Source organism: Python bivittatus, unplaced genomic scaffold, assembly GCF_059951505.1.
Source record: "Python bivittatus isolate LINGU-HERP-01145 unplaced genomic scaffold, Pbiv_v1 ctg000480_np1212, whole genome shotgun sequence".
NCBI lineage: Eukaryota > Metazoa > Chordata > Lepidosauria > Squamata > Pythonidae > Python > Python bivittatus.
The window spans coordinates 92,671,757-92,960,114 of NW_028277075.1; the positions used below are offsets into that span (position 1 = coordinate 92,671,757).

Genomic DNA, 288,358 nt, shown 5'->3' on the forward strand with positions numbered 1-288,358 from the left:
CTCTATATCACCCAGATTCCTCTCACCCAAGTTTTGTCCTTGCTTCTCCTATCAGATTGCATGCCTTTGTCAGTGTGGACTCTTGGTGACTGCCTGGACTACTCCCTGCAGTTTTCTTGGCAAGATTTTGGAACTAGTTTGCATTGCCTGCTTCCTAGGGCTGAGAGAGAGTGACTGGCCCAAAGTCACCCAGCTGGCTTCTTGCCTAAAGCTCACCATCTCCCAGTTTCTATCTTGATGCCTTAACCACTACACAGAACTGTCCCTCTTTGGTTAAACAAACCAGGTCTTTAACTGATACATGCTCACACAGACACAGTAATCTCAGAATGGCAGACACATTAAATGTCAATACTATTTATTGGCTACTCTATTTAGCAGATGGAGATACAAATAGAGTGGGAATTGCTGGCTTCCAAGAGGAAAATTTGCAGTGAAAAGAAATTAGGACAGAGAGAGAAACAGGGAGACAGAAAGCTATGTAGGTCCATAAGGAAAGTGCCAAAATGCCAGAATCCACACTTAGGCAATATTTTGTTTAGAAAAACATGCAGAGTTTGTGGCTTCAGCAGTAACCAACTTCCCTTTCCCCTTTGCTTCACCTCCATTTAATGAAGAGTTCTGAAGAAATAATTCCTGTGATTTTTTGATACTTTAGATAGTCCTAAAAAGGTATTGGCCACCTGTGGTTTCAAGATTGAGATAGATTGTCCAGAGGCCCAGAGGAGAAACTGCAATATCAGTATAACAGAGAAAGAAGCCCAGTGAGCAAAATATACTGGAAATGCTTTATCTAATGCAATCCAGACTGCAACTGAAGACACAGACAAGGCAGGTAAGAGAAGAAAGCAAAACAGACCGAGCTCCAGATATTTCAAAGCATTCCACCTACAGCGTGCTTCTGCTACCCATGAACTCAGCAGCTACAATGATATATAGACACGAAGCAGACAGAAGTTTTTTTTACTTATTTATTTTAGTTTGTGATTTTCTAAGTATGATACAAAGTCAAATTTCTTCTTAATAAGAGAAGATGTTGCACTGGTTTACTATCCAACTTTATGCCCCACTTGAGCTAAGAAAGCAGAGCTATCATATCCAGGCTGCAAAAATCCAGATATCAACTTTTTGCAACCCAGCCCATGGTAGCTGTAATATGAAAACTGTTTCATATTAGAAGAAATGTGAAATATGAAATTAGAAAACTATCTAGGGTTTGTTTGTTTGTTTTTGTTTTTCTCCGTCTCTCTCCTGAAATCTGCTGCTATTGTGTCAGGATGGAAGAAGAGTTAAACACTTTGATTTTACAGGGAGCCAAGCATACTTGTATTGTTGCTGTCATGCAGGTAAGTCTTCAAAGCACCTCCATACCTGATAGAGCTAAATTTAAATATCTTCCACTTATTTCCATATTCCAGTTTCAGATTATCTAAATGTATTGTTCATGGGGTGAACATCAAGCAGTTTTCTCAGCTCTACTTTTGTTTTTTGTTTTTGTTTTCCTTTCTTGCTTTATTCATTATCTTGCTGGATGACGAATTCCAGAGAACTTGAATAGACATTATGTGGTTACTTTCAATTGGCCTAATTTGGGAGAGATACAAAACTATGTTCATCTTATATTAAATCTTAGTTTTTATATATATATACAGTATATTCTTTCTCAAATGGCAGGCATTATGCTATCAGTTTTCAACAATAATGACCAGAAAGGGCTCAATGGAAATACAAAAGATGCTCAGAGACCATATGTGATTCCGAGATTACAGATTGTCCACCACTGGATTGGAGGAGCCATTATGGGAGATTAACTCATTTAGCTTACTGATTGTTTTGTTTGGCCTGAATCTCTCTACAGACCTGAGACACTTCATCCTCCTTGTAGACTAGTAGATGCTATGCTACCAGATTTTAAAAAATCCATACTAACTGTTTTCTCACCTTCTGATGCAGCTTAGCTCTCTTTTCATTCCATGACCAACCACCTTGACAGGCAGGGTTTGAGGTATGAGCTGGTGCTGTTTCAAATGCACTTTTGATAACAGAGAAGCAAGAAGTATAAACAATAAGTGTTCTTAATTAGAAGTATGAAGAATTGCAGTAGAATAATGTTTGTAAACCTGCATACAGAGGAGTTTCAGCATAGCACTGATTGCCCGGAGTGTTGCTGCACAGTAGTTAGTGTGATCTGGGAAAGATTTTTTGTTACCTCTGATGTGAGATTCTGTTTCCTTCTGAATGTTGCCATTTCTTGTTTGGCTGCACTTTCTGTGAATAGTTTTCTCTCTATATGAAAAGTTGAAATTATTTTGTTTGGCTTTGCTAATCCAGTCCTTTTGGGTTCTATCTTTCTTAGGTATTCAGATCTACAGATTTATTGCCCACCCTTTTCTGTGGCAAAATGCCCATGTATTGTGACTCTGAAGAAATGTGTATCTTCCCTTTGAGTAAACAGCTGAGGTTTGAGTTTGGTTTTAAGACTAGCGATAAACACTCAACTTTTCTTCATTCAAAATCTCCCTGAGAACAAAAGAGAATTATTACAACTATTTTAATTGGTGGAGAGATTTAGGAGGTAAATGAATGAGTGATTGAGGCAGAGAAATGCTAATCCTGCTAATGCTAAAATGAAGGCAGAATGCAACCACATTGTGACAGCTACATAAAGAAATCTCATTAAAAGCAATAGCAATAATAAGTAGGAACATTGTTTCACTTACCTAAGCCTATATTTTCTAAAGTAAAATCTCTCTCATATCCTTCCATCATTTGGAGAATAATATCAATATCATATGATTCAAGATTCCCCACTGACCTTGCAGAGCAGTTGTTAGTTGAAATCTGGAGTAAATTCTATTTGTGAAAGCTGGAGTATGGCCATTGCTGTGTATAATGGACTTGTGGAGCTGTGGAGTATGGCAAAAACCATACACTCCTGGTATCAAAGCATCTCCTTGTCCCTGGCACTAGGAGAGTACACATCTCACACTCTTTTACAATTTGGCATCTCCATGAGTCCACTGAATAAGGGAGGTGGGAGGGAACATACCAGTCATCACAGAATGGTAGTGGACGGAGCTACATTTGGGATTAAACGCGACTATGCTCTCCATAATACACAATAATTTCAAAAAATATTATTTCATTGGTTGTGCAGTCAGCTATGTGTTTAGTCTGGATTTGGCATTTTTATCCACCTATTGAGTCCTTCCCAAGGACTTGGGATGGGCAGAGGTTGTTTGATGGTTTTAAAGGTATCGTCACAGAATGTCAGCTCCTCCAAGTAAAGCTGCCTTTTGCAATTGACTGATGGTGATTTTGTCAATGCCGATGGTGTTCAAGTGGTGCTCCAGGTGTTTTGGGATTGCACCCAAAGTGCCTATTACTATTAGTACTATCTTTGCTTTCTTTTGCCATAGTCATTCTACTTCTATTTGCAGGTCTTTATATTTTGTGATTTTCTCCAGTTCTTTCTCTTCTATTCTGCTGTCTTCAGGTATTGCAATCTCCACTATCCAGACTTTTTTGTCTTTCGTATCAACAAGTGTTAAGTCTGGGGTATTGTGTGGCAGGTGCTTGTCTGTTTGAATTCTAAAGTCCCAGAGCACTTTAGCTTCTTCATTTTCTATAACTTTGTCTGTTTTGTGGCCCCACCAGTTTTTGCTTGCAGGCAAATGGTACTTCTTGCAGATATTCCAATGCACCATTGTTGCTACTTTGTCATGCCGTTGTTTGTAGTCAGTCTGTGTGATCTTCTTGCAGCAGCTAATTAGGTGGTTCACTGTTTCTTCAGCTTCTTTGCAGAGGCTCTTCAGCTTCTTTGCATTATTATTGTTGGTTGCACAGTCAGACAGATATTTAGACTGGATCTGGCATTTTTATTCACCTATTGAGTCTTTCCCAAAGACCTGGGATAGGCAGATGTTGTCTGATGATGTTAAAGGTATAATTACAGGATGCAAGTTGTTCTAAGTAAAGCTGCCTTTTGCAATTGACTGATGGTGATTTTGTCAATGCTGATGGTGTTCAAGTGGTGCTCCAGATATTTTGGAATTGAACCCAAGACGTCTATTACTACTGGGACTATATTGGCTTTCTTTTCTCATTCTCGTTTTATTTGCATTATTATTGTTGTGGTTGTTGCTGTTGTTGGTTGCATAGTCAGCCAGATGTTTAGACTGGATTTGACATTTTTATCTACCTATCGAGTCCTTCCCAAGGACCTAGATTGTTGTTGTTTTGTTGTTGTTGTTGTTGTTGTCATTCCTGAATGTAACAGGCAGGGAGAAACAATTGGAGATAGGGTGGTCCCTCAGATGCCATGAAGGAGGCAAAGGTGACAACCAGCATCTTGAACTGCACTTGGAAGCCAACTGGCAACCAATGCAGCTCACATAGCAGCAGTGGTGCATGGTATAATAAAAATTAATGGTTACTGCTTGCACCACTGAATTTTGAACCAGCTGTAGCTTCTGGATGGTCTTCAAGGGCAGCCCCATGTAGGGAGCACTGCAGTAGTCCAATCGTGAGATGACCAGGGCGTAAGTAACCATCTGAAGAGTCTCCCAGTTGAGGAAAGGGCACAATTGATATACAAGATGTATCTGTGCAAAGGCCCTCCTGGATACAGCTGGCACCTTCTCTTCAAGCCATAGCTGTAAGTCCAGGAGGGCTCCAAGTTGTGCAAATAGGAACATGCTACCCCATCCAAGATCAATGATAAAATTGTCCCTAATTCGGGGGGCCAAACAGCCACAGCTACTCAGTCAGAACTGAGCTGAAGTCTATTCTGTCCCATCCAGATTTGACCAGCCTCCAGACACTGAGTGAGTACATCAACAGCTCCATCTGAGCAGCCCAATTTTGAGATATAAAACTGGGTATCATCATCATACTGATGATACCAAACGTTGAACTGACCTCCCCAGCAGTTTCATGTAGATGTTAAGCAGGAGAGGGGAGACTGTTGAGCATTAAGGCACCGCATTGAGGAGCCATGAATACGATCTCTCCCTCCTCCTCCCCCCCCACATCAACACCAACTGGGATTGACTATTGAAGAAGGAAGAAAGCCAATGCCTCCCACTCCCAACACCCACAGCCAATCCAGAAGCATACCTTGGTCAATAGTATCAAAAGCTACTGAGAGATCAAGGAGCACCACCCCCATCCCAGCTCCATCAAAGGTCATAAACAAGCACAACCAATGCTGCTCTGTATCATACCCTAGTCTGAAACCCGACTGAATTACCAAATCCATTCCTTTAGCTGGAAAAGAATAATCTCTTCCCCAAGATGTTGCATTACAATTTCCAGAATCTGAAGTCAGCTTGCAAGTTGATGGGAATTCAGACTGCCCCAAAATATATTGGAAAAAACAGGGAGTGGTTCAGAAATGGTTCATTTCAGGAAGCCATAAACTCCAGAACCCATCAGCTGGATGAAAGGAAAAGAATCTTAACCCTCTGGTGGCACTAAAAGACTTCAAAGACTCAAGAGATAAGACAAGGTAAAGAAGCATAGACAGAAAGTGGGTAAGCTAATATTACTTTCCACTCTCTCAACTTCATTATTTTTCCTTTGCTTCTCTCCTATAAACATTTGAAGGAGACAAGGCAAACAGCTTATAGAGACACAGCACAAAACTCAAAATGATATACAAAAATTCAAGCATGGTCTTAACTAGAAAGAATTAAAGATCCAAGCAAGAATCTTACATTCATTAACATTTTGGCCTGATGTATACTGCTTACTGTGTAGCTGAGACAACCTACTGCCAATGAGCTCTTCTTTAAAAATAAGTTCAAAAGGAGCTGAGACCCAGTTTGATGTAGTACTAAAGACATCAGGCTAGAAACTGGGAGATTGTAAGTTTTAGTCCTGCCTTAGGCACAAAACCAACTGGGTGACTTTGGGCCAGTCACTCTCTCTCTTTCTCTCAGCCCTACGAAGAAACAGGCAAGGGTGAACCATGTCCAAAATCTTGCGAAGAAAACTATATGGACTGGTCCAGGCAGTCCCCAGGAGTCAACACTGACTCAAAGGCACACAGACACACAAAAAGGAGTTAACTATGAGAAGAAGGGAAAAAATCCTCTTTTAAAAATTTATATACAATACTGCAGTTCACAGAAACAGAATTGGAGTTATCCCTGCAAAGGTATGGCATTGTACTAACAGATATTTGAACATCTTCCTCATTTTTGTATAGTTTCCATAGGCCTACTTTCCCTTTTCTTTCTTCCTCTTCCATTATAAGCATTTGGTATGTGTGGCTTTGAATCAAATTTATCAAATCAAATCAAATCAAGGGAGCTTGATTTGGACTTATATGTGATCAGCTTTATCAGGACATTGTTGCATTGCTAGTCTTTTGACCAGTCATGCCCCATAGATAATGCCAATATGAAAATATCTATCAAAAAGAAGATATCTAATGTAGTAACTTGTCTCATATTTTGCAAAGATTATAAATATTATTTACAACTCTTCTCCTATCACGCTGCTTCCTGCATCTTTCAGGGAAGGACATATTTCACCCAAAAGGAAACTCTAGTCTTTATGAATTGAAGCCTGTAGCTCTATCTTGGTAAAATAGAGTCCTTTCCAAATAAATTGAGATCAATGGATGCATGACAAATGATCAGACTTTTTACTTACAACAAAGCATATAGCTCAGTTCCTTTAAATCAAAGCCTAAGTCCACCAAAATATCTCTTACACTATGAACAAAGTCTAATGCCTGTGGTGGGCAGATGATTATGTTAAGGTAGATGGCAAATGAGGGCAGAAAGACATATACGATCATTTGTGACCCCACACCACAAAGATATTCCTAAATGATAGGATGGAAACTGAGCAGAATCAGAGAAAATTTCTACTGCCTCCTTTCTGTAGCAGTAGCCTAAGGCTATCAGTCAAAATGTACTCAGCATATGAAACTGCAGGCTGAGGAAACAGCCCTGTTACCAAAAGCTGCACATTTTCATCTAGAATATGTTGCATAAATGATATGCACAGTAATCAGCTTCTAATATAAGGAAGAGATATCCATCACACCAGAACCATTTGTATTGTACAGAGCATATATATGGGGTGGGTGGGTATTTATATGAAAGATGGAGAGGATCTGGTGCATAACCCAGAAGAAAAAAAAAGGAAAAGGACCCATTTTCAGCCTCTGAATGACTGGTTTGAAGGTCGTATTTTGATTTCAAAAGAAGGATGACAATATTGCCAAACTTCCTGCTATTAAATGGCTTTATTGTAAAAACAAACATGCAAACAAGAGTCTGCTGCTGTGTGATCCTATTCATTTTTAAGGAATGCCTCTTGTCCCCCAGTGAATATCCAAGAGAGGTCATGAGAATGAGTCATCTCCCCACGCAGAATGCTTCTTCTCATGAACACCACTGGAGAAGGGTGTGGGAAAGGTGGAGATGATGCATGCTTTTAGTAGTGAATTCAATCCCAAGCTTCCTCTTTACTCATTCTTTAGTTATTTGATGGGTCTTAAGAATTACTCAGTAAACTTTATTCACAGATAAGTATGCAGAAGATTTCAGACTTCAGCAAGCATTCCTCTGAATGTAGAACAGGGATATGAAAAAGTGCAGCCTGCGGACCACATATGGTCCACTTACATCCCTTCCATGGCCCCACACCCTCCCCAGAAAGGATAAGGCAAAAATTAGAAACTTCCTTTGCACTGGGACTTTGCATTGAGACTTCAAAGAGTAACATGGGTACCTTAACCCTTGCAGTTTCTTAAGACACCCCTTTAAACCCCAACATTCTCAAGGCCCATCTATTTTTGGAATATGTCTCTCACCATGCCATCCAACCTTCCTATAGAGTAATGGTGGCAAACTGGCAATTATTGGGCTAGATTCTGCTCACCATTATTTCATCTCTTGAATAACCTTAGCAGGATATAGTAAAACAAATGCAAAATAGCTTCACTCACATAAGGAAAAGCAAGGGGCAGACAAGAGGGAGATCTTCATGTTTCTCCTTGCTTTGGAGATGTGTGTCACATCCCAGCTGATAGCAACTTGGAGAAGCAAGGAGGCCATGTGTGTGAAAACAAAAAGCTAGAGATACAATTTGCACACTGCTTACTTTGGAGAAGCTTCATGAGAAAGACAATGAAATCTATGAGGCTTTGTAAAAGTAACCTCATTTACAGTAAGTGCTTTGTGCATGGCTCCTCCAGGGCTTGTTTACACAATTGCCTTTGATTATTAGGGCTTACCCATATGGCTCTAATATCAAGAACTAGGCACACTATGTCATTACTTCTCCTCTCTGAAATTGTGATGTGCTCTTTAGCTTCCAGTGCCAAGATGACAGATAGCAACCGGTGGGGGCTGGACAGCCCAATAGTTGTTTTTGTGTGTCTTTGGGAATGTCCCAGGCTAATGGCATCTCTCTTTTCCTAGTCTTAGAACACTTCAAAGCACAGTGTGGGGCTTCATCATCTAAACATAGTGCAGTCTAGAATCACAATGAATGGATGATGATTTCTTTTTAGTGCTCTTGGTTTAAGTGGCTTTATATTGTTGTCATTGGCTTTCAGAATGATTGTTAGCTAGAAAAGGGGATTCCAAGCGGTGTGCTAGCAGGCTTTCTATTCACAGGCAAGCAGGGTTAGCACTAAGTGGCTTGATGAATAAATGTAGTAATAAATAAAGATATTGTTACTTTATTTTGTGCAAAAGTCGCTCACTATTTTTGTAGTCATCAATGGCCCCAATTTGTATAAACCACACAGAAATATTAATTGAGAAATAAAAGGGTATGTGTATTACTGAAACTGCAATAAACATAACTTTGTTGTTGTTAGGAAAACAAAATGGTTTTACAGAATTGCCAACAGAATCTAAGATCAGATGCTAAATGGGACACGCTTAAGATGGAAATCAACACACCAATTCCCTTCCCCCAAAAGCATGAATAATTCCATTCCTTTAGTAATCAAACCAGACACATATATTCCACACTGGAAGAGGACTTGATTCGGCAATTCTTCCACATGCTGAACTCCTATTGTCTGCAGTCAGGGTTGTACAGAAACAATGCCAGATATCCTGTCAGTCTGCCCACAGGCAAAACACATGGAGAATGAGATCTATTTAACAAAATTCTGGCAGCCCAATGAGCTAAATCAGATTCATGGGAAAAGGTTGGCCTTCTTCCCAAGGCTACAGAATGTCAGCATTGGCAACTTGTTCCATGCTTCCCTTTGAACAGGCTTATAGATATGTGTGTGTGTGTGTGTGTGTGTGTGTGTGTGTGTTTTCCACAAAAGGCTAAGTGCTTATCTTAATATGCATTCCTGCAGAGAAGATAGGTGATCCCCCTCCTAGCATACATTAGGTTTAGGGAAGCAACTGCTCTTTATTTATGGCATTTATTTAGGTGTCTTCCTAGAGACACAGCAGCAGCAAGTAAATGAATTCAAACCAACTGGAACAGGATCCCTGGAAGAAGATAGGACTTGCTTCACCAGAGGAAGAATTCCTTCTAGATCCTGGCATTCTGCCATAGCCCCCTTCCTTTAAGAACCTACAAAGGCTTAGCATGTCTATTCCTTGACTTAAGGTCATTGGGCATTTTTTTAAAAAAACCATCCCAAATCTTATACAGAGAAGCATTTAATGACAAAGCGTATTGTCTCCTTTGTGGTTTGTTGCCAATGGACAGGGTGCTTTCTGAAAAGTTGTGTGGGGAAAAAACGTACAAGGAAATGGGAGCCTGAAAGACTTCTATATCAGATATTACTTAAGAAGTGTAAAGGCAATTCCTCTACTAGAACATAATAGGTAAACTTCGCTGAACTTTTTTTTTTTTGAGAAAGCATGTTCAGACTACACTATTAGGTTGCAAACTCAAAACACGATTATTAGAGAGCAAGCCCAAGTGAACACATGGAATTTCCTTTACAGCAAACATGCCTAAGTTTTTTTCAGGAGGTGCTTCTTGAATGCAGCGAGAATGATAGAATCTCTCCTTTTAAATCAGCACTTATATGTCCCAAGGACTTCATTGTCTCTACATTTCAGTTGCTTCTTCTTCATCCAACTTCATCCTTTCTGCGACAGCTAATAATGTGCTGAGATTTATTTTCCGCACAAACTACTGAGGGAGGAGGACCACCACCCACTACAATACAAGGATACAATACTTTCCAAGGAATACCTTCTCAGTTATAGTTCTTAAGCAAAGGCAATCAGCAGGAAAGCCAATGTTCTACACATGAATTCCTAATAAGCCTCACCCTGCTGACTTTACTCTAGAGCAGTGTTTCTCAACCTTGGCAGCTTTCAGATGGGTGGACTTCAACTCCTTGCTGGCTGGGGAATTCTGGGAGTTGAAGTCTACCCATCTGAAAGCTGCCAAGGTTGAGAAACACTGCTCTAGTGGCATCTGCTTCCACATGTATATGTACATGTACAGCATGATTATAACATGTATAATTATATGTATCTTGGTTTCCATGTAAGCAAGAACTTGGCAGTACAGCATCTCAGTGCTGCACTCAAGTAATGCTGGGCTACATGTTTTTTTTCCCCCTGAAAAACACTTCCACTTTTTAAAAAATCTTATTCCCACCATATCTGATAATTTGTTTTGAATTTTTCTTGGTGGAGTGTTGGAGGGTTGGAGGTGGCAGCTGATGACACTGTTTTCCATTACATATCTTTCTAACACTCTGAAACTTTCTTGGCTGGTCTATATTTCCTGCTCTGAAAAAACCCAGGGAGAGGAGTTGACTCCTGATGTCTTTCCTTGGGATTTAATTGATTTATGAGAAGCCAGAGAAATTGCAGAGTCCTGGAGAGATGACTATACAATGAAATACAGAACACACACCTATGGGCATCTTGTAATTAAATTAATGTAAAAGCACATACTTCACCCATCAGAATTTCTCTAAACTTCTCTTTTCCTTTGAAATTAGTTTCAAAAACAAATTTGGGAACAACTGGTATGGGGGAAAAAGTAGAAGAATTTTCTTCATGGCATTAGTCTTTCTAAGGATATTAATAGATACTTGTTTCCCTGTGTTTGTTTATGGATTGCTCAGATATTGTCCCATTTACTGGAACCACTCAGATGTTATATTAAAACAAAACAGGTGTTCCAAATGCTCAGTTGCTGAGATGCTCAACAGCAAAGGTGTATTTGAGAACCTAAACAAGTTCCTTTTGGAATAAGAAACTGAAACTCCTACTACCTCCTCAGTAGCAACTTCTAGTGCTGTAGCAACTTCTTCATACTTAGGATAAAGAGATGGCTGATAGGATAGACAAAACACTGTAATGATTACAGAGACTAATCCTGAGGAACAGTGGACGTCCTTGATGCTGGCAGCGGGGGATAGGTTTGTGGTATGTACATTGAAAAAGGTCCATTCTAGAACAGGGTCTTATGAATTATCTTTGGATTCTTCTTAAAGCTGAAGCAGCAAATAAACTTCCACAAAGAATTCTATGTTATCTTATTGTTTCCTACATTGCCTCTGATCACAGAAATTAGCTAAAAGTGATCAGAACTGGGCTTTATAAGATCCTTCCTATACAGTTCATGGAGTTGTCATAAACCATCTGGTTTGCAAAACAATCTTTGTACTGGTAGAAAAAAAATAGTAATGTCTCATAGCAAACATACACCAAATCTGCCAGATCATCAACTGAATATAAATGCATTTGTTTTATATAGGTTTCTTTGATTTGGAATTAAGAAGCTTTTCTTAGGGTAATTCAGGATGCTCACTGTCAGACACACAGTAGAGGAGCTTTAGAAGTAATCGGCAATATATCATTTATTTATGGATTCCTGTTCACATCCAGCTTAACAAAAAACAAAAGTAAGGAACAATGATTGGTCTTTTTTTTAAAGCTGTTTCAACCTCTGCAATGAATATGGTATTTGTGAAACTTAATAAAATGGTTTGTATGATGATGAAATTATTTGCTTGACATGAGGATTTCAGAGTTGATAAAATCATTTCTACTTTCTGTTTGGCCCAACCTTGCTTTGGGCTTTGAAAATAAAATGTGGTGAAGCATTTTCTGGGGTATGCAAAAAATTTAAGTTCTGGAACTCCTACCTTACTTAGGGCAGAAGCGTAAATTATGTATCCTCAGGTTTGTGACAATCTAGAACATATCCACACTTACCAATTAGGCTACTCCTGTCCTGTGCTCATTGGCTTAAGAAAATCATGTTTTAAACAGACTGAGTGCAATCTGATTTAGTACTAGTCCAAGATCTCTTAGGGAATCAGAAGCAGCACACATTCAGGAAATCAGGCCTGAGGTTGGAAAGTTGCTTGCCAACAAAAATCTGATTCCCAAGCCCTATAATCCTGAGTCATGCACCTTTCTTTCAAGGAGTCTCATTGAACATCTCTGTTCAACTCCCTGGATCTTTTCCTGCACAGGCTCTAGGTCATATGACTTGGCCCGCTGCTGCGCTTCCATGGCAGGTACCTGATTACCTGACTGCTCCAGAATTGAAGGCTCATCCTCCAACAGATCCTGATCTTTCTGAGCCTAATCTGCAAATCTCCTGAATTGCAAGGTCAGAACATGTCAAGCCCTGCTCTTCAGTTCAGAGTTATCAAATAACAGTCTTCCTCTTTCAAGAAAGACATTGTCAGTTGCTTTCCTTCCAGTAGGTAGGTCTTCCTCTGCATGTCTGTCTGTCTGTCTGTCTGTCTATCATCATCATCATCATCGTCATCATATCTAGCAAAGGGGGGTGTAGAACCTGTAAGAGGGCAGGATAACAATTGGTCAGTTGAAAGGGCAGTTCTTCCTCTGCAAAGTAGCTAGTGAACTGGTGAGGTTAACCTGCCACTAACTGCCACCAACTGAGTGTTTCTGTCTAGCCCAACATATCACAAAAAAGGGTGCCACAGAAGTGGATTAGAAAACCATGCCACTTTAATAGAGGATGACATCTCTTTGTGCTCAACAGAAATAGTTACCTCCCTGTTTTGGTGACAGGGCCACTGGTAACCAGCCAAGACACTGTGGGATTTTTGTCCCAGCCTTTCTTTAACTTCAGCAATTCACTCATAGAAATGTGTACCATCCATTTGGTTGCACCAACTCAGCTAACTAAACCCATGTACTGTATTCTCCTTTTTGTTTGTTTCCTAGGCCACCCATATTATTTCTTGTGGTGAAGCTTCATGCTTTTCTGAATCATTTAACCTATAGAGAAGACCCATAAAGACAGGCTGTATCTCATTTCAGAAACAGCCCATGAAAATGAAACATTCATACTAATGAAGCTTTACTTGCTGTCCAACTCCAATTATTTATCCTGGGGGTAGGTGAGAGTATGGATGAGAGCACAGAGGAATTCGAAAAAACCATCATTGGCTAAGTAGTGTGGGAAGCCACAAAAAGCCTTTGGATGGTTGGAAAAAAAAATATTGCCTGTTGAGGATGAGGTAGGAAAAAACAGGCTAAGAAGAATTAATTTAATAGGATCAAATATACATTTACATTTTTTTTAGAATAAAAGACTTGAAGCCTCCTTATTTCTAATACTGAATTTGAACATGTTTGTTTGTTTATCACATTTACACGCCACCCATCTCACTATATAAGTGACTCTAGGAGGCTTTGAAATGTACACTATTTCAGCAATCTGATTCATTTCCCCTTTTCCTGTCACCACTGACATTTTGTTTCCATATCTCACAGTATTCCCATGTTCTCAGCTTCCTTGCCTTTCCAATTTTATTGATCTCATATAGCAATTTCCTATGTTATTCCCCCTCCCAGCACCTTCTTTTAGCTCTAATTTGCAATCCATCTTTCCTTAAGACTTTTTCCCTCATCTGCTACTATGCTGTGGTTCTTCTGTATTCTTTATAGCCCCCATAGTTTACAGTGCAAGTAATAATCTGGGGGTTGAATCATAATTCCACCTGGATGACTGAGAATCTTCATCAACATAGTGCAAGTAATAACATTTTAAATAATAATCCACCCACAGGACTTTTGTCATTGGGCAGATTTAAAGTAAATGCCATGGCTGCCAGTATGCCAGCAGGTGATACATGCATAAACCTCAAGGTTTCTTGGTGGTTGTTTTTTTTTAATTTTACATGCCGCATTGTGACAATTCACAACTGAAAGTTACTTCTGTGATTTGGGCAGTATAAAAGTAGTTCCTAAACTGTGCATCTCAGGTTTAAACATGTATAAAAGAAACACCTATGGGGTTTGTCTGCTGGCTACTCAGTTGTCTTTATCTAGAGAACTGCAATTGTTGCCCCCACAAGAGGTAAACTGGAGTTCTCCTTGTGCACCTGCTATTCCCAGACCAGAGACAAAAGGAGTTCTGTCTCCTTCGTCTAATTTTTGCTGTGAATTGCAGGTAATGTGTCTGGGAAAATGGAATATAGTGGGAAATCTGAGTTTGGGTTTTTTTGCAAGAGAACTGGTGAACAGAGAGAAGCAAAAGAAAAAACTTTTTTGTTTTGTTTGTGTGTTGTGTGTGTGTGTGTATGTGTATATAAATAAAATCCCCACTCACCCCTATGGATGGTACGTGTCTTCCTCAATCTCAGGTCCTCTACCAGCGGCCTAGGAGTTTGAGGGTTCTGTGCAGCATCTTAGCTGTTCCTAGCACTGCACTCTTCTGGACAGGGAGTTCTGATGTCGTTCCTGGGATCTGTTGGAGCCACTCTCCCAGCTTAGGAGTCACAGCCCCGAGTGCTCCTACCACCATTCAGACCACTTTGGCCTTGACTTTCCACATCCTTTCTAGTTCCTCCTTCAGGCCCTGGTACTTCTCCAGCTTCTCATACTCCTTCTTCCTGATGTTGCTGTCACTAGGCACTGCTACATCTATCACCAAGGCCATCTTCTGGTCCTTGTCTACTACCACGATGTCTGGTTGATTGGCCAGTACCTGCCTGCCTGTCTGGATCTGGAAGTTCCACAGGATCTTAGCCCTGTTATCCTCCACGACCTTCTGTAGAATCTCCCATCTGGACTTGGGGGGGGTCTAGCCCATACGCTATGCAGATGTTCCTGTACACAATGCCAGCTATTTGGTTTTGCCCTTCAGTGTATGCTGTTCTTGCCTGCATCTTACACCCTGCCACTATGTGTTGGACTGTCTCTGAGGCCTCTGCACAATCTGCACCTTGGGTCCTGTCTAGTGTGGAAGACCCCTGCTTCTGTGGATCTGGTGCTTAGTGCCTGTTCTTGTGCTGCTATGATCAGTGCCTCAGTACTGTCTTTTAGTCCAGCCCTTTCCAGCTACTGGTAGGATTTCCCAATGTCAGCCACCAAAGCTGTCTGTCCATGGTACATCCCATGCAGGGTCTTGTCTTGCCATGGCACTTCCTCCTCTTGAACTTCCTCCAGTGTCTGCTGCCACCTCAGGCATTCTCACAACAGTTCATCATTGGGTGCCGTCTTACTGATGTACTGCTGGATGCTCTGGGTTTCATCCAGGACACTGGCTTTCACACTCATCAGACCCCACCTGCCCTCTTTGTGGCTGGTGTACAATCTCTGGGTGTTGGGCTTGGGGTAGAAACCTCCGTACATTGAGAGGAGCTTCCATGTCTTCACATCAGCAGCCTCCATGTCCTCCTCTGGCCAGCTCACTATACCGACAGGGTGTCTTATGACTGGTGGGGTGTACGTGTTGATGGTGTGGATCTTGTTCTTCCCATTCAGCTCAGAGTCTCAAGGGGATGGTGATCTCCTGAGGTGGCCCCACTGTTCTTTATATCTAACGTTCTCGTTTAGCCTGTTTTAATAATAACAATGTTTTTAATGGCATTCTTTTTTAATATTGTTATTTTATGGTTTTATTGTACGCCACCCAGATTCACATTCTGTGAGATGGGCGGCCATATAAAAACAAACAAACAAACAAACCTTTCTTAGCATGTTTCCAGGCAGCATATCCTTCCAGGGCTTTCTGTCATTGAAAAGTCTGCATGGAAGGTTACTTGTCCAAACCAAATGGTCTTTGAATCCTAAAAGATAACTGAGTTATCATCTCTCAAGTCATAATCTTTCACAAAATCCAAGGAAACATTAGCTTCAGGTTTGTGATCTTTCTCCATGAGCATTTAGAAGTTGGGCCAGGGAAGAGCCTTCAATTGTATCAACATTCATTCCCTCACCAAAAATCTCTGGGAAAGAGGGAAAATTGTAAATCTGGATAGCGGGCAGAAGCTATAGGAAGAAATAGCATGGAATAAGAGAGTTGAGCCAAATAAGATAGAGATCCATCAAAGGTTGCTTGGTCAAGTGCTCTGATTATGTGCTGTGATAGCAATCAGTGGAAGTTTTGTTGACAGGGATTCAGGAACCACAAGAATTCAGCCAAATTCTGAGACATACAAAGACTTTTGCTTTACATCCAGAACTGGAAATTTTCTGAGAGATTCAAATACTATTTGAATCACAATAGATTTAAGCATCACAGGCTGGACAGCTTTGCATTCTGAACCAAATAATCACACAGTTTCTAGAATGAATGCAGTATATCCATCGTTGCCAGCAAACTAGTCACATATAGTCTACCCTCCTCTATATAACAATGAATTTATTTTCTCTCTTTCCAGCAAGCCTTTCTTGTTTCTGCAGCTCATTTCCCCCAACTTGTTAATTATAAGCTTGCTGTTCAACTCATACCTCATCCCCTATTATAGTCCATTTGTACTATATTGATAAGTAGCTATAAAAAAGAGGAAGTAATTTTATTGGCTGTGAATAAAGTTAATATTGGTGTTTCTCAATGTATTAGGTTCGGTGGTAAGGTGGTGTTTTCTTAGCCCACAAATCTTCCTTTCCTTCATACCATTATTATCTACCCTTTTTCCTTTTTGTTTATACTTTCTTTCCTATTGATTCCTTTTCATTTACAGTTAAACAGAATGGGAATGGGAAAAATGGGAAAGAACAGGTGTAAGAGGAGGAAGAAGACACGGCATTTGAAGGAGAACAGAACATTAAGGACAACTCGTATTGGACGTCAATCTGTAAGGCACGGAGGGACAGAAAAAAAAGTCATACATATAAATCTTCATAAGCAACCCAGGTATCTAAATAAATGTCCCTATTACTGATAAGTTTGATAGTCTAATAAGGAACAGAAAGACACATGTTCACTGGATAATTGGTGGTGGGAACTTGTCCTTCCAGTTCTCAAATCTAAGTCTCTGAACAATGATGATTGCTTTTATGTCCATTGGGTAGATCAAAAACATACACACATAGAGAGACATATTTATGCCCATATTTTGTTAGAGACTTGTTCTGTTCTATAGTTTCCACTTTTTATGCATATGCTATATTTAAGAAAAGGCTTAACAACAACAACAACAACAAAATATTGTTTAAGAAAAGCCTGAGGAAGGGGATGGTTGATCTCCGTAACTTTCCTTTAATCAACATATGTGCAAAAAATGATTTCACACAACATACTTAACCCGTTTAATAAATTATCCTGTTTTCTGAGTGTGTACAGTAAACTGAATCAAAAATTAATGATATGGATTTGGTCTGCACGGGATGTCAAGCTAAGTCAAGCCACACAACAAGCAAGCAAGAGAAAGAATGACTGACTTTAGAGCTAACCAAGTTTAGTATGTGGAACTCATATATATGCTAGGTCTTTAATAGACCTGATTAAAGGTGTGGCGTGAACACAGCCATAGAGTTTTTACCTTGGAAATGTATCTCATTCGGGGGTATAAAATCAGTGCTACCATATTGCCAACACCGTCCTGTTGCTGACAGATATTTTTTTAGGCATATTTCAACCAACTTTAATCTTAAATCAAAAGGGGTAGGGTTAACAGATCCAGGCTACATAAATCCAGATGATCACCAAACTAATAGCAAAGTTTTAGTGTTTTATGTATCTCTCTTCTTCTAGCTAGAGGTCATCCACATTTTTGAAGCGCAGATTAGGTAGCCCGAAAAGAAGCAGAACCATGGGCAGGAGAAGCAATTCTCTGCTTTTTACCTGTGCTCCTGTTAATAATTAAAATTATTATTTAATTTGCATATTATATTGTATACAATATGTTATACGCAAAACAGTGAAATGAAAAGGCCCACAAACATACATCTCTTCTGTGTAAACAAAATTAGTTTTACATATACCGTATTTTTCCGACTATAAGACAATACTTTTTTCTAAAATCCTTACTCTAAAAATTGAAGGGCGTCTTATTCAAGGAAGTCAGCCGAGAATCGCACGGTTGCAAAACTGCCCATACTTTGGTCCTGCAGAGAGGCTTCCTCCTATTGCTAGCCTCCAGTCACGAGTGAAATAGCTTGTCTCCCAAACAGACTTCCTCCAATCACGAGCCTGATGTAACTGATGTCAGCTGATGCTGAACAAACCAATTGGAGGAAGTCTGTTTGCAGAGACAAGCTATCGGCAGTTTCACTCGTGCTTGAATGTAATCAATTATGCAAAAGAGCCTGGAAATAGAGCTGCAGAGAGACAGTTTGGACCTCCTCCCACTGAGTGTATCAGGTAAATGTTAACTAATTACTAAATAAAAATGTGTTCTGCACTATCTTTAAAATATTGATTTTTAAATTTTGGGTTGGAAAAGTGGGGGTCGTCTTGTACATGGGGGCATCTTATTGTCGGAAAAATACGGTATTATGCATGCCATGTTATACAATTAAAGTATTGGCATTTAAATCAGTTTTATTAATAACAAATATGTATTTTAAGGTAATATATGTCGTCCAAGTTTCTAAATAATCCTGTAACAGGAGTCCTGGCAACAACATGCTTTTTCAAATATAGAAAGAGAGGGGAGCTCTTCAGATCGCTACATAATTGACAGAGACTCAGTGTTTATCCAGCCTTGTAGCATCAATCTCTTTGAAATCATAAAAGTGTGCACTATCCATTTCCATTATCCTTCTGTTCATATCTAAAATCTTGGCATATAATTTAGAAGAACATAAGCATTAACAAAAACCAATGGCCCTGTTCACACAACACTCTTCACTTGATCATGTTGGAGGTTTAGTGAGAAATGCAAATAGGAAAGTGGGATTAATCGATGCAGCCACTTAACCCTTACAAGCATTTGATTTATCCCCAAACAATCTCGTTTTGCTTGGGACTAAAGTAATTCCTTCCAGTCAGCTGTGCCATGTGAAATGCTGTCCTTCCAGGATCGAGATCACATCCTAGAGAGGCCCCAAAAAATTAAGCTACTTTTAGAATATTGTCACTATCACCATTCTAATCCTCACCTTCTGTGACCACTATGAAGGCAGTAGTAGAAAAACAGGGAAAAATGGGTAGGGATGTATAGGGCCTCCTCAGACCTATGTCTGGTGCCTCTAACCCTGATTGGGACACCACAGATTTTTTTTCCCCCATCTTATTGTCATTCTGGAGTGGAATGGCAGGAAAGGGAAGTTAGATAGGAAACAACCTCTAATCCTCTTTTGCACCAGCTGGGAGGACAGTAAAAATAGCCAAACATGAAAGATACAACCATCATGTGTCATGCCCCCAGGTGAATTAGCTATCAGAAAGAGTTTGGCAAAGTTAGTGAATCTTCTAGGAGAAAATTAATTTGTGAAATAGCTTCTGTCCAAAAGAGAGACGCTATAGGAGGTGAGGATAACATCATAAGAACCAGTGTTTCATTTTGAGTGCCTAACAATTACTTAAGCCCATACATTTCTTTCTAGAAAGATAAATAGTGATGTGAATTTATCATCACAACTTTAAAGAAATCTATAATGGCCAAAATGGTCTTCCATTGACATTTAGGGAATGACTTCTCCAATGCCTCTCATAGTCTATTAGTATGGAAATTCTCCACATAGACTATCCAGCAACCATTTAAACATATTATTATAGGCTTAATGTTCGTAAAGAACATATTAAATCCTTTAATGGTAAAGGTGGTCTTAAAACATTTAGAGCTACTGGCCTGTATATGAATGTCAAAAGAGTTTTATGTAAGTAAAGGAAATAATGTCTTCCTTAAGTTGAGTTTGAGTCCGGCTGACTCCATGGAAAATCCATGGAATTTTCCTGACAATAATACAGATTCTTCTGGGATATTTTTTCCTCTTCCCAGTCTAGCTTACAGCCATGGGATTTCCTGGTTGTCTCCCATCCTGATACCACTGGGAGTGACTCAGTGTAGCTTTTTGAGATCAGCCAAGGTTGGCTAGGTGTGGTACCCTAGCTGGGGTCCTAATGCATTTTAGTCAAAGAATTGCCACACTGCGGTTGTTGCATTTTAGTTGAAGAACTGCCCCACTGGGGTTGTTGAGTTTTTTTGATAAAAGAAATTTATATTGCAACTCTTCATGTAGCTACTCCTCTGATCCTATTGTATATATCTGATGCAAAGTAGATTCCATTCTCCAGCCAGGTTCTCCAAAAGGAAAAAAAAAATATATATTATCTTGCTATTTTCTGGCTGGGACTCCTTCATAACATTAATTTAGCTTGATTGTAAGAATCACACAGGAATTGGCATGGCATCGAATCCCATGCCTCCTGGGTAGCTAATATGATACAAGAGAAAACACCATACTTTTTTTTACATAAATTTGCTACATTAAAAGGTACCTGGAAATGAGCCATGTATCTTGTTGAACTCTTGCTTGATAACCCAGCAGTGGACTGGGCAGCTTCAGAAATTGAAAATTAATAATTGAGTTCACATTTCATGCCAATGCTTTTAAGAAGAAAAATCACAAAATGGCAGTAGTGAAAGGTTCATGAAAAGAATACGTTTTACCTATTTCTGTGCTTCCCACAATCATGTAACAACAGGTTTTGGACACCCTCCTAAAAGAGCTGTCAGAATTACAGAACTGTTAAAACACATCCCACCCCCCTTTGCTCTTTCATCTATGATTTAACTCATCAAAGCTTATTCTGAGTATTTGTTTCCAATTCAATGTAAGTATATCATGGAAGGGAAAGAGGAAGAATTATTTCTGTGGCCCGTCTTTAACCAGACGGGATCAAGTTTCTCAGATTAGAAATGGACAGACAGGGAAGCCTCAGCTGCAAAATTTGGTTCACCTTACATGAGGTGTAAGGTGAACCAAAGGCATGAAAACCCCACAAAAGAGAAAGATGAGCATAACACCACAATTTCATAACCTGAAGGGTTCCAATTCCCACTGTTGCCACTAATCTTCAACCATTTTGCTTCCGTCATGTGATCTTCAAATATAATTAGCAACAGCATGTCTGACTGAAATATCCTTTTTTTTCCTAGAATGAAGCAAAAATAATATTTAAAATTCTGAGCTTTTTTTAAAATAACAACTTATATAGCAATTAATTTGCAATAAAATATAAAATGCATTTATTGATTTACTTATTCATTTAATTTTCTCTCTATTCCTCTTGGCAAAGTAAAAGCAAAATGGACCTACTTTTTCTCAGGAAGAACTTTTTTTTTTCTAAACCACATCTTGAATCATAAATATTGGCCTCCATTCTTAGAATGGACAGCTTTTCCGTCTTACACTGTGTTTGTCATATTCTCCACTGTGAGATTTTGAGCACATGGTGTTAGTTTATTTTTGCAGCAAATATATGTCAATGCTTATGGGATGGTTTTAAAATATATGAGACATTCAAAGTTAGATGCCATTTACTTTATATTAATATCATTACTTTATCATAAAACCCACAAGTTCTCAAACTAAAACACTAGGTTTTTACTGATTCAAAATTTACCCTGGAGATTTTAATAGTATCATAAAGAAGAATAGCATTGATTTATGTATAGAGAATCCAGCAATAGCACACAGCTGTGATTTTATAAGCACTTTTATTCTTTTTTTCTTGACAGTGGTCCACATATTCTATGAGTCATTATATATTAATAACCATTTAAGAATTGTACATGTTTTCATTATATTTATTGCTGAACTGGAAAGCATGAGTTGTACTCTTTACATTAGATTCAGAACCACTCTTTCAGAACCTAAGCTAGATGTCAAGTTCAAATGCACAATTATATGCCTCAATCCTTACCTCAGGAATTAGGACACACTCGTGGCATGACTCTACCCAAAGATATGATTGGAACTGTTGTCTTATCTATTTTGTGAAGGAAATCAGCTGTTTAATTCACTGCTCTCAGTCACCAAGCAAGGAGACTATCTTTTATAAGCAGCAGACTAGTCCAGTGACACCAGGCTAACAAGCTGTTCTTTAGTAACATGTCCCATCTTCCTCCACAGCTGTGATGCCACTTCTTTTCCCCTTTTTGAATCTGCCAGTCTTTCTGTCTTTTTCTCTTTTGCCCACTCACTGCAGGGAATAGTCATCCACTCATCCAACCATATGATCATTGGATAATTTTATATAAGATGATGATGATGAAACATCAAAGAACCTAGACTTTCCACCATCAACTACTGTTGGGAATATTTGAGTGCCATAAGTAATTGGGGTTTCTAGGTACACCTTTTTATAACTATATGAAATTATATAGAGTGAAACTAAGGAAGAAAGAAAAAACATAAAAGAAAAAAGAAGAAGTAGAAAAGACAGTACAAGGAGGAGAGGAGAGGAGAGGAGAGGAGAGGAGAGGAGAGGAGAGGAGAGGAGAGGAAAGGAAAGGAAAGGAAAGGAAAGGAAAGGAAAAGAAAGGAAAGGAAAGGAAAGGAAAGGAAAGGAAAGGAAAGGAAAGGAAAGGAAAGGAAAGGAAAGGAAAGGAAAGGAAAGGAAAGGAAAGGAAAGGAAAGGAAAGGAAAGGAAAGACTGCACAGACTTCCAATTTCTTTACAACAGTTACAAATTTGTTATCTCTCCTCCCTCTTTAAAATTACAACATGGTTCTCGTCTCATATTCAACCCTTTTTAATCAGCAAATCCATAAATCACCAATTTGTTTGTGTTTTTTTTCTGTTTTCAGCAAAAAGTCCCTAAGAGGTTTTCAGTCTTTTCCCTGATCAAACAGGTCAATTTCACCATTTCTGCAAGGGGTTTCTAGGTACATCCTGAGTGCTCCAAATCCTAGACTCAGCTAAAAAGCAGCCATTCTAATTTTAAAAGGCTAGTGTTTGACCTATTCCAATGAACAGAATAATACTAATAATAATATAATAATAATTAGTTTGTTTTTAGCATACTTTAATTAATTAATATTTATCTATTTTATTTAATGTTTATTCTGTTTTTACTGTAAACTGCCCAGAGTCACTCTGTAGTGAGATGGTCGGTGACAAATTTGAAAAATAAATAAATAAATAAATAAATAAATAAATAAATAAATAAATAAATATATATATATATCCTTAAGGACTAGTGACTTTGTCTTCTTTTATGAATACATAATATATAAGAAGAATGTATAGTTCAGATTAAAGAAAAGACCTTCACACCATCTCCTCCAAATGCATACTACAGTCCATCTGCTAAGTAGCATTCTGGATTCAGTTTGCAGGGACAATGTATATTCAAAGTTTCCATGTACAAAATTCCCATTAGAAAAACAATCTGAAGCTAAAGAAAAAGAATGCTCTTAAAATATCTTGTATCAGCCTCAGGATATCCTAAGGAAATGAATTAAATCATCTACAATGATATAAGGTCAACAAAAAGGAGAAGATAATTAGACTTATTCTAGGTCAGGACAACAGTTGATATCAAAACTACACAGAGAGAGAGAGAGAATATTTATATATATATATATATATATATATATATATATATATATAATTTCTATATTGCTTGCATATTGCTTATGCTAATATAAAGACATGTTGTGTGAATGAACACACTTGTGAGTCACATTTATTTTGCTATTACTGTTATTTTTTTTTTCTTAATTTTTATTGCATTTCCTGCTATGGAAGATGAAGCCCAAGGAACTGAAATGAGGAAAGGTTATACATATTTTATTAGAAGGTGGAAAAAAGAAAAACTCCTACAGCTATCCATTAAAGAACATGGTGCATATTTCCCTCCTTAATTAATATTTTGTGTGGGAATTTGTCTATTATCCTTTTCTACTACTAATCCATGTGGGGACAAATGATCGTGCAAATAACAACTCTAACGACCTTACTACAGACTTTAAAGCCCTAGGAAAGAAACTCAAGAACCTAGAGGTTCAGGTAGTCTTCTCCTCCATCCTTTCCGGCTCTGGAAATGGACTAGAAAGGGGTGATGGCTGGCTTGATATGGATGATTGACTTCATATACTATATCACTGGGATGGAGAAAGTAGGTTTCAGGAACCATGGCTTGAGCTATGGTATGAACTGCTGGCATGAGATGTTGCACTTTCTAAAGACTGGTAAAATGTATTTAGCAAAAGCATGGGGAACTAGATCAGGAGGGCATTAAATTGAATTTTTTTGGTGTTGGAAATGAAACCTATGAAATAAGAATTTGGTTAAAGTTTGCTACACTACAGAAGAAAGTGGAGGCATTTCTGTTAAACCATTCAATGGCCTTTTAAACCACTCAATGGATATTGGGAAGAACATTGATTTATGAAATTAACTGCATGTATTGTATGTGCACTATTGTTGAGCCTATGAGAAATAAACAAGATGAGCTTGAACTGTTAGTACAGGAAAGCAAATAGGTATTAAAGGGACCCTCTAAACTGACATATATCATATCATATCATATCATATCAATGACTATAGTAACTGAAACTTACAATTTGATCAAAAGGAACGGAAATAGAAGGGAAGAGTAGTTGCTCCTCACACTACTCAGAACTCCAAATGACTGACTTTAGCAATATTGTAGACAAGAATAATGAATAAAAGCAATACTGTTTGTTTATTGCCAATCAAGGAGATATTATAGATCATGCTTTTCAAAAGCAAACTGCAGACCTTTCCAAGGACACCAAGTGGGAGAAATGGGGAATTTTAATTAGCTCAACATCTGTTGGGAATTCAACTTTGCCAAACATGGTACTTCCAAGAAAGTTCTGTGTTGTCTTACTCACAACTTTCTCTTTTAGAGTGTTACTACATTTGAGGGAACAATGAGCTAAGGAATTTTAAGCATAAGCTGGGCACACATCTATGCAAATAAGAGTGAAAAAGAAGGAAAAGAAACAAAAGGGGGCAGAGCTAATGTTTTAATTCCAATTTACAATTTATTGAGGAATGGGCAGATAATGGCAGAGAAAGGGAACCAACTTATTCAATTAATATCCAGTTGGCAGTCAAATATTTAGCAACATTTCAATAACATTTAAGCATGGAGTTAGGATTCAAAATAGAAGGCTTAAAGTATAGATTAAGAAAAGACAGATGTCAGGTTTACTAGCAAAGATGAGGTCACTGAACCAGTCAAGCAAGAGGTTTTCTATACTTTCAGATAACAGGGTACTTTTGGTTGTAGGATTATAGATGGTTTCTTGGTACCATCTGAAAGTGACACCATTTCTAGATTCAAAATTATGGAGAGTTTTTTTCTGGAAAAAAAATTGATCAAGCCTTTCTCAGTCTGCTACCCATTTTGATTACAAGATTTCTGCAATCTTCTTTTAATGCTCTATTGCAGAAAGGAAGGTTAATAGCTGCTGGTTTCTATGTTGCTTGAACAGTTTTACATGGACTATGAGGCTAGTAATTCTGTTTTTATGTTCCATATGAGTTGGAATATTTAAGTACTTAGTAGCACACTCTAGGAAGATAAACTATGTACTTTCTCCCCACTGAAAGAATAGGCTTTCCTTATAAATAGGAAAAATCTTCCTGTGGCAGTCTTGACTTTTCTAATACACGGGAACATTCAAATGAAACATTCACTATACAAAACCACTAAATCATGTTAGCTTTTCCTTATCAAAAAGTTAAAAGTAGTAGTAGTAATAATAGTAATGGCAATAATAATAATAATAATAATAATACCACCACCACCACCACCACCATCACCTTAAATATGGCAGTGACTGATTTTGGACAGGCTGCTTCCTATTTTCCTTTGGAATAGCAGATCGGTATGTTGTAATAGAATATGTCTTTGTTTCTTATCAAATGCATGTCGATTTCATTTTAAATTCCCTTGTGGAGAAACTGCACATGGACGTACATTGAACAAGAAAGAAAATGACAGTCTTCTGATGACCACAAAAGATTGTATGTTAACTTGGCCGATGGCTTGTGAGCATTCAGTGCCAATCCCTATTTCTTTCATTAGCTAAAAGCTTCTGTCCATTATCACTGTTTCACAACTGTTAAACTGAGGAAAAGGGACATTTTCCAGGAAACTATTTTTGCTGAGGTCTTCTATCCCTTGCAGTGAATGCCGGTGTTGAAGGTCTTGCTTTGTCACGAAGTTCATAGCTCAACAAAATTCATACATGGGACTTTGAGGAAGATTCTCTTCCCCATTAAATTAATGACTTGCAGTCCTAGAGTCAAAGCCTATTTCTGATCTGGACTCAACCTTGAGTAAAGTCTTCATTAACTAGACAAGCTTTCTTATCTGGGATGTGGAAATATTTGTCACCAATTTTACCAATTTTGTGAATTTTCATTAGAAAGGTTTCCAAAGGGGTAATCATATTTGCCTTCAGGAGCAAACCACCATGGAAAAGCCTTGCCCTCACTTTGGGTTTGCTTGGTTTTGGGACTGGCAAGATTCTTTGTCCACAGTAACTCTTTGTTTCTTTCAAAAGAAAGAATAGATTGTACTTACATCATTCCTTTCTCTGAACTCTAACGGAAATAAATCTCTTAATATATATTTTATTCTCTGTAACAGATGGTAATCTTTTTAACTCAGAGGAAGCCTTTGATCATCCAACTTTACTTTATATAACAAGTTTACTTAAGACTAATATTTTACACCAGTGTAGCGTATAGTTAGAGCACCAAATGCTTAGAAGTCTGAGAGCAATTTTGCAAAGAAACTTTGACCCTTCTTTTGAGGAAAGTAGAAAATGAAATGATGCGTCATTGGCATAGAAAAAAATTCATATTGTACAAAGAGAAACAGAAGCAGCCATGAGTATATAGAGATACCGTGCATGCAAGCAAAAACTGAAGGGGGGGCAGGATTTTGAAATCTCAGTTACTGTTTGATAAATTGATCTTTCTATGCATAGTTTATGTCTAACTAGCTATTTATAGTGGCATCTTACATTCCTTGCAAAGTACATGTATGTAGAATAAACCTGTTCAGTGGAAGCCCCCATCTTTTGGAGGTATGGTAGTATAGAAGGCATGGATAACCCTAATCTTGTTTGCTTTTTCTAAACAACTTAAATTTATTCTGTTTGAATGTGCTTTCAGCCCTTAGTTGCTTTTAGGTCCCCTGACTATGAATTTTTAGCTATTATTCCTTTCTCCCCTCTCCCCCCCGCCGCTTTTTTTATATATATTGTCTATTTCATTTTGTTGTTCCCAATCTGGAGTCCATAAGGATTGGAGCTGGATAGAAATGTTGTTAAATAAATAAAATAAATTTAAAGTTATGTATAGAAGAGACGAGCAGCAAAGTTAAGACTGTGTTCTAAATTTTGGAAACCTTGTATTTTACAATAGCAAAATAACTGATAATTTAAGGGGGAAGAATCAGAGTGCGGTACTATTTACCTTTGGAAACACACACACACACATACACACACACACACTCTAATGTCTGAATTGCAGCACAGAAAGAAAAATATATTGTTGATATTACTACATGGATGTTTCACAAACCATTTCTTAATGCCACAACATATTGCAGGCAGAACAGAACAATATGAAAATGACAGGCATGCAATAATGTTATCACATCAATGCCACCATTACATACTGGAACACAATGTCTGACACAAGTTCATAAGTTGTGGCATTTGTGAGATTGTATCATCACACACTCTTTGTTATTGCTGCTGTTACAGGCACTCCTAGGTTTGGTCTGTGGTCACTTACACACAAAGTCACAGCCTGTTGAGGCACATGGATCTTGTAAGCCCCCCTTGCTTTCTACCTGGGTTTTCCAGATAGATGCAACTAGAACAGACAAGACACACAGCCCTGGACAACATCCGGGAAGTAATTAGGGACATGCACAGATTACTTTCAACCAAACACTGAGGCACAACAGGTTCTTTGAAATACACGGAGACCCAGTGAATTTAAAGTAACAGCAAAACTTTACAGATTATAATGTACATTTGCTCTTTCTCACAAGTGCACACACTCACTCATGCACACTTACCCATGTCCTTCTCAACTAGGCTGCCAGGCACTAGCTAGAGGGACGGAAGCCACCAAGTCTGGATCCAAAGAGGACTTAAAGAGTGGGCAGGCTTCAAAATTGCTTTTATCCCTTGCTTTGTTGATTCACAAGACTAGCAGCTACTCTTGCCTTGTTAATTTACAAGTCTGGTAGCTGTTGATGGGATTGGGGGGAGGTTTCCATGTGCTGAGGCCCAACTTCCTTTGACTGGTTCAGATGATATTTTTCCTTTGTTTCCTTAACGACTTGTTTCCGTCTTATTTATCTCCTTAAAAGGATCTTTTAGACAAGATTCCTGACCTTTTGCCCTCTCAGCTTATGTGCCTGCTTCATCTTTAGTTATGGCAGTTTCAGCCTAGTCTCACACTACCCCTTACCTGGGAGGTATTGCTTTGGCTGATAACAAAACCTGGTAACTTTTCTCTTTGTACTTCTTGGCAAAAAATCTGGTTGATTTTTTTCTCCTTCCATGGGAGCCCTAGAATTGTCTGAAGGTGGAATAATTGGGGTAAATGGTCAGCTATTTCACAGGAAGGCTTTGAACATATGTTTTCTAGACTTTCTTGACAATTGTCCAGCTTGAGCCTGTGCATATTTATTCACATCGACCCCATGAAAATGTTACATCTAATAATGGTGTATGGCAATTTGCCAATGAGTAAATAGCCACACAGTCTCTTTCTGGTCTGTGAAGATCAGATTTGATTTGAAGGATACAGGCAGGGCTCTGTCCTCCCTTACCTAAATGGCAGATCTGCCCTGCCTAAATATATTCAGCAGGCTTCAGGAGAAGACAAAACTCACTTATTAAAAAGGGTGACATTTTACTTTCCTACTTTATAAATGGCCGGATATAGTCTAAGCTATACTTTGAGAGGATCCATTGAAATCAAAGGGATTAAACTTAATCATGACCAGCTTCAGTCCTGTTAATTTCATTGGGCCAACTTTATACATGATTAAGGCTGGATTTAACCAATCTGTTTTATAATGTTAAGCATTTCAGAAGGTACAACCTCCCTGAGTGCTTCTGATACACTTCTGCACTTTAAACAACTACCAGTGCAAGCATTTCTACTGCAAAACCAGTTTTACTTTTATTCCACTATTGTGTTATACTGTGGTTGCAATTCTATGCAAGCTTACCAAGAATAAAGTTCTATTTAATGAAATTTGCATTTGCATAAGAGCATGCTGTTCAACACTTCCTTTTGTTTGGCATTACAAAGATGTGTCTAGGATCAAGGCTATATTATGCTCCTGGCCTTCCATAGGGCTTTGAAGGCCTGGTTCTGCCACTTGGCCTGGGGTGAGAAGGGAATACTTCAAGCATGGGGATGGCTAGCCCCATAGAGGCCTGCTGTCTTCAGCCCCAGATTCTTCATCTTCTTGGAGTCTCTTTTTCCTTTTTTTAGTAATGTTTTTAAATTGATGTTTTATGTATTTATATATATTTATGGTTTTAATGTTTTGTGTGAGTCGCCCAGAGTTCCCCTATTGGGGGGAGATGGGTGGGGGAGAAATGTAATAAATAAATAAACAAACAAACAAACAAACATGTACCTGTTTGTGAATCACAATTAACCCACACATACTATAATAACCATGTAACTAGTTTAGCGTGATAGAGTGTGCTGTAGCTAACTATTTGAATGTTTGTGTTGAAAGAGACATGAAAAGTTTGAAATAGACAGAAACAAGGCCAAAATGAGGCTGATGAAAAGCTGAAAGCATGTAAAGTCAAGGAGGATGGATGCAAAGATGAGAAAGTAACCATTTGGAATAGTAAGAGCCATGTAAAGCCTCGTGAGACAAACACCACAGTGCCTGGAAAAGTACTATGGACCAGGTCATGGAGAAACAAAGGTAACCAAGCAGAAGCAAGACTTATATGGATACAGCCTATGGAATGGCCAGTATACTACAATCAAATAGGGGCATGTAAACAAAGAACTCTCTCAAAAATATAAGAAAGACAAATTTACCGGGAAAAAAAAAAAGCCTAACACTTCCTAAATACTTGCTCTGGACAGTCGAAACGATGAATCAGGATAGAATGTAGGTAATAGTCTTTCAGGGAACTGTGGAGTCCTTGGGGTTGTCTGAGCTTGGTTGTTTACTGTAACAACCACCATGTAGGACAGACAAGCAGAAGGCTAGCAGAGTCCATCCATGAACACCAACTAGCAGTCAGAAGACATGATGAAAACTCCTTAATCTCACAACACATGGACAGATTTAACCATAGTTTTAACTGGGAAACTGTCAGCATCTTAGACCAAGCTAAATCCAGAAATGCAAGAGAATTCTTCGAAGCTTGATATTCAGACAAGGCAGCCATAGCCATCAACCGGTACATAGAGATAAACAACATCTACACACTATTCAAAGGAGACAAAAGAAAGGAAGACAAAAGACCAGAACACCTCCTCACAAGCAATCATTGCCCAGATAAGCAGAGATTAACACCAAGATTATCACTAGATTTATAAGCAGTAAACAATACCTTAATCAAGGAACTACCAGAGGAAAAAAATAGAACAAAACAAAACCCACACTCCCACCAACACTGGCAGGGCATGCCACAATATATAAACAGAGAGCAAACCACATCCCATTCTAGCACTGAAGATGGTACCTAGCCAGGTAATGACACATTTGCAAGAAAACAACCAAACTCAGGGAACCCCAAGGACTCCGCAGTTCAACCCTGAGCTACACATATTCTTTCAGGGAAGCAACCAAGAAAGACAGAATGGAACTTCTTTCCAACCATGAAAAGGTTAGAATAAGAATAGATAAATGGCATACATCTGACAGCAGACCAATCTCAGAGAATATGTGACACCTGGATACAACAGAAGTTTCCACCTCCATCCTCCCTTAAGAATGGAACTGATCAACCCAAGAAAGAAGGCATCTCCATCAGCAACCTTCTTTCTTTATCTTGCCTCACCTTCACTTTGAGCTAGCTACCCTACAAATGATGATGTAAGAATGAAATAATAAATTAATAGGAACTGATCACCATTGAAGAGTAATTTTTGCTCCATATTATGCAACATCCAATTCATTTATGAAACTGTGTGATACAGACACACATGCACACACACACAATCCCCTCTCACCTCTATGTGTGGTATGTGTCTTCCTCAATCTCAGGTCCTCTACCACAGGCCTGGGAGTTTGAAGTTTCTGTGCAGCATCTTAGCTGTTCCTAGCACTGCACTTTTCTGGACAGAGAGCTCTGATGTTGTTCCTGAGATGTGTTGGAGCCACACTCCCAGATTAGGAGTCACAACTCTGAGTGCTCGTATCAGAACAGGGACCACTTTGGCCTTTACTTTCCACGTCTCTCTAGTTCCTCCTTCAGGCCCTGGTACTTCTTCAGCTTCTCATATTCCTTCTTCCTGATGATGCTGTTACTAGGCACTGCTACATCTATCACCATCACTGTTTTCTGGTCCTTGTCTACTACCACGATGTCTGGTTAATTAGCCAGTACCTCCTGTCCATCTGGATCTGGAAGTCCCACAGGATCTTAGCCCTGTTATTCTCCACAAATTATGCCAATGCTTGGTCATTGTGATGGAAGGCATGAGCGGGGAAGGTTCTGGAATGGAGCTTCAAGGTTGCCAGGAGAGGGGAGAGACATTCCAGGGGAAGCACCTCCTCAGCCCCCAGCCGGAGTGTGGGAAAGCCAAGAGAATGAGACTGGCCCCTCCCTAGGGCCTCATGGTTATAGTGACTTGTTGTGGTATAGATTTAGTCTGGCGAGATTCTGTCTATTAAGTGTAAGCTAATAAAGGAGCCAAACTGTTCTGGACTGTCTTGCTGTTGTTCTTGGGCTGAACCTGACAGTCATGCTGTTCAGTGCATGCTGTTCCTGCCTGCATCTCACACCATGCCACTATGTGTTGGACTGTCTCTGAGGCCTCTCTGTACAGTCTGCACCTTGGTTCCTGTCTAGTGTGGTAGACCCCTGCTTCTATGGATCTGGTGCTTAGTGCCTGTTCTTGCACTGCTATGGTCAATTAGTCAGGGCTGTCTTTTAATCCAGCCCTTTCCAGCCACTGGCAGGATTTCCCAATGTCAGCCACCAAAGCTATCTGTTGATGGTACATCCCATGCAGGGGCTTTTTTTGCCATGGGACTTCCTCTGCTTGAACTTCCTCCGATGTCTGCTGCTGCCTCAGATTTTCTCAACAGCTCACCTTTGGGTACCATCTTACTGATGTACTGCTGGATGCTCTGAGTTTCATCCAGGACACTGGCTTTTTGCGGTTGATGTACAATCTCTGGGTGTTGGACTTGGGGTGGAAACCTCCGTACATTGAGAGGAGCTTCCGGGTCTTCACATCAGCAGCCTCCATGTCCTCCTTTGACCAGCTCACTATACCGGCAGGGTATCTGATGACTGGCAGGGCATACATGTTGATGATGTGGATCTGTTCTTCCCATTGAGCTGACTCTTCAGGACTTGTCTTTCCTTTGGTGGTACTTGGATGTTGCTGTCTTCCTTGCTTCCTCCTCATGGTTCACATGTGATTATACCAAGGTACTTGTAGCTGGTCTGTATGTCTGCTCTGTGGCCTTCTGGTAGTTCCACCCCATCAGTCTTAACTACCTTCCCTCTCTTTACCACCATCTGGCCACACTTCTCCAGTCTGAATGACATCCCAGTATCCTCACTGTAGGTCCATGTCAGGTAGATCAGCAAGTCGATGTCTTGTTCACTTTTAGCATACAGCTTGATTTCATGCACCCCACACACACACACATCAGAATACTGGAGCACACTGGGCTATTGTTTTTATATTAGGATTGTTTCAATATTCCCCTTAAAACAGTTCAGTAAAATTGCATATTTCTTTCTCAATTCATAATGTACCGAAAATCACTTTTTTATTAATATAAAGTTACACAATCCTATTTGATGGAGTTTCAGGGATATTTTTAAAATGCAGTACTTGTCTTAAAAGAATTAAAAAAATGTTTAAATCTCAGCAGGGTGAAAAGGTAGCAAAACTACTGAATTCCAGTTTATTTCAGTCTTCTTTCACTGTATAAACGAAGCCAACTTTTGTTTGATAGCTGGCTCAAAATTAGCCTAGAAGCATCATATATCTTTTAGTGAGACTCATTTAAATAAAACAAATGAATTTATGATCAAAACTAGATCCTGGAACAGTACTGTGTGTTCTTACACCTGGGGAGATGACCCTGTTTCATACCTAACATTACATGACTGATTTGTGGGAATTGCTAATACAGAATTATCATTTTTACATGCTCTTTCAAGAAGACAAATCCTGTTGATTGCAAACAAAGGGAAACTGCCTCTAGTTTGACACTTTATGAGAAACCTGCAAAGTTAACACATTTGAGAAATCTGTGAGTGGGGGGAAGGGTACTTCCTCAAAATAGCTATTTGAAATTCAGGGACTAATTAAGCATTTGTGATTTTCAACAGATTCTAGGACTTTGTAAAGAAAATCTGCCTTGGGCCAAATCACAAAAGTGTAGCATTCATAAACATCACATTCTCATAGTGTTTAGGTAAATACTAATGATGTCAGAGCTTACTGATTTCATTTTCCTACTGGTCTTGTTGCTTCTCTACCTTTAAAAAAAATATCCAAAACTAGGAACGAAACAGGAGCTTATGCAGATCACCCAATACCCAATTTGAATCACTGATCTGATAAGTCAGTTTGATTCAAATTTTCAGTTTGATTTGAATCATCCGTTTGATCAGAATCAATGAGATGGTCAAGATGGTTGAACTTAGACATTTCAATTTGAACTGTTTATTCAGTTTCAGAGAAGGGCTGAGAGCATGCACAAAAATCCATGAAATTCAATTGATCTGAATTTGATTCCACATGCTGAACTGATTAAAGGAATGGGATCAGATCAAGTCACCTTTATACTGAAGCTTGGCCCAGCCCTAAAAAACCCCCAACAGGCTGGGTTTTATATTTGCCTGCCAGCATTCTTTGTCTTTAACTGATACATTCGTTCATTGCTTGAAGGCTTAGAAGTAGATTCTGGGACCATCTCCACAGTGCAAGCTACATGGCTATTTGCACTTTAAGGCTTTGCTGAAGAACAGAAGAGAGTTCTATTTGCACATGTCTGAATACAAGCAGAACTTTCCCTCATAACTACAAACCCCTGAGAAAGTTGCATCTCCAACTGTGAGAAGAGATGTACATATGTTTAAATGTGTGACTTTCTTCTGCTGCTCAAAATGGGAAAATCTGAAAATGAGTGAGAAGGGTGCATGCAAGAGGATTATCAATGATGAAGGCAACATGCACTGATATGTACTTAAACCAAATTTGAAGCTTCTTCACATGAAGCAAACATCTGAGCAGGGTGATTGGAGATCCCATTAGATTCTCCCCTCTTTCCCAATTTCCTAGAGGGTTAGATGCCATTAGATATCTACATAAATATCCATTAAGGCAAAAATTACTGGATTGGAACCTTCATCCAACTTAACTGGCAGAGGTTTTGATACCTGAATGTTATGGCTTTCCTATGGTTTGGTGTTAGTGATCTGTCCATTTTGTCTTCTGGTGTACTATCACAAGTGAGATAACATCCTAAGTATTTTTGAGGCAAAGAGGAGCCCAAGAAATTCATGATAAATGACCTTAATTTGGCATAGAAATGTATGGATTATATAACTACAAAACAAAACATTCAGCATTTAAAATGTTACATTGTAAGATCATAGCCCATTTATTTAGAAAACTGTGACAGAAGTATTTGCTGTTAAAAAGAAAAGGAAGGATAATATCATAAATACCATTTTAATAAATAAAATATCTCCTTTCCTCATTGCTGGAACACTTTGAATTAATTTTACATTAGATTTAAGTATTCTACAGAGTCACAAAGACTTAATGCACCTCCTATATTATGTATACTTTTCTGATTGAACTGATATGAAATTTTCTGCTTTGGTGATCATTAGGTGAACTTGAGAGCTTACTGGAGGTTGTATTAGAAAAATATTGAAATGTTACAATCAAGGGCAGATTGAAGAATTAGTTTGGAGCTCATGAGATATCTAACTATGTACTCTGATATATTTGAAGAAAGTGCTGATTTCCAGAACATGACATCTTTCCCCACAAAGCCATAATATGAGCATAGACCCGTGCATGAGCAAACATATTCATCCACCATTATATTCACTCTGGAGCAGAGGCAGATCAAGAAGGTTACCTGCAATATTTGTGAAGAGTGTTGCAAAAAAGCTATAGCGCTTTAGGACATCATCCATAAAAGATAGCCTGAAACAGAATATTCAGACACAGAAGAAAGTCTTCCAAAAGGAAAGTGAGTCTATGAAAAGAGCAAACCATGGCAGAACCAATGAGCTGTCTGAGGCAGAGCCTGGGAAAAATAAAATTGTTCCATCTTTTGTGACAAGTCAGCTGTAGCTGCTTCACTATAATCCAGGCCATCAGATTTCTGGTTCAACACCTTGATGCTTTATTATTACAGCGGCGTATTCCTATGCAAGTTGATATGTTGAAACTAGCTATTCTCAGCTAATCATTTCATTATTCGGGTTCAAAATATTCGGGTTGAGTAGCACTCTGCAAAAGAAAAGAAAATCCAGGATGTGATTTATGCACGTGAAAAAGAGGATCTTTGGCAATTGGTTTCAATTATGCCATAGGAGTGACATACTCTTAGGTTCTGATATAAAGGTTTGCTGCACGCTCACAAAGCTTTGGAAGTGTATCATTAAAGATCTCCACAAATACTGACTTGTGTTCAGATCATTAGCTTTTCTGTGAGCCAACATTAATACTATAATGCATTTTTAGAAAGTAGGTGTGAAACTCTACTCCAGCAAGGAGGAAAAAATTATACCAATTATGTTTTCATCACCACCCCTTTCGTAGGAAATGAGCCCTTTCTTTCTGATCCTCTCAGCCCTGGATATGTGAAGCACAATATATAAGTGTGTGTGTGTGTCTGTGTGTGTCTGTGCTATAAATGCTTATAGATAAGCCAAGAGCACATTTTGCTTTTGGGTACCATATCGGAGCTATCTTTCACATTCAGGGCTGTTTTATTCCCCTTTGTATGTGGGAAGCAATAAGGGCATTCTTTCCATAATCAGGCCCATATATAATTTTCACAAACATGTTAAACAAGTTACATTGGCACTCCATTAGCAAACCACACTTCTATTTTAACATTTGTCCAGTGACACCATCTGCATCCGCTGCCTTACCATTTTTCAATGTTCTCAGAGCATTTATGATTTCCTTTTCATCAATTCTTTCTTGGACACTAATATTTATAGCATTCAAGATTAATCTCTCTTTTTATACAGTTTTACTGTCATCGTGTGTGTGTGTGGGTGTAAAGTCACATTTTAACGAGATGGGCAGTGACAGATTTGATAAATAAATAAATAAATAAATAAATAAATAAATAAATAAATAAATAAAATATTACTAGTTCTGACAGTCTGGTATGGACTGTACTAGTTATTCTGTCACATTTTGGCCAGGATGCTATAAGTACAGTCAAAGCCCAGCCTGCTCATGTTATTCTATGCCAGCTAAGATCTCTACATTAGAGACCACCTTGTATGTCAACTTGTACTATCACCCATTTCTACCAACTAGGAGGTATACGCAGTATCCTGGTCCACACTCAGGCACAAATGAGTCAGAATAATGCTTTACTGGAAACATTCTGCTGAGCTCAACATGGCCAGCTAGATAGAAGCAAAGATGTACAAGTTCTATAATATGAGGCTTCCCCATTCCTTTTTCATATTCAATAAGACTGGGACAATTTTCTCTGCTATGCTAAGAGGTTTTTCTTACCTCTCTTTGGAGTCCACTGATACTTGCAGAAACCTTGTCTTCTGTCATGTGCTGCATGCTGAAGTAGGGAAAAATACAAGAGATTCTCATTGCTATTCCCCAGAATTATATGACCAGTACTTTCACCTCAAAATTTTGGGGCACAGGGTTGATCAAAAGTACTAAACCCAATAAAGCCCAATTGAGAGTCATGAAGAACTGTAGCAGAGCAGCTACTCAGAGGACGGGGCTGAGAAATACTCCCTCAGCCTGTAGCTTTACATATTAGTAAATATACCAAAAAAGATCCCATCCCAAAGTAAATCCAATCACATTGTACAGAGCACTGAAGAAAATAACTGGGGGATGAAGAGCAGAATAAACAAATTCAAAAGCGGTTTGAATTACACCTTCTCTTTAAAGAGGAACTTGTTTTTCTCCAGACTAACACCAGAAGTGGAGCATTTGCCAGAGGATCTATAGGAAACTGCCTTATACCAGGTCAGATTATTTGTCCATCTAGCTGGGCCAATATTGATTAATATAACTGGCAACAACTTCCCTCCATCTGTGGCAGTCATCTTTCCCATCTGCTAATAGTTTTTGTTTTGGTCTTTTTTTAAAATTAAAGAAGCTTAGATCTGAAACTGTGAGGTTTTGTGTGTGTGTGTGTGTGTGTGTGTGTGCAAAGCATATGCTTTACCACCAAATCGTGGTTCATCCCTTATCTCTGATTTGGTGGAAAGAATCCAGCAATCTATGTGATTAGCAATCTTCAAATGTTATCTCTGTGGTAGCCTTGATTCAGAGCTCTTTCTGGTACCTGTTTGGAACGTAGCCTCTAAATAGCCTTTAAATATGGGCGATACTTATAGTTCTTAAGCTTCTGCGCATTCCTGAAGTTTCTATCAAGGCAGACATCTCCAGGATTTTATGTATCTGAAATATATTTAATCAAAGACTAAAAAGCAGGATACGTCTAGCTATTCAACAGGTAAAATGTAAAAAGTTTAAAAATGCACGGGCAGTATATGTGCGTGCATGTGTGTGTTGCAGAGTTCTAATACAACAGAAATCGCAGCAGTCCTATTATGCCTAGGAATGAATACAAGGCTGCTTTTGTTAAAATATTAGTATTGTACTTGCCACCTATCTAAAAACCCTTTTGTTTTCATATTCGTTATCTTCACTGCTAGATAATTACACTTTTCTCTTGCTTCACAAAACAAGCCACTGATTAGCACATGAATTCAGTTCAATATATGCCAAACTGAATTCAGCTGACATTGTATAATCTTGATAATGACAATAGGTGCTAGTAAACAATATCTTCGGAAGACCATAACAGCTAGTCGGGGTATGTGTTCTGCACACAGAGAAAGTGCAGCCTAGATTTCTCTTATGCTTCTGTCATCAGCTTGGTATGCATTGCAAGTGTCTGTGTTTCACAGCTTTTCACACTACATGGATACATTATCACCTGGTAACGTCAGGCTAATGAAGAAAAGACAAAGGACAGAGTCCAGCATCAAAAAGTAGCAAGTGAACTTGGGAAGGAGAAAAGGTTATACTGCTTGGATTCATTTAGAATCAGGGCACAATTTTCTTTTGTTATCATACCAAGCATGATGCTTGGTCAACAGCTTCTATCTTAAGAATGCACATTGCTGTCAATCCCATGCACCAAATTGATTTTTAGGCCAATATCATTTTTTGCAACTAAAGTTCAAGAATGCCGTTGTTATACTTCAATGTTTTGCACAATTAATGTGGACTGGAAATTAATTTTGCACATCTGTGGCCCCAATACAGCATGTCAGAACCACAGGACCTGTCTTCAACAGGTAACTTGAAAGATTCTAGTAACTCAGTTGGTGGTGGCCAAGAGCTTATCCAGGAAGGCTGCTTATTTTTTCCTGAAATCATGTGCCCCTTCATATAGAGCTAACTATAGGCTATAGCTTACTGCTGCTGTAGTCCCAGTTAGGAACTGTGAGCCCCACAAGATAGACCAGACTAATAAACCAAAGCCATATAGATCAGAACTACTTTTATTGTAACAGCTATAGTAACTGAAACTTGCAAATCTGAATGTGCTTCCCCCTCCCTCACTTTATCTTCATGTGAATTAGGGAGGGGCTTATATGAGACATTTACTCAAGTTTGTTTCTTGGCCTAGGCTCAAGCCTCTCTTATCTGACCATTGCCTTGGTAACAGCTCTTCCTCCTGTCCTTCAAGGCCATTCCCTCTGCAGAAACATTAAATACATCTATGAAAGCAAGAATGACTCCTGCAAAGGGAGGATCCCTTTTCAGGCATTTGAAACATTTTGTTTATTAGATGTATATGCTGCCTTTCATTTAGTAGCTCAAAATGATGTATATAGTAGTTCATCCTCCAATTTTTCCTAACAACTATCACCCTGTGAGGCAGCATGAGGTGTGAGAGAGTGACTGGCCCAAAATCACCCAGTGAGTTTTTGTTGCTGAAGGTGGACTTGAAGATGTAGACTAACATATTAATCACTGCATCACATTAGCTCTTATATATGGAAATGTTTGAAGAAGAGAGATGTTCTTTGAATTATGTCAGTGGAAATCAGGGCTAAACTGTGATTGTTCTGATTCATGTATCAGGTATTATTTTCTGTTGGAGAACTTGCTTCAAATGCAGGTTCTGTTTCAAAGCAGACTCTGTCAGGACTTTATTTCCTTTAAGACACTCTGTTAATACTTGGCACATAATTCATTCCCTTTCTATCTCATTTTTAACAAGTAAGGATACTTACTGTTTCATTCATCTTGATTACTTTTGCTAAGTCTACCATTAATATGTCCCCTTTTTCAAAAAAAATAATTGTTATTGTTTATAATACACACAAGGAAAAATAAAATTAAAATTAAAACACAACAAAAACTAAGTAATCAAGGAAAAAGAAAAAAGAATTGAGAGAGCATGATAGATATAAATATATGACATTAACTCATTTTTTAAACAACAGAGCAAATCTTGACTACCTGAGCAAAGTATTTTTCAGACTTTCCTCTACATTGATACAAAACAAACTTATATGTGGAAAGCAAACACATTTCAAAACCCATGTTTTATAACAGATTCTTTCCACTGAAGGTGATAGATTTTTTTTTAAAACCAGAGTCCTTGTATAATAAATCCAAAATTCTTTGGATATCATTAAATTCCAAAATTTTGGTACATAGCTCAACATTATAAAATCTCTGAATCTTTTTTCTTTTCCCAATACCATACAGTATCTACATAACTACCACAATGGGACAACCTGGAACAAATATATATACCTTCCACCATTTTACACTGCCAGTGCGTTAGAGTTAACACATGAGATGTCCAATACATTTATAAAATGTATTTTGGCTGAATTAACTCATATAAAGATAGTTCCTTTTCTGCCTAGCAGGACTAACCATACTTAGAGGCTGCATATCCTCACTTTAAATTCAGATAGCAGCATTTGGAGGTCAAGCTTTCTAGTCAACTGTGACTTAAACTCAATCTACAAAAGCTACAAGCATGAAAGGAGACCATGTTCAGGTTTTATTCTTCGTGTGACTGTAAAGAGCATGGTACTGTGGTGCCCAAGTCCTTATTAAAGAACTTAAGACACTGCCCTGAAATGTCAGCCATTTCAGATGTGCAATTAGAAGTAAATGCTAAAGCAGGTAGGGTGTCTGCTTTACAAGCCACTGTGGTGGAGAAGCTTGATAGAGATTTAATTTCATGGGTGTGGTTTTCAATGGGCAGTGATCGTTTGAATGATGCTACAAGATCACACCATTCAAAGGGGTTATTTTGGTCACTTTGGGATGCTCTGTGAAAAATGCTGGCACCAGGATCAAATGAAGACTGAACTTCATTTGAACTTCACTTACTTTTAAGGATGCTTAAATAAAAGATCATATCTATTGGTGGACAGAATTTGTCAGAACCTGAATTGAATGAATCCTGAATCAGCAGAACTCCAGGCTAGAAAGGATTGCCTGGAGCCATGGCTTGAACTAAATATTGCTTTATATGGACCTGAAAGTCTTTCTTTGAGGATTTACACTACGAGTCAAACATTGTCTCAATGAATCCATAAAGAATCCATTTCTATTCAGCTCTAAGGATATAAACAGCAAAAATAAAAGCTGGCCTGCAACTTACATTCATGGAAAGATTTGATGGACATGAATCACAAAGATATTTTACATGGTTGAAAGCTACTTTGAAATCTGAAAGAATAAAGATAATGCACTTGCATTTTCTCATATTTAAAAGGAGTAATTAAAACTAATGAAACTTACCTTTGTTTATATCACTCCTATTTAATCATGGAGGAATTTAACTTCCTAGAACTTATTCAGACTTAGCTTCCTGTTAGAAAGGATTTTCACTGCTGATTATTGTGATATTCCTCCTTTTTTTTTTTTAACTGAGCTCTGTTGTAATGTAGTATTCTAATGCAGTGAAACAAGTTTCATTTAAATAAAATGCAAGTGGCACAAGTGTGATCTGATCTAGCTTCAGTAAATTTGCAAATTACCATTAGCTTTGATTAGCTTTGCAATGTATCAGTGGGAATCAATGCATATGAACTTTTAATTATATTTTGCTTTATTTTGTGTCTTATAGAATTATAATTAATTTTATTTCTAATTTTTATTTTTAAAGAGAGGGCTTCAGAGACTCTAGATCACAGATATATATGACCCAAGCAATCCAATTATGGGTGTTTGCTTCCAAGAACAGAATATTTGGAAAAGGCAAATTTATTATTTGGTTACTAATAAGAGAGTCCAGATGTGAGAGAGCCAATTAAGAAAAAAAACACAATCAAACTAATAAGTAATGTTTTGGTCTAATCCATCAATTTAGTATCCATTTTAATTGACAGGATATAACCAACAACCAATGAAAATCCAAAGCAATTATAATCAATGACATTTGAGGGAAGAAACATAATGACCAACCAAATTATATGGTGTGATGCCTGTACCACTAAGAGATATAAGAATCTATAAAAGTGCTGACATGGACAAAAGAGGAAAGACTTCCTTTTGGATTCAAAGAGAAATGCTGCTGAATTTCATGTAACTCTAGGCCTTTAGCTTCTCCAGTAGGGAGAAGCAGCTCATTCTACTTCTCAAATTTCCCTAGTTGATTAAAAAAAAAAAGAATCTTCTTCAGCCCTGGACGACATGATCTGCTGATTAAACCATCCATGTTACCGTGTATGTTGTTCAGTCTCAGAGTGTGTCCACCATCTATGACCCAGCTGGGTCAGTGACTGAGTCCCAGTGAAATCATCCTTGGCTGTGTGCAGGTAGAAGCCATAGCAGCAGGGTTGTAAAGGGTCATGCAAACATTTTTTTTTAATTGTCCCTTTTCATCTGCAAATATGCTGATTTGTTTTGAAATGTCTAGTTTTCTAGCACATTCATTCTCAAGTGCGAGCATGGACAATCCATTTTGCACTCTTATAACATGTTCCTCCATAGGTGGGTTTTTAAAAGGTTTGGGAAATAACCTCTCCACAGCTACTACTGTCATAGATACAGTTAAAAAAAAAAAAAAAGGAAATATGCAGTGCAGACTTCAGTGAAACCTGATGACAGGGCATAGGTTTCTATCACAAAAAGTTGCCCGTTTTTCATGATTTGAATGACAAGGGTTTTGATAAGTCTATTGTATTTCTTGATCAGAAGTTCCCCAACTGCGTATAACTTCTCATCTGTCGCTGATATTGGGGTGATGGCTGTAGGGCATAACATGTAGAGACAATTTTATTCAGGCCTGCAAATTTATGTCTTACCTGAGAGATTCCCATGTCATTCAGGCAGCCCAGAAGTCACAGAACAACAGCAACAAATCTTTATTTTGGTCAAAGACAAGCATAAAGTAGCATAAAACTACAGAGGTAGAAGGATTGTGGCCATTTCAGCAGGAAATAAAACTTTGCATTTACTAACATCAGGATGTAAGGATGACACAGAAATTAGTGGCATGATTCATGGTTTTTATGCTTGCTTTGGGGGCACATATACTAAAACTGGAATAACGCAAAGAAGATTAGCATGGTGCCAGGCAAGGATGGCACAGTGGACATACAGTATGTACCTCTTGGCTGTGCTATAACTATAGCTTGGAAACCAGCAGGCAACCCACTTGTAACTGCAGCTCCATCATAGCCTAGTCTTCATGTTGTTGGTATGGGCTTCAAAATACTTAAAATACTCTGTGCCAACCAGACACTGATTGATCTTCTACTTCCAAAAAGCTCCCGAAGAACTTCTCTAACTTAATTTGTTTGTTTGTTTGTTTGTTTAATCACATTTGTATAGCTGCACACCTCACATAGTGACTCTCGGCAGCATGCATAGTAATAATCAGGAATGTATAAAAACCATTAAAACAACCAATTTAAATTAAAATAAAAACAAGATGGAAACAAATTAAAAAAACAAAATGGTGGGAAAACATACTGTGTTTGTTTATTTATTTATCAAATTTGTCACCGCCCATCTTGTTGAAACAACTCTGGGTGGTTTACAGCAAAGATAAAATTCATTAAAATACAATATAAAACAGTCCTAATAATAAATAAATGGCTTCCAAGAAAGATGGAGAGTTGGCAGATAATTCAAGTGAGGATTGTCAAGGTGCTAACAACCCCCAAGGACGGTTAGAGCCCATATCACCCTATGCACACTGGCAGAGCCAGGTCTTTAAACCTTTTTGGAAAGCCAGGAGGGTAGGGGCCCACCACGCTTCTGCGGGGAGAATATTCCAAAGGGCAGGGGCAATGCCAGAGAAGGTCTCCTCCTGGGCCCCACCAGCTGACATTCTCTCACTAACGCAGTCTGCAACATGCCCTCTCTGCCTGACTGGGTGGGAGTCCATTAACCATTATACAGCCATCTAACAGGCTCTACTCTACCATGGGATCCTCAAGCGGATGACAAAGCCATGTTTTGAGGGCCTTTTGGAAGGCCAACAGGGTTGGGGCCAACCTCACCTCAGGGGGAATAATGTTCCACAGGATGGAGGCTATGGCAGAACAGGTTTTCTTGCTAGGTTCCACCTGACAACATTTCCTAGCTGATGGGACCCACAACATGCCTCTCCTGCTGGACTTGATAGGACAAGTAGATGTAACTGGGGAGAGGCAGTCCCTCAAATAACCCAGTTCCATTCCATGTAGGGCTTTAAAGGTTATTACCAACACCTTGAATTGGGCCCAGAAGCAAATTGGCAACCAATGCAGCTCGTGGAGCAGAGGTGTAATGTGTGCTGTTCTAGGAGCACACGTAATTGCCCACACTGCTGCATTTTACACCAGCTGAAGCTTCCAGATACTCTTCAAGAGTAACCCCATGTACAGTGCATTGCAGTAGTACATTTGGGAGGTGACTAGGACATGAGCCTCCTGATCCAGGAATGGACACAACTGGGCACAACAAGAAGCTGTGCAAAGGCTCTCCTGGGAACGACTGCCACCTGCTCTTTGAGCAGGAGTTGTGAGTCCGGAAGAACCCCCAAGTTGTGCACTGGGTCTGTTTGGGGCAGTGTAACCCCATCCAGCACCAAAGATGGTAAATCCCCAGTTACAGAAGGCCCTAAAACCCAAAGTCACTCAGTTTGTGATTGACTCAAACATTCATCCACATTGCAATTACTAGGTACATAATGAACCACCTGGCTTAGCTGATCTTTTTTTGTTAATATCATAGTTTATATTAATAATTGGAGAAAAATGGAGGCTTCGTTATATCCTTTATTATTCAATTGCTGACAAGATTCAAAAAATACTAATCAGCTTGTTCTGTATGCCAGGATTCAGGTACATTTGTTCCATCTTTCTTACTCACCAGCTTGTTCAGCACAGGACTGAATTTAATAAGGTTAATAACAGAAAGAAAAATTCCACAGCGTGGCCTGAAGATATGCTGTGCCATGCTCCTTATGACCTTGAACGCACATAAGAGAGAGCCAAGGCCAGGGTGACATTGATAAGTCTATTAAGGAATTACCTCCTAAAGTTTGCCTCTCTTTGGACAGCCTGTTCTAGATTCTGCATCCAGACATTTGGTAACCTCCACAGCTGAAAAAGCCCGTAGCCCAAAAGGTGAGCCATTGAGGTGTCATGAGTCACATTGTCACTCTTTAAGTGAGGCCACCCACAAGAACCAGTCACCCAATCACTTATTACAGTATGTCCCAGGCTGAGAAAAGATCCCACAGTCCATCTAAACTAATGAAACACATGATCAGCCCTCGGGTTTCACTCAAGTGAGCTTTGTCTGTGGGGAATGCCTGAGAGGCCAAGGTGGCATGAGAACTACTAAGCTGATCTCCTGGCTTGATCACTGATTGAGGCAAGGATGATGCACTCTGTTTGGCCAGTAACAGCCTGTGGCTTCAGTAGGTCTCTCTCGAAAGGTCTGCTTGGCCTGTAGGAAAATCTGTAGAGGTCAAAGTAACAACCTATCAATACTGTGCTTCACTTTGTTCCTAATAAACTTTTCTTTTCTTTTCTTTTCTTTTCTTTTCTTTTCTTTTCTTTTCTTTTCTTTTCTTTTCTTTTCTTTTCTTTTCTTTTCTTTTCTTGGACTTTTTACATTTTCCTTACCATGTTTTTGGAAAGAAAAAAATAAATTAATAAACCAATCCGATCTTTGGATGCTTTGCCACCACCTCTTTCTGCTGTTTTCTCAGCCATCACTTCTGTGCCCACTGTAGACTTTTGTCTTCTTCTCACTATTCCTACTTGGAACTGTCAGTTATGACTTATTTTAAAATGAACTCCTCAGAACAGGGGATTTATTCAAATCTCAAAACTCTGAACAAGCTTTAAGAGTATGCTACTCTTCACCAGTATTCAATAAACCATGTGTTGTGAATAATGCATTGTGCAATCCCAGCTGACTATATCTTATTCAATAAGCCAAGGATAAAAATAATAATAAAAAATAATAATAATAATAAAAAATAATAAAAACCATATAGCTTAGTGTAATATGGGAATCTAGCGATTGTTTTTAGTGGACGTTCTCAGCATTATTGTCAGATGCAACTAAAATAGCCAAATAGCTACAAAGTCGATATGAGTGTGTGTGTGTGTGTGTCTGTCTGTCTATGTCTGCCTGTCTGTCTATGCCTGTCTGTCTGCCTGCCTATCATCTATTTATCATCTGTCTATCCATCTGTCCGTCTGTCCATCCATCCATCCATCCATCCATCCATCCATCCATCCATCCATCCATCTATCAAGCCTCTCACCCACCCCCAAAAGCTGCTTCCAAACCAAGGCAAGCCAAGCGCCACTCCTGTTTCAGAGAAGGCTGAATCAAGATGGGTGTGCTGGTTCTAGCTGTGTAGCTATCTGATGCATGAAATGACCCCCCTTCCCTCTTCTCCAGCCTCCATGAGTGGAGTTTTGAGTCAAGGGCCTTCCCATCACCTGTCACTGTGATGATGTGACTGAGTTTCTGTGTGATGCTTTGGCAATGTGGCAAAGACTCACAAGCACCCCACTCTGCCTGGAATCCCTTATGCCTCTATACCATCAGAAGAGAACCACCAATCAACCATACCAGATGAGACTGCCCCATGAGTGGCCATGAAGAGGGAGATAAAATCACCCTGCCTGGTGACAGCCAGGTTCACTCATTAGTAGCTATGGCATAGCTCTTGGCATTTTCATCTGAACCTGAAAGCCATCTAATATTTTTGAGCTTTCACTGGAGTGAGAAATAGAATATTTTCTTTTACGTTGAAATTTTTAGAAAGATTGTGTGTGTGTGTGTATCAATAATGCCTCGATTAGTTTCTCATTTACTATTTATTACGAGTTCAATTCCATTGCAATTATTTTATTTGATCAATCATTTTATTAGTCATTTATTTATGTTTTCCATATATAGATCGATTTATATGCAATAAAATGACAGTTTATTACTCCAAGAACATTTAAACTGATATTTTCTTCTTTTCTTCCTTTCTTTGGGGGGGGGTATAACTTTAATTCAGTGGTCATCCTCCATCAACTTGACAGAGCAACTAATATTAGGATAAAAGAACTCAGTTTTCAAAGAGAAGTTTTATTGTCTTCAAAATGCACAGCTGGGAGATTGATATCTACTAGGACTCTATGACACAACTAAAGTGATTTGGGCCATTGGAAGCAATTAGATTCACTTCACCAAAAATAAGAGATCACCCACTTGGCCTTGATGAAGTAATAAGGGAGCTCCAAGCCACTTTGGCCCATGCTACAGGAGAAGATTCCTCTGAGTCATCTCCCCCAGGCTAAATGAAGTGCTTCCAGGATGGGTGGCTTTGAAGCTCCCCACAGGATGTGCTGAAATCACAGAGCTTAGAAGACCTTTGGTACTCACCTTTGGTGGTGTTTGCTGCAGCCACTCAGTCTGGAGCCCTCTTGGATTTCACTGAAAGTCTTCCAGACTGTCTATCTTCAGTGAACATTGCAATAATATCTGCAGCATGAAAAGAAAATGGTCATCTCAGCATTCTGGCTCTCTTTCCTTTTGCATCGAATGGCCAGTGGTCTTCACCAGACAGGTGAGTGGATGGAACATTCTGGCCAGGAGCAACCCTGGGACATTATGGCCCAACTGACCCTTCTAGCACCCACTGAACAAGAGTTCTTGCCAGTGCATCTTAGGGAAGGTAAGCTATCAGGCAAGGACAACTAAAGTTTCTGGGGTACATGTTCGGCCAGGCAGAGGCAAGCAGACAGGATGCATTGCAAGAGCTCCCCTGTGATGCTGTGACTAGGAATGCCATCTACAATGCTCTCATACCAGCTCGCCAGAAGCTTTGGCCAATGGATAGAAAGTAAGCAGGTAGGTGGTATTGTTGCCTTACTTCCCTTAGGGGCAACAGCCAGGTGCTTTCATTGGTTGGTCCTGGAAGAAGGCAAGCAGGCAGGCAATGCTTTCAGACTAGCTGCCTCAAGTGTACATTGCAAGATTTCCCCAGTACATCTGGAGACATCCATTTTGGACGATCCCCAATCGAGCAACCAGCAATGCAGAAGTAGACTACTCTGAACCTACTCCCATACCACTTGCTGAAGGCTTCTCTCAGCCTTCTTTCACAGAGGGAGATCAGTGAAAGAAGACTGGTAAGAACAGACCCAACTTAAGTGGCCCTATCCTGTCCCTTCAGTCTTTCAAGTGAGGAGACTCCCAATGCCTTGCAAAGCAGCTGCAGACAAGAACTTTGTTCAAAGCTTCAACAAAGCCAAGTATTCCTTTGAATCCCTGCACAGCCCTAATATCACCCAAAAAAACTGCACTGGAGAAGTGAGTAGCAATAGCAACTAGTAGTGCACCAGGCAATACTCAGTTTCAATACCAATTGTTGGGCAACACTCAGTTTCAATACCAATTGTAAAGAGGACATAACTTTCCCTCTTTCCTTGAGCTGCTACTCAACAGATAACAGTGTTCTTTAACTCATAACTAGCCAAGACTAAGCAGATTTCCCCAACTGGGAGGGTTTCAAGGGAGGTGGAAGTGGCTTCCATGGAGAGAAATTCAAACTGATCTTGGATGACATGATCAGGTATCTTCTAGATGGTCCCTACTGCATTGTTTTAGCATATTAAACCTGGGGTCTGGATTTAGGTCAGTTTTGACCTCAGTATAACTGGGAAATATTTTCATTAGAAGAACTGGGAGGGCACCACCACATGAGGGCAAAGAGAAGAAAATTACTGACATCATTAGTGAAGTAACAACTTTCAACTCAGAATGTATCCCTCTGGTACAGCAAGTGAAGAAATGTAAAATGCAGCATTTTTCTTCACTAAGAGAAAATAAAGCTGCTGTTGGTCTCTTCAACACTGAGAAACACAATAATCATCTGACTAGGCTTGGCCAAGAGTGTAATGACAGATTTAATGATTTTGAGCAACCATAATCCTGCACGATGGTTACTTCAATCCCTTTTCTGAAAGTAAATGTTAGTGACATTTCTAAATAAATTAATGTGCTGTTTAACTTTGATTATGTCAGTATGGAACTGGAGATTACCAGATTTCAAAATGACATTCAAGGCAATCTGCTGCTAATTTTTTGATTCTTATAGATACTGAAAAGTACAGTAATGCCTGAGAAGCAGCAATGAAAATAATTCCACCAGCCATTATGAATCTGATTTTTCAGTGAGGAATTTCATCAAATACATGTTTGGAATGCTTTTGACTGGCAAGCATCAGAATGATTTCATCAGTTGCCTGCTCAAAATACACCCCAGTTTACACAGTACCAGTAGGCACCATTACATTTGAAGCTGTGATAGGAATCTTTGTTGTCCTTGGTGGCTATTCCTCCAAAAGCAAATTGGAAATCAGTTTTATTAAAATAAATGAGGCTGACTTCCTATCAAACATACATACAATTATTCTAGACCACTTTCCAAAAATTCAGTAACAGACAAGTAATTTTGTGTGAATCTCTGCAAGAAACTCAAGAAGTCCGTGTAATTCTTTTGCCAGTTATCATCATCAAAGTTCTGCTGGGTAAGTCAAATACACAAAAATCATTTGGGCGAGGCTCACTCTGAAGATTTCATTATTAGAAAGGAGTCTGAAACTGATTCTTCCTTGTCCTATTCCAACACTTCAACCATTCAAATTAATTTATAAAAATGGGTTGGATATAGATGTGGTTATGTTTTCAATAAATCTATCGAAATTAACAAATTAGATATGGGCAAAATACTATTTCTACTATTAATAATAATATATTACTAATAATAGTAACAATCTGAACCTGAACATGTGGTTAGGTTCAAGCAGTGATTAATACTTCTTTGTGGGATAGGGTGGTACCACCTGCCTTGAAGGAGGCAATGGTATGCCCCTTTCTCAAGAGGCCACCCTTGGACCTAAGAGTGTTGGATAACTTTCATCCAGTCTCCAACCTTCCCTATTTATAGAAAGTTGTTGGGAGGGTGATGGCCTTTCAGCTTCAGAGGGCCCCAGATGAACCAGATTATCTGGAACCTTTTCAGTCAGGGTTCAGGTTGGGTTAGAGTACTAAAAAAGCATTATTTGGACTTGTGGATGATCTCTGGAGGGCTTGGCATGAGGGTGATGCAACTGTCTTGGCCCTCCTGGATCTCTTGGCAACTTTTGATACCATTAGCCATGGACTGGCTTTGGGAGTTGGAGTGGGGGACCATCCTTCCTTCATGGCCACTTCCAGATGGCATTTGGAGACGAGGGGAAGAGATTCATTCCTAGGCCCTTTCAGTGTGAGGTGGCTCAGGGCTCAGGCCTCTCACTGCTCCTTTTTAATATCTACATGAAAATGGTGGGAGGAGATCATTCATCAGGATGGAATGCAGTATCATCAGTATACTAATGATACCCAGCTATACATCTCCATACCTGGCCTAGCAGGTGATGCTGTATAGGTGTTGACCCAGTGCTTAGAGGTTATGTGGGTCTGGAGGAAGAGGGACCAGCTTTGACTCAACACTAGCAAGACAGAGTGGCTTTGTCCACCCACCCCCAGGATTCAGAGAGGTGTCATCATTGATTCTTGATGGTAACATTTTCCCAGACAGAGCTGCTGCACAATTTGGTGGACCTCTTAGACTCATGGCTTCTGCTTGAGGAGCAGGTGGCAGCCATGGCTAGGGGGTCTTTGCACAAATCCATCATGTGTGATAATTGCACCTGTTCCTGAACTGGGAGACCTCACTCACAGTCATTCGCTTCCTGGTCGGATTACCGCAACATGCTTACATGGGGCTGCCCTTAAAGGCCATATGGAAATTACAACTGATCCAAAATACAGTGACATGTGCAGTCTCAGGCACCTCTTGGTTTGCCCACACTAGACTATTGCTACACAAGCTGTACTGGCTTCCAGTTTTGTTTTGTTTTTCTAGGTGCAATTCAAGTTGGTTATCACTTTTAAAGCCCTAAATGGCATGGGGGCAAGTTACCTGCGGCACCATTTTTCCTGAGGGTATCTGCCCATTCCACCTGGTCAGATAGAGTGGGCATGCTCCAGGTCCCTTCCCTTAGAGCTTCTCATCTAGCAGGACTTAGGAAATGCACCTTCTCAGTAGCGGTCCTTGCCCTGTGGAACATCCTCCCTGCTGGGACCTGGCCAGCCTCCCCCTTCTAGCCTTTGGGAGGGCCTTAGAAAGATGACTCTTCCCCCAAGCATTGGGATGGGGTGAGTCTGCAGCTCACTGATTGTTTGTTATTGGGGAGTGTTGCTTTAGGAGATAGGGCACTGTTTTTTAATGCTGGATTTTAAAAATTATTTCTTATATGTTGTTGCTGCAAGCTGCTCAGAGTTATGGTATATAAGATGGGCAGCCATATCAATTTCATCAATCAATCAATCAATCAATCATTCACCCACCCACCCACCCAACCAACCAACCAACTGAATTTACATTTCCTGAAGCTATATGCAAACTTAAATAAGCTTATATATTGTCATTCATTCCCTGAATGTATTTTGTGATACAGTTAGCTATTTTAAAAGGTGCAAAATATGTAATTATTAGGAAAAGTAAGCAAAAGATGTATATGAATTTACATGAAGACTTTGCAAATTTGCAAACAGATATAGGAAGAACTATGTTAGAATTTAATTTAATGTAGAAAAACAATAGCCCTATACAATAGCATGGATTTTAATTGTTTCTGCATGTGACAATAAAAGTCCTAGCCAATACATAAATTGGGTTAGACAATTAAAATACAATTAAACATTGCATAGATAATAACTGAATAGCTAACATTTTTTTTTTCATTTTGGCATGTTCTTCTTTGTTCCTCTTTGGGAGAAATGTTGCTCATGTGAATATAATCCTACCTTGGGGTGGTAGATTGGATTGGATTCCTTTCTTGTGCCTCCAAGTCCAATGGCTACATAACAATGAGAAAGAGCTGGGACTTTCTGGCTAATTTAAATCTGGACAAAGCTTCAGATGGAGCTGGAAAGCTCTGAGCAACATTAAATCTGTCTTTTCCAATAGCTTTTGGAAGGGAAGGCCAATTACTTAGCATTTAATCCTATAAAAACTGGCACTGCAGGAAGGATGATTTAGATTTTGCCTTCTCCAGCATCTAGAATTATTGGATTGGATCTCATTTATTGGAAAGATCAATAATAGTGTTACTAAGGAACAAGTCAATTGCTCACAATTTATCCCATATTCCAACTGTATCACTTAGCTCAGTACAACTTCCACTGTGCTGTATCCCCCATACTGACAATCTTTACAAGTTATGTTTGGGAGATGAACTTTTCAGTTCAAATAATGCTAATGTCTAAGACAAATTCGCATCAGAAGCACCACTATCTCATTAGAGTAGTCAAAATACTTTGAATTGCAACGTTTGTATGAGCAGCAAAAATATTTTTTTTCTTTCACTAGCCTGTAAGTAAAGTTTGAAGAATGGTATAACTATAAGTCGAACAAAATCTGACTTCCTTGAGGTGATAAATGCTGCAGACATTGAGAACTGCCTGCAAGGGAGATGAATAACTCAACCGACATATGACTACATTGGTATAACATCTATGACATATCAGTATGATTTATTTCAGCATTCACAGAGTTAAACACCATCAATAAATAAGAGACATAGAGTAAAAAATGAAGTAGGAATACAAAACTTAATGTTTGTTCACCACTTCCTTTAATCATTCAGCATCAAACCCATGAAAAATCCCATTAAGTAGAGAATGCAGCTTTATGTGAACATGATCAGTAAGCATTAGGCCTTAATTCACTATTATGAGAAAGCAAATTTCATTGTGGACATCTAATCTCTGGGAATTGGGGAGAACAATCCAGATTCGTGTTGCAACTCTATCACCCAGAGAAAAGAGAAAGGGCTATGGGCTAACAATATTGAATTCATTCTCTCCATTCTCTCTCATTTAGAGGGGGATGAATTCCTCAAACTAAGTTAAACACTGGCCTACACCTTTAAGTGCTGACAAGATATGCCCATTCCATCACTCCCAGATCTTCTGTCTCAGCTTGACTTAGGGCAAAACCTCCTAGTGAAGAGCCTGAAAGAAGTAAGTCTGAGGAGGTCATTTTTCATCTTTAAAGGTGCTTCAGAGTGGCTATTATATTACTATGTAATAGCCATTCTTTAAACCCACTCACCATCTACTAAGTTTCCCTACAGTAGTATCTGCCTTGCTAGTAACTTCATTAATTTTATGTCATTTGGGGTGATTTGTATAATTTGTGTTATTATGTCCTTATGCAAATGTTGCAAATGATGTAATTTGTGGTGATTTATCAGCAGGTCAGTGGAACAAAGCCAAAACTTTGCCAGCCATGCCCAATAAATCTAGCCCATGGGATAAAACAATATTCTACATGCCTTCACAAAACTGACAGCCAGAGAACTCCACATTCTGACTATGAGTTGATGGGCAAGTGCTAACCCTGAAGTATGAAAGAGAAACCCATGCTTTGAAATATGCAGCTCTATTTGGCCTGCCCCCAACATACCAGTTTTGCTCTTGGCATTATACTGAGACCCTGGGTAGGTTACTGCTTCACTGTTAGAATGGCTTGTATGAGCTCAGCTCAGAAGTGGCATGGAAAAATTCAGGAGTACATACAAAATGGCATTACTGTGATAGAAATACCCATAAAATCTTTAGACAAAATAACTGTAACATTACATAATACTCTTCTAGGATGTAGATTCAAGGCATCTCTAGGGAGGAAAAGGTATTTTGAGAGCTGCCTCAGCAACTTTTAGAAAACTGGAATATTTAGCACTCATGGGCAGCATTTACAAACCTGGGGGCTTTGTCAGAAGTCAGAAATTAAGGGGATGGCTAACAGAGTAGATGAAAAGATGAAATAAAACACCCTTGCTTAATATGGAAATACAGCTACATTGATTTAATGGACTTAATTCTGTCTGGCCATCCACCCAAAATAACAGACAAGCCTGTTGCATCCAAAGTAGTCCTGATGAGGCAATTAAATATACATTAATTTTATGTCATTTGGGGTGATTTGTATAATTTGTGTCATTATGTCCTTATTCAAATGCTGCAAATGATGTAATCTGTGGTAATTGATTCCATTTGTGTAAGGTATCATTAATGATGTGATGAAATGCATGGCATTTCTGTATGACATCATTACACAAATGATGGAAATTATTTGTGAATGACATAATTTGAGATTCAACAATCCTTTGAAAGGAATGCCGCTTTCCCCAAACTTGTTTATTACATTGAGGTTTCGCTGTAGAAATAGAAAAACATAAAGCACAACAGGCCAGTAACAGAATACTAATAACTTATCTATTTCTAGTTTTTAAAGGTTAGGGTATTCTTTCAATTTAATTTTCCAACTTGCTTCCTTTTTTCATTCACGTATTATTAAATGCATGTTCCACCTCTCTGTTATGTAAATATTCAAGGAAGCTTACAATGATTGAAAAATACAATAGTACACACTCCAGAAGATTATGAAATCATGAACATTGTTGGAGAATTCCAGGGGTCTAAACTGAGCAGTTGATCTTGTGCAACAGTACATATGAGACTAGAGACACCTGGCATCTACATCTAACACTCAACCCTCCTCTCTACAATTGCCATGCTTTTCTCCAGTGCCTCACATCTCTCATCTGACTGTCTCTAAGAAGAAATGTACAAGTTTGTTCTCAAAGGTTTTTACCTTGGGTGGCTGTGAAGATGACCAAAAGTGTCAATAAGAAAAGTAAGTTTATAGAATACTCCCCCCAGAGGTGCGCCGGGCCACTACCCTCTTGGCTTTCCAAAATGGTTTAAAGACCTGGCTCTGCCAGTGTGCATGGGGTGACATGGGCTCTACCCATCCCTGGGGGTGGTGAGCACTCTGACGATGCTCCCTGGAATTACTCGCCAATTTTCCATCTTCTTGGAACCTATTTATTCTTAGGATTGTTTCTATATTGCATTTTAATGAATTTTATTTCTGCTGTAAACTGCCCAGAGTTGTTTCAATGAGATGGGCAGTGACAATTGGATAAATAAAAAATAAATAAATACGTTACATAGGATGGTGTATGATCTTAAGCTTTCTTCAAACACAGACTTTCAAAAGGTCAAGACATGATGGCGGGTCCATCATGTTGAAACCAAATGCTTTTCAACTTATACTTTCTCCAACTCAATGAATAAAGTAATTTTTAGATGCAATATAAATTGAGTGGCTAAGTGCCAACAGAGTATTAATTTCAATGCAGTTATTCTAATCATTGCAGATATTGCCCCAAAGATCTATGGCTAATTCCTAATTGAATTTCATTGTATCTTTCTGAAATAAGACTGAAGTCTACTTCCCATTCGTCAAATCCCAGTTATTACAAGTATGATATATTAATAAGCCATTCACCTAATAAACCATTCATACACCTAAGAATAAGCAACTGATAAAATGAGCTGTAGCCTTTTAATAAAATATTTTAGAAAAAGCTACTTCTGGTTTTGGCTAAGAAGGGTATGTGTGTATGATGTGTTTATATATTAAAATTAGTTCTTAAACTGTCAAATATATATATTTAATAAAACTGAAGGGATTGAAAATGTTCATTTGGGATTCAACCTTTTTGTATTATTGGCAAAAATTAAAGAATCCAGGGAATACATAGCCCTGTTGCAGATTCTCCTGGTAACCAGAGAGCACTAAATCAGAAAATCTCCTGAGGCGAATTTGTACTTTTGTGGCAGCTAATCTCAAGCATCTTGCAACCCAACATTTTACCCAGGCTTGATAAAGCACTGAGAAGATGAAAAATGTTGTATGGATTCCAAGGATTATCACTGAGACATGGAAAAAGTTCTAAAATTATAAGAGCAAATCTGTATTGCCCTGTATCAAGTCTCTGACACTGTCATCAAAGAACTCTGAGCAATTCTTTTGTGTATTTGTTGTTTCTATTCTCTTCTGAAAAATGAATCATTATTCCACCTACAGTTTTTAAGGATTGTAACTACAAAATCTCCGTGAAAAGAATTTGTTGTCCTCAGCTTAATTATCATTTATACTCATAACATGTACTGTGATCTGACAAAATCTAGACTGGGGAAATGAATACATTCCCTGGAAATAAATAATATCCTTCTTCACAGAGATCATCTGTATGAGCTGCAGTCCTAGACCAGTAATCAAAATAGGCTGTCAGTCAAGCAAATCTCCCAGCTCTATACAAATAGATAAGTTCCCTCTGCGCTAATCTTATGCATTTGCTGTCTGTTCTATCAGCCTTCCCCAAACAGATGGACAGCTATAACTCTTGTCCTCCAGGGCAGCCTACTAGCTGGAGATGAGAGGAATTTTTGCACAACAGATCCAGGAACTATGGGTGTGAAAGGCTACAGTATAGCAATTAGAGAAAAAGCTGTTAACATGAGTTAACAGCTCATGTTATGAGCTGAATATGCAAGGTGAATGCAGAGCTGATCTGTGATTTGTGCATCTGGGTGCAAGTACACCCCATTTCAGATACACGGAGACATGTCTTTTCATCTCGCTTTGCATCTTATGTGGCCAACATCCAGATTTTCTCTGAATATTACAGAGGCTCTATAGCTATCCTGATCATGCATCCAAGTGTGCCCCAGTCCAAATATTGACTGTCTGCCTTGAACAAAATCATTAGAGAAGAAAAACATTAGGTATGGATTTCAAAAGTCAAGAATAATCTGGAGTGATGCTTGATAAACAAAAAGATGAGGGGAAGGAAGGCAAGGGAAAGGAAGGAGCAGGAGAGTGAAATTAAAAGATCTCACTTTAAAATGTAACATTTTAAAAAGTGCTTTAATATACAGTCTAAACCAAGTCTACAATGTGGGCTCACTATCAGTTCGGTCACTGATATTAACTGATATAAAATGGGCAGAATTTGTTATCTATTTTTTTTTAACTTGTTTTGCTTAGTTTATGAAAAATGAACTTTACACTTGAGATGACTGTGACAGTTAAGCCCCTCTAAGATGACAGATGCTTGATAGATAGATAGATAGATAGATAGATAGATAGATAGATAGATAGATAGATAGATAGATAGATAGATAGATTTACATGGTTGCCCTCTCACCGCAGCAGATCTGGGCAGTGAAGAAAATTCTAAAACAAAAGCAGTATAAATAACAGTTAAAACATACAACATATACGTGCTTCTGAATAAACAGGTATGGGAAGGAACAAGCTATATATTTAAAACATATCGCACCTCTTCATTGGAATCTAAGGAGTTATAGATATAATTAACTCAATATAGTCCTTGCGTTGGTCAAAGTCACCAATGAAGTTTTGTATAACAGTAGCAGAGGCCACAAACTATAAAAGTACCCACACCTTCTTTGGAATCTCTGTTAACTCAATCTTTGGAACTAAATGGGCTGAACTATTGTTCAGTAGAAGATGATTGCCACTTGAATATGCAGGAAGTTGGCCATGCGTTGCTCGGCACTCATTCAGTTGCAAAAACAATCAGAATACTCAATCCAACCTACTTCTCTATGAACTAACATACTGTTACTGAGAAACCTATTTGTTGCTACTGTACTGTACAAAGCCAAATGAGTCGGCATGAATTAAGAAATTACTTAAATTACTTAATTTAAGGTTCAAATCTTTCAGATATAAATTATTTTTTCTAGTCAAGTCATCATTCCTCTTTTATTCAGTCTAATGAATGTTTATGCTTTTTAAACATTTTCAGTGTCTGTGTGTGTGTGTGTGTGTGTGTGTGTGTTTGTATGTATGTATGTATGTATGTATGTATATTCCTTTAATATTAAAAAAAAATTGCAGCCCTGGCTTTGTGGCAAACTACAGTTTGATATTTTTTTTAAACCATTCTTGTTCTGCTGTAAAGAGTATTACATTTTAACGGATGAGATGAAATATCTCATCAAACCTCACTGACATTTATTGAGCTGGAACACATTATTTGCTCTTAGCTGCCAATCAGATTTTTGTCTCTTAGATTTAGTAGAATTGCCCTTTTTTTCTTGACAGGTCAACCACATCATTTACACATGTGGACCAGGCAGAAATTCAACAGATGAGATTTCCCATTCCCTGTATTTTCAAGATTTCAAGAGGGGCATTGCAATCTACTGAATTTGATCCACACTGATGCTGAAATATGACTGTTGTGTTATCACTAATTCAGTAAATTTTAAAAGTGCCAAATGGATGTAAGACACACATTACTAATAAGAGTGAGATGAAATTAATATTCTGCTTTGAATAGAGGAGTTTTCAAATTGTTCACATGTTTTTTTTTTTTCCTAAGAAATGGAAGATCAGAGCCAAAGTCAGAGAGTAGAAAAATCTTTTTTTGAAATTTAGTTTATTCATGTGGTACATGTTGAAAGAAAATACCATTATTCAGCTGTTACACTTCACCAGCCGCACAATTCATTAGCCATGGGCTATCTGATTTTTTATAACAGAGTAAAAGAGCATATAAAGAAAATTGTTGGTGTGAATTTCTTTCTACAGTTCTACTGTAGAAGAGAATTCATCTTTGTATTCTTCATTTCAGTAACAGCGTTCCTCTAAAGAATCTCCCCTTATTCTAAGCAATTTCCCCCCCAAATGAACAATTTAATATCTTAATATACAATTTTTTTTCTTATACAATCAAAATAGCGAATGTAAACTATAGTGGAACAACATAAGAATATAATAAAACCAGGCCAAAATTTCAGCTCTATGACTTGGTTCTTCAAATGGCTTTAATAAGACATAAGAAAAAGAAATCTTAAAGGCATTTCTCATTATTTTGGTTTAAATAGAACAACTCCTAAAAACAATGTGACGGCTATTTTAAAAAAAGAAAATCAATGCCTTAACGGGGCAATGATTACATTCCTGCCCAGCTCTTAGCCATATGAGAAACAGAATTGTATATAATGCAGTTTTTCACCTTCATATCTTTTCTTCCTTAAGAAATGTCTTCACTGTTAGCAAGAAATCTTACTGTTATGGGAAATCAGCATCTAAATCTATCAATCTTTACAAGGGTAGCTTTCAAATCTTCTAACACAAAATAAGATTTGTGCGAAGAGCAGGTGAAATTGACTGGTTTGTTTCAAGGTCTTTAATACCTGCTTCTGATCAGTGCTAATAAGGAAATGTAAATTGCATTTCTTTGCAGAAATGCAGGGAACCTGAAACACGTAGTACAACAATGAGCTTCTTGCAATGTGCTATTGTGGTCAGACTGTAATTTCACCTAGGCAGTATTTTATACAGGAAGAAGTATATAGCTGGTTGGAAAATACAATTGTACTTTTGCATCGCTCAGCCATGACAAAATTGATTCAGCTGTGATTTTCTTAGAATGAACAAAGAGAAAGGCATTCTTTACTGTTATAATGCTCTCAGTTTAGCTATCAATGAATAACACAATGCTTTACCAATTATCCTTTCAAAGGGTCCTTATTTAAATTAAAATCATTATTACAGAGGGAGCCATTTAGAGAAAAAGAAGAGAATAGAACTTGGAATATGATCAGCATTTCCAAGGATTTATTTTTGACTTTTTGGCCTTTGAGTACAACTTTTGCATTAAAGTAGCTTGGAGTCAGGATTGTGGTAATGTCTTTAAAGGCTATAAAATAGCGGAATGTAGGCATGCAACATGTTTCCCTCTTAAGTAAATTCTTGTTTAAACATTTTATTCTTTTCAGTACATAAAAGGCAAGGAATCTAAAGCCCTCCAGTTATTGTTTTCACACAGTCCCAGCTACATGGCCATGGGTGAGGAATGCTGGGAATTGTAGTTCAACGACTTCTGGATGGCCACAGATTTTTCATCAGTGGTATCAACTTACCAAAAAGCTTTGTTAACATCCTGATATCTGGCATACTGACTCTGTGTATCCTTTAAGAAAGAATAATTTGTAAATGTGTTAACAATAGAATGACACATTTTGAATAAATTGCTTTTGTTTGTGCTATAATACATGTCAGCATATGTGGCTGACACGATTGTACCCTACTCATGTGATAGCTAAGATGCACGAAGGTTGGCAAATAAGTGATGTGTTATCTACTGGACATGATCAATGGCACATTACCACATTTTGTCATTTTAATCTTTGATTGGGGCCTTAGAAGAAGCCTGGGTAATTCCTGTTTACACACTCTGTGCCAAACGGGAGCACATGCCAGTTTTCATGATTTAGTAAAATATTGTCTATTCCTCCAAAGACAGGTTTTGATTATGAAAGTCTTTAAAAAAAGGGTTAATTATTGAAATTTGCTGATAGTGTTAAATTGAATAGTCAAACCATTACTTGGCAATTGTCTGTTCTGGGCAACCCACAATTTAGCTTCTATTAGGCTTGACTTGCTGACTCGCTTAGAGATGGATTGAAATATTGTTGAAATGTCATTGTGGTATCCCCTATTCTGGGTTTTAACAACATTGCATTTTTTATATATTTATTTATCATATTTATATAGCTGCCCATCTCACACAAAGTGACTCTGGGTGATATACAACAATTAAAAAGAATAAATACATAAAAACAGTTACAAATAAAAAACTATAAAAGCATACAAAACAGGAGGGGAATAAAATGAATAAGGGAGCTATTGTAAAATCTCCCCGGTCCCCTGGAAGCCCCAGGCCTGATCACATAGCCGGGTCTTGAGGGACTTATGGAATGTTAAGAGGGATGGAGCTAATCCCACTTCTTGGGGGAGAAGATTCCACAAGGAGGGCGCTACAGCAGAGAAGGCCCACTTCCTGGGACCCGCCAAATGTAATTCTCTGGCAGATGGGACCCACAGCATGCCTTCTCTGTCAGACCTGATGGGACAGACAGATGTAACTGGGGAGAGGCAGTCCCTCAGGTAACCCGGCCCCATGCCATGAAGGGCTTTAAGGTCAAAGCCAGCACCTTGAATTGGACCCGGAAGCAAACTGGCAATTAATGCAGCTCGCGGAGCAGAAGTATAACATGTACCACCCTAGGGGCACACATAACTGCCTGCACCACTGCATTTTGCACCAGCTGAAGCTTCCAGACACTCTTCAAGGGCAGCCCCATGCAGAGTGCATTATAGAAATCTAAACAGGAGGTAACTAGGGTATGAGTGACAGTGATTAGGTCCCTCTGATCTAGGAATGGGCACAACTGGCACACAACACAAAGCTGTGCAAAGGCCCTCCTAGCCACAATTGCCACCTGCTCTTCAAGCAGACATATACAAAAAGCATAACATTAAAAGGACAGTGGCTCCGCAGCCCTCATTCTCCCTGCCCTAATACCAAATACCAAAAAAAGACAAAAAGCCCAACCCCTTGTTATCTATAGGTGGTAAACTGACGTATGTAAATATGAAGATACGCTATTTATGGCTGTAAGAACCCAATGGAATCCATTATGTGCCAGAGTGGGCATAACCATGGAAGGAACACGAAGAGAACATCAGAGAATATATTAAAAAAAAAAAACACCAAAAAAAGATTTATGCATTTAGAGACACAATTGCTTATTGCAGCAGTGACTTGAGAAGCAAAAAAACAAAACAATACGAAGCAAAAATTTGTATGGTTTTAAGGACAAACAATCCTTTTCAAGAAAGAAATGGGGAACAAATAAAAGGTAAGAATGAGAAATCAGGAACTTTATTACTGAAGCGGAATGAAGTTGGCATGAGCTTCCAAGACTAAAAATAGGAGTAGATGAGGAAGAGGCAGCTAGGGACAGATCAAGGTAGAGGACAGTCAGTCATACAGCTGAGTTCAAAAGGTAAAATCCCCTCTCAAATAGGAAGACTCCAGTGTAAGTTTTGCAAAATCCTTTTTACTTGCCTTCATTTAGACAAGCATTTGATCAAGGTTCTTGCTGAATTTTCTGGAATGCCAAGATAGAAAAAGGGAATAAAAACCCATCAAAGGATTCCAGGTCATCCCACACCACAATCTCAAAGCATATATATAGGAGTCCCACGGCTCACAACTTACTGCGTGCGCTCTCTCTCTCTCTCTCTCTCTCACACACACTTATGTCAGAACAGACTGAGAGCTGCTTGACTTTCAGTGGAAGATGACTGACACCTGAACATGCGGACCACTCTGATTTCAGCCCCTTGACTTCAGATCTGGCCAGCTCAGGCCATCACATTTCCCTGGCATTCATACACAGTTTAGCAGGCCTTCCATGTCCCTGGAAAGGTCCATGTTAATCTGGGATTTTGAAGTCCCCAAAGTGGGCACATCAAAATCAAACCAATCATCTATTTTTTCTGGGTATGTGGCAGCCCAATTATGCTTCCAGCTCAACTCCTATTTGTGTAACTCCATTTTGCTGGGATAGTCTTAATTGTTTTGGGGGAAGGAGGATTGTCTTGGGTGCTGGACATACTCCACAAAGCCAGGAAAATGACCTCGTTTCCAGGATCCTATCCTGGCCAGCTGGCAACAGCAGGGCAAAGAAGGGTTGAGTCACACAGCAGCAGCTAGCAAAGCTAACCACAGCACTGAAAACAACTTCTGTTTTCCTCATGCACTGTGCCAGCATGACTACTTGGAACAGAGTGAGCAGTGGCAGTGTGGGAATCAATAGAAACAGCATCAGATAGTCAGCACCTCTGGTTTCCAATAATATCTTGTATTATTTGCTATACGTGTGAAATAAAGGGGTTTATACATGATGAAAAGCAAGTAACAGCAAAAGTGAACCAAAGTTATAGGGTGAGGTTGTTGGGCCTAAGTGACCAAAAGGTTACACAAATTGATATTCAGATTATGCAGATGAATATGCTAGTGCCTCCTCTTAAGATCTAACAGGCAGCATGGTTTAAGAGAGGGCGCTTGGACATGGGTTAGAGAAGAAATAGCATCATATTTCTGTTTCCCTGATGATCTCAGGTTTTTTATTAAAAAAGCAGAGCAAAAATAAATCAGGGTTAATGCACTGTTTATATTATATATTTAGTTCCATAATACAGGGGAATGGCATCATTATTTTGAGGATGTAATGTAATTCAGTTAATTGTTTTGACTGAAAGTGTTTTCTTAGGAAGGTCTCTGAATTTTTAGGCACAGATTATGAAAGCTCTTTCTCAGCTACTTCAACAAAAAAGATTCTTCAGGACATGCCTTGCTAACACTTCAGTGTAGCTGTTACAAAACTAATATAATCCATGAGAGTGGAGTTGCATTTCCATTCACATTTCATAACATTTATACGTAATAAATATTTTACTACTCACTACAAGGCATGGAACATTATCCAGTGACAGCAATCTGTCCCCATGATTTACTTATAATAATTCTTTTCACCCTTCACAATAAATTATCTTTTGATAATAGAGATCTCTTTTTCTCTTCTTGAATCTTTACGATTCGTACCTTAAATACTAAGGGCTAAAAAAAGAAATGAGAAGGAAAAGCTCAAATGAAATCTATTTACTGCTTTAACATTTCTGAACTCACACATTAACATTTAGCAAGTCGTAAAGAATATACATCTCTGGATGATTTGTGTATAATGGTGTTTAGTGGATAGACCAGTGTTGTTAAAACGATTGGTTAGCTCATGATAATTCAAGGAGCTTTGTGGTTGGCCAATACCTTGGAAGAAGCTGGAACGCTCAAATTAGAAAAGATTTCAACTGGGACTGTAGGTTACGGAGACAGGAAAGGATTCCCAGAAAGCTGCAATGGCCACAGGAGAGGGCATGGGAAAAAGGCAAGATAGCAGTTGCAGCAATCAACTGCTTGCCCATTTTGCACATACATGCCAAAAGGATGGGGCTTCACCTGCACTGGCACAACTCCCATCCTCCCTTTTTGGACAACCCCTCCCCCCCACTCCACAAGGTACCACTGGCAAATAACCTAACTTTGGTTAAATCGCATTAAAAAGGCTAACTTGGGAAGGAAAACTCCATTTCCCCAAAGATGGCAGCCCGTGTTGTAATCTTGCACATTTCCCATAGCCATTGTCAAAACCAGAAGTAGAACTGGAGCATTCCCAGATCATCTGGCTCAGTGGGAATGTCAGGGGTGCTTCACTATTTCCTACCGCAAGCAGCAAAATCTCTGGGCTGCTGAAGCAGACCTAAGCCTCCATACTGGTAAGCTCCAAACTGCTTTGATTCATTGACTACACCAAGGGCTCTTTCCCATTTTCAGAGGGATTGATTTTAATGATTACAATCTCTCATCTTAAAGGACAATTTTTTTCTAGGCTGGAAAAGATTCCCAGCCTTTCCCCTTTGGATATTATGTCAGAAGTACAGGCAGTTCCCGGGTTAAGGACAAGATCCATTCCTAAATCTGTCTTTAAGCTGAATTTGAATGTAAGTCAGAACTCATACTTATGAACGGGCTGCCTATTACTAAAAATGGCAGACACCATTCTCCTTCCTCGAGCTGATGAACCGCTGAAGCTGTGCAATGTTGTCATGAACCACTGAAAACTGCTGAAAATAGGCTGTATTTTAAATGTGTGTGGCTTCAGCAGTTCATGAAAACATTGCATGGCTTCAGCGGTTTGCCAGTTCAAGGAAGAATGTCATCTGCCATGTTTAGTAATAGGCAGCCCGTTCATAAGTACGAGTTGTCCATTAGTCAGATGTTCTTAACCTGGGGACTGCCTGTATATCTAAATCAAAGCCAGTGGCTCAAGTCCTAAATCTTTGAGGTTGGCAATGAATGGAATAAAGACAAACTGTAAACCTCAATCCAGGCAGTAGGAAGGTGTTCCTGGTTAATACAAAGCCAGATCAGGAAATAAGATTCAACTTTGAAAACAAACATTTGCAGTGTTTCCAGTTGTGAGATCCTCCTGGACTCAGCCCTGAAACAGAATGTCCAGGCCTTGGACTGGGCAGAGAAGGCATTTTCACGCTAAGGCTTGTTTCCTAAGCACACCCATTTCTAGAGATCTCACACCTGACCAATGGTGATATGTGCATGAGTTACGTTCTTCCAGTTTACCCCAGCTCAATCATGAGCCACCCTCTCTTTCTGGAGGGCAGAGGTGCATGCACATCATTATCCTCAGCGTACCTCAGCACAGCCTGATCCCAGGTTTTCCAGCATTGCATCAAAAGTAGTATTTTCTGTCTTACCCTGGCTGCACTGTCCAGTTTGTATGCTGAGCTTCAATTTGTTGTAAGAAATTGTTCTCCGAGGCCTGCAGTGGGAATGCCCACTCCCCTCCCACTCCAGGCACTAGTTATTGCCTTCCCCTACCATTTTTTTAAGCAAGGTCACCAGTGGAATGATGAAAACTAGATTTTTTAATTTAACAAGCTCACTGATGAAACAGTGCAACAATGAATGCTGCCACTTTCCCCTTCTAGCCCGAGTGACAAGATGACAGTGACAATGGTAAAACTGGAGCATTTTCTTTTTTCTTAAACAATCCAGGAAATGTAAAGAAGCAGGGGGAATCCACAAATCTAGGGCCATGGTAGATCTGGTCTGAAAAGAATTTCAAGCTATCCCTATGGCTAAATCTAAAGAAGGGTTGAAATCCAGGAGGAATTTCTTAGGCATTTATGCAGGGGAGACAAGCAGCTGAAGGCTGCTGTGAAGAAAAGACCTCTGTGGGGCTATCGCTAGAAAGTTAAGGAGGTCTAGAAGGCTTTGGGCAGCCTTTCGGTTGGACTAGGTTTATGTATGTATGTATGTATGTATGTATGTATGTATGTATGTATGTATGTATTTGGTGCCTTTGAGTCCGTTTTTGACTCCCCGGAGACTGCCCTGCACTTTCTTGGCAATGTTTTTCAGAAGTGGTTTGCCCTTGCCTACTTCCTAGGGCTGAGAAAGAAAGTGACTGATCCAAGGTCACCCAGCTGGCTTCCTGCCTAAGATGGAATGAAAACTCTTGGTCTTCCAGTTTCTAGCCTGATGCCTTAACCATTACATCACACTGGCTCTTGAGCTGGTTTCAGAAACATGGGATTCTATTCTTTTTAGTATCTTCACTGTTAAAGTGAAAGGAATCTCTTGCGACAATCGAAGTAATGTTTAATGAGAACACAAGAGGAGCCTTCTTAGTAGCTGTTTTGAAGCTTAGAAACACCCTAGGTTACCCTCTTCCTTGATAGTCTTTCATTGGCATGCAAATATATTTTTAACTAGACAGGACATTTGCTACTTAAGCTGACTTGCTCACTGAAGAGGATTTCAGTTGATGCCAGGTGGTGCTATTTATTTTTTATTTCTATGGTTTTCTTTTTTCATTAGATTTATTCATTTTAAAATGTATGTTTTAATTATATTTCTTTAAATATAATTCTTTAAAATATTTCTTATTTTAAAAACCCCTTCTGTTTAAATTCTGTGTACATCCTAAAATTCCCACCAGATTATATATCAAATGATAGTGTTAATACTAATTCTGGTTCAGATTTTGACATATCAGCATGGATCAGTTGGAAGTTCTTCCAGCATAGAAAATCTGATATCTATCCTTTCAAATGCATTCTTTGGGGAATCCAGTATACTTTAAATACATTTTTTTTAAAATGAATCAACTTTAAACTCAGACCAGTAGATACCATTTTAACATTTCTAAGGACATGAATCCATTGATGGGGGATTATCAGAGATTCCAGTTCTTTAGTCCATGTTTGGAATATCCTAGAAATGTCCACTTTAACAATATTCTTGAGCTTTTTATAGAGATATATTGTAGGTTTAAAGTGCCTGGCCCATACTCATCCATATTGAACATATTGATCCATATTATACTAGTATTCTTACCATACTTTTTCCTTAAGGCTTAGGGTAAGTTTACTTTTTTTGCTTGTAGTTTTCAGTCATATACACAAACGTGCCACAAGCATTGCAGCCTATGAGTTCAGGTTCACTTCAATTTTTTCTTTTGTTCCTTGCAACTTCAGCTTCAGGGCAGCGCTGGCTCAAGGCTATACGGTGCCCCTGGGCCACGCTGACTGATGGTGCTATCTCCTGCCAATATGAAGATCGGCATTATTAGCGTGATTTGGGAGGAGACGTGGCACTGGTAACCCCTAGGTTTTGGTGCCCTAGGCTGGTGCCTATCCAAACTTAGCTTAAAGCTGGCTCTGCTTCAGAAGTTTTCAAACTGCGTTCCATGCAGCCAGTTTTCTATCCCTAGAGCTTTGCCTCTTGATAAGGTTTTCCGGATTTTTTTTTCCCTTTTATTTTTAACTAACAGGTTTCATGGTGTGAAAAGTTTGACAACACCTAGTCTACTTCAAGGAAAAAATAAGTGGGACCTTCTCTTTGAATTCTGCTGCTGAACTCTACTTCTAATTTCCTGCTAGTTCCCCTTGTGAATGCACTCCATTTTCAATCAAGGTGACTTCTTCCCTTTCACCCATGCTGTGATCACTTCTCACATGCAGCAATAACTTTTACAGTGAATTTTTACCCCTTGAAGTTGAATATGTGAGAGAGCATGAATGCTAAGAGCAAGACTGAGCCTTTAGGCATTGCCCTAAGCTAACAAGAGTGTTGTGGTTTCTAAATATAGCATTCAGTCACAATGACTCTTTTATTTTTCCTTATTCCAAAAATGGCAATAATCTTTGATACATGCTAGCTGCAAATTAGTACCTCAAATACTTTTATTGAGGCTTGCAAAATTGCCCTATGAATGTGAAAAGAATTCTTAGTATCATTCTACAGATTTTGTTCACTATTCCAAGGAAGGAAGGAATGCTGTGAATTGAAACCCACTGGTGTAATTCCCCTTGCACCCTCCAAAACTTTTGCAGGGAAAGGAAAAAAATCACTCACTCTCCAAAAAAGGAAGATGTTCTGTCAAGGAAAGAAGACATCCCTCTGTACAGCTTGTCATTAGAAGTCACCATTTCTGCCACTTGGATAACTACAAGGGAAAAAAAAAATAACCTGATTTTTTTTTTTAAAGGCTGATTTACTTCAGTGAAACTATTCATTTGGCACATGTGCAGTTTTGCAATAGATGAGGTGGAAGGCAGAAAGCTCAAGGCTTAATCCCTTGTAGCTTGGCTGTTGGCCTACGTGTACTGTGTTTCTAGATGTGAAAAGAAGCACGTTTCTCAACCTCTCTAGTACTCTGTCACTGGGGAGAAACCAAATTAGATGGGAGAAACATCCCATCATTTGCCCTGAGGAACATCATTCCCCCTGAGGTGAGACTAGCCCCATCCCTGATATCCTTCCGGAAGTCCCTCAAAGCGTGGTTGTCTCAACAGCCTTGGGGATCTCAAGGAAGTGGTGAAATAGTGAGGTGGCTGCATTGCCTGTAACATTGAATCCTCTCTCTTCGTCTTTTAACAAGCATACTGATTTTTTTTAAAAAATGGTGGAATGTTTTTAACTATTGTTTATTGTATGGTTTGTTTTTTTATTGTACGCTGCCCAGAGTCATGTTTTGTGAGGTGGGCAGCTATATAAATATGATGATATAAATAAATACATTTGTAAAAGTGGGGAGCTTATAATATTAGGGATGCTCCTTAATTGTGGAGTGTTGATAACAGTGCATGGGAGAATTGCTGTTGAGATTTGTACTATTCTTCTATCTTGGTATTTATTTATATTCATTTATTAGGTTTATTTCCTGCCTTTCCTCCAGGAGCCAAAGACCATTTCCACAATTCTCTTTTCTCCAAGTATCCTCTAGAAAAGTTTCTTGGTGAGAAGGAAGCCAGCAATTTATGGGCAGCTAATGAACAATAAAGGAGAACGGCATAATCTCTTCCATACAATGAAGCAACTTTAAGAAAGTCATGCAGCTGATTGCTTCCGAAAGCTGCCAGATTACACTTGCAGCTTCCATCATTCTCTGCCAGAAGTTCCACACCAAGACCACTCAGCTGCACCATAACTGATATCTAATCAACTATTCAGAAATCAATGATAAGGAAATGTCAAGCTCCCATATAAATTAAAAAAAAGAAAAGAAACAAGTTTACATGCAAGCAAAAACAAGTTGCATGAAACAGGAATAATGAATACATTCTGATAAGTTTGGGATCAGCTAACTGACATTCTGTGAAAAGCGAAAGAGCTTTAATGTGTCCAACGTATTATTCACTGTGAATTGTTTGTTCTCCTCTGCATACTATTATGCGAAGATAAGTTAGATATGACAATATTTTTGCTGTTTGTTCATCTTTATTATAGGAAGGGGGGACACAAAATGAATGTGATAACAGAAAATGGTATGTTTAGACAGCAAATTTCCTGATAATGACAGGAAAAAAAATAGCTACACTCGGTATTTGTCCCATTGAAAAGATTACGATGTGAACTTTTTAAAAATAGTAACTAATAATTAGGCTTCTTGCATGTTCAGAAGAATTGCCTTTTACAGAGTGCACAATGCAACATGATTTATGCTTTGAATAACATGCTTTAAATAAAATGCATTTAAAATTCGTCATAAAACTTATGAAAAATTATCCTTGTCACTTTATCCTATAAATGAGAGTTCCCATTATATTCTTATACCTAAATTGCACACAAGAGAATCACTCCCTCCCTCTTGTGAAAGGTTCCCACATATAGGAGAGCTCTAGTGATACAGTATGGCTGTGAAAATATCCTGTGGCTATTTTAACTTGTGGAAAAAAAGTTTGTCCGTTCTTTCTTGAGTTAATGTTATTTATTTTTCCTTGTATTTACATCCCACCGTTTCTCCAGGAGCTCGAGGCAGCATACTCAGCACACCTTCCGCCCGTTTTTCCTCACAGCAACATACTTATGAGGGAGGTTGGGCGAGGAGAGGGTAACAGGCCCCAAATCACCCAGCAAGCTTCCACGACTCAGAATAGACTTGAGCCTGCATCCCTCCAGCCCTAGTCCAACACCTTCACTGCTATACACTCTGGCTTATATCTCTTGTTGTTGTTGTTCAGTCATTAAGTCGTGTCCGACTCTTCGTGACCCCATGAACCATATTGCGCCAGGCCTTCCTGTCCTTCACTGCCTCCCTGAGTTTGCTCAGTTTCATGCTCATTGCTTCAGTGATGCTATCTAACCATCTCACCCTCTGCTGTCCTCTTCTCCTTTTGCCTTCAATCTTTCCCAGCATCAGGGTCTTTTCCAAAGACTCCTCTCTTCCCATTAGGTGACCAAAGTATCTGAGCTTGAGCTTCATTATCAGTCCTTCCAATGAGCAATCAGGGTTGATTTCCTTTAAGATTGACTGGTTTGACCTCCTAGCAGTCCAGGGGACTCTCAAGAGTCTTCTCCAGCACCACAGTTCAAAGGCATCAATTCTTCGGCGCTCAGCCTTTTTTATGGTCCAGCTCTCACAGCCATATATTACTACTGGAAAAACCATAGCTTTGACTATGCGGATCTTTGTCGGCAAGGTGACGTCTCTGCTTTTTAATATGCTATCTAGGTTTGCCATAGCTTTCCTCCCAAGGAGCAAGCGTCTTTTAATTTCATGGCTGCAGTCTCCGTCTGCGGTGATCTTGGAGCCCAAATAAATGAAGTCTGTTACTGCTTCCATTTCTACCCCTTCTATTTGCCAGGAATTGATGGGTCCAGATGCCATGATCTTAGTTTTTTTAATGTTGAGTTTCAAGCCAGCTTTCGCACTCTCCTCTTTCACCCTCATCAAGAGGCTCTTTAGTTCTTCTTCACTTTCTGCCATTAGGGTGGTATCGTCCGCATATCTGAGGTTATTGATGATTCTCTCTGCAATCTTAATTCCGGCTTGTGATTCTTCCAGCCTGGCATTTCTCATGATGTACTCTGCATATAGGTTAAATAAGCAGGGTGACAGTATACAGCCTTGTCGTACTCTTTTCCCTATTTTGAACCAATCAGTTGTTCCGTGACCGGTTCTAACTGTTGCTTCTTGGCCCGCATACAGATTTCTCAGGAGACAGGTAAGATGGTCTGGTACCCCCATCTCTTTAAGAATTTGCCACAGTTTGTTGTGATCCACACAATCAAAGGCTTTTGCATAGTCAATGAAGCAGAAGTAGATGTTTTTCTGGAATTCTCATGCTTTCTCCATGATCCAGCGAATGTTGGCAATTTGATCTCTAGTTCCTCTGCCTCTTCGAAACCCAGCTTGTACATCCGATAGTTCTCGGTTCACGTACTGCTGAAGCCTAGCTTGTAGGATTTTGAGCATAACCTTGCTAGCATGTGAAATGAGTGCAATTGTTTCTTTGGCATTGCCCTTCTTTGGAATTGGAACGTAAACTGACCTTTTCCAATCCCGTGGCCACTGTTGCGTTTTCCAACTTGCTGGCATATTGAGTGCAGCACTGTAACACCATCATCTTTTAGTATTTTAAATAACTCAGCTGGAATACTGTCATCTCCACTAGCTTTGTTGTTAGCAATGCTTCCTAAGGCCCACTTGACTTCACTCTCTAGGATGTCTGGCTCAAGGTCAGTGACCACACCAGCATGGACATCAGCGACATTAAGATCTTTCTTGTATACTTCTTCTGTGTATTCTTGCCACCTCTTCTTAATCTCTTCTGCTTCTGTTAGGTCCCTGCCTTTTTTGTCCTTTATCATGCCCATCTTTGCACTAAACGTTCCTTTGATATCTCCAATTTTGTTGAAGAGATCTCTAGTCTTCCCCATTCTATTGTTTTCCTCAATTTCTTTGCATTGTTCATTTAAGAAGGCCTTCTTATCTCTACTTGCTGTTCTCTGGAAATCTGCATTCAGTTGCTTATATCTTTCCCTTTCACCCTTGCTTTTCACATTCCTTCTTTCCACAGCTATTTGTAAAGCCTCATCAGACAGCCATTTTGCTTTCTTGCATTTCTTTTTCCTTGGGATGGTTTTAGTTGCTGCCTCCTGTACAATGTTACAGACCTCCGTCCATAGTTCTTCAGGCACTCTGTCTACCAAATCTAATCCTCTAAATCTATTCATCACCTTCACTGTGTACTCACAAGGAATATGATCTAAGTCATACCTGAGTGGTCTAGTGGTTTTCCTACATTCTTCAATTTAAACCTAAATTTTGCAGTAAGAAGCTCATGATCTGAGCCACAGTCAGCTCCTGGTCTTGTTTTTGCTGTCTGTATAGAGCTTCTCCATCTTTGGCCGCAAAGTATGTAGTCAATCTGGTTTTGTATTGACCATCTGGTGATGTCCATGTGTAGAGTCGTCTCTTGTGTTGTTGGAAAAGAGTGTTTGCTATGACTAGCTTGTTCTCTTGACAGAACTCTATTAGCCTTTGCCCTGCTTCATTTTGTACTCCAAGGCCAAACTTGCCTGTTATTCCGATTACTCCTTGACTTCCTACTTTAGCATTCCAATCCCCTATGATGAAAAGGACATCTTTTTTTGGTGCTAGTTCTAGAAGGTGTTGTAGGTCTTCATAGAAGCGGTCAACTTCAGCTTCTTCGCCGTCAGTGGTTGGGGCATAGACTTGGATTACTGTGATGTTGAATGGTTTGCCTTGGATACGCACTGAGATCATTCTGTCATTATTGAGGTTGTACCCCATTACTGCCTTTCCCACTCTCTTATTGACTATGAGTGCAACTCCATTTCTTCTAAGGGTTTCTTGGCCACAGTAGTAGATATAATGGTCACCTGAATTAAATTCACCCATTCCCGTCCATTTCAATTCGCTGATTCCCAAGATGTCGACGTTCAATCTTGTCATCTCATGTTTGACCACATCCAGCTTGCCTTGGTTCATAGATCTTACATTCCAGGTACCTATACAATATTGTTCTTTACAGCATCGGACCTTCTTTTCACTTCCAGATACATCCACAGCTGAACGTCCTTTCGCCTTTGGCCCAGCCGCTTCACTCTTTCTGGAGCTACTTGGAATTGCCCTCTGTTCTTCCCCAGTAGCATATTGGACACCTTCCGACCTGAGGGGGTCATCTTCCAGCATCATATCTTTTAGCCTTTTAACATTGTCCATGGGGTTTTCTTGGCAAGGATCCTGGAGTGGGTTGCCATTTCCTTCTCCAGTGGACCACATTTTGTCAGAACTCTCTGTCATGACCTGTCCGTCTTGGGTGGCCCTGCACGGTATAGCTCATGGCTTCACTGAGTTACGCAAGCCCCTTCGCCACGACAAGGCAGTGATCCATGAAGGGGGCTTATATCTCTAGCACACCCTAATTTTTTCTGACACCAGAATTTGAGCTTTAAACCTGGACTTGCATACTTCATTTGGGTTTGTTCATTGGCTGGATTGGAAAGACCTATACGAAGATCCATTCATTTCATAAATGTGGCATATTGCCACATAATCTGCAATTTGCATATGAAGACAATGGTGTGGAACTGAATCCAAATAGTCTGATGGATGTGTGGTAGTGAAAAACACCTCACTAGTTCATTGATAGCAGGCAAGAATCTAGCTGAGGGTGCGGGGAAAGTCTGGCTCATTCTTTCCTGGAAAACTTCACTGCAGCTCCCCCATCTCTCTCTTGAATCGATTTCAGGAAAATATATATGTAATTGGATGGAGATTGCTATTATTACTTAAGTGGGGTGAATACAGCAGTCCCGTTTGGGTTTAACTGTGGTGGCATTGGTGGATCCTCTTTAATCAAGAAGCAAACGCTGATACTATTATTAAGGTAGTTTCATGATATCTAACAGAATCTGACAAAGAAGAGATGGGAACCTGCAGATGTCTCAGACATGGCTGCATAACCGTTCCAAGCAATCCCAACCAGCAGAGCTTTTGCAATTTCCAAATGCTGCAAATTGCAGTTTAGCAACTCCTGAAGGGCTACTCCTTTGTTAGTATTCCTCTTCCTGACAGTGCCACGCTGCAGAGCTGCCTTGGATGAAAGCTGCTAAACAGGTGGCCGGCTTGCTATGTTACCCTGCTATCACTTGAAAAGAGCACCCACCCAACACAGAAACACAGCTGCCAAGCAGACAGGCCAGAGTATGTATGGAGGGTGTCTATGGTGGATGAACTAGTATGGGAAAGGCTATATTTTCTTGAAAATGCTGCCAATTAACACATCTGTGATATGGAGCACGATGGGACAGACTGTAATCCCTCATGTAGTGAGTTTATTAATGTCTTAACTCTTTGAAAAGTGGCTTAATGCACTACCTTTTAGCTATACCACAGGGATAGACTCTATTATTCCAATCAGATCTGTAAGCTATCTCTGACTATGTTGGCAATCATGTTGTAACTAAAATCCTGCTTTATCAAGATGTTGGCACTACGTTTTTAAGGACCCTTCAAGTTCTCTCCAAGAGTCCACCCTTATAATAGAGGGCAGAGGAGTGAAAGTAATAATACTTTTACATTGTGCAATAGTTGGATAGCACAACTAACATCTTTGCATTATAGTCATAGCAGCATCTCTTTACATAAATTATAAGAGCATGCTCATTTTTTGAGCTTTTGAAGTGTTGATATTTCTGAAACATTAATTCAGGGGCTTTCTATCCAGCAGTATTCAGATTCAGTGAATGCATGGGATTCCCTACAGCTTTTTAGTACACCCATCTATTGTCATTTGATGAACAAAACTGTGACATCTGGTCTTCTTCTAAGTGTCATAAATTATACCTAAGTATGATTCTTAAATCCATTATATAAATCCAGTTTAGCAAGGAGCCATCATGTCCAATCAGCACTGGCCAAAGTTTGGTTTGGCAATCAGCTGGAATTTTTGTCTGGGAAATTCACAAAGTGAAGCCCCATTAGAATGTACCAAAACAATGCCTTTAGAAAGAGTTCCAGCAGAGATGTACGCCACAACAGTGCTGCCCATTAATGAGTGTGCATTGCTCGTTTGTTCTTTTTTTCTGCTTGACTTTCCCAGAAGATTCCACAACTTTAGAGAGAAATACAAAGTTCAGAGCTATGCCTTTCATCTTGGGGAGGTAATTCAGAGTGTGAACTGAACTGATAACTCCTGGCACCTGATTATACTCTAAGAATTTTTAGCAGCTTACGGAATAAGGAAACACACCACGGAGACCATGCCAACTGATTTCTAAGCATAGTGAGTTTGAGCTCCTCACGCAAGCAATAAAGTCGCTCAGAGGCAGGTAAAGGTAAGTTTTAACAATAGGAAAGTGCTGCTTTCTAGTTTTTCATGGCTAAATTTAGATGCTGAACATGGTTTTGTTTTTCACACTCTTGAGTTGTATCTTATTTTCCCCCTTTCTGGTTTCTGTTTCTGTTTGGGCACACAAGACACAAAAATGCATCTTTGAGTATCAGGGTTAATTATACTTTTTGGTACATTCTCCTTTTTAATATAAGATGGAAAGTCTCTTTTTAAAGCCTTGTTGAATTATTGTGGCATTGCGTTTTGCCAATGTTGGTTATTTCATTTATGAGAACAGCAGGGGAACATATATTACCCTTGGTCCATTTTTAACTGTCAGTGTAAAAGAGAATGTTAAATGCAATGATTAATTATGCCATTTACACATTTTACTCATGTTATTGGGTGTTCTTCACAGTGCAGGACTACAATCTCTGAGTCCAGTCAGGGAGTTAGAGTGAAGATTTTGTTTTTCAGTGTAGTTACACATTACTTAAAAACGCTGCTGCCGTTTCCAGTCTTCATAATGCTTATATGACAATTAATATGAATTATTGGCAGTTCTTTCTGTTGAGGGCTCTACTCCTTGAGGGAATCAGTTATGGGCTGTTTGAAGCAACAGTGGGTAGAGGCATTCTTTTTTTTCTCTTTCTGATACCCATCTTTTTCTATACCAAACAGCGAGCAAAAGGGAATGGACAGATCGCTCTTACAACTGAAGGTTTAAAATTAGGCTGTTGACCACAGATAATTAATAGGACTGCCTGAGACCTATGACCACAGGCTGACCAGTGGTGGCCTAATTCGTAATTATAATTTGACTGACAATGGTTATTCTAAATGAAGATTAGAGAATGATTCACAAGATTGAAAAGGGAGACATTCTGTATGGTAATTATTTCTGATTCATTAAAATTAGAAGCATCTACAAAGAGATGCCACATTAAGTCTCCAATGATATGGCTTCATATCTGCTTGTATCTTTATATGAGATAATAATCTTTGTCACCAGATAAATAAATACATCTTATTTATACTTATAAAGATATTATTTATATTTATTTATTTGTTTGTTTATTTATATTTTGAATTTAGACACTGCCCATCTCACCAGGAAGTGACTCTGGGTGGTTTACAATAAAACAACAAATAAATATTAACTAAAATACAATAAAAACAGTATAAAAATACAGTAAATGTGTCTTTCAAAATTAAATAATATTTATAAGACATATTTGGGTCTTATTGAATAGAAATAAATTCAAACCAAAATAAATTCAACCAGTACAGTTTGTTCACTATAGGGATGAACACTGAAATCCAGAGCACTAACTATCATCCCATTTTTAATCAATGAACTGACTATATGGAATCATATTATCCAATCACACTTCTCCTTTGATACAATGCCAATCTAAAACTAGACAGCTAACAAATTTCATTCAATCAACTTTTAGAGTCTGGCACACAAACATCCATCAATGTTTAATATTCTATTCAATAAGACCCAAATATGTTTGACCACTTATGGAAAATGACTGAAGTCCTACTATAGTTACAGCAAAGAAATTCCTAGGAGCAAAAGGGTGCTAAATAATAAACTATCAAGTTGAGCCCACAATGGTGAGTAGTCAATATCATTTTCAGTTCAATACATTACCAGAATTAACAAATATGCCCAATGATATTCTTTAAAATTGGGAACATTAAAATCTATTAATTTAATTTAATTCTGTTTAATTTAAAATTTTAAAAATTCAAATGAAAATGTAACTTTAACACAGAAACCCTGAATATTTGCTCCTTCAGTTAAACACATAACCATTAACTTATCATTTTGTTTTAAAATATATAAGAGGAACCAACATTGTCATTGCTCTCAAAATGTATATCATTCTTAATATAATATTCATTTTAATCTTAGTGATTCCTTCCCGCAAATGTAGAAGTTCTTTTATCCACATTTTATTTATTTTATTTTGTTTTGTTTTGTGGTATAAATGTATACTTCCTTCATATTTGGATGAAATTGTCATAGTTAGCAGGTCACAGTAAGTCATTGGTGTCTAGTATTCAGAAGTGCCAAGAGCAAGAGTCACAAGGTTACACAGACCTTATATAGTAATGGCTGGTGTGGGTCTTCCAGGCTGTGTGGCTGTGGTCTTGAAGTTTTGTTTCCTAACGTTTCGCCAGCACCTGTGACTGGCATCTTCAGAGAACTGCTCCTGTCTGTGCTCCTGCACTCTGAAGATGCCGGTCACAGGTGCTGGCGAAACGTTAGAAAACAAAACTTCAAGACCACGGCCACACAGCCCGGAAGACCCACACCAGCCATCGTATGCCGGCCGTGAAAGCCTTCGACAATACACTTATATTGTAAGTTGACCAAAGAGTCTGAGCCTGGGTACACAGCAGCAGAAGATCCTAAATAAATAAAAAATGCTTTATAACTGAAAAGAAAATAAAGTAACCACAAGCCTAAGTTATCCTTCGTGGCAGGAAGACATTGCAGATACATTCCTAGAAATACAACATACCATTTTGGTATATAAGTTGAGCTAAAACCCTAATTTTTATTCTAACAAAGTGACCTTGCATTTACAGCTGGAAGATATAAGGAAGTATGGCGGCATATATCCTTGAGTCCTTCATCCTTGTTTTGGGGGAAGTTTTCCAAACTACTTTTTAACCTCTACACCTGACTCCTCTCAAGGCATAAACTCTGTGACCCTTAGTCACTAACAGGCGTAGATTGGCACAAAATAAAAATTCCATCCTTAAGGATGTTACATGAGAGCTACAGAGAAGGTCATCCATGAACTTAAAGAAACATATAACAAAGAAGTGATAACACTCAATGAAAATTAACAAATTCTCTTCCCTTTCCTTTCAAAGTGTAAATTAGGGGAATCTTGGGTTTTTAATAGGAAAAGGTTCCAAACATCAGGCTGTAGTAAGAACCATGGAAGAAATATTGTTCCACATGTCAAGGCTAAAGGAATGGAAGAACCTGCTTTCAGCTCCAGATTAAAATAGATTGAAGCAAACAGGACTGGACTTTGGACCTTGGCGCAGGATGTTTTATCTGCTGTTCCTTTCTTCTCCCTGTCTTCCTAATTGTATAGGATGCCTTGTAAGTTCTCCACTGTGAATAATTGTGGCTCAGCTTAAGCAGTGGAATTGTTACTGGCAAATTGGAGAATGTGTCCTGAGCTGTCATATACAAGAGTCCTGTTTTTCTAACAATTGACTATTGTTTTTACACCCCAGTTCTAGAAGACCCTGGGAACTATCTCTTGACCAACACTGCAACATTCAGTTACCAAAGAAAGTCACGTTCACTAGCTGAAACCAGGAAATAGGAAGCCTTAAGAAGGCACTGGCCAAACCCCTTTTGTAATTCAGATTCTTGTTATTTCTTCAGATCTTCTGCACTGACCTTTGTTGTAGAACTGATGATAAATGATGACTTCTAAATAAGCTATTTTAAATATACACATTGTTGTAAGATTGAATAATACTGTTGAAATATTTTCCCATTGTGTCCTTGGTATTATGTCCTTGGAATTTTGTAAAGTCTCTCTCCCCCTGTCCTAGGGCAGGAAGCCTTCAAAAATTTGTCTCCATTTCAGCAACTGTCTCTTATGCCTCTTTCTGTTCTCTCCTACAGCTTGAACTTCTCCTGTTTCTATGTTGCCCCATGAACTCCATGCCTAGATTCCTTTTGTTTTTCATTCTTGTCAAGCATAGCTAGCCTAGGGAGGCAAACGGTTGCTCTACCACCAAGGCGCCCCTCTTTGATTTTTCTGGATAAATAAAAAGTGCTCAAAACAGGTAGCTAATTGTCTGTTAGAGTAGAACTCAGGTTTTACACTGGAATTAGGACATTTGTAAATTGGTTAACTCCTCTTCTTGTGTATATTCATATTACTCACCAGCAATTTACTCTTTTTCACACAATAGCCCAACAAGTAACTGTCAGAGACTTTTTGAGTTGGGCCTAATCCTTTTTGCCTGACTTATCCTGTCTTTGTTGTTTAAAAGGTACTTTTCTTTAATTTTGTTCCTCATTTTACTCCTTACCTGTGTTTTGCCTATTGTTTGTCCTGTGTTACAGCTGGCTTTGATGGGTGCAGAAGATAGGGACAGAAAAGGTCTTCCTGGTATTATCAAGCTTTCTTTCTTATGCTTTTGAGTTACATCAGTATAACAAAAACCCCAGGGAAAGTGGTGGGTTTGAATAAGAATCATAGTAAGAAGCAGATTCCTGATACATCTCCAACTATATGGAAATTACTCCCTCTTTAATTTTTTTTGTACCACACTATAGTTATTTCACCCAGCACTGGTACCCTTAAGAGTATGAGCAAAATCAAGGAGGCAGGCTAAATGGTTTGATTAAATTCTAAAATAGATAGAATAAAATAATGCAGGAGTGCTTGCTGTTAGCATCCTTCCAGGTTCTAAAGTTTCTATCACAATCATAGGCCTCATAAGTGAATCCTAAGTTAGGATATGCAAAGAAACATGCCAGAATAGGTTAACCCTTCTCAGAGTGTTAAAGTACATTTTTAATTAACTGAAACAAGGTGGAAGAGTTGTTTATGATTTTCCATTTATCTAACTGCCAGATAAATCCAGTCCCTTACTTTTTAAAAAAGGAAATTATAGAGCTTGAAATGGTGTAGAAATGAGTGAACAGGATGTTCAAGAAATCTGAGTATCTAGCCTATGAGGAAAAACTAAACTATTTGGGGGTTTGTAGTTTATAAATAAGAAAAACAAATAAGTATTTTGTAGCTTGCAGAAAAGACAAATAAGACTGCCGTTCAGTATATGGTTGTAAAATTACGCCTAATGTGAATGAGAGAAATTTGTCTTCCTTAGCTTAACATTAGGTACTCTGTTGACGAATCATTGCTTTCTGTTGACAGACCAATGTTTTCGGCATTCTCCTCTCTTTGTTTCTTTAATGCTGGTATTTTTGGTGTTTGCTCTGGAATTAAAGATAATGGGAACACTATCTTATTCAGTTTGGATATGCAAAACATTATTGAGACTGTTAAAGACCATTGCACCTTTAATAAAAAGAATCCTGCTTACTTATTCAGATCATTTATTGCTTCATTTAAAACTATTTTATGTATAAAAATAAGAGGGAAAGAGAAAGAGAATAAGGAAGTAAGTTCTAAGAGCAGAAACACACTGTGATAAAGACGAATAAAGATAGATTATCCATGGGATTATTAGAAGATTATTCAGAAGTAATCAGCCAATAATACCTAACAGGTAGATATAAAATGAATTAGCCAGCGAACAAGAGCTTTGTATTATCACTGCACAATTGCTGATTGTGAACATAATCACAGGGGGCAGCATCTAGCCATCCTTGGCTGAACTCAAGAAAGTTCAACAGAGCTGAACCTGGTTAGTATTTGGATGGGAGACAGCTAAGAAATCCCAGGGAGGCAGACTAACCAAAAAGTTGGGAAGATATCGGGAATAAGGCAATGGCCAGATTTCCATGTTACTGTCAAGAAAGCAACATGGATGAGTCCACGTAGTTACCAGTTCCTGAAACATCATTGCAGGATATTGCTATGGGGAAAAGCACTGATGAACAAGACAGCATTGTTTAATTCCTCCATTTTAATTCCACTTCTAGCTAATTGTAAAAAGCAATCTCCCAGGCAGTGCTCCAGGGCTTTGGAAGAGAAGCCACAGCAGAGACCAGCAGCTACACTAGGCTGGTGTTTTCCCCTCATGAAATTTCACGTTTTCTTTTCATTGCTCCTTTATTACCCCAATGTATTCATTATCATCAGTCATGTTTTGGAGAACAGAATTTTGCCAAAAGTCCTAATGCAAACAACACTGAAGTCAGCAATTTGGAAAGGCATGGTTTACATGTTGCAATAATTAACAAACAGATAACTAAAACAATGGCACAAAGCAGATTGCTGTCAGGCGTATTTAGCAGCTTTTTTTTAAAAAAAAGATGATCCCTGAAGCTTATTTATTTAAATAAAAGATGTTCACAAAATAATTCAGAATATAAACTTTCATCTTACTGAATCAAATCTAAATGTGTGTTCATCTCATTGGAGCATGAGAGGATCATTTCAATAATTCCCTAGTTGAAGCCTTTTTATATCTCTTTTCGGTGTTAACATCTCCCAAATAACTTACATACTTGTATGATTAAAAAAAAAAAAAAAAAGGAAGCAAGCATCTCATATATCATACTTTTTTGATGTTTGTGTATACAAAAGAAGAAGAAAAGAGAAGGGAAAAGGGAAGAACACATCTCTTACATATTAAACACAAACTAGACCTATGAATTCATATCATTTTATATAATCAAATTATTAACTTTTAAGTCAGTTCACTTAAGAATAGGAAAAAGAGGAAATGGAGCATATAAGGTATGCAGTCCAAATTTCTAAATCACCCTCCAGCAGGACTCCCAGAAGTAACATGCTTGTTCTGACAGAGAAAGAGAGGTTGTATAGCTGACAGAGATAATATATAATCAGCAAAGAGTATTCTTCCAACTCTACAGCATCAATCTCCGTGTGGCCATAAAAGTATGCAATATCCATTTCCATTGTCCTCCTGTTAGATTTCAAACTATTGGTATATAATTCAAAAGAACCCAGCAGTCCACCAACATAAATGTGTCTTCCAGAGCAAAACTGATATATGAAATAACATATGTTTAAAAGGGAATCAGTATGGCACATGATCACATCATATGAACCAGTGTTGCATTTTGAACACATCCAGTTACCTTTCTTCTGTCTTATATAAGACACTTTTATCAGGCTCCAAGTCTGAGACACAGCATGAAAGGAAGAAGGCAAAAAGAGGGAAGAGAAAAATAAGCAAACATAGGCAACAATTCTTAGTCTTTGGCAGCAAAAAATCAGGAGTCTGGTAACACCTTTTTCAGCTGACAAATTTTATTAAAGGCCTAAGCTTTTGCGAGCTGCAATTCACTTTGTAATACTGTCATGGGTTGCCTTGAGTAGGAGAGGAAGGAAGGAAGGAAGGAAGGAAGGAAGGAAGGAAGGAAGGAAGGAAGGAAGGAAGGAAGGAAGGAAGGAAGGAAGGAAGGAAGGAAGGAAGGAGGGAGGGAGGGAGGGAGGGAGGGAGGAAGGAAGGAAGGAAGGAAGGAAGGAAGGAAGGAAGGAAGGAAGGAAGGAAGGAAGGAAGGAAGGAAGGAAAGTTTTAGTTAAGGTAAGCCCTACTTGAATTGCTGAAATGGGAAAATAATCAGAAAAAAAAGAAGAGGTTGATGCCATTTTTTTTCCAGCCAAGCTAATGAACTGCCCCATTAGTTAATCTTGCCCTGTGTTGTAGGCTGATAACAGCAGTCAGAGGGCCATCAGAGTTTGTGATAGCCCGTAACTGTTGTCTTTCCCTATTAAATCCTCTTGATGGGCTTTGGGATTAGCCTGAGTAATCCACTGTCTTTGTTTCAGCCAGTGGTACAAAAGGGCTTCAATACTGGCAGTTCTGTCAATTCCCTAGAGTAACTGTATATGGCAAAAGCGGGCCAAGAGAAGCTGTTGCAACGCAGTTCCACAATGTGAAAGAGGAAGAGCAAAGCCCGTAGGAAAACAGTTGGGACAGCAACCAAAGGAATCCTGTAATCCCGTCGTTTTAATAGTTACACAAAGCCAATGATGACATTTTAATAGCATCACTGCTCAGAGCTATCAGAGCTTTCCAACAAGAGTTTCTTTTACCTGGTGGTTGAAGTATAAGAGTCCCTGTTAATCTTTGCATCTAATCATCTGACCACTTTGCTATGGGGCACTGATCAAAAAGTGTTCTGCTGCTTTTCACACCTGAAAACACACACACATACACAGCAGATGCAGGGAGCTTCTTTTCCCCCAACTGGAAGAAACATGATTTCTGGCTAATATCAGCCCTTTGAACTGCAGTTGGGACAAAGCTACAGGGAGCAGCTTAAAAATGGGTGATGCTAGCCCTGGTGACCAATATTTTACAAGAATGGGCATTAGCTGGTTATTTGAAGGACCTCCTCTTCCTGATTACATCTGCCTGTCCCATCAGGTCCAGCTGAAAAGGTATGTTGTGGATCCTGTCTGCTAAAGAGCTACACCTGGCGGGACCCAGGAGATGGGCCTTTTCTGCTGTGGAAAGTCATCCCCCATCCCTGCCAACCTTCCAGAATTTCCTCAAATCTTGGCTGTGTCAACAGGCCTGGGGGTCTCAAGGGAATGGTGAGTCAATGAGGTGGCTCCATTGTTTGTAATATCTAATGCTCTCTCCTAGCCTTTTAATCATAATATTAATGTTTTTAATTGTAGAAGATAGATAGATAGATAGATAGATAGATAGATAGATAGATAGATAGATAGATAGATAGTTTTTATTGTATGCTGCCCAGAGTCACATTTCGTAAGATGGGTGGATATAAAAATATGACTAAATAAATAAATAGCTATTCAAATATTGGTTAATAAAAATCAAATGCCATCTCTTTTGACAGGTGCAATTTTCATTCTTTACAAAGGCATGTTCCACTCATGGAAATAATGATGGGTCACCTGTGGCATCTACAGCAAACTGCAATCGTGTCAAATTATGCTCCTCATGTAGTGTCGTAATCATGCAAATTTTGCAATTACATACTTGTGTCATGGTATCCGATGTCAGTACGTAAGGGGCAGCATTTCCATGATTGCATCAAAACATGTGTCATCTTTTGCCCATGGCAAACAAACCCTCCTCTCTGTGGCAACAGCACTTTTCAAGAATTGGACTTATTTTTCTATCCAGTCCCACACACCGATCTTGCATAGTACGGTGGCTTTTTTTTTTTTTCAGGTTGAAAATTCTTTATTTAATTTTATTTATTTAAAAGCAAAATACAACTTTATTATCTATGAACCTGTAACTGGGTAGTAAAGAATCCTTATGCCTTTGTGGCACATAATTCATGCATTCAGGTGGGAGAAAAACAATCTTCTGCATTATCATAATATTGATGTCTATTTTCATCTCCGTTTCCATTAGAACGGTTTTCCAAAATGTTTGCCACCATATGAAAACATTTAAATTATTTCTTGATTTCCAAGAATTTGCTGCTACTTGTGTGGCTGCAAAAAACAAAAAAACAGAAACAAAAACAAAAACAAACAACCCATACCCCAAAACCTATCAATTCTTTCTGCTTTAAAGTATCATTCATTCATTCATTCATTCATTCATTCATTCATTCATTCATTCATCATCATCATCATGCCTTAATAAGACCAATTTAGGGTCTAATATTATTGAATTACTTTACAAGAGTACAATATATGATATTATCTATTTCATTATACTTTTTCCAACAGGTGGGTGCTATACTAGAAATCAAGTTCCCTTGGCATATAGATGCCATCTATAAAATACTTCCATTGAATTTCCCCTAATTTTGGCTGAAATCAAAGTACATTTACATGCCTGTCTATAGAGGACAGGCATGTAAATGTACTTTGATTTCAGCCAAAATTAGCAGTAAGTAGGAAGGTATTACAGAAGAAGAAGAAGAAGAAGAAGAAGAAGAAGAAGAAGAAGAAGAAGAAGAAGAAGAAGAAGAAGAAGAAGAAGAAGAAGAAGAAGAAGAAGAAGAAGAGGAGGAGGAGGAGGAGGAGGAGGAGGAGGAGGAGGAGGAGGAGGAGGAGGAGGCGGCAGCAGCAGCAGCAGCAGCAGCAAGCAAGCATCTCATGCTTAAATATGGACAAAAGTTGACACAATAACAATATTCAGGACACCGTATGAAAAGACACATGAGGTGTCTCTTCGTTCTGTGGAAGCCATAGTAAACCTCCACCGACTTCAATGGCCTTGAACATAAGGCAGTGATTGAAAGAAGAGATGTGAGTCTTTTGACTGAGTTGAAATGGGATGGGGGGGAGTGTCTTGTAGATTTCTCAGGCAATTCTAAAAGTTCTTTCCTGCTTTTTATGAGAGCTGAAGTCCTGCAGTTTAGGAGACCTTTTTAATGAATCTCCAAGCTGGAGGAGAACTGCAGTGTTCCTCTAGTTTGCACAATTGTCTTTTCCAATTATTCTGTCAAGGCAACAGACAGACTCAGTGATATTACTTTAAAGACTTAATAGCGGAGAAGAGAGAGAAAAGAGCAGAATGTCAGAAATAGCTTCTCTCTCATGTTAAATGCACCGAAGTTTAAACCTGGCCCTCAGAGAATCAGCAGTTCAGCTCATCCTGCATTGCTAAACACAGTCCGGTTTTTACTAAACTTCTCCCACTCCAGTAACACCATTGATCCAAATAATTGAACTAAAAAGTAAAGCTGTAAATATTAGATCTGCCATTTTCACAGACGCTGGAGGGGGGGGGCAGGTGGAGGTGTATGCAGGTAATCCAAAATGGAACACACTTTCTGCTTTCAGGTGAAAATATGTGATACTGTATTCATATCACCTTTATAAATGCACCATCAAGATATTCTTGAGAAAACCAAGTGACTTCTTGGGAGCTTTTTCAAAACAAGTCACTTGTTGATTGCAAATAGCTTCATGTGTTTTAGCTTTTAAACTCTACATGGATTATAAAGAAAAGATATTTGATGTTATGTGTCCTTCAATATGGCACATGAAAAATAAAAAAGGAAAAAAATATTTAGAACAATGTTTAATAGAACCTCCTTGGACTGGTATGGTCTATCTGAATGCTTTTGTTTTTGTTTTTTCTACCACTTTTGGTTGTGGGAGCAGCCCAAACACTGAATAAACTCCTACACCAATGCACAGTTCGTTTCTTCCCAGCTTTGCAAGTTTTGATTTTTGGAAATTATTGGGAAATTAAATGATATTAAAGTTCTTTGTAGTTGAATTGTATAATGTTGTTTTTACCTAAACAGGAAATGCAATGGACTGTTTAAATTTTGCCTCAAGGTTGCTTGCATTCAGCCATGCCAGTCAGGGTATGGGGACATGCATTGTTGTGTTAATCTTTGATGATTTATTTTTACTGCAGAAGTATTCAACTGACCTGCAAACACACTTGCACACCTGAGGGTGGGCAGTTAATCCTAATGAAATCCAAGGACCAGACACTGATGAAAAGTTTTTAGGAGTCCTATGGTCAGGAAGGACACGGGTTTTGCCTCACACCATGGTTGACAAGGTACAGCGTTTTCCCCTTCCTTGGACGGTGAGGGCGTTGCAGCAATTTTGAGGAATGCTAGGGCCCTCCCACACTTGGCACAAATGTTTCTCCCCTTGTACAAGCTCATAAATAAAGGGGTGATATGGGATTGGAAGGAAGATGCTTTCAATCAAGAAACACCTTTAGTGCAATGAGCTGGTTCTTTACGAGTTCCAGATCAAGAGGATCTTTAGTGGGAGTCACAGAAGACAGATGCACATGGGGTCTGTGGCAAACTGACTGAAGCAATTGCTGGCAGTTTACTAGGCACTGCAACATATGGAGGGAATCAACCTAGTCACAGGTAAAACAGCCACCCAATAAAGGTCAAACCAGTCAGTCTTAAAGGAAATCAACCCTGAGTGCTCATTGGAAGGATTGATAATGAAGCTCAAGCTCAGATACTTTGGTCACCTAATGCGAAGAGAGGACTCTTTGGAAAAGACGCTGATGCTGGGAAAGATTGAAGGCAAAAGGAGAAGAGGACGGCAGAGGATGAGATGGTTAGATAGCATCACTGAAGCAATGAGCATGAAACTGAGCAAACTCAGGGAGGCAGTGAAAGGCAGGAAGGCCTGGCGCAATATGTTTCATGGGGTCACGAAGAGTTGGACACAACTTAACAACTGAACAACAACAACAATAAAGGGGTGGATAAATAACTCCGAAGTAAAATGGAAAGCGTATTTACAACAGAGAAGTGTGCTTAATGTATCACCATTAAACATTGAACAAATGGTAATTTGGGGATCGGTGACATTCCTGGAAGAAGTTAATAATGAGCCCATTCTTCCAACAGCCCCTCTGGAAAACATTAAATGGTTGGGAGAGGCAGCTGGTAAACTCAGCAACCGCATTAGGGGACTTTGCCTTCCCCTTTGCAAATGATTTGAATGTCCCCTGAAGCCCCCACTTTGGCTTTAATGTATTCACGCCTATTAGGGGCACTCAAAAAGCAATTGAGTTAAATCTCTGTCCTTGTAGATCCATGGTCATAGCTGCACCAAAGGCTGATGGCTGGATTGCCCTCAGGTCTAGTTTGGTTGTAAAGGGAATCCTGGTGTTAAGCAGGGTTAGATAGACCCAGATTACAGAGGAGAACTTCAGGCTGTCCTATATTACGGAGGGGACAGCAACATGTCTCTTGAGAGAAGAGATGGAACTGCCCAGCTAATTCTGGAAAAAGTTCTGATTTCCCAGTAAAAGAGATAGATAAGATGGAAGATAATACCTTGAAGGGTCAGGGTGGATTTACATCCCCAGGAAGGACAGTCTGGTAAGGAAAACCAGATGGCAAGCTAGCAAAGGCAGAAGTGCTAGCAGTAAACCTGTTATTGTTTCTAACTGTTTTTTTGTTTCCCAGATAAGCATCTTTTTAGAGCCTGCCCTGTATTTCCGTTTGCCGTAGATCATTGGGTCACAAAGACATCTAGCATAAGTATGCCTCAATAAATGATCATTATAATTGTTGGATTTGTTCTGCATTACCAGCGCATGGGCATGGTGGATTTTTATTGCATATTGAGTCAAACTCTTTTAGAAAAGAGTTAAAGAAGAAGTATGTTTCTTTATCCTATCTAACCAGTGACAAGAGTTTTATGATAGTGATAAGGATTTTTATGACAGAAAGGATAGATGGCCAAAAAGCAGTGTTTTAGGAAAGTGGAACTATGAGCTATCTTTAACACCCTTTGTTGGAGTGGGACATATTATGACTAAAACTAATGAATTCTTAAATTTATTTTAGAGTCCTTGAATGCTACCACTGAGGTCCTAGTAGCAGTAAATCAAGGCCCTCAAGGAAGAACATGTGTCATTAAGCAAGAATGCTGTTTGTTCATCCTGCATCCACAGTTTAAGAAAGCAGAGCAATGCCATCGTACACTCAGAAGTTGCTGGGGGAGCTTGATAAAGGGTTTTCAGGATGGGGAGTGTGATAGAAAAGGTTTTGATGTCTCTTTGCATGATTATTATATATTCACTTTTATTACATACGTGCATGTATTTTTTGTACTCAGTTATGTAGTAAGCAAACATATGGATACAACATATGTTTTCCATGATGACAAAGTGTACTGTAATGCAGTTAGGGAATATTATGTAATTAGAACATGAGACTCAAGGTTGGTCTAATGGAGAAATTAATAAATGAAAATATATAATTAAAGATACTGATATAAATTGAGAATGAATTAGAGTAACCAGATTTAAAAAGTAATATCCAGTGTTAAAATTTTCAGTTAATCATTTGTGAATACCTTACTTTAATTCATGATTAGCCACAGAGGAATCCTTTTTTATGACCACCTGATGTGAACAATACGGCTTTCAAAAATGGCTTTGCCCAATCCATACTACTCCATTTGAACCATGTGCTTACAATTTTAGCAGTGCTACATGTATATGGATGTAACTAAATGATGATACTCCTAGAATCACTGATAATAGTAGGGGGTGAATCTGTGTAGTATCAATTTTTTTTTTTTTAATCTGCGCTCAGTCATTCCCGACTCTGCAGTGACTGCTTGGACGAGTCCTTTTGCAGTTTTCAAGGCAAGGTGTTTCGGAAGTGGTTTGCCAGAGCCTCCTTCCTAGAGCAGAGCCCAGCTGGCGAGCGCAGGAGGCAGGGTTTCCGTTGCTTTGCACCCTTTTCGGGCACGCACGGTTTTTCGTGCTTGCCAGTGTCAGAAAACGACAGACACGGGTTCGGTTGTCCAGTAGACAGAAGTTTTTATTGGGCACGTTTGCAAAGGTGGGTCCCTCCCGCAGCAATGGAGGAACCCCGAAACAGGGTCTGACAGGTTTTTATACCCCCTATCTGTCCTCCCCCTCCTACAAGGGCTTGGCTCACAATCTCACCTTTCTTTTTTTTACCGCCCCGGAGCGCCGCTAATTAACCGCAAAACCGCAGACATTCCACTTTCCGAATCCAATCAGCGCAATACACATTCCAATACCCACTTGACCCAACAGCCGCCCCCTGCCGTTTCTCTTCACTCTGGTGCGAACGTGCCTCCTGCCCACAGTATTTCCTCCCTCCTGCCGTCCCTCTCCACTCTGGTGCGAGTGTGCCTTCTGCCCATCCTCCCTCCTGCCGTCCCCCCCCCAAGGCTGCCCCATGGTGCACAGCGCTCTCCCCTAGCAAACATGGTTCGTTTGAGGCCCTCACTTCTCTCTGCCTTCTCACACCGGCAACTGCTCCCGACTCCTTTTTTGCAAGGCGCTGCCAGCATTTTTCCTCCCACTGGAGTGAGAGTACCCATTTATCTACTCACGTGAGTTTTCGAACTGTTGGGTTGACAGGAACTGGGGAGGAAACAGGAGCTCACCCTGTTAACGCGAAGGCTGGACTCGAACTGCTGAAGCGTCGACCATTTCTGGCCGGCAACTTTCAGCGTCATTAAGCCGCTGCGCCACCACGTCCCCCTGTAGTATCAATAGACCCAGTTTTTTGGGAAGATGGAAGTTTATCTCACCCACCTGTTAGAGAACATTGATGTAACGTATCCCAGATTTGTACTACCACTGGATATTATACAGCAATTGAATATGAAATAAAAACTTTAGGTTGGGAAGCTAAAGAATGGAACTTTACACTTCCCATGGGATTTAATATCAGCTCAAATATGGAAAAGTAATCAAATTCAATCTCAATTGCAAGCCCTATCTAAATATAATAAAGGAATAATATTAAAAATTAGGCATACATATGCTGAATTAGAGTTACTCAAGAGATTGAGGGTTTAATCACTCATCATTGGTGGGATATTTTTTTCAGGACGGAGCCCAACTATGACCAACATTTTAAATTTAGCATGGCACCCAGTTATTATTTTTGTAATAGCCATTTTTATTTTGTTAATATTCATATGTATTCTATATATTAAAGTTAAACGATTGTATGCAAACATACAATGTATTACTTAAAGACTTGACATTCATGAAAAGCAATAAGTGCGAAGGGAAATCAAAATATGTCAAGGGGTGGAGTGTAGTGGCAATGTGGAAGACCACTGTTATTTCGAGGAGTTTAGGTGACATCGTTTGATTTCTCCTGCACACGTTAAGAAACGCACTTTGAATCATGATAATGTTTAGCTGGCTTGTTTTTCACTTTTACTTAGAAGGGATGGGGGAGGAAAACCCTCAGGATTGTTTAGGTTAAGCACTAGCTTATCTATATAGTTCTCAGGCTCTGGAATCTTTTGAAGAGCAGGTGTAACATCTGGTCAAGGTCACTTTCAGAGTCCGGACTCCAAGACAGAGTCATGGGATTGCAGTGCCAGACTTTAACAAAAAGCCCTGGGATTGTCCCTGGAATCTGGAGTGTGGACACAGGCCTTGGGACTAGGCCTGTGTTATCTCAACCATCTCGAGGTCTCTCCGCTGTTGCCATGTGGTAGTTCCTGACAGTAGCGGAAGAGTTTTATCATCTTGCTTGGTGTGTTATGTTCTTATACTATGCTCTTGTGTTCCTGTTTAAATCTGTTTGCTAGAGTTAATAATAAAGCTTAAAATCTCCTTACCTACTGGTATGTTCATTGTCTCTGGATCGAAAAGAACAAAAAGAATCACTTGTCTTGCACGTGGCCAGCGCCTTGACAAATGGCAAAACATCAGGTAATGAAACATCAGCAAGAAAACAACCAAGCTCAGAGAACCCCAAGGACTCTCCGGTTCAACCCTGAGCTATGTATCCATATTCTCTTCTATTAGTGCAAGACCTTTTAGAGGGAGGCCAAGCTTGTATGCCACTTTACAAACTTTAAGAGTTTTATTTGGTATAAGGACTAACCATCAAAGACTTATTTACATGGCTACATCAACTTGCAAAGCCTAGGAAGGTGGATTTAACCCTGGGCAACAGGAAAGGTGTGTGCTACAATAAAGAATTTTGTACAGTTATCTTCTACGTTGTGGTGTGTGCAGTCCTTGGAAAACAAAGAACCCTTACAATATGCAAGATTTTTATGATACGCTAAAGACATTAAATGTTTGTCTCCTTTAGAAATGCTTCAGGGCTACACATTTTCCTCAAAAATCTTGGGAGCAATCTCTACATCCCTCCTAATGTTTTTTTCAAGTTTACTTTTTATTGTAAAGAAGGAGGGAAGTATAAATAAGAACTTTGGTCCTGCTTCTAGCCACTTCTTATTTTAGTCCCACATACAACTTGGAGTGCAGACTTCAACATCTTACTCTCAGGTCAAATGTAGCTTTTGCACAAAAATAGGTGGACATTCCTATTCTAGGTAGATCAAGATAAAGATGTTGAGCTCAACTTCTACTCCATACACTTTTCTTGATCAACAGCATGGAAGGTTTTTTTTTGGGGGGGGGTGTTTTATTATTCAAGCGTGCAGCCCTGTAATTTCCTGGTGGTCTCCCATCCAAGTTCTAACCAGCTAAGTCTATCCCAGTTTAAGTTTTTAAGACTTGCCAAGATCAGCTAGTTGGCTTGCATTCTTATCTGGATTATGCACACTCTAATCTGCATAGCATAATAATGGGGAGTTTAATCTAAATGCCCCAAAAGTGAAAAGCTTAGGTTTAAAGTCATCTATATTTAACAGAGACTCAGTTGTTTGTTACTCAGAGATATAGCCTGCCTTTTGTCCTTAAGTCAGATACATAACATTCCATCCACCCATTTCCCCCCCCCCACCCCGACAAAGCCCTCCCAAGTAGGTTTGACTGAGAGAGAGTTACTGGTCCCAGGTCACCATGCGCTTCCATGGCTGAAGCTGGACTTGATCCTGCATCTCTCAATGCCAGTCCAGCACCTTAACCACTACACCACTCTGGCTCTCAATTGATCATTCAGACAATGTTAACTGTGTGACAGCAAAAGAGACAGCATATGAATTACCTATCATCCAATGACATTTCCAATTAGAATTCAACATGTAGATGACTTTGGTTGTGCATATATGTTACTGAAAGCTGATTACAAGTCATGATATAAGAGGCACAATTATTAATGCAGTATCGGTATTAGCATCTTCCACTCCGCTATCTGAAAAGCAAGTAAGAGGAAAGCATTTAATTAGGAAGCTTTCAGTATTAATCCTCTAGTTTAATAGGCTTTTCTAGCTGATAACAAAACTGATTATGTGCTGGCAAAGAACGGCCTGAATCTTGCCTTGTTTTCCCCTTCCATTGACAAGCAGGGTATAAAGATCGGGAAGGGAGTTGTATATTAATTATTTTTAAAACAGTCTCTGTCAGTCAAACTGATCTAACCATAAGTCACACCCTTTTGCTCCCACACAACTTTCTGTGCTATCTAAATATTTTCTGCAGGATGAAAAGAATCACATGGTGCCATGATGAGAATATTTTGCATCTTACGTGGATCCTAAAATGTGAGCCTTGCCTTGTTCAAACAAAGCAAAGCCAATTCAGAAAGAATCAGCTCCATCTAGGGATGATTATTTACACATTGCCCAGAAAGAAAGGAAAGGAAAATATTGATGTTGTGAAATAGAACTAAAGGGAGATTTTTTTTTTTCTTGCTGAAATACCAGGTTTCTTGGACTCTGTACTCAGACTTTATGCTACCAGCATTCCCAGCTATTTAGGAAACACCACAGACTGAAATCCATTGGCAAACCTCCTGATAACCCCATTTTAGCTATCATGGATGTTGAAATACTATGCACCATCATTCTCCACAAACATGGATTTCAAGCTTTTAGGAGCATCACCATTGATGCCAAAACAGCATCCCTTGATGCCAGACTGTGTGACTTTGCACTCACTCATAACTGTTTCACCTTTAGCAACATCATATACCTGTAAATCAGTGGCACATTAATGGGCACATGCTTTACAATATGCCAACATCTTCATGACTGACCTAGAACAACACTTAACTCTTACCCCCTGAAACCATCAACTACCACAGTTCCCCTCCTACGGTGTTTAAATGTGCAGTATGATGAATCATGTTCAGTTCTGAAATTATAAATGGGAAAGGATTATTTGGGTGAAAAGCTACAATGATTCTGGATTCTTTTCTTTGAAGACTGAAGGGAAGGCCTTAGCTCCCCATGAACCCCAAAATAAGCCCAGCCCCATCCTCCTGCAAGATCTGTAACTTTAACTTTCACTGATGGAATCATTGCAATTTTAAGTTGATCTGCCTTAGGGAGGGCCAGCTGACCACCCATTCCTGGTGATGGAATCATATGCAAGTTTTTTCTCAGTTCCAGAGAATGGGATTAAAACAAAACTATCTATTTCAATCTATCCATTGATACAACAGGAAAGAAAAGAAATAATCTAAAGTTTCTGAATGGCATGAGGTTGGGAAAGCCGGATCTGCAAGTAATTCCAGGACTGGAATAATAGCATAAAGACTAGCAAAGGTCACAGGAATGAACTGGATTTTTAGAACCTTTATTCTCTGACAGTTTCCACGAGTCCTCCAATTATGCTGAAAGTGAGCGGCACTTGGACGAGCTGATTTTCATACCTCAGGTGAATTACTCACCTCCAGTATTCAGATTCAAGCCAGGAGCTCCCCAGAGGTTGCAAACCTTGTGGACATGCATGATAAGTGGTCAAACTCTTGGTCTGAAATCCTCAAACCTTGATTGCAAAGCCTCCCTTGTTTCCTGATTTTTCATTTTGCTACTGGCAAAATTAAATTGTCGGAGCCTGGTGAGACTAAATCAATTCATGCTTATTAAATAGTTGTAAGGCAGCATCTGTATATGAGGCATGGTGTTGTTATTCATGTTGTGTGCATCTGGGGAGGGGGCTATGATTTCTTCATGGTCAATGAGGTGATGTATCTGCTGAGTCTGCATAAATTTCAAGGCATGCTTGAAGTCTAAGTCATTTGCAGACCAAGGCAAAACTTCCTCACATTGTGATGTTAATTTAGAGGGAAGAAAAGAGCTGATGCTTGGGAAAGGAAGGAACTTGAAATGGCTAATTTGCAGGATACCTTGGAGACCCATGACCAACATCATCTCCTTGTTTCTGCTGTTCCTCTCCTGGCTTTACTGCCATTGCCACTGGCTGCACTGTGGTCTTTTCCTTCCTACTCAATTGACCAACACCAATTTATAGGAGAGAGGTGGGCTTCTCTTCCATTACATGGGGGTGGGGAGCATGAACATGACAGGAGAAAAGGATTGTTTATGACCTGTTCCAGGCTGGTGCCAATGCTGCTAATTCTAGCTCCAGCAAGCAGAGAAGCTGCCAGACCCTCAAGAAAGCCCAAGTGAATGTATGGAGAGGGTACTTGCTATAGTGGTTACACCCTGCAGTGAGTTAGAAACTGCTTTAACAGCATATGAGCCCCCTTTCAAGTTTCAAGAGTGGGAGGGAAAGGGTCAGAGAATTTTTAGGGATCATGACCTTCCCTAGCTCCAATCTGCTTTTGGAAACAATGGAATGTACATTTGGGTTGGGGGAATTTTATGATGATCTTGTCGATCGTCTTAGTGAAGCAGAGACCCTTTTTTGTTTTTTAAAAATGTTGCTTTACTGTAACTGGTTTTGCTTTCCTCCTTCCACTCTGTCCTCCACAATCCTTGAGCCCCACCAGATATCCTCTGAAGCAGATTTTTAGATACATGAAGGGAATTGTAGTAAGGAGGAGGAATGTGTTCTACAAACCGACCTGGTTGTATTGGGGGAAGAAGCTAAATTGATGCTCCTTTCATTTTTAGTGCTGAATAAAAATGCTATCCTACATTTTTATAGTCCCATTTGCTTGCCGTGAAAAAGGAGGGCATTTTAGCTATTTTCAAAAGCAAGAGGTGAATTTATCGTCTTTGCCATGGGCAAACATAATTGCATTGCTTTTAGACTGTGTTAAAGAATTAGGCTGTGTTAAACATAGCTGCTGTGTTAAATATACTACTACATACTCATAGCTCCAATACAGGCATCCAATGTTATATGTAAGTCTGCATCAGGAATTTTTTATCATCGTGAACATGCCCACCCTAAATGTTTCATGAGAAAGAGGTTATAAGGGGCAGAGGATTCTGTATGGAAAAACACATTTCCTAGAAAATGATTGGACAGATTATGACGTGTAAAGAGTGAAAACAAATCTGCACAGGTTGTAATTTTTCACAATTCCAAACTTTTAAATCCTGGAGAGTTTGCTTTGTATCGACAAGGAGGTACTGCATGGTATTCCAATTTTAAGAGCTGCACTGAAACAAAAAGGGTTGTAGATGTTTCCAGATTTTTTTTTTTTTTTTGGTCTGATTTGTAGAACTGTTATAATTTTTAAATGAGGAGACAAAAGAGAGAGAGAAAAAGGAATCATCAGCTATTTTTTCTCCTTTCCAGATAACTTTGTATGAAAAAATAATAATATTTAAATGATTACTATAATCTTCATTTCTTTATCAGAAGAATGAGATGCCAGACAGGTCATGTTCTCAGAAGTGCTTCTAAAGATATGACCAAAACTGGGAGAGTGATTAAAATTCACCTAAGTATGATCACAGATTCAGTTGCAGCTTCAGGTTTACTCAGTAGTTGTCCAAACAAGTTTGGTAAGATAGCAAAACAGTAAGTAGTGAAAAGGCTCCTGTTGGGACATTTGTCTCCCACCCATCCTCTCCCCACACATAGACATATTGATAGAAGTGGGCAATATTCCCTCACTTTACCTGCAGGAGGACAATGTGTTTTGATGGGAGGCCAGCACAGCATCAGGACTTGGCATGGGTAGAAGATTACAGAGATGGCCTTGAAAAAGAAAATGAACTAGTATGTAAACATCAGCCTGGATAGACAGGAAGAGGTGAGGAAACAACTCAAGATCACCCCACCTTGATTCTCTTTAGTGTAAGAGGGGAGAGAGAGAGAGAATCTCTGCCAGGCTTTCACGTTTCTGTTATTATACCCTATAATAATAAAGGAGAGTTCCAGTAGTTCATGTAGTGCTGTTTCCTGACCTGGTCTACCTTGAAGGGCTTACATCATGATGTCCCCCAAGAAAAAGCATGAGAAGGGACACCCTTGAAAGAGGTAAAATATGAACCTAGGCAATAGCATTTCATTCCTGGCCAGGGCACATTGGGGCTCTTGCAGGAGCTGTTCCTGGAAGCATAAAGTTCCATTTTCTGGCCTGGAAAATGAGTTCAGGCAAAGCAAGAGCCCTATCAGAACACAGTCTGACAATTTTATTCATGGGGGGGGGGGAGAAATATCATACAAATTCATTTATTATTTTAGGGAGAGCAGCACCAGAAAGCTTGAGATCCCCTGCTGTAACCCATAAACCGACCACAGCAGCTAGAATCACAAATCTTCTTAAGCCAAAGACATCCAAAGCACTTTATAGCTTAGCATAGTATATGACATATCTTCTTCCCATTCACTGGGGGAGGCAAAGTCATTTAGTAGGCCCAGAAATGGAGGGATATTTGGTAGAGGCAGAGCATGCATCATACTTCAACAGAATGGGGAAAGTAGCATCAGTTTTATGTTATGATACACATCTGCATAAAGAAGGTGATTGATAAGTAACTGTCTGGCTGGTAGATCTTTCTTAACAATTAGAATAAAGGATCAGGAGGTAGAGAAAAGAGCCGTCAATTCTTTGTTTGTTTGTTTGTTTATTTATCAAATTTGTCACCACCCATCTCATGAAATGACTCTTGGCGGTTTACAAGAAGATAAAAATTCATTAAAATACAACATAACAACAATCCTAAAAATAAATAAATTCCAAGAAGATAGAAAATTGACAAGTAATTCCAGGGAGCATCATCAGGGAGCTAACCACCCCCAGGGACAGGTAAAGCCCATATCACCCCATGCACACTGACAGAGCCAGGTCTTTAAACCTTTTTGGAAAGCCAGGAGGGTAGGGGCCTGCCACACCTCTGGGGGGAGAATATTCCAAAGGGTGGGGGCAATGGCAGAGAAGGCTCTCTTCCTGGGCCCCGCCAGCCAACATTCCCTTGCTGGCATTATTAGATTTTTAATTAATGTTCTTTCTTGAGGAGATGATAGATGGATGGATGATATAGAGATAGATAGATAGATAGATAGATAGATAGATAGATAGATAGATAGATAGATAGATAGATAGACAGATAGATATTGTGGATGTGCATATTTGATCCTGAGAAAGTCTTTGATATGATTTCTTGGCAGTGTTTGAGATGGGTTTTGACTTATTTTGGATTTCTCCTAAGTTTTATACTTGGGTTTGATATGATTTCTTCAACCCTTATATCACAAGTGTTTGTTTATTGTGTAACCTCTCCTTGGTTAAACTTCTATCAAGGTCCATATCGTGTGCATAACTTTTCTCTTTTTCTTTTGAATTTGTTCTTAGAACTTCTTGCCTATGTAATTAAACCTTCTGAAAATATCAAAGGAATCACAGGATGGGTGGGGACAGAAGATAATATTGCACTGTATGCAGATGCTGTTTTATAGACAAATGAGAATTTTCTCTTCCTAATCTTATTCCATTAATACGTGAGGTTGGTATTCTGTTGGTTACTTTATAATTGGAGTAAATCAAGCTTGATGTTACTGGGTTATACCCACTGGGATTTGAGTTCTGACTCTTTCATTTGTCTTAGAATAAAAATTTCCAGGAAGCTTTCTCAACTGATAAATAGAACTTATCCTTTTTTGGGCAGGGATAAAAATGAAAGAAAATTTAGACAGATGGTCTAAAATTCCTTTGAGTATTTACGGTATGATAAATATGATTAAGATGGATTAAATGCTAAGGTTGATTTACTTTTTGAGAAGTCTTCCTATATCTAATCTATATCCAAATCTTTATGAAGACTAGAGATTGTTAGTGAGAAAGGAAGGCAGGAAAGAAGGAATGGGAGAGAGAAGGAAGGAAGGAAGGAAGGAAGGAAGGAAGGAAGGAAGGAAGGAAGGAAGGAAGGAAGGAAGGGAGGGAGGGAGGGAGGGAGGGAGGGCAAGCCATGTTAGTTTTGGTTAAAGTAAGCCCTGCTTGAATTTCTGAAATATTTTGTCCACATATTTCTAGGGAATATACAATAAAATCTTTTTTTCTATTGTGATTTGGAGTTTTAAAAATCAGCTATATTTCTTGTGGAATATTGAAATCATAATGGTAATTTTTGTGTAAATTATGTTGAAATTATCTACTGAAGGGAATATGAAAATATATAAATATATTTGCCATAGATGTAAGATAATTGCATGAATATGTCTATAAATGCATTACTTGCATTCACCTTCCATTTTCTTTCATCCATTTATTGTCTCAGATCAGTGTATTTTATTTCAGAACTTCATTGGTATCCAGCAAAGCCATAAAAAGAGTGCAGATCAACAGTGTAAGAAAGGTATCGATTCAAGATTTAAGCTGGCATTCCAAAGCAGAATTAACATGTGCTATTGACATGGTCTCCGTGACCTCACTCTTCAGTACAGCATGATCTTGGATACAACTATTCACAGTAGCGCCAGAATACTGCTTTCAGAAATAACACAAATGTCAACATGATGAATGGCTAATTCTATAATGTTAACCCAAGCAAAAAATTCCAAATGTGGCATAAGGATATCCACACATAATGCTTATGTCACCCTCTCTCTCTCTCTCTCTCTCTCTCTTTCCCTCTCTATATTTCTAAAACCAGAACAATATTTAATTGATCTCACTTGTAAACATTCTATTTATCAAACTTTAATTATAGAGTTTCAAAATGCTTTACCTGCCTTCTTCCCTGAAAGAATGCTATTTTTTCAGACCCATGTGCAGTTCAATCAAACCAAAGACATCCTCTTACCAAGTGTACTTTTGTTATCTTACAATATAATTGATTGTCCCTGAACTCTAAACCTTTTTTTACAGTTCTTTATTGTCACTGCAGTTCATCAAGAGCAGAATCTTTCAGCAACTGATCATAATAAATATACAACTCCATGGCTCGTCCTCCCTCCCTCCCTCCCTTCTCCGGTGGGGAGGACAGGAGACCATGTGTACTGCAGACCATTGGTTACTGCATAGAAATATGAATACCTATATCCATATTGCCCATCTGACCCTAGTCCTCCCTCTTTTCTCTAGGGCCCCAGTTTTTCCAACTTCTTGAGCTAGTGCTTAAGTAACTTGTTAGCTGAGGCATTCAGGTGACGTAAGTCTGGCTGACTTGCAGGAGAGATTGATAGGTCTATCATTAATGGGAAACAAACACAGTTTGGGTAACTGCCTAATGACTTTCCGGAAGGAACGAAGAAACTAAGAGAAGAATCCCATACTAATTATTGTGCCATTTTCAAAGACAGAGCTTCTAGATACCTCAGGAAATATTTATTTATATATTTTTAGGGGCAAAGAGCAATCATTTGGTCAATTGGAATGTTGTACAATTAAACACATCACAAATCATGCTGGGTATAACTGAAAGGCCTATTACTTTCCCACTTAAATATTCCCTGGATATTATAAAAAAGTCATGGAGAAGGGAAACCAGGAAGGGTCACATTTCCATGCCCAAAGAGGGAAAAAAGTGAAATAAAAACAAATAGGGGAAATAACTTTAAAATGTTCAGTGACAAGAGATGCACACACAGAGGGAGAAGCCCACCTAGGATTCTCTCTTATGCTATAAACAATTGCTTCAAAGCTTTGGGAAAGGCGAAGTTATATATTCAAATCAATTCATAACACCTCCCATAATCAAATCCCCCACAAAATAAACAGCCTGTACAGTAGAGTTTGCTGCATGCTTGTCAAGTTGTGCCAGGCATTAGGAACATCTGCTCCCCCATTTAAAGATTCATTTACAGGGGTCCTGAATAATTCACTTTTCCTACTGAGATCTTTCAACAACAGCCAACAGCCTCAGTCTGTGTTTATTTGTGCCTCATATCTTTTTTACATAATCATGAGGTTATGAAGACACCTTGAGTTTCTGTGTTGTGTCTCTTATTATAAAAGTGGCAATACATACAAGTTGAAGAGTAGTCCAGTTCTGGATATCTTGTAGTGAACCCAGGCCAACTCTAGAGAACCCATCACCTGAGGCAGGATGGCTCAGCTGAATAAGTCATCAAATGACTGCTTCATTTCTGCCTAATAGTAGTATCAGCTCTAACCCAACAAGCCCCTATTTTAGACTCCTTAAAACTATTGTTCTACTTTGGACTTACCTTTTTTTAAAACAAACAAAGAAAAACAAAACAAAGGTAAATGGGAAGTTCAGGATTGCATTCCAATCCTATATGTTTGGTTGGATAAAGCACCCTATAAAGATTAACCATCGAAGCTTGCAGCCCTAATACATTTACGTGGAAATAAACTCTACTGAAGTAGTTATGAACAAGATTTCACTTAAAGATCTACAGTTCCTTTCTGATCCTGTCTGGATGTTCTACACATTGGGTCTACTTCTAAAACTTACAAGTGAAATATGGCTGACCATATTCCATGTTAGCATTAAACTCAGGATTGATTGACTGATCAGTTTTTACAATTGTATGCCACCATTTCAAATGAATCTAGGTGTCTTACAGCTGGTTATATTAAAAATATGTTTGTTTGTTTTCTTTTACTATGATTGTTTACTAGGCCAGTAGAAATAAGCCTCTGCTTACAAAACCAACAGAAAGAAAGAATGGGATTGCTTTTTATAGCTGAGGGCAGAATGGTGCAAGAAATGCTTGTAGTATATTCTTATATGGCTTACACACATCTTTCTACAGAAAGGCCAAATTCAATAAAAAGAATTCTGAAGGCCGTTATATACAGTGGTTCTATGTTGTTGGAACATAACAGCTTTTCCTCTTGAACAGAAATTTATATTTGATGTCTGGTATGTTTTTTAAAGATATTATTTACTTTAAAAAAAAAAATGAGTAAATGTAAACAAGATCAGTTGCAAATCTTATCCATGGCTCTTCTGTGCACCTTAAAGCCATCACATAAATTCTTTTTCTTTCTTTTTTATTGTAGTATTATAAAACATAAGTTGAACATTATGTATCTATACAGTGTTAGTATCTATACAGTAGTATCTAGTATCTATACAGTGTTCACTGAGATTATTAACACTCTGATGTTTAGATAACTTAAACCTTTAAAGGTAAAGAAGAAAAGACTGCTTATGTCAATATTAACTATGATTTCTAAAATGTTAATGTTGATAAGCATAAAAGTTGCTTAAATTTTACATCTAAAGCTGGATGTAGCATTGATAAACAACCACAAAATACATCATTTGTTGTATAATAAGGATTTCTATCTTAAGCTTCATACTTAATACAAAGATCTCCATTGTATCGTTACTTATTACTGTTTAGGCATAATAAAAGAAAACCAATAATAAAAAGCTATTTGGCTTCTAACTCCCCCCCTCTTGTGCCTTTATCAATTTGTGGTGTTTATAAGCATTTAGCTCCCCGCCCCTTAGAAGCCATACTGAAATTGTTTATATTTGCCATGCTGCATAACATATTATATATATATAGGAATCATTCTTGCTTGAATTTGGTTAAGCTTGGGTGATGAATATATGCTGTTAATTTTGCCACTGTTGCATAACTTCTTTATGTACATGCCAGCAGCCAATTTAAGATGTTGATTGAAACATCATGGCTGAAGACCCTGTGACAGGATGCTCCCGATTGTATATGCAGAGGCACAAAGTGTGTGGTATGTCAAAGAACAACAGCAGGGAAAAGTTCCCACCCTCCTTGCCTGAGTTTTTACAACAAAGGAATATGAAAGTCTGGAAAGTTCCTTAAGGAAATATTAATGAACTGCCAACTACTAGTTCAGATATCCCCTTGCCATAAATTAAAATAACTCAGCAGATGTGAATTTTTGATTATGTAATTGAGTGCTTCTGAATATCCTTTTACAGCTTGCTCTTAATGCCCTTTCTTCTTTTCTATCCATTTCTGTCTTTGAAAATAGCTTTAAATGGAGTTTTATTTTATCCCGCTTCTTCTGTTATTCTTATAACAGCAACCAGCAACCTATACCCAGATAAGCGGAGATTAACACCAGACAAACAAGTAGAAAACAATACCCTAATCAAAGAATTACCAAATAATACCCTAATCAAGAAACTACCCAGGAAAAAACCACGCACGCATGCATACACACACCCCAACACTGTCAGGGCAAGCTACTGTATATAAACAGGGAGCAAACCCCACACTCAGCAGCACTGATGATGTTACCTAGTTGGGTAATGAAACGTCTGCAAGCAAACAACCAAGCTCAGAGACCTCCAAGGGCTCCACAATTCTTATAAAGCTCAAGTGCTCGGAAGTCAATGAGTGATGTGATATGCAGGGCAGTCTTATACACAATACCTAGCAGTAACTATCATGTGTACAATGGTACTTACACAGAGGTGTCCATAAGTTTGCAACCTAAAGTGTGTAATAAGGCATTCTTACTTATATTATTTTCCATGGAATTCATTAAGAATTACTGCCGTCTATACAACTAAGCTATAATTCTGTGCACCTGGGATTCAGATCCATTAACCCAGCAAAAGCATGCAAAGAATTTGGATAGATATAAGAAGTTCCTTTTCTTAGATGAAGATCGAGTTGTTCATGTAGCAGAGCATTGCCTTCTGTTTTCCATCACAGATAACTGGAAACACATGCAAAATAAGGGCCCAACCACTGAGCAAGAGTCTCTTTTCCATAGAACAGCTTATTGTAACCCCATTATACTGTACAGTAAGTATAATTTCCATGCATTGTTAAATAAATTGTTGCTTTGGTATCTGTATGGGATTGTCTAATCAGTTGTTCTTGTTGTTTAACAACTGTTCCGCATACTATATATGGTATTTTTCCTTTCCTGATGTGAATCAATGTATTTTCATATTTCTGGAGCTGTTATTATTTCTCAGTGGTGAAAGACTAGACTCCCAAAGACCACACTTATCAAAATCAGCCATGATAAGAGTAACTTCTCTCTTTGCCTTATAGAGCATTGTTCATATAACAACGGCCCTCTTATCTCAACAATAACTGGTCTAGGGCTTCATCCTTAAATCATTGTTATTGTGCCAATGCTTTTGCTATCATGAAGTGCCATGAATTGTTTATATGTAACACTATTATGTTGTCCCTTTACAACATGCATATTAATTGGCTTTCTTACCACCTACACATGCAAAGACCCCTTTAGCTCCAGTTCAAATCTTTGTATTCCTCCAATGATTGCTTTTGTAGAATTCCTTTTTATTTTAAGACCTCTTTTAAAATTCTTGATACTTGCTTTCTACTACTCTAGTGAATCCAGGATTGATGTTTTGCTCCAGTGATAACACCAAATACTTCCATCCTTTATGAGATTTTTTAGACAGCTACTTGCACATCCTGATTTGAAGCTTATATATAAACATGCTCTTGAAAGTGAGAGAGAGAGAGAGATAGCAGTCATAACTGTTAGGGCTCTGTAGATCTATCTTCAAAGGAACATTTTGCTCCATTAGATTTTCTATCAAAGAACTATTTCAAAGCAAAAGGGCAAATCTTTTAATCATCAGAGCAGAGTGACTGTATCACTTCAATCCACTCAAAGACACAGGCTTTTGTGCATCCATGACATGGGCAGAATTCTGTTCTCAAAGTCATCAAAATGAAGGCAATTGATAGAAGAGAATATGTGTAGCTGAGGGTTGAACTGTGGAGTCCTTTGGGTTCTCTGAGCTTGGTTGTTTTCTTGCAAACATTTTGTTACCTAGCTAGGTAGCATCTTCAGTGCTAAAATGGAGTGGGCTTTGCTCTCTGTTTATATACAGTGGCTTGCCCTGCCTGTGCTTTTTTTTTCCCCCCTTGATAATTCCTTGATTAGGATATTATTTACTGCTGTAAACAATACCCTAATCAAGGAACTACTGGTGGGGGGGAACCCACATCCCTCACCAACACTGACAGGGCAAGCCACTGTATATAAACAGAGAGCAAACCCCACTCCATTCTAGCACTGAAGATGTTACCTAGCTGAGTAATGAAACATTTGCAAGAAAACAGCCAAGCTCAGAGAACCCCAAGGACTCTACAGAAGGCAACTGAGTTGTGGAATTGCAAGGCAAAGTACCTCACTGAGATGGATTGCAGGTGATCTACACAGGTAATATAGCTTTTGCATCAATAACTTCTTGATATCCAGAGATGTGGTTGCCAACATATTAGTAGGACTTGCCTTCTGGATCAATCCAATCACAGGAAAATCTAACAGTTCTAGTATCAATAATTTCTAGAACATTGAAAACCAATGTAAGAAGTTCCTCATGAAGAACTCCATATTATGATTTTCTTGCATGACATGTACTGATATATATCTCAATCACTTACACTACCACCCAGTTTACTCACAAGTTTCAACTGTCTTATGCACTAGATTTAGCCAAATTCTCCATCCAGAACTCTGTTAAATTTATTTGGAAATATTAATGAGGTGTTTGAATGGAAATTGAGATCCTCAAAAATGTGCCATATCCAAAAGTGACTTTTCCTCAAGCTTTTGTGGATTCTGGAGAAACAAAGAAAAGATAGGATGTTGGCAACAATAAATATATTTGCCCTTGTGTTCCATACAGGGTATATTCCAGAGTAGAAGAATGGGGTGTATAGAAGAGGATTTTAGAAGAAGTGCTTCAGGTTTCCTCCACCCACCACCTTGGGGTGACTGAGCATGACATTTTCATATTAAATATCTTTTCTCACACACACAAACACGCAAACAGAAGAATTTACTTATTGTACTTGAACATTGCCCCAATAAAGCTCCTTGACCAAAAATCAAAATAAAATGGCAAACCCTCTTGGACGTTCTAAAGCATCTTGGGAAAAATGTTGCCTGCAAAGTCCATTCAATCCTGCCAAGTGGTGAAAAAGTTTTGGGCAGCTTCATATCCTACCCTCTTCTTCCCAGTTTAGATATACAAAAACTCTTGTATCTGTTTCAAATTCATGAGTCATGATACCTTTTCCTGGGACTATTCTTCCTGCATATGTCATTCAATATCACCACAGAGAAAAAAGCTTGTATCTCCTTGCTCATTTCCAATGATTGAAGGGAAGCACAGAGTTCTAGATTTCTGAACTGAGATTGAATTTCAAGCCCAAGTCAAATCAGAGGTCCTTTGAAGTGGTCTGAGAAAATTTGGACTGTTTTACCAATCATCAAATCAGACTTCAAACTTATTATCTTGGTCAATATATAGTTGTACTTATTTCCTAAATGTGTGCTAGGTGCTTACAGTCTTGCCCATTGTATAATATGACATGATTCTGGGTTGGAGAAAGCACATTGGATCTCCTTTCCAGTGAACTGAAGATGGCAGGGAGGGAGGAACTAGATCCGTTCCTCTGATTTCAGCAGCAGTTTGAGCTGCAAGAAAAAGTAAATGTGGTTTATGATGCCAGAACAATTGCAGATATCTGCCTGTCAGAATGCTTTTAAAGACAAGCAACAGGGGCTGCCCAAAAGTTAGTAACCCACTTCTTTCTGGCCCAGTTCTTTATATAGGTTCACCTAATTCTTAACTGCTCTTGATCTGTTTTATTTAATCTTTGTTCAGACAGTGAGAATGTTGTAATTGATGCAAGAAAACTTTGAAGAATTATGTGCAATTAAGTATCCAGCAAAGAAATTGAGGATAGCTTCCACTTAAAGGTCTAAACCATTGGTTACCCTGGGTGAGATGACAGCATGGAGATACAGAAAATGCTTTGCTGCCACCTAATGGTTGCCCAGAGTGTTGCAGTCTAGAATGAAAACTTACATATATCAGAAGTCATCGTGTTAATTGTATTTCATTGATTTAACCTTACTTTTAATCAAGCTAAATCCAATGGTTTGGGCATCCTTATTCCCCCAAATGTTGCATGTCTTTAAACAGTAATGATAAATGTCTTAAAACTGTATTCATGGAGTGTCAAGAGTGTATTATAGGGAATGTGAAATCCTTGGCTGGCATTCATCTACAGATTCAGAGTATTTAGTGCAGGGTGAATGTATCAGCATCACTCCAGTGTTCCTGTGTATTTATCTTTTTAGTACATTTCATGCTGACTATAAAATTCTGTAAGTAAATGTGGCTGAATAAGGAATGCATGGTCATCCATATTCATTCTGGTGTTCTGGATGTACTCAGTCATACCTGTTGCATCCGATTTCCACCAGCATTCTGCAATTCCCTTAAAACACATATTCACATAAGAAAATCCATTTGCAACTTTCTCCTATGTATAAATATTGACAGGTATCTTCCTAATCTGAATACTTGCATCTGTAAGTTTTCTAACCAATAGGGAAATAAATATTTTCCCCCAGATCATGCCTGGGACTCAGGATTTTACATTTGCTGATAAGACTGAAACTAGGAACTGGGTGGAGAAGCCAATGTTGCAAATACCATTTCTAAAAAGCCTGGAAGATTTTGAGATTAGCCTCAGGTTTAACTGTTGCTCAGAAGCAGCTCCTTGTCTGGTGAATCCAGGCTGTGTTTTGACAGGGTTTCCCTCCTTTTTTTCCCTTCCCTATTCAGTCACCTCTTTGTTTCACTTTAGTCTTGTTTCTCCCTTTCTCTTTCCTTCCCTTCATAAGTCCTGCCCATCCTATGTTCTCCCCACTTCTTTTCACCCAGGAGTGTCCATGGGGGTTGGGGGAAAGGAGGGCAAAGAAGTCAAGATGGCCACTATGACAATGCAGTCAAAGCCCCACCCCCTTTTTACATGCATCTCTTTTCTGATGTTTCTGCCACAAAGAAGAAGGAAAAAGTATGTGTGTGTTCAGTCTCTCTCTTATGTGTTGTTGGTTTCTTTGGGCGAGAGTGGGTTGTGTGTGTGGAAGAAAATGGTTCATGTATGCAGATGGAAAGTTAGCTCATTTTATAAATGCGGTACCCTATTTCCCAGGCAATCATTCATTATTCATTCATTCATTCATTCATTCATTCATTCATTCATTCATTCATTCGTTCATTCATTCATTCATTCACTGTTTTTATAGCCTGCCCAAACCAAAAGGCTCTGGACAGGTTACAACATATTAGAAATGACAAAAAGCAGCAAAAAGAATGCATCAGTACATTGTGGTATTTAATCCAATTAATATAAATATTTTGTCCAGGCAATATGGTGTGGTTTAGTTTGGTTGTATGTCACATATATCCTCATACATATACATGCATACATACACATATAATGTGTATGCGGGGATGCTGTGACGGCTATGACTTCAAGGACCAGTTGCAAGTCTCATTTTTCAGTGCTGTGATAACTTTGATGAATGAGTGGTTGGTAAGTGAGGACTATCTGTATTGGGGAAAAAAATCACCAGGATTTATTTAAGGAGTTGGTAATTTTATGTCAACAAAACAGGAAAACTGGCCATTGCACAGGCTTGTTGTCTGATATTTATTTATTTATTTATTTATTTATTTATTTATTTTCCTAGTTATTCTTCCATGGAGGAGGTCACTTATAGGGTCACCTTTGCTCTGCTTTATTTATGTTTATTTGTATACAATGTTTGAACCAACAACTGTACTACAAATTCCTCTGGAATGATGATACAGTCCAGTACTTTTAGTTGACCAGGGCATATGAGTTGCAGAAGTATACTTAAAATGCAGATCAAACAAACATCAACATTTTAGCCTGAAGGTGTATATATTGTTCCTACATCACCTTTTAATGAAATGTAGGAGATTTTGGAAACTGCAGGAATTATCTAATAAACATGTCTAAAAAAGCTTTATATACAGTACCTGGAAATCTAGGAATCTAAAATGCTGACACCATAATTACAGCATTAAAATTCTGCTCATAGCCTCTTGAAATCTGGGACAAGAGTCCATTCAGTGGATTTGAGGTTATAAGGCTATGTAGGGCTGAGAAAAGTGGTTCAGATAACGTATTAGGTGTGAAGTGTGTACGTGTCTATGATTACCCTTGTGGAACTTTACAGATTCAGCAGTGCTCAGATGAATTCAGTATACTGATTTGCCAAGTTTTACATGTCAAAGAAATTTTATTTCTGACAGCTAAAGGTTTTGCTGGTAATAGTTACCAAATGATTACATGATGAGTTTCACAAAATCCTGCTAAAGTTTTAATAAAACTGAAGTAAATAAGACACATTTAATGGAATCCTTTAATACAGTTAACCCATATAGTTAATATATTTTCACTTTCAAATTCAGTTTATCCATACATTTTCACTTTCAGGGTTTTTGAGTCTTTGTGGGGTTTTCTTTTCTTTTCTCTTTTTTTACCCCCACCAAAAGCTACAATATCTATTGGTGTCTTTTAAAAAAAAAATTAATAATTTATTTTGGTCTCTCTCTCTTCTCTCCCCATCAGGTTTTCTGTTATTGTCAAATACTCTGTCCACTATTTGTGATATCTTTAGTATCACATCAATTTCAACAACTCATCCAAATAGCCTTCCTCTGTACTGTTTTGCTTCTCATCTTTTGCTTTTATGTTCTTCACAGATTTTTTTTTTTTGCTCTAGGGATGTCTGAGGATTTCATTTGGCATGCATTCTGATGCAAACTGAACAATCCAATATAAGATTCCTGGACCTGGGCAGATAGTTATTAATGGGCAGACAGTTATTAATTGGCTTCCATGTTTGTCTGAATTTTGGGATACAGCTCATGGCAGGCTTTTTATTTCTAATATCATGGACATAACTAAAATAGTAAATGCATACACATATACAATACCATAATGTGTATCTTAGGTAAAACACTTATTTAAAATAATTAATAAGTCTTTATTAGCATTTTTTTAAAATTACAGATTAATTTGCAGCAGCACAGAATGAAATTGAATAAATATACATGGAACTGAAATCGAGAATTGGGTGGTATCTTTATGAGACCCACCAAAATACATAAAAGTATATGTAAGTTTCTGCTGAGCAGTGATACTCCCTGTAGCACTCTATGACAGTGAAAATTGGACTTTGAAGAAGCAGGATAAGAAGAGTATTGACATGTGTTGGAGAAGACTCCTGAAAATATGATGGACAGACAAGAAAACAAATAAAAGTATCATCAAACAAATCAACCCAGAGCTCTCAGTCAAGGCACATGTGATCAGGCTTAAATTATCCTACTTCAGACAGATTATGTGAAGACCTAGTTCTCTAGGGAAGGCTCTAATGCGGGGAAAGGTGGAAAAAAAAAGAAGAAGAGCAAGAAGAGGAAGAAGACAACCAGCTGCAAGGTGGATGGACTGAGTTACAGTGGCAGTGAGTGCACTGTTGGAAGATCTGAAAGACCAAGTTAGGGACAGATCATCATGGAGGAAGCCTATCGATGTTGTTACTAAAAGATTACACCAACTTGATGGCACATAATCAATCAATGAATAAAGTAAGTTTCTACTGCCATAAGAAAAAGAGAGAGATGGAAGTGAATTTTTAAAGAGCCCTTTCTTTAGAAAAGGATTCTGGTCTTGTTTTTCCTTAAGCTTCTTTGTAAAGATTTGGTTATACTATTAATTTTTATCATATTGGCTCTTTAATTTTAGTTCAGTATGACCATTTGCTTTCAACTTTCAGAATGATATAAGCACTTTTGATAGACAGTTATCTGGATTTTTTGGTCAGAAAAAGGTGAGGACAACTAGCAGGCTGAAGCCTATTGGAAATCAATGCTGCTAATCCATTCCCAATGGAATCCAGAAGGGAATTCTTTCATCTCCTGCTCAAAGGCTGGAGGACCCTTCTAAATGGAATGGATAGTGATGTGGACTGTGTGGGTTTGAGAGAGAAAGAACACTAAGGCAGAAGGCCATTTCTGCTCTCCTCACAAGCACTTCCAAATGATTTGCTGCTCTCCTTTTCTGTAGGAGTTGAATGTAGCAATGCAGTTCCCAGGCTATAGCAAATCATTATAAAAGCATAGCTCAAGTGCCTCCCCAAGCTATCAAAAGAATAGCCAAATATCTGTTAACCTAGAAAAGCATGAAGGAAAAGTCTAGAATTTAAAGTCTGGAACACCGAGCTACATAAACACATTGATTTCTTTGTACTGCAGAGGGCAAGTGATGTGTTGCGTATACGATTTCTATCTTCTCCCCAAGAAAGGTCTAAACTAAATGAGTCATGTCTGAGAGTCTTCTGCCAAGTTAAACCAATTGCTGAATTGCAGGTTAAGTGGGTAAAGAACTGAGATTTACAGTGCATTTTCAGCAGGGAAAGAAGGGATGAGTAAGTCACTTTCGTATCATACAAGCTGTCTATGGCTGATGTCTGAAACTGATCCAGTATAATTATATGAGAATAAGTGAATCTCTCTTTGTCTAGTAAATTGAAGTTGAAACAGAAGGCAAAAATAATTTGCCCTACATGCAAATGGATACACAAAGGAAGACCTGATATAATAATAAATAAAACATTCAATTTTCTTTTAGATCCTATGATAGATAGATAGATAGATAGATAGATAGATAGATAGATAGATAGATAGATAGATAGATAGATAGATAATGGTTGCACGTTTCTGAAGAATTTTGATGAAGAATAAAGGGTAATTTTTTTTTTTAGTTGAGTTTGATTTTTGCTGACTTGATGTACATCTTTGTGTGGCTTTCTTGGCAATAGTGTGGAAATGGCTTGCCATTCCCTTTTTCTTGGGTATTGTTAACACTGCATTTACCATCCAACCCCAGAATTTCCTGATGAGCTCCCACCCAAGCATGAAGTAGATCTGACCCTGCTTAGCTTTCTGAAATTAGCTTAGGTCACATAGATGGTGCCATCTAGTGGGACACATGATGAACTAGCTTTAGACTAATGCATCTGTGGGAGTTGAGAACCAGAGTTTCTCAGAGCAGAGGTGTCAGTTATGTTGACAGTCAACAGTTTACCCAACTTTGAGGCCAAGAAGCACAGGGCAAACATCTATTAAATAATATGAGGGATGGGAGAAAGAAACTCTCATCCCTTCAAGTAGTCCAGACAGGAAACCAAAACCATGAGTACTAATCATTTATCGTAAGGCTACATTAACAGAATGTTGCAAGTCTGAAAGCATTTCCCTCCTCCCCTGCCTTTACTTTCCAGAGAACTAGGGAGGGTCCCTTCTGAGATGCTTTCTCCATCCCCATTCCTGCTGTGGGCTGAGATATCCTTTATCTGACCATTGCCCTGGTGGTGGCTCTTCCTTCTGTCTCCCAAGATTTTTATCACAACCCATTATAGAAACACTGGGTATAAAAATTGTTTTACACCTTCATGTTGACAGTCAACTGTTTTAGTGGTTTCTTCTTAGCATGCAATATAATTTGTTTTCTAACCATGCTGAACTTTATGTCTGAAATCTTTTGGCCAAATACAAGCCTGGAACATTATTGAGTTACGTCAACTCAAGTATCTGGGAATTCTACTAACATCTTGCAGTTTTTTCATCACAGCCAGTTGTATGCCATTTCATTGAAGATGAATAAGTATTAGAACCATATCATAAACAAGGCATCCAAGAACTATTGCTTAGGTTAGTCTATTGAATTTTATATTTCTGTATTTGTGCCTTCTATTTTTTGTCTAATCCACTATGGCAATGCTCTTCCTAGACCTCTCCTGTGCCATTGTTTTAGTGAAAAACATTTTTCTTTGGGTTCTTTCATCCAGTAAACACTTTCATTAAAATGCATTGAATTTTTCCATTGTGTTGAATTCTCCTGCCGTTGATGCCTCTCATGAAGGAGGTTTACAGATCTTTCCTACTAGGGTTGTTTACAAAGACAGGGTTATCTGTGCCAATTTGCAAACTGTCTTTTAGTTTATCTGTGTGTGCATGTCATTTTTTTTCTTTTAAATATTACCAGCTAAAATAGTTTGATGATTACTGGGACATAAATGCAAACAGATAATTAGACTATCAGAAAAAGAAAATTGAATGTGTCATATAGTGATGTATTCAACTAATTCTGTATTACTTCCTGCTGCAATTACAAGGGAATTTTCTTGATGAGTAACTTCACTCATGCTTGAGAAGTTTAGGGGAAATAACTTGAACATCCCTCCTACAAGTGTAAAGATGCACTTACAATGACATAGATTAGGGTGTCTGCCACATCTGGTCATAGATGATCCAATGAAATTCAATTTGAAATATAGAATAATCTCCCAATCCTCCTTTCAAATATACATTAAGATGAATGTGACATGAAGAAGGATAAAGGCAGAAAGGTAGCTCACCTGATATTATGGTGGCCATTCAGCAAAGTGCTGAACTTTGAAAAGTGTGAAAGGGAAAACATATTTCCATTTACAAATGGTTCAAAAGGTAGGATCTATTTGCAGTATTGTTTTAAGAGCGTGGAGTTAAACAATGGGGAAAAAAACCTTCAATATTTGGCTACTCACAGTAGCACATCTCAAAGCATCTGGGTATAAACAAAGAAACCAAACATTAGGATATTTGTAACTGTGCTTGCTTTGATGTATTTCAACAAGCTACATGCTTATAACATCCCATATAATTGGGAATTATATCTGTGCATTTGGAAAGTATGAGTTAGGCCTTTGATGGTTTCTGAAGAACATAAGAACCCTACTCGATTGATCTGTAGACCATTTAGAGTAGCATCTTCTTCCCTGACTGTCCAGTCAGAAACCTATCAAAAGTCCACAACACATTGTGAACATACTAGAAACTTCTTATTCATGTTTCCCAGCAACTGGAAGTGGGAAACATCCTGCTTCTGATATTCACCTTGACGAGTCATCCTTCTAATCCTTACAAAATTCTGAGGGGTCATTCATGTATAAGGAAGGAAGGAAGGAAGGAAGGAAGGAAGGAAGGAAGGAAGGAAGGAAGGAAGGAAGGAAGGAAGGAAGGAAGGAAGGAAGATTTGATTCCCACCAAGTATGCATTCAAAAAAGAAGCTGAGCCAGCCCTACCTATCTGAAAAAGTGTACTTGAATAACACACAGGTTCAGTACATTCACACTTTGTGTTTTTGAGTGGCATAAAATCAGTGTGAGCAAAAACAAATTCTTGAGGCTATATATAGAGGAAGAATTATGGAAGAGAGGGTGGCAATCATTTCCTGTAGTTTTTTAGCAATCTGCACAGAAAGATATACTTGAATTATCTTAACCCAGTTGATTAATATATATGGGATTTACTAGTACATTCTAGTTTTGTTGTTGTTGTTTTGTAAATAGGAGATGCTATTTTTTCTCATCTAATACCAATCATTGTTTGTCATTTGTGGTGTGTGTGTGTGGATAAAAGTATCCATATACTGTAATGTATGGACTTGTTATACAGTATATTGTTATTTACTCGAAATGCCATACAGCTCACTCCATATTCCAGTTTATTGAGCACTACTTGAATTAAAGCACTAAAACTTTGTACGAATCACTTTTATTGAACATGTTTCCATTGCAATGAAAACTTGGTTGATCTCCTAAAGTATTAACCCAAAAAGCACTTGGTCAGGTTTGGCACCCACTCACTGATTCCTTTTGGGAAACTCATTTTTCAATCCTTCCAAAGGCAGGTTAAATATTAGTCTTTAAAATTTACACCAGTTCAAAAATATATTATTAATTGTTCCTTGTATTGTTAGTTGTTTGTATCCTTTTCCCTACTGACTATCTGAAGTAGCATGCCACTGGATCATTTAGGAATATAACAGAAGAAAAACATAAAGTAGAGAAAATAATTAGGAGATGATCTAGATACTGTATTCATCATTATCATTAGAAATGGGTTCTTAAGACAAGAAAAGGCAATAGTGTGTTTGTGACTGCTATGCACAATTCCCTTAATGACTTATCTTACCTACTTGAATGTAGTTTTAGATTAAAAAAAAATAAAATAGGAAGCTGGCCTAGGTCAAAGCAAAGTGTCAATTTTCAACTTTCTTTTTATTGACAAGAATGCTTCTGGGGCCAGTAGCATCCACAAAAGGATTCAAAAAAGTCAAGATGTTTCTGCAAATGTGTAATAGAAGCTCCATCCTTTTGTACCTAGGCACAGTGTCAACACAGATACAAAAGGGGAGGGAGGCTTCAATTGTGCCATCACAATCACCATCTTGACTTTTTTATCCATCCTCGCAGACACCCTTGCCTGAGCCACGCATAGGTTCCAGAAGCATTCTCATAAAATGCATTGTGCATTATTGACCATATGTCCCTTTCCCTCAAAACAAAGAACCATTAAAAAAAACAAAAAAACCACAGATATGTAATGGTGTGTGGAGAACAACTTGGAGAGTAGGGGTTTGTCTACAGCAGTGTTTCTCAACCTTGGCGACTTTAAGATATGTGGACTTCAACTCCCAGAATTCCCCAGCCAGCATGCCAGTCAGCATCTGGGAGTTGAAGTCCACATATCTTAAAGTCGCCAAGGTTGAGAAACACTGCTCTACAAGATACGTGTGACTGTATGACAAATGACAACTTCATCATTCTGCTCCATTTTGCAACAAGTCAAAAATACCCAATCCAACCATTTTCTGAGAATTCTCACAACATACTCTCAAACTTCCATATATGCCAAATGACTAAAGATATTGCTGCCTCCTGTTTTACTAATTTTATCCAAGCATTACCTAGAATAATGGAGGACACAAGATTTACAACACAATTTATTTAAAATTAATAAACGTTGGCTTATAATAACATCTGCTTACCATGCTGGCAGTAAGGAAGGCTTTTAAGAAATCCTATTTCTCTGATAATCCCAGTGTGGCTCACACAGCTAAAGTGGTTTAGGAGCCATCCAGGACATTTAATCTTTGTTAGATTGGTGTCCAATAAATAGATCTAATAATGCTAAAAAGACCATAGCACACTGCATAAACAGATAATTAGAGATAACATTCCTTCCTTATTATCTTTCCAATGCTGTTATGTGTAACCAAGATAGTCTGTTTATTTAAATGCCATCAAGATCAAAGAACTAAGAGCTTGGATCAGTTTCAAGGTTTGGGTGCCTTATCCAATGTTCTGTTCCATGCAATTGTGCCAGTATAGTAGGCTCTAGGAGCCACTATTACACATACACTGTAACAGTTCAATGTTGGAGTTATTACTGAAACAACTCCTACAAGTAAAACAGGTTCCCTTGCTAGGCTTACATTGATCCTAAAACCATCTGTTAGACTGATGAAATATCTGAGCTGCAGGGCTGCTTCTACACAGGGCTTCCTAAATTGTTACATGGATCATTCCTGCAATATACAGTTAAGCATGAAGCTTCTAGCATGAATTTTACCAAGAGGAGGCAAATTATTGCCTTACTTTTGAAGATTTACTTAGTAGCACATTTCCCCCCCCCCCCATTGGGTCACATCTCCGCTCCCTACAATCCATAAGGTTCTTATGCATTCCACAATAATGCCATTTAATTATTGCAAAGCTTTTCAGATTTGTTTTCTATTTCTCTCTGTAAAACATAAAACTAAAGGTGTTACTTTATACAGTGTTACTTTATACCCTGTATACGACATACACAGTCTTCCAAAACTGAATTTCAAAATTTAAACAAAGGCATACATTGAAGGGGAGGGAGTAAAAAAAAGTCAAGATGGTAATTGCAATCATGTGATTGAAGCATTGCCCCTTTTTAATGTGTTTTGCATGTGTTTTGCATGTTTCAATCACGTGGTCACAATCATCTGACTTTTTGGCATACCCCCCCCTCCAGAGATGCCTCTGAATTTAAAATGGTAGGAAATTCAGTTCCTGCTTTCCTGTTAATGTGCACTTTGGAACTTCTAGCCAATTTGTTCTGATTTACTCTGCCAATATTATTAAAAAATAAGAATATTAGATTCAAAGTTAAAGAATAGTTATATCTCCTACTTTCGATCAGGAAACCATGCCTGTACATCAACCAGATTAGAAAGTCATGAAAGTGTTGTCTTAATGCAGCCTTCTCCAAGCTCCAAGGGTTGCCCCATACTCTCAGAGTTTCTAAGCAATAGATCATTCCCATGTAGTCTGGGAACTGTAGGAACTGTAGTCTGTACATATTTGGAATGCTGGAGAAAGTTGGTCTAACATATAGGTTAGAGGCAGGTTTTACTTGTTGTTGTTGTTCAGTCGTTCAGTCGTGTCAGATTCTTCATGACCCCATGAACCATATTGCAGCAGGCCTTCACTACAGAGGGGTAATTGGACCTATTAAGGAAATAACCTTGGTAGCAAAATGTTGTGACCAACAATAGAACAATGATTTTAGGAGCTCCACAGGTACAACATCCAGAATCCAGAAATGAAACCCATACAATAGATACTGAATGCATAATACAGCAATTTTAACAGAATCTGCTGAAATAAACAAGGGCTTAAAGATGTGATTAAATGCTGGAAGTGTTCAATGGTGACATATAATGACTATGTGATCTGTTAAAAGGAAAAATCTTTTAAACTAATCAATCTCTTTCCATAACAATTTATGCCAATGGTTTTTAAGATGAACCCACCTCAGATGGGGGAGCTGACAACTATATCAGATGTGGATGCTGTACAGATAAATCTGCAGGGCTAGAAAATGGTGCTTTGAAGAAGTCCTCTAAAATATACATTTTCAGAAGATGTTAAAAAATCTTTTGCAACTCTTAAATAAGTACAGTCTACTAGCAATGTTTTTCTTCTCCATAGATGCTTCCAGACCAAACAATACTAGTCTATTTTAACCCTTTTGGTTCTATTAGAGATTTCTGAAAAAGAAAATTAAGTTTATATTTTTTTAACAATCTCAAAATATGTTTAAATCCTGTTGAAACTTAGTTTTACATACAGTACTTCTTTCAGATGATGAATGTATATTGGATCCTGTTTTTCTTCATCATCCTTATTTAAATGTTTAAAAGTATCACCATAAAAAAAACCACTTGAGGTAATACTTAGTACATCATGGGATCTTGAGATACCTGTTTTACGAAAGCTTAAGCACCAGACTATATTAAGGTTTATGTTTCTGAATTAGTAGGAAGGTTGGTAATGCATGTCCTTGCCTCTTACAGTTTGTAAACAAAGCATATTGAAATCGTCCATCTTTCCATTGTCTTCAAAATTCTAACCATTTTACAACATAGGGAATCATAGCAAAAGCAAAAACAAACAAAAAAAGTAAAGGATGACTTATTTTACTTCCCAGCATCTATAATGTCACAGCTGGTGGCAACACCTAACTCACCTTGTCTGATCTTAAAAAAGCCAGAATTGGATTTGCTTATTATTTGGATTGGAAGACATGAAGATATCCTAGGGCTATATACTAGACTGGGAAGTGGGGAAAAAAAAATGGAAGAAGGCAGTGAAAATCCATGTCAGCACTGTTGCCAAGAAAGCAACATTTACAGGCCACACTAACCTCAGGAATAAAGCTCAGCTCAAGAGAGATTTTACTTATGTAAGGCATACTGAGGTCTTAATGCAACTCGGGTATATCAATTTAATATTGTGAGATCATTATAAAATGAAAACTAAAGATAACATAAACAAAACATTTCTGGAAAATTTGGAGTTTAAGTAAGCTTAGATTGGCTTGATGCACACAATAATAACACAGAGGAAGCACTCTGCTTTCCACATATTATATACATTAGGACTACTTAAAACAAAAAAAGAGAAAAAAACCCACATAGCTTTCAAACTTGCCACCTTTGGAGAATTTTTCCACATCTAGTAAATTAAGACTGAATCTGGTAAATTAAAACATGGCAAATACTAATTGGCTTATAAATAAAACAAGCTCAATAAAATCATAGTGGGAGACTATTTAAAAAAAGTGTCTTACAGATCATGTAGGCTTGAAAGCAATAGGCAGCATACTATACATACTGTATATAACTCATGATTCAAACAATTGTTCAGTAATGTGTATGCAGAGCAACAAATTAAGTTCATTAATGGCTGACCTCAAGCAATAGGGACAAATGAAATCTTTGTGTACATCTCATTGCTGCAATCGTCAGCCATCATTATTCCAACAAATTTCTTAGGTCTGCCACAGAATTGTTGCATCCTGTATATGATTCTGGGATACTATGTTGTCCTCAGCCATTCCAAACAGAAAAGTGAGTAGTCCATATGAGCATCATTAACATCACCAGTTTGCATAAAAGAACATACTGGTATTTCTGCCATGGCTGGATACTGCAAGGAAGATTGTTCTGGAGAGTACAAGCTGTTTTTCAGGAAAGTTTGCTGAATGTGAGTAACTTTAGGAATGATTAACACAAGATGGGTTTCTAAGAAATTCCAACATATCTCCAAATGAATCATGATGACAACTTTCTATAGTTCATTAATAAAGCAGGCAGTCTGCTCTACAACAATTAGATTATATTCATTATAGCCATCTTGGGAATTTCTACCTTGATATCATGGGAGGTCCCGATATCTTCTATATCCTAGAACAATGGCAGCAGAAGAGTGATGTCCTGCTTGGGTCATCCTTATCAGTAAATTTGAAAGAGGTAATGGGCAGACAGGTCTCTGCAAGCATAAGAAAGGCAACTCAAAATTCTCCAAAATAAAAGAAAAAAGCAATGGTAAACCATTTATATATTACAGCCAAGGAAATTGTATGTAATACAATTTATTTGTGCACCAGATCAGAAGACCCCTAAGTTGGATAACAAGATTCCTTTAGTCACCAAATCCACGAGAAGGGCTGAAGTTGACAGCATGGCCAAATTAAAACCACAAAGAAGTTTGGTCACTGGTGTCAATATTAAAAGAGGAGTTCTTCATATTACGAAAACAGATTAAGCTGGAACAAGAAATTTGAGAAGCACAAACACAGAAAATTTGAAATTGTCCAAATAGAAATGAAGAGAACCAAACAGAATCTTTAGGAATAAAGTGGATTACAATCGTCCACTTTAACTGAAATGGATATATTGTTGAGGGCACGAGTTCATATGAAGGAAAGGAGTGACAGTGATACACAAAAGGGTCATCACAAACTATGACCTAATAAATAACCTAATAAATTACAGAAATTTATTAAAATTAATGGATATCAAGTAAATATCAGTGGTATGCCAATGTATGTCCCTGTTACACATATAATAGGCACAAATACTGTGGAACTCTGAGATTAATTGGAGGATGTGATAAATGCAATGCCATAAAAGGATGAAAATCTAAGATTAAGTGAAAAGTTAGTGGAGAAATCTGGAATCATGGGAAGATTTTGATTGGATAAACACAACAATTCAAGAAATAGGTTAATAGAGTTTTGCAAAGAGAATTCTTTCTTTATTGCCAACACCTGCTTCCAGCAACATAAATGTAGACATCACATGGTTATCAGATGAATAACACTGGAATCAAATAGAATGAATAATAGGAAACTGAAGATGGAGAAGTACAATCCAGTCAGCCAAAACAGTTTTCAGGTCCAGGCTGTAGAACAGACCCTAAAATATTGGTGTCAAATATATGGGTTAAACCTGAAAGATTAAAGAGAGAAGGTGTGCCAGCAAGGTATGCCCTGGAGAATATACAGTCAGAATATAAGATCAAAGTAAGGAACAGCTTTAGTATGCTTAATTTATGCAAAAATTAACTTGAGGTGCTATGGGAAGAGATAAGAGAGATTGTTAAAACTAAAGTGGAAAAAAAATTCCCAAATTTCAAAGATGAAAAGATCCAAGTGGCTTTCAGAACAAGCTAGCACGATAGCCAGGGAATCACAAAAGTTCAAAGCCTTGGGCAACAAGAAAGATGTATGACAACTGAACACAGGCTTCCAACCTCATGCAAGAAAGGACAAGGAAAAGTATTTCAATGAGGAATGTCAACACATGGAAGTGTATAAGAAGAAAAGGGAAATGAGGCATCTTCTAAGAAGATCAGAGAAATCCTAGGACACTTTGCAGCTAATACTGAAATTCTCAAGACAAAACATAGCAGAGATCTGATTAGAGGAAAAAAACTACACTGAACTCTTTACTCTTTTGTGGAGAGACAATATATTCAGGAACTGATTCCACTGAAAAGTGAGGCATGAGACTCAATAGACCAATGAGAGAGAGAGAGAGAGAGAAAGTGTAAAAGGCAGGGTATGAATGAACTAGCGTATGGATATGAGAGAATCAAAGATAGTTTGGAAGGACAAAAATGTATAGAGAGGTATGGTGAATGGTATTGGTGTAAAATAGATTCAGTTAGATTTCCTTTTCATTTCTCTTACCTCCTGGACTTATTTAACTTATTTTGCCTACTACTTTTTCCCTGCCCTTTATGTAACACTGCTTACTCCTAAAAGAATAGAGCATTGGTTATTTATGTATGTGTCAAACAGAAAAGTACCAGTCACAGAGGATATAACCCCTGAATTATCTTAAGCTAAAAAAGAAGGAGCTCTATACCAACAAATACAGAACAAGATTCTATGGCCTAGAGATTGGAAAAAGGTTGATGTACATATCTATATTGAAAAAGAAGAACTGCACAAGAATGTGCAAATTACCAAACCATTGTATTAATTTATTATGCAAACAAAGTTTTGTTTAAGATCTTGCAAAAAAGAATAGAGCAATACATGGAGAGAGAAATGCCAAATGAACAGGCACGTTTTAGAAAAGGAACAAGAGTTCAGATAGCTAATTTAAGGGAGATAATGAAGACAGTAATATGATACAAGAAAGAGATTTACCTTTACTTAATTGAGTATAGCAAACATTTGACTATATAGATCATGTCAGAATATGGAATATATTAAGGATACTGAGGAGTACCCTAATACCTAATTATTTTTTTTCTGGAGGAAGTTTTACAATGAACAAGAAGCTACTGTAAGAACTTAATTTAGAGAAACATAGTGGATTAAAATATGAAAGGGATATTATAAGAATGACACAATTTGAGCAGATGATAGCTAAAATTAAAACTGAAGCTCAAAATGCTAACAATTTCAGATATGCAGATGACACCTCTGTTGCAATAGAAGAAAATATATGCAGCTCAGGGTTGAACTGTGGAGTTCTTAGCACTCTCTGAGTTTGGTTGTTTGCTTGCAGACATTTCATTACCCAACTAGGTAACATCATCAGTCTGTAATGAAATGTCTGCAAACAACCAACTCAGAGAGCACTCAGAACTCTACCTTCTTGTTAGTCAAAAGTAAAGAAGACATAGAAGAGCCCATAATGAAAGTAAAACTGGAAAGGGAAAATCAGGGTTAATGTTAAATTTTAAGAAACAAAGGTAATGTCAACTTGTCTTCTTAATGAACCTATAGCTGATGGCAAAGAAGTGAAGGCCATAGATAGTTTTGTTTTCTTGGACTTAGGGCTAGATAAAGGTGGGCAACCTGCTGAAGAAGTAAAGAAGTTCTTACTGTAGAAGGTTCCTCCAGGAATAGAATGCATGAAACATTAATTAAGCAGGCCTGAACCAAATGAAGGATGACTTTATTTGAGATGATGATCATCAAGCAGTAACTAAGGTGGATGGATGGGATAAAAAATAAAATACTTAAATATTCTTGGGACAGCTATAAGTTATTACTGAAGTCATGTAAGATGACAAGCATTTGTCTGTGTTATCACTAGGAATTAGGCCTTATTCTGTGGCCTTATTATCCTACTCTCTGTGGTCCTCAGGCTCCTCCCAACCATAACTACAGGCTGTTACTGCCACGAGGTCTCTAACCTCTGCCAAAGGTGTTCAAGGAGGTTGTCAGTTCTCCCAAACTGCATTATATTCATTTGTCAGCATGGCCATATGGGAATAGATTTCAAGAAAAGAGAAAAGTCAAGGCTATATAGACCACTGCCAGTTTTCTTGAAGCCCAGGGAATAGAAAATAATGAAAGAAACACCCTAGAGAACAGAGGAAAAAGGAAGAACAGAATTCTTAACATTAGAGGGAGAATATTCTGCTGATCATCTTGGTATCATCATGCTAACGTATCACGAAGTGTAGAGGAGTACAGAGATAACCTTAAAGAAGGAATGCAAGAACCATTATTGCACTTAATTAAGTCTACTTAATTTTGGGAAGGAAGAGGGACTGAGAAAGAAATTCAGCATAACCCCACTTTGATTACAACTGGTATAAGAGGGGGCAAAGGGAAACTCTGCCAAACTTTCAAAGTCCTGTTATTATTCCCTACAACAATTAAGTAGAGTTCCGGTAGTCATTGTGGTACCTGTTTCCTGATCTGACCTACCTTATGTCTACCCTGTGTGTGTGTGGGGGGGGGGGGGGTTGTATGGACACATATATGTGGATATAAGTATAAATATCTGATCCAAGGCAGGTTCATGCATTTCTCAGTAGTAGATAAAAACTGGAAACTTAGTTCAAAGAGCTGAACATCATCTGTGGAAATTGGGTTACAAATGAATGTGGTTTTTTTGTTTTGTTTTAATGATCAAGAGAAATGAATATTATCAGAATATGATAGACTTAGCTACATTCTTTTTTTCCAGACACATGAAGGCTGTGTATCTTACATCAGAGTCCCATAGAGGTAATCAAGCAATTTGTTCTGCATACATTACTTTAAATTTAACATTGCAACCAAAGTTCACATGAAAGTATGTTTAACATAATTATGAATCTGTGACTTGGTTAAAAAATAGCAACAGTGGGAATAAGAAGTTTTGCTTTTTGCTGCTTGTTTCTTGGGGAAATTTGTCATTTTTCTGTCACATAGATGACATTTTATAAAACCACAATCTGTACATTGATAAAATACAGTAGCTAAGATGGGCAGATATATTTTTACTCAATTTTCCATTTTCAAGTCTGATTTTTATCACTAAAAACAAATCCCAAAGGGTTTTGAAGCTATGTCTGTTTGGCATATCTTCTTTAATAAATCCCTTGCAACCCATTTCCACATTAATGTGTGAGTATCTGACAAATCTGAATGTCAAGACCATTTTAAGTAGATTTGGTTTTCTTTCATTAAAAATGTTAATAATTCTCTGATCGTAACCCCACCCCCATTCTTTTGGGAGGGATTCTTCCAATATATGAGATATGTGAACCTTTCATGCAACTCAAACATGTAAACGAAACTTTTTTTCTTCTTCTTTTTTTAGTTTTGTATTTTATTTATTCTCCTACCTTTTGTAGATTGGCATACTGTACCTATTTCTTTGTAATAGCTGAATATCTTCATAGATTAAGAAAACCATGTGTGAAGATTTGTATTAAATATTGAACTATTTTTAATACGTTTTTGCTGAAAATACTTTTGTTGGAACAGATTTAATCCTAAAATCTACATTATATATGCATTGGAAACATTCCAATAACCTGTTTTGTGAATCTCACAAAATTCAAACGATCACTGCATTTGGATTTGCACATTCGTTCAGGGTATAAAGATCATGTTACTTCATGTATGACATAATTGCAAAAGGAATTCATGACAGATTGGGGGTGGCCTATAAATCTAATAAATGCCATGTAAGCAGCAGAGTAACCATTTGGTTGGCTGTGCCAAAAAAGTAATACAGTTGCTGAAAATTTGGATCATGGGCTACTGTGAGAGAAGGAGAAAGCCCCAACTAATTGCACAGAGCCTATAGTTTTCAGTGGAGACATATTAAAAGAATAAAAATGGCAGCTTAGGAGGTCTATCTGTCCACATGCAATGAACCCATCATTCTAATAGTTGGAAAGGAAAATTCTCTTATGCGTGCTGTTGCCTAAATCACAATAAATCAGCATTAGCTTAAAATAATTAGATGTCCCAGTACGACAATAAAGATAGCTTTAACACATTTGCTGGTCTTTCTTTCCCCACAGAGTGGCTGGAAGCGTTTTACAAATGTTATTTTAATAGTCTGAGATGCAGTTTCAAAATGATCATTTCTACAGAAAATATGGCATAGTATTTACAAAATAAAATGTTTCTTAATGCCCTAGGTGCGTTTATTTGTTGTTTTTTCCTTTCATGGAGATGGTTTGGTTCCATTTTACTTAAAAGCTGAAAAGTTGGTTTATTTTTCACTTCCTTTTGTGAGGTTCCTGACAAATGCAAAGGGTATATATTTGTCAGTCTATTTTCTAATGTATTCTGTTTATCATCATTTCTTTGTCATCATATAGGTGCTATTTTTGTTGCTCTAAAGAAGGTGCTGCTGTCAGATTTTCCATTACAAACACAGTTTCAGCAGGAAGGGAGGGGGGATGTAAGCGGCCCATTAAAATCACCTTCGAGATGAAATTTGGCAGACAAGTCTCAGCGCAGAAGTGTTTTTCTTTCTAGCAGAATGTAAATGGGCTTACTCATTTTTCTTTCAAGCAATCTTTAAAGGAGGAGGAGGAAGAAGAGAAGCAAAGGGGGGAGGGAGGGCCAAAGAGGCACGCTAAAGGTATTTTGAGCCTTATAATGCTGTATAAAGTAAGTACATTTTTTTGTATTTAAATGCTTCCAAACTCCAATGGATACCAATTTTCGTTCACTAAAAGTACAGTGAGAGAAGACCCAATCAGGAATGAAATCCACTTTCTAAAAGTATGTTGACAATTTCATGGCTTTTTCGGCTACTTGTTATACATTTACAAAGCAATAAGCTAAACTGCTGAATTCTGACAGAGATATAAGATAAAACTAGCTGTTGTGGAAACTTATGATGGATGTTGACGACGCATACATTTTTCAACATCAGATAAATATTTGTGTGTTGGGTGCTCCAATTCAGCTATGAGAGCAATAATGCATCACTAGTCAAACTTTACAAGCAATTCCACCCACAGTTCTCTATTGGATTATTGTAATAGGCTATACACAAAGCTGTCCCTGAAGGCCATTCAGAAGTTTTAAGAAACATATAATGTGGCTTCCAGAATCCATGTATCATATATATATATATATATATATATATATATATATATATATACATATACATATACATATACATATACAGTACATATGTTTCCCCTCTCATCCCTATGGGTGGTAGATGTCTTCCTCAATCTCGGGTTCTCTACCAGAGGGCTGGGAGTTTGAGGGTTCTGTGCTGAACTCATCATAGCATAGCATAGCATAGCATTATTATATTATATATAACTGGAGAATTCTATTATCTGACCATTTACTTCTGTGTTCAACGCCATGCGCTGCTGCTGAATTACATTGTCCCAGCTCCCCAGCAGCCTGAGAAAAAGGAAGAAGGCCACTAGCCTTTTGGAGGTGAGGTGGAGATGCCCATAGTTGGGCTGCATTGCTCTGGTTGCTGATAATCCTTTTTTGAGGAGGGAGTTATTCAGGTCTGGACCATGCCATCCCCTGCCTCTCCAGTGGCCACATGGCTCTCAGAAGGAGGAAAAAGACATTGGTGGTGCAGCAATGGTGCAGCAGATGTTTTCCAAGAAGCCTTGGGATTCCATCCTCCTTTTATAGCCTGCACAGACCCCCAGACACTGCCCCTCAGTAAATCCTCCCTTCTCTGGTGGTTAAATAGCTTGCCTATAAACACATATTTCCTTTTCTAATCATATTATTTGCACTTACTCACCTAGACCCCTTCCTGTTTCTTACTGTCTTCTACTGACGCAAATCGGTGCCTGTCTTCCCACAGTCACAAATGGTATCTCAGGTCATTTATAACAAACTTCCATTGCATCTTTAGCAAAGCTTTTGGGATTGATTATAGACTTACTGCCATCTGCCCCAAAACAGATGTTGGAGCTCTCAAGGATAATACTGCCAGACACTTTGAGGACAAAATCATCCACCTTCATGCTGACCTGAATGCTGCTTTTGATGGTACCTACTGAGTGGTGCAGTGCACCATTTGCTTCTATTGTGTGCGCTTTTTTTTTAATGAGATCTGAACATGAAGACAGGATCCTTGTCCATCTTGGCTAATTGTGCTAGTTGAGGAAAGTATGGCTGGGTGTCTTTGTAGAGTTGTTCCAGCAGGCAAAGGAGGAGGTGATATGATTACTCTTGAGGCAGTTCTCCCTTGATGCAGAGGTTTATGCCCAGTTACAAATATTCTTTTTGAATAAGGTGACTGATCAAGCTGGGTCTTGAACTGCAGACATTCTAGAACAGGGTCTCAGGAGATGCGCTTCAAATGGAGGGATGGGAAAGCAAAGCCAACATGGAGCTTGCGGCGTCATGGAGCTCTACTCTGGGCCAAGTTTCCCAACAGTGTTCTAAAATGACATTATCTTCACCCTTTTCAGTCTAGATTTAGGCCTTGAATCAGCTTTGGCCGTTTTAATAGATGATGAAGAAGCGTGATTCTGCTGATTGTGCTTTATATTTCCGCAGCTTTTGAGTCAAAAAGCCAACTGATCTTTACTTTAGCTATTGACCAGTATAAAATAACATTAGATGTTGTTTGTTTACAACCAACCCAGTATCAACAATCTAGCTTGTAAGCAGTGAAAAATGACTAAAATTTAGAATTATCAACATAAACAATAAAAAAAAAATCACTAGAATATGAAGATGAAACTACAATGTAATATAATAAAATGTAAAACTGCGTGACATAAATGTTACTCTATAAAAACTATGGGAAAATAGCTGACAAATCAGTATAAAAATCACCATTACTAAAACCTGTATGTAAAATTATAATTGACACTGATATTAAAACTATGTATACACTATAGTGCAGTATAAGTGTTACTGTGTAAAAAGCAATAGGAGTGAAAGCTAAACAACTAGAAACAAATCAACAGTAATACAAATGTAAGGGAATAATCTAATAGCTCTAATGGCTATGAATGACTAAATGAATTATTGTGCTCATGGACTGTAACATAACCAAATAACTCCCTAAAATTGCAATCACTAATCATCGCTGACCATTTGAAGGGGGAGTTTGCACACAATGCAGCAGAATTTTACATTTAAATAATGAAATAATCTTTGTCATCTAGCAAATTGTGCAAATAAAAGCTTTTAATATCATTGATGATCATATCCATGACTGCAGGGCTGGGGACATCGAGTTACTATGATTCTACAGTGTAATAAAATGGTTCTACTCCCATTCAAAAGGTTCGTTTCAGAAAGTAGCATTAGGTGACTGCATTTCTGCACCCTATTTTGTCCATGCTATTTAACATCCATATCAAGTCTCTGGGGGTAATCCTTATGCATTTAGGACAAAGTATCATCAATATAGAGAGCCACTTTGGTGTAGTGGTTAACATTTAGCATCAGGCTAAAAACCGGAAGTCTGAGTTCTAGTCCCGCCTAGGCACAAAGCCAGCTGGGTGACCTTGGGCCAGTCACTTTCTCTCAGCCCTAGGGAATAGGCAATGGCACACCACTTCTGAAAAACCTTGCCAAGAAAACTACAGGGACTTGTCCAGGCAGTCTCTGAGAATCAGTCACAATTGAACAGATTAAAAAAAATCATCAACATACTGATGAGATTCAGCTTTACCTCTCCATGACATATCAGTTAAGAACAGGCTGTGCATGTTTGCATGTCTGGACACAGTGCTATAGTGGGTGACAGACAATAAATGGAGTTGAATCCTAGCAAGTTATAACTCACATGGATTGGTAGTTCTCAGATATAGGAACTGATGGCTTTGCCTACTCTAAATGGTGTTGCACATTCTCACAAATAATAGGTACATTGTTTTTGTAGAATAATAATTAATACTGATGATTCAAATGACTTCGGTGGCCAGAAGCATCTATTACCAGTTTCAGTAAGTAAACCAGTTGTGATTCCCTGGTTAGGGACAATCTAATAACATTTGCTCATACATTGGTGGCCTTATCTTTAATTTATTATGCTGTGCGTTATATGGAGCTACCCTTGTGCTTGGTTCAAAGATGCAGCTGGTACAGAATGCAACAGCCAGGTTGTTAAGTGGGGCACTGGTCATGAACATATTACATTTGAAGTGATCCAGCTATGCTACTTGCAGATTCAGAGCCAGATTCAAGATTTTCTTTTGGACAAAGATCTAGCAACTTGGGACAAGCGGATTTGGCAGATGGCTTCTAAATTCTAAACCTAGATAGATGATGGTTATGCTAATTATGACTTGCAAAATGATGAATTGCCAGCAAGCCTTCTGTACATTGGGACTATTCTGGAAAGCTCTCTTCCTTATACTCAGGAGACTATGTCCTTTCTTTTAAAACTCTACCAAAGACTACTTATTCAACTTGGACTTCTTTGGGTGAGTATTATGGTTGACATCATTTTCTTCCCATCACTTTTTAATGCATATATTTACAGAGTAGCTCACAGCTTCTACATGTTACAGTTTTGCTTGTCATTTAACTAATTCCTTATTTTCTTGTCCAGAAAGGTTACATAGGAATGCAACATCAAGAACATATAAAATAAATAAGAAACAACAATAACATGGAGTCTGCCTGCCTAGAAATGATACTATAAAATAACAATATCAGTAAAGTACCAAGATTTTAGCAGGAAAAGTACCAGCTTGGATTTAGGAACAGAGCGATTCCTCCCATTCATCAGAGGCTTTTGATATCAAAAAGGATCCCCAAACGAAAGGAAGGCAATTTTTATTTTGATCCCTTGTCACTGAATTTTTAAAGAGGGTAGGGATTTTTAGGAGCTGATTCTGGCCCAAAATAGATGTGTGCAACCTGCTTTTATGGCAATCTATTCCCTCAATTGTGATGTGCTTTCATGCGAATTCTTTCCTCCTTTTTAGGGAAAAAAAAAATCCAAAACAAGCTTACAAGGTGCAACTTTAAATGAAAGAATAATAGGGGAAGAACCTATTCATTCTTTTCCCTCCACTCTTTTCATCAAGATTTTGAGACAGACAGACAGACAGATGTACATATCCTATAGGCAAATTCCCTATTTAGGGTCAGTCCTACATTAAATTGATAGCATCTGCTTTTGTGTTTTGTGTTTTCTTTTATTTTTGACCTTTAAGATACATTGGGGAATTTTAGTTTTCATGATACATTGATGTACTCTAACATCTTTTTACCTGGGCTATTTCCACAAATACACTTTGTCTTTATTTTAAGCTACTAATTTGATGGAAATCCAGGCATGAAGCATTTTCTAAAACAAAGTGTTCTTTTATTCAGGGGGATTGTGGCTTTGTCCATTCCTTGATAAAATTGTAGGCCTGGTCCAATATAGACTGTGCCATCTAACTAAGAGCAATCAGGATAGGCACTGAATTGTGAATTACAAATGTTACTTAGGATACTAGCAATCTGAAAATTGGTTTCTCTGAAAGTGCTCAGTGCATTGCTATGTAAAGAACAAGATGTTAGCCTATGTTAACTGTGCTTCTCCCGAGCTTCTGTAATGTATGCAAAAGCTTGATGAGTTTTAAAAACCAATCTTATAAACAGTAGACACACAACCACATATGCACAGATACAATTAAAACACAGAAATAGGACATAACATTTTATTTTATTTATTATCAAAAAGATTTTCCAAGCTGCTTTGGCCAGACTGCAAGTCCCATGGGATTTTTCTTTTATCACTGAGGCTGAAATCAATTAGTTCAACTATAATATTCATGTCATAATTTTGACCATTGATTTATCAAAGTACTTTGAAAAATCCTTTGCATTTATATTCAGGTGCCTTTAGACCTTTCCTCAATTTTAGTTTCCTAAACAGGTTTCTAGCATGAAGTATCAATATATCAATATAAGCTGTATGTTTGCTTCAGAGTTTCATTAATTTTGTCCCCTTGGTTAGGCTTATTCTATTTAACATTTTCTATTAAAAAATAATTCAGCATACAAATTGCTTTTCAATCCTTGAATAATTTATCTTCAAAGCTTCCATGTAGTTATAGTTATGAGAGACAGGGCTAGTTGTGTTCATGACTTCAAAGTGTATTGTTTTTCTCCTGATGGCTGTGGTAAAATTTCTATATCTAGAGTCACTATTTGACATTCAGCTGCAAACACCATATATAACCATACAATTGTAGGCATCTGCAGAAAGCCATGGGGATGGGAAAATGATAATACACATGTGATATCACGAGACTCCTCCTTTTGTTTTTGTATCTTGATGACTGATACAAGTGTCATCACTTGTTCTCCCCTTGCCCCTTTCCACATACAACTATCCATACAAACTTTCCCAACCCTTTGAGTAGAAGACAGAGACATTAAGAGATTGTGGAGATATCTACATAGATGATGGAAACACTGCTACAAAGCATTTATAAAGATGGGGTCATTAACCTAAGGCCATTACATTTACCTCTGAGTTGAGCAAGGATCCAGACTGGCTTCTCCCAAGTAAAGTTATTTATCCAGTGTATCATTCAAGCCTCTTCAGATGATTCTTGCTGGGAATATCAATGAGAATTGTGTTATTACACTTGAACAAGTGTGATTGAAGGAAATGAAAGTAGACAGCTTGGAACTACTGTTTCTAATGCAAAGTTACACAGTGCCATTTCACACCTTCCCATTTCAGATCAACTTTCTGAGAAAATTTGAGAACATATGATTAAGTTTACAACTGGAGTAAGAAGAAAGATTGTAAAGAGAAGAACTTCAGCTAAATACTCTTCATTGGAGTGCCTTGATAATAATCTGCCAAGGGAAACTGTTCTGATTAGTTTAATTAAATGTGAAGTGTGTTACATTTATATCACGCACATATGTGAAAAAGAAAGAATACAGTTCAAAGGAAAAAAGACCTTTTGATAAATTTGTGGTGATTAAATGGATATTTAATATATGGTTTAATCATTATCAACACAAAACAAACATTTTTAGATTTTAATGAACAAGTTTATGATATAGCAGTTTTTATATACTATTTCTAGATCTCTCCTGTCGCTTGATAGATCAACAGGAACATTCTTTTAAATGTTATTTCAAGAGAATGTAATTCAAGTAAATATGAAAAAATTTTTACAGGCCCAAATACTTATGATCAGTCAGCATTCAATGTTGACAAAATAGGAGGGAACCAATTGTATGGCCAATAGTATCTTCTCTTAGAAATTTTTATTTTGGGTCAAACCAAATCAAACTTATAAATATTTATAATACAGATGAAATAAATATTAATCATGATATAAATTGCTTATTTAGTTTATAAAAGATAACACCTAGCATTTTGTGACAAGATTCTGATGATGCAATAAATGCTTATCTCCCTCATTCTCTCCCCATAATTGTACATGACTTTCCAAATTTGATTAAGAGATGTTCTATAGGGGAGAGAAGATACTACATGATTTTCACCAATTAGAGTGATAAAAAATTAAACTCAGTGACTAGTTGAATATGATTGTTATTTATAAAAAGAGTGATGCTGTTGAATACATTGTAGAGTCCATTGATTGATTGATTGATGTTAGAAATACTTTCATGATATAAAATCCTTACTGCAAAGATATAACACTATTATCTATTAAAGCATATACTATATTCAATGTAAGAAAACACAAACTTTTGAATATTGCAATCTATGAACCTTATAATTGGTTATAATGTTAACCAATTGTATTCATGCTGAAACATACTAATATTGGGAAAATGTCTCTGTACAAGAAATTGGACTTTACACTGCTAGCAGACCTTCACCTTTTCATTGCTGATTCCTAGTGTGATTAATCCTCATGAGTACTCACTACGTAAAATTGCTTAAATGGCTAACTTCTGACATTTCTTAGAAACTTATTGCCAGATAATTTTCTGGCTGCATAGAATTTCTCTATGGCAAAATAGAAGCCTACAGGGAATTATTGTCAATACTAAAGAATGATATTTCTGCTGATTTTTTTTAAAATCTATTTGGTAATCTCTGAGTTATTACACATATAGATTTCCAATAAAATAATAGGTTACAAGCAAAAGAGGTAAAATAATCAGCAAAACACTCCCAAGTAAACTTCACTGAATCTCCTACATTCACTGCAATTGCTCCTTCTTTAGGTTGTAAAAGCCTATTTTAAATGCGGTTGCTGCCAGCACAATCTGCTAAAAATGAAACTTTGTTCAAAAAGAACAATACTGTTTTGCAGAATTGCTTATTTCAGTCAAATATATCATAGCCATTCACCTTGGGTAACAAAGAAACTCAAACATCCTGGCTTTCTTTCCACTGGCTGTAATTGCCATTCTTCGATGTTACTCAAATCCATTGAGACAAGAAGTGTTCTGGGGAAGGCAGAATCCCAAAGAACTGCCAGGAAAAAGAGTTGCTGAATTGAGAAGGAACAGGAGCTTTCTTCTGCCAACTAAACTGAAAGGAATTTGCTGGAGAGTTCCCAATACTAGACAATGCTGATTAAACCACCATTCTGCTATTATATTTATGAAGGGAACCATTAAATCCTCAAATCTAGAGTCAAAGCAGGAAACGTGGCCAAATTTTGAAATGTTACCATTCCTCCTAAAGGCCAAATAATTCACTGAATTTGCTCAATGGGTGTCTTATTTTGCCTCTAGTAAACAGTCTTTTGTTAGAACAATGTAACTCTGAACGTCCTTGTGGTTTCACTGCTTAGATACACCTCTTGTTTTTACAATTCAGAGCTCTATTCGGACCACAGCTATGGAATGATTAAGCTTTTTATTTCATCTCAGCAGGTGGCAGCACCTGGTTGAACTTACCTGGGCTTGGAAACTCAACAGGATCAAGCCTAGTTAACACTTGAATGGGAAAGCATTAAGGCATACTGGGGCTCAATCTGAGAGCATCTTTACCTTTTTATCCTTTCCCTGAAACTATCTCATTACTGCTGCTCCTGCTGTTGTTGAGGAGGAGGATTTCATTAGATTTAAGCACCATCTGACTCCAAAACAACTCTGGGTGGCTCACAACATCAACAGGAAACACAAAATAAAAACACAATGCCATATAAATAACCAAGACGGCATCCAACTATCCCACAGAGAACATGTATAAAAACTCATCCAACAGGGAGGCGCCCTCCACCCTAACCGAAAACTTAGGAGAACAGTCAGATTTTCCAGACAATCTGGAACACCATCAGGGTGGGAACCATACGGATCTTGGAGGATCTCATTCCAGAGGGCAAGTGCCACAGCAGACAAGGCATACTTCTTGGGTCCCAGGACATGGCACTGTTTAATAGAAGGTACCCAGAATGTCCCAATTCTGCCCACTCATTCTGGCCAGGCAGAAACCGTGGGAGGTAGGCAGCCCCTCACAAAATCCAGCCCTATGCTAGGTAGGGCTTTATAAGTCATTACCAGTACTCTGAATAGCACCCAGAAGCATTCTGGCAGCCCGTGTAGCTCTCAAAGTAGAGGTGTCACATGGACATACCAAAATATTCCCATCACTGCCTGCACTCCTACATTATGAACCAGTTGAAACTCCCAGCTTCGGGTCAAAATGTATAATTGGGTATCATCAGTATAATGAAAATACCAAACCCCAAACCAGCGGATGACCTCATCCAGTAGTTTTATGCAGGTGTTAAACAGGAGGGGGGAGAGAGAATTAAACTCTGTGGCACCCATCACAGGTGGGGCCTAGGGGGTGACCTCTCTCCCTTGTCAATGCTGACTGTAGCTGGCCATGAAGGAAAAAAGAGAACCACTGTAAAAGAGTGCCCCCAATTCCCAACCCCAAAGCCTGTCCAGAAAGATATTATGATCAGTGGTATTGAAAGTCACTGAGAGATCAAGAAGCACAACGACGTTGAAATTAGAAACAGAGCCTGAAACTCAGGAGTTGTGGGGAGGTATGTGGCAAATGTTCTCCCAAAAAAAGAAAAAGGCTATGGCATATTTCTGACACACGCATGCATGCACGCATATGTGCATACACACACACAGAGTTTTACAGGAGTTTCAGCTGCCCTGCATCTGAGCTGGAAATAAATTAGCTCAGCTCATCCATGCTGCTAATATCAGGACAATGCAGAGGTCACAACTGTTTTCAAGTTGGCACAGAATCCGCCTGTGGAAGTGCCCTTAGTTATGCACTCTGAGTAGTCAGCTACAGAAAAAAAATTATGCCTGGATACAGCAAAGCATTTCAGGTCTCTATAACAAGTACAGAATCTTTTGTTTATCTTAAGAAGAATATAAAAGGGTTTGGATTTGGGGATACATAAGAACTGCTCTTGATTTAGAAGTGGATGTATATGTGTTGATTATTGTGGAATAAAATAAAATCTACAGATTGTTTTTCTGAGAGCTGTTTTTCCTGTAGTGACAATCAAATCCAGTACCTCTTAATGGATATTCTTCCACAGAGATGCCTCTGTTCTTGAGCAGTGGACATGAAGTAATGGAACTCCATTAGATGCCTTCTTAAAGGAAAAGTCAACCAAAGGGGATTGGAAAAATCATTTCTGATCCTTGGGGTCCATACTCTAAGCCTGCTACAGAATTATTATTGATTCTGTATTCTTTACGACACCTTGCATGATTCCTATTTCTGTATTTTTCAAAAGCAGGGTTTTGGAGAGCTGCTTTCTGCCAATTTCATAGTTCATTCTCTCAAAGGCACAGGTAAGGCAAATTCCCTGACACTGAATAAAACAGCAAGCCACAGTGTTGAGACAAGTCCACAGGAAATACAAAAGAGTAAACCCTTCAGCAAAATTTATTCAAGATGTAATATTAATTATCTACACATATATCAGTGCTGCTTGCTGTTCCTCAACATTCTGAAGTTCATTTTCATTCATATAGTGAATGGAATTGTCTTCTGTTTTACTTCTTTACTGTACCTCTGTAATTTTAGGGATGTGCAAATACTTATACAGAGGAATTTTGATGCAACTATCTCATTTTTTTCATGTTTCATCAATGCACACATGCATATTGTTTCAATTGTGGTAATGGAAGGTAAACTGAACACAGCGTGCATATTATTTCCTAAAGAAGCTTTTTTTCCCCCAAGAAGAGCAATGGATCATTTTAATACAACAGTTATATTTTAGAAACTTCAGAAAGCCAGTAGGATGTAGCAGTTAAGGGTCTGACTAGGGCTCTGGAGAGCCAGGTTCAAATCCACTCTCAATAATGGAAATTCACTAAGTGAATTGGGGACAATCCTTCTCAGTCTAACCTACCTCATGGAATCACTGTCAGTTGCCTTAAGCTCATGGAATAGAAAAGGGATAACAAGTCTAATAAATAAATAAACCCAAAAAAAATTGTCATTCCAAAATCTCAGGAGTAATTCAACCATCCAAAATCTAGAACTGCTTTCCCTATAGGGAAGATAAAAAAAAAAAAATGCTGGGAGAAGGCTCTATTTATTTAAATATCTGTCTGTCTGCCTGCCTGTCTAATCTTGCTTCCACAACTCTGGGCAGCTAGCAATAAATTAAAATCATGACATTTATAAAAAAAATAACCACCAGGATAACATTAATATCATGCAGCTGAGGTCCTCCAAAAAATTTACATCCTACAGCTGTACAGCTGGGCTCATCTAACATTCCAGCCCAATGGCTGATAGAATAGTCAAGTTTTTCAAGCTTTTGGTAATGCGAGCCGGACAAGCCACTTATGTACAATTGCCAAGAAGACAATATAGACATGTCTGGGGCATTACCAGGAATCAAGCTCAACTTGAGAGAGGCTCTACCTTTACTTTAACAGAGGCAGGATCTGTGTATGTTCCAAAGCAAGTTTTGGAAACCAGCACAGGTAAATGGGAGATATATATATACATGCACAGACACTCATATACAGATAATCTACATTATAATCACTCACCTTTGCTAATTCTAAATCTATGTTAAATTGGATGTTTCTGTCCTCAGCCCATTTCTGATATTCAGTTAAATCCCAACTGACTTCAATGACAAATTTGCCAACCAGAATTTCCTTTCACATGGACAGACTCATATTGCTGAAAGCCAACCTAAAAAGAGGGCTTCTGCATTAATTTCTAGCACAAAATAAAGATTTAGAACAAATGCTTATACACAAAATGGGTATACTCAAAGCTGACAATTTTTTGATGCTAACTGAATCAGAAGCATTTTCTGATCCTTCAAGCATCCTTGAATAAGTGATGAGCTATTTACAATACTGCATTTCCACTTAGATATCTCTTAAGATATCTCTGTCCAAAGTAATTCTTGCACCACACAATGGCAGGCAATAATACAATTGCCTAAAAAAATTAGTTGACATTTGCAAGTTATCCAAAGGTAGAAATTGCACTTGGGGCTTAGTAGGCCTATATACCATAGGAGTATGTGTCATGACCCAGGGCTAGACAATGACTTTGGTTCTGAAGAAACTGCTCCAGCTGAACCTGTGGAAAGTCAGCCTCAGGAGACACAAAGCCAAGAATCACCTGAGGCTGATCAAACACAGGCACCACCTGAACAGCTGGAGCAGTCAGGTGATGATGACATAAGGACACCCAACCCCTGCACCTAGTGGGTAGAATGCAGAGCAAAGCAGAGACATTTTATGAGGTTCTTTGCCAAGCAAAGGAGTAAATCTCTTGATTAAAGACTGCTGGCTGCAGCCTGATTTAAGAGGCAGCTCTGACTCATGTTTCTCTGTTGGAATCAACTGTCTGATCTTTGGCTGTTGTGTGATGTTTGTGTGGATTCTACTCATGAAATTCTGATGGCTGACTGACAACCCTGCCCTGGCTCTCAGAACCTTCGACTGGATTTGGACTATTCTTCTGTATGCTCCTGTTAAAGCAAAACCATTCAAGTAAGCATCTGTCAGAAACTCTGTTTTGGTTTGCATTCCTTTGTCTGCTGTTATCTTCTTGACCTTGAGTAAACTGCAAATTACCATAGCAACTGTGTGAGTGAGTGCATATTTGAAACCAGAAGCAGGACAGTATGTCCCATTGATCTCAACACAAGGAAGGGTTATTATCAAAAGTGCCAATAGACATCACATTGAAGAGAGCAAATTTGACAGGTATTAGGCCTGGGAGCAATTTAGACAGAATTGCTCCTAGCCATGAGGTTTGATATAATAGCAAATCTGAATGATTCCCCTGAAAAATGACTCAAAACACAAGTTCTCATCTGTTGACTGAAAGAAGTTTTCATAATGTTCTAGTCAGCTGCTGATCCATATCTAGTTAAATTTAATGTTTATAATGGGTGTTATCTTCAAGTTCCAAATGATTTAAAAACAGCAAATGATCTCTTGTAGAATTTTGCATACCTACACTGAAGCCAACCCAAGAAAATCCATTTTGCCTGTCCACTGACAAGATTTTCACCAATTCTGCATTAGTGAAAATAAGAAAAAGGGATTTCTTATTTATAATGCCCCACATGTAAATCCCCTGGCTAGAGATCTACAGTATCAGCCTACCTCTTTGTAATCTGCAGATTAATATTTCTGCTTCTGTTCATGAGGGAAGAACAATGTGCTCTTCATGGGTCTGCCCCTGAAACTGATCAAAAGCCTCAACTCAGAATATAATAGTATGGGCAGTGTTGAGCATGCTTCAGTAGGCCCATATGGCACCTCTGCTCCATGAGCTTCACTGGTTGCTAGTCTGTTTCTGGGGGTGATTCAAGGTGCTTTACGTATAAATCCCTACATAACATAGGGTCTGGTTACTTGAGGAACTGTCTCCCATGGTTTCTGCCCAGCTGGTGCATGCCAGCAGAGTTGGCATGCTCTGGGTCCCTTTGATTAAACAGTGTAATCAATGAGGGCCCAGGAAGTGTGCCTTCTCTGTCACAGTGCCTGCCATGTGGCCCCCACCCTGTTGGCATTCCATGAAGCCTTAAAGACCTGGTTGATTTCCCAGGCCTAGAGTTGAGATGGATGGGGCCCCTTCTTAGGTGTGTCTGTTATTTTTGTTATTGTATGTATATTGTACCTGGATCCCATTTTGTTTTGGTGTGTATTGGTTTTCAAGGTATTATATTGTAAGCTGTCCAGAATCAGTTGGAGTTAAGTGGTGAATTAATTAATCAAATAAATGGAATAGCAAGTACTGGCATTTTAGGTATGTTGACTTTTACAGCTCAGTTAGCCTATCCATACCAGATCATATCATAATGGGACAAAATGTGCTTATATTATTCAGGCCCATTGTAGGAGCCCTGTATGCTTGCGATATTTAAAATCTAGCTGTAAATGCAAAATCTCCTTCATGATGAATTCATGCTCTGAATGGGGTAAGTAGATACGTACAAAAAAAAGAGAGAGAATTTAATGGATTGTACTGGGATGTGTGTCTAGTGTTGTGTGTATTAGAAAAAAGATATCTTTTTGTTTTAAATGTTTATATAACCTCTGCTGGTATGAAGCTCTCAACAGAACTGAATGAGCTTTGAAGATCAACATAAATATAAATCAAAGAATTCCAAAGCATCTACTGAACAAAACATTCATAAACATGCCCTGGAAATAAAGTAATTATAAACAAACCAACAAATGAATAAAACTTAGCATAAAGCTTCTGAAATTAATGATAATAATATAAATAAATAATAATAATAAATTAATTAATTAAAACACTAAATGAATTAAAATAATAAATAAATAATAATAAATAAGGTGTCTTTAAATGTAAACCACTGGCCAAGAGAAATATATGCTAGCAAGGGATGGCTTCAAGACAAATTCTTATTCTTCAATTTTGTTTTTGTGTGCTGAGCTATGGCTACTTATTTCACATAAGTTCATGTGAATTCATCTAACTCCCATCTTTATAGTGCATGCTAGCCTGACAGGGTAATTTGATCAGTGATATCCTACAAGCTTCACCCTTGAGATCTCTTTTCTTGAAGGAAAGCCCAACTCTGCATAAGAATGGGCCTATTTTGCATTTCTATTTCCATAGTCAACATGGGAATAGCGGTCTCTATACTACTGAGGTCGCATTTAAATTAGTGAGAGAGAGGAAGACAGTTCATTAAGTTTCTATTAGGTGGTGGTTGCTGGTACCTAATGAGGAATTGGGAGGAAGATGAATACAAGCTGAATTTCCAGAATCTTCAAGATTGCTTGTTGTGTTTTATCTTGAGAATTATTTTTACTGCTCAGCTCTTGTCTAGGTATGGAAATGAAAATGTGTACACAATCATCAAGCAGGCTTTGGGACTAGGCTCCATCATTTAAAATAAAATGGCAATGAGAAAGCAACATCATGTCATCATATACTGCAATGGGAAATATGATTTGAGTAGTATATAATTATTCAGTTCAGATAAATTATAGAAGCAAAACATTTACAAGAAGTACATATAGCACTGGCACATTTGAACACAGAAAAGGCATGTTGGAGTCTATGATGCACAGGACAAGAAGAGGAAACATAACACTGAGGGTGTGAAAGTGTTAAGGAACCCACATAACACTCCTGAGAAGCAAGTGCTGTTATTCCCAACTTACTCATGTAGATTTTATCAGGTGTTACTTTTTCATTTACTTGCATTGCTAACAGTTTTGGGGTAGAGGAAAAGAAATTCAAGAGGAAGAAGAAAAAGAAGAATAAAAGATACATACTGGAATATGGATATGGGAAATAAAATGCAACTTATCAGTACTGAACTATTTTTTGTTCTTTCTTGGCATATAACTTGGTATAGTAATCAGAATCAGTAAAATATTCATCACGTAATCTGGTAAATGTAAAGCTTTTTTTCCTCTTTATTTTCCTTCAGGTAACATTTTAATTAAGTTAGTAATATGCTTTTTAAACTCCAGCTAGTTGTTGATTCTAGTCAGAATTGTTACAACAGAAGGACGCAAAGAGTTATGAGACTCATAATAACTCAGCTTTCATTTTCTGTTAAAGAAATCTTCCAAAACTGGAAAGTTGTTCCTATTAGTCCAGATTAGCACAGCATTAGGGGGAAAAAAAATCACAAACCAAGAATCAAAACATCCTAAGCACATCTTTCTCGTTATCCTACTATGTACCTCCGACATTTTAGCACAGCTAGTTTTCATCTGAGAGTTACACATTGAACAAGAGAGCTGTAAGACTGGCCAATAAAATTAGCTATTATTCCTTTCAATCAGAAGCATCTGAACTCTTGATTTATTTTCATTTTAAGATAGCAGCCACTGGAGGGAAATCAATTGGCTTCAACCTGAAAAACAAACTATTGGGAAACTTGAATGCTGCTGTCAGAAATTTAGGCCACATTTGATGTGATCACCCTGTGACAGATTTTTCTTTTCCAGATGGCTCAACTAGGAAGAACAGGAATGCACAGTTCCTTGTCAAGCTCCATATTAATAGCGCATGATAAACGATGGTCCTGATTTAGATTCTGGAGGATGGAAGAAGCCATTATAATTGTGCAGAAGATCTTTAAATCTGTTTGGATTAAAACATATATACTACCTTGTATTATCATATAGAATCATGTTCTAAGGTCATCCATTTGTTCTCTTCTGAATATTCTGAATAAGGAAAATTCTGTACATTGAATTTCTGTACTATTATTTCAAAGAACTGGATTAAAATGCACATTTTAATATTTGCCCCTTTAATTACAAATGGTGTTCCCTGGCTTAGAGTTGAATCCAAGGTACAGCAGTGAAGATGTCAAATCATGACTATTAGAAGTCTTTTAATTTTCTTGAAAATGAACTGAGTGAATATATTAGTATTTGAATTTCACAATCATGCCATTGCTTTAGTATTAAACAATGACAAGTATTTAAACTATAGTTATGTGCAAAGGTTTATGCATCCTTGGTCAAACTGTATGTTTCAATGAATCCTTAAGTGAACAGGGAATGGTGGCATTACTACATGGTAGAAAGACAAACATCTTTTTCTGAAAATCTGCATGCATACTTACTGTTCATGTACAATTATTCATAGATTCAAAATAAAAGAAAAACAAGGCAGGTACAGATGTTTGGCCATTCTTCCAGGTGATTCAGTGTTTGTTTGTTTTTTAAGTTATTAATAAGGCCCCAAAAGGTGACTGACTCATTAGGTCTATGAGTAGCCAGACGAAGACAATCCCTTAAGTGTACAAAAACTTTAACCTTTTAATCTCTCAGGTTGTGATGATTGTTCTATTTCTATTAGCCATGGGTTCTTCTAAATAGCTGTCCAAGGATCTGAAAAAATGTAATTCATGCATAAAAAACAAAGGTACAAAAAAAAAAAAATCTCTAAAAACTTCCAGCTAGCAATTTCAATGGTGAGAAAAACTGTTAAGAAATGGATTACGTGGAACTGTTGCCGTCAAGGCAAGATCTGGAAGACCAAGAAAAATCTTTGCTAGTGCTACTGAAAAACTGGTCAGATCTGCAAAATAGAACCCACAAATTGCTGCAAATGTCCTGCTGAAAAGCTGAGCGGATAAATAAGTGTTCACAGATTGACAGTACAACATTGCTTATTTAATTCAAAGATTCAATTATCTGCATAGAGTTATCAGAAGGAGTTTGCTTGCTTGCTTGTTGCTTATTTATTTATTTATTTATTTATTTAATTAATTAATTAATTAATTAATTAATTAATTTATATAGCTGCCTATCTCACTGCAGTGACTCTTGGGTGGCTTACAAAGTTAAAAATCCAAGAAACAATAGAAAAACAACCAAAAAATAACTGCAAAAAAATCATTACAAACAATAGAAGTATTAAAACCATAACTTCATACAAATTTAGGATTTGTCTAAACTGCATAAGGCGAAAAACTTGATAAATCTGAAACTTTTTTTAACAAAGTGTTTTGGACTGATGACAACAAAATTGAACTGTTTGCTCCCAACCATGCAAGCTACATTTAAGAAAAAGGGGCAAACCATTTGAAGAAAAAACACCTTATTAACCATTAAGGACAGGGGTTGTCTTTATTATGCTTTGAGGTTGTGTGATAGCTATTGGCAGAGACAATATTGTGTGGGTGGAAGGAAGAATGGATGAATTAAATATCAACATATCCTAGAAGCTAATTATATATGAAGAAATTGCTGCTAAAAATAGGTTGGATATTAAAAGTTGAATCCCCATTTCAACATGCAATATTTTTATTAAACTTTACCAAACCATATATTCCCTCAGAGTACAGTGATTTAGCTTTGTACATACTAACTGCTGTAAGAATATTATATATATTTTTACTGGAAAAGTCATTTCATCCCCACATTGGAAGACTGGAAGAATGGCTAACCAAGTTGTGGGAATATGCTTTACATCGACAATAACTTATTTATTTATTTATTTATTACATTTATATGCCATCCATCTCCCCCAGAGGGTGACTCTGGGTGGCTTCATGTCTTAAAGCAAATCTGATACAGAATTTATTTCAGATTAGAAACATTCCTAGACTACAACTGAATTTATGGATTTACATTATATTAGAACCAAATGTTGTAAACTATGTGTTCAGAAACTATACTTCAATTTTACAGGATTTTAAAATCAGAACAGGCTTTTACTGATATAGGCAGAATTTACTGATGCTTATACTCTTGGTAATTTATATTGTTTTGATCACGGTTACTGATATTCATTCTTTGTTTAGAACTTCATAGTGATTTTTACTCTTTTAAAATAATATATTCAGTTACTCATAATTAATTAAAGATATCATGAAAAACTAAAACCTCCATAACATTTGTAAACCCATTTTCATTCATTTGTATTTTATTCTTTTATCCATTTTTACTGTTTTTTGTTCTTGTTTGTTTATGTAGGGTATAATATGAAAAGTAGTACATTTTGTTATTACTATAGTTCGTTCTATCTCACTAATAAAAGGAAGAGGAAGATGAAGAGGATTTGGAATAGATTTCAAAGTTCTCAGATCTCACTGTTATTGGAAATGTGGGGAAGATCTCAGCTATGTAGGACATGTAAGGAGACTTAATAATATTTCTGTGCTAGAGAGGTTCTGCCAGGAATAGAGGAAAAAGTCCAAAAGCAAGAGTATACAAGGTCTTAGTGAGGTACAGAAAAAATTGGAACATTATCTTTGCTACTGGTATTTTTTTTAAAAAAAGACTTATTTTTGCTTTTATAGTGGCTTCCATTTTCTTCTCTCCCCATAATCCCTCTAAAACAAGGTATATCACAAAATAACATTATATGAACAGACTTTTGAGGAGGAAAAAAAAAAAGGCTGTCAGCTAGGTTCTTCTATTTTGTTTTCCCAGATAACTTTGGGAATCGTACTATAATATGGGTAAGTATAATTTCGCTAATTCTGCAGCAATTAAACAATGGTTGATGTCAATGACCCTCACAACATTTTTATTACTATTGTTCTTTTTTCAATTTTCCCACTCAAAAGAGAGAAATCTACAATCACCAAAGCTAAACATTTACATGAAACAGTAGAGAATGTAACCCCACCTTTGTGAGGACTTGAGAAAGGAAGCATTTTGCACAATACTGTCAGAAACACTTTTGAGAAAACTGGATCTGTGTATCTCACAAAGGAGGGAAATGTGTGTGATATTAAGTGCAGGATTTTAAATATTCAAGAAATGGGAGCAATGATTGGGTTAACAATTTTCCCAGTGACCATTGGGGGAATCCCAGTACAATCTAACCCATCTCTGTAGTCTGTAATCTAGAAAAACTTTATCATTCTTTCTAAGAAGGTAATCTGCAGTAGACATATATTGATTATCAGCCACACGTTTGCCTTCCCTTGCCGAATGAAGATTTCTTGGAAACTTTAACACTGCAACTATTTTCTAAATGGGATAATAACAATATTTCCTTAACACTGTAGAGGAATTTAGCCTTGACCTTGAGACGGAGGTGGAAGAGATGAAACAATTGCTCAGTCTGGCAAAAACAGAAAGTATGAGAAAGAAACTTAGAACAGCCTCACCTTGATTTTGGTGTCCTTAAAGAGGGGCAGCAAAATTTTGGGACGAGTTTTCAAGACTCTATTAACATCTCCTACAACAGTATGGTAGCATTCTTGGTATCCTTGTGGTGTCTGTTTCTGGATCTGGCCTACCTTGAAGGGTTCACAAATACAAATTTTGAAAGCATCTAGAAACTTGATATATAATTCTGCTTTATTCTGAGACACTGGCCAAAATCCAATTACAGCTCAGACTTTGTAGCATCAAAAGATCCTAACAACTAGCAATAAATTGCCAGTACCAGTTGAGGTAGTAAAATCAGACTTTCTTATCCACAGCTCTCCACAGATTGTGTGGGACTTCAGCTTCCATCATCTCTGGCCTCTATGGATACCAGGCTGGTGAAGGCTGATTGGTCACTCAGTGCTGGAAGGTTTCTGTGGTAATTTCCACTTTATTTGCACCCAGCCCATTCCCAGTCCATCTCTCCATTCAGATCAGCGCAAACAACCTGCCGCTCAGTTCAGCTAGCAAAATATAGCTTGATGCTTATTTATTAAACATCAACAAACAACAGAACAATTAGGGATAAAAGGCAGGCAAAAGCAGGGAGAGAGAGACACGAATAACAGGAAAGAATTTACATTATCTATACATCTCTACCTCTACCTATCAAAAAGCACAGGACTTTCCAGAGCCACTGGAGATAATACTGTGGGTAATTAGCATGGACAGCCCCAAAGGGAGGGGCCTTTGGTTATTCCAGCTTTAACCCTTGTATGTATGTAGTAGTGATAGAATAGGAGTAGGAAAGTAGGACAGGTGAACTCTCCTCTATTCAGCACCATTAGAGGAATAATTGGTGAGCTGGGATGATGCATTCAACACTCAGAACTGTACAGTCTTACTGCTAGTTTGTTCTGCTACTTGCGCAAATAATCAAGACTGGTATAGTTGGGGAATAATTTAAACTAGCATTTTGCAATTATGGAATGAAGTATCTTAAGGACCAACCCAGAATTGAGGTTAGCTGTTCTGAATGTTTCGAGGAACTTGTACCAGATGATGTAGAAAGAGAGCTCAAAGCCCAAGAGAAATCCTGAGGAGAAACATAGCATCTCTTCTGCCTGGAGCTTACTTCCTTCAGTTTGCTGTCCCAAGCACTTCACTGCCATCTGGCAATTCAGATACTGGCAGAAGCAGAACTTTTAAGATTTGCAGGAGAGGGTCTTTCAAAGATGCCCCCACCCTCAGAGGCCCATCTCTCTGGTTTGTTGGGAAAGGACCGTGGTGTTCCTTCCAGGCATTTGAGCTTCACTCACTCAGTATTTTAGAAAATTAGCCACATCTCTTTTGCCAGGCTTTTAATTTTTAAATAATTTCCTAATAAACTATTTTTATAGTAATTTTAACCTGTGCTTTAAAAACTTTTGATAGATTTGTTTTCTTTTGAACAGGTCAGCCATCTTGCATAGTCATCAGAATAAGAAAATAAGGAAAGCCAGGAACAAAAAAATTATTGACTTCTGATTGGGGAATTCTTTACTGAAGATCTCCTCTGTCATTCTCTCTACCACTACGAGGTGAATTTGTTCTGTGTCGCAGAAATGGGTGAAGCCCAAATCCAGGATGGAGTGGAATGATTTTGTGACAGATTTTCATTTCTCTGGAATAGAGCAGATGGTTATAATCTCTTCTGTTAGGGTTCAGAATCCTTGATTCAGCTTCTGGTTTTGGTGCACTGCCCATGACCCCAGCATAGAAAAGGAAAATTGAGGCACTTTGGATTCAGTGACAGAAAGGTCAGTCCTTAAATATGGGTGACCCTTGTGATATATGTTTCATTGCTCCAGTCACAGAATCTTGGGAGAGGTGGAGAGATTGTCTAAGAGTTTAACTATTTCCTTCACCTCACTGTTTCCCATTTGATTTCATTCCTAGATGATATCTGTTTGCTACGTGAATGAAAAGTTGGAGTGCTCAAAAAAAAGTTAAAAGGGCATAGCTCCCAAAAATCTCTAGAAATCTGGTATGCTTCATCCATTAAGTAACCTAGATTTGCTCAGAATGTCATCCCATTCTAATGAAAAGCAAAATAAAAGTAGCACGAATAAACTGTAAAGCATGTAGCTTCAAACTCTCTCTACTGATTTCTAATAAATTTAGCACACTTCTTCCCCTTCAGGTAGGGGAATGTTGCTGCAAATTTGATCTATCAGTGATGATAGAAACTAAAAAATTATCACCGTTTATGGAGTCCCATGCTAAAACACAGAAGGATGGCGCTTCTAATCGGAGCACTAAATTCTATGAAATTGAATGAATTATTTCCTACAGAGGAATGAATTATTATAAGGCTCTAGATCTGGTAAATAAGATTCATTTACTTACTGATTCATTTGTGTTCCATCTGTCTGTGGAGGGCTCAAGGAGGTATGCATGAAGTGTTTCTTAATTTATCCCTGTGAAGATGGGCTGAGTGAATGTGACTGGCTTCCAGTCACCCTGTGAACTTTATGATTAGGTGGGGATTTGAACCTAAATGTCCCAAGTACAATAGCCTAAGCACTACATTATTGTATTATACGTGACATAACTTTAAATGTATCTCCTTTTAAAATATATGATTTTATAGAAACAATTTTGGAAAGAGCATCCCCCCCCCCCATCCAAACAGGCATGAAACTTCTGAAAAGCAGATTCCATCACTCTGGCTTACAAAGGTTGAGGTTCTCTACTGACTTTTCTGCTTTTGCTTTTTGTGAGCATTTTTTAAAAAATCTTCCTGTGGGCAGTTGCCCAGATGAAGCAAAAGAATCTGTCCCCATGCACAAAGACAGATGTCATAGTCATGAGTCATCAGTAAAACCTAAGCAGGCAGCAAAGGGGATAATGTTACCTAATAAAATGCTTGTCTCCAGGGAAAATTAAAAGTGCTTTGCAAATCTATATACATCCTGTTGTAGGCAAAGGTGGTAGGTAAATGAGGGTAATAACCTGGCTGCAGTAAATCTGACAAGACATCTAAAGAGGCTTCAGTCATCTCTCCAGCCCAAATAGTTAAGCAGCAGGAAAAGCGTTACCAGATTAAATATTTATGCCCTCATTTCTAGCCTCATAGCTTCAAGACTATCTTCAGCAACCTGGTACTTTTGGGGGATCTAAATATGACAAAACAACAGTGGGATATGATTAAAGTTAGAACTTAGTTAGTTAGAAATAAGAGTCGTTGAATGAAGTGGACCTTTGAATAAGCATGCCTTCAACTGCATGCTTAAATTGATAGATGTTTCAGTCCTGCAAATGCCTGAGCTATGAAAAATATGCAGTGCAAATCCTCCATCTTTTCCAACTGAGATTTTCCAATATCAGTGTAATTATATTCCAGGTTTTAAAAGTTGTAACATGGTCCATGGACTAGCACTGATAAAGAATGTGGCCCAGGAGATCTCTTTGTTGGATCAAGAATCCAAATCATTGGTCCATCTAGCTCCTGGCTGGAAGCACCTCTCCCATGTATAGAGAGAGTGGAATTTGCATATGCCCCCTTCCAAATGTACATCCCAAATATAGAACAGAAGTTTGGAAAATATGCTAAATTTCACATATATATGGACAATAAACACAGAAACGTACACATATCCAATATTTGTGTGGGGCCATACAATCTTTGCATAGGATAAAATTAGAATCTCAGCAAAAACTAAAATGTCATCACCCCCTCTCTACTCCAAGATGTCAGGAAAAAAACATTTTCCACTCCTCCTTGGAGCTCCAAGGAACTGAAACTGAGAATTTTTATAAAGTATGAGTCATAGCACTTCCTAAAGAGTTGGAATTCACTGAACACTGTTTGAATAAAGATAAGTTGCAAGACTTTGAACTTGATCACAATATTCAAACTTTCCTGAAGATGATTTGTTTTCTCCTAGGGCACCTCAGTTAATAAGACATTTGAAGTATATCCATAGCCACTTAATAATTCCATAGTACTGATTTGTTTGTCAAATACCGCCCCCCCCTTTATATTGTCAGTGTCTTCATTTATGGGGGAATAGTAAAAGTGGGAAAGACAACAGGTTCCTCTTGGAAAAAGAAAGGCTCATTTTGGACCACGTTGGACGATAGGCTATCCTTTCCTTGTTAGTAAAATTTAAGTGATTAAGCTACTGCTGCCTATGCACTAATTTAAATGCAAAACAGTTCATGTTACAAACTCCCTTTGTGACCTTGCATTTGAATGGTATATGTAATAAAAATGTTAATTTGCAAATATAATATTGTGGCATTAATTAATTTACAATGAATATTAATCTGAGACCAAATATTTAAGACTTTGATGTATATTAAAGAAAATATATTTCACAATATGTTTGCCCTGCTTAATAAATATTGGCTATCTCCCTCAACATGGTTATTCTCCTTCTTATAAAATGAGCTCTATTGTGAAAGACCAGAGAATAGCATTACCTTTGCTGAATTACTACTGGAACATTCAAACCTTTTTTTTCCCCCCTCCTTATTCTCTTTGTTGGATGAAGGGCATGCAAGCAAGTCAGTCCAGTGCACTTATTTCCTAATGGATCAGATGCAGGTAACCATAAGTTTGCTTTCCAGAGAATCTCTAGAATTGAGATCCTAGCTTGCATAGAATGGTGTAAGTATGCATACGGGAATGGGCTTCTATTGCATTTCTGGCATATTTACTGAAACTGACTGGCACTGCCTTTACTATTAGCAGGGAATGTTGGATGCATCATGGATATGACAGAGATTGGTAGGTATACATGTGCTTTATCTTACTCAAAAATGTTATGTGAAAGCTTTGATTGATCAATGTCACAATGGGTGGAAGACATAAATACCAAAGGGGGAAATATTTGTAACATAACAGAATATATAACATATATTCACATATCTTACTGAACACATATATTTATATAACACACCATATAATATGGCTGGAAAGAGCCAATCTACAGTTTCCAATCTACCCCAGGATTTAATGTAGACAGACAGAGCACTATGGGATTCTGGAAAGATGACTAGGAACTATAAAATAATAATAATAATAATAATAATAATAATAATAATAATAATAATACATTTTCATGACACCTACCGTGAATACAGATTCTGCTTTCCAATGGTCCTTTGAGAGAAAGAGGCTTTCAATTGCCCAAGTCCTCTAACTTCACATTTGAAATTGAATAGAATTTAAGTAAACTGTTTTGACTATTCAATTACCAGACCTCGCTCTGCTGTGCATTTGTAGCACTTACAGAGCACTGACAGCCCGTCAGGCGGTGTCCTTCTTAGCCAAAGATGAGCAGAGATGTTGCAGCTAATCAGTGCTCAGTTGTTGGCCAGTGATTGTGATCAAAATGAAACTCAGCCACTGCTGCAACAACCCACAACTGGAGCAGGAGAAAGTTACAACTTGGTCAACTGAATGGTGTCAGGTCAGGATCTAAGCCTCATCCAAAAGTGCTCCAAGAGTCCCTTTAAATGCAACTATTATATTTTTTCAAAGGAAAAAATAAATACAACCATGAACAAAAAAATCTCTAATAATCTTAAAACTACACTCTGAAGATATATGGCCCCTATGGGGGAAACATTTGATTATTGCCAACTTCAGGCTGTTAACCATTCAGAGCCACATGCGGAATCTGGAAAAGGCCATGGGTTGCCATAATAGCAATGCTGTTGAGAATAGATGAATTAGGACATATTACTGCTGAGTTATTACAAATTACTCAGAATGGGAGAAGAAGGATTCCAAGACTATTAAATGTTTCCTCAATGCCAAATTTTATCTGACTTTTTATATATCATTAGCCATTCTCCATCTAAGATAAGCATAGAACAAAACTGTGTCATTCTTAAAATGAAAGAATTTTGGAGCATGAAAGGTGAAGACGTTTTCATAGCTGGAAGAATAACTTCAGAAAAAGTCTTTCAAACTTTGTGAAATTCAGTCATTAGAGATCACCCTTTTTTTTTTTTTTTTTTAAAGGCCCAGATGCCGGCATGCACTATTATAAACAGTTAATAAGAAAGACTGTGTCTCAGTGCGAGCCTTCTTCCACATGATGTGGTTGTTAACAATTATCTATTGTGAAGGTGTGTAATAAACACCCTCTCTGATGTATTTCAATACGTTCAATCATTAGACGATACCAAGAAACAAGTGTTCCTAAATCTAGGGCACCAAGTAGTGGCAGATTACAGAGGTTTCCATGGAAATTTGGATGAATGTGGACATTTTACTCTTTTCTTATTGGCTAATGCCATATGAAATGGAAAAACTAGCACTTTGGTACTAAAAGTATGAAAGTAAATAAGATACTCACAAGCCTGTAAGTTATCTGCATGTGCCTACACTGCTCTTCTGTGCGGCATGATTATTATTTACATATATTTATAGTCATTAGTAGGATATAAACAAACCAAATTTTCAGAACCGACAAGCAATTTAACAGATGCATTTTAAAATCAACTTTCCATGATTTTCTTTTTCTCCAACATTGCTTGGAAAAGGGGAGACGTGTGGACAAAAACATGCTAAGGTTGTGATCTAAGGCACTTAACTGTACAAAACTGCACCAGCTGTGCATGCAGGCATATTCTGCATGATTTACAAGGATACAGTTCAGTTTTTTCTGGGATTTAACACAGGAAGGATTTTTTGTTTTGTTTTGTTTACCTGCTGCTTGGTTTACCTGCTGCAATGACAAAAGCTAGTTCTAGGGAAGGAGATTCTGTCCTTTGCACTTGAAATGTTTTTCATCTAGGCGTGTAAAAGATGCCTGGTTTTTATTGTTCTCCCAAGGGAAGACAATACATTCAAGTTGAGGAAGAGTATTAGAAAGTGCAGACCCCCAACATTTCCAAAGGTCTATTTCCACAACAGAAGAAAGTGAGGCAAAGACAGGGCTTGACTACACATTTCTGGAAATGCATCCCTTCCATTATGCATGCTTAAAATGTGGCTTGTGGAATCCATTCAGATATTTTCAGGAATGAAAGCACAGAACTGAAAATAAACATTTGTGCCCTTTTCTCTCTCCTTCCCTCCATGCACACATTCGTTGGAAAGTTCTAAGGCCCTTCAAAATCTATAACGTCCCTCAGAAGTGACAGAAGCCTCAGATAAATCCTTTCCTTGAGCGATACAAAGGCTGACAGAAGAACAAAGTTCTTGCCGAGTTCAACAATAAGTTCCTTTCTCTCCAGCAGTAGGAAAAATAAAAATCTTGTCTAAAAGCCAAAGATGCCAACTCTGATTCCAGCCATGGCTCCCTGTGGCTTAAGGCACTGCCTCAGCTCCCTAGTGTAAATTGCTGTCAAACATAGGTCCATACAATAACTGGAGAATTGGAAATAACCCCCTTTTGTCATTATCATAGCAAGAACACCGGGAAATAACTTCAATAATTAATAAGTTGGTGACTACTGTACAACTTTAAAGTTTGTCCTGAATTAAAGGGCAGGATGTTTCAGCCCAGCATCTAAAGCTGACAGGAAAATTAATTGTGACCAAAGCTTAGTTCTGTTCTTTCTTCCTGTATCTATTAAGAGAGGCATAATTTACATTCTTTCTCATCCTACATAATTCTCCTTGCTCTGGTTCATGCATTCTATTATCTTGGCTTATAACAGTGTGTGTCTTGAGGGTGTGTGTGGAAGAGGACGGAGGAGTGGATTGGACTCAGGTTTCTTCATTGCTTTGGGTTTTTTGCTTTCACAGCTCCCCATGAATATTTCTGGGCTGCTTTTTGAAGTGAACATACTATTATTAGCCTTCCATTCATTAACGATAATTAACCCTCCTTTTTCATTGCAAGAGGGGAGATGATGGCATTAAATGACCTGCTCATCCAATTTTATCACCCAGACAAATGATCTCTTGATCTGTCTGCACAGCTCCTGAATCTTTGGATTCCTTGTCTTTGCATGCCCTTAACATCCTGATGTCCTTCTTTATCCTGTTCCATCAAACCTTGCTGGTAATGCCCTCATTCTCATTTGAAAAAGGGGAATTGACTCAACAGTAGAGGAAAATCCAGATCAGATAAATAGGGAATTGCGTTTTACCATCTCTTTTAATGCACTTTCAGGAATGTGGAAGTAGGCAATCCAGAATCTTATTTTTTCTATTGTTATATTGCATTCTATTTTTAAAGCATAGCAATAGAGGTGAATATGCATAGCTCAGGGGTGAACCGTGGAGTCCTTGGGGTTCTTTGAGCTTGGTTCTTTTCTTGCAAATGTTTCATTACCCGGCTAGGTAACATCTTCAGTGCTAGAATGGGATGGGGTTTGCTCTCTGTTTATTTACTGTGGCACGCCCTGCCAGTGTTGGTGGGGGTGGGGGTTTGGTTTTGTTCCTCTGGTAGTTCCTTGATTAGGGTATTGTTCACTGCCTGATTGTGTGCCTGGTGGTAACCTCTGCTTATCTGGGTGATGATTGCTAGTGAGGAGATGTTCTGGTCTTTTGTTTTCTTTTCTGTTGTCTCTTTTGAGTAGTGTGTAGATGCTGTTTATCTCTATGTGTCTGTTGATTGCTGCCTTGTCTGAATACCAAGCTTCCAAGAATTCCCTTGCATTTTTGGAATTAGCTTGATCTAAAATGCTGACAGTTTCCCAGGTAAAACTATGGTTCAGTCTGTCCATGTGTTGTGAGATTAAGGAGTTTTCATCATGTCTTCTGACTGCTAGTTGGTGTTCATGGATGCGCTCTGCCAGCCTTCTGCCTGTCTGTCCTACATAGTGTTTGTTGCAGTCCTTACACTGTATGTTGTAGATGACTCCTGTTTTTTCTTCTTCTGCTACTGGGTCTTTAAAGCATAGCTTAATGTAATTGAAACTACTAGATATGCAAGACTGCACTAAACAGATTCTTCCTTTCCATACTTAGTTACACTTTTTTAGTATCTCCATCCAAGGAAAAATACCCATGAAAAACATTTCCTCACTTCCTAAATGCAGTAGTCTGTCTTTAGTATGTTGGCACTATTGGAAGAGTTAGAATGGATTTTTACCAATCAAATTTTTACCCCCCCCCCAAAAAGTATATGTTTGGCATCTTCTTTGTATTAAAATCTGATACCAAGAAAAAATGGCTAGGAAAAATGGCTAGATATTAGAAGATCATTTTTATCTTTTGTGGATTCCATCTGAGGTGATGAGTCCTGTATTTCAAATACTAACAGTATTTTACACCTCTGCTAAGAGTGAAAGATATTCAAAAGTTCCCCAGAATAAACTTTTATATATAGTCTTTGGAGAGTAAAGGGTGGAACCATTTCTTAATCATGTTTAGTTAATCCTAATCCTGAAGATCTTTAAAGTTCATTGTCAAGGTGAGTCAATCATGTAATTAGAGTTAGCTGTCAGTGGCTACCTTTGTACTGCTAGACTCAGTTATATTTATTCATACAATGGCCCCAAAGAACTATCGGAATTAATAACTGGACCTATCCATATAGCAAGGTATATATTTGATCTGGCATTTATTGCTGATCTGTCAGATGGTCTGAATGTGGATTTACTATCATTTCTTTGTAATGGATCATTGTTTGATACACTTCAGAGTCATTTAGGCTCCTAAATTCTGCAGAGGTTTGAGACCGATTAAAACAATCCGTCCTTGGAGTGTAACTTTGGAAACTGATGGATCCAGGAGTATTAATGACTGTTTTGAAGACTTTTACTGGCAATATAATAGGTGATTCAGTCAAGGTTCTTGCAGATCACTAAAATTTAGGGATTAGCCAAGCCATGGATGTTGTGACTCTTGAGCCTCAGCTGCCAAACTGTGGATCCAAGATGTGTTTTCCATTTATTGAGGAAGTTTTGGCTATGAAATTGGCGATTCAGAAGAGGGGTCCTTGGTGCTGTCTAAGCTTGGTTGTTTGCCTGCAGACATTTCATTACCCAATGCAGGCACTGATGATGTTACCTAGTTGAGTAATGATATATCTGCAAGCAAGCAACCAGCTCAGAGAGCACCAAGGACTTAACCCTGAGCTGCGTACATTCTCTTCTATTGGAGATTCAAAAGTAGAGAAATGGTGGAAGAAAATTTGAATTAAGTTCAGACAATCACATTAGGGTTTGTTATTAGGGCTGTTTTTTATGATGATGTTGGCAGCAAAAACATATTTCTTTCCAGGCATTACATACTCTGAAAATTGTCCATCAACCAGAGCAGGATGTCATACATTCTGTTCCAGCTGCAGTATGAAAATCTGTGGATAGCTTGTTATAGCTGTTTTGCCAATATTTTTTCATGGATAAAATCTTTCTCTTGTGATCTGATGTGGGCTTTTCATTTCCAGGATCTAATGATCTCACAGTGTCAGCTTCCTTTCAGTTAATTGGACAAAGTATGAGGACAAAGACCTTGGAAGTGCAATTCACTTGTGCACTTGACCTTCTTTTCTAATGAAAATAGTCAGAGGGGGATATACTTACTTACTTTTGTCTAATCTACCATTTTGAGGAAAGGTCATAAAATGTGTGGTGCCATTTCATCTCCAGGATTTTTTTTTTTTGTTTTGAGGAAACTGTTTATTTGGATTCATTTAAATCAGGGTTCAGGCCTTTACTTGGTACTAAAGCAATTGTGGTCACCTTGGTTGATGATCTACTGAGAACTTGATGGGGGGGGGGGGTGCATGTGTGTGCATTCCATTGATTCTGCTGAACCTCTCAGTGGCTTTGGATATTATACTTATGTTATCCATCTGAGTCATTTGGGAGGCCTGGGAGTGCACCATCTAGAGTGATGATGGCAGAAGACTAAATATGACAGAGCATAGATGCTTGTGTAGGTCTGACCCTACACTGTGGCAATAAGAGTGGCAAAGAAGCTATTTTTCAGCACTTTTTGCTTCTGTTATTTTTATCTAGAGGCTCTGTTTAGGGTGACCCCCCACCCTTTTGGGGAATGGCAGGTAGAATATTGTTCCTACAGGCTGTTGTGAATGTTTGTAAGGCTTTTTGTGAATAAAGTTGTCCCTACTCACTCAGTGTTGGATACCACTTGGACAGAGTCTAGCACAATGACTGGCACAATGTCTTGTGAGATCATTTGGGATTTGTTGGATCTTGGGGAGCCCAAGGAAGTAAATAGAGTTCTGCCACCTATGGATTGTACTCAAGTCTTACCTGGCTGCTTTGTGTGACCAGAGTGAGGCATGTGCAGTTTGATTTAGAAAGTGATTATTGCTTTCTTGAAGCAAGGAATAGAGCCATCTGCTTTGAAAGAGATGGTGGTATGCTCTTTCCTGAAGAGGCTATCTTTTGATCTGGCCACATCAAACAACTTCTGTCCAGTCCCAATCTTTCTTTTTCAGAGAACAGATTGGAAAAAGTAGTGGAGTTTCAGTATCAAGAATTATAGGTGAAAACGATTAGCTGGATCTTTTTCCAGTCAGATTCAGACCTGGGCATGGGACTGAAATGGCATTGGTTATGCTAGTAGATGACTTTTGTTGGGACCTAAATGGGGAGATTGTACTCCTCCTGTGCTTTTAGAACTTGGGATGGCTTTTAATATCTTCAACCATTGTATCTATAGAAAGTAAGGAAGATGACCTTGATGGAAATATGCAGGAACTGTTACCTAGGCAAAAGGGGCTGAAACATTTTTAAGTCCAGAACAACAACATAAGGAAGAAACTCAGGCAGACACCTCCCTAACTCACTGAAGTATAAGGAAGAGGTGGAGGTACAGCACAATAAGATATTGTTATTATAACCAATCTCAATAAAAGTAGTTTTACCTTTCCTGTGGTGAAGATTTCCTGGTCTGGTCTATTTAGTGGGTCTGACAATACCCTTTTGGACCAGCTTTTAGGGTTGAGTTTGGAGGCACTGTATTACTACAGTGATACAGTTTCACTCCTACCTAAGTGGGCAGCCCCAGTCAATCATGGTCAAGCCAGTGGTTGCTCCAATCTGGAGTGTCACAAAACTTGGTTCTCCCACCCATGTTTGTTAAGATCTATATGAAGCCTTTGTGGGAGGTCATCTGTTAGATTGAGGTGAGGTACCATTAATACTCAGTTATACATCTCTACCCAAGATTGGAAATGCTGTGGGATTCTTGACTAGGTGTATAGAAGCTGTCAGGAACTGGATGGGGTGAAACAAATTCACACTGAATCCCAGCTATTTATCCAGAACCATCATGGCTCTATTCTTGCTGCATTTATTGCTTTGGACAGGATTGCACTTTTCCTGAAGGAGCTGTTCTGTGACTTGGAATTTGGTCTCCTACTAAAACAGCAGCTGTGGCCAGGAAGGAGTTTGTCCAGCTTAGTCTATGAGCCAGTTGCAACCCTATTTAGTGAGAAGTTCTAGAAACAGAGACTCATGGTCTCATTACTCTACATGGGGCTGTGTTTGAAGATCATTTGGAAATCCCGGTGCAAAAGGCAGAAAGGCAGTAGCTAGGTTGTTGGTAGGTGAGAGCCAGTACTCTTCTATTTTTGTTGCTTGCAGTTGCTGCATTGGCTGCTAGTAGGTTTTGAGGTCCAAACCAAAGTTCTGTTTTTGTTTTTTTTGTTTTTTTACTTTTAAAACCCTCTATGCCTTGAATCTTGGCTTACCTCTCATAAGTTCTGCTGTCCAATTCTTCCAGTGACAAGATGCTTCATCTCCTATCCCCTAAGAGAAATGTGGGTTTGGAGGCAATCCTAATTCTGGTGGCTCCAATGTTATGACACACCTTGCTTCCAGAAGTTTGCCTTGCACCTTTTTTATTGCCCTTTTGTAAGGCTTTCAAGATTATTCTGTTCAAACTGGTTTAGGGGAGATGATTGGATTGACTGAACAGTGGGCATTTTTTTCCTCTCTCTTGGTTGTATGGTGAAGTTGTCTGTTGCTTTTTATTTCTGCATTTATTGTATTTTGATAGTATTTATTATTATGTGCTTGGTAATGTGGACTTATTCTATTTTATGACTATTGTAAACCACCCACAGCCTTGGAATCTGGGAGATATATATACACGCAATACATCTACAGGAAACTATTGGGAGAGGTCATCATGGAATTGAGTATATAGCGTTATTGGTATATAGATAATATCCAGTTATATATCTTATGTTCTGCCTCATTTGCTGAGGCTGTGGAAGTCCTGAATTGGTAACATCTAGATGAGGACAGACAAGACAGAGGTACTCTTGAGTAAGGTATGACTGACTCAGTTGCAGCTGCATATCCAACTCTGGATGGAACTGCATTCATTCTGAAGGATATGGTGTGCAGACTGGGAATGTCTGATGCCAAGGTGATGCTTGGGGAGCACTTTTTGAGTTTCATCTGCTGCACTGACTACAACCATTTCTGGAACATGCTGATCTTGCCAAAGTGACCCATTCTCTTGTTACTCTAACCACAACTGTACACTGGGCTTCAGACCTTTTGGTCTATTATTGATCCAAAATATGGCAATTAGAGTTGCAGCTGGCTTTAAAAGATCACAACATAGAAGAGGACACTTCCTCCGGCTGCACTGGTAGCCAACTGAATTCTGGGTGAAATTGAAGGTGATGATTATTCACTTTAAAGTCTTAAACAAATTAGGATCAGAATATCTACTCCCCCCCTTCCCATTCCAATATGGATTTGAGCAGCCTATAACCCACTTCCACTTCCGGTTTTCAGGTATAAGATGACTATCTGGCATTTTTCTTTGGAGCTTTTTTGATTGTTTGTTTAGCTTTGTTTAATGTAACTGCTCAACCTTTAGATCAATTCATATTTTAAATGTATGTACCCTTGCAATTTTTTAAAATATTGGTATGATTTATGCTCCTATTCATAATTTTCTTGCTAGCTCCTTTCACTGAGGTTTAAATAGAAGAACAAGATGAACATGTATTAGGTAAATATTTAGGGCAGATCCACTGAAATCATGACTCATTAATTCCCACTGATTTAAATGAGTCTCTCTAGATATGAATATATCTAGGTCAATACAATGATTCCAACGTTGGTTTGAATTATAGGTTTATTTGGTTGTTATTTTGCCATTTACTGCTTCAGACCAGTGAGGGACTGCTTTTATGTCTATATTATTATCACTATACTCCAGGGCATACAAAGTTAAATATTTCCCCCTTGGTATACCAGCTTCCTTTTCAAACCAGAGGGAAGTAGATACACATAGCAAACAGGTTAGGAGGACTGACTATAAACAAAGCCAATAGAAGACATTTATTTGTTTATTTGTTTGTTTATTTAACTTGTAATTGGTCTACTAGCCGAAGATATTAGAATGCCATGTGACATGAATTTCAGAACTTCCATAGAGATGTGAATATGAAGTATGGCTCAAATCAAAAATTATAGATAGCATGCTGCAATGGATAATTTTTAAGAGCTTTTGCCATATTTCCCGGGTAATTTTCAAATAATTGTTCTCCAAATTAATACCTGGAGCTTGACGTTTAATGTCATTATGGCCACAGAAAGGCTGCCTTTATCATCACAAAGTTTTGATTAGGGACAAGTTGTTATCTTATTCATTCATTTCTCTGGACAGCAGTACTCTGTTAGATCACAGAGACCCACATTTTATTTGCTAGTTTCACCTTATGTAGTTATAATAATCAGAAAATATATTTATTTTAAGACTGAATAATTGACATTTGCTTATACTACAGATCATTCTATAGAAAAATTATTCTGCAGCTAACTTTAGCTACTGAACTATTCCAAATTCTTTACTAAACAATTGTCCATTCTATTCACAGAATGAAGACTGAAGACTGAGTCAAAAAAGATGTGGTTCATTCAGTTACTGATTAGCATAAACCCCTGAAGTTCAGAACAGGTTAATTTTTATATAGCTTTTAAAAACTGTGTATATACCAGTAGTCCTGCTTTTGAAATTGATTACATTTAGCTCTATTTTGGATTTTGCTCCTTGTGTGGCTTTTCTTAAAGAACACTTTCCTTCAGTAAATGATTTAGGAAATCAACTTGTATTCCATTGTTCTCCAGGCATATGGATTTTTCCCCTTTCAAAGTCTGTATTTCTATTGTCTGTGGAAAATTTCAAAGCTCTCTAAGGAATTGAATACAGGTTTTGTAATTATAACAGTTTCTAGCTTAGCACCTGTACATCTGCTCTACTCTATGGGGAATAAAATTACAGCAAACAAAAAAGTATCAATTCCACCTGGATAAAAAAAATGTGACAGGATTTCCATTTTCTATTTTTCCAGGCCACTGTGGTTTGATTATTTTTAGAATGTTGTAGATTGTTATTAAGCATTTGTGGGCTGCTGCTGAAAAACAGGCAGAGCACATGGTGCTTATCTGACTATAACCCAACAGCAACTATGCTGTTTTGATCTGGTCCCTTTTTCCCATAGACTTCAATGCATGATTTTATAGAGGGTGTAGATAAATAATAATAATAATAATAATAATAATAATAATAATAATAATACCACTGCCACCTTTAACACCATCAAACAACATCTGCCTATCCCAAGTCCTTGGGAAGGACTCGATAGGAGGATAAAAATGCCAAATCCAGTCTAAACATCTGGCTGACTGTGTGAACAACTATAATTTTCCTCCTATAAAATGTGCAAGAGGTGTCATATAAGGGTGTCTTACTCACTCCAATGAGTATTTATTCAAAAACAACTCTCACTTTATCCAGTGGAGCTGAAGCCTTATTCTGCTAACTGTAATTATTCAGGGTTTCAAGGCATCATTTGAGAATGGCAACTTCCTTCCAACATAAAAAGAAAGAATAAAATAGTCCCCCCCCCCCACCCAGTGGAATCACTTTATCTCAATGTGTTTCATACTAGTTCATTTAAAACATACTGAATTGAGGATGACAAAATAGAACTGACTACATACGCATTTTCTTATGTTAATCATCTTAAAACTTCTAAAAATAGAACCAGAAGTCAGGCTTGATGTTCTACACCTGCCGTCAACGAACACTATGCATCTGCAAAGGAGCATCAGAAGCTGCTCGTGTTTAGAAGTTCCTTTGCAGATGTCCATGGTTCCTTATAAGTATCTATCTTACTTGTGGAGCCCCTTCATGCAATAACTGAAACTAAGAAGGTCAGAAAACAGAAAATCCTTCAGAAATAAAGGTACCAGTTTTACATAAGCCTATCTCTGAGTTATCTCTAAATTAGGTCAGCTTGAGAAGTAATTGGAACCTCAAGATTATCCAAAGAATAACACTCATAAAGGGACTAAGTGGAATTTATAACTTCATTCATTTGGTTTTAAATATGAATTCTGAACCTATGTCACAATGTACAATAGCCTTCAGACTGAGCTGGGGACTGTTCTCAAGCACAACTTCTTCAGACAGAATTGTGTGTGGCTAGAGCAAAGCCCAAAGTCAGTTTTAGTTTAACGTAGTTTATTACAGTCATAAACCAGAACAACTTAAAAGTAAATTAATAGTTAAAAAATAAGCAAAATGAAATATGATCTGGCTAAAGTAATATACCAAAATGCATATAAAATTATTTTAACATGATTAAAATAAGATAATTGAACTCACCCCACTTGTAGCAATCATTTGCATTCCGTCATAGCAAGTATACAAAATCTGGCTAACCTACCTGAGGTCTCTGCCTCCTGATCAGTTAAATGAATTTATGATGCATAAATAGAAACTTTTTTCAACCTGTTGCCTGTAAATACTGAGTGTGTATATTACTCTATTCAGTATTGTTGTGCTCCTTCTTTCAGCTAGAAGCATTAGATGGGGATGAAGCTATAACCCACTGGTAGAACATGTTTGTTTGCAGAAGGACTTGGTTCAATCTCACATCAGACTAAGAAAGATTGATCTCAATGCCAGCTAGTGAAAATTATTTTTAGCTAAACCAATCAATGGCATCATTCATTGATTCAGATAATATGATTATATCTTTAAGAGATCTTATCTTTATGGTCAATATTTGTGCATATGTGCATTTGCCAGTGTAAAACCTCAACATTCATCTATCTCATTGCTGGAATGTATCAGTTTGCACAATTGTGTTTTTAGGAAGCAAAAAAAAAGTTTCCTGGAATCAAAGTCTATTATGATGATGATGATGATGATGATGATGATGATGATGATGATGCCATCTGATCCCCAGCATCTCTGGGTAGTTGAAAGGGGTAACCTGTGCTCGGTACAGCAACCAGATCAAAGCATCCCCAATAGATGGTTGCTTTTTTCTGACGTCCAATTGCAAGCTGCCTTCTGTAACTTAGAATGTCTTGCACTAAGAGTAGAAATCCAATCTTGGCTTCTTCATGACATCCTTCCAGGTATCTGGAGAGGGCTATCACAGCTCCTCTAAATCTTTTCTTCTCAAGGCTAAATATTCCCAGTTCCCTCAATCTCACTTCACAGGACTTAGTTTCTAGTTCTCTGATCATCCTTTTTGCTCTTTGCTGCTGTACATGTGTTCCTGTTTGTCTGAAAAGTGTGGATATTCAGGAGTATGGAGAGGCAGATCAAACACCTTCACAGAAATAAAGGGTTGATCTATCTCTTAAATTGCCAATTCTGTGCAGTAATTTGTCTCATGTGCACTGGCCATGAGTCAGGGTCTTTGGAAAAAAGCAGTACTGAGTAGTGCAGATGTAGTATGGGAAAAAATAATTGTTTGTCTATAAGTGGGAGCTAGCTCTTCCATGTCTGCAAAGATTAGCCACTAGAAAGCAAAGCTTGAGTTCTATTTTATGCTTCTTTGCACTGTGTTGTAACTTTGGCCTTTGCAGAAAAGAAAAGAATGCAGATTATAAAAAAACTTTTCCTAAACATAGTTTAGTGGCCCTCTGTGTGACAATATTCTTGTTCTTCTTTTCCTCATAATCCATTTATCTTGCCTTTGTAAAAATCTCTGGCTCACACTAGCTAAATTTCTTTTAATGTTGACTTCCACAGAAATTAGCATTTGCCCTTTGTATTCTGTAAATTTGTTATTTTCCATGATGGTATGCAAACATTGTGTCGGCTCGGCACTATTCAAGTTATTGTGCCTAGTAATGAATACTTTTAAAAGAAGCAAGAACATCAAGTCCCTAAATCAGTGTTAGGTGACTGTTTGGAAGTAGCAGAATGTTTGGAGGCCAATTCAAGATTATATGCTTTAACTTTTTCAGCTGATTTCAAAGATACGTCCAAGAATACAGCCTGTGACGATTAGCCCAGAGATGTGATATTCCACAAATATATCACATAAAGAATGTGATAAATTGCCATAATGTTAGTGATAGTGCATCTTTGCACCTTGAGTGAAATTAGCAATGCTTTGGCTGAACACACAAAATGTGTGATATTACTGAGGTTTTAATTGCAAAGGGCACATGCAGAAAGCAAACAGCAAACTGTTGTCTACATTGTATTAAAACTGTCAAGAAAAAATGAAATTTTTGTTTGTGTGTTTCTTTCAAGAAGGGATGTCAAACAAGTATATGAAAGTGATGTCTGCTTTAAGCTGGCTTCTAAAAATCACAGTAGACTTTTTATTCATTATGTGCATCCAAAGGGTAACACCATCAACTTCCATCTTTATCTCCAAGAATGAGATAAATTGCATGTGCCACTTCTTTTAATTTTGCTGAAGGTACTCAATGCTGGCAGTGATATGTGTCAGCCATGTCGGGAGACAATTACTATTCAGTTATAGAAAGCACTTATTCTTGGCCTCACCAAACTTGTAGGATCAGTGGTAAAATTTTATAAATAACAGTGTAGGATATAGTCCCAGAGTGATGCTTAGGACCAGAGTGCTAGCTTTCATGCTACCGTGCCTCTTTTGAAGAGTCGTGCTAGCCATGGATATATCTTCTGGAGGCTAGATGAGAACAACAGCTAAATGTTCATCCTAAATGATCTACAGTGGAGCTGTCAAATGGCCTCTTCCAGGTCTTTCTTGGGAGTCATTGAAAGTATTTTCTGTTATTGTGAAAAACATGAAAGGACATTTTATCATACATGATGGACTTGTGAAAAAGCGAAAAGATACTGGACACAAATACATATGCAGAGAGTTTTAAAAATTAACATTCAGATGAAACTGGAACTTTTCTTATTAGGACTTATGGACAGTCAACTAGAAAAGGATCATGGATGATTGACTTTCTATATGGTAACTGCAGTGAGGTTATTGTATGCACAAAGATGGAAGATTACAGAAACATCAATAATGGAGGAATGGATTTTGAAGATGGCTGAGTCTGCAGAAATGATTAAATTGACTTGTTTGATTAAGGAGGGGACTACAACTACTTTTATAAAAGACTGGAAACCCTTTATAGATTTCTTGCTGAAAATGGATAAACAATGAACTGCTGATTTTGGGATTTATTGATTAAACAGGTTTGTTTATGGGAAGAAGGGAACTATGGCATGCAATATAGGAGGGTGGAGATGGTAATTGTTATGTTTGTAAATGCTGCAAAGATCAGAAGTCGCTTCTTTAGATATCTTTCTTTTTTCTTGCTTTTTGTTATTCTTCACTTTTTCTTTTACCCTTTTGTAATCTTTTTCTTTTTCTTCGTTTCTGTCATTTTTAAAATCTTTGTAAAATCTTCTTTTAATCACAATTATTCATAAAAAAAAAAATTCCTGTTATCAGCTGGTGGCTACAAGGATTAGTCATATGATAGCTGCTTAGAAGCTTCAAATTCCAGTATTCATAGAATGTAGGGACAGATTTAACATTGTGTATGGATAATTTCAGAAAAGGATGGATAATATTCCATTCCTAGGAGGAATAGTCAAAGAGGATGGGATGCTCCTATGTGAGATGTAGGAAGGTAAACTTTGCTGCCAAGGTAAACTGCCAAACTTTGCAAAATAGTGCCACAAGAGACTGAAATGGATAGCAAATGTCTTGATATTGTATGACATTTAAACTGATTTAAAAAAAAAGAAAAGAAACAGCTGCTGCTCTAAATTTCAATTATTTCTTACAGTTGCTTCCCTCCAGCCAGCCATTGTTGAGACACTTTGGTTATACTATCATTACATCTCTTTCTCTTTGAGAAAGGATTCTCCTATATCTTCAATTAAAAGTAAAGATAGCCTTGAGCCAAGCTTGACTCCTACTGATGGCATCCAATCTGTTTTCTTGGCAGCATGACAGAAGTTGTTTGCCATACTTATGCAATATTTTTTCTTCAGCCCTGGAATTTCTAGGTGGGCTTCCATCCAACTTCCAACCAGTGCCAAACTTGCTTAGCTTCCAAGATCAACCCAAGTTGACTGGGTACTACCACTTGCAGGGGCATATCTCCAATTGGTTTTCTTTTGCTCTGTTTCTTAGTGTAGTGATCAATCACTCAGGGTCAAAAACCTCCAAAGACTTGCTAGTATTCAACACTGCAACAGTGTCATTTGTTCGGCTGAGACCCTCTATTTACATGAACTAAGTGCATCTGCCATCTCAATTGTTATATCCACAATTTGGCCCAAAGAATTTTGCTGCTTTGTATCTTATTCACTCACTGCACTGAGCTATAATGTTGTCAGCATGTTAGCAATCATTATGGTATGTTTAACAATGACTGAAGTAGGGTATTATGGGCTGTTCTAAGAACTGTGCTTAGATAAACCATGATTGAAAGTGGACCCAGACAATATTTATTTTATTTTATTGTCATTTTTTAAAAAATAATTACATGCCATGATTGTGTTCCTACTTGCCAATAAATGTTGATATCTTCTAGGGCTTCCATACTTTGATCTGGTTATCCCAGCAAATAGACATCTTTTTCTGTAAAATACAGTTATTGTTTGAGATTTTGTTAGCTTCTACATTAGCAAATAAGAGAGCATGAGCTGTTAGAAACATTACTTTTTTTTTCCAAATACCTTGCCTCTGCTATCAACATATATAGTGAGCATCAAGAATTGTAACCTATTAGTAGTTATTTGTGAGGTGCAAGTAGCTCCTTTTACACAGATCATGGCCCTTCACCTTGCATGCTTTTCATCCATCTGTTTGGAAGCTCTGAATGAATTAACCTGTACATCCTCTCGTTAAAATTCTTTTGGTTCAAGTAGAGGGTCTGTGCTCAGCATTTCTTATGCCCTACAACTCTTCCAACTTTTTCCATCTGCAGCATGGGTGGTTTGCTGAACTCTGCAAATATTTCTTCTTTGGTAATGAATACTTATTTTTCACTCTGCTCTTACAGCAAATATTCCCATGTGTTTGCTTATTTTCCCTTCTGCTCAGCGCAACCCTTTTCTCTATAACCAGCAGCTTGGATAGCTGCTACCCTTTTGATCTATAGTAAAAATTTTTCCCACTGGTGACTCTTTTGATTTACCTCAGCAATAGTGTGCCTAGGTTTTATTCACTGTAGTTCCAAGATTTGTTGATTTTTTTTAAAAAAGAATCATTATATTTGGCTCTTGTGGATTTGGGATCCTTCTACCACCATCACGCATACCTCTCATGTGAGTCTGACAGATTTTGTTCATTTGGAGAGATGTGTTCACTTTGATTTTAAAATTGCTTTGGAATTAAGTAACTCCACTTTTCTGAAGAATGATTTACATAGTCTCCTTCAAGGAGATATTCAAATGGTAATTCTAATTTTTTTTTAATGTTTCAAGTTTAAATTGTCTGACAGTTTGAGATTCTTGTCCCTTTAATTCTTCCTAATAATATATCACCACCATCCATTTTATCTTTCCCATCCTTCACTTGCATCAAAACTGAAGGCTTAGACAAGAACTGCAGCAGCATTACAGACAACCAATTTGTGTTATTTTCTGGCATGCACAGAATAGTTCATTTTTGTTAATGCTCACAAAATCTATGTTCATCTAGTTTTTTTTCCTCTTTATTATATTGCTGTAAATCTTAATACATTATATTGTTTTGTTACAATGATATTTGTACAGTATTAATTAAAATTATTGGCATTCTATTGTTTAGATAACTTAAAATATTAGAAATCAAGAAAAGGATATATTCTATCAGTATTAATTACAATTTAGGATATTGATATTGTTTTTGAAGGATACTGGATAAGTAGAATAAGTAGTCAGTTGGAAACTCATTTATTGCAAGAGGCCATGACAAGATTTATGATATTTCAGAATTGCTCCAAAGGGGTTTGAGAAGTATTCTCACAATGTCACAAAGGGACCATTCAGGATATAATATTACCATTTATTCTTCCAGAAAAGCTAATAGAGATACCTTCACACACTACCCTAATACATTTCTCCTGTCAGAAGGCCCTTCTTCCTAATGTTGACTATTTACATATTCTGTAGCATAATAATTATATTATACATTATAAATAACTTTGCGACAACTTGAAAATGTTCTATCTAAGGTTCTAATTAGGTTGATATCATGAGGAAAGTGTGAATTCTTACAGCTGCTTAGCTCTGGAAAAGCGGTTGTTCATTGCCTGGGAATCAGTTAAGACAAGAGAATCTAGCCAATCAAGACATGAATTTTATGTGTAGAACAGAAATTAGTAGACCAAAGATGTAGAAAAAAATACTGACAAAAAAATAAAGCAAAACACCTCAACCACCCAATCCTGGAAAAGATAAAATATGCACTGATAATAGTCTAGCACTAGTACATAAAACTGTCTTTATGCATTTCTCAACTGTCTGCATTTGTTTTTGTATAGGTAGCCCCATTTCCATGACATAAACCCACTTTGGAAACATATGTTTTCCTGGTTCCCCCAGAATGTGAAGGAGCTGAAGCAGTCTGGTGCTAATGACTACAGATGCCTTGCTAGACAAATACTACCTGCCCAGGTGCAAAAGTGAAAAATAAAATTGAAATACCTTATATTAATAGCAAGCAAGTGTCAAGTATTTAAGGGCAAAGAGAGACGTCCCACATTAAAATGAATGTTTGGAATATTATTAATATCCCAGATTGTGTGAACAGGGCCAAAAAAAGATCTACACTTCTGCTTCTTAATTTGCTGTTTCTGTAGGGCTTTAACAGTGAACTAGTTCTGCACATCCTACTTGGAAACTGAAAGTTTGATTATTGAACTTGATACACAGAAAGCGGGAGACAGAGTATTGCTTTCAGGGATGACACTCTTGTTCTACTTTGTTGCTTATGAGAAATAGCTCCATGTCAGTAACAACAAAATGAGGAACCGTTCTACTTTCTGTGTGGGATTATAGCTACATGTGTTCCCTTAAATGTTAACTTTTGAGGCAAAATGTAAGTTCAGAATGTTCCAACTGTATCCCTCCTTGCCCTCAGAAGTATGGCTTTAGCTACAAGCTGCAAGGAGCTCTAAAACATTAGACAGTGATATTAGCATCCCTTGATTGTTATTTGATTTGGGAGAACATTGTCCCATATATGAAGATATAATTGTATTGCAAGTTCAGAAAAGCTTTGCCATTGCCAAGGCAAAGAAGATCTTCAGTATTCAAACTAAAAGAGTAGTCCTTTCTACAGACCAAACGTGTATCTCTCCATTTTAGTGAGCACTGAAATAAATAATGGAGCTGAACCACAAGCCTAACCAAGTTAAAAACATCAGCACAATAGTACATTTTGTGTTCTACTGGGTAAATTGCTGTTTATCTCTCCCATCAGCACAATACAACATCTTGTGTACTCCTGAGTAAATTGCTATTTATCTCTCCCATCAGCACAATGCTGTATCTTCTACTGAGCTGCCAAGATATACCCATATTGTATGAAAGCAGCAAATGGCATTGGGGAAACAACAATACAGACAGTTGTTTTGTACCATGTTTGATAGTTATTCTAGTAGCTCTCCAGGATTACTGACAAAATGGCATCTGGGACCTTCCATGTGTAAAGCATGTGCTCTTCCAGTTATGCTTTTCCATTCTTAACCAAGTCTGTATGTCATTAGGTTTCAACAGATCCTTAAAGATGAAGGGAAAATAGAACCCCAGGCTTTCTGTCCATTCTTTTCCTAAAAACAGACAATTAGAGGTGAGATTGCATAAGATATCCCTTTCAAATATTGGAGTCAATGTAGGGTAGTTGGTGGACTGATGTTCCTGATGGAACAATATTCTTTCACTATTTAATATGCTCCAAACAGCAAGTAAACATAGATAGTAATTAACATATATAGTAATTAACTAATTAGCAATCTGGTATTAAATGCATAGATCCTAGCTATATTATAGTTCTAGTTAAAAACATCTGCTTACCTGATAGTTCTTAGACATTATCAGGAAAAGTCTACACCTTTCTAAGCCCAAGAGAAACAGATTACAGCTGTCTTTTCCCCTTTTTCTAATTTATCCATTCCTTCTACAGTATGTGTCTGTTTAATCTGAAAAATCCTGCCTTCCAAATGTTTCTAACATAACCTTATTTAGGCACTGAGTGTGTAGGTCTTCTCCTGAGACCAGCGAACAGACCTTTCCTTCTCCAAGACACATTAACAAACCTGGTTCCAGTTTATGTAGAAACTGACATGTGTACTGTGAAGGATCCACACAACAAATATTCCTGCTGTACCCACAGAGACAGGCTCTTGGGGAATTTTTCAACCCCAGTTTAGGGGAGGCAATGCTAAATGTTCCTCTTGTGTTGAGACCTACATGCAAAGTATAACTAAGTAGGTTCTTTTGTATATCACTAATCGCATTTCTTGAGAATGAGCTTTCTACAATACATTCGAAGCTCCATTTGTAACACTTGAACTTAATTGGAGCACTTCATTGCAGAATAAAACTTTAAGGATTTCAACAACCTTCTTTACAAAAGTGGACAAGATGATGCATAACTTGATGTCCTGCTAATAATTCCAAGAAATAATCTCTGAAAACATAGGATATTGAGCCTTATGTTTCAATAGACTATCAGATCACCTAACTCAATATCATCTACATAGAGAGGAAGGGACTCTCCTGGGATTCATACTGGAATATTTCTAAGCCTCCACAAGACTAGAAATTGAAATGGACCTTTAAGGTTCTAGTCTTTCTGTTGTCTCTTCAGGAGCCTGTTTGATACAAAATGGTCTAGTGTAGCACATGCACCCCTAATATTTAATGTACTGAAGACATTTCAGTTAGATTAAAATCCTGGGCAGGAAAGGAAGTGCAAGGAAAGCTTAAAACCCATTATCTGTTTCAAGAAGGCTGCTTTGCATGAGAGACCCTTGCCAATTAATCCGTATCTTATAGAACGTGTCATAAGTGGAGTTGAAATAAGGAAAAGCTCTTGAGCAGAAGAACCCCAGTTACTGAAACCAAGAGGAATGAGGACATATTGAGGGAAAGAATAATAAAGCAAAACAAAATGAAGGACTTCAAGATCTATTTGTGGGCTGTTTTTCACCCCAGATATAGTAATAAATTAGCTCCAGTTACAGTATCTTTATTTCTTATAGTACCAGAATAGACACAGAAAAAACTGGCTATTTGGGTGCTTAGGCTATATAGCAATATTCATCCTTGGACCATACACTGCCACAACTATAAGAGGGGGTCATGTCTGAGCAGAATTGGTATTTTGAAAAAACCCTTCATGCCTTCCCAAACTGGACCTCCTCCAAGTGTATTGAGACATAAGCTTCCAGAGTACTTTGTGGCTACATGGGCTGAAAAGTCTGAGAATTATAGTCCTAACTTACCTTGAGGGCACTAGGCTGGGAAAGGTTGTGTCATTCCTTATTGTGAAGATCCTCCAAGGAGACCATCTCAAGGTCTTAGAATTCTATGCTTCATTACTTGAAATGCTGCTTAGACATTTGCCAGAGGCTTCAGGGATGAAGTTATTTATTTATTTATTTATTTATTTATTTATTTATTTATTTATTTATTTATTTGCATAACTTATTAGCCTCTGAATCACAATATATGCTATTTAAGAATGTATATTCAGATCTGCCCATGACACGCTTTTGCTTTTAAAAGAAAAACAATGTGATTTATGCTTCTTTGTGTGTGTGTGAGTGTGCATGTGTGTGTGTGTGTGTGTGTGTGAATGACTTTATTCATTCACCTCTTCAAGCTTGTCTGACTCTTTTTAATTTCATTATTTTATTGCAGGCAGTTGTATGGATATCACTACTTTAAATCAATCAGTTAAATAGCATACATTCTTCCTCACCTACACATACATCAGATTTGCCTCTCCTTCAGAAGTGCTTTTCCATTTCAAGTACATATAGCTTCCCCAGTTTTCTCATGTTATCCAAAGCCATCACCATACTTCTGTAAATTTGATGCAGAAGGATGAGAGGAAGAAAGGACCAGAACACCCCGGGTATGCATGGGTAACATTTGATTTCACTCAATTTCTCATGTTTTCCTTTTCTTTTGTTTCATCAGATTTCCATGCAGATTTCTCTTCTTCACAAAATTGGGTGCCTTTCCATTTGTATGCAGTTTGCCTCTAGGCTTGGGAAGAACAAATTGAGTATGTTCACATGCATTCACACTTTTTTTTTCTTTTACATTAAAAGCATATTGTGATGCAGAAATGATACAGAAGGAGAACAATACCTAATTTTGTAAATCATTATCACTGCTACCCCCACCACCATTATGTACCCCTTTCAGTTGGGATTCAGACATGGCTATAGCACTGACATAGCATTGATTGTGCTTGTTGAAGAGCTTTGGTGGGTTTGAGATGGGGCTGGTGCATCCATCCTGGATCTTCTTGATTATTCATCAGCTTTTGATATCATCAATCATTATATACTGAATCAGCTCAGGGGATTGAGGATTGGAGGCATGGTGTTGTGGTGATTCTTTTTTCTCTGGGGCTGGTTTCAGTCAGTGTTGGGGGGGGGGGTGGAGACCAAGCCTGAGGCTCCTGATTTGCAGGGTTTCTCAGAGCTGTACTTTCACCCCACTCCTATTTAACTTCTACATGAAACTCCTGGATGAAGTAATCCATGGATATGGGGTTCAGTGTCATCAGTATGCTGATGATGCCAAACTATACAGCTCTGTTCCAGATTAACCAAGTGATCCCACTGAGGTTCTTTCTTAGGGACTGTGAGGGCCTGGATAGGAAAAAACAGGCTTTGGTTCAATCCTAGTGGCTGTGATTTTGAGGTACCCCAGATCCCAAGACTTTCCATCTTTAGCTTTGAATCAAGCTGTACTTTCCCAGAAATAATTGGTGCACCATTTGGTGATCCTCCTAGACTCACAGCTCCTGCTCAAAGACAGGTAACAGCCAAAGTCAAGAGAGCCTTTGCACAGATTCATCTTGTGTGCCAATTGAACCCGTTTCCAGATTGGGAGGCCCCTCTCACGCTAATTGCTGCCTTAGTTACCTCTTGTTTGTACTGCTGTCATGCCCCATACATGGAGCTGCTGAAACTGGCCCAGAAAGCAGCAAAATGGGAAACTTTGGGTGCTCATGTAACACCACTGCTCTGTGAGATGCACTGGCTTCCAGTAAACTTCTAGTGCAATTGAAGGTGCTGGTTATCATTTATACATGGCACAGGGCGAGGCTATTTGCAGGACCACACAACTCCAATTGTTTCTGCTTGCCCACCAAAAGTGATCCAGATCTCTTCCAGGCCCCTTCCGCCAAGCAATGTTATCTTTCTGGACATAGGAATCATGTCTTCTCTGCACAGCATTGGCCCTGTGGCACAGCATCCCTGAGAGATCCAGATGGCCCAGACTCTGTTGGCTTTTCATCAGGCACTAAGACCTGGCTGTTCCTCAGGCATTTGTGTCCAGAAGTTAAATAAACTCTACTGGTTGATCTGTTGTTGTTTTTTTACTGATTGTAAGATGGATTGGTGTTTAGACCTTGGACATGTGTTCTGTTGTTCTTATATTTTATTGTTCTTTGGTTTTAATCCTTGTATTCTGCCCAAAAACACTGCTGTGAGAAGGGTGGCCATATAAAGTGTTCAAACAAATTAATGTTGTCTCCTTAGTTGGTTCCTGAAAGACAGCCTCATATATTTCAAATGCTGTACTCCATGCTTTTAGATGCTCCTGGAAATTGCATGGATGCAAACTCCTGTCCATCAGGACCAACTGTTTCTGATTACATGAAATTCTGGGAATGCTGTTGAAGGATGTGGCTTAGATGACTAGATGATATAAGTAAGCCCATTCTTGTGTGTCTGAAATGAACAATCTTAGTTCACAGCCCTTCTAGTTTATCACATCTTTTACGTGAATGCTACAAAATTATGAACAATTTTAAAATATATTCTGTATCCTCCTGCATGGTGCTTTGTTGGCTATTTTCAGCTGAAATGCAGAGAAGCTGGGAGCTAGAATCAGGAAAGCTGAGAATTAAGAACCAAAAAGCTATTGAATAGCTGTGTCCTAGAATGACAATGAGCCAAGGACAAGCTGAGCTGGAAGCAGAGCATACAACCTTGCAGCTCTGGGTGCAGAGAAAAATCTCAGCCCAGCTGTGCACAACATGAGGTGACTGAGCTTCCCCTTGGCAAGCCTTAGGATCCCTGCTAGCAGAGCTATGTGAAGGCACCCAAGCATGTTTCTCTGGGGTCTGCATTGACATGAGTATGCACCTTGCACATCTATGGCTTCTGTGTCTGTGCGCTCTAAATAAGGTGGGCTGAATCCTGCCCATTACTACTGCTTGTACTGTAAAGTCCTTGCCACAAAAATGTCTGTGCTTCCCTTGGGTTCTGACTTTAGCACAGCAGCCATTTACTTGCACTGTGAGTGAAAAGCATAAGGAAGGGAGGCAACCATTTTCTCTCCCAAATGCGGCTTTTGGCTTTCGTCCTTCTGGGTTCCTTTTCTTAGCCAGCAAATTTAAGGAAAGCTTCCGTTTTTAACTCTTTTTCCATCTGAATAATTTGCACGTAACTGCTATACTAATTGTACTTTCAGACCAAGAACATTCATCTTAAAAGAAGCATCTAGTCTTAAGTCAGTTAATAAATTGGGTGAAATGCTTGTTTGATTAAAACTGGTCTGTGTATAAATACCTCAGATGTGTGCTATATCCGTTTTTTTCACCGTCCCTTAATTCAAGATTTAATGCCCTCCAATTATCCAATTAATTTCTCTTTTTCTGGCTGTATGTCTCTCTCTCTCAATCTCTCTTCAGCTTAAATCCTTGTCTCCCTATCCACAAAAAAACTTTTTCAGCTCCTATTCTTCCTTCACGGCACGTCACAAGGGATGACTCCTTGACAACAAAGACAGAAAAATAACATCTTGGCCCCATCTTTTATTACAGAAGGATGCACAAGTGGAATAATCTCTTTGCATCATTTTAATTCAGGTCACAAAATGAGCCCTGCACTCATTCTGCATTTCTTGCTTGCTTTTTTTTTTTTTTTTTTGGCTTGTTAATAGGAACAGGAAAGCTTTTCCACTGTCACTCAAAAATACACAGATACACACACTTTGGAGGCTGAAAAATGGCTACCTTGCTTGATAAAATACCATACTGAGTTCAGTACATCTGGACCTGGAATTCTGCAGATTTGTAGCAAATGTCATTCACATGCGGATGTCATAATGAGGAATGCTTGAAGAACTCCAGGTTACTGGGATCCGAAATGAGGTGACCTGATCCTTGCATTCTTCTCAGACTGATGTGTTGATCAGAACATCGTGACATAATGATCTGTGACAGAGAGAGAGCAAGAGAAACTTTTGAGGAAAAAGTATGGAACATACTGTATATTTTGAGAACTGTGTTATTGGACAGAAAAAAAACTTAAAATATGATTTAAATATATTTTTGAAAAAAACAAATTCACAGATTAATGTGGAAATAGGAGAAGCAAAGATGAGTAGAAATGACACACATACAGGGACTGAATCCTCCTGGCTCTTGTAATGTGAGGGTCTTGAACTTTATTTAAGGCCTGACACAAAGTAACAATATCAATACAAGTTCCAAAGTAAGAACAGAAAGTATGATGAAAAAAAATAGAGAAAAATAAATTAAAGTATGATAGGTAATACAGATGGGACTTTCCATCTGAAGAGGCCAACCAGGACTTTGGGGCTTTGGAATATTGGTGGTGGATGGGACTCCTGTGGACTCCTCCCCCCTGCTGCAGAGCCCTTTTCTCCGATAGCTCCAAAGAGACTTTGTCTGTCAACTAAGTGTACTGTTTGTATGTTTCCCCCCTCATGGTGAGAGGCTGAGAAGGGAGCTGGCTAAGTGGGGTGGATGAGAAGGAAACCATAACCAGCTGGTAAAAGTGGGTGGGTGAGGGCCCTTTGGGTGTTAGGTTGAGGGTGTCTATGTATGTATGGGTGTGTTTGTTGAGTGGGGGGAGATGGGTGCCTGAGGGTGCTGAAAGCCAGTGGTGCTGAACCCAGTGGTTTCCCCTCCCTGGGATGGATGTAATTGGTTATTATGGGAATTCCCAGGCCTTTGGAATTGGGGGGGCGGGGCTGGAGGGGAAGTCGATGTGACCACTGGGTAGGCTATACCGTGGTGATGGGCATGGGGTGGGAGGCAAGAAGCAGCCCGCCTACACCAAATGCAGGACCAGTGTTTTATACCCGTTTCACATTCCAGCTCCTTGGTCTCAGCCCCTATACCTGGACAGCAGAACTTCAGAGGCCCTGGCTTCTGGCTGCTGCTCTGAAATGCCAGGTCAGTTTGTAATAAGGCCTCCCTCATCTGTGATCTGATTGTGGATGAGAGGGCTGACCTGGCATGTATTACTGAGACCTGGCTGGGCATGGAAAGGGGGGGGGGCTCTCTTGGAAATGTGCCTGGCTAGGTATTGAGTGTGGCACCAGCCAAGAACCCAGGGCAGGGGTGGAGGTGTGGCGATTGTCATCCGAGAATGGCTTACAGCTTTCAGGTGTGGCGCTCTGCAGGTCACCTAATGTGAGACCCTGTTCATTATGTTGGGCTCTAGGAATCAGTTGGGACTGTTGCTGTTGTACCAGCCTCCCTGCTGCACAGCAACCCCCCTGCCTAAGCTCCTTGATTCCATCTCCAGGTTAGGGTAGAGTTTATGGTCTTGGGGGACTTCAATCTGCCTTGTCTGGGAGTGGGGTCTGAGGTGGCTCAGGAGTTCATGGCCACCAAGATGGACATGGGCCTATCCTAGGTCATCCAGAGCCCAACATGAGACAATGGTCACACACCAGATCTGGTGTTCCTGTTGCAGCAGTGGCTATGTGATCAATTGGGGGAGCTGTTGGTGTCCCCCTTGTCATAGTCAGATCACACCCTGTTTACCATGGGATTCTTTGGTGCTGCTATCCACTGCAGGGAGGCTGGACCCAGTGACTGATGGACCCAGGTGGGTTCCAGAGGGAGCTGGAGGTTGTTCCTGCTAGTCTGTTGCACGGTCCATCTGAAGCCTTGGTCACTGCCTGGAATAAAGAGGCAGCTGAGGCTTTGGATGGGATCACACCTATGCAATCTCTTCCCTCTTGTGGATCCCATCATTCCCTGCAGTTTATAGGGGGGTTGTGGGAGATGAAATGAGAGAAGAGATGTCTAGAGCATCCTGGTGCTCATCTAGGGACAAACTCAACCAAACATGGGTTAGAACTGCTATTAAGGCCTACCTTGTGGAAATAAGGGTGGTGAAGTGACAGTACTCTTCTGTCCTTATTTCTACTGCAGATTGCCACTCTGCAGCCCTCTTTTGGGTGATATGAGCCCTCTTGGGTAAAGGGGGCCTGGAGAACCTTTTGCAGGGTTGTGTGTAGAAATTTGCTCAGCATCTGTTGGATAAAATTGCTTGGATTTGTTCACAGTTGGACTCTGCCTTTGCTGCAGGTCTGGGGGAGATGCCTAGGGTAGAGTCTTGCCCAGTTATCTGAGAACAGTTTGAACCTGAGGAAGCGGGCAGAGTCCTTAGGACCGTGAGCTTGGCCACTTGCTCCTTAGATCCATGCCCCTCCTGGTTTATGAAAGCGGCCCAGGGGGTGTTGTGTGGGTGGGTTCTAGTAATGGTGACTTCTTCTCTGAGTGATGGGGTTGTTCCTTTGCCTTTAAGGAGGCTTTGGTTTGTCCCCTTCTCAAGAAGCCATTGGTAGACTCCATGATACTGGACAATTTTTGTCCAGTATCCAACCTCCCCTTTTTGGAGAAAGTGATTGAGGACATGGTTGCGTAGCAGCTTCAGAGGACCTTGGATGAAGCAGATTAGCTAAGTCTTTTTTAGTCAAGGTTCAGACCTGGGTATGGTATGGAAACAGCATTGGTTGCACTTTTGGATGATCTCTGGTGTGGGCAAAATGATCTCTGGTGGTTGTGCACCCATTTTTGCCTTACTTTACCTCTCGATGGCTTTCAATACTATTGACCATGGTATTCTTCTGGAGCAACTTAGAGGATTGGGGCTGGGCGGCATGGTATTATGCTGGTTCACCTCCTTTGTGCAGGGTTGGTTCCAGTCAGTGGTGAATTGGGAGGAGAGATCCTGCCCTTGGCCCCTGCTATGTGGGGTGTTGCTAGGGTCAGTGGTCTCACTTCTCCTTTTTAACATCCATATGAGACCACTGGGTTTGTTCATCCGTCACCATGGGCTCAGGTGCCATCAATATGCTGATGATACTCACCCCTGATGAATTAAGTGATGCTGTGGCCATCCTATCCTGGTGTCTGGAGTCTGTGAGGGTCCGGATGGGGAACAACAGGCTTCAACTGAATGCTAGCAAGACTGAGTGGCTTTGGGTTTTGAGCCCCTCTGGTTCTAGGACTTTATCATCTTTGGTACTGGGTGGGGTCGCACTGCCTCGAACAGACCCTGTGCACAATCTGGGGGTCCTCTTGGACTCACAACTCCTGCTCAATGAGCAGGTGGCACTCGTGGCTAGGAGGGCCTTTGCATATTTTTATATTGTGCACCAGTTGCGCCTGTTCCTGGATCAGGGGGACCTACTCACAGTCACTCATGCCCTGGTCATCTCCCGGTTAGACTACTGCAATGTACTCTACATGGGGTTGCCCTTGAAGAGTATCCTGAAACTTCAGCTGGTGCAAAATGCAGTGGTGCAAGCAGTTATGTGTTTCTGGTAGAACATGTGTTACCCCTTTGCTTCATGAACTGCATTGGTTACCAGCTTGTTTCCAGATCCAATTCAAGGTGCTGGTGTTGACCTTTAAAGCCCTTCATGGCATGGGATTGGGTTATTTGAGGGACCACCTCCTCCCAATTTCCTCTGTCTGTCCTACCAGATCCAGCAGAGAGGGCACATTACGGGTTTTGCTCCAAGGGAGCTACATCTAGCAGTCCCTAGGTGGCAGGTCTTTTCTGAGGTGGCACCTATGCTGTGAAATCTTCTTCCCCCTGAGGTGGGGTTAGCCTCATCATTGTTGAGTTTCTGGAGCTCCCTCAAGACCTGGTTAAGGCAGGAGGCCTGGGGACCCCAGGCGACAGATGAGATAGTGAGGTGGCTCCATTATTTTTAACATTCCTTCATCTATTACTTTTTTGTTTAAGTTGTTTTTTATATCTTTTAATGTATTTATTGATTGTATTAGCCTTGTTGTACACTGCCCAGAGTTGCTTGCTGGTGAAATGGGCAGCTATATAAATTCTATATAAAAAAAAAGCAAACAGAGGAAAAAATTAAAATCCATGTATAGGAGATAAAAGACATGGTTAACCAGTTGTTCTTTTTTTAAAATAAAGCCTGATCCATATGGCATGAGAAGAATAAACACAATGCATTTAGGTGTTTTATGAGAAAGATTATAAAGTGTTAATCTCTTCAATCTCTTTTCTTAACAAGAATAGCACTTGCACAAAACTTGGCTACCTTCCTGGATACTTCAGGAACCATATCAGCCAAGATAAATTAAGTTTTCTCCTATCAACCATCCATAATAATTTAACAGTAAAGGGGCTATCAATCTGTATGCACACCTATCTAGAAAGGAAAAAAGTAGTTATGAGACTCAGGAACTCCCATTTGATTGGGGCCTATTCTGATTATACATTTGCCCTTGATTAGCGTAGAAGGTAAGGAGTTAAATCTTGCTAAGAAGAGATCCCTTTGGAGTGACATACTCAGGATGTTCATTAGGTAGTTTGCTGGAACAAATGGTTTATGGGCAGAGACTCCTCCAGGAGAGGAGTATACCACCCCAATCTCTAAAAAGGTCAGTGTCACAGATGTGCTGTTTTGGTTCTGTAGTAGTCCCTTCCAGCCCTAGAGAGATTGCATAATATTCTGAGAAGCCATGCTATCTGAGGTCTAGATCAATGCCCTTTTTTCAGGTTGACTAACAATTATCCAAGAGCTTCTATGCAATCTATCCATGAAGTTCAAGATTAGCAACAACATACATGTGAGACTTATCTGCATATATTTGCCTGTCCCTAGGCTGTATGTATGTATGTATGTATGTATGTTTTACGGTAATGTTAAGCCTGAACCATTGAGACATGAGCAGGTTCTGCCTCTGCACTAGAGACCAACGTTGGAACTGCCATATCTGGGCTGGAAAAATCTGGATGACCACTATGTGACACTAGACTTTTCTGTACCTTTTTGCTGCCTTCTAGTAGTTGTCTGGATTTTTCCAGCCCATCTATAGCTTTCCTAGCATACAGGAAGGCATTGATCTGAACTGCCTTATGGTTCCTTTAGAAAACATTTCTTCACTAATGATTTATAGCGCCTTCTAGTGTCACCCAGCCATCACTGAGATGATATAAACCCTGTCCTCATTGTTATTATTGTAGTTCAACGATGATTGAATGATGCTGGAAGATGCTGTAAATCCCCAGTGAGGAAATGGCATGGGAAAGGGCTTTTTCTTCTGTAGCCAGCCTTCTTCTGTCATTAGGTCTACCATGTCTGGGCTGAAAAAATCTGGATGACCATTAGATAGCACCAAAGACCCTGAATATTCTGTTTCTTTGCTGCCACCTAATAGTTACCTGAATTTCTGAAATCCTGTTATAGTAAGTCTACTGATGCCTTCTAGCCTGGTGAAATATGGATTATGGAATAATCCAGCCCTTTAGACATTTCTCCCTCTCCCTACTGTAGGTTTCATGCTTGACAAACATATATGTCACATCTTAATGCAAGCTCTTTTTTGCCTTCTTCCCCTGAGACTCTTTTACTGTCTCAGTTTTTTTTATAATGAAAGCTGCCTAGAATATACTCCCCTACCCTTGTTCCAAAATTTGCATTCTATGCCACAATGGCAAAAACAAACAAACCAGATTTCTTCAGTTCCTCAATATTATTTCTCTTGCTACATAACTGAATAAATTCCACTTTACTACTTCCTCTCCCAAGTCCCTTATCTAAGAAAGAGACAGTTCAGTAGGGAATACCGCTCAAACAAACTGCTATTACTTTTTATTTGTCTTGACAAGAGGCACACTGGGAAAGAGGGGCAGAATGTGAGGTGAGGATGGGGCAGTGAGAGTATGCCAAACTTAATACGCTATCCAAGAACACAGAGCATTCCTTTTATTGCAAAATGCTCGTAGTCTGATTGTTGCTAGGAAACCTGGAAAAGAATTAATCAGGGAGACATGAATGCCACAAAATCAGGCACTACACAGCATGTTAACTGCACCAGAGGGGAAGAAACATGGAGGAAGAAATGAAATTGGCAAATTAGTTGGGGCACATATTGTATGGATCCAGTCTTATGAAACAAAAAGAGTATATAATCTTACATCCTCTGCCATCAAAGCCTTCCAGATCCAAAATATGTCTAACGGCATCCAAAACATCCAAGTCAGGGATGATGTGGCAGAGCCCCTGTTCTAGCTCCTGGGGCCTAGGATGTTCCAGAATCCACCAAAAGAAGAGGAAGAGCTCATGGGAAAATCAGAGGTTATACTGTATAAGAGAGTCAAAAACTCATAGGAGACAGGATCCTGGACTCCATTCCTCAGCAAGTGGTACATACAGGGATGGCTGATTGTTAGGTCGGTATGAGATTTGGCAGTGTTGGGAAGATACAATGGAAGTGTCTCTACTGCTTTTTTGTCAGTGGTGAAGATCCTGGCTATGCTGGGGCTGAAGATCATGCAACAACAGAAGGAGAGATCTTACCTACATAGGATGTGATGAGTCCAGGATGAAAGGACATGGCTGGATGGATTATGTGTTTGATTTATGCAGCTGCTATCTGTCTACTCTGAGAAATACTAACAAAACTGAATGAACAAAATTAGAATTAAAGAACAGAAATACATAAATTAAAACAAATACTAAAGCCAATTAATAGTGAAAAGCCTGGCAAAAGAGATGCAGGCTTACAAATACTTTGAATTGCAGGAGTGTGGAGACCAAATGCAATTCCCAAGAGTGGGACTTCTGTCACATGGGAGCAATACATGAAAACTGTGTTCTGTATGTCAGTTTTGAAGTGGATCTCTGCAGCAGTTTGTGTACATAACTCCTTGATCAGGCTCTAAACTGATAGGCCTTTAAAGATTCCTATCAATTCCTTAAATTTTGCCTGTTAAGCAACTGGCAATTACTGCAAATCTTTCAGTACAGGTTCTTCATACCTTGTACTGATTAGCAGTATAGTTGTTGTACATGACTATCCCAGAAATTGGTCCATATAAGACTGATCTAACTGCTAGGCATGGTGCAACATAACTTTTGGTGGAGAGGCAGTAACAAATGCATATTAACATCCAAAGTTCCAGAAAGTATCAATTGCAATTCTGAACACAGCTTAGTAACTCTGTAGTGTCTCCATTGAAGATGCCCTTCATAAAATGAAGCCTGTTCTTCCAAGCCATGTCCTGAGTCTCTTTATTTTCCCCTTTCATTTACTAAACAGAAAACAGCAGCCATCCAGTATCCTTTCATTAGGAAGATCTGTGCTATGAAAAATATGAATTTGACCACGAAAAGAGTAATTAAAATCCTTTTCTTTCTTGGAACTTTTAAAAATCTCTGGTGTGTTTCACAGAGGAGACCCACTTTGCCTCTTTATAATACTTGAGAATGCTCTTCCACTGAATGAAATAATCCTCTAACAGCCCAAGTATTTCCTGTTATGACCTGGCCAAAGACACTGGGGAACAAATTTATAATATATAAAGCAGATTAAAATAGCTGTGAAATAAAACTGAGGCCAACAAGACTAGCTAATCACACTATAAGGATCTATAAAAGGAGTTTCACCAGGCACCATAAAGAACCAAGGTAGACACTAAACAAGCTTCACTGGGCTTGAAATTCCATAATAGTGTTTCCATCATCATTCAGTTTCTGGCCACAATTCAAAGGGCTGGTATTATCATCAAAGCTCAACACAGCTCTAAAGTTTGGTACTTGGGCCCTTTAAGGATCACTTTCTTTCATATATTCCCCCTATGCTGCAGCCATCACCATCACTACTCTCCAGCGTCAAGAAATTCACCCCCACAATAGTAGCTCTCACCTTGTCAAAACTTCTGCTAATGCTTATTCCACATTGTATTGTTTGGGATGGCATGCAAAAACATGGCTTTTCAAGCTGATCAGTTAAAAGTGAACTGTAAAGAGGAAGAGAAACTTACCCATATAACCTGGCCCCAAACCATGTAGGAGTTTAAAATTTAGAACCAGGACTCTGAATTCAATACCAAAAAAAAAAAAAAAGGAAAACCAGTGCAGATGGCAAATCATAATGTCCTTTCACAGGTAACAAACCCTGCTGCTCGGCTGAGGGATCACTGAAAGTTGCCTGTCAGAAACAAGGCTAGGCTACAGGCCCTTGGGATGGTGACTAAGGATTAGACAGTGTGTGTAGACCATAAGCCATGAAACAGTCATGAATCAGAGGTTACCAAATGCCTACCGATGAAGACAGAACACAGGCAGAACCAGATTAGACATTAGCATAAGCTACAGCTGGAGACCAAAGAACATGTGGGCCAATTTGGCAATTTCTGTGTTTCTAACTGCCCAACTGCATGCATGTTTCTACTATTGAAACTCCTCTAGGGCCAAGTTCCTTGTTTAAAACATTTCAGAGCGATGCACATCTATAGAGCTAAACCTTTGTTAGCAGGCATGAGAAGGGGTTGGTCATTCAACACATTAATGAGGTAGAGAGAAAGAAACCTATTTTCCTCTTTCAACAAATATATGGTTGTTTTAGTTCCTACACCTGGTGGTTGGAATCTGCCATCATGATGTAGCTGGATTAGAATGCCATATCTGACCGCTGGCCATATTGATTGAGACTGATAGGAACTGGAGTCTAGCATCATTTTAAGGGCCACAAGTGCCTTTATCTCACACTATGCCATCCTTATTAAATCAGTTATATACTTATTGGAATTTTTTTACCAGCATCATTTCTATAAAGCAGAACTCCATCATCCAACAGCAAGCCTTTTTTAATGACATATTAACTACAGAAAGATTCCATTTTCCAAGAAATACTATTCCAGTTGATAAAACCAGATACTGGTATACTGCATTAACATCCGTGCTCCAGTCTTCTGGGGAAGAAATGGCGAACTGAAGACGGCTGTGCTAAAAGCTGAGCCAACAACCACAGCAGAATGAAGAGCCAGCGAGTAGACAGCTCTTTGTAATTCCTCTCTGGACAAGGAGAGGACTTGAGATTTCCCACATGTGCTCCAGACAGTTGCTTCTCACTAGGAAACTGCAAGACAGTGGTCTCCAGCAGGTTTAGAGCTCTGGGAGATGAGGGAATAGCCATCTTGCTGAAACTGCAGTCAGGGCCTTCAAAAGGATACTGGGTTTACATACTTCCTTTTTTAATCACTTTCAGAAATCACTTGTTAACTGCTTTTTACCTATTAGGAACCTTTGGATCGACAAGTCTGAAAACACCAGGTGAATTTCCTTCAATCCTTAGCTAAAAAAGTTTTAAATACACATTTAAGGACTTTTTTTTTTTTTTTTTTGAATAAACAGCAAAAGGGTGATTAGAACTTTGATTCTGGAAAGTTACAAACAGACTAAGGATTCAGATGGATTTGAAATAAGTTTTTGGAATTAATTATAAGAATTCTTCCCTTGGGAAAATGCTTTTGTTTTGAATTCTTTAAAAAAAAATGATACAATGGGACTTTGAAGATTGGAGACTAGAGGCAACTAGAAGGAACTAAAGATTACAATTAAAGGAGAAGAACACTTAAATTTGACTTACTAATACAGAATGGAGCAAAATATTTTAACATTGGACGTATTGAAGGTTATTTTTGAACAATGGACCCAGAAGTTAATTTTAAGAGTGTCTGCCTCTATAGATAGACTGTGTTTTAAAAATGTTATAGAAGAGGAACAAGTTTTACTGGACAAAACTGAAACTGATCTGAAAGTGGATTTAAAAATGAAAGGCTACAAGAATGATATGGAAAAAAATGCTACACTGGATGTACAAAAGAAACCAGCTGATGTCTAAATAATTAAAAGGGATCTACAAATAACAAATGAAGAGAGTGACCTGGATAATTTTCCTATATTGTATTTACAAAAGAGGCTTGTTAAAGCTTTGAAGAATTTTTTTGAGAAGAGACAAAGAAAAAATGAAAAGAAATCAAGTCCTAGGACATTATTTGAAGGGACTAAAGATTAAGATTGTTAGAAGTAAAAGAAAGGAATATAAAGTTGGTTTATTTGATCAAGATTAAAATAGATATGTTGTTATCTCTGGTAACCCTTAATTGATTTTTACTTACCAGGACTGAAATTATGAAGTTTGAAGGATTTATAGATAAGAGATATGGGAAGAAGAGACCATTTGTTGTATTTTAAGAGAAGGTGATAAGTTACTAAAATTGTTTATACTTGTGATGAAGGAGGAAGTCATTTCTTATTAAATTTTTATTTTCTTTTTCTTTACTATATACTCATTTTTTCTTTTCTATTTTTCTTTCTTTTTCTTTCTTTTCTGCACGTTCTATTTTTTTATTTTTTTTATTTTTATTTTTTTCAGTTTGGATTAGTTTTTTATTGCTATAATTGTAATTTTTAATAAAATCACTATTAAAAACATGTGCTCCAGTGTCCCACTTCACATCCAGGTTCACCAGACATCCACACACACAAAACTTTAGCTCAATGTCTTGGCTTGATTTAGCAGAAGACTCCCAGACCCAGCTTTGAATCTTTATTACAGAGAAGAATAAAGCCTCGTATATAATAGTAGATTGTCCACTGCAATGCAAAGATATCAGAGACTTTTATATTTTATATTTTCTCAAGACTTTGAGAAACTCTAAGCTTCTTCTTCCTGTGCTTCCAAATTAATAAATACAGCACACTGCTTGCTGGCCTTGGGTGTTTGTGATAAGTTAGCAAAATAGCCATCTCTACTCTGGGAACTGCTAGTTGATGCTTCTCCAGTCTCAGCCTTTACAGTCCCTGTCACATATTCTCTGTCTGGTTTGTTGCAGAAGCATAATCTGCATTTAATTCTGCATTCTGGAGACCACCTTGGGGGTAGAAGAGAAAGGGCTTTAATCTTCAGGAAAATGCATGTTTCTTATAGTTTCTGATATTACAGAACAGGTGTTACATTAGCAACAATAAAAGGAACTGTGATCTGAAAGTATTTTTGCAGTGCAGTGCAGTCCTCCAATGGCTGATGGTGCTTTATTATTATTCTCTGGTCAAAAACAAGAGAACTTCTCTCCCTCCAAAGCCCATATTCACTCATTCACTCAGAAGAAGATGGATGGATGGATGGATGGATGGATGGATGGATGGATGGATGGATGGATAATATACGTACAATTCAAAACATACTTCAGATAGCTGAGGGGCTGATTCTCCATTGCCCACTGATCAGCCCATCTCCAAGAATTAGCTGAGCATCCACAGAAGAAACTTCAGGGAAAGTGACTTTACTTAACCTTCAGTCTATTCCAAAAGAGGATAAATATACTGCATTATCTATTGGAAAAAGAAACACTGCTTAAAAATACAGGTTCTGTCACAAGAATTCATTATTCAAGGCATTTTGCACCTGTGATTTTACTCAGAGTTTACATCGAAATTCCATTTCAAGCATATACAAGTGAGTGAGTATAGATTTCTCTATAAATTGAGGAAACTTTAAAAAATTCAATCTGTGGGAAATTTTGTCCGGACCCAGCAGTAATTAGGTCACAGAAGTCACTGAATTTCATTCAGTACCAGTGTGCATCTTTTAATTCCACCGAATGCATTAGACCACATTAATGTTAACCATAAAAGCAGAGCTGATTATAAATATAAATGTGCAATAAAACACACTATTTCATTTTTTTTTTCAAAAGGAGAGTGCATGTGTAGGTAACAGACAGCTCATATTGCTAAAATACTTAGAAACCTGTATTTTAAATATACTAGCCTGGCGGCCACATCTGCACATAGTAAGAAACTATGCTTTGAAGCTATGTTAGTGCTACAGGGTGACTCTCTTTGACTGACTCTCCGTGAAGTCTTGAGATTATGCTCCTCTCCCCTTCAATCCAGTTGCAGGGTTGAAATGGACTGGAAACGTTGGGTTAAAACAGACTCCGCTTGGTTAAAACAGGGGGGAAAATTTAAAAAACAAACAAACCCACTCCTAAGGTTTTTAACTGACTTGTTTAACAGTTGAACAGAAATTGTCTTTAGTCACAGTTCCTGATTCCTGCATAATAGCATGCCAAGAAGATTGAACCCAAATCTTGTTCAATCTTCTGCCTGGCCATGGAGGAGAAAGAGGGGTGAAAGAGTTGGGCACCTTCAGACACTGCTTTGGCTGAGAGAGATTTATCCTCAGAGCGCTAAGGCCTGATTTAGCATTATGTGAAACGCAGCCTGTCAAACTCTCCTGATCTGAGGGAACGTGAAGAACTTAAACAAAAGGGGGGTGAGGCAATTCCATTACAAAACGGTTTCCTTCAGAACAAATTAGGAGCAGCACAAGGAGAGTTACTTGAAAAAGCATTATAAGTTACTTTTTTTTTACATCTCCTTAAGAAAATGTTCTGATAGATTTTTCAAAAGGATGTAAAACACATTAGCATATGGAATATATCAACATTTAAAATGCACCTTATGTTTTAAAACTTGGAACAAAGGCTGATCAAAATGAACAAGATACTTAGGTCGAAAGCCCACATAATCCAGGCCTGAATGCAGAACAAAGAAGCTTCTCATTCTATGGGTTTCTTTTTCTTTTCTTTTCTTTTTTTTCAACAACATAAAAAATAAAAAACTGGCAAAGAAGAATCTAGCTTGAAAATTTAATATCCCTGAAAAATAATTGACAACTTTAACTTTAGCATATTTTAAAGAGTTTGAAACCAATTAGCATATCACCTAAACCTGAAAGAGGGCCAGTTCTACTTTTGTAGTTTAGTGTAATCAAGATTACACTGAATTTTAAAATGAGCCAGCTTGATATATTTTGTTGTCATATTTTGGAGATTCAAACCTAGACAGATGTGCAGACTCTGTCACTGGCTATTTCCTTAGAGTCCTACTATGTTTGTAGAATTTACTTTACAAGCGTCCAGCTCTGGGCATCTGGACCAATTGGACATATTAATGTCACATTTATTGAATAACAAAATAAAATAACCAGACGGTACTCTTGAAATGCAATTCCACTAACACATGAATGCCTTAATTCATTAATAAAAAGTGCTTGAATATAGGAATAGACATGGATTATTTATATATTGATTTGTAAAATTTGCTTTATAATAAGTATTATAAAGATAAACCATAGTTGGCACAGATTGCCTTATAAATATGTTAGTGCCTTGATGTGAACTTCCAGACTGAATATGAAAATTGAAGACGTTCAAATAGAAACTGATAAAGAAGAGTCTGAAACAATGAGAAACATCCATGTCCACCATTGTCCTCCAAGTGGATAAATAATAAACAATATAATATTGCTATGTATAAGTCGTTCTATCTATGCTTTCAAAAGGGTATTACTCAGCAATAGACCAACAAAATCTGAGATAGCCAAGGAAATAGCAATGAAGCAGCACTGCAAACATGTAAGATCTATCACTATTCTTGCTTTTGGAATAAAGATGTGCATCATTCAACTCAACCCTGAGATGTAGCATCACAGTAACACAGAACAGATTTTAATTTCCCCAGGGTAAAATCTCTTTTCATTCTGTCTTCATGAAGTTCTGCTACTCCAAAGGTTCATCATTTATAGAAAGCCCCATAATGTTTATTTACTTTATTTAGAATGTTTATATACCACTGTATTCTACTGCAACATCTACTGGTTAACAGAACAATAAAAACAGCAATCTGTAACTAAATTAATAAACAATTAAAACAGTTAAGTGCAAACATCTCTGCTGGCACCCATATCAGTGGTAGCAATCAAATTCCAAATGCTCTCTGGAATAATGCTATTTTAACAGCCTTTCTAAAGAAATGCAGGGAAAGCACCAATTGAAGCCCTGGGAGATGTTATTCCAGAGGGAAGGAGCGACACTGGCTCATTTCCCCAGGTACCCAATTCTTAGGTGGAGGACATAATAAGCATCCTTCCCAGAGGTATGTATAGCATGAGGCAATTCTGCTTGAAGGAGACAATCCTGGAGATACCTGGAGCTGAACCATGTAGGGCATAATAGGTTCAAGCCAACACTTTGAACTGTATTCAGAAGCCTATCAGAAACTGGCAAAATTCATGTTATGTGGCTGTGAAAGCTCTCATCCACCAACAAGTGAGACACTGCATTTTAACCAACTGCAGCTTCTGAATAGTCTTGAAAACTATTGTGAAAAACATTGCAGTAATCTAGATTTGAGGTGAGGAGGACATGAGTTACTAGCACCAAAGCCTCTCTCTCCAGTTATGGTCACAACTGACACACCAGACAAAGCTCACCAAAGGCTCCCCTAGTCATAGTCTCCAGCTGCAAATCCAGCAATAGCTGCAACTCTAGAAGGATCCCCAAGTTGCAGACCTTTTCCCTCACTGGGAGTGCCATCCCATCCAGTCTTACAACAAGAGCCGACAGCCAGCCAGATTTGGCCAAATAGCACCTCATCTCACCATGATACCATTTCAGCTTGTTCATCCATCCAGACCCACATAGCTTATATATACCCGGGCAAAAGAGAGGTGAAGTATTATATTAATTTGTTGACAAGTCAATCCTCAAATCAGTCTAAGGTTTGCAATGTCTATCAATAATCACCTCAATCCCTTCATGTTGGGTATGGGGAGATTGTTGAGATGAGGAAATTATTCTCATTCATTCCTTAACGCATCTCTATTTCATTGCCTCACCTATTACTGTGAGTGGTTGTGTGGTGTTCTTTTCAAGCTACATTATCTAACTGTTCTGGCCTAGCAAGTAATGAGTTAATATCATACATCTGATGCAAATGCTGAGAATTAGCTCTACTGCATTGGAGGAGGGATATCATTACTTTTGCACAGTCCCCACTCAATGTCTTTTTCTGAAAGCTGGCATGGATATTTCCAGCGTAATGGCTTCTATCACTGCAAATGTCATCATACTATGTTTGAAAGAAGTGAAAGGCAGTTTTTAAGAGTGCAAGCTTTTATGTAATGTAGCCTATCTGAACCCCTCATAGTGTTCTAGCTTGGCTAGTAATGTTGTCCTAGAATGACTAGTCCTGCTTCAGGCCATTTCCATGATTCTTGACTACCCAAATTGGAGTTAGCAGCCTATACTCCTTGACACACTTTGGAGAATTTCAGGCATTACCAAATGTGTAAGACGTATTTGCGTATCCCTGGAGTAACCAAAACAAATGAGAAATACTCATTTCCATTTTATATCCATATATGTAAATTAAAAAGTGCCTCCATCCATAGCTGAGTCTCCAACAGCAAGCATGTGATAACTCTTTTCCCTAGAATCCTGAGGACTATTAACTGTAGCCACTTGCAACACAGCAGTACAAAGACCAGTGTCAATTGCTTGGCACCTGGCCAGAGACAGAACCTCAGTAGGTAGTAATCTCTTTGTAGCAACTTCATTGGAATCAAGCACATTTTTAATGGTACTGAGCAAGACGACAATAAAATTACGTCACTATAAGAATCCAGGTCTTCACTTGATCTCCTAACTGTGAACTTTTCCCCAGCTCAGGCTACTCCATTCCAGGCATTTGACGTCTAATGAAACACATCTCTCTGCAGCTCCTGCTTTGGACCATACATTGAGATTGCCTCCTCTGAATGATAGTCAGAGGCAAATCTGCTTCTGTAGTATAGATTAAGTACTCTAATTTAGATCCAAAAATTGTTATTGTGAAAATTACCTGATGCTCTACCAGCAGATCTTAATTTACTGCCTGTCCAAATTGTTTATTTGACTAAATAATTATACAAAACTATGAATAAATGAAAAGATCTTACAAATTAAGCGGAACAATTGGAAAGTGAGGATGTAGTTGGTTTCTGTGTAATGGGTCTGAGATGTAGATGTGGACTGTTGGTATTTATTTCTTTATTCATTAAATTTATATCCTACCTTTCCTCCAGGAGCTTAAGGGACTAGTACATAGCCCTCAACCCTCCCATTCCTCCGCCCCCCCCCCATAATAGGCTATGCTGAGAGAGAATGACTGGCCCAATTCATCCAGTGGACCTGAATCAAAGTCTCTCTAATCCTAGCCTAACAACTTAATCATCATTACCCCATCATGGCTTTCTTCAAGTTATCTCAGCAAGAATGCCTATCTAATCAGCAACTGTTTCCTGGAACAGCACTGAGACACTGCCCGCCTCTACAGCTATTTCTCAACAGTTCTCAGCAAGGATGGAAACTCTCTTCTATTCCTTAACATTGTTTCCTAATATCACTTAAAGAACTACCTCCCTGGCCACTGTGGGTTGTAGCAATGTCCTTAGTTCTTAGAGTTTAGTTAGAATTAGACATTTAGTTTCTCTGAAAGCATGTCTTACTGTGAGCCTACAACATATAAAATTCTTGGGCTATGCATCTCACAACAACATTGTTTGGAAAGTTCTATAATTTGGAACAGTTCCTCCTCTTTCAAAGAATCTGGGATGTCAGCAGCAGGTGTTGTCTAAAATCATTTCCCTCTCAGAAAGCACGTAGCAGTGAGCAGAGTCAGATTGTACTGGCTTTGATACATTGCTCATCAGCTGCCAAAAGAGTATGTGTGGAAGGAGGCGGTCATGCGGAGAGATTCATTTATATAAAAATAAAATATGGGTATTGCTCAATTTAAAATTGTGAACATTGCTTTCAGAGGCATCTGGTTGGTGACTCAGGGAAACAGGATGACGAGCTTGATAGGTCTTCAGTCTGATCCAGCAGGGCTCTTCTTATGGGGAGGGGCAATAAAGAAAAAGCACTAGAACCTTCATGACACAAATGTGATGCCAGTGTGACAATTGTTTCTGACTGATTGGTTACTTGGCACCTGGCAGTAACAATCAACATTTCACAGTTTCCAGCAATCTGCCAGTTCAGCCATCCAAAAGGATGTTACTGGAGTCTGCCCCATTCTGTTCTCTCTCCCATCTGCTCTATATTTTCCTAGATGTGAAATGAAATACAGAGTCCCCGAAAAATCCACAAGTAGCACAACACAGAAGCAAACAAACACAGGAAATTGCTTTTTTTCTGAATCAGACCTATGGTATATCCAAGCCAATAGTGAACTAGCTGTAGTGGTCCAGTGGACCATCTGCATGCCAATGATGTGCTCTCCCATTATCCAATTTTCTTCTCCATGTGGAAAGGGAGAATAAGAACAATCAATCAGGACTAGGGTAATGAATGGAGAATGGTCACAGGCACAGAAGGCAGCAAACAGCATTAACGAAAGGAAGCAAAACGGAGATTTGAATTTGTCCATGCTTTCTCCTAAACAATTCTCCTTGATGATTTTTAGAATTGTATCAGCCATAGGAAGGAGGTAATCAAAAGCCTGGAGAGTAGAATATATTTATAATAAATACGTAGTTCTAATAAATATGCATTTTATTAGATAAATGATGAAGGCCAAGGCTTGAGAGGCTCTTTAAAAGGTTATGAGTTTCAGGAGAAACTTCTAAGTTTCTAAGAAGCATGGAGGAGGAATGCAAAGCACCCTACAGTGGGAAAGTAATTTTCACAGAAAGAAAGAAGGAAAGGAATCGACTGTATATGATGTGGGTCTGTCCTTCTTAGTCCATCAGTCAGGCTGTCAGTAAGAATGGTAAGAGGGAAGGCCAATGCCATTCAGCATTGGAAAACTCTCCCTCCCTCCCTCCCTCCCTCCCTCTCTCTCTCTGTATCCAGAAATGTACTACTGATTTTTCTGGCAGCTAAAGTAAGCTACTGCAGTGCAATATTCCAGCCTTAGCAGTTATGCCTGCCAAAATCAAGAACCTCCTCACCCATAGTTGTTGAAAAATGAGTTTTGGAAGGCTGTCCTGGATGGATTCAGTAACTGAAACAATTTGTACAAAGAGCTGAACCTCCTGTGTAGCTTAGGTACCGTCAAAGATTTGTGTGACCTCTAGGAATTTGGAAGGCACGGAGATTCACATGTCTCAATCAAGATTTGCTCATGGACTATGAACTGAGTTGAAGGCTCTGAATCAGTGTGAAAGGAATTGGGCCGCTCCACAGACTGAATCTTGTGGATTTCCACATACCTGGCATGCTGTGGAAGGATTCGTACCAGGCTTTATGATTGCTGTATACCATAATGACTATCTTTGTGCTTTAAAAAATATGGGGAAAATTAACAACAGCGCCTACCCAGGGACATATGAGAGTGATTATGATTAACTCCATGCACTTAGAATTATCATTTCATATGATGAAAGGTAATAATAGAGAAATCATGCATCAAAGCTGTGAACCTATTGTATTAGCCCTTCAAAATAATTTATTGTTTATATTGTACATCATTAGGGAATTTGTTGTGATAAAGTTGTGATTTATCCAGATGGTGTAGTGATTGGTATGTTCAAATAAAATCAGGGACACTCAAGTTTGTGTCCTATTTGACCAGGGAATTTTTTGGGTAACCAGTCACACATGCTCTCTCTCAACTATATGTATTGCATGGGGAGAATTAAGAGGAGGCCCTCTTTTGCCACTAGTCAAAATTCAGGGAATGAATGAATGAATAGATAGCATTATATAAATACTGTCTATTTTTTCATATAAATGGGGGGGGGGGAAGTACATCTAAAACACTAAATTTCTTTTTATATATATACAATTTTATTAAAGATTTTAAGATATTGTCTGAAACAAAAACATCATTCTAGGCAAGACATTCATCGTAATTACAGAAATTCTCCCCAGCAATGACATTCTCCCATCTTAACATATCTTTTTAAACTTCATTCCATGTCTTAACGTAGTTGTTACAGAAAAAGCAATAGTGGAATATTGTAAAAAGAAATTAAAAGAATGTTTTGAATGTAATTTAGGTACAGGCACTGATTTAAGAATGGTTTGGGATGCAAGTAAAAGCAACCTTTTATTTGAGGTTGTTTTGTACAACATAATAGTGAACTCAAAAAGAAGAGAAACACAAGCTATTATGGATGAGATAAAGAAAAAAGAAGAATTAAAGAAATCCCCAGAGAAGATAACTATTTCTCTACATGTTAAGCTATTACAATGACAGTTATCTATGTTAACAGTAAGAGAAATGATAATAAAAATGAATTATGTAACCCCCCCCAAAAAATTGAGTTTGTAAACAAACCAGGGGAGTGGCTGACATATAAATGACAAAAAGAAAAGAAAATGGTATTGAAATTACAAGAAGGAGATATTGTATTAATGAACAATATGGACATACAAAAAGCATTTTATCAATATTATTCCAACTTGTATAAAGGAAGTGACATCCTAGAGAAAATAGATGAATATCTAAAGAAACACAATTTGCCAAGGAATACAGAGGAACAGAGACAAATTATGAATGGACCTGTAACAATAAGGGAAGTTTCTGCAGCTATAAAAAAGATTAAACCAGGAAAGGTGCCTGGACCAGATGGATTATCAGGTTTTTATTATAAATATTTTGAGGATGAACTTTTACAACCTCTACAAAACATGATGAACTCTATCCTACAGGGAGGAAAGATTGCAGAGATTTGGAAAGAGGCCAGTGTAGCACTAATTCCTAAAGAGGGACAAGATTTCACTTTAACAAGAAATTATAGACTAATATCATTATTGTATAATGACTACAAATTGTTCACAATAATTCTAGGTGATAGACTGAAAATAATTTTGCAAGAATTTATTCATGAGGATCAATGTGGGTTTTTACCTAAATGACAGTTAAAGGACAATGTTAGAAATGTGTTTGACATTTTGGAATATTTGGAGCAACATAACAAAAAACAAGCCACACTGATTTTCTTAGATGCAGAGAAGGCCTTTGACAATTTGAACTGGGCTTTCCTGTTCAAGGTTTTGGAAGAGATGACTTTTGGAGAGAACTTTATAAAATAGGCTAGATTGATTTATACTTCACAAAAAGCACAAAGAATTGTTAATGGAGATCTAACAAAACCATGTGAGATACAAAAAGGAACAAGACAGGGATGCCCATTGCCCTTCCTTCCTTCCTTCCTTCCTTCCTTCCTTCCTTCCTTCCTTCCTTCCTTCCTTCCTTCCTTCCTTCCTTCCTTCCTTCCTTCCTTTCTTTCTTTCTTTCTTTCTTTCTTTCTTTCTTTCTTTCTTTCTCAGCCAGCCAGCCAGCCAGCCAGCCAGCCAGCCAGCCAGCCAGCCAGCCAGCCAGCCAGCCAGCCATTCATTCATTCATTCATTCATTCATTCATTCATTCATTCATTCATTCATTCATTTTCTATGACCGCCCATCTCAGACAAGTGACGCTGGGTGGCACACAATCATAAAATCAATTAAAAACCAGATACAAACACAATACAAAGAATAAATATATATAGCAGCTGAGAAAATCATATCCATAGATGTTAATATAAACAGGCAATGGGGACTTTGACACACTTAGGAACCCAGGCACACAACCAGGTCTTCAAGGTCTCATGAAAGGGCAACAGGGTCAGGGGCATAGTAATCTCTATAGGGAGAATGTTCCAGATGGCAGGGGCTGTGGCAGAGAAGGCACGTCTCCTAGTCCCCACCAGCTGATATCCCTTGGCTGATGGGACCAGGAGCATGCCCATCCTGCCGGACCAAATTGGACAGGTAGAAACAAGTGAGAGAAGACAGTCTTTCAAGTAACCCAGTCCCAAGCCATGAAGGACTTTAAAGGTGACAACCAGCATCTTGAATTGCACCCAGAAACACACTGGCAACCATTGCAGCTCCTGAAGTGTTGAATATCTGACACCATTTACTACCTGTGCAGCTACATTCTGCACCAGCTGAAGCTTCCAATTTTTTATGTGTTGGGCCCTGGATGCCTTGGGACAGGCCCATGGTGGCATGGTGGCTATGAACTCCCAGGCTACCACAGACCTCACCCCCAGAGAAGGCAAGTTGAAGTCCCCCAAGACCTGCCAACCTGGTCATGGAGTCAAGAAACTCAAGCAGGGAGATTGCCACCCAGCAGGGAGGCTGGTACTATAGCAATAGCCTCAACTTTTAGAGCCCAATTTAACAAATAGCAATCTGAGGAGCAGCACCCCTGGAGGCCTCCCAAGTGTCTTGGATGACCACTGCCACCCCACCTCCCTTACCTGGGGTCTTGGCTGGTGCCATATTTGGTACCCAGCTGGGCACATCTCAGAAAGGGGACCCCCCACCCACCCATCCTAGCCAGGTCTTGGTAATGTACACCAGGTCAGCCTTCTTATTGACAATCAAGTCACAAATGAGGGTGGCCTTATTTCAGACTGACCTGGCATTCAGCAGCAACAGCCAACAACCCAGGGTCTTGAAGATCTGCCATCTGGGGCCTGGAAACAAGCTTAAAGGGCTGGAATGCACCATAGGAATAATATGCCTGTGGCATGGTTCCTGTCAGTGGCCCACCCCCATCTGCCATCATATCTCCTCCTACCTATCACTGCTAGGATATTATAACCTGCCCCTATCCTTTCAGAGCCTTCCCCCCTCCCATGTCCATAAAGGTCAATGCCCAAGCCCACACCATCCATCTTAATCACACAATCAACAATCAACCAACCGGGCCCCCCTAAAAACCAGAAGAACTTCTGCAGAACTCTCAGCACCTCCAGCTAATCAGGAACCCACCTCACCCCCTCATACCCCCACAAAATGCTTTCAGCCAGTCCCCTCTCATTAGACTGGTTAGGCACCCAAATATCCACAGTCCCAGTTTTCTAAAGCCCTCCTTCCCTTGGCTCTCACCCATGGGAAGGTAAGCAGAATCACAGCCCACAACTCAGTCTTTCCTACTTGATGACCAGTCCAAATTTCTAATCCAAAGCCTCTCAGTCAGAGTCCTCTTGAGTCATGATGACTTCTACTTGAAAACAGCCCACACAAAAATGGCTGTTATAAGATACCTTCCAGCTCCTAGCCAGGAAGGAGGCAAGATGGCTACCCAACCATGTGGGGGGATAGAAATTGCAACTGCAGGGCCCAGGCAACCACAACAGGCCCGACCCAGTCCTTCCTCCACCACAGCAAAATTCCGCATCTCTACATGATCACAATGGAAGAAAAAGGCAGTCCTCATCTGCACTCCTATAGCACCTTCATCCTCGCTCTGGAGCACATGTTCCTTCTGTAAGACAATAGAGGTCTTCCTCCATCATCCTCAGTGCCAGCCTCCTTCCCACTGCTGCATCCCCAAGTGTTGCAAAACATTTGGAACACATCCAGCACAAAGCAGCCAATCCATGCCCCCAGAGATCCAACAGTCCAGCCACCACCACTGCTGGCTCCAATCCCCCAAACCCAGTTCTCCAAGCCAGGAGCCAGGTAAGGGAGTGAGTGCCAGGCATCTCGCACGATTCTGTCCCAAGCCACCAAAAGGCCTGGCAAGGGATAGATAGAGGGACAATCCAGTTGGGGAACAACCCCAGAAGACTCCTCTATCATCCAGTCCAGAACATTAGACCTCCAATCATTCACAACGTATTAAAATCCTCCAGACAACAGCACCCGTTCCATACCAACATCCCGACTTGGTGCCATGATTGGGGGGAAAATGCAAATTAATAGAATGCTTGCTTAAGAACTTTGAATATTTGAAATATTCTAATCTGGAACATTGTTTTCAGTGTATTAGAAAGTATTCCAGATTTTTGGATGAATCCAACAAATGTAGTTTTTGGAAGTATATCAGGCTCTTTGAATATTTTAAAGTTCCTAGTATAGAACTTTGTTCCTTCATACCAGGAACCTTACAGGTGAATCTACTGAATATATTGGAAATAGTTATCACTGGTTCAGTGATGTAGCATTCTATAAATCTACTGGTTCTTTTCAAAGGCAATTCCACATTGCAGCCTAAATTGCTTCTCTCCCATAGTGCTCCCAGCTGTTTCTTAAGCCAAATTTAGAAATTCCAGTTCAGTTTGCAGTGGTTTGGCAATGGGGCCAGGCTGGTGCTCAGTCTGGACTTTGGCTACCAGAATATTTGACTGATTATTCCTCTACTTCTTGCCCTTCCGATTCCTGTAGGGAAGGCAAGACTGGTTGGCTGGCCCTCATATGAGCTGATCTACCAGTGTCTGCCTTTTCCTTTTAGGGATTATTCCCTCCTCACCGGCCCCCATGCCTTTCCTTTCCTTTCCCAGATATTTGCACATAGATGTTTGCCTTCACAAACAATCCCTTTTCATATTATCTCCTTTGACACTAACACTTCCCCCCCCCCCCCGTCCTTTATGGTTCCATCATAGCTCTGATACTATGCTAATCAAAGTAATAGGAAACAAGTTGTTCTTTGCTCCTACATTCCTTTGTAGGTCCATGGAAACTTTGCAGCAAGGAACAACTGATAATTCAGTGTCATAGTGACAAAGTAGCGATGTTCATACTTTGCAACTTATTTTTTTTTGCAAATAATTTTATTAGAATTATAGATTAAAAAGAATAAAAGCCAATACATGCTACAAAAAATATAAACAGAAAAATACAAAGGAAGAAAAAAGTGTGGAAGAAGAGAAAAAGAAAAAATAGAAAAAAGAAAAGAAAAAAGAAAAAAGAAAAAGAAAGTAGAAAGAAAGAGCAACTTCCCCCTTCATCCCAGCAATTAAAAGCAATCTTAATGACTTATCACTATTTCTAAATACAGCATGATCTCACCGCACCCCATATCTCATCTATTGAAGAATAAGAACAAGAACAAGAACAAGAACAAGAACAAGAACAAGAACAAGAACAAGAACAAGAACAAGAACAAGAACAAGAACAAGAACAACAATCCAAATGCTCATCAGCAAAAGTCCAGTTAAGGGCAACCAGATGTAACTATTTTTCTCTTTTAGCCCTGGTCGAATAAACCAACCTTGTATTCCTTCCCTGAGTTTTTAAAACTATATTTTAACCCCTTCAAAAAGAGTTCCAGAGCTAGTTTTCTATTCAACAGTGTTTCAAACCAAAAATCTTTCTGAATTTTAGCAGATTTCTTTTGTATCTCCAATAAGTAAAATTTGTCCTTTTGTTTGTCATTTCTATCAAAGTCCTTCAAAACCTTGTCAGAATTCTTTTGTATATCCAGTAAAAAGGAAATACCCAAATCAGTTTCTTGATTCAATATTTGTACATCTCCTTTTGGGAGTAAATCATCCATCAGATTCATTTGTGTGCCCATATCTTTCTCCATATCTTTCTCATTGCTTGGTACATTTAAGTCCCCATTTGTAGTGATTTCAAAGTTCTCCATTACAACTTGTTCTTGTTCTACAAATTCATTACAGCATGTTCTGCCATTTTTGTCAAGAAGTTTACCAGTTCTGTCAAAAAACTCACCTACAGATATTTGGGACAGATATCCCCAAATTTGTATTATAGATTTCTGCTCCATTTTCTTTATCCTCTACCTCCCTCTAGTGTCCATCCTTCAAGGTCCCCTTATGATAAAAAAAACTCAAAACATTGCTATTTTCCCAAGTGACAAATTCTTCGAATTAATTCAAAACTCTCTGTGGGCATTAAAATTATAATTCCAAGTCCATTTGAGCCCTTAATTTGTAGTTAAACTTTCTAAAATCCGTATTCTGAACACCCTTTTGCTGTTTGATTCAAAAAGTAATATTTTTCAAAAGCTTTTAAGAGTCACATTTCAAAGTTCTTTCTCCAAGGAGAAGGTGACTCACCTAGTGAATAGAGTATAACTTGCCATTCTGAAGGGTCTTAATCCTTTTTAAGCAGCATAAAAAATATCTGAAGTGATTAAGAAATGAGGCTTGGTTGAGCTTAATGTCTTTTAAAAAGGCTGCATTGACTGTGAGCAAAGGTGGTTCCTCCCTTGACTCCCAGCTGCCCAACCCATAGGCAAACTGCAAAATGACCTGTGGTTTACTGATGAGGAGCAGCTATATGGAGTCATGTTGACTATCTCAAAGATCTCTCCTTGATTCAGAGAGCATTTCGACAGGCAGGATCCCACATCCTACTCCAATCTCCACCACAACACTGTCCCTCTGCAAAGCAGCGTTCAACTCGCAATGGCTCTCAAGCAGAAGTCTGTTCATACTTTGCAACTAAAGGATTTTTTTCTTCTAAGATAAGAGAAGGGAAGTTTTCCAGTACTGTGGACAGAGGGTAGGAAACAAAGGGGAGTATGCTTCACCTGGATTGGGCAGAAACCAAAAGGGTGCCCATTGGAAGAGTGTAAAATCTTGGCTATGCCAGATGGCCTGGGGGCCTGATAGGGGCTCACTTCATTGGAATTGGCTGATGGGGTAATTGATTCTGCCCCTCCCATCATCCTGAATTTTATAGTCTTCTTATGTATATAGTCTTTTTATATAGTATCGTTTTTTTAGTTAATTTAATGTGGATATTTATATTTTTTTAAACCGTTTTTAATGTTTGATTTTAATTGTGAGCCACCCGGAGTCACCCTCTGGGGGAGATGGGTGACATATAAAATAAGTAAGTAAGTAAGTAAATAAATAAATAAATAAAAAGGTGTAAAGCTTGAATGGCGCATGAGCTTCTAAGACTGAGGATGGTTTGTTGGCTTAATGTATGACCATCAGATCAACCTCAAGGTTATATAAAAATAACAACTGCTAACCAGCAGAGAAGATAGCAGCCTGGTGGTTTGGATGAAATGGATACTCAGGCAGCCACTGGAGAGGAAGAGGCATGCCAGGCACTATAGCCAAGTGGGGCTGGGGTTGCTACTAGAATGGAATGAAGTCCTGGAGGACATTCCTCTGAAGGGCTTACAATGGCTCTAGCTGGAAAACATCCATTTTGAATCAATGCTGGAAAAGACAGGCAGGGGTTGCATTTGCAGTGGGCAGGGAGTGGGAACAGGGTGTCATCCAGGAAGTGGTCAGTGGCTTGTATTGGTGACCGGCCAAGCAGAAAGTTTCATTGGAAGCAGCAAATCATGTACCAAATATCCACGAAGAACACAAGGTTCTTTGTGCCTTATAAGCTTTCCTTGGCAGAAGTGCTCTTACCTTTTTTTCTGGGCATATTTTTAAATTATAAAAGTAAAATTGAATGCAATGTTTGCACATATAAATAACTGGGCAAGGAATAACTTGAAAGCTAAATCCATCTGAATTTTCACTACATTTAAATTTCATAAGTAAATGTTAACTTTTAAATATTCACAAATGGATCATTATTTCCCCCCAATAACATTGGTTTTGCTTTCTCATTCTCAGCCTCAAAAGTAGATTTGATTTGCTTTTATCCAGATTTTCCATGGAATACTGATTTAATATCAACTTCACAAACACACGCACCGACATACACACTCCTTACAGGATTAAAATTTGCAAAAAGTGCTGTATTGGCAAATTAAAGTTGTAGCAGGCTATATTACATACTTGAATTGGGACATTAAAAGCAATTTCCTATTCACGTCTGCTCAAAAGTAGCTCCCGTTTAATATAATTGTGATTGCTCCTAGTAAGTGGGTATAGATTTCGGTTTCAGTCTGTTTAGAGCTATAATACACCAACTACATATAAAATAAATACTATTACATAAAATTAAGGATTCCGGTAAGCTTACCACCAAGCATAATATTCATATGGTGAGCCAAATGAATATTGCTTGGTGATAGCATGTGATTTTCCAGCACCAAAATGAGTGGGTTTATTACCAAGTAATTACTCATAACATCAGATTATAAAGATGTGAACTGCATCTACATGGAAATTAATTCAGTGAAAACAAATGTTTCCAAGCAAGTTGGCTTAACTCAAAGTAAGTTGTACACAAGCTTATTGAAATCAGTGGATTTAACTCACAGCGCTTTATTCTGTGCTGAATTACTTTCCCCTTTATTTTTGGTGTTATATTTATATCCCACCATTCCTCCAGGAATGGAAGGCAGTATACACAGCACTCCCTCCTCCAATTCTCCCCCACAACAACCTTGTGAGGTTTGATCTGAAAGAGAGGACTAGCTCAGAGTCATGCACTGAACTTCCAAGATTAAGGATAGACTCGAACCTAGATCTTTCCAGGCTTAGACTAACAAGCAGCACATTATTTCAAATGTTCATGTTTTAATGAATACTTTGATTTACATTCTGCTTTTCCATCAGCCCACAGAAGTTACAAAAATATGTGATATGCCTGGGAAACAGACCCTATGATACAAGGTATATAGCTGCAGTTGGAAGCATGATTATTCCTGACAGCCAGGCCTCTGCCAGATAGACCAACCATGTATTTTGCTACCATGTAAAGGATCCATATCCATAGATTCTACCTCACATGGAGAATTTTCTATGAGAAAGCTGGTATGGATAGTTTTTTTTTTGTTTTTTGTTTTCATTTCTGTCTCTTATTTCTTCTGGAAGCCTTCCAAGATAGCCTGACCTGAGAGAAAGTGATGGCCCAAAGTTATCCAGTGGGCTGAGGAAAACCAGGCCTGATCAGAGCCAGTTATACTCAGGCCTGTTTAGAGTTTCTGGTCTTTAGGGAACAGCTGGGGCTCCTGGAGCAATAGTGTTCTGTGAAGGCCACCCTTCATTTCCAGTTTGACAGCATCCTTGCTATCAGATCCCTGGTCTTTAAGTTCAGCTCATCTTTTGACTTCTGAACTTATGTATTCCCTAGGACACCTGCCCTCCATGAGTTCACTTTCATCTTTTAAACTTGTCTGGGATTCATTGCAATAATAAATCAAATAAAAAGTTGTTATTCATCAGACCAGGACAGTTTATAGAAGCATTCACAAAGATAGACAGAATGAAGCACAACTCCCAGTGAGCTGCTTGTTCCAACCAAGACTGCAGATGAATGAAGGCCTTATAAATCTTTCCATCTACTCCCAAATTTCTCTTCCAGCTTGAACTGCAAGAGCTAGACCCATCTGGCTTTGCCACTAGGCATGGGTCATACAGGGAAGATTTATGAGACTTGAGTCTAGAGTTGCAAGCCTTATAGCTTGAATTCCAAAAGTTCATGACCATTAGCCTGAGGTAAACCATAGCTGTGTTTATATAACACACTGAATCACAAACTAGCCAACCATATTTTAGCCTAGTGTTTTGTGCAAACTCAATCTATATGACATTCAAACCCCAAAATTAGATTGAACAAACTATGGGTAATACTGGGTAACCATGTCATATGAACAAAATCTATTAAGTCCAGTTCCACAGTAGGTGATGCAGCTGCTCTATTCTGCAAGCTGGACAAGATTTTCCAAGGATCTTGTGCTTCCTGTGCCTGCTGCAATGTTGTCTTTCTGATATCACACCTCCAAAGAGAACCTTTGCCCTGAAGTAATTATCCCATTACTCCAATCTAATTTGGCTTCTCTAGCTGAAATTTCAACAGTTGCGACAAGGCTGGTGTAGCTATATTTCATGCTTCCTCCAGTTTCAATCTGTGGCTGCTGCATAGAACATTTTGACCACAGCTAGCTTGAGTCAAAACAGCCTGATCAAACAGCTTTGCAAGTGAATTGCTCATTGCTACTGCTTCAAGTTAGTCCACAAGTTAATGGTTTGTTATGTTTCCCTCTGTATGAATGTTTAATAAGGACCTGGATATTACCAATTTGCTTATAAGGAAGTCTCTTGACAAAGTTCTATCAATTCCAGTAAGACGAGCATGCATCTAAGTCATAGAAGTCCTGAAATTAGGAGATGGGGGGAAAGCATGCCAGTTTTTGTGCAAGTTTTTTTGTACTAAAAATAACATTCATTTTAAACAAACAGCAAATTTACACAAAGCATATGTGTTTGAAAAAAAATTAAAAACACTACCAGTTATAATTTGCATACCTTATGCTGCATAACACTACAATATATATATACACACACACACACATACACACACACACACACACACATACATGCATACACACACACACACACACACATATATATATAGCAAAGCAACTTTTAATTCTGCACATTGCCTTTGTTGGCAAGAATAAATCTCATAGAAAAAGAAAGCAAGTTCTTGAGTGGTTCACTTATGATTTCCTACACCATATATTTAACAAATATTAAAAATCAATATATTGTTTTGGGAGAAATGTTTGCTACGTGTTGGTTAGTTGCACTGAATAACTCTTCATCTTCCTCCTCTTCATTCTAATCAAATCCTCAGATACTGGAATTATTGTCTTATCATTCAGATGAAACCAGTTAGGAACTCCAAAGACAACTTCTTCTATTGCCTAGCTACAAATACATAGGGACATATTAGACATTTTACAACACACTTATCCATGGTTTCATTCAATTAACCACATTGTCTAGTTTTGCAACACAATGAACATAAACTAACCAAAGGACTAAGTTTTCACAACATGCTAGCCTAAAATGTGACTAACTCCTTTGTGTAAATGTATGATGATAGCTAATTAAACTATCAAGGCACTTCCCCACTCAGCTCTTATATTTTTGGATCTTTGAGATTTGATGCAGCAGTAAAATAAAGGAGAACCCATGGAACAATGCAGAAAGAATAAAGAAGTAATTGATTACAGGGCAGCTAAAGCAAAATAACCTAAGGAGAAACTAACTTTCTAATAAATTCATGATATAGCATGCAGCAATATGTCAATATAAGACATATAAAATATACAAATTTGTATTTGATCAAAATTTGATCCAAAGTGTGAATTGCTTCCACATAGGAAATAAAGAGAAATAGCATTTCTTGCTTACCCTAAAAAGTTTGTCCTGCCTCCTGAATGTTGATCAGTCCACTGCGGTTTAGCTGCTTACTTTGAAGTCTTTCAATTACATGCTATACACAACCTCACCACTGCAAATTATTGCTTAAGGAGATCTTTATGCAGGAAAGTAAGGTCATTAAATTTAAAATTATGAAGCACTGCTAGTTTTATTGATGTGTTTGCTGTATTTTTATTTCACCATGTAGCGAACATTCTCTTTAGGAGTTACCAGTGGACTAAGGTGACCATAATTAAACAGCAACATCTTCCATATTTCCCAGATTATTGAATATTATTGACCATTGTCTGGATATATTAGATGAATATTTTTGGGGATGCTTATTGATGGTGACTCTATACAGAAGCGCCGCCTGCAATATCTGCTTAAGATCCATTCAGTAGTTTTCAGACTTTTAACACTGTACTGTAAAGATAGGCCAAATAGCCTAGCAGAAGCGCACACAAACCAAATAAAAAAATCAGAAAGATGGTTCAGCCATGAGGACAGCCGTTCCAAATCAATCTCAAGACAGAAACCATAGACTGAATACAGTAGTCAGTAGCATGGATTAAAAGTGTCAGATTCCTCCTAGTATTCAAGGGCAAATAATGGTTGCTCCTCAACTTCAGATTTCCTTGCTTCTTCAGCATTCCATTTTTGAGACATGTTGCTTGATGAAGACTTGTAAAAAATCTGAACACTTGTACATCCTTTTGACTAATTTTCATTGGTCTTAATGGCTCAGTTGTGGATGATTTTTCCATGCCACAGAAACAAAAGTTCACTCTCATATTTTGTTTAATTGTGCAAATAAATATTTAAAAGAGCAATCATGAAAGTTCATTGTTAGCAATATAAACCACCATCTGCAATATATATAACTGAGATCAAAGCTGTTTACAGGCATTTTTTAAAAGTAATAATAATGTCTATCAGTGCATTCAATTTGAAAGTTGCAGCCACTTCAATAACTAAAACTTACAAGAGAAATAGCAGACTTAGGCTGGTGACCTACATCTCATTGAAAAAGCCTGAATAATAGAGGTGAATAAATATGACATGCTTATCTCTAGGCACTCGCTGTGATATTAGACTAACCTTCTAGTCATGGTTGATGAGTCAAATATGTCAATAAACTAATGCTATTTAAAGAAGACCTTTTTTATGGATATCAAGGAAAATGTCATTGCTCCTAGCAGGTAATAACTTCTCTTCATTGTATGTTTTCATTAAATGCTTTAAATCGGTATCATTCAAGAGCGAGACAAATTGCTTTCCAGCTATTAAACATTTTTGTCATAAAACAGACACTCAACATACATATTTTCCCCTTTGGGGAAGCATCCTTGGAATCTATTGTTATGAATTTGTATATCTTGATTAGCATTCCAGATTTATCACCAAGGCTGCCCTGATAAATATAGCAGCTGATAAGAGATGCCAGAAAATGATAAAATATTCTTTAAGGTGCAACCATATGAGTGGTTTGACAGCATCCATGGGGCCATAAGGTCTCCTCTTCCTTGGGTGAAAGAATCATGTGCCTGCAGTTAAAGAACATGATATACATTTCAACTACAATCAGCCTTAGTTCCTTTTAAAGTCAACTCTTTTGTTTTATTTCTATGCAAGAACTGTTACATCAGATGGTCACTTTTTTCCCAGCATGCCCACTAGTTGCACTTCCCCAGCTAACCCTATAGGTTAGTATCAAGTCAAAGAGAACAGACGCTTCTGTGCCTTCCACCACTTTCTGAATACGAAAATTGTCAGAAGAACAAGTAAAGAATGTTATAGAAGAATCATGCTTGACATGTTTTGTATCCCAACAGATATCAGAATAATTAAAGTCCTCGTCACTACTGTGTCCTGCCTTTTTGAAACATCAGCATTTGTTTTTGAAAGGCATCATCCATATTTTCTTCTTGGTTGGGCAGGCAATGATAGATACCCACAAAAGCATTACTTTTATTTATTCCTTCAGTTATTTAGGACAGGTGGTCCCTACAGTATCACCAAATTATTTTACTTGATTTCTTAGCAGGAATAAATATTTTTAACATATACTGCCACTTCTTCTCCCTTTCCATGGTTTCTGTTCCTTTTAAACAAATGGTGTCCTTCACTTACTATTCTGCAGTTATGGGAGACATCACACCAAGACATCATGTATCATATTTGCCTTCTTGGGTTCAACTTTATCTTGTTTAGTTCACATACTCTGAACATTAGTATCTAGATAATGAAGGCCATGAACCTTTTGAATGTTCTGCTTTTCCACTGATTAGTTTAGGGATAGGGTTAGAGTCCCAATTACAGCAACATTCCCACATCTTTCTACATGTGCAAGTCTTTCTCTGAGGTATTTTCTTCTTTTTTTGTCTTCAACCCTCCCAGGATTCAGTGTAAATCCCTCCTAATCAAACTTTCAAAAGACACATTTTTATCAGTCCTTACAAGGCATAGCCTACCTGAACCTTGTTTATTGCAAACTGAAGATGAGTCAGTAGTACGATATGGCTGCAAAACAAATTAGAAACATAGTTTTTGTAGGATGGGAGGTAAGCAGTTTTACTATTTTGAGTTGAACAGATCCTATTTTAATTATTATACTTTGGTACATGCCTTAAGAAGGATTCAGACTTCAGAGAAAAGTTCAAAAAAGAACATTTAAAGACCAGGGGGCTGAAAACTAAGTCCTAGGAACTGAAATGGAAAGAACTGGAAATGTTTAGCTTTGGGAAAACAAGACAGAGCAGGTATGATAATCCTTTTCAAGTACATGAAGGAGTGTCACACAGAAGACATCCAAGATCTGCTCTTTATCATTCAGGTGTGCAGGACAAGAGATTTAAATTATATGGAAGCACATTCTGATTGCACAGTAGAAAAGACTTTTTAGTAGTAAGGACAATTCAATTACTCAGACTGGTGGTTGGCTCTCCTTTACTGCATGTGTGAGCAGCTACCTGTTGGGGGTGCTTTTATCTTGATTCTTGCACCAAGCAAAGAATTGAAATCAGTTGTGTAAACGGCCCTTCCAGTGTTTGATTTTGTGATTTTATCTGCAAAGAAAAATGCAACTCTAGCCTCCTTGACAGATGGCCAGGCAACCTCTGATAAAATTCTTCCAGAACAGAACACCTCCCTGAGGCTGTCTGTTCTACTGCTCAGGAGGTGTTAATGTTGAGATGCTTCTCCTAATGTTTAATTCAGGAATGCACAATCTTTGAGCAGGCGAGAGGCCAAATGGTATGCCAAATGGATGGGGTCAGGACAAACAAATAGGTGACAGCAAACAAATGCTCAACATAATGTAATGTAATACTATTACTATGATACCTCCCTTACGTTTCATTAGTTCCCTTCTGTCACATGAAAAATTATAATTTGGTGGGAACTTTGGAGGTCCTAGAAAGTTGTAGATCTATAGCTGTCTATAGTCTCTTCATTAAGGAGAAGGAAAAATACAATTGCTTCTTCTCTCTTGCATGTAGAACTAGTAAAGCAGAAGGCCAATGGGGCTACTAGAAGACTTAGAGGGTAGGACACTAGAGTGTTCTAATAAGGAAAGCAGGATTTCTCTACTCATATATATGGATTCATGCTGCGCTGGAGCATTTCTGTGGAAAGGTAACATAATTTTTTTCTTCTCTGGGTGAAGATGTTCTTGCTGCTACTGTTGTTTTTCATGGTCTATGTCTTATAGGAATGACTTTTTTTTTTCCATGTGCCAAATAGTTAATATTCTGAAGTTGTCCTTTCTGATCCATAGCAGCTGGAGCATATCCGAAGCACACTGGAATCATGTAAGGACAGGACAGAATTGACAGAATCAACTTATCACAAATTCTCATCTCTTATAGCAAAGATAGTAACTAGACTGAATCTGAACATTTAACATATTCAAATTTCTATGTACGTAGTGAAATATTTGCTTTTAATGCTTACTTCTTTGCATAGTGATATACAGATCATTCACTGAGCTAATCTAAGTTTGAAAAACCTTAGGCACAGCTGTCTGACCAAGTCTGCATTTAAAATAATAATCACCCATAGTCTGGGCATGGATAGCACCTGTGCACTTAATATTGGTTCCTATTAAAATGCTATATTTAAAACTGTCACTTTAACACTATATACGGGAGGTGGGAAAACCATTTGAGGCAGCTGATTTGGGAGTTGCAATAGCCATGTAAATTCAGCATATGCAAATTAAACATACTTAATTAGCATGTCTCTTTTGTGTTATAGCCATAGGTCCTTCATTTCCATAAGTTGGAAGGTGTGAGCTTGTATTTATAGCTAAAAATTCTAACATGATAATCAGTTGAGATCATAAAGAAAATATGGGAAGAAAAACAAGAAGGGCCATAGGCTATTCTGCATTTTTAAATGGAAGAAACAGGTTGAGTCAGGTCGATACAGCCAATCTTAGAGGCATGGAAAGCTGATTCATTTCCTATCCTAATATAGTCTTCCCCCAGCCTAATGTCCTGCAGACACAAAGACTCATGCACCTTTCATCCCTAATCAGAACATCCAGTTAGGTTTTTTTTAAGTGCAGTAAAGATGTTGGGAGATATAATCCAACAGAACTGGAGGGTGCTGAGTGACCAAAAAATCTGCATTTGGCTGTGCTGGCAGTGATGGAGAAATTCTAAAGCTTTCCCAGAAGTCCATGATGCCTTTTAACAGTGAAATCATCTAGAACCAATCCAAGGTGTATGGCATTGTAGAGCATTATGTCTTTGTGCATTACTGTTAAATAGTCACGTAGCTAAATAAATACCTGGATATGCAGAAAATTTTTCAGAGTCCTAGGGAGATCTAATTCCAGTCAAGGCTATAGTTGAGAAGCTTTAGTTATTGTTAGTTTGGAGACAGGGCCCTGACTATTTGCTACATTATTTTTCTCAGCCAATTTGATTATATGTCATTCTCCTTTCCTGGGGTTTAAAATGTTGGTGAATGACAGCAAACTTACCATTAAAAGTAACAAAGGAAAATTATAATGCCTGACATTTTCTTCATATAGGCTAAAATGTCACAGAAAGAATCATTGCATTCAGTCAGGATAGTGGCTTTTTTCAAGGGCCAAATATCAAGGCACTTTTTACTCAAGTATCAGGAGATTTGTTCCTGCCTCCCTCCCTAACAAATATGAGAGCTAATAAATTTTATTTTTAATGACTTGTTTATTTGTTTATTTATTTATACAGTTTTTATCCCCTTGCAATCTTAGGACTCTCAGAGGGGTAAAATATTTGTATACAAGCAATAAAGTGAATAAAGTGAAACCCAAATCCAATAATTACATGCCAGGAAATATAAATGTTTGGGAGCAATAAAGCACTCCTATATGGCACATCCTCTCAGCACTTTTCTGCCTAAGGTAGACATCTATGACCAAGGCTGCATAGCTGATCCTGAAAAGATAGTATGCAGCTTCATTTAGACAAGTTATGGTTTGTCTGTCTCTCCCTTACACAGCCCCAGCTCAACTTCGAGGAGGTGGCCTGAACCTTTTGCTTTTTTTCCTCAAGAAATGGCAGATTTTAATGACAATTGTGTCAAAATCTTACAGGATAGGAAAAATAAAATAAAGCTTAGGTTCAAGACTACGAGCCAAGGCAAATGTGATGTTGTTGGAGCAGAAATGTCAAGACTGAATATTGATATTCAGGGAATCAGCAAGCTGAAATGGACTGAAATGGGTCACATCACATCAGAGGCATCTGCTTGTCTACTGGAGGCAAGAAATTCATAGAAGAAATGAAGTAGTCATCATTACTAACAAGAGTGCCAAAGTTAGCCTTGGATACAACCCAGACAAAGTACTAAAAGCTTACTAAGCCTGGCTTTTGGGATTCTTTTTACCTTTAAAAATAGCTCCACTCTAGGTCAACAGCTGAAAGGGAGGAGGTTTGCAACAGTCCAGGGTGCTGTCTAATTGCTTCTCCCAAAGGATGCATTGGGGATTCACCCCCCACCTTGGAATATTTTTCTCTGCAGACCCTAGGCAAATCCAGCCCATTTTCAGACCTAATCTTTCTTTTGCTGGCTTTTCTCTAACCAAGGTTGGTCCTGTTCAGATTAATAGAATTCTGCTGAGAAAAGTCATTGCTTATGACAAATACCTTATTCTAACCACTTAAAATATTACTTTTGGATCATGGACATCACTGGATAGACAACACTGTAGTTAAATTTATTGTATTCTCTACAAGCAAAGATGGGGAAACTCTATTTGGTCAGCAGAATCAAGGTCTGGTGCTGACAGGGAAATCAGCTCACAAACTCCTTGCAAAATATAACAATCTGAAATGCAATAGGTAGGTAGGTAGGTAGGTAGGTAGGTAGGTAGGTAGGTAGGTGGGTAGGTAGGTGGGTGGGTAGGTGGGTGGGTAGGTAGATAGATAGATAGATAGATAGATAGATAGATAGATAGATAGATAGATAGATAGATAGATAGATAGATAGATGATAGCATTTCAGGATGTTTTTGTTTGCTTCATCTAATGATGTCACAAATATCCTGGGTTCTTCAGGCACAAACCAATGTCATTAGTAATGGGATTTAGCCCCCTTGTTTTCTGTTGGAGTCTTTTTCAATTGTCTTCAGTTCTTTCCCCCAAACTTTAGGGTCTGACATAAGCATGAGCTCAGAAAAACTCAAAGAAGTAGTATTTACAGACAGTCTTGGTGAAATGATATCTATCAGATCACAAAGATTTGGAAGCGACTTAGCACCACGAACAACCACAAATGCTGAAGCTGATTTGTTTGCCTAAGCATAATTTGACAGACTCCTATGTGACAATAAATCATGACTAATCAAAACAAAATATAGGTTGGAGGAGAAGGTGATGGCAGCTGACCATCGTAAGGTTTATTCAATTCAAAACATAAAACTATTATATAATTTTTCACCCAAATGCGGAGAATATATAATCTCTTCACTATCTTAATCATGTGGTTAAGTGCATGAATTATAGCTATGATTCTATCATTATCTATGTAGGGTTATTTGCACCAAGACTAACCATGCTGAAACAATCAAGAAGAGGACCTAAGGTTTGAAGTAAACTCAGGGAAGGAGCCAAGATGGCGACAGACTAGCAGCTCCTGAAATAAGCTCCCAACTTGTGGCTGGCCTCACTTCTTCTGGCTCAGCCCTATGCCCAAAAATGCCATCCGGAGGCAAGAAAAAAACCCAGACCAGCCCCAGTAATGATACTGGGGCCCATAAATCCAGTAAAGCTGAGAAACAGATGAGGATTGACTCCTGTCTCCCCACCTCAGAGATAACACAAAACATGAGTAACAGATCTACAGCTTCAGGATCCCCTTCACTCCCAAAGAATATGATAACAGAGAAGCCAGTAACAAGACAGGCCTCCCTTCCAATCCTCCTTCAGCCTAAATCACTCCCTGGAGCAGGGAAGTAGTGGAGGTAACCTCCTGGAACAGGTCTCCTGCACTCCCCCTTCCCCCAACTACATTATTCAACCTTTCCATGAGGTCTGCAGAAACTCTGATCTTTATACTGCAACAGCTAAATGACACTGCAGTCAAGGTGGACAGCTTCCAAGAAGCCCTTGATCTGCAAATCCTCCATGGCAATCAGGGGGTTAAAATGGCAGCAGAAGCTGACCATGTTGGCATTCTGGCAGCCTGTCCTACAACATCACCAGGGCATCTGGAAGCAGTTGACACAGCCAACTACTGTATCGCTGTGTGTTACAGAAAAAGCAACTCCTCCTAGAAATCTATCAGAACACCCATAGCTGGAACAGCCGTAATATTATTGTGACCTCAGCTCCTAAATTTCCAGAATAGAACAATTTATTTGAAAGATTTTCACTACCTACCCAGTCCAAGAAATGTTAAACGCATACTCCTGAGTTTCAACCAGCCATCTCTCCCCACAAGACTCACACAAATGAGGAAATTCGTACGACAGCCTCATCACATCCAAACTGTCAGACTCTTTAAGGACAAGTTAGTCCATGACCTCATTGCTGGGAAAGTGACAAATGGTCATGACCCTGCAGATAAGAGCCATAAAAACTTATGCTCCAAATGTAGTAAATCTGCCAGCCATGCCAAGAGTGAAGAGCCTAAGCACACTTCAAGGGAGGAAGTTAAATTTATAAACACAAAATTTATTAATCTGAGGGGGAAAAAAATTAGCAGACATTAAAACAATAATTCTGACATACCCTCCCGGAGCTGGTAGTGATATGGAAGCCCAGCACCCACTTAATACATCTGCCCCATTGAGTTGCTCACCTTCTAGACCATCACACACTGCTGCCTCTCCTTTGATTTGTACATGCAGAATGCTGTCAGTGCATTACTCTGACTTCCTCACCAGTAACAGTGAAAGTGACACTGACAGTGACTCCTCCAAGAGCGCCACACCAGCAGTATTCAAGGAACCCATGCCATCCCAAGAAGTTAATACCCCAAATAAACTGCCTTGCAAACAAAACAAACCTCAGCCAAACACTACAGAAACCCAAGCTGGAGGTATACCCTCATTTGCTTCCAAAACTGAGGAGCCTTTCCTGGCCCTGCAGGAACCCAACTCACAGAAGTAACAGTTCCCCTCACCTCTTCTTTCACTGGAGAAGCCAAAGGATGCTCCCCCTGCTAAAGAGGTGAGATCCCTGCTTGCCTGCATTTTGCTGCACACGATGCACTGATTCTTCCAGTCACCTTGCCAGAACTACAAGTTCCCCTGCCTGCTCATGAGAAGAGAGGCTTGATGGACAAACAGATGGCAGAGAAAGAAGAGCAGAAACTTGATGGTACCCCACCTTCCCCCCCACAGAGGGAGACACAATTACAATCATCTCAACCAACAACTTATGCAAAGCTACTGCGCCTGCACAAATCATCCATCCAGCTCCTGACTCACAGGGCAACTGCCTGACATCCAAGTGACCAGCATAAGGTCACCCTTCTACCCTGGAATGTGGCTGGATGGTTTGCATCCACCAGAGATCCTTGTTTTACTGACTTCCTCTCCTGCCATGACATCATATTGATTCAGAAACATGGACTGCTGATGAACTATTACTAAATGGATTTCATTCATTCTCAGTTGGGGCAGATCCAGGGTAAAGCATGAAAAAGCGAAAGGGGGCCTGGGGTCATAGTCTCCACTACTCTGTGTGCCATAACAAGGCCCCTCCCCCCATTCAGGTCATGTGCCATGGCAGTCCTAATCCAGTTCAATCACTGTACCCTGTCCATAATAAATGCTTATATACCTCCAATGAGGCAGAAACCCCAGATTAGAGCCTTGTGGGCTGAACTGGAAACTTATGCTGCTGACCTTATATGGTTGAATTCAAATTCATTTGTAGTCCTGGGAGGGGACTTTAATGCTAGATTGGATCCCAATGACCACACTCTCTATGCATAGCACAAATGTCCCCCTCCCAACCCTGAAGCCAAAGGATTCCTCCTCACCTATTGCTCAAAAGATAAAAAATCAGTCTTTGCAGGTCTCTGCCTGGCTCAAAGAGCCTTCAGATTAAACCTCTACATTTTTAATATGCCCTTGAAAGTGACCATCCATTTGAATTCACCTACCTATCTAGCTCCTGAATGAGTGCTATTGACTATATAATTGGCTTTAGGGAAGGCCAATTCACTGTTGATCAGTACCTAGTCCTCTAACATCTCATTGAAAAATACACCTCCCGCAGTACAACGTCCCTCTATGCCGCTTTCATAGACTTCAAAACAGCTTTTGATTCCATATCCTGAGCTAATCTATGGGGGAAACTGGAGACCTCCTCGATTGATTGATGTTTGCCTTAAAAGAGCACTGAGCCTTAAATTGGCCTTAAAAGAGCACTGAGAGCACTAATGCAGTACTGCAAGGAAGACCAGCTAGAACTCAATTATCAGAAAACTAAAATCATGGCATTTGCCAAAAGGCCCAAGAGTCACTCCTGGAACATAGATTGCCACAAGATTGAGCAGGTCTCCTGCTTCAAATACCTGGGAGTAGTCCTTCATTCTGCCAGCAGTAGGAATGCCCATGGGGACTACATTGCTGAAAATGTATGGAGATCATCTGCCATTCTTAAATTCCTTAAGACAAGAGGTGGCCATTACATACCTGCAGCACTCAAATCATTTGAAGCCAAGCCAATAGCTCAACTTCTTTATGGTGCCCAGCTGGGCCCCTTCTCCAATTTTGCACCATTAGAACCTGTATAATCCAAATTTCTAAGATCGGCTCTTCAAGTCCCAAAATGTATCTCTAATGCCACCCTGCAACTAGAGACAGCCTCATGAAAGTGAAGGCTAGAGTGCAGGTGACCATACTCAACTATCAGCTGGATCAGACTGTCCTTTTTTCCCCTTGGCCTTGCCCCATTAACTATGAGAGATGATTATCAGTCCACATGGAAACTGGCAGAGCAAATAAAATCTCATCCTTGGGCTTCTCTCCAGGTCTTCTACTCAGCATGGGATATGATCAGGCCAAAGCGCTCATCAAACAGCTTGTAGCAGATGCAGAGCACTGGCTGGATCTACCCAGTCCCCAACCTTTATTGCCAGTGAATCCAACAGGCACTCTGCCTCCCCTATGACATACTTAACTAAAGTCCCTAAACACCAGAGGGCCTTTACTCTGGCAAAATGCCATGCTCTTCCCTCAGCTGTCCTTGAAGGCCAATACAGGAAGGTCCCTTACCTAGACAGACAATGCCCCCATGACTCTGGATACACAGAAACAACAGAGCATGTGCTTCTCCATTGCCTGTATTACAGAGATATTTGTACTAGCCCCATCTCACCATTACTGCATAAATACCCAGTGCGCACAAGACAATTTCACACCTTCCTGCTGCTTTCAGCTACCAACCCTGCTACAACATATAATGTTGCCAGGTTCTGCGCAGCAGCAATTAAAATTCATCAGATGATGATCTGTGCCATAAACTAGACTTAATGAGCATCTAGTCTGTCATACTGGAGCGTTCTGTAATTTGATATAGTCTGCCATATACTAACCTTTATGCTCCCCCACACCCATCTAATGCTCCTACCCCCCCCCCTTTTTAGGTCCTTTTAGACTCTTGTTTTTTATATATACTTTCTGTTTTATATCTTTTCAAAACTTTTTTTAATAAACTCCGATGTATCTTTTATGCTTTTTAATTGACTGTACCCCACCTTCCTTAGGCTGGTCTATGACCATAGTAAAGATTTGATTTGATTTGAAGTAAACTCAGTTATCCCAAGGCAGCAGCTGAACTCTGACATATCAGGGCTTTTTTGAATCCACAACTGCTTTTTACACCATAGCAGCAACATGGGATAGACAAATTTACATTGTTCTTTTTGTAATAACCAGATACATTGGTTGCGAGGAAAAGTGGATGTAGAACAAGGTGAAGTTAACTGTGGACAGGGCAAAGTTGATGTTCATTATAGGATTTAGACTATAGGGTCTGGAGATATACCTGATATGGAGGGATCACATTTCCATTTAAGGATCAGATCCCCAGCTTACACTCCTCCTTGATTCAGCATTCATTCTGGATAGCCACATGACACTGTAGGAGGGGGCTTAAAACATTTCTTTACTCACGATTTTCAGTTTTTATGCTGTGTGTTTTGATCATCTGCTAATTTAGACTTGGTTGTATAGAGATGTTTGTAAGCGGCCTAGCACTAAAAAGTGGAAGGGGCAAGTGGGAAACATATACATGTTTAAATTAAGAAGGCAACAGTTATTGTATTCTGTGTTTCTGGAACGAACCCAGATTGGCATCTGACAATCAGGCTATTCCTTGGGACTAAATGTGGACAGTGTCCTTCTGTAAGCTAGAAGCCTCTTCGGGACTGACCCTTTTGCCTGTGACCCTTTTAAATGTGCTATCTCATTTTATTTATTTTATTTATTTATACATAGACTTATCCCCACCCATCTCCCTGCATCCTCCCTGGGGGACTCTGGGCAGTTTACATCAAGTTAAAACAATAAATACATGATAAAAATTTATAAAAAGATAAAAACATCTACACAGATGGAAAGAAGAGAAAAAAATCCAAGAGGCTGGTGGAAGCCACACTAGGCCTCTAGGGGGCTAGCCAACCCCATTTCTGGCAACCTCCCTCCCCGCCCCAGGCCAGATGGCAGAGCCAGGTCTTCAAATCCCTCCAAAAGGCCGGGAGTGAGGGGGCCTGTCTCACCTCCGGGGGCAAGATGTTCCAAAGGGCGGGGGCTACAGCAGAGAAGGCCTGCCTCCTGAACCCCGCTAGTTGGAGTTCTTTTGCCGAGGGGGTCCGGAGCATGCCCTCTCTGTGAGATCGGGTGGGACAGGTTGAAATTGTGGGGGCGAGGCAGTCCCTCAGGTAGCCTGGCCCCATGCCATGTAGGGCTTTAAAGGTGATAACCAACACCTTGAACTGGACCCGGAAGCAAATTGGTACCCAATGCAGCTCATGGAGCAAAAGTGTTATATGGGTCCTTCTTTGGACCCCAATGCTGTTCACCCTGCCTCCGTCTCAGACCCTGGCTCTTCTTTAATACTGTCAACATGCTGGAAAGATATGGCCTTAGCACTGGTAAAAAAATCTCCATTATTCTAATAAAAGTGCTGGATTCTGGTGGGAGTTGTGTAACCCAGTATTACTCATGGATAAATAGAGCATGTAATAGAAGCTGACAGAGAATATGGTAGGCAGTAAAGTTATGGTCCTTCAGTTAGTTTTTAAAGGGAAACCCTATTTTCTAACCTTATATTAATAAAGCTTGTCTGTTCCATTATCTAAATATTTATTATAGCTTCATTTCAGAGATTTGTAGCAGCTGGAAGAAAAAAAAAGGTGATAATTAGCCAGAGAATTTCTTTGCATTTCTCTGACTTCTTGCTCTCTTTTCTGTTGGAGTCTCAGATGTCACAGAAATACTAATAAGTGTGCATCAAATATCCTTTTTTTTTTTTTTTTTACCATGAAAGCCACTTTGAATTAATGATGGCAACTAGTAGATTTGAACAAGGGACATTGATTATATCTCTTGCTCCTTCATATTGGCTTGACATCTTTTTTTTAAAAAAATGAGTACAGGTAGTCCTTGACTTACAACCACAATTGGACCAGAATTTCCATCACTAAGCAATGCGGTCATTGAGTGAGTCACCACAGTTGTTAAGTGAATCATGTGGTCGTTAAGCGAATCTGGCTTCCCCCATTGTTTTTGCTTGTTGGAAGCCAGCTGGGAATGTGACAAATGGCAATCATGTGACCCCAGGATGCTGCAACTGTCATAAATACATGCCAGTTGCCAAGTGCCTGAATTTTGATCACATGACCATGGGGATGCTCCAATGGTCGTAAGTGTGAGGACCAGTCATAAGTCATTTTTTTCAATGCCATCATAACTTTGAACAGTCGTTAAACAAATGGTCGTGAGTCAAGAACTGCGTGTGTGTGTATATCTGTATATATGTCTCTTTGCCCACTCTTCTCTATGGCATTAATCTGTTTGTACATTCTTTGCCCATTTTTCATATTTCTCAGAATATATAGTGGCATGAGTGACTGACTGTCTTCATACTATACTAAATGGAATTGCCATAGACATAGATAATTGTTAGAGAAATGTTCAGGATAATAGTCTGAGATAAGATGATTACCTTCATTGGTCCTTTTGTAAATAATAGTTTATTTGGAGGAATAAAGCATTAGAAGCAGATTGAAAACAGCGTGGCCTTTTTTAACATTTGACAAATATAATATGTGCACTAATTTGTGCATTCAGTTTTGTTCTAATACCAACCTTGGAAGGCTATTAGTGGAAACTATTTAAGTGTCCTGTGGAGCTGTTACATTGATCCTTTTGATATGACTGATGTCAATGTACACAGAGCACTTGGACTCACATATGCTCAGCACTACAAGGGAGCTTGCATGCTTCTCTCCCCCAGCAAGGTTATGGTCCATCTGTTCATATCTCTTGCCCTTCCTCAGCACTTTCTTCTTCAAGAGCATGTGGGATTTTGCCAAATGTGAGGCATAATCACATTTAGAATTGCTAGGGAGAAATGCTCAGATATTATCATTTACCCCTGGGTGCCCTTTTGAGATGCATGTATTGTACGGACATTGCCCTGGTTTATAGGTAAACAATTAAGTCACTATCCAAACTGTCACAATTCCTTGTGGATTGGAAACTTGTGGCTAAAATATTTTGTGTCAGTCTCCTTGGCTAAAAACTCCTTTTAGCCTCTTATTGTTAAATGGTGATGCTACATTATTTTGTAATCTACCTTAGTAGAGAAAATACAAACAAGCTATAAGCATTTTAAATGCATGAAATTACATGAGAAAATTGCCCAGAGCATAAATTCATAGGTGAATTTGGAGTGGTAGGTGGTAATGAGTCAATTATTCAATTTTAATTTTGCTGGAAAAATTAGAAAAACCTATTCACAGTTGTTTATCAGCTAAAGTAACAGCTATGAAAGGGAGAGGAAGGGAACATGTTCTGAAAAGGGTTTTGTATCACTTATGTACTCATTAAATTATTTTTGCAAAGAAGAAAACCAGATAATACCACACTTTATTATGATAACCTCAGGAAGAACAGTTGCTTAGCACTCCAAACACTGTCTTAGTTTTATGAAATATAAAGGAAGGTTATAGGGTAATTTTAAAGAATGTGTGGCCCATGTGTTTTGATTTGTCTGATAACATGCACACTAATACAGTGCCAAAATTCCCTCTCAATTTTTCAGAAATTTTCTTCCCCTAAAAAAGAGGGTTCTGGTTTCTCCTTTTTGATTAGAGCAGTAGAGATTGTCTCTCAGGTTTCTCTTGACAGTGTTTTGAATGCACCGTATTCTTGGATATGGTGGGAAATGCTACTACGTTGTTCTTTTCTATTAGATATCTTTCTATCAAACTGTTACCTCCTTGGCTTTTCATTGGACTCAAAAGGCCCAGTGAGAGGGATGATTGGAAGAATGATTGGTCAATGAAAGGCAGAGCATTCAGATACACACCACACTTACCCTTTAGTCATCTCATAACCCATTTTTCTATTAGTTTATGTAGATCATAGGCCAAAACATCAGAGTGAAAATACAAAATATCCAACAAAAAAGTCCTGTTCACACCAGAAACTAAGCATACCTAGGTTATGTGGTTTCTAACCATTACTGTTATGACAAGGAATCTGGCCACTTTTCTTGGCGACTTTGTGGTCCTGGTTGCTTAATAGAAAGTGCACAACTGCCAGCCAGATTATTTATTATTAGAGGAGAGATTAGTTCCATCCTACATGGATGGTGGCATCTCATAACTAAATAAGTGCAAATGCAACAAGCAAACCATCTAACTATGAGACCTTCAGTTATTTTTTTCATATTCCATTGATTGAACAGGCTATTTCTGTACAAGCTAATGCACACACATATTTAAAGGTTCAAGTGGGCAACATAAAACAGTGGCAGAATATAACACAATCGGTTACAGTTTGTAAAGATATTGTTTATTTCATTCCATCCCCATGTCAGTCAATGAACAAACTGTTTTCACTCCTCCATGTATTGTGGCCTTTTCTTCCAGCATTCATGAAAGTTGTTCCTTTCTTAGAGATATGAAAGGAGGCAGAGCATTTTAGAACTGATGTGCAAGAGTCATTTTGTAGCTCAAGTAAAACCTTGAATGAAGTCTGCTAGTTGGGTTTACTTTCAAGCCAAACTGAACAAGCCACATTTTGATCCCCATGCTTATGAACTCTGTTGTATGTTTCTGGCAGTAAAAGTAGCAATAGGACTTAGGCTTTCCAGGGATGGCTTGAGAGAAAATACCACTGAGAGATGCTTTATACCCATAGCACCTCTTCAGTGATGGCCACTGCTAATACTAATTCCTCGGCCAGCCACATGGAATTTCAAAGAGTTCCCATAAACTGAGCCAAACTCAGTGCCTGCCCAAAAATTGCAATTGGAAGCTCATATATGAGGTCCAGGCAATCAGGGAACACAGTTGGTTATGGGGAGCTTTGCTACCTTTACTGCCTTCTATCCCCGTGCTTAATTAATGCCCAGTAAGGATCGTACTTCTCAGTCTGACAAACATACATATACCCCATGCCCCTACTGCTGCCTGAGAAAGTAGACAGAAGAGGAGCAGCATGTCTACATTACAAGCCCCAAAGATTTTATAGTTACATTGAGCACTACTCCAACACTATGTGGCACAGCAAACAATGCAAACAATTTCCCATAAAACAGGATCTGTTTTTTAAATACCCCCAACTTTAAAAGCTACTTTTGTACTATATAGCGTAAACAAGCTCTACAGTGTATGCTTTCATTTGCTTCCTCTGTAGTGTCATCCATCCACCTCATCAAGGATAAGCACTTTGTTTCTATGGCTTCAGTGTTAACTGAGCCATTTCAACTCCCTTCTGGCTTTTGAGTTATCTGCTCAGTTTAACAAGTGTTCATTCATTTAACAAGTGAATTGTTAAATTCACTTCTGTATTTGTTGTGGATTGGAATTTTGGCAAGAGGAACTGCTGGGAAGAAATGGCATCATAAACAAGAATGTTCATGTACAACCACGTCTTTTGATCATTTTAAAGGGCATTTAACTTCATGAAACTTGGAAACCTAAGATCTAAAATGGAATCATTAAAACCGTTTTAAGAAAATAAAAGGTACCGCAGATGACTGAATAAAAGCTTGGGAATAATTGTGTTATTCTTTATTCAAGAGTAAATCATAATACATATTTTGCACTGTGTAAATAGCTAAAAAGAATCCCCTGTCCTGAAGCATCCATTCATTTTGTTATACATAAAGTAGAGGAGGTGGAATGGGAAGAGGAAGTTAAAAGATATGGAAATCTTTAGGAGGGATGGGAACAGGAAGCCCTCCAGATATTGCTGAACTACAGCTTGTAGCCTCCCTTGCTATTGGCCATGATCGTTGGAGCTTCTGGAAATTATAATTAAATAACATTTGTATATTTAGGTGTTTCCACCTGAATCTAATGCATGCTGACCTGGCAACAAATAATACTGAACACAGACAATGATGTTGGTGATGATTTTATCCTGCCTTTTATATATTATATGGTCAACTCAATCACAACACTTTTCTAAATAAGCATAAATAGGGTCAGGTTTCATTGTGCTCTCTTTTACTACAAATAGTAAGTAGTAAGACAGGATCAATTGGTTCATGGCACTTTAGTCAGTGTAAGAGCAATGAATTGCACTGCACATCAAGACAAGCGAATTATATCTATCAAATATATCTGTATCGATCACTATCTATCGCTGTACCCTTTTTTCTAAACACAAATAAACATTATAATATTCTTTATGATTTTTCACTAGTGGTACAAAAAGAATAAATTAAATGTATCCTATGATTTCAATATGAATCAAACCATTCATATATTATCAATTCATTGCCATGTGCAAAACTGTGGAAGGGGTAATAGGAATGCATTCTAGAAAGCAGCATTACCCCAAGGTTCATACGGTACCCATACACAGCAATAGCTTTTTGTATGCTTGAGTATTATAACTTCCAAAAAGAAAAATGTTAGTACAGCAAATAATAATTGTCTTGTAAACAGGTTTCATGATGCAAGAAGTTAGCGTTTATGTAACTGATTTTCCTTAGCACATTTAATAAGGTACAAATATCACTGTATTCAATGACTTAGATGTCAGATTATTCATAGATCTGTAGAGTTTTGAATAGCAATGAAGTCTTTGCGAATCCTCCCCCTATCTCTATCCTTGTGTCATTACTACTGTATTGTTGGAAATATCTATTGCAGACCAGGTTTCATGTCTTATCTAGACATGCATCATAAGTACTTGCTAACTCTCAGAGTTTTGAGAACTCTGACTGAATTGGGGGTGACTTTGAAGCTAAGGATGGTGTTTGGGAGTGGAGAATTTCCAGATAGACTGTAACTTTGTTCCAAAGAGTTGTGAGACACTCCAGATAAAGCACAGAGAGCAAACCAATTTATTCCCTCATTTGATCAGTCCTTATATTTTTCCAAGTATGCTGTGTTTCAGCAAACCTATAAAATTTTCTCTTCAACAAGGTTATTACTCAATAGTATCTCTGATCTTCCAATTATGATGTTCCTCATAAAATGTCAGGTCAAATATGTAAGTCTCATTTTTATAAATCTTGTTTATAAAATATAAAATATTTCATTGTTGCCAACATATCTTCTCTGTGGCTAGTTCTCCAGCAGGGTACAAGGGATATGAGTTTATAAGGCACAAGGATAAAGCTTAGTGGCATATTGTAAGCAGAGATAAAAAATATAACTCTCCAATGTCCTTATCTCAAGAGGGAACCACACAATGTGTTCCTTCCATTGCTCTCTCCACTACAGTAATGGTAAAAATGGAGTATAAAAGAAGATAGGCAAGGCAGAAAGCATTTTTTTAAAAAACTCAGCCAGAAATCAGTACAAGAGAAGGGAATGAAAGAAATATAATTCCTATTACCAAGGGCTTAATTTAAAAAAAAATCCTGGGACCTGCTGTGATTTTGCTTATACATTTGGATATGAAGGAGAGCAAGATAGAAAAACGTTAGTTAACAGGATCACTCAGATACCGAATTCCAAAACAGTCTATAGTCCTGCTTCATTTATTTCATTTTTTCCTTCTCTCTAACATTTAGTTATCTGAATTTCCTGTAATTTGCCTAGCAACCATTTTTCAAGTTTCTCCATGACAGGTAAACAGGTTTATTCTTTCCTCCCCATATTATTTATAACACATCTCATTGTGGCTCTTTAATTCCCTTCTCTTACAAGGAGCTAGACCTAATTGTGTGATGTCATGGAAAGATCACAAGTATTCTAATTTCTTTGGGGAAATTATCAGAATTAGAATATTAGGACATTATATCTATTAAAATACTGTCTGCATTTTTTTTTTTTAGATATTCTGTGTGAAATAAAGCCATGAGATATCCCAAAGAGATTAAAACAAACTCACATACATTTCTCATGTTTTTTGTTATAATGAAGATTCTGATAGGAACTGATCTTTGTCCAAGTCTAGACTAGCTTTCACTAAATCAATTGAATTAACATTTCCATCATTTCCAAAGAGCATGATCTAGGCGAGTGTTTTCAACCTTGACAACTTGAAGATCTGTGGACTTCAACTCCCAGAATTCCCCAGCCAGCATGGACCATTTGCATGACTGGAGTGACAGAAGAATCTATAGGAGGCAGCATTCCTTGGTGTAGTAGCTCCGCCTAATTTGGGATGTGTCCCACTGCCGATATACCGTATTTTTCCAACTATAAGACGATACTTTTTTCTAAAATCCTTACACTAAAAATTGAAGGGCGTCTTATGCAAGGAAGTAAGCCGAGGAGAGAACCACGCGGTTGCAAAACTGCCCATACTTTGTCTCTGAAAACAGGCTTCCTCCTATTGCTAGCCTCCAATCACAAGTGAAATAGCTTGTCTCTGCAAACAGACTTCTTCCAATCACAAGCCTTATGTAACTGATGTCAGCTGATGCTGAACAAACCAATTAGAGGAAGTCTGTTTGCAGAGACAAGCTATCGGCAGTTTCACTCGCAATTGAATGTAATCAGTTATGCAAAAGAGCCTGGAAATAGAGCTGCAGAGAGACGGTTTGGACCTCCTCCCACCGAGTGTATCAGGTAAATGTTACCTAATTACTAAATAAAAATGTGTTCTGCACTATCTTTAAAATATTGATTTCTTAATTTTGGGTTGGAAAAGTGGGGGTCGTCTTGTAAATGGGGGCATCTTATTGATGGAAAAATACGGTAAGTTCCTGATCTTCCAGATAATTCCTGTAAAGCATTAGGTTTCCCATCCTGACATAAGTAAGGAAGCTGTAAGTCTGGGATTCTGTGACAAAACATTGTAGGAAGTGGAGGTGTCATGGATAATCATAGCTGGAAATTCCTAAATTTACTGACTTAAAAAGTTATTCTACCCACTTACCTTAGTTTTATGCAGTCCTGATCCCATTGTTTATATTTCTCCATATAAACTACCAGAGATATTATTGCCAAGAGATGCTGTGCAATCATTTTAAAAACCATCGATTGATTATACTAAGATATGTAATCCCACGAAGTCCTGATTCATTTGATAAATCCACCTTTGTAAGTTGTATAGAAATTCACAGGAAATATAGAATTCACTTGGTCTGGACTTTTATGACAATAATAAAAAGGGATCTTTATTAATGAAAGTGCCAAGACCATAATGAAATAGGTAATGTTTAAAGTTGTCATCATATAATGTGCCTCATTTAAAAGAGTGAAGTCATAGTAGAGGGCTCAGTTGTAATACAGCACTTAATAGGCATTATTCTCAGTGACAAGTTTAACTTGACTACAGTAATAAAATCCATTCATTTATTTATTTTGGTTTACCATCACCTAAAATGTGACAGAGGTACTTTTGAAAAGTGAAAGCTAAATTTTTTTAACTGCATCTGCCAAGATGCTTCATTGCCATTCTGTAATTTGATTTTAAGCAGATCTGAGAGTAAATAATTTCTTAGAGGTATTTGAAATGCTCCTTGTCAGTCATCTTTGTTAGTCATCCATGTGTATTTGTGTGTGTTAATGTGAATGTTACAGGCAATGCAGTGAATTGGTCATGCTGTTTGCAGCGCCTTGATTCTTTCAACTACCCTGAGCCAGTTAATCATTTACTGATAGCAAGATATATATTGTTAATCCAGTAATCACATTATCAATCTGTTGGTAACAAGCCTTTCATTGTAAATTATGCCATGCTAGCTATTTTCAGATTCAGATAGATTCACATTTCCTTCTCCTCTTCCTTCTGAAGCTACCTGCACCAAAAGCTTTGATTATTCTACTACCAGATCTGCAACCAGCTCTGTCAAATCAACTCTGTTGGCAGGATAGGCAGTCATGGTTCACTAAATCACTGTTCTATTTGTCTTGGTCCCCAGACCTAGAAGACATGCTGGGCACAAACCCATTCTATCAAAGACATCTTGAGAAAATATATTATTCCAACTGATGGCAGGCACTCTCAGTCCCTGCTCAATTATATTTGCTTTTTTCCATAACGAAGTAGCAGAGGTTTAGCCCAATTTGGTCCATTTCCTTTTCCACTAGATCTTTAAAATACAAGTCTTTGATTTTTCTCAATTTTATGGTGGATAGATTTAGCTTTTTTTTTTTTCTTTTCCTTTTTTTGTTCCTGGCACCCTGGCATTACCAAGCAGGTCATATGTGAGGCTGGATCTGTTTCGCAAGTGAAGACAGAACAGAAAACAGATATAAAATGTTTGACTTCCTTTCCCTTAGAAAAGTCTGCTGATGTGCCCCTTCGAATTTTTCTCTTGTCCATTAGCACTGGGATGCTTCTTTGGCCTCAGTTAATGTGCTCCTCTCCCTTTAAAGAGCCCTTCAGGCTCATCCATTAATTATTGGCTACTCATTTTCAAACAATATACAGGAAGGTTTTTTTTTAATGGTGCTACAGGAAGCAAACATACTTTAATATTGTTAAATGGTGCAAACAAACAAACAAACAAAAGCCCTTACTTAGGTCATTTTTTGTCTTTTAGTATTATATAATTATTGATAAACTATATCATTTAACAAACAGGAATATATACAATCTATTTACTCTATATCTCATCCTTGGCAGTAGCGGCAGATCCATCCTGCCTAATAATTTATAGGAATTCATCCAGTACATACTTGAGGAATAATCAACTGTTTCTCAGAGAACAGATGAAGTTTCAACATTTTATGATACTGAACCATGATAGTTCAAAAAGCTCAATATTATCTTTACCTAGATAATACAAACAACTTGGGAAATACCAAAATATATATATATATTTAAAGGCAAAGCTATTTATGCTATCTTCGAACAGGATATTTCAGCAAGATATTTCATCTTATTACTAGTTCTGGAACTCTTAAAAAAAATTAATTCTTCCTGGAAAAATAACAGGTAGTTGTAAACATTTAGTCATTCATTCATTCATTCATCCGTTCATCCATTCATTTATCTGCTTCTTTAGTCAGTTATTTTTACCTGTCCTAAGATAGAGTCACTTTCTTGTAAGATGGGTGGTGTCTAAATTTGAAAAATAAATAAATAAATAAATAAATAAATAAATAAATAAATAAATAATACAAACATATTTCAGAGGGTTAGATGTAGGCTGAAGTTGGCTGCAAGTAATCTCATTAAAATCAATAGGACCTACATTAATAACAATTAGTCACTTTTCCATGGTTCTATTGTGAATATGACTAAGTATGGACACAATCCAGTATATATACAGTATAATATATAGGGAGAGCAAATCTCTCTCTCTCTTTCTTTTTTTTCCAGTACGGCTACTTCTAAATATGCTGTGTATATTTTTCCCTACTATAAACATTGTAGTGTGCATTGTTAGTCGCTTGTTGTTTTCAACATTCTGAAAAGTACATGAATATATTCTGGATGGTAGCACAGGGGGGCAGATCAGAACTTCATGCGGCCCTTGGCTGCTCTTTGTTCAGTCCACAGAACTCCAGGGAGCGCCATCCTCTTCTCCTTGCCCAGATCCCATTAAGGAAAAGCTGTTGACTTGACTGAGATTGCTGAGAGAAGGAGTTTTCCTTATCCCTCCCACCCCTTACAGATTCTGCTTGTCAGCAAAGATCTCTGGAGGAGGAGATTTTAAGCCCAGTCTATCCCCATCCAGCAATCCCTAAGCCTCTCTGAATGAATGTGTACAACTATATGTGTGCCCTAGTCCTGCTACCACCAATCCCATTCATGTATGCAACCCGGAAAAGATTCTACGGGAATCAGTATGGCCCACCATCCCCGCAAAGTTACCCACCCTCAGTATCTTATTGGGTAGGTTTGCACAATATTAGGCAACATAAAACATGTCCAATCATAAAGCAGAATTTTCGTTCGAAAAATCCTGATCTGCAAGATGTCCTTTTAAGAATAATAATAAAAAAGTTTTCCAATCAGGTATTATTTTCATTTTGTTTCCTTGCTCAGGCACTTAGGCAATCTAAGCATGTAATAAGTAATGTGCTTCTTTAAGGACTGTGGGATTTAACTGCACCCTTTTCTCCTCTCTTTTGTTTGTAGAGTTAGACCTTTTCTCAGGGATCAGAGCTGTCAAATAGATCTGACAACAAAATAACATACATGGAATTGAAGCCCATGGCAACCTGTATTTTATTGTTCTAGGACTCCAGAAAATGTTCCTGTCCACTTCACTTTAATGGATGCAAGATGTACTAAGCATCTTTTGGTTTCTTTGTATCCTTGCTTGCTGACTTTGATCTCATCCTTATTGTCCACCTTATGCCAGCAATTGTTGTTCATCAGTCATACAACCACTGATAAAACATGCAGAAGGGCTCCATCTGTGAATGAAATAATAGCACACTTGGTAGTGCTAGTCAAAGTCGTCACGAAATAGCAGCACTGCGACAATAGAGGCGAAGTTGTACTTGAAATGGAATGCCTTGATAGTTGATGCAGTAAAATTCCCATCGGTCTATATATTAAAAGTATACAAAGAGAAATGTATTGTAAGCGACACAAGTTTATTCACATAATGACAGTTCAGAATAACAAAGTACCCTGTATAGCATACATCTAAAATATTAATACATAAAGTAAACAAAAAACATCTTAACATCTTAATCAAAGAACACTTGTATTTGCTAACTGTATTGTCACACTAGAATCCTGCACGCACTCCAGCTGGGATTTTTTATTTTTTTTTAAAGGAGGTAAAAAGCTGATTAAGAGTGCTGGTGAATAAAGGCAAACTTATGTCAATTAACCCCCAGGTGGGACAATCAATTAGTGTCAGTCAGGAAGCCCTTATACCACATAAATTAACATAATGAAAAATAGTTCTCAGTCATCTGAAAGGCAAGAAGCATTTACCATATTCTTCCCCAATATTACAGAAACGCTTTTACTTACTGCAGGCGACTGCCAATTACCACACTAATTCTAATCGTCTTATTTCAGGAAACCATTGTTTTTAATGATGTATTAATATATGGTTAAAAAAAGGGGGGGGATGCATTTAGCTTGTTTTTAGTCCGTTTGAGTTATACAGTCTCAGGAAATGACTGTGGTATCTGTTTATTGAAACTATTTATAGGGAGGATGAGGGAGGGAGGAATTAGAAGTGGATGGATAATAATGAATGTCTTTGTCAGTTATCAAAGGAAGAAAAGGGGGGGGCGCTGCTAGGAGATGAGGGTAGGATAATAACACAGGATAGGAAGGGGGCAGATCTTTTCAACCCCTATTTTGCTTCACCCAGAGGAGAACCATATCCCAATGGACCTAAGCAGAAACACTGGTGGGAATGGCAACTCATATCAAGAGATGATTGGAGCTGGCTATTATTTTAAGTCTTAAGTTTAACCAAACCAATTACTTCTAGGAACCCTGAAGGACCTTGCAGATGCCATCTAGGAGACATTTCTTGCATCTTTGGGGCAGATGACTGGAGAATGGCAAATGTTTCTATCTTTAAAAACAAGAATGGGAAACAGGAAGACCCAAGTAACTATGTACTGGTCTGCTTAGTGTTGATAACTGGACAAAACTCTGGATCTTGATTACAGTACTTAATGCAAGAATAAAGAGAAGCTGTGCTAGCCTGTTCATAAGTAGACATTTGTTTTTCTTACTGGAACAGTAGAGGGGAATTGCCTCTTAGAGGCCTCCTGCTGGTGAAAGGTTTGGCAGTGGACTTCTTCAAAGGGAATTGGGTGGGCACAAGTAGTTTGGGAGACTGCTTGGGAAGCCAGCTTCTTGAGCACAAGGCCAGTTGTTGTGCTAAACAATAAAGCTACAGAATATTTGCTTTATAGTGGCAAGCTAGATTGTCCTGCCCTATTTACTGTAATAATATACAATATTTGTGAATCTCTGGCCCAATGTCAAGGCCTGAGACAGTAAACCAGAAGTCAACCAGAGTGTTTTCAAGTTGGTGTAGAAAGGCTATAGCTGACCAATGAAAATTTGCAGTGAGAGGAAAATGGAAGGGGAAAAAGCCTTCATCGTCCATTCCCATGGAACAGTAAAATATTAAAAAAAAGAGAGAGAGGAAGAAATGTAAAAATACCCTGAGAGTCAAACATAAAAATAGAAGCCTCTTTCATACAGGTAGTCCCCGGGTTAAGAATACCTGGTTTAAGGATGACCTATAGTTAAGAATGGAGCCTATTGTAGCAAAATCCAAGTTAAATACACAATGGTTCGAGTTAATTACATAATACTGCTTATAAAGTATTGTACAATAATACTGTTTTGGCTTACATACAAATTCGACTTAAGGGCAGACCTTGGGAACGGAACTCACTCTTAAGCTGGGGACTACCTGTATAAGAACCAAAGTTTGGGGAAATTGAAAGAAAGGTCTGGGGGATGTATTAATACATTATACATATATATGCACACTTTATCTAACTAGAGCCAGTCATGACTATTGAGTTATTGTTGTTCAGTCTGTTGAGCTAATAACTTCCTTCTCCTATGGAAGCAGAAGTTCCTGGACAGAGGTGGCAGCAGGTGACTGAGAGGCATGGCAACCTTATGGAATATCTTCCATGACTTTCCTCTTCCTCTCTAAGCCTAAAAAGAAAGAGAAAAAGAAAATGTTGGTTACTAGGAAGGTTTTCTTCTCTCTGGTAGCCATATGGTTCAGAGACACAGAGAGGTCCTGTAGCCTCTGCAGGTCGTTGATCTCCCTGAGGCTCCTCTTCCATATAAATCAGTATGTTGGCTGCAACGGTTCCATTGGGTTGATAGTTGCAATAATACTTAAAATGGGAGCCCTTGGACACCATGAGGACCAGCTGTAAAATTAGAGAAAAGGATAATTAGGCATTTTATAAGTAAATCAGGCTTATTATTCAGATTTTACATATTAAATAGTATTTAATGCTGAGTTGTGTAAAATCTGGATTCGGTATCATCACATACTCTTTCATTATCAATTTATTTCTAAAGATATTAGAAACAAAACTAATCTTGAACCCAGGCAATTACATGTGCTTGTTTGAACTTAATAGTGTGTGTGTGTGTGTGTGTGTGTGTGTGTAGATATATCCATATATCCATATATAGATATACAGATATATAGATATATTGAGGTAGTGGTTTGCTACTGCATGTTTGTCCATATTGGAAGACAGGTCTTCATGATGGTGAATATCAGACATTAACTTAGTTTGACTAACTTGTTCTAGAGCCCCATCACATGAAAGATCAGAAGTGGATGAAAATGGAGTAAACAATGTTTCAGTATTTTATGGAAGAAATGCAAGTTCTTGGTTTGTAAATTTAGTAGCTCTGGGACGAAGTACAGAAGTCTCTCTTTTTTTCCTCTGGCCGGATCAGAAGCTGTTTATGTATGAAAATGTTTATCTTCCTGCAGTTTCTGATGTTAATTGGAGCATGGACTGACTTTATATGTGAAAAGTCCACATCCGTTTCAAATGCTTTCATCACACATAAGCGTGATATAAAAATTGCCTGTAAAAAAATGTAAATCAGCTTTGTTGCTGGGATTAGTCATCGGAAAACAGGATGGCTGCCAGCATTGTAACAAATTGATTCCTACACAGATAGCAGCTGATGAAAGCATTTTAAAGGTCTTAAGGACCAATATCATTTTCCCCTTCCCCAGAGGTTAATTATATAATAACACTTAAATTTATATTGGGAAATACTATGATTAAAAACCAGCTGTAATTCCCATGATGGGGGCAAATTGCTCGTTCTATAGACACAGATGCAAGAGAGCACAGAAATTGTTTTGGTTCCTAGAAAACCCTTTGCCTTGCAAAATTTTGTCCTCACTCTGGAAAAGGAAGCCATTCTCCACACTGGAAAATCATCATTATCATCATCGTCATCATTGTCATCAATCACTAACTACTCTTCACCATTGAAATATATAGGAATAATAATAATAATAATAATAATAATAATAATAATAATAATAATAATGATGATGAATTTCTGGCAAGGAACAAAGCCTCTCAAGAAATTTTGTACAAGCCATGTTAGAAAAAAAAATGTTCCTTATTTCTTGCCTGAAGGACATTTTTTTCCAGTCTGTGCCTCTTCTATATAACACCTGTAGAGCAAATGGGATCATTATCTAAGTTATTTATATTGTCCAAATTTCTTGCCACATACTCATGGACAAAGTCCTTTCACAGCTATTCTCCACTGTGGTTCTTGTCACTTTGTACACTATTTCCATTTAGCTTTTTTTCCTGCAAACATGGGACTGTAAGTTGAGCATAAGGTCCATCCTAGACAAATCTAAGTTTAAGGGGAAATATTCTTGACTTGAAATCATTTCATCTGACTGTGGGGAGGGCTTCACTTCTAAATAATGTAAAAATTTACCTTTGAAGCTCCCTTCACTTCCCACTGGTGAAATGCCCTCACTTCCTTGGCTAATAATCTTCTCAGTCATTTTCTAAGATGGTGTATTTGTGTGTGTGTGTGTGTGTGTGTGAGGGAGGGAGGGAGGGAGGGAGGGAGGGGAGAAGCTTCTTGAGTTGTGGAATAAGAACAAAACCCTCATGTTTTGAAAGAAGTGGCATGGCTGATGAATATTGGGGAAGGTCTACTGCCCCACTAGGAACTAGAGAACATTGGCTAACCCTTTCTGAATTGAAACTCGTGCTCCTGAAACCTGATGTTATCTAAATATGACTAGGGATTATGTGAGTTGCGCCAATATATTTGGAAAACACCAGGTTAGGAAAGGCTGGAGCAACTAGTACTTGTGAGCATGTTGCTTCTGCTGGAAAGCGCAGCATTTGTAGTTTCCTATACCTTGGATTTAATCTGGGTGGGGGGAAAAAATCACAAATTCTTTGATCGCTGGCTTATTTATTTATTTATTTATTTATTTATTTATTTATTTATTTATTTAAGCAATTTATACGGCCACCCAACTCGCTCGTGGTGACTCCAGGCGGCTTACAGGAATAAAAATCCCAAATCAAAACCCACTACACCCACCCCACCCCCTGGCAACAACAATACATTTACACTAGCCATTTGATGGGTTCTGGATTGACCTGGGATCCACAGGCCCACTGACAAAACCATATCTTCAGGGCCTTGCAGAAGAGCATCAAGGTGAGGGCCAGTCTTATCTCTGCAGGGATGATGTTCTACAGGGAGGGAGCCACCACAGAGAAGGCCCTTCTTCTTGGTCCCACTAGATGGACCTCTTTAATAGGGGGGACCCATAACATACCCTACCTCCCCAATCTGGTGGGTCAGTCAGATGAAACTGGGAAAAGGTGGTCCTTCAGATAACCTGCCCCCAAGCCATGTAGGGCTTTAAAGGTGATAACCATACCTTGAATTGGACCTGGTAGCAAATCAGCAGCCAATGCAACTACCACAAGAGAGGTGACACATGTGCAAATCTAGGCTTGCACAAAACTATGTAGGCTCCCACATTCTGAATCAACTGAAACTTCCGGATACTTTTCAAGGGCAGCCCCATGTAGAGCACATTACAGTAGTCAAGATGGGAGGTGACTAGGGCATGGGTGACTCTTGCTTCCTATCTACACTGACTGGGAATGGCCACAGAGGAAGGAAGTGAACCAGGACAACACAGTGCCCCCACTCCCAAACCACAAAGCTGCTCCAGAAGGATACCATGGTTGATGGTATCGAAAGATGCTGAGAGATCAAGTAGAGTGAGGATGGATGCACTACCCCCAACTCACTCCCACCAGAGCTCATCAAAAAGTGTGACCAATGCTGTTTCCGTCCGATATCCAGGCCTGAACCCTAACTGAAAATGGTCCAGATAATTGGTTTCATCCAAGAACATCCGCCAGCAGTGCTCTAGACATCTCTTAATCCATTTCATCCCTCTCAATTCCTCCATATACCATGGGGGGTGATGAGGTCCACAGATCAGGAGAAGTCTCATGGGCGCAATGCTGTCCAAAGCCCCTAGCACCTTCCTATTCCAGGTGGCGACTAGGGACTTAGCAGGACTACACAGCAGATTTTCAGTAATAACCCCTAGATCCTTCTGAAACCCATTCAGCTTGAAATTATGGTTCTATGCATTGAACATTTTGGAAGCCTCTGTGTGTGTGTGTGCATGTGTGTGTGTGTTTCACAAGTCAATTCCACTGATTTTCACTTTTGTTGACTCTAATCCATAGATTTAACATGATACATAATCCAGTGCAATTTGAATACTGTTCTACCATCCTTACATCCTCCAAAACTTAAGTGTGTTTCAAAAAGTTGAGGCCCATCTTAAAAAAAAATAGAAATATATGTATTTTATTTCTATATGCAACAGAATTATGTTTTATTTCTAAATATAATACACAACTATATACTGCACTGTATATTTATTATAATATGCAGCACAGAGCTAGCAACACTGCCTGTTGCTATGCTTCTATGTTGAGTTTGAGACCTCTGCACATATTTATTAGCCTTTCTATAATTTCCATATAGGCTAGGAATGCTCAACAGTTCTTGAATGGTGATTTCATTTACTGGTATTACAAAAAGATGTCTGGGCTTCACTGACTTGCAAATGATTAAGATTCTGAGAAACACCTACCTGAATATATATTCTAGGAAGTTTTGTATATTTAAGAAGAAAGAAAGAAATTTGTGACTCTTTCTCAACATATTGCCCCCAAATTCAGCATTGGCTTGTGCAAGTGATAACATAGAAAAGGGTGGGAGATTGGATCAGATACCTTTAAAAAAACAGAGGATAGTACCAGAGGAACTATATCCACAGAGCTTCTTTATCAAACCTGCTCAGTCCTAAAATGTTCTTTAAGCATTCTTGGCCAGTTACATAAATAGCACTGCTAATGTCACAGTCCGTTTTTATTACACATCCCTTTGGAGGTTAGTGACAACTATGACCTTTCAGACTCATGTCTTCCAAGGCTTCAATTAATATGCTTGCTTTGGGCTCCTGCTGAGGAGTTTTGAAAGGTGCACAAAGTCTCCTTGGCTTAATGAACTTGAGAGCATTCCCCACAGAAGCTCTTCATTTTCATTTGTGTCTGGTTTTTGTTTCTGCAAGAAGCTTGTTTAGGAGGAACAAGTCCTAGAAAATGAGAGTTGTACTCTGGAGACAGTGCCTTGTGGCAATGAATAAATAGCATTATCTGAAAATAATTTCACACCTCTGGACTGTGTGAAATAATTATGGCCAATAATTTTTCCCCAGCGTAGAGGAATTTTGTGAGAAAAAACATTATAGTTATGGGATTACTCTTCCCCTTCTCTACCAGTTTGAGTAGGGTGAAGAAAACATGTGGATAAACCAACAGATAATCAATGGACTGTGATTTCATGGCATTTAATTGTAAATTGTGTGTAAAAAAAAATCCAAGAATTAAGAGAAAGTAATCATACATTCCAATAAACAGAAGGGAATAGAAACATGGTAAGTACAAGTTGACTTGGCCAAGTGTTTAATTTAATTCAGATAATTAGAGAGGCAAAAACCTCCCTGGGTTCTAAGATGCCTTAACTACTTTTGAGATATATTACAATATGAGAGTATTAGTGTGCGAGTTATTCCTCACACTGATACAAAAGTTAGGAGTTACCAAAACAATGAAAAGATGCAGACTGTCCTGCCCTCACAAAAGAGACCAGCTTTCAATCCTTAACTCTGAAAAAGCAGGAGGAAATCAACAAGAATTCCTTTACTTTAAATTATGCCAGACCAGACCACTGTTCATGTGGTAGTTATGTACATTGAGTCATGGCAATCCTTCAGGCTTCCAGAATGAAGAAGCTAGCAATTCCAACTGGGACTTTCTACATACAAACAAAGGCTCTTCCACTGTACTCCTGCCCTTCCTCTCTTCCCAGAAAGCACCAGAGCAGTACAGTCTGGGCCAAATATCTTTTACAATGAAGGTGGGGAGAAATGGATATGTTTGGCCAGAAATGAAGCTCATTTTATTTTTCTGATCAGTCACTTTTGTCATCAGCTGAACACTAACAGATATTCTAGCATCCAGCTACATCAAAACCCTGGATTCTGAATTGTTGTAGTGGTTTGCTTTGTTTTAATTGGGAAAATCATTTCCAAATATGGAGGCCAATTTTTTAAAAAATACTTTATTCAAGACAGATAGTAAAGGAGTGATTTAATGGATTTTGGATTTAACAGGCAACATTTGTGGGTATTTTTTTTTTCTGAATAATCCCTATGTTTTATTGCTAAAATACTGAGATACAAAGAAAGTAGGAAAAAAAAAAAACAAGAAAAAACAAAAAAGACTACTACATTTAGATTTTTTAAAAAAATTGTAAAAATAAAAGATAAATTATTTTCTAGTGATAAATCCTCCCCTTCCTTTCTGTTTGTAGTGCCAACCAGTAGCCCCATTTTTAAATATTTAAACTTTGTATCAAACATTAGTAATTGTTGTTAGTTTCTATTTAAGTCCTAAAATTCATATTCCAAATGTCTAAATGGCCTTTGCTCGATGATATATTGCATATCACACATATATATATAAGGGAGCCATTCCTACCTGGATTTGGCTAAACTTCTATTGTGGATATATATGGTCAATTTTTTACTGTCAATTGTAGTCTCCCAGTCTGATACCATAGGTGAGGTATCCCTTTTCCACAATGTCGTGCTAGTTTATTCTTGCTGCTATCAATGGGTATTTTAATAAATTATGATATTTTTCATTTATGTTTTCTGGAATTATGCTGAATAGAAATATCTGTGGTTTCAGTTCAAATTGTATTTTCATTTTTAAATTTTTTTTTATGTATTTCTTTCCAATATTTTTGAACTTTTTTGCATGACAATGACACGTGTAAAATGTTATTTCTTTCTTATGGTATTTCCAGCATTTGTTATTATATGCTTTAGCTATCTTAGCAATTATATACTATCTGTAAAACATTTTATTCCAATTTCCCTTTAAAGTGTAGCTTGAAGTAAATTTTATTGAATTTTTTTTCCATAGCCCTTCCCATTGTTCCACTGTAAGTACTTCTCTCAAACTTTGCATCCATTTTATCACAGAGTTTTTAATTTGTTCCATTTCCATGTCATGCTTCAGCAACAATTTATAAATATTTCCTAATAAATTATATTGTCTTTATATAAGCATTTCAAATATTGTCATCTTTCTCAAAGTCCCTCCTTTTTTTTAAGATCACATTTTAGTTTCTAGTTATTTGCAAATACATCAACCATGGTAAATTCCTTCCTTTGTTGTGCAGTTCCTATTGTGTTTTTAATCCATTTTCTGAATCCAGATATATCATATTGGCATATGTAATTAAATCTTGTTTACTGTATCAGTAAACATAAGGCAACATTTGAGTTCAACTTCACCTCCATTTAGCTGTTCAATCACCTATGTTTAGCAAAGTCTGCTAAATCCAAATTCAGTCCAGACAATATCATTTATATAATTACATAATTATGCAAGTGTATATAGGAGACTAGAAGATATGTGTCTTATCCATGCCATATAAGCTATAAATATTTTGTTCAATTATATATGCAATGAAGGATTTACAACTGGGGTCTCTCTGACCAGTTTCCATTTTCTTTTAAATCAACTTTGGATAAAGGAAGGTTATACTTAGGTACATATTCAACAGGTGCAGCTTCCTAATCACTTAATAGAGATGCCCCTGAGAAATACGTGCCTGGTGTATCTCTACAAGACATAGGCTTCCCTCAGTTGGCCAGGCAGATCTTTCATACACTCTGTGTTTCTGTTCTTTCCATGTAGATCTGATTAACACCATACATACATGCACACACACACACATACATAAAGTACTAATGCATTGATTGTGTCTGATATGTAACAAACTAGGATCCTTCTGGATCTGGGGGGGGGAGGAAGGAAGGAAGGAAGGAAGGAAGGAAGGAAGGAAGGAAGGAAGGAAGGAAGGAGGGAGGGAGGGAGGGAGGAAGGAAGGAAGGAAGGAAGGAAGGAAGGAAGGAAGGAAGGAAGGAAGGAAGGAAGGAAGGAAGGAAGGAAGGAAGGAAGGAAGGAAGGGAGAGCTCTATTACAAAGCTATGTTTGAAATGACAACCAAATTTCTATGTATTCTTCTTCTGCCAAGAAAGCTACAGGCAATCTTTTGTCATGAATGTATCATAAGAATGGTTGTTACAAAACTGAAAACTTGGCAGGTACCTGAATGCAGCTCTACCCTTTTCCTCTCCAATGTCTCTATGTTCACTGAGAAGGACTAAAGATCTTTATTGCATCTGTGGGGAGCTGACCAGGAGACCTGTTCAGGGTGATCCAGTTCCTCCTGGGTAAAGGGGAGGGGGTGGGGGAATACTTGCAAGGCCACTCTAAGGATTATTCTAAGCATCTGTTGGATAAAATCACTGGGACTGTCCACAGGACTGATACAAAAAACTTTTACCTCTCCCCTCCATGCTTTATATCTTAGAAACATGCATGAGTTGATTAGACAAATAGGTATTGATCAAAACTATTTTGGGTAATAGGTACTGTGTGATGTGCTCTTTCCTTTTAAATTGTATACCCATTTTGGCCCAAGGTTTGTATCAATTTAACACTATGGTCAAACCAAGGGTTCAAAAACCACTTTTTACTCTAGGCATCTGTTAGATAAACTTGTTCAGATCCACTCCAAGCTGGACTCCAGCTTTGTGGCAGATCGCATGGAATTGACTGGGTTGCAGTCTGACTGTGTTATCCGGGATGAGTTTGATCCTGTTACTCCTGAGAAAATGGACCAGGTTCTCTGGCTTGGGAGCTTAGCCACTTGAGTATTAGATCCATATCCCTCTTGGTTAGCTGAGGTTCCAGGATATGATGTGTGGCTGGGTCCAGGCAATGGTGAATTCATCCTTGAAAGAGGATGCTAAGCAGGCGGTGGTAGCTTCAGAGAGCCTTGGAAGAAGCAGATTGTCTGGACCGTTTTCAGTTGGGTTTCAGGCCTGGGTATAGGCCCAAGACAGCATTGATCTTGCTTGTAGATGACCTCTGCTGGGAGTGGGATGTTAGTGCTCTCCTTGAACTCTCAACAACCTCCAATACTATTCATCAGGATATATTTCTGGACTGGCTCAGGGGGTTGGAAATGGGGAATCTCTATCTTTCTGCCTTCTCCTATACCTATGAACTGTACAAATGAATCACTTCTTTAAAATTCCCTTATTTCCCATACTGCTTTCTGAGCTCCTTGTCTTTCATTCAATTGAACAATTGCCTTATATATTAGCTTTAATATTATTTATGCTACATTCTCCCCAAATTGTCCACTGTTTATTATTTCATTGTCTTTATATTATTACCCTCAAATATTAATTAAGCTGTTGGGTTTAATAAATTGTTTGGTTATTAATTATAGTTTCATTTTTGGATGGGGTTATTGTTTAGTAACCTGTAGTGTAAAGATTCCCAACAGAACTGGCATTGTAGTAGATTCCAGTTTATAATATAAAGAAAGAGTAATCAGAGAAGTGGGGAGGGGCTCTACCCTTAATAAAGGAGATAATTTGGAGGTCTGTAGCCCAGTGCAGTATTTTTATTTATTAAGTTATTGTATACTGCTCTGTGTGGAGGACAGATAATATTCTCCTTATACACATGATGTTGAAATTCACAGTAGGCATCGCTGGCAAACTGAATTCCTCTGACAAGGAGCCCAGAGATCCCTGTGGTTGTGCATGCCAATAAAAGATAGTTTGGTACATCTACTGTATCTCCAAACACTTTGGTTCATTATTTAAGTGAGCATTTTCCCCACAGCATCTGTATCCACTGAATAATTGTTGCAACAATATTCAGTCATATCATGGTTCCTGAATTCCAAAGAAGACTTAATAGCTGCCAAGTGTGCCTCCCCCCACTCCCCCACCCCTGTTCTTTGGGATCCCTAGTTAACTTAACATTTCTTTTAGCCACAGAATTTGTTCCCCACAAAAAGATAATTTAGTTCCTCCCCAAGATGGCCAGTTAGCACAATACAGCACTCCAAGTTTTCTTATTTACAACAACTGGCAGTCATTATTTAAAATAAATCTTCCAGTTCCTGCCATGAGACTGGTGTGAATCTTCTGGCTAGTAATTTTTGTATCTTTGTATGAAAGTCAGCAAAAGTTAGCAGCTCTTTGAGGCAGCAAATCAATCTGCAAATAACAGAATATGCAGTAGAACTTGTATAAGGAAGAATTTACATGTCTTAACTTTTTTATTATTATTATTATTATTATTATTATTATTATTATTATTATTATTATTTTATCTCCTACCTTTTTATCCTGGAGAGGTGGATTTTGTGGGACAACAGCAAAAGCTGGAGAATTTGGCAGCTGACTCATTTTTGACAGCATGTTCTAAGAAAGTTATAATTATGAAGCATATTAATGATGCTGTCTCAGCAAAATTGCATGTATAAAATGAAAAGAAAATTAACAAATAGCAAATAGGGTAATTAAAGGATCCTGAGTTCCTTTCATTCACCACAAAGGTTTTCCAGATGCTCTAATTTTAATATTAATTCCTTGATTCAACTGTTGTCATGATCTGCATTGATAGCAACTGCATACACAAAAGCCTCTAAAAACAGAAACTATTGCAACATCTGTTGGGTCTATTGAGAACCAATGACTTTGTAATTACATGGCCATATTTTAGTCAATGAGTGTTAGTAAACACTGAGCCTGCAAGCCTTAATAATGTTCAGCTTTCTGAATGCTACTGACTTCAAAGGGATTTAAGAAGCAGAACCGTGCTTAGCATTGCTACCTAATTGTTGTCCTAGACTTATTAAGAGGTTCATATGTGTGCCTTGCAGGAAATGCCCCTCTGAATCCTTCCATTTCTAGAGACTGAAGGAATATAGCGTAACAGATAAATACTGCATGGTACCTGTTACTAGTGGCACCAAGCTGCTAGATCACTTGATGGCGGAATGGTGTAGATGCAAAATAAACTCCTACTTTGAATAGGAGAAGAATATAGAATTCTTCAGGAACCTGCCGGTAAATAGGCCTGCAATCTTATATGTTGTTAGGGAACTTAGTGACATTGTCTTCAAGGAGATTTAGCTTCTCTGCATGATAAATTCCAGTCAATCATCCTACGTATTTATGCATAATATCATGGTATGTATAATCCCAGCTCAACACACTTGTGCCAGGCACGGTACTTTCCTAAATTTCTACTTCCTTTTTATTCTTTCCCTTATAATGGAAAGGAAATATTGAGGGGAATAAAAAGGGGCAAGGAACTCTGTGCAAGTGATACCCAAGGAAAGCTTTGTCTGCTGCTTGTCTGCACTGCAGATGCATCAAAATAAGTTAATGGTTGCTGAATACAGTCTCCTGGGAAACTTTCTGCTTTGTGAAAAAGCCCATTTCTTCCTACTCCTTTTGGCTGCTGAAAGCGATTTAATGCCTAGTAAAATTACAGAAAGTAAAAAGTAGTGGCATGCTTTCTACCTATCAGCTGAAACAAGGAAAACATGGAAATAGCAAAGAGAGGAGACTCTTTCTGATAACTAGCAGAAGAACTTAACTGTGAAAACTGAGTCAAGAAAAGAAATGATGCAAAAGAGCAAAAAATAAATGGTGCTATACAATGTAGGAACAACTGATATATCATGCAAATACATCTACTGGTCTGCATAAAGAAAGTCACATAAACTGCATTTCCTTTCCTTGATTCATTCTAAATACAATTTATAAGAGAACATTTCCCTCCAGGTGAACAGGTCCTGCCCAAGTCTGTTCTCTGATGGCTGTGGAAAACCCAGTTACTGCTAGTATCATTTCTTCCATTATCGAGCCACTTAAAAAACAGCACATCCTTCATAATCTCACAACCCCATTATGGGACATGAAACTCATACTAGTAGATGTTAGAACTTTGATGCTACTATGATTTTCTGAGCTATATGAATGGGTGCTTGGCTCCTGAACTGTTTTATTGGCTTTTAAACTGCCTTCCTTAAGCAGGAAGCAAGACCACAACTCATCTCAAGAAGTAGCATCATTGCCCATTATCTAATACAAAAACTCAGGACAACTGTCCAAGAGACTGCCTATGTAAAGAACCACGTAGAGGAACTCCCTGGCAGGGTCAGAGAAAGAGGGCTATGCCCTGTTTGTTAGGGTCCAAAGAGCACCAGAAACCACAATAGCAATGGCCACAATGTTTGCATCACGGCCCAAGCACATTGAGAGGCCCAGTGGGTCAGTATCTTTTGCACAACTGTACTTCCACTTGTTAATGGCCAACAATAGGATTCCCCATTCTCCTTCTGCCCTCTTTTTTTTTTTTTTTTTTTTGTAAAAATGCAGCTGGTCAGCTTGACACTATGGTCTAATCGTGTGTTCTAAAGGTTATGCCCAAAGGATCTTCCAAATGATTGAAAAGGTAAAACATGCCACCCAGCATTGCACATTGGCCCCAGATACCTCAGCAGCCCCTGCTCTTTTATCTCTGTAAGATACATACAGGTTTTCTGCTTCATCGACCAATGCTTGGTTCCCAAAGAAGCTATTTCTGTTTTAGTGGCTACTGTCCTTGTGTCCAGGGCTTCCTTCACTAAGCCATTCTTTCTCTGCCGTGTAATAACATGAATGATTTCTTCAGTTCAACAACATCCTCCATGTGTTCACCGCTTTCTCTCTCCCCCTCCAATCCTGACTCCATCTCCAAAAGACGCCGGGCACATATGTTGCCACAATGCCATTAATTGACAAATGCAGCATCCAGTTGCTATGAGTGACAAATGTATGTTTTCCCTTGAATGTCTGTCTCCCCAAAAGCTATGAGACAAAAGCCTTTTTTCTGTTTGTCTGCTTGCTTCATAGTCATGGAAATGATGGAGGAAGACATCTGTTACAAAAGACACAAGCGGCAATGTTACAGCTTTCTTAACTGTCTTTGTCTTTTTTTTTTTTCCCCCACTTGCTGTTTTGTGTTTCACTAGCTATTCTGATGAGGTTTAAAAAAATAAATAAATGTTGGAAAAAAGAGCTGGCAATTCATGCAGGATGCGACTGAGAAAACAGAGTGACCATTCTTTCCCATTCTGAAATGATTTCTTGTTTAATATTGCATACGTTGTTACCTGTTGAAAACTAACCCAAATCTCCTGTTTGATTCAGAGTGATTGCAATCAGCATTAATCCTATAACAGTCATAAACTTGCTTTTAGAGCAGTGATCTTGTCTCCCATCAAAGAGCATAATTTTGTCTTGTACCCAGAAGAACATTCCCAAACTGGAAAGGCTCACAATTTTTTAAATAAGAAATTTCTCCTAATATCGGATATTGAAAAACAGGGGATATACTACAGAAACATCCTGAGCTGAAAGCAAAGTTGTACATGATGGAGCTCTGGGAGCCAGAGGACCCTGCAAATGGAAGTGGAGAGTGGTCTTCTCCATGCCCCTTTCACCATTTAGCACCCTGGCAATCTGCTCTGATAGGCTTTCCAAAAAAAAAAAAAAGTTGGCAGGAGAAAATTAAAGAAAAATGCCCTGTCCCCCTTAGATCCTCCAGTAGGAGTTGTTTTTCTGGATTCATGTTCTTTTCTCCAATGGAAGGAGCCTATCTATTTGTAGAAGACCAATTTCCCCTACTGTATTACTGGAAAATCCAACCCTTTAACTGGAAAATTTCTGGTCTTAATATGATTTTTTCTTTAAATTAAAGTTATTATTGGCCATAAGTAATAAGAAGAGTGAGGAAGCCATGGAAAAAGAGCTCTGGATCTTCTCCCTATTCCATGTATAGTATTAAGGAAGGATGTGAAATTTGAACAGCTCATATTCCAAACATAAACTATTGCCTACATATTTCTAGCCATCAGGGTCTATTTGCAATATACCCACACTGCAATATCCTTTCCCTTATCTTGCCTGCTACATGTTGGCCAGACTGCACTAATTCTTGATCTACCTGATTTTGCATACAGGCAATAACAATAAAAAGTCCTGGGAAATAGAACTTACTGCTTTTTAATTGATCATATTTCCTTTTCACAAATGTACTAATTGAAGCTGAACAATATGCTTTTATATTTGCTGGTGTAAAGGAATCGTATTTCCCATTATGATCATTTTAAAACAGTTTTGTTATTACAGCTACAGTTCTGGAACTTATTACTAATTTTTCTATACATAAGTAAAATCATGTATGACTCTGAAACAGCTTTTCTTATAGCTAGTGCAATGTCAGTTAAAAAACAAACAAGGTTCTTCTCAAAAATGATCTTGGAATACTGTCAAAGGTTATATATCAATTTGGTGGTGAGAAGGTTATATCCAAAGATTGTAGCTAGAAGGCTTGTCAAGAGGGGAGTCGAAAGGGGAGTCGAAAGATACACCGGAAGAAAGAGGAAACATTTATGCAAAATAATCAGAACATCAGCACAGTAGTCTAATACAGTCAATAACATTTTGTATTAAGTGTCAGTCAAATATTTAACCACATGCAGTTTTAATATTAGTATTTTAATCTCTTTGTACTCATCTGTCATTCTCCAAGAAAGTGGGAGCCATTCAATGCAAAATGGCATGTGTTTTTCTCTTATACTTTCCTGAGTTAAAAAAAAAAAAACTTTAACTATTAAAACTATTTAAACATAGAACTGAAATCTAGAAAAGGGAGTCAAAACATTCCCAAGAAGCCATGTCTTCACAAGTATTCTTTCAGCATGTACTTGTCACAGGCATATGAAAATGTCTGTCAGGAGGAGCAGAGGGAAGTTTCACCTATACAAGTCCAGCTTCCCACAAGAGTAACAGGAATAAGCTTTGCTTTCTGACATGGCATGGACCACCCTGCATCTGAACAGTGGGACAGTGTGAAAGTCTCTGTGGAAGAATTCCTGCCATACTTGTATGCAAGCAAAGCCTTCTTTCCATATTGTTAATCTCCTTTGCCTTCTAAGGCTAAGGGAGATACAATGGTGCTTTGTTCAGTTTCAGATGGTGGTCACTGCCCAGCAGAGATATGACCCAAGCTGGGAATCCAGCATAGCTATGCAGATCGTTTGGAAAGATGCTCTATGCAACCTTCCAGAATCATTCCTTGAAGCACTGAAATGGTTGATTCTTCCTGAAGGCTCGCCATAATGCTTTGAAGGCTTTCCAGAGTCAACTGCACATGTGTATGCGTACACAGAAGACAATTCCATTGTGAGGAGAATCAGTTGTATTGAAAAAAAAACATTAGTGTGGCTTCAGCATGTCATAAATCTCTCTCTTCCTCTGTGCTGCAAAATATTAACTTACTCTCTTTGGAAACAATTCCCTGTACTCACTCTAAGCCCACTCCAAGTGGTTTTCACTATCATCTCCAAGTTCTTGATGTTGCTATTTTAAACCAGTTTCCAAAACATATCTTAAAATTTGCATTCAAGCTTGCTCATTGAAAAGATTAAAGGGCAGCTGAGCCCTTTGACATCTACAAGTGTGGCCTGGACCACTATTGCCCATCTTGCACATTTCTCCATTAGAAAGGATGTGCCATGCATAAAGGCATCTTTCAAAGTACGGCTAGTCCCCGGGTTAAGAATGCCCAGGTTACAGACAACCCATAGTTAAGGATGGAGCCTATTGTAACAAAATTTGAGTTAAATACACAATGATTCGAGTTAAATACACAATGGTTTGAGTTCATTACACAATACTACCTATACAGTATTATACAATAATACTTTTCCAGCTTACGTGCAAATTCAATTTAAGGACAGACCTTGGGAATGGAACTTGTTCTTAAACTGGGAACTACCTGTACACTTTTAAAAGTTTACTTTCTCCAAAAATATACCTTTGAAAATATCTCTTATATGCTCAGAACTGCATCCGAATATTTGAAAAGTAGAAAAGCCAGTAGGATAACTGAGTTTTAATCTACATACTGGTCTGGGAAGCGTGCATTAGATCAGTCATGATTCCCCTTGCAGGTCATGAAATCCTTTATCTTGTTCCATTTATTTTACTCAGACTACAGCAGATCCATCCATATAAGTAACATTGTTAGGATAAGGCATCTGTTCTTTTATTCACAGACATACAGATATATAATAGATAAGATAGCTCTGCTTGCTCCAAGATGAAAGAGGTTACTGCTATTTGTTTTGGTTATTATCAGTGTATCTATAATTTTAGTTATTTTAAAAATGTATCTGTGTGTGTGTGTGTGTGTATGTACCACAAAGGAAACTGCAGTGTATTTGATGCAACCAAAAAAAAAAAAAATTATCTGGTGATATTTTATATCATACTTGATTCTGTTCCATAATGTACATTATGAACATTGAGATTTTTCCCTAGTTTTTTTTTTTTTTTCCTGGCCAGATCACATTGAAAAATAACGCTGCTGGAATGAGGAAACTGTGATATACCTTAGCCTTGCCTTCTTTCTTCTCTTCCCTTTATCTTGTCTTCTTTTTTAAAAAAAAAAAAATTAAATAAAAATGTGACACTATATCAAGTCTTGGTTGCTGCTTTCAACTTTTAATTTATTTTTCCGGAAAACAGGTCCTTCTAGAACAGCTTTTAATTTAGCAGATCAATTAAGCAGATCCATTAACAGGTTCAATATCCTGTTCCAACATTCCTGTTCCAAAACCAATATCGTCATATATTCTGGAAGCTTGCTCTCTTCAACTACATTCCAGAAAATATCCCATAGGGAAAGAAAGGAAAACTTAATTTTACTATTTACAGATTTTTGGCAGCAATTGGGACCATTGTGGGATCAATAATTCAGGGACAAGTTTAAACAGCACAACTTCTCTTTTATATTAGTTACGAATTCTTGAAAAAGAATCACCTGGATAATCTAGTTATTTAAGCAGTAGTTTATTTTCTATATGTAATGGTATGTGGGAAAGACCTTGGGAGATGGGGTGAAGAGATGCTGCCTAGGGAATGGTCAGATAAGGGACAGCATAGCCCACAGCTGCATAGTGGGCAGGGCAAGAGGCTCAGAAGGGACCCTCCCTGAGTTCTCGGGCTGTAAAGGTAACAGTGGGAAAATTCTACTTTCAGGCTTGCAAGATTCTGTTAATGTAGCTTTACAATAAAGTAGAATTAGTTCATCTGGTCATGTTTCCTGTCTGGTCTAACTGGTAAGACTGACACTAAAAGGGCAGGTGTTGGGTTTTTTTGTTTCTTTGTTTCTCTGTTTGTTTTATATTAGCCAGAACTGTTAACTAAATAAAAAGGCAATTAAATAGCTATTTTCATATCCCATTACTTTGGAACAAGATATTACAGTCTGAAAAAAAGCTGCGTTACTGTTTTTCATCATTAAGATGATTTGGACATCCCATTAGCCTCTCATACTTGAGGCATTTGGCACAGATATAAAACCTAACCAAATGAGAGGCTAAATTTCTCTACAACGTAACTACCAATTACAATTGGTAAAATTTAATTTTACCAATTAAAAAAGCAAAACAAAAAACAAAAACACCAATTCCCCCCCCAAACCCTACCCATTCAGTTACTTCAGCAGCCCCAACTGCCTGTTAAAGAGCTCAGTGATTTCTCTTTCCCTGCTCCATCTTTTAAATCAGGCAGGTCCACATAATTCACTCATTTGTAAGCTTTAGGTAATATGAAGGCTGCTTCTCTGTTTCTTGTTTATTTGGAAGGGAGGACAGAGAGATAATGTGGACTGGATATTAAGGGCAACTCACTCTGTACCTTTGGGTCTATACTTGGACTGAGCACATTTCCAATCTCATTACAAAGCATGAAATATGGACATAGTGTGTATGGTTGCCTTTTAAAGGCTGCTCAGCAACGTGTTCCTTCCTGGCTACTTCTGGTGATGTGAGTGTCCCAGCCTTTCCTGCATCCTTAAAACTCTGCTGCTTTCCCAACATTCTGTCCTGTGGTTTCTCTGACCCTCCTCCAAGGGTATAAGATGATATACCATTTCAGTGGCACCATTAAATTGTAACTTTCACATTTTTATTGGCAACCTAAATTGAGAGCAGCCTAATGATCCCCGGAGAATGCTTCCCTGGCATAGCAGAATCTACAGGAAATTTAGAGTGGCAATCCACTGGGGGCTGCAAATGAAGCCGTGCTGAACAGCAACAAGCCGTGCAGCTGCTCAGATTGAAAGTAATTCCCTCCATTCAGTATTACGGTTAGTGAAGCTGTAGAAAGGTCCCTTTAGCCTTCTCTCTCTTTCTTCCTTGTGAAATTCTTCGCATTGGACATGTTATGCTGGTGGAGATCTACTAGATCTCTCTTATTACCACTGAGCAGCTCACATGCAAATGATCATTTACGGCATCTTGAAAGTAACCAATCAAACCAAACCCTTGATTGCATCTGATAATATAATCAATGACTTTTGGGGGTTTCTTTCTTGGGCAGGTCATACTAGTCCTGGCACTGAAGCCTCCCATTCCACCCTGGCCAAATTCATTGACCTTCCATTCATGCAAGAAGGGGTGCAGTGATCAGGCTGTCTGGAGCAGGCACACACATTTAGTGGGAAGTCCCAGCATGGAAGTCCCCTTCCAGTTCTCCAAGAAGAACCACTCTTGGAAGAGAAGGAAAGTGAGATGAGTCTGGGCTGAAGCTGTTGCAGGAGCTATTGCTGAAAGCAAAAAGGAATCCAATAGAGGCAAATATATGTAGCTCAGGATTGAACTGTGGAGTCCTTGGGGTTCTCTAAGCTTGATTCTTTTCTTACAAACATTTCAGTACCCAGCTAGGTAACATCTTCAGTGCTAAAATGGGATGGGGTTTGCTCTCTATTTATATACTGTGGCATGCCTTGCCAGTGCTGGTGGGGGTGGGGTTTTTGTTTTGCTCCTCTGGTAGTTCCTTGATTAGCACATGTTTACTGCTTGATTGTGTGCCTGGTGGTAACCTTTGCTTATCTGGGTGATGATTGCTGGTGAGGTGATCTTCTGATCTTTTGTCTCTTTTGAATAGTATGTAGATGCAGTTTTTCTCTATGTGTCTCTTAATTGCTGCCTTGCCTGAATACCAAGCTTCCAAGGATTCTTTTGCATTTTTGGATTTAGCTTGGTCTAAAATGCTGACAGTTTTCCAGTTAAAAGTATGGTTCAGTCTGTCCATGTGTTGTGAGATTAAGGAGTTTTCATCATGTCTTCTGACTGCTAGTTGGTGCGCATGGATGTGCTCTGCTAGCCTTCTGCCTGTCTGTCCTACATAGTGCTTGTTGCAGTCATTACACTGTATGTTGTAAATGACTCCTGTTTTTTCTTCTTGTGCTACTGGGTCTTTTGGTTTACTTAAGATATTTTGGAGTGATTTTGTTGGTTTGTGTGCTACAGAAATGCCATGTGGTTGTAATAGTCTATTGGTGGTTTCTGAGATGTTTCTGATGTATGGCAGTGTGATCCTTTTCATAGCTTGTGTGGGTTGTGTTGTGGTAGGTTGAGCGGTCAAGCACTTTTTGATAAAGTTGCGCGGATATCCATTTTGTTGGAAGATGTTGTATAGGTGGTCTTTTTCCTTTTTCTGCTGTTCTGCGTTGCTGCAATGCATTTGTGCTCGCTCCCATTTTAGCACTGAAGATGTTACCTAGCCACGTAATGAAACGTTTGCAAGAAAAGAACCAAGCTCAGAGAACCCCAAGGACTCCACAAAAAGGATTCATCATCTGCCAGAATCTCACACCCAGGCCTGTCCATTGTCAGCAAGGTGGGGAAGGCTGTCCATATCCAGGCAGAATGGAAGCAACCTCAGTTAGGCTGGTGTGGGTCTTCCGGGCTGTGTGGCCGTGTTCTGGAAGTTTGGTTTCCTAACGTTTCACCAGCATCTGTGACCGGCATCTTCAGAGTACAGGAGCATAGACAGGAGCAGTTCTCTCTGTGCCCAGGATGATGTGACCCTTTTGTGGGTATTTATAGAGATCTGAAGGGGGGGGATTGGGGGGGTTGGGGGGTGGGCGGGTTTGGGTTAACGAGTGGCTGCTTGTTTTGGTGTCAGAATATGTGTGTATCTTCCTGGGGGTTAGGCAGGGTTTTTTCTTCTATTGAGTTGTTAACGAGTGGCTGCTGGGGGTGATTAGCATGTTCATTGTGTGAACTGTTCATATGTCCTGGTGGTTGAGCTGAGTTCGTTGACATTTTTCAGGCTGTATTTTTCAGGATTGGTAGCCGGGTTTTGTTGATTTTTAGACTCTCCTTTTTTTTATTGGCTGTTGGTGTTGTTCAGTCACTATACCAGGCTATACCGGGAAGCCATTGAGATTCACAAACACCAGCATAGCTTCAATAAAAAAGAGGAGAGTCTAAAAATCAACAAAACCCGACTACCAATCCTGAAAAATACAGCCTGAAAAATGTCAACGAACTCAGCTCAACCACCAGGACGTATGAACAGTTCACACAATGAACATGCTAATCACCCCCAGCAGCCACTCGTTAACAACTCAATAGAAGAAAAAACCCTGCCTAACCCCCAGGAAGATACACACATATTCTGACACCAAAACAAGCAGCCACTCGTTAACCCAAACCCGCCCACCCCCCAACCCCCCCAATCCCCCCCCTTCAGATCTCTATAAATACCCACAAAAGGGTCACATCATCCTGGGCACAGAGAGAACTGCTCCTGTCTGTGCTCCTGTACTCTGAAGATGCCGGTCACAGATGCTGGCGAAACGTTAGGAAACAAAACTTCCAGAACACGGCCACACAGCCCGGAAGACCCACACCAGCCTTCGTATGCCGGCCGTGAAAGCCTTCGACAATACATTCAACCTCAGTTAGCTTGAAACGCATAATTAGGATACAGGTTATCCCTAATTAGAGATTAAAGCCAATTATTTTCATTAACAACACTTGATATATTTGTTTTCCATTAATTCAGTCATTCTAAATATTTGATTTAGCCCATGATAACAGCAGTCAGGAAGAAGTATAGAGGAAACAATTAGTTTTTGGTTCAGCATTGCTTTGATTGCTGAAGAGTCATTTTTATCATCATCATCATCATCATCATCATCATCATCATCATCATCATTATTTTCATTTGTAAATAGGAAGTTATTAATGAATTAAGTTATTTGTGGTGGAAATTTATCAGTACCCCAGCCAACTAGAATATAAGTAGCTATAGGCAACCATATGGGGTGGCTATTAATATCCTGCATATTATAATCTGGCTTGTTAGAAGTTTATCATTAGCTTATAGCTTTTAACTAGAGGCAAAAGGGAAGACTGAAGGGGTTTGATATAATGCATCATAGATAATTTATTCTGAAACAAGTCCTTAGGCTGTTGGAGATTTTGGAGAAGTACAGCTTGCCAGAAATGGGAAACGTTTGGGTGGAAGAGTGTTGTCTCATCTTGGAACAGAAGGGTCATTATTGCAGATGGATATAACATTTCTAAATTATTCAGTGTTCTATGCAAACTACTGGCATTTACACATGCATGTACTTCTTGACCTGATTGATACTATAATGAAGAGATGACTACTCCCATTAAATGTGCAAGTGTTAGATGAAATCCAATTGATCTCTTGCAGATTCTTTAAACATAGTGTTCAACATTCAACATCTAGGTCAATATGTACCCAAATAATTGGTATAGGCTTCTCTAGTATTATCATTATCAGACATCAAAATCAGTTGGGTTTTTTTCCATTTTTCATTTAGTTGTTCTTAGCTGGTTCTTTTCCGCTCAGCTTCAGGGAAGTTTTAAAGAGTTTTATGATATTGTACATGTTGTTCCTGAGGACTCAAATCATTTTGTTCATGGTGCTGGGTCAGAATGGAACAGTTCCAGCCCTTCTCCTACACATAATGCAATTATTTGATTTGGAAATTTCACAAACCCTTCCTGAACGGTGCCTGTAATAAGCACCAAACCTATGTAAGGTCCTGATGACACACTGAAGGACATGTGTGCATAAATGTGGACTTCTCTTTCTTCTGTGCTTCTTTAAGGAAGAACTCCACAAGAGATTTAGACATTATGAGATCCAACTAGCCCTCAGTAAAAATGATGTGACATATTCAACAAGGCTGTGCAAAGCATTCCAAGGGGCATTCCACAAAGCACATTGGAATGAATGAAGCACCCTTCACATCCCTGGAAAGCTTAGCTTTTCCAGATAATGACTGCTCACAAACAGCCCCAGTGGTGGTGTCTTCTGGCCAGGCATTCTGGGAAAGCCAGTGGAGCAGCTGCACGTTCCCTTTGCCTGAATACACCGATCACTGCTGCTGCAATGCTGCTACCATTGGGATGTTTCTTTAATATTCATCCAAAACCTATGTTCAGGTCACTGTAGCAAAACTGTAACAAACCAAAGGCACCCACCATTATCTCCAGAGAAGCAAGTCGTGTGCAAGGAAACAACCATACATTCAGAATGAATGTGAAAGGGGCTTCAAGATAGGGAAATGATAATTCAGGGTTTTTTAAATGACAAGTCAGATTTTTAATGGCTATTTAGGGAATGTATATATGTGACAAAGTAATGCTTTGTGTAAGGTACATGTAGCCAATGATGTCATGCAAGCATGCATGTTGTCATGCTTTCCTTTGAACCTATAAATACTGTAACCCCTTTAACCTGGTCCTCTGTCTTGCCGAGCAAATCCTATGATATTTAGGTATTTTTATTTATTTACCTGTTGCTTCGTTTTCGTCTTGCAGAGCAAATCTTATGATATTTAGGTAATTTTTTTTTTTAAAAAAAAAGTATAATAGTTAGCCTCCTCTGTTCACTGAGTGTAGAATCATTATCCACAACACAGCCTAAAATCATTATTCAGAATCCTATACTTTTTGGCTTAAAAAGTGCACTTCTATCCCTCATCAAGCCCCTCTATTCAAGGCTAAACATAACTTGTTTGCCTGATTATTCTTGTTGCATTTCCCTGTTTCTGACTGGTAGAATCCTTCTTAAAATATGGTTCCCAGGACCAGACACAGTACTTGAAGTTTCCTAGAATTATTTCCCTGGAATTATTTTAAACTCTCTTACCATCATTGCTGAAGACCATCACTCATAGGAAAATGTCTTGAGGAAAATGTGCATTATAGATTTGGAACTCCAACTAGCATTTATGATTTCTCATATTAAATTTACTTCATTTACCATGTCCCCATATTGCATTCATTTAATAAATGTATTTACATTTACTACCTATTTCTTCTCTAAGTTATGACCTTTTCTTTGCCAATCAGAAATATAAAATACTACTGAGTGTAACTAAAGTAATAATTTACTTTATCCTAATTTATATGCCTGATATTCTCTTCACCACAAAGAGAATCTCTGTACATCAGCTTAAAAATAAGGCATAAGAAAGTACTAAGCCCTGAATCACTCTGGGCCATCTAAGATGGACTCATCTTCTCTCCAGATTGTGAGGTATGAAATCAATTACTGTCAGAAGCGATTCAGAGTAAACCTTTACAAAATTTGACCTTGAAATTTTAGGTGATTAAGTGAGAATTATTTATACTGCAATCTTCCTGCTTTAGTATTTCTTTGTCAAAATCTGCCAGTTATACGGTAGTGATCTACAACAGATGTAAACTAGGAAATGTGCAGCAATTTACCATCTCTTATTAAAAAACTCTCTTACATGATGCAATTGTCATAATATCATTTTAAAATAGTGTTACCTATGTCTTCATACCAAACTGAACTGCTAATAATTAAAGAGTGGAGAAATGGAAGAAGTCTGAAATGCAACTAAAAATCAGTGGTATTCTGGGGCCAGATCAATTTCTCTCAGTAGCATTCTTAAACATGTAGTAAGTCATTATGCAAATGCATTTGTTTAAACTTTTCAAGTGCATTTGTTAAAACATGTTTGAGCATGAAAGAAGGTTGTAGCTTGTTCAAAAGATTCTAATACTTTTTTTCCAACTGGGGAATTAGTAAGAAATGCAGCTATTGATGTCAAATAATGAAATAGAATATATCACTAAGTTTTAGAAGCTTTCTAGATTAGACCAATATATTTCTGATAAAATTCTAGATAAACTGTAGAAGGTAAATGACAGGAATGGAAAACCTGTGGTACTTCTGTGGTACTTTTGGCCATTCAGGGCAGAAATCATAGTTCATCTGGAAAGCTACAGTTTTTCCATTCCTGTTCTAGAAGTCCAAAACAGATTCTCTAGAAAATCCTACTGAATTCTGTGGGAACTTTTACCAAACAAATTTGTTTAGGATCAATTTGTAACATATTGTGTTGCAACATATTGTGGTCCTTAGTCATCACATGAAAAAAATATCACATGAAGGAAATAAGGTCCTAGATGTACAGAACTATACATACTGAGCATTGTTGAAGGTTGCACAGCTCCTATAAACTGTACTCTACCAGGGCTGCTGGAAACATTTTTGTTAGTTACAAATCCTCATCTAGAAGGAAACTGAAGCTATTCTCACTAGTTTTGCTTTAGTGGGTATATTCACCCTTTCAAAGCATTTCTACAAAATGCTAAATATGCATGTTCAAAAGCACAAATGTTCTTAACAGTCAGTCCATATTTAGAATAAAAGAAATGTATGGAATAAAAATTGTATAACTTGTAGGCCTTGTTGATATAGAGCTTTGAATTTCTCAGCTGGAGAGGATAGTGGGCATAAACCCAGTTTCTTCCAACATATTTTATTTGTTTTGAAAGGAACATTTGCACAGCACATGCAATGGAGAAAAATGATAGTCAAGATGGGCAGTTCACTTCCCCCCTCCCCCCAGGTTACCTTTCCAAACCCCACTTAGGGAAGCAATAAAAATGCCAGTTTAACCATAAAATGCTTAGAAAGCAAAATAATGTTGATAATATTGATGAAGGAAAGTGAGAAAAGCTATGGAAATCAAGGTCAAGGGAGATGATACTCATAGACTACATGTATTATTTGATTTGCATAACCCCTTATAAGGGGTTTCATCCCTACACTTTTGTAGGCATACTACTTGAGATCTCTGATACTGAAATAGCACAATTTGTTTTTCAGAAGGATGGGTATTGATGGTTTCCATTACTACTGTACTCTAGTTGGAAGATTCTTCCTACACATCCATAGTTGATACAGGACAACTTCCTGTTCCTGGGCAGCCAGCTTATTTGACTGCTACCCAGATTGAGCTTCTATTATATTGGTGGAACTCACTTCCAGTACAACACGTTATTGACTGCCATCTACACTGGTCTTTAGGAAGCTTTAAAAACACATCTTTGTCCACTGGGCTACCATGCTAAACTGTTCATTTAAAAAATACTAACCCTTTGGCCAAAATAATAATTGAATTCCATTTTAGCACAACAGTTTCCCATTGTTAATATACCTTATATGTTTTTAGTTATTAACTTCTTGATATTTTGTACATCATCTAGAGACTTTGGTCTAAAAATTGAAACGAAGAGTGATTTTTTTCCCCCTTCCATTGAAATCATTCCTACCGTGCTACAGAAGAGCAAACTGTGAATTCAATGAAGGAGATACATAGCTGGGGTCAAGACTTTTGCTTACTTTTTTCATATCAGATTTGTAAATAGTTGTATTAATTCAATGAGAGTGTATACCTTTTATGCAGGAGATTCCAGATTAACCATCCCCATATCTCTAGGGTGAAGGATCACGGAAGAGGTAATGAGAAATTATCCTTGTTTTCTTAGTGCCATAGGCATTAAGGAGGGTGAAGTTTGTAGTTGTTCATGTTTTGGGAAGAGCTAAATCTCTCTTTCCTGCGTACAGTATTGTGATGCTATTAAAAATTCTTCTTGCAGCTGTAAGTAAAATAACACACGTAGCTGTGCACATTACATTAAGCTTTGTGTTCAATTTGGCTTACAGGTCACTTTTGTATTATAATGAAATTATGATGCAGCCATAAAAATTTGGAGCCATGAATCTATAATGGTTCATTACTACATGTATTACAAATCTAGAAAGCAGAATGCTTTCTCAGTCCAGAGAGTTGTATTTAATTCAACTTAAATTAAAACAAATAAGAGCTGATATTTTTATCTGAGATCCTTCCTTCCTTCCTTCCTTCCTTCCTTCCTTCCTTCCTTCCTTCCTTCCTTCCTTCCTTCCTTCCTTCCTTCCTTCCTTCCTTCCTTCCGTCTCCTCCCTCCCCATAATACACTGATTCCCTTATCTGAGTACCAGCTGTAGCTTTGCCATATACAACCTTTTTTAGAAATAGACACATATTGGCTTGGTCACTTATCTTACTATTTTTTATCCAGCTAAAGAGACAGGAGCAGTATCCTTTCAGGTAAAATAGATCATTCCTTATGACCTTTCATCCAGCAGGAATGACATCTAAGGCAGAGGAATAAAAGATAGTTGGATATTATTCATGTTTGCTTAGAAGCAAATTCTTCTGTGTTCAGTGGAGCTTATGTACAGGTTAGTCTGTATAGAATGCTTTTCTTAATGTAAGTATCTGAAGACGTCTGGAATCTGAGAAACATAAAGTTGATGCCCAGTACAGAAGTTAACATTATTAACAAAACGTGAAGCCTGTAATACTATGCTAAGCCCACTTGGAAATAAATGTTTCTGAGTTGTTCCAAATAAACATATACTAGATTGGGTTCAAACACACTCACTGTTGCCTTTTCTGTCTTCCTTTTCTTCCTATGATAATAAATGCTGATGAGGCAATGCTTGATAAATCTTTGTTCCATTATTTTCAGATAATTAAGTTCTTAAACAATTTGTATTATTTTACTGATAATTTGCTTACAGATTCTCTTCTGTCTATGCCATTTCTTTATTTACTGATTAGTGAGCAGTTATTAGTTCATCCTATTCTGGGCCAATATTTACCATCTTTGCCATTCTGGAATATTTACTAGTTTTAGTTCTTCCACTTTTATTTAAAATGCATAAGGTAAGGTAGGAGAAAAGCCTATGTGTTTTTTGTAATACACTTTTAAAGTTAAGGTACAGTTTCTTCTATATTCATTTCTTCTACATTTTATAATGTTATAATGATTGAATGCCAAGCAACATATTACCAAAAATACATAATGTTCTGTGCTTAAAATGCAATTTTAATTCTGACTTTATTGGATGGTAGTGATGTGAAATACTTTCAGTATCATGTTTAGAAGTAAGATTATTTATTTTCCTGTAGAGTTTTAATTTTTTTATTTTTTTCTATATTGTGACTTTGAAAATAAATTGGCTCTTTCTATAATATGATATGCCATAACTGTAACAACGTAACGCTGAATAGTCAGCTAGGTAATAATTTGTTTTTCCTTTTCAAGCTATTTTCACAGATGCTCATCACAAATAGTACTATCAGTGATTATGACACTACATACAAAATTATTTATTAAAAAAAGGAAAACATTATAGTTTCTCCATGAAGGATGGGTAAAAAGTACATTAGTAATTAATATCCACAAACTGTTTCTCCTTAATTATATTGTTTTCTGCAGATTGTCTTTTCATTCTCCTTTTCAAAAGTCAGCTCTCTTTCTTCGGAATAAAGTAGGGGAGAAAATATTTTTGGGGTGCATGTTTATGAGCATTTCTGAGAAAGGGAATTTAACCTGAGCAATGCTTAATGAAGCAAGTTGCATAACTATAACAGAAAGAAGATTTATTTAAGGAGGTACATGACAGGACCTCACACCTAGCTAACTACATCCCTAATTATCAGGGACATGCACAAATGCTTTCCTTTCAAGAGGATTATCGGCTCAAATGTGTAGAGAGTTTCCATGAAGGAAATATTAGAAAAGAAAGGCAATTTTCAGAAATGGAGACATCTCACAGGTGCCATCAATTAAGGAAAGTCATCTGCAGGGACCCAGGAAGAGAATCTTTTCTGTTGTTATGTCTATCCTGTGGAACATCATTCCCTGGAGATCAGATTGGCTTAAACTCTTTTGGCCTTAAAGATATGGCTCTGTTCCTGGGCTTGGGGTCAGATTGTCAGTTGGAGCCCATGAGATGGTTGTGTTAATTGTGGTTTGCTCTTTTTTTTTTCTTTACTTTGACTGGCACTTATATATTTTATTTTTGTTGTTAGTTGTTAATTGCCCCAAATCACCATAATGAGATATGGGGGGGGGGCATATAAATTGAAATAAATATACTGTTCGAAAGAAAGCTTATGTGGTTCATTTCTGAGCCGGGAATAAACACACAAGCAGTTGCTTGAAGGAGAGAGAAGACTTTATTTTCTGAGAGCCAGATACCCCAAACGATCAGCTGTCGGGGCAGCCACCTTTGGGGTTTCCTCAGGGGTTCCTTTTATAGGGAGATACCATTGTTCCTTGAAAGGTGCAAAGGGATGTCCACCCTCTAGGAATTCTTAGAAAAGGTAATTAGCTGGGATTCCAAGAGAGACCGCTCCAGTGAAATTGACTAGATCTTTAGAAGGGAGTGATCTAGAGTCAGGCACCCTACTCAGCTGGGGTTTCCTGTGTTTGCCTTATCTGGTATTGTCTAATTGGAATGTAGATTCCTTCAGAGAAGAAATCTTTTTATGATTTGATTATGACTTCAAGGAATGTTGCCCCTTCCTGCTAGGTCTTTAGTTATTTAATTTTGGGCTGGGATGGAGGACTCTTGATTCTTCCTGCTATGTTTTTAATCTTTTTAAGTGAGCCCATTCTTACTATAATTTAGTCATATATCTTGATTGCTGTTAAGATAAACAATGGTAGGGTGAGACAAATGGGAAGCTTTGACTTCCTGCTGACATGGGGGGAAGAATTTGATTTCCTTCTCACAATACAAGCAAACAAATAAATTAATAAAGCCAATATTGCCAGTATGACAATGGAAACTGAAGCAAACTCTGAACACAAGCTTTTGCTTGAGATTGAGATTGATAAATACAGGACTGCAGCTGGAATACATGAGTAGAGTGACAAGGCCAGATATTGCTGCAATAGTTGGAATCCTGTGTAGGAAGGTGAGTGCCTCAACCAAAGGGGACTGAACTGGAATCAAGAGGATGGATACACTGAAAAGGAACTGTGCAATTAGATCTGAGAACCAATGGCCATCCAAACAATATGGATGCAGACTGGGCAGAAGACAGGGTATATCGTAAATCTACAACTGGACACAGGTTTTTGAATGGAGGTGGGGTAATCAGTTGCGCAAACGAGTACTTGGTGCTTAGAAAACACTCTATCATCCATTGAAGCAGAAGTTTGACAAGTCTAAATGGCTGTATAAACTAACAGGGATACATGTGCCAAAACTAACAGTCATGTCTAAGGATAATCAGGAATGTATTTAACCCACCCATGTGATGAAACCACATCCAGGACAATGTACATGAACACCATGTACCACTAAAAGGGGCTTATTGAACTGAGATACTTTCCATTGGAACAGATAATAGCAGATTGATTCATTAAGTCTTTGGCCAGAGATCAGCACAGAACTCTTCAAGATGAACCAGTGAGAAGGGAATTTGGAAATGTGACTTCATTGGCATTGATTCTTCAATATCTTACAACCTACTGACCACAGAGGAGGTAAGGTGTTGATAGAGAGTTAAGGATTTACTTTGTGTCTGCTCTAGTCACTTGGTCTATGAGATTGCTATTCTCAGTGTTACATCTTCTGCCTTTGCTCCCAGGCATACACACATGGAATTCTTGCTTTTTCACTCCCCCCACCCCCACCCCCACCCCTGGCATCTAGTGCTAGGTTTTGTTTGTCTTTATAATCTATTTCATTAAATAAATCCTCTTTCTGTTACTGTTATAAATCTGTTTCACAAATCATTGGACAGGTTAAATTCCCACTCTCAGGAATGCTCATAATATACACAGACACACAAATGATCCCCTCCAACATTTTATGGGTAGTATTTTTCTAAATTAGCTGTTTTACTGGGTTCCTGATAGATACATATGTATCCACAAAAATTCAATAAGACTATTAGCAGAACTAAGAAGACCCTTTCCTTTAATACTAATGTCCCAATCAGATAAAGCAATAACCCAGAAGCTCGCTTTAAAACTTAAGGCTGCTTGCTCTATAGGTGACAGGAAAACAAATATTAATATATATATATATATAGAGAGAGAGAGAGAGGAAGACAGAGAGAGAATATTTTCTATGAAAACAGAATGGCTTTTATGAGAAAGGATACGAGGTATTTTGAAGAATGCCACTGAAGTGAGATGCCCATTCCTCTATGAAGAAGGAAACAATTTGAAAAACTCATGAAAATGAGTGCAATCATTTCATGTTTATTCCTCCCAATTTTTCTTAACAATGCAATAAGCTCCATTTACCTGCTGCTTTTCTATTTCCTTCCCTAGTCATATGTATGGATTTCACTCTGTCAAGATATTAAAGCCAGGAATGCATAGCCAAGGAAAACACAGCCTTGATACATTATTAAATTCCTACAGAAGCGATGCTGTTCCTCCTCCTCCTCCAGGAGCAATGTTCAGGGCCTCAGGGTGTGACACAAAGCACTAGGTCTTCTTATGATTGGCTTGTCAGCTGCGTAATTTAAATCGTTTTCAACTATGCAGTGGAAAGGCTGGGAAATCATGATGTCCAGCAATTGGAAGGAGGAGTACTTTCTCTGAATGAATAGCAAGATGACTAGCAAGCTTCAGCTCAGCAATATAGTAGATGCTTCAAGAGTAATAGAAATTGTCCTTAATGCCCCCAAAGTTCAAACAAAGAAATACACTTCAGTTTTGTTTTCTTTCCCTCAGCCCTTAAATCCTTCTTCCTGTATTTCTTTCGAGGCAATAACAGCAGAAACCAGTCTTTTACAGCCTGGTGGGTTACAGAGGCCTGCTCAGACATGACAAGCTGCTCAGATGGGTTGGACTTCCTAAATTTTTAGGAAACATGATTAACGGTGGCTGAAGATCCTGGGACCAGTAGTCCATTTCATTTGGACAGCTGGGGAAGGTATGCAACACTGCATTTTTAGATATTTGTTTTATGGAGCTATTTTTTTAAAAAAACAAGCCATTCTAATACAATTTTATAAACTCTCAAAGCCTTATTTGTCTGAGAAATTGTATAGACATTTCAGAACACACATCTGCCATTTTAGACAACAAGGTATGTTTTCTCCAAAGAAGCTAACCAAACAACAAATAAAAACAAGGCATCAGAAATATTTTTAATCACAGTGATTCTATGACAATTTCACCTATACACATTGACAAAGACAAAATTTCAAATATACGCAAATTTATCTTTTTGTATATGGGAAAAGAACACTGTGAAATAAAGGATTAATGGCAACAGACTCCATTTAATGCAGTAGCACTTTCTTCTGTGCTGGCTGGGAGAGATGGAAATATAATGCAGTACTTTTGGAGGACATCAGGTTGGGGAACATAGCTGGAGGATGTGCCTGATTTATTTATTTATATATATATACACACACACGTGCGCGTGCACACACACAAAAGGAGGACAAGGAGGAGGAGGAGAGAGAAGGAAAGAAAATGAAGCAAATCTGCTCAATGCCCTTGATAACAAAGAAATAGTTTCCTTAGCAACTGTGGTACTTTAGATAATTTAAACAAGTGGGTACATAGTGCTTGATTTAAAATCTTTTGCAGAGGATAAAAAAGTAGCACAAGTAGAGATAGAATCGATCTTTGGCAGGTTCAAAAAGCTGGATGCCAAAGATAAATAGCAATAACTGAAATTATTCCCATGGAATTTTGGCTCATCTCATCATGTGAGCGCCCAAAAGATTTTGGGAGAGATGTACACAAAGGGAACAGAACCAGTCGGAACAGATTAAATGGATATTCTCTCCCTGCTGTAGAAAACTGTAGAAAAATCTATAGCACTTTCCAATATTTAGAAGCCCAGGCCAATATAGAATGAATGAATGAATGAATGAATGAATGAATGAATGAATGAATGAATGAATGAATATCTTATCCCAAAGAAATCCATGGAACCCTGAACCAAACCCAAAGCCATCTATCATCCAAGCTGAAGAGCAATGACACATGACACAGAATCAAGGAAAACAAACTTTTGGTGCAGAACAATCTTTACAGTCTATCTAAATTGACATAAAGAAAGAGACTATCTCTTTTCCTGTATAAGGTACTTGCATAATTAGGAAGCTGCCATGAAAAAGGCTATCTTTTCAGTACCAGCTAACCTAATATTTCCAGCTAGTAAGATATACAACAGTATCCAATTATGATCACAGTTTATAGGCAGATTCACATGGAAGGAGATGAGGTTTCAGATACCTTGGTTCCAGACTGTTTAGGTAAAATTTTAAAGGTAAAAATCAGCACCTTGAGTCTTGGCCAGGAACAAGCAAAAGTTCAGTACATGTAGTCCTCACTTACTGACAGTAACTGGGACCAGGAACTCCATGACTAAGTGATGCGGTTGTAAGACATAACATCATGTGACACACTGACTTACAATGGCAGTTGAGGCACTCCCACATTGTTAGGCAAATCCCACGTGGTTGCAGTGAGCCACGGTCACATGATTGCCATTTGCAGCCTCCTGCCGGTTTCCCCTTTGACTTTGCTTGTTGGAATCCAGCTGTGAAGGTTGCAAATGGCAATCACATGACCACAGGATGCTGCAATGTTGTAATTGCGAGCTAGTTGCCAAGCACCTGAATCACGATCACATGACTGCGGGGATGCTGCAGCAGCCTCAACAACAAGGACCCGTTGTAAGTCCCACTTGTTCAGTGCCATTGTAACTTCAAATGGTCACTGAATGAGTGGACGTTACACGAGGACTTCCTGTATAATGTAAACTGCAAAGGCTGCTGGTGGTTACTAAAGCCTAGCAATTACATCTAGCACTGGCTGTGTTTCTGAATATTGTTTTGAGGTGGACTGTTATTACAGTAAGCTAAATGAACTTCCATCCTCCAAAGGTGGCAGCTGTCCACTAGGCAAAACTGGGTAAAGGACAAAACCTGGCCACTCTTTTCACCCATCCTCTAGGGACAATTTTGAATTACGAATACCCCTGGCTAACGGGCTTGCTTTTTCAAACCAAGAGGTATCTCTCCCAGAAAGGGCTATACCCTTAATCTCTGATTAGGTAGCCTACTGATTGACAAAATCTCCAGTGTCTCAGAACTGAACCAGTTTGCTCTCCCTCTTCCTTGTGCTTTATATATACAGGTTTCCCTTTCAAAAATTACTCAAAATATCAATAGCACAATCATATATTGAACCCTTTATTTGTCTCTGGCATCTCATTTCACTGCTACCTCAAGTCATACTTAAAGTAAAATCTAGTATTTAGTGGAATCTATAACCTCTTCAAGCATTTGGCTGAATGCAAGAAGGTCTTCAAGCTAGGTAGAGAATGGAATGCATGCTCTGGCCCCATCCCTTTCTCTCTTCAAGCTCCCCACACTCAGCTGGGAATTTGAAGGGGAAGACATTGACTTGGACAGAATTCTAGCTCTTGCTGGAGTCTGCATCTCCTTTACAGAATGTGGATCCTGGATCATGTGGACAGGTCACCTTCAACCAATACTCTTCCCCTTCAGCCCCCTTATACTCTATAGTTCTCTTGGGAACATATGGAAGTGGTTTGCTATTAACTTCTTCTGGATTCTGTAACTTCTTATTCTATATCACAGCCCTGGTGGTCTCCCATTCAAGCATTAATACAATCTGACCCTAGTAAGGCTTCCAAGATCAGCCAAAGTACCAAGTGCTGCCATCCAGCTGGGCTAAGCATTGTATGAATTGAGCTTAATTCCTGATGAATCTCGTGGCCTGGGCAGGTGGTGGTGGTGGTGGGAACTGGCTTTTGCAGAAGGCCTTTGGGAATTGATTGTGGAAGCACAAGCACCTATATATTTGTACTTTTAGTTTTAATGATTTAATGCATTATTTATTACTCTTAGTTCAATATCTATAAACTGCCTAGAGCCCACCAGGATTGAGACAATGAATAAATTGCACAAACAAATAAATAAATGCATTGCTTTCTTGGTATCAGTATGGAAAAGGTTTGACATTGCTTTCTTCTGGGATATTCTTTCAACTTCCTATCCTATCCTAGAGTCCCAGACTTTTCAGATAGTGTTGTGTGCAAGTACTAATCAGGGCCAACCCAGCTTAGCTTTCTAGATCACTCCATGCTTTACAACTGTTTTTATATTCCAATTAAATAGCAAGGAAACCATTTGGCTACCTTGCTTTTAAAAAAAAGAAAGAAAGAAAAGAAATGCTGTAAGCATGTGCCATATTGCATTTTAAACTCACAACTCAGCAACAGCATGACTGCATAAATAAAAAGGAATTTGCATTTGCTGCCTTAAGTCTAAACATATTTATATGAGAACAGGGACTGTTTTATTGTAGAAAAGAGGAACAAATACTTTCCTGTAGTAGAAAGTACTACAACTAAACCTGTAAACATACTGTATACATGAAAGCCTGGGTCTCCTGATCTATCAAATCTTTCAGGATACAAGAAGTAAGAATACTGCAGTGATCAGCAGCAGCTTTTGTGAGCTCCAGCAGTTTGTTTGGCACCCTTCACCTGATGCTTTTCGAGTCATCATTTGCCCCGTTCTACTCTAAGCTTCAGTGCAAAGGTCTAGCCCTAACTGCATCATTGTTTGCAATTTATTGTTACTATTCGTTCTGCTGGCCCCAGAGTAATTGATATATATACCCTACTATGAAGCAAAAAAAATTATGCTATAGCATTCATCAATTTAAGTTTGCATTTGGTTAATTAATTAAAAGAGTTTATGGGAAAAGCTTTTATCTATGGCAATTGATTGGGGACGCCATGCCCTCTTCAAGATGATGCACTAGGATAAATGGACTAAGATTAGTGTCTTGTTTTGGAGACCATCTATTGCCTGCCTTTCAAGGGAAGTGGAGAATCATTGAGGGCCACTTCCTGAACCTGTTGTGATTTATCTTCTTGTTAATGGTTGCCTCAAATATTACAGTGGCAGGACCACCAGGGAAAAATGCACAGCAGTAGCCTCTGTTCAAGTTCTGGCTCAGTCTCTGGCCTTTAACTTGTGATATCACCTAATAAACCCCATTATTTCATCTATAAGATTAATATATTGCTGTTTATTTGATTTCAAATTCACACACACACACTTTAAAAAGCATTGTATGCAGTCAGTTCAAAACCACAATTAGAAACTTACATATGCAGATCTGCAAAATGAGAAACAGGCAAAAATAAATCTAAGGCATACAAAAAATGTAAATTGCTGCCACTCAGATATGTACCTTAAAAAGCAAAGAAGAGTTCTACATTGTATTGCCCTGAAAATATATCAGAAAATGTTGGATTTGCTCTGGGATGCAGCAGTTTTGTAGGTAGGCAGTAGAATGTATGAAATAATTTCTTATTATACATGTGACATCTATGAAATGTTGGTAGCAAAATACTTTATAGCATTTTGCATAGAGAGAGAAACACTAAGTTATGAATATAACTTTTATTTTTTGAGGCTATTTTTATATGAGAGAAAATGAAGACCAGCTTTATTTAGAAAATGTCACAGTTAGGAAAGCCTGAGTGACTCATGTCTGTCTACAGCAAGACCCTCCATTATGGAGTGAAAGCAAATTAGGTGACAACCTGAACTGTATAGGTCAGAGTCAGAAGAGAAAGACAGCTGAACTGAGAGAGGAAGGAAGAGATGAATGTCATGAAACTATCATTCCAACAGGAGTTATGTTGCATAGAGACATGCAAAGTAGGTTAGACAAGGGTAGGATAAAATAGTGCACGGTCCCTCTGCCAACTATCTCTACATCTATTGCCCCTAGCAGTTAATAGATTGATAGATGCCAAAAGCTAGTGCATGCAAAGTCGACTTTCAGCCTGAAATGTCTTCTCAGAATTTATCATAGGAAGGAGCATAATCATGACTCCATGTAATACAGATAGAAATACACTATTTTTGTAAAATTCCATACAGGTAGCCTGCCATATTTTAGCTCTCTAGTTGTTGCAATTAAGAAGAGAAAGAATGGTTTGTATTAGTTCAAGAATAATCTCTGCAGAAGAATTAAACTTGCTAAAGGCTTTTTATGTTCTTGTATATTCTCAAATGTGGTTGTATGTTCTCACATTCTATGAACTTTTAGGCTAATGAAAAGCTTAATTGGGTTCTAAAGAAGTGAATGAGTTTGGTGACATGCAGTAGAGGATACATTTTGACTTTCCTAAGCTAGTATTCTAGTAGAAATGATGCCATGCAGCCAAAATGATCTTCAGTTTCGTTCTAAATTGAAGAGTTTTAAAGGCATAGAGAAGATACTCCCACTATTCCTATGAACATTTTTATATGATTGGCTTCTAGTAATTCTTGTTTTAATTGGTTTATAATGCAAATGTAAAACATACATGAAATTTCCCTCATATTACAAATGTTTCTATTCTACTTTCTCCTCTGCATCAGTAATGTGCAAATGGTCAAAGAAATACTGTAAGACAGCCTCAAAAGCTATGTGGGTCTTGGGGTGGGGGGTGGTGGAATGCTATTTATTTATTTACTTATTTATTTATTTATTACATTTATATGCCACTGATGTCCAGCTGAGAGCATTCTCACAGATCAACCATCTCTGTGCCAGACTGACCACAAGTCACATTCCTTTGATGATAACTATGGAATTTCTTTTCTGAAGTCAAAGCCCAACAATTCTGAAAGCACTGTAAGTGGCCACACCTAACTTTCTTGAATGTAGCATTCATTTACAAAACAGCAACCTACTTCCTGATGTCTAAAAATTCCCCTTTCCCCCTCCTTAACTAAAATTGCTACCAATTTTTTTTAGAGAAATGGAACAGTTTCAGCATTAAGCATAAAGTAACTCTTCCACGAATGAGTGTTTGGAATTTTGCAACAACTTCAGAAAAAATCTTATTTTCCCTTCTTTTAACATGTCCCCAATGTGGAATTCCAAGGTTTTTTTTTTTTTTTTCCCATTCCAGAACTCTGGAATCTTTGGAAAATAAGTCCTCCCTGCTAAGACCTTGCTTCCTCTGTAGTCCCTTTCTGGTGTACACATATTATTCACCCAATTTTCCATTGCACTTCAGTTACAAAACTCATAGAGGTAATATTGCACAAAATGGGGAAGTAAAATTGCCTGGATTTTATATTATGTTGTTGTATTATTTTACATATTGAACAAGATAAAAGTTACATTCATGATTGTGTCCACCTTTGGCTCTAGTCCAGTCCATTTTTGTCTTTAGACAAATCTGTTGCTGCAACCTAGAGTCTGAATGCTTTCAGTTAAGATAATATGGATCTTGATAGGAAAAAGTATCCTTTTCCTTGCTTTATATTTTATTAGAATGAAAAAAATTGCTTCTCTGATGTGCCGTCTTTGGAGTTGCTGAGACACAAGAGAGATATATTCTGGCTTTCAGACCTGGATGCTGGGAGGAAATAGATCCTTTGAAAAGCTACACGTGTCCTGCCCTCACCTTCTTTGCAGTGCCTGTTTTTATATAGTGTGGAACTATACCAGATATGAGTACTTTGTAGTAAATTTTCTGCCCCCTGATAGTGGAAGGCAGTTGTTCACCTATATATGATAAGAATGTATCATTATGAATTTTTCTGTTGATTTGATCTTTGCTATTTGATCATAACATGGGGTATTTGGGGGTACCTGGCAAACACCCCAATACACAGAGAACTGAATGAGGGAGGGTCTATCCTACTTCATATTGCTGTCTGGTTCTTGAGGATAAAGACAGTTCTTTAACACTAGCAGGGATAATATGGGGCAGTTGGGGGCTTCCTTTGCCTGTCTTTATGGTGGGCAGGTAGTTGATTGATCTAAGATTTAATGTGAGGGTAAAACTGCCCTAACCGGGGGGGAGGGGGGGAGGGAATGTACATTGCTGCAGGTCTTAATTTTTGTTAACTTTATAAATGTTTTGCCCACATATCTACTCATGTCTCCTTTCAGGGGATGGTGAAGTGCAATTCTGTTTATCTAGGTAAGCATAATCCTTCAGTAGCTACAAATAAAGGTATCTTTGAAGAAAACAAAACAGCTGTTTCACTATATAGTATAACATTAAAAAAAAAAACTTCTAAGAAATATCCATCAACTAAGTTAAATTTCTAGTGTAAATATGCAGGACATTAAAGGCATATATGCATGATTATTATTACTAACTATAATATCAAATGCTTTTTAATAGCTCCATTTAGAGATATAGGTTCCAGAATATTAAGTAAGGAGAAAGAGGATGTCTGTTTAATACTGGACAGGTGGTTGCTATACTATCTTTATGGAATTTTGATTATTTTTGGTTCTAATATAAAAACCATTGGTATTTCATGAGGCTATGAAACGTAGATTATTAAACTTTGAAATCATCCAGAATTGCAAAGGTAATGCTTTCCACAATGCAGCCCAATCAAAATGTTAATCATCTGGTAGAACTGGGCTAATTTGCCTTTTTATTGAGGTTTTATTATTCTATTGGATTATGATAATTTCCCAGGACAGTGACATTTTATCTCCACATATATGTCATGGTGCTCTCCACTATGACTTGACACAATCAAGGAAAAGAATAGTTTGCCATCTTGTCTCAGAGTTTCCTCATATAACTCAAATTAACTTTAAAAAACAAACAAAGCTTTCATCCTTTGGAAAGTTGCTGTTATCAGTAGATAAAGTATTCGTTCTTTTTTACAAAATCAGATATCCTTGCTGCTTTATATACAAGTATGAAACCCTTAGTATGAACGTTTGGGAAGATATTTTAAATAATATCTCTCCCTGAATAAATTATGTCATCATCTCACCTTCTTCATGTTAGTTTGGTTTTCTTGTGGTTTTTTTTTTTGTGGGGGGGAGAAGGGGTGAGTGCAGAAGCATGTGATTTGTCCATCTTTTTCTTTTAGCAGTGCTGCTCTGAAATGGTAAAATGTCCATCCTCAGAATTTAAAATTCCTATATTTAGAATTTGGTGCTATTTTTCTAGCTAAATATCCTCTATTTCTAACCTACAGAGAAAACAATTAAAATGTAGGGATATTGTTGTACATCACTATAGTGGCTTTCTAGACTCTATTTTAGTAAATGCTGATGCAAGTATGCATCACCAAGTGATATCAGAATGGCTTTGGTCACAGGATCAATGGATAGCAAGGTCCAAATGTACGGACTGAAGGAGGAATAGAGTGGGGGCTGTCAGTATGATCCATAGCTGAGTCCATCCTACCTTTGTTTACCTTGTAGAGCCAGAATACCCATGATGTAATTTTTTCCTATGCACCCTTCCATAATCCATCCATCCTTCTGCATAAGAGAAATGAATTCATCTCACTGAACATGTCCACATTTCAGTCCAATTTTCCTGCAAACATTCCAGTTTAGATATGTGGTTAGAGGGAGATGCACTGCACCACTGAGGGGAAAATGAGACAGTCTGGCTTTTATGTATCTGATCTGTACAGTGTACAGACCTGCAGAGCCTGAGATCCATCCATGATAATATAGTTCACCCTGGATTTAATGTTCTATCAGATGGTTTCGATTTAGGTGGGCAGGAAAATAGGATGTTTGTCAAAATGTAATCTCAGATTAGCAACCATGGTTGGTAGTCTAACAATGATGGGATTACTCTTGTTCTCTGCATGGAATTGTACAACTGTCTGACAGCTGTGTTAGCTGTGATGAGTGAAGTATTCCCCAATATAATTAAGAAAGAAACTGCTTCCTAACTCTTCACCCTTTTGAGAATTAGCGGTAATCACTTGCCACACCACAGTGCATAGTTGGGAAGCTGCCCAAAGGACTTTAGTAAAATATTTCTATATAAGGGATCTCCAAGAAAAGACATCACATAATGACATCTGTAGGATGGATGAGTATTTGGTTTGCTTCATTTTCTCCTATTTTCTAAAAACACAGCCAAATGCATACATTTCTTCAAATTCGAGATGGCAAAAGGCTGTGTTTTATTAAATATAAATGTGGGACAGAACAAAACTGACAGAGATTTGAAAGCTTAAATTTAAAAGGTTTCCAATCCAGGTTTCTTAATTGATGTAAATTAGGATTGTCCTGAATTTTTATTTTTATCTATCTTTAACATCTTCATGGTAGGATGGTTAAGCATAGTCATCTTTAGTCTGGGAATAATTGGTTCAGGTGAGTGAGGATTTTATTTAACTAGTTTTAAAACCAAAATTTGGAAATGCCATAATCATCAGGGGTGAAAAATGTCAGAAAAAATAAGTATGTGTGAAGGCAAACTGATAGTTTCTTACTCCTTTAATCTATCTGTGGCCTAGCTTTAGATGGTTCTTTGTATGGTCCATATTTTTAAAGTAAGGGAAGCCATCGTTGGAAAAGCACAAAATGGTGAATGAAACGGTATTTTGTGATTATTAGAAAGGTAACAAAAGGCACTATGGCAAAGAACAAATTAATTGTTAAAAAAAAAAGACTGCTGCAGTGATCAAATGCCAATAAATAAAAAGCACGAGGCTTTCTTGAATTAAGAGATGAGGCCAAGCACCATGGAAATAGGTGGTGATCTTGATTCCCTGAAAAGAGGGGAGGATGTTGAAAGTACTTGAGGATGAAAATACTAAATAGTGTTAAACTTATGGGAGGTTGCTACCATCCAGCTTCATGTACAGGCTACTAAAATAACCCACAAATTCCAAATATAAGGACCACTGGTGCTGAACTCCTTTAAAACATCTCTAGCTTTCTTTCCAAGTATGTGAAGTCCAATTTCTACAGTAGGTTTATCCCCCAATAATATGCAGACTCTTACTAACTTAATCAAGCCATTTTGGAGTCATGTAGGTTTTAGCCAATCTTTTCTGTTTAATGTAACAGTGGAGTCATTTCACTTCTCTGGGGTCAGCAGCCACTGAGGAACAATCCTCAATCTTGAGGTGCTTATAATTGTAACAGAAGGTTTTCTTCTAAGGGAGCACTATATTATAATGTATTTAAAGATTCCAAAGGGAGAGAAATCAAAAAGGCCTTTCATGGAACTAGAAAATTTGATACAACAAATACTTCACAAAAGAAAAAAAAATCATTTAACAGATGAATTGTGCAGGGTTGTAAGAATGCTGCTGTGCTTTGCCTTCTCTCTGCTGGCTCTGAATGCTTTAAATGAATGCACTAGAAATAAGGCTCTTGGAACAATTATTTGCACTCTGCTGATCCTTCAGAATTTAGTTTTGTTTTGAAAAAAAAGGAGGGCCCATTTCAGAACACATTGAAAAATGCTCAAGTCTAAACTTCAATAGCAACCATTATGCAAAAAATAGAGAACGAATAAAGCAGATCAAACAAAATAAGCTGTGCTTGCCCTAAAAAAATAATAATCAAAGTTTATATCTATGGTCATACAATACCATAATTATGACCAATGAACCATATAAAAAAAAGGTTCTATACTTAAGTGGTAAGTATACATTTTCTTCCAGCTTGTCATGTTTCTACATATATTTTGCTCCTAAAGAACAGAAAAGTGCGCTTGATTACGTGAATGATTATGTGCTGTCAAGTTAGTGTCAACTCTTAGAGACTACATAGATAGATTTTCTCCATGACAATCTGTCCGAAATCTGGTTTTTCAGGTCTTCCAAAGATGCACTCATCAACTGAATGCAACTGACTCTATCCATCTTTTTGCCAAGTCCATCCATCTTTGAGTCCATCCATCTTTATGCTGGTTGCCCTCTTCTCTTTCCTTCCTCCTTTACCAGCATTACAGCCTTCTCGAGAGAGCTAGGTCCTTCACATAATGTGTCCAAAGTAGGATAATTTGAGCCTGGTGATTTGTGCTTCAAGTGAGAATACTGAGTTGATTTGTTTCATGATCCATTTGTTTTCTTGGCTATCCATGGTTTACTCAAGAGTCTTCTCCAACACCAAAGGTCAAAAGTATCAATACTCTCTCTTTCTATCCTGCTTCTTCAAAATCCAATTTTTGCTTACCCACAGGGAATACCATTGCTTGCACTATTCTGATCTTTGTAGGTATACTGTACATATATTACAACATCTTTTCCGAGGTCTTCACGGCTGTTCTACTGAATGCTAATCTGCATATATCTTGACTGCTTGTTCCTTTACTGTTGATAGCTGATCCAAAAAAGCAGAAACTATCTACTATTTAGATGTTTTCATTGTCAATTCTAGTTATGATTTTGCCATTAGCTTGGTCTTCTTTATATTTAAATTTAGTCCCATTTTTTTTCACTCCGCTCCTTGGCTTTTATTACTAGAGCTTGCAAATCATTTGCATTGTTGGCTATCAGAGTAGTGTCATCAGCATAGCACAGGTTACTGATGTTTCTTCCTCCAATTTTAAAATCATTGTCATCGTTTTCCAATCCAGATTCCCTTAATATATATTCAGCATACAGGCTGAATAAGGGAAGAGTATATAGCCTTATATAATCTATGTGGCCATGACTTTGATGCTATAATCAAAGTCATGGCCACATATGTTTTCTTGGCTATCCATGGTTTACTCAAGAGTCTTCTCCAACACCAAAGGTCAAAAGTATCAATACTCTCTCTTTCTATCCTGCTTCTTCAAAATCCAATTTTTGCTTACCCACAGGGAATACCATTGCTTGCACTATTCTGATCTTTGTAGGTATACTGTACATATATTACAACATCTTTTCCGAGGCCTTCACGGCTGTTCCTCCAACTGTTCCTCCATAATTGGGCTCCTCCAACTCATTTTAGCAATAATATAGTCAATTTGATTTCTATGTATTCCAGAGGAAACCATTGGAGTGGCAGAAATTGATAGGTCACTAGACAACCAGTGACCCGTTGGGTCATCGTTTCAGAGATATTTCCTTACCTAAACAGAGGAACAGAATGATCAAGGCAAAAAAGCAGTGGGAGCGTGAGCGACTTACGACTTGTTGCCGGCTTCCCCATTGACTTTGCTAGTGGGAAGCCTGCCTGCCTTCCTGCCTTCCTTCCTCCCTTCTTTCCCTCCCTTCATTTCCATATATAATATAGGCTTGTGCCATTTGCTGTCCCCTCACAACCTTTAGGATAGCCCCAGTGAACCTGCCTCCCCCCCCCCCCCGTCCTCCTCCTCGGCCTGCCACTTTGCTGGGGGAGGTGGAACCAAGGGAGCTGCAGTCTGTGAGGAAAACTGCATCCCACTTCATATTCTGGCATGTCCCCAGGGGCCCACTCCCTTGAGAGAGAAACGGGTTCACCCATTGACCACCAGCACCCTCCCAGCCAGCCCTACATTGCCAACAGGCATCCAAGTCATTCCCTCATCCTTCCCTCACTGCCAACTGCCATTAAGAGATTTCACATTTCTGCCTTGGTTCTACAGCAGCCAATTGCCACTCACCCGTCAGGCCTTGCTGCCAACCGATTGGGCACAGGGGACAGAGGGAGCCAGGAAAGAGGTCAGGAATATGCCCATGACAATCACATGAGCTGGGCTGACTGCTGCAGTACAGTCTGAAGCAGCCAAAAATTTCCCAAATTTCAATCCCATGGGAATCACGGGTCTTTACGTTCTGTAAGTTAGCCCATTTGAGGGACCTTTGTTGGGAAATTGTTGCCCTCCCATGCAGCATTTCACCCAGTTAAAGGTTACAGGCAGGAGAGTTTTAGTAATATATAGATTTCCCTGCTTCATTTCAGTTTCCTAAGCCATACAATCCAATATCATTTTCCTCTTTAATGTTTTCAGCTTCAGCATTCCAGTCTCCAATCACAAGCAGCACATCTTGCTTGCATGTTCTGTCAATTTACAGTTGAACTTGATCATAAATCTCACCAGCCTCCTCTTCTAGCAAATGTTATCAGTACTAGTATCTACCAAAGGAAACCATAGGTGTTAATAGCAGGGGGCTGGGGCAAGTGATGAAACTTGGATTGTGTCATCATGACACAAAACTCACAACTTACATGTTGGGTTGCAAATATAAAAGAGCAAAGTTGCATCACAGCAACATAACTCATGTTTTATCATTTTTTGTGTAACCATGGTTGGTAGCAAAGGCCTATGAAATAATCCCTAATTAGAAGTTTTAACTCCCCCAAATAAGCAAGCATATGTTTTCGGGGGGGGGGGGGGATATATTTAAGGAAGAGAAATTATGTTCTAAACTTTTAAAGAAGATACATTAAAAAAAAAACAGTTGAGGGAAATGGGGACTCCCCCACTCTTTCCTCTAAGCAGTATCTTCTCTGCTCCTTTAGAGCTACACTTTAACCACAAATAAAAATTCCTAATGAAATAAAATGGTGAGAGATAGCATGATTGTCTCAAAGTCAGGCAGGCAGGTACACTACTTACCTGCAAAGCTTCAGCAGCAGTGTCAGACATAGTTAGTCTGTCCAACAGCCCCTATTTCTTTACAGCTGTGTCCATTTAGAAAGATCTTCACTAAGCCATCTGCTACTTGCATGGTAACTGCTCGCTCCAGTACTCTAGCCCCATCCAAACCCATCTCTCCACAGCAACAAAGATGTGATCTGTCCTTGCTGCTATACTGGCTAGGCTACAAACAATGACCACAACCCACCAACTGGAAACAAAAGAACAAAAGTTGAATCATAGTGCTCAGGTTGGTCCGAACCACTTGAAATGATACTATTCAAAACTACCACATTTTGTTCCAAGACTGAAATACAAGTGCTTTGTTTTGAGCTTGGACAACCTGAACAACCATATGGGACATTTTGCACACACCCAGTGTGTACTGGCAGCACCTGGCTGACATCATCTGGGGTCAGGAGCTAAGCAGAGTCAGGTCTGCTTAGTGCTCATTCAGAGGACTGAGAATACTAGAGCTGTAGCCTCAACTGGGAAGTCAAAAAAATTCCAGAAGAAATCAATGGCATAATAATTCTGTGCTCTGGCTAAGAAAATTGTTTGGTTTCCTCTATGAAGTCACCAGAAGTGGAGCTGGACCTGAAGTAGAGTTGACATTTTTAATGTTCATTATATTGGGCACAGTTTTTACTGCTAAATACGAAATACTAAATGCCATTGCTTACAATGTCCCAGACGTTCTGTAAGTTTTCAATCCAAAGAGAGCTAAACATGGAGTCCAGACCACAAAGAAACCAAGGAGAAAACAGACCTTTTTTTAAAAAAAGGCTTTCTGACTGATATCAATTCAATGGCAATACTTTCAGCTAAGGTTTAATTATGATTGGCTATGTGCCATCAAGTTTGTGTCAACTCTTAGTGACCACATAAACAGGTTTCCTCCAAGATGCTCTATATCCAACCTCACCCTTCAGGTCTTCCAACAGTGCTCTCATCGTCACTGAAATCAAGTTCATCCACCTTGCTGCTAATCATATTCATCTTCTCTTTCCTTCCACCTTTCCCAGCATTATGGACTTCTCGAGGGAATTGGGTCTTTGCATAATGTATCAGTTAAGCTACTCAGTAAAATATTTATTGTATAATTATTCTGCTAGTTTGTTAAATAGAGGATCATTTCTCTTCTGCCTACTTGACCATCTCCTGCTCTTACTACTTGAAAAAAAAATCCTCATATTTCACATAAAAAACATACAAAATGTCCCCAAAATGATGATGATGATGATGATGATGGTGGTGGTGGTGGTGGTGAAAGCAAACAGTCCAGCTATACCACTGTCAACACTGTAAACCAGAAACATGGATGTTTTCCATTTAGGCACCCAAACAGGCTGCAAAGGTGGTAAATGTTGACACGCGTGTCATAACATCTTGAAGCAAATGAAGCAGCTTCTGTACTTCTGTCAGGTGGTGTGATGCAAGTGCTAATTTACAATTGCATCGTCATTTGGATGTCAGTACAGCTTGTTATGGATGCACTTTTTCCTACAGCATACGTTTAAGAAGCACATGAAAGTTGTTCCAAAGGATTTTTTACACTGTGCAAAGCAGATATGCTAATTAAAATTGTTGGTTGGTGATCAATCAGTTCTTATTGCCTAGGACTTGTGGCATGCCAACGTCTGAGTTATCTTAAAGTTACTCATAATGTGGTGCTCAGCTCCTAGCTGCCAGCACAATTTCACTCAGCAACTGTTCTCTAACTACAGTCTGTTCAACAACCTTGTGAAGTCATTTTATGCCTCAGAAGAAAGGTTGCTGTAAGAAAGAATATCATATTGCAAATGCTGGCCTGCAGTTTACATTAGTAAGGTAAATAATGTAGCTCCTCACAGGCTACTCTTTATGCAAGTTCTGGCTTGCTTGCCCTCTGAATAATACATGACATGATTAGTATTAAAATGTCTGATCAATGAATACTGACAAAACTTTAACCACAAACTCCATCAGGATCTTCTTGATTAATATCTAGTCAAGTTCATGTAGGCTTCAGTTGCAGGAGTGAAGACCCACTGAGATTCATGTGTGTTTTCTCACCACTCTCTTCTAGTTTGTGATTCTCTCACCCTCATTCCCTGGGAAAATCCCAAGCCTCATCTTAATCAGAGCAGTTGGAGCACCAAGCTAGGAGCAGTAGGAGCAATTAACCTCTGGCACTCCTGTTCACTCTCTGCATTATATGTGAGCTCAGACCTAGCTGCCAGCAGTACACTAATGATGCTCAGCCTTGCTTCTCCTTTCCTGTGAGCTCAGGACTCAATATCTTTAGAGCCTCTGTGTATCTCCAGACTCTAAAACCTAGATGGGGGAGGAGAAGTTGAAACTGAATTTTAATAAGGCAGAATTGTTGCTGAAACCCAAGGTTGGATTTCAGGTTTCAGCAGTTATTCCTGCTTTAGATGTGGTTGGATTCTCTCTTAAGGAACAGGTGCATTTTCCTGGATGCAGCACTGATGATGGACAGTCCCATTATATCTATGGCAGATGGGGCCTTTGGCTGATAATTCAGTTCTACCTAGAATTGGAGGGCTGAGACTTGGCTTCAAGTAACGATGTAATGATAACTTCACTATTGGATTATTGCTGTGTGTTCTTCATGGGGCAGCCCTTGAAGATGACCTGGAAATTGCCCCAAATGCTGGAGTGTGAGTTTAAATTGTACTTCTCACAGGGTCACATCATACCTCTGTTAAAACACCTGGTTGTCAGGGTCTTTACAAGCTCAAGTTAGGGTGTTTTCTCTGCTGTAGAAAGCCTTACATGGCTTAAACTCAAGTTATTTACAAGATTGCCTAATCCCAGACATTTTAGACAATTTAGTTCCCTTTGCTCTGAAGGCTTCACCCCACCCCAATATATTTTACATCATGGGGTCTGCATTGTGGAACAAATCATTACTGGGGTTGAGGCTGGCCCTTTTCTCATTACAGTCCAGAATGAGCTCAGAATGTTTCTTTTTACCTAGCATGTTAACTTTTTTTTATGCCAATGGCAAGGATTTGTTTTAATTATATTTATGTGTAGTTTACCCAGAGCCATCCAGAAGTGGGCAGAATATACATTTGTTAAATAATATACATATGCAGGTATCTGAGATGCTCTTTCCTTGCTCTAGGTTAGGATGGGTTGAGTAGAAGGGAAGGGCACAAAGGTCATTGCTACTTTGCAAGGCCAAGGAATAGCCAAAAGAAATACTGGTTTTGGCTTTGTGTGTGTGTGTGTGTGTGTGTGTGCATGCACGTGTGCTTGTGTACATATGTCTTTCAGGCAGTCTTGACTCCTGGTGAATGCCTGGACAAGTCCCTGCAGTTTTCTTGGCAAGGTTTTTTTTCAGAAATGGTTTGCCCTGGCCTGCTTCCTAGGGCTGGGAGAGAGGGAGTGGCACAAGGTCATTCAGCTGCCATTGTGCCTAAGATGGGATTAGAACTCTCGGTCTCCTGGTTTCTAGCCTGGTTCTTTTTTGTTAATTCTGGCTATGAGTCTTGTCTTCCTTTTCAATTTCAAAGCAGGAAAAGGGGACATTAAAGGTCTGCAAACTTTTGAGCAGCTTTTGCATATCAGGGGCATAAATCTTTGTGGCACATGTAAATCTAATGACTTACTAAGATCAGTAGCGTCTAACCCATGTTTGATGGGAAAAGTGTTCTTGCTCCTTTTTTGCCCACCAAAAAGTTTTTGCCCACCAGTGAGTTCCACCAGTGAGTTTCCTGTGCCACTCAATTGCATGTGCATATCTACCAACACTGTAATCACAACAAGGATGTTGTCAAATGTATTCTACATGGTGTACCTTTACAATATTCATGTAACTGAGTTGTTGATTAATAAAAGTTTGTAGATGCAAATTTATCTGCTGTCAGTTGGTATAACAGTCATTGATACATGTTTGAATGTTAGCAGATTGTGCAATTCCAGCCTTACTATATGCAGATGATACAGTAATTTTTTCTGTCTTCCAGGTGAGAATGAGGGCATTGAGGGCACTGGCTTCCTTTTGCCTAAAACAACAACTTGTAGTAAATTATCAAAGAACTAACGTGCTAGTCTTTGCATGATATAACAGTAGGATGCATAAATGGCAAATGAATGGGAGCACAGCAGGTACATACTTATAGATATCTTGGGGTGCAATTCCAGGCTTCCTTATCTTGGAGCACACATTTCTCTTATTGGAAAAATGTTGCCCAATGTAGCTCCATGGCTGCCTTAAGATTCTTCCATTCAAAGGGGGCACATTTTATTCCTGCAGCTTGCAAGGTTTTCCTTGACAAGGTTGTTCCTCAGCTTCTTTATCATGTTCAAATCTGCATTTTTACAAAGTTTAATATCTTGGAAGCTGTCCAGTCCAAATTTATAAAAGCTATACTTGCAGTTCCAAGATGCATCAAGAATGCCACCTCATGGTTAGACAGGTTTGGGTTTTGTGGGTACTAGAGCCTGGTTCTATCTCCTTAATTTCTGGTTAAAATTTATTCTTTTCCCCTATGAGTCTGGCTCCACTGGTTCTCAGGGGCCATTTTAAATCAACCTAGCTAACAGGAGCTCATAGCCAATTCCAGTGCTTAGGTCTCTCTTTGGAAAGCCTCTGCCCATTAGGGTTTGAAAATGCCAGGAGTCATCTTAAGCAACACATCTGGGATATTAATTTTCAAACCAGTCTAAGCCTAGTATCTAACCCCATGGTTCATGGATTTTTCCCAGGTGGGCATGTGCCATTGTCTTATCTCTCCTCAATTCTAATTCTGAAACGTTGTCCAGCCTTCACCTTGGTTAGGTTGGATGCACTACCCTCTGCAGTCCTGTGGGGGCGGTATAAAAACATTCCTCTTCAGCAGCGTGTATGCCCAAAGAGTTGACTCTGTGGAATCCCTAAGCTCCCTGCTCCTTTGTTGCTCTCTTTACAGAGAATCTTGGAAGACTTTCATCTATCTTATCTTAAAGAACTATTCTGGGCTTACCTGTCACTTCTATCTGACTAGGATCCTGACATATCTTTCCAGGTTTGCCTGATTTTCTGCCACTGTTTGTGCCCTCTGTCCTACCTACAACTGAAGATCAGTACAAATTTTGGTGATTGGTACTGTTCTCTCTATTGTTACTTTATTAATTTATTTTATACATTTTTATTGTATTTAATGTCTAATTTTTAGTTTTATTAATCATTTTAGTTTTATGTATATTTATTGCAGGGTTCTCTGGCCTAAAGACTGTAATAAAGGTTTTAATTTGATACTTTTCCATTTTTGTGACAGGCAAAAACTTTTTAGACTTTTATCACTAGTGGCAGGCACAAAAAGGGACATGAGCCAAAGAGAGAAACTCTTCTCTGCAAGGGTACCTAATTTTTTCTGAAAATCTACCCATTCTTTATTTTTTGGGAGAAGCTTATTCTTGTAAAACTTATGGAAATGATGACTATTTTTGCAGTGTTACCACATACGGACAGCAAAAGTTCAGACAACCAATAAACGGCAACGAAATATTAGTGGTCATCTGGATTTTTGCAGATTGATCTGGTAGTCCTAGTTTTTGCTTCCTAAAATAGGAAATTTTAAATGTCATATTGCTTTTTCTTAATCTCTTTTTATCTGCTGATGTTTTGTTAGAGACATTTTTTTCTTTTGAAGTTGTGAGCCATCTTGATGTAGAATTGACCAGCCACTAACTAATTGGACAGAAAAATCTGTTGTTCAAGACCAGAGGGCTGAAATCTTTCATGTAATTCTCTGGATTGAGTGGGTGAGTGCCCAGAGTGACACCTGAGGACACCTGAGGACAACTTAGTGGTTTGGAGACATCTGGGAGCTGTAGTCAGTGGAAAGGATTTTGCAAAGTGGGTAAAGTCATATCACATATCTGACTAGGGCTGGGTTTTTCTATTTCTGTAAGAATCTTTGTTGTTGTTTTAACAATATTAGGCTATTTTGGAGTTGTATAGCAATTTTCATGTCTTCCCTGTCTCAAAATGTAAGGAAAATAAAATTCAGCAGTGCAGTCTGGCAGGGGTTTGTGGGCAGCAAAAAAAGTTGGGGTGCCACAGGTGCCCACCTGTATTCCAGAAATATAACAGATTGATTTAATTATATAGCTGAACCAGAAAGCTATGATTAACAACCATATTTAGCAAATAGAATCTTGAACAATGTCAAGACTTCATTTATTTATTTATTTATTTAATTTATTCATTTATTTATTTTTCAAATTTGTATGCCGCCCATCTCCCCCTCTATTTGCCATAATCACCCTTTTGTAATGACTCTAGGCAGCTTACATCCATGAAAATTATAAAACAATTAAAATCAAAACAAAAAGAGCAATACAACATCATACCATCAAACCTCACCCTCCAGCTGCACCCTCCAGCTCTTTGGAGTATCGTTTTAATGGACTCCAGGGACAACAGGGAAAAGGCCATCCTAACTTCAGGATGGGGAGTTGGGTTGAGGATCATAGGTTGTTCCAGAGTAAAGGGGCTATAATCAGGAAGATGTCCTTCTGGATTCCTGCCCCATTAATATTTCCAGCAGGGAGCCCCTAGCATGCCCTCTCAGCCATATTGGGTAGAGAGATTCTACTTGAAACACAATCCCAAACATAATGATGGCTTTAAAGCAAATTACCTGGACCTGGACCTGGAAGCCAATTGGCAACCAATGCAGTTCCCACAATTTTGGTGTTATTGTCCTATAACAGCTCTTGTCTATTAAAAGTGCATTTTGTAGCAGCTGTAACATCTTCAAGGGTAATCCCATGTAAAGTAAATTGCTGTAATCCAACAGTGAGGTGATAAAGATGTGTGTTATCATTGAAGGTATCTTCTGAGTTTCTACTAGTTCACCAGCTTAAGCTACCCAATAGTTTTCTGACTGCAGCGTCTACTGATTAATCTAGCAGGGCTAATGAGTCCTAGAGGATCCCCAGGTTGCATACCTCCTCCTTCAGGAGATCGTGCTAGCCAGTTCAAAACTAAAAATGGCACTCTATCTTGGAGCCAGAACATTTATGAACAAACATCACCTGCATCTTGTTGGGATTCATCCTAAGCATGTTTCATCACATCTAGTCCCTCACAGATTTATTATTATTATTATTATTATTATTATTATTATTATTATTATTATTATTACTACTACTACTACTACTACTACTACTATTACTACATTGGATTTATCTCCACCCATCTCCCTAACGGGGGACTCTGGGTGGCTGACATAGTACAAGATCTAACAATTGCAGTTATCATTACAATTACAGCCCTACTCTATTGTGGCCAGCAGCGGTAGCAAAGGAGTCAACTCATCCAGGCTTTCTTCCACCGTTGATCTTTTTCCACCCATCGCATCAGTCACATTCAGTGTCCGGCCTTTTTTCTGCCAATCGGGTCCAGACCGGTTCCAGCTTCCCCACGCAAAGCACCGCCAGTGTTTCCTCCTACCGAAATGGGAGTACCTATTTATCTCCTCGCGGATGGTCTGCTTTCAAACTACTAGGTGGGCAGGAGCCAGGGACGAGTGACAGGAGCTCACCCTGTCACATGGAGCTGGACTCGAACCGCTGGAGTGCCGACCATTTCTGGCTGCCAAATTCCAGCATCATTATGCCCCTATGCCACCATGCCCCATATATGCAATGGAGTTTCAAATTAATGAGTATTAATCATAAACAAGTATTAGTAGATTGAGAAAAAGAATATAATTTAATGCACTAATCACATTTTCTAACTTAACATTTTCAAGGAATGTATTACCAATTATTATCCTTAAAAATGCTAGCTGAATGGATATATTTCCATGTTCTGATTGTGGGTTTTTTAAAAACTTTTTTAAAAGCACTTAACTTGAAATATGTTAATATTTCAAGCTTTGGAAAGGACAACAAAAATCCTGTTAGAACAGATGGCTTTTTTAAAAATGATGTCCTAATGCACCATTTCTGTTTCTGTTCTGTCTAGTCACTTTAACAGAAAAAGAAATTTTGTAAGGAATCTACCAGTTGGTTTGTCAAATAACATCAAGCTCAAGTTAGGGTGTCAAGTCAAAACATTTCCTCACATTGACCTTCTTCTGGATATCAAATTAAGGCATGTTGCTGGCAGGTCTTTATCTGTCAAGAAAGCTTGACCAATCAGAATTAATTTCTATTTGATGTGCTTACATCTTGGGGAATTATGCTATATATTTTATATAGGTTAGGTTATACTATACTATATATAATATACTATATATTTTATATAGGTTTAGGTTATATTATTTTAAAAATATAATTTTAAAAAGTGGGGGAGTCACAAACATCTGGGTTTCCTTTGGGGATTTGTTGGGATAATTCTTGAATCAGTCATTTGCAGCACCAATTAGGAGTCACTTAACTGAAATACAGTTCTCCCTTAGGCATGCAAGAGAAGGTGAAGATGCCTCAAGTCAGACTCCAGTCCTGGTGACTTGACGGACACATCCATTCAGTTGTCTTGGCAATAATACAGAAGTGATTTGCTATTGCCTTCTTCTGGATATTCTTTCAACTTCCCAGTATTTTCTGATAGCAGGATTTGTTGATGCTTGCATTAGAGACTACGTTTTTTGAGAGCAGCTCGAGACAGCTAGGTATTGTCAGAGGTGACCTACAAGGAGGTTGAGCGACCTTTAATCTGTACCTGCAAACTAGGGGGTGGCTACATGCCTTATGTCCATTACGGCAGAGTGGTGGTGACTGTAGTTTCAAACAACAGAACTTAAGCACAAGGGGTGCTTCTGTCTTCGTTTGCTCTGGTTATGGGAAGTGTACCAAGAGCCATGAATAAGGACATGGTCTGTGCTGACATAACTGCCAATGAACCTCAAAGAAATGAAAGAGAATTATAGGTAGAGGAATGATCAAAAATATATAGTTTTCTGAAATGAAGTTTAAACTTTGCTGTTAATCTCTGCCACAATTAGCTTCCATTTCATTTTCTACCCCCAACTTTAGCTGACACAGTGTTTTATTTCTCTATATCTCAAAGGACAACTACAAACCAAGGGTCTGGGAAGCAAGCCACTTTCTTCTATTAACACGATTAAGCTTAAGAATGAGAAGGATATAGTCTTACTGACTCAGGACAATATACCATTCATTCCAATATCCTGGAGGAAAGAACCCATGGCTATAAAACTGTGATTTAACACTTCAGGTTGAAATATTCTACAATAACCTACAAAATGAAAGAGTTTAAGCCTTTCTTTTTTCAATCCCTTGAAATCTCCATTCAGAAAAGGTTTATGTAATTTCACATGTATGCAAAATTTAAATGGGTTTTGGAGAAAGAAGCCAGACTTTGCTTTTAAAAGAATACCTATTCATTTCCACATATAAATGTTGGACTAAATATTAGATTGTTAAGCAAAATAGAAATATATAACTAATAATATAGGATAGGTTCAAAGGCCATTTTAAACATGGTAAAGGTTTCTACATCTGTTTTGTTTTATTGACTGTCAGCATGTCATGAGTTAGTTTTGCAAACTGCATCAGATGCAACTGTGGGGCAGGCTGCTGTTCTTCACAAGCCCAGCATGGCTGTAGAATCTCATGATGAGTTTGAAGGCTGTCCAGATCACAGCCATAATGCTGCACATTGTTAATATTATTTTCCCTTTCATTTCTTGGGATTTTGTGATTTACTCCACTTATTCAATAGTACATTCGATTGAAAACTAGCATTTCAGTATGCATACAAATGTCTACCCACTGCATTTTGATTTTATGCTTTCATCTTCAGTTAAATAAAGTTATGGTTACAAACAGAGTCATCCTTAAAGAGGATTGATTTCAGAGCTGAAGAGCCTTCGCTCCAACATGTCCAATAGTGAGTCTGCTAAAGACCATGGGCACATGGGACCTTCACCTAGTAGTGCCAGGTAGCAGCCACTTTTCTCTTCAGTGCCTCAGAAGGATTGTACTTTGCCAGAAGTAAGCCAGGAAACTTGTTGCAAACTACTTGTAGCTGGTTGGAAGCCTAGCTCAGTGGCATAGCCCATGCTTTGCACAGAAGAGACTTTCGGTTCAGTTCCTGGCATTTACAGGTATATCTGAGATAAACAGAGACTCTGGAGAGCTACTGTCAATCAGTCTATATAAAACTGAGCTGGGTATCTAGGAATAGTGCTTGCTTCTTTGTTAAAATGGTTAGAATTGTAGAAACATAGAACAGGAACATGCTGCTGAGGCTCTAAGTCTAACTCCCTGCTAAGTCCATGAATCCAAATTAAAGTGTCTCAGGCTTCCACTTGAATGGATCCCACACTTCTCTGGGTTCCACTGTTGAATTCTTTTTACCATTAGGATCTGTTGTTGATGCTGCTGAAATCTGCTTTCCTTAATTTAAAATTGTCTGATTATTGTCTTTCCTGACACCAAACCTAGTTCTACAATCTGTATCTTGAGTTCTAGCTTACCTACATATTGCATAAGTGATGTCCACACAGATCTCTCCCTCCAAACTTTTCCCAGAGTTTTGGATTCTTACCTGTTATTTCTTCATACTCATTGGTTAATGATCCATCTTTCCATTTCTGATCTTAATTTCATTTTGTAGCAGCAGTTTTCAATTAGCATTCCCTTATGCCCCTCAAAGTTAACAGTGAACAGAAGCCTATTATAGATGTTGATCAGCTTTGACAATCATAACAACAGTATATTTTGTATGGATGTTTGAATCCAGGTAGGTATATGCTTGTATACATACAAGAAGCTTATAACAAAACAGCTGAAGAAAATGTATTGTCGAAGGCTTTCACGGCCGGCATACGATGGCTGGTGTGGGTCTTCCGGGCTGTATGGCCGTGGTCTTGAAGTCTTGTTTCCTAACGTTTCGCCAGCACCTGTGACCAGCATCTTCAGAGTGCAGGAGCACAGACAGGAGCAGTTCTCTCTGTGCCCAGGGTGAAGTGACCCTTCTGTGGGTATTTATAGAGATCTGGGGTGTGGGGGGGGTGGGGTTGGGTTACTGAGTGGCTGCTTGTTTTGGAGTCAGCATCTGTGTGTATTTTCCTGGGGATTAGGCAGGGTTTTTTCTTCTACTGAATTGTTAACGAGGGGCTGCTGGGGGTGATTAGCAAGTTCATTGTGTGAACTGTTCACATGTCCTGGTGGTTGAGCTGAGTTCGTTGACCTTTTGCAGGCTGTATTTTTCAGGATTGGTAGCCAGGTTTTGTTGATTTTTAGACTCTCCTCTTTTTTATTGAAACTGTGCTGGTGTTTGTGAATCTCAATGGCTTCCCGGTATAGCCTGGTATAGTGGCTGTTGGTGTTGTCCAGTATCTCTGTGTTTTCAAATAGGATTTTGTGTCCAGTGTGCTTGAGAGCATGTTCAGCTACTGCAGATTTTTCTGGTTGCTGTAGTCTGCAGTGTCTTTCGTGTTCTTTTATCCTGGTATGGATGCTGCGTTTTGTGGTCCCGATGTATACTTGTCCACAACTGCATGGTATGCGGTATACTCCTGCAGCGGTGAGGGGATCCCTTTTGTCTTTTGCTGATTTTAGCACTTCTTGTACTTTTCTGGTGGGTCTGAAGATTGTTTGGAAATTGTGTTTTTCCATCAGTTTTCCCATGCGGTCTGTGACCCCTTTGATATAGGGCAGAAATACTTTATTGGTGGGTGGCTGTTTTTCTTCTTCAGTCGCATGTTGCTTTCTTGGTTTGATGGCTCTTTTTATTTCATTCTTGGAGTAGCCATTCGCTTGTAGGACCCAATTAAGGTGGTTAAGTTCAGAGTTTAGGAATTGGGTTTCGCAGATCCGATTGGCACGATCCATGAGGGTTTTGATAATGCTTCTTTTCTGACATGGGTGGTGGTTGGAGTTTTTGTGTAGGTACCAGTCTGTGTGGGTGGGTTTTCTGTAGACTTTGTCTGACCCACATCAGAAAAGAGGCATTATCAAAACCCTCATGGATCGTGCCAATCGGATCTGCAAAACCCAATTCCTAAACTCTGAACTTAACCACCTTAATTGGGTCCTACAAGCGAATGGCTACTCCAAGAATGAAATAAAAAGAGCCATCAAACCAAGAAAGCAACATGCGACTGAAGAAGAAAAACAGCCACCCACCAATAAAGTATTTCTGCCCTATATCAAAGGGGTCACAGACCGCATGGGAAAACTGATGGAAAAACACAATTTCCAAACAATCTTCAGACCCACCAGAAAAGTACAAGAAGTGCTAAAATCAGCAAAAGACAAAAGGGATCCCCTCACCGCTGCAGGAGTATACCGCATACCATGCAGTTGTGGACAAGTATACATCGGGACCACAAAACGCAGCATCCATACCAGGATAAAAGAACACGAAAGACACTGCAGACTACAGCAACCAGAAAAATCTGCAGTAGCTGAACATGCTCTCAAGCACACTGGACACAAAATCCTATTTGAAAACACAGAGATACTGGACAACACCAACAGCCACTATACCAGGCTATACCGGGAAGCCATTGAGATTCACAAACACCAGCACAGTTTCAATAAAAAAGAGGAGAGTCTAAAAATCAACAAAACCTGGCTACCAATCCTGAAAAATACAGCCTGCAAAAGGTCAACGAACTCAGCTCAACCACCAGGACATGTGAACAGTTCACACAATGAACTTGCTAATCACCCCCAGCAGCCCCTTGTTAACAATTCAGTAGAAGAAAAAACCCTGCCTAATCCCCAGGAAAATACACACAGATGCTGACTCCAAAACAAGCAGCCACTCAGTAACCCAACCCCACCCCCCACCCCAGATCTCTATAAATACCCACAGAAGGGTCACTTCACCCTGGGCACAGAGAGAACTGCTCCTGCACTCTGAAGATGCCGGTCACAGGTGCTGGCGAAACGTTAGGAAACAAGACTTCAAGACCACGGCCATACAGCCCGGAAGACCCACACCAGCCAGCTGAAGAAAATCATTTTTAAAAATGTTGGTATAAATTGTTCTTGCAGCAGTTTTGAAATTAATGTTTAAAATTCTTTTAGTTAAAATGGAAAAGTAGGAGACCACAATGGGGAAAAAAGCCAGTTTACACAACAATAATATTCAATCATCCCTAAGCAGTACATGGTATCTAGAATCACTAATTCCTAGAAGGGATCCATTTTAATCAATCCACATATGGATTCCAGCCAGCCTAAAGGCTTTTCCCTTTCCTTTGTAAGTATATATATATGCAACCAGTTAGAGACACTTCATAATCCGAAGAGAGAAAAGCACACATTTCTAGTGAGAGTAATTTGTGTTAGGTTTCAGATAGCAAGCCATTACAACCCACTTCCTTGTAACAAACATTGCATTTTTGACAATATTTTATTATCTGTTCCACCAAGGAATTAAGATCATTTTATTGAAAGGTATAAGGGACTGTTTACTCCATCCAATATTACAGGGTAATAAATATGTATAATGTCAAAGTTTAACAATGCAAACTAGTGTTAATTAACCATCCCCATGTGGTTATTTGGAGTGGGGAAAAACAAGGAAAAAGAAAAAAAAGGGGGGGAAAAGTTATTTCAATGGATTTGTTATACAAGATTGCCATCCAGCATAGGATAAGAGTGCCTCCAAGTGGTACACCTTTAAATTCCAGCTGGGAAAAATGCAAAAATTCCAGATAAATCCAGATAATTAAGAAATGTGTTTGAAAAAAGTAGGTCCCTTTCAATCAATATGCTATTTTAAATAATCATGCATACAAGGACATGTAGCCTTAGTTCATATTACGAATAACACAGCATTAAATTGTGTCAGGACTAAATCGGAAGAATGGGGTAAATCATCAGTGCAGTCAGTTTTACTCTCTGTAATGGTTTCTTTTTGAAAAAAAAAAATCTATAGTGTGCAGCAGTACTTTAAATATTATAGGGGAAATGCTTATTGATTTGCAGGAAATAACCTCTTACTTTCATAACACATTGTTCAAAGATGGGTTCCAAATCAGCTACTGTTTCTGTAGCTCTCATAAGAAAATAATAAAAGCCTTGGTGAATCAAATCAATGTTTCTTACATAAAAAATTGCTGCTGGGCAGTTTACAAATCTGAGCCTTTTTTATAAATAATAGTCAGTTATGGTTGTTGCTATTATTACCACTACTGTTATTGCTATGGGGGAGAAATTTGCTTCATTTCCCCAGTAATGAAATTTTATCCCATTGGGTGCTTCCAGGATCTACAGATAAATCAGAATAGAGTTACTGTATTCACCAAAATCAAATGTTGCAATGCAGGTTATAACTGAAATAATAATAATAATAATAATAATAATAAAAATAAAAATAAAAATAAAAATAAAAATAAAAATAAAAATAAAAATAAATAAATAGTTAGGAGAAAGTGTACATGCAAATACATATACTGGGTAGAAATATATTATAAAACCTTTATATTAGGTAAATTTTGTTTGTAAACTATGTGTATGTTAGAAGTGTATACCAAAATGTGTTAGAGGAAAGTTTTAAAATGTGCACATTGGCAGAAATGCACACAAAAATATTTTTTGAAGTTTTGCACAGATCTTAAAAAAACAAACAAAACCTTCAGTCAGAACTGGGCCAAAACAAGTATAAACTGAATTGACAAATTCTGCAATCACTGAAATACAGTAGACAGATTTTCATATTGGTACTACCTTTTGCTGTCAACAGTTAGGGTCTGCCTCTTCTACTAACAATATTAATATGGATACTGGTTTGCTAAATCACAAAGTAAATATATAATGGTAGCAATAATAGTAAATGTAGTAGTAACAGCAGTGTTCGTAAAGACCCACTTCTGTTGATGTTGCTATTGCTGTATAACTAAGCATCAAGAGAAAGTCAGCATTTCCACAGTAAGTTATGATACTTTCATATGGAATGGTTACACCCAGGGAGATTTCTCTTAAGGACAAATGCACTAAAGAATGGGAAGAGAAGAATGATCAAATACCAAAGGATCCCTTGAAGGGAAAGCAACAGCCGCCTAGAATATCTAAACAGAGTAGTAGGTAAAATACTGCATAGCCTGGCATACTCATGCAGATAAAGATGGAGAAATTATTTTCAGATACTTTTTTAACTGATCACTTGATAGGAATAAGACTAAAGGAATATCAGATGTTTTGAATTGGAATTATGGATTACAGTTATCCAACTAGCCAAGATTCTGGAATAAGCATAATTTTACAGATTTTTAGGCAGAGTTGCAACTCATATCAGTGACTGAATAAGGACAGGCTAATTAACATTATAGTGAAGACAAAGTACTGAAATTCAAGAGAATTTAGTTCCATTAATTGCACTGATCCATGAATTGTACAACCATAAATGATTTTTATTAGATCTAGAAATAGCTCTTCATAGCAGTGCATTATTGCAATCCTATGGAGTCTTACACAGGACCTACTTTAAAAAAACACAAACCAATGGAGTGAAAATGAGTAAGTTTATTCTTCACTACAAAATAGAGCAAACTGTACATAGGCATTTGAGTGGAATTAAATATAGTGCTGCAGACTTCAACACTGAGAATTCTCAGCAGTGATCATAGTGGCTGGGGAATTCTGGAAGCTGAAGTCCACATATCTGAAAGGATCTCAGGTATGGAAAGCATGTTCTTTTGTGTTTGAACATAACATGTGAAAACTAGTCTTGATCACACACATAACATGTTACAGAATGTGTACATTGGAGGCAGGGATCTATGTCTCTAGGATCGCATGCACACACACACCCCAGTAAATTTTACTGATCACCAAGACAGTGATCGCTAAGGCTTAACTACACCCCAGCACTGATCCAAAATGTGCTACCAGTATAATAGCAACATACCCAGCTC

General features: G+C 38.4%; 3 long non-coding RNA genes across 30 annotated transcripts; 1 reads left to right on the forward strand and 2 right to left on the reverse strand.

Annotated features, from left to right (window-relative positions):
- Nucleotides 1–11,814: 11,814 nt before the first annotated feature.
- Nucleotides 11,815–149,239, reverse strand: LOC112540350 (uncharacterized). 27 transcript variants are annotated; one of them, XR_015797205.1, is made up of 14 exons: nucleotides 149,077–149,239; nucleotides 130,462–130,549; nucleotides 118,654–118,774; nucleotides 95,967–96,045; nucleotides 92,192–92,338; nucleotides 90,849–90,919; nucleotides 67,901–67,991; nucleotides 66,881–67,087; nucleotides 47,493–47,591; nucleotides 37,098–37,155; nucleotides 35,470–35,846; nucleotides 15,924–21,282; nucleotides 14,563–15,792; nucleotides 11,815–12,777 (listed from the first exon to the last, which is right to left on the reverse strand). It is a non-coding gene; the product is annotated as an uncharacterized LOC112540350 (long non-coding RNA). The 27 variants fall into 27 exon arrangements; XR_015797206.1 differs by lacking the exon at nucleotides 90,849–90,919; XR_015797216.1 differs by lacking the exons at nucleotides 66,881–67,087; nucleotides 118,654–118,774 and adding an exon at nucleotides 143,975–144,102 and having other exon boundaries at nucleotides 149,073–149,239.
- LOC148215071 (uncharacterized) lies at nucleotides 148,438–163,199 on the forward strand. 2 transcript variants are annotated; one of them, XR_015797226.1, is made up of 3 exons: nucleotides 148,438–148,611; nucleotides 148,693–148,731; nucleotides 158,729–163,199. It is a non-coding gene; the product is annotated as an uncharacterized LOC148215071 (long non-coding RNA). The 2 variants fall into 2 exon arrangements; XR_015797225.1 differs by having other exon boundaries at nucleotides 148,462–148,548.
- An 18-nt stretch (nucleotides 163,200–163,217) lies between these two features.
- Nucleotides 163,218–211,097, reverse strand: LOC148215072 (uncharacterized). Its single transcript, XR_015797224.1, has 3 exons — nucleotides 210,963–211,097; nucleotides 170,075–173,557; nucleotides 163,218–167,918 (listed from the first exon to the last, which is right to left on the reverse strand). It is a non-coding gene; the product is annotated as an uncharacterized LOC148215072 (long non-coding RNA).
- Between the last annotated feature and the right edge of the window lie 77,261 nt (nucleotides 211,098–288,358).